Source organism: Necator americanus, chromosome IV (genome assembly GCF_031761385.1).
Source record: "Necator americanus strain Aroian chromosome IV, whole genome shotgun sequence".
NCBI classification, from domain to species: Eukaryota; Metazoa; Nematoda; class Chromadorea; order Rhabditida; family Ancylostomatidae; genus Necator; species Necator americanus.
Genome location: NC_087374.1, coordinates 3,542,155 through 3,782,663, shown reverse-complemented (window position 1 = coordinate 3,782,663; position 240,509 = coordinate 3,542,155). Strand labels below are relative to the sequence as shown.

General features: G+C 39.0%; 19 protein-coding genes across 34 annotated transcripts; 12 read left to right on the top strand and 7 right to left on the bottom strand.

Moving 5' to 3' along the window:
* Nucleotides 1–1,344: 1,344 nt before the first annotated feature.
* RB195_000321 (uncharacterized protein) lies at nucleotides 1,345–4,322 on the top strand (the record flags this gene model as incomplete). The annotated part of the gene is made up of 4 exons (XM_013443907.2): nucleotides 1,345–1,368; nucleotides 1,449–1,532; nucleotides 1,853–1,998; nucleotides 4,220–4,322. 4 exons carry the CDS (start codon nucleotides 1,345–1,347, stop codon nucleotides 4,320–4,322), a joined length of 357 nt encoding a protein of 118 aa, XP_013299361.2.
* A 4,989-nt stretch (nucleotides 4,323–9,311) lies between these two features.
* Nucleotides 9,312–20,787, top strand: RB195_000320 (uncharacterized protein; the record flags this gene model as incomplete). Its single annotated transcript, XM_064196586.1, has 11 exons — nucleotides 9,312–9,416; nucleotides 10,402–10,558; nucleotides 10,762–10,848; nucleotides 10,917–11,049; nucleotides 12,153–12,331; nucleotides 13,690–13,856; nucleotides 19,345–19,526; nucleotides 19,774–19,920; nucleotides 19,985–20,101; nucleotides 20,476–20,554; nucleotides 20,737–20,787. The coding sequence occupies 11 exons, from the start codon at nucleotides 9,312–9,314 to the stop codon at nucleotides 20,785–20,787; spliced, it is 1,404 nt and encodes a 467-aa protein (XP_064052467.1).
* Nucleotides 20,788–28,187: 7,400 nt separating this feature from the next.
* On the top strand, nucleotides 28,188–34,838 carry RB195_000319 (uncharacterized protein; the record flags this gene model as incomplete). Its single annotated transcript, XM_064196585.1, has 9 exons — nucleotides 28,188–28,206; nucleotides 28,434–28,534; nucleotides 28,598–28,695; nucleotides 28,762–28,891; nucleotides 30,886–31,023; nucleotides 31,184–31,303; nucleotides 32,388–32,472; nucleotides 33,013–33,097; nucleotides 34,508–34,838. 9 exons carry the CDS (start codon nucleotides 28,188–28,190, stop codon nucleotides 34,836–34,838), a joined length of 1,107 nt encoding a protein of 368 aa, XP_064052466.1.
* Nucleotides 34,839–39,838: 5,000 nt separating this feature from the next.
* Nucleotides 39,839–48,097, top strand: RB195_000318 (uncharacterized protein; the record flags this gene model as incomplete). Of its 3 annotated transcripts, XM_064196583.1 has the most annotated exons (7): nucleotides 39,839–39,910; nucleotides 40,610–40,719; nucleotides 42,856–42,940; nucleotides 46,466–46,591; nucleotides 46,656–46,796; nucleotides 46,876–47,010; nucleotides 47,069–47,218. In XM_064196583.1, 7 exons carry the CDS (start codon nucleotides 39,839–39,841, stop codon nucleotides 47,216–47,218), a joined length of 819 nt encoding a protein of 272 aa, XP_064052465.1. The 3 variants fall into 3 exon arrangements, with proteins under 3 accessions (XP_064052465.1, XP_064052463.1, XP_064052464.1); XM_064196584.1 differs by lacking the exons at nucleotides 39,839–39,910; nucleotides 40,610–40,719 and adding an exon at nucleotides 47,813–48,097 and having other exon boundaries at nucleotides 42,884–42,940; nucleotides 47,069–47,170; XM_064196582.1 differs by lacking the exons at nucleotides 39,839–39,910; nucleotides 40,610–40,719; nucleotides 42,856–42,940; ... (2 more) ...; nucleotides 46,876–47,010; nucleotides 47,069–47,218 and adding exons at nucleotides 47,716–47,751; nucleotides 47,813–48,097.
* Nucleotides 48,098–49,308: 1,211 nt separating this feature from the next.
* RB195_000316 (uncharacterized protein) lies at nucleotides 49,309–58,688 on the bottom strand (the record flags this gene model as incomplete). Of its 2 annotated transcripts, XM_064196579.1 has the most annotated exons (9): nucleotides 49,309–49,416; nucleotides 49,627–49,692; nucleotides 49,751–49,844; nucleotides 49,899–50,050; nucleotides 50,682–50,746; nucleotides 51,986–52,120; nucleotides 52,888–53,002; nucleotides 55,963–56,041; nucleotides 58,615–58,688. In XM_064196579.1, the coding sequence occupies 9 exons, from the start codon at nucleotides 58,686–58,688 to the stop codon at nucleotides 49,309–49,311; spliced, it is 888 nt and encodes a 295-aa protein (XP_064052460.1). The 2 variants fall into 2 exon arrangements, with proteins under 2 accessions (XP_064052460.1, XP_064052462.1); XM_064196580.1 differs by lacking the exons at nucleotides 52,888–53,002; nucleotides 55,963–56,041; nucleotides 58,615–58,688 and adding an exon at nucleotides 52,268–52,271.
* RB195_000317 (uncharacterized protein) lies at nucleotides 52,671–54,165 on the top strand (the record flags this gene model as incomplete). Its single annotated transcript, XM_064196581.1, has 2 exons — nucleotides 52,671–52,778; nucleotides 53,374–54,165. The coding sequence occupies 2 exons, from the start codon at nucleotides 52,671–52,673 to the stop codon at nucleotides 54,163–54,165; spliced, it is 900 nt and encodes a 299-aa protein (XP_064052461.1).
* Nucleotides 58,689–62,490: 3,802 nt separating the features above from the next.
* On the top strand, nucleotides 62,491–66,129 carry RB195_000315 (uncharacterized protein; the record flags this gene model as incomplete). Its single annotated transcript, XM_064196578.1, has 4 exons — nucleotides 62,491–62,636; nucleotides 63,872–64,022; nucleotides 65,680–65,880; nucleotides 65,941–66,129. 4 exons carry the CDS (start codon nucleotides 62,491–62,493, stop codon nucleotides 66,127–66,129), a joined length of 687 nt encoding a protein of 228 aa, XP_064052459.1.
* A 6,719-nt stretch (nucleotides 66,130–72,848) lies between these two features.
* Nucleotides 72,849–77,088, bottom strand: RB195_000314 (uncharacterized protein; the record flags this gene model as incomplete). The annotated part of the gene is made up of 3 exons (XM_064196577.1): nucleotides 72,849–72,993; nucleotides 73,420–73,769; nucleotides 77,017–77,088. 3 exons carry the CDS (start codon nucleotides 77,086–77,088, stop codon nucleotides 72,849–72,851), a joined length of 567 nt encoding a protein of 188 aa, XP_064052458.1.
* Nucleotides 77,089–82,027: 4,939 nt separating this feature from the next.
* On the bottom strand, nucleotides 82,028–109,990 carry RB195_000313 (uncharacterized protein; the record flags this gene model as incomplete). Of its 5 annotated transcripts, XM_064196576.1 has the most annotated exons (17): nucleotides 82,028–82,198; nucleotides 82,780–82,859; nucleotides 82,918–83,062; nucleotides 83,136–83,282; nucleotides 83,354–83,501; nucleotides 83,757–83,832; nucleotides 83,891–84,091; nucleotides 85,549–85,627; nucleotides 89,522–89,599; nucleotides 90,542–90,628; nucleotides 96,462–96,617; nucleotides 100,730–101,011; nucleotides 106,987–107,105; nucleotides 107,177–107,237; nucleotides 109,455–109,577; nucleotides 109,762–109,770; nucleotides 109,898–109,990. In XM_064196576.1, 17 exons carry the CDS (start codon nucleotides 109,988–109,990, stop codon nucleotides 82,028–82,030), a joined length of 2,055 nt encoding a protein of 684 aa, XP_064052453.1. The 5 variants fall into 5 exon arrangements, with proteins under 5 accessions (XP_064052453.1, XP_064052454.1, XP_064052455.1 ...); XM_064196574.1 differs by lacking the exon at nucleotides 100,730–101,011; XM_064196575.1 differs by lacking the exons at nucleotides 89,522–89,599; nucleotides 100,730–101,011.
* A 163-nt stretch (nucleotides 109,991–110,153) lies between these two features.
* RB195_000312 (uncharacterized protein) lies at nucleotides 110,154–143,825 on the bottom strand (the record flags this gene model as incomplete). 3 transcript variants are annotated; one of them, XM_064196571.1, is made up of 18 exons in its annotated part: nucleotides 110,154–110,206; nucleotides 110,263–110,416; nucleotides 118,104–118,224; nucleotides 119,720–119,901; nucleotides 119,961–120,032; nucleotides 120,292–120,429; nucleotides 120,509–120,639; nucleotides 120,703–120,817; nucleotides 121,091–121,171; nucleotides 121,241–121,366; nucleotides 121,422–121,511; nucleotides 121,612–121,698; nucleotides 121,763–121,826; nucleotides 124,230–124,331; nucleotides 124,386–124,533; nucleotides 137,970–138,135; nucleotides 141,004–141,225; nucleotides 143,754–143,825. In XM_064196571.1, the coding sequence occupies 18 exons, from the start codon at nucleotides 143,823–143,825 to the stop codon at nucleotides 110,154–110,156; spliced, it is 2,124 nt and encodes a 707-aa protein (XP_064052450.1). The 3 variants fall into 3 exon arrangements, with proteins under 3 accessions (XP_064052450.1, XP_064052452.1, XP_064052451.1); XM_064196569.1 differs by lacking the exons at nucleotides 110,154–110,206; nucleotides 110,263–110,416 and having other exon boundaries at nucleotides 118,020–118,224; XM_064196570.1 differs by lacking the exons at nucleotides 118,104–118,224; nucleotides 119,720–119,901; nucleotides 119,961–120,032; ... (11 more) ...; nucleotides 141,004–141,225; nucleotides 143,754–143,825 and adding exons at nucleotides 117,003–117,097; nucleotides 117,243–117,333.
* A 16,417-nt stretch (nucleotides 143,826–160,242) lies between these two features.
* On the bottom strand, nucleotides 160,243–164,534 carry RB195_000311 (uncharacterized protein; the record flags this gene model as incomplete). 2 transcript variants are annotated; one of them, XM_064196568.1, is made up of 7 exons in its annotated part: nucleotides 160,243–160,371; nucleotides 160,434–160,507; nucleotides 162,501–162,605; nucleotides 163,952–164,016; nucleotides 164,087–164,153; nucleotides 164,248–164,272; nucleotides 164,451–164,534. In XM_064196568.1, 7 exons carry the CDS (start codon nucleotides 164,532–164,534, stop codon nucleotides 160,243–160,245), a joined length of 549 nt encoding a protein of 182 aa, XP_064052448.1. The 2 variants fall into 2 exon arrangements, with proteins under 2 accessions (XP_064052448.1, XP_064052449.1); XM_064196567.1 differs by lacking the exons at nucleotides 164,248–164,272; nucleotides 164,451–164,534 and having other exon boundaries at nucleotides 164,087–164,148.
* A 676-nt stretch (nucleotides 164,535–165,210) lies between these two features.
* On the top strand, nucleotides 165,211–165,540 carry RB195_000310 (uncharacterized protein; the record flags this gene model as incomplete). The annotated part of the gene is made up of 1 exon (XM_064196566.1): nucleotides 165,211–165,540. The coding sequence occupies one exon, from the start codon at nucleotides 165,211–165,213 to the stop codon at nucleotides 165,538–165,540; it is 330 nt and encodes a 109-aa protein (XP_064052447.1).
* Nucleotides 165,541–166,418: 878 nt separating this feature from the next.
* Nucleotides 166,419–173,265, top strand: RB195_000309 (uncharacterized protein; the record flags this gene model as incomplete). 2 transcript variants are annotated; one of them, XM_064196564.1, is made up of 12 exons in its annotated part: nucleotides 166,419–166,454; nucleotides 166,516–166,551; nucleotides 166,617–166,658; nucleotides 166,755–166,793; nucleotides 169,153–169,266; nucleotides 169,874–170,151; nucleotides 170,551–170,751; nucleotides 170,815–170,932; nucleotides 171,003–171,101; nucleotides 171,166–171,415; nucleotides 172,662–172,726; nucleotides 173,239–173,265. In XM_064196564.1, the coding sequence occupies 12 exons, from the start codon at nucleotides 166,419–166,421 to the stop codon at nucleotides 173,263–173,265; spliced, it is 1,305 nt and encodes a 434-aa protein (XP_064052446.1). The 2 variants fall into 2 exon arrangements, with proteins under 2 accessions (XP_064052446.1, XP_064052445.1); XM_064196565.1 differs by lacking the exon at nucleotides 169,153–169,266.
* Nucleotides 173,266–173,662: 397 nt separating this feature from the next.
* On the bottom strand, nucleotides 173,663–178,696 carry RB195_000308 (uncharacterized protein; the record flags this gene model as incomplete). The annotated part of the gene is made up of 16 exons (XM_064196563.1): nucleotides 173,663–173,721; nucleotides 173,858–173,978; nucleotides 174,100–174,206; nucleotides 174,620–174,774; nucleotides 174,822–174,975; nucleotides 175,339–175,411; nucleotides 176,008–176,139; nucleotides 176,617–176,676; nucleotides 176,739–176,820; nucleotides 177,306–177,403; nucleotides 177,686–177,753; nucleotides 177,805–177,940; nucleotides 178,053–178,190; nucleotides 178,258–178,331; nucleotides 178,436–178,529; nucleotides 178,592–178,696. The coding sequence occupies 16 exons, from the start codon at nucleotides 178,694–178,696 to the stop codon at nucleotides 173,663–173,665; spliced, it is 1,656 nt and encodes a 551-aa protein (XP_064052444.1).
* Nucleotides 178,697–186,151: 7,455 nt separating this feature from the next.
* Nucleotides 186,152–198,125, top strand: RB195_000307 (uncharacterized protein; the record flags this gene model as incomplete). 3 transcript variants are annotated; one of them, XM_064196562.1, is made up of 19 exons in its annotated part: nucleotides 186,152–186,298; nucleotides 190,140–190,259; nucleotides 190,462–190,575; nucleotides 190,885–191,011; nucleotides 191,075–191,183; nucleotides 191,818–191,950; nucleotides 192,142–192,201; nucleotides 193,050–193,171; nucleotides 193,676–193,781; nucleotides 193,850–193,945; nucleotides 193,995–194,156; nucleotides 194,275–194,379; nucleotides 194,549–194,677; nucleotides 194,762–194,819; nucleotides 195,262–195,409; nucleotides 195,828–195,936; nucleotides 196,718–196,823; nucleotides 197,771–197,871; nucleotides 197,931–198,125. In XM_064196562.1, 19 exons carry the CDS (start codon nucleotides 186,152–186,154, stop codon nucleotides 198,123–198,125), a joined length of 2,247 nt encoding a protein of 748 aa, XP_064052441.1. The 3 variants fall into 3 exon arrangements, with proteins under 3 accessions (XP_064052441.1, XP_064052443.1, XP_064052442.1); XM_064196561.1 differs by lacking the exons at nucleotides 195,828–195,936; nucleotides 196,718–196,823; nucleotides 197,771–197,871; nucleotides 197,931–198,125 and having other exon boundaries at nucleotides 195,262–195,428; XM_064196560.1 differs by lacking the exons at nucleotides 186,152–186,298; nucleotides 190,140–190,259; nucleotides 190,462–190,575; ... (10 more) ...; nucleotides 194,762–194,819; nucleotides 195,262–195,409 and having other exon boundaries at nucleotides 195,829–195,936.
* Nucleotides 198,126–199,878: 1,753 nt separating this feature from the next.
* RB195_000306 (uncharacterized protein) lies at nucleotides 199,879–209,399 on the top strand (the record flags this gene model as incomplete). Of its 2 annotated transcripts, none has more annotated exons than XM_064196559.1 (14): nucleotides 199,879–199,974; nucleotides 200,708–200,800; nucleotides 201,722–201,811; nucleotides 202,027–202,107; nucleotides 202,902–202,969; nucleotides 203,750–203,831; nucleotides 204,305–204,483; nucleotides 204,552–204,631; nucleotides 205,883–205,986; nucleotides 206,061–206,241; nucleotides 206,305–206,387; nucleotides 207,970–208,046; nucleotides 209,026–209,178; nucleotides 209,231–209,399. In XM_064196559.1, the coding sequence occupies 14 exons, from the start codon at nucleotides 199,879–199,881 to the stop codon at nucleotides 209,397–209,399; spliced, it is 1,536 nt and encodes a 511-aa protein (XP_064052439.1). The 2 variants fall into 2 exon arrangements, with proteins under 2 accessions (XP_064052439.1, XP_064052440.1); XM_064196558.1 differs by having other exon boundaries at nucleotides 204,242–204,483.
* Nucleotides 209,400–209,566: 167 nt separating this feature from the next.
* Nucleotides 209,567–209,973, top strand: RB195_000305 (uncharacterized protein; the record flags this gene model as incomplete). Its single annotated transcript, XM_064196557.1, has 2 exons — nucleotides 209,567–209,694; nucleotides 209,901–209,973. The coding sequence occupies 2 exons, from the start codon at nucleotides 209,567–209,569 to the stop codon at nucleotides 209,971–209,973; spliced, it is 201 nt and encodes a 66-aa protein (XP_064052438.1).
* A 1,366-nt stretch (nucleotides 209,974–211,339) lies between these two features.
* On the bottom strand, nucleotides 211,340–222,418 carry RB195_000304 (uncharacterized protein; the record flags this gene model as incomplete). 2 transcript variants are annotated; one of them, XM_064196555.1, is made up of 21 exons in its annotated part: nucleotides 211,340–211,428; nucleotides 212,961–213,087; nucleotides 213,151–213,315; nucleotides 213,381–213,450; nucleotides 213,513–213,634; nucleotides 213,698–213,787; nucleotides 215,353–215,523; nucleotides 216,461–216,595; nucleotides 216,664–216,802; nucleotides 216,871–217,004; nucleotides 217,062–217,271; nucleotides 218,492–218,597; nucleotides 218,670–218,735; nucleotides 218,805–218,863; nucleotides 218,928–218,985; nucleotides 219,947–220,053; nucleotides 220,113–220,155; nucleotides 221,716–221,817; nucleotides 221,890–221,975; nucleotides 222,163–222,234; nucleotides 222,311–222,418. In XM_064196555.1, 21 exons carry the CDS (start codon nucleotides 222,416–222,418, stop codon nucleotides 211,340–211,342), a joined length of 2,259 nt encoding a protein of 752 aa, XP_064052436.1. The 2 variants fall into 2 exon arrangements, with proteins under 2 accessions (XP_064052436.1, XP_064052437.1); XM_064196556.1 differs by lacking the exon at nucleotides 222,163–222,234.
* An 11,201-nt stretch (nucleotides 222,419–233,619) lies between these two features.
* On the top strand, nucleotides 233,620–233,829 carry RB195_000303 (uncharacterized protein; the record flags this gene model as incomplete). The annotated part of the gene is made up of 1 exon (XM_064196554.1): nucleotides 233,620–233,829. The coding sequence occupies one exon, from the start codon at nucleotides 233,620–233,622 to the stop codon at nucleotides 233,827–233,829; it is 210 nt and encodes a 69-aa protein (XP_064052435.1).
* Between the last annotated feature and the right edge of the window lie 6,680 nt (nucleotides 233,830–240,509).

Here is a 240,509-nt window from a genome sequence, read left to right as displayed (position 1 = left end):
GTGGTTATATAACAATGTGACGATGAAATATTTGTTTGATCGGAAGAAAAACTCCACCAGGAACGATCCATAACGTCGATGATCGACCGCCTGTGCCTAACCGTCGGTGAGGGACGCAGAGGAATTGTGACAAAATGTCGGACAGGCTCTCCCCGCCGATCATCCATTGCCGTTTCGACGAAACCTGCACATCTAAGAGTTGGCCGTGTAGACCAGTTTCTTTCTTTATTGTTGGATTCGAATGTCGCTGATGGCTTGGGGCTCTAGAGCAGTCCCAAGATAACGGGTCCCATTTCTCGTATGTTCCGCTTCACGAAATATCGGGCCCGTATCCAAAATATCTGCCCTTGATAAATACAAATATACGATAAATATGATGGGACAAAATTATCGGTATCTTTTTCCTTTCCAGTCGTACCGTGCAATATATTGTTTGGTTGCTTTGCTAATGCAACAGCACTTCGCTGCAGGACCTAGCCGTTTGCTGCAGGAAGATTTCTAGTTCACATTGGAGTGGGAGCCATACTTTCGTTGCGTGATGCGTTTGTCCGCGAACGGATTTTTGTCCAGCACCAAAATATCCGGCCGGGAGACATTTTTCCACTGAAGCGCTTTTATTTCTAGCTGGGAGAATTCTATTGGATACGGGTTCAGGATGTCCTGTAAACTGGCACTTACTATTACATATTGCTAATCTTCCTTTTTGATAATTTATCACATTAATATCACATCATTTTATATTTTAATTTATCTATTTGATATTCAACGGGTACGAACTCAATTTCGGCAGTTCTACAGAGCTCATTGCCGCTTGTCACAGTTACAGTTGCCTGAATTCCAAGAGAACGGGCTGTGCTCGGTGTCGGTGGCGAAAGTAGTTAACTATTTTGATGATGAATGTTGGGTAAAACAAAAAACAAAAGAGAAGAAAAGAAAATGTCAAAAAGGTGGAAAGGAACATACGAGGGGACCTACATACTACGATCAGTTCTAAACTGACCCTGCGTGTCCGTTATCGTGAAGGATGTATTATGCTTGTACGTACTGCTCACGATGTCTGTTCAGACACGCATTTCCCGTACGATTAACCTATTCTATTTATTTACGCACGTATTTACCGTACCACTAACCTTTTCTTCGAATCATGAGGTTTAGTTGTTGTATGTACAATATTTCTTGAATTTATTGAAACTGAAATGAGGATTACGCTGCCGTGCATTGATTAGTTGGACGATTTTTTAATACCCACCGGCTTTTCCAGAAGTGTAGTGTGGAATCTCCTATTTCTGTGAGTTGCACTTCTTTCGTTTGGTGTGGTTTCGTGCCGTTGGGACCTTTAACAACATGGCAGACGAAGAACTCAAAAAGGTAATATTGGTGTGCACAGTTCGTTAGTTGGTAACACAATGTATTGATCGTAGGTCTAGTATAATAAGATTCATCTTCAGGCTTTTCAAGACCTTCAATTCAAGACGAACGAAACGAAGTCTTTGATAGCTCAAGGAGAAGTAACCAAGAAAGTAAATACACAGGTTTGTTACGTTTTTGTTTTGCCTCAGTTCCGACTGGTATGGTATTGATAATTTTTCTTGTGTGGGCGTAGTATGAAGTGATTCCTGCCTGAACCTGCCTGTTTGAACCGCATCCGCGAAATGCGACTACTCCTGACATACAGCGAATCGTCTTTCTCCCATGTGTGGCCGCAAACCTCTTTTTGCTGGATAAAAGCACAACTACTCATTTCACATTTGTTAAGCTGGACAATCATTTGTTAGAAATGCAACAGCAGACGAACAAACTTATTAATTGATTTTTTGGAGGAGGCACGGAGATATGTCTATATTTTGTTCAGAAGCAGCGGATGTCCGAATTGTCAGCAGCCAGCATCGCTGAAGTCCCCAACGATCTGTCTGTTTATCGCAGTGTTGGTCGTATGTTTCTTCTCACAACAAAAGAGGCTGAAATCGAGCGTCATAATAAAGAAGCCCTAGAGTTCAAGTAAGTGTATAGTAATTTCATACTTGTGCTGCATTTCAAATTCGGCTTGTTATTTTCTGCGATCTCTCCCTTTTTACGAGAGTATCGCAAGTCCGGCGACTAGATGGTGGAAATTAAGGATCGAGTATTGAGCCTTTGCAATCAATTATTATTTCCGACCTATCGGCTTCAACGTGGTTTAGACAAGAACTTGGCTGCACCTTTTGCTTTGTTTTATGCTTCTCCACTACTAATCTGATTAACGCTTCAACTGCACTGTTTTGAAGATATTTTATTTTACATTCCTAGTTCTTACTGTAGTAGATCCTGCACATTGCAAATGAAAAAAAAAAAACATTGCGGTAGTCCTAGAATTCTCCTTAGAGCTTTTACTTTCCGAAAGCTAGACCTTCTTTTGTCGGTTTATTTGGCTCGTTTGTGTGGCTCTTTTTTACAACTGTACTGTATAGTTGCTGGTCTTGTTGCCATACACACGCGTTTTAGTGTGGAAAGATCTTGGATATGATCTTTGTTCCTTGCTGTAAGTCTTAGTAGGCAATATATTTGTAAATGCGTCAACATATACAAGGTGTCCGTATCATCATGCTGCTTTTTTGATGGTCACAAGAAGGCAACGAAGCAATATAGAAATGTGAAATCTTACAAAATAAAAGGAAAACTCTTCAAGTTTCTTAAACATGCAGTGCATTTCGATGTGGCCTCTATTTGTTGCCCTACACCTGTAGTCGTCAGATCCGGGATCGGTGTGGCCCTGTTTTGATAGAATCCCTGTCTATCCACCGTTGGGAGAATGTTGTAGTCCAGAAACTCACGGACAATATTGGCGTAGTGTGGTGGCGCTTCGTTGTACACTCGACAATATTCACGTTGCCCTTTGCTCAAGGATTCGAACTTAACCACGGAACATACTGGAATTTCCTCTGTACCATCCACATCTGGAGTGGCATTGGGAGGGGGGAGGGGGGCATGGCCGAGGCCTGATCCGCTGCTGCGCAGTTCGTGGTGTTGTTTCATCGCCTTGGTACGCACACGCTTACGCATCATACCACGGAGACTTGGAGAGTATTCCTTTTATTTGATGGATATTTCACCGATTTTTTTTTCTATCTTGTTTTGTTGCTTTCCTGTGACCGGTTGAAAGTGCATCATGACTTTATACCGTGCACATTAACGTTAAGGACAGCGTATTATGAAGTTGACGATATTGGGGTCTCTGTGGATAAATATAGAGTTCAGGATGTAGATTACGAGAGTTGGCGTGCGACTTCTTTCAGTTCCCCTTAATCGTCTGAAAAACGACCTCCTTAGTTGTAGAATGGGACCTCCTTAGTTCCTACGAGGTATGTTAGAACCCTCTAACCTTGTACCGGTTCCGGTCCCCTCAGCAGGCTATTCATTGGATATTCTGCTGAAGAGACATTATTGATTTTGGACCTCGCGCTCGTGGACACGACGTTGTACAAGGGTGGCCCGTTCTAACGTATATCGTAGGAACTAACGCGGTTCCCATTCCGTTTTTAAGAACCACTGGACGGGATTGAGTGGTGCCACGCTCATGTTCGTAATCTTGCCGAACTCTAGTTTGCTCACCAAACTCCAACATCGTCAGTTTCGTGATACGCTGCCCTTAACGTAGCCTATACCTGTAGGATGTCTTTAACGGCAGCATACCACTGAGTTGAAGATGTTGGGTCTCTCCACAAAAAGATAGGGTTAGCAGTGTAGTTCAAGAGTATGAACGCGATCAAGCTTAATTCCCATACGCGGACATGAAGACAGCGTAAGTAGCGTATTGATTGCCCACTAGCAGATCTGGCACGCTACTAGGTAGTTCATAGGAAAACTCAATCGCAAATGTTGGTCCCCACACCGTTTTCCAAGATTAGTAGAAGTAGTTTAGCGTGATCACGTTTGCACTCGTGATCTACACCCTTAACCTTATCTTTTTTTTTAAAGAAAAATCGGTGCGATTGTAGAATTGTTCAATCTTTGACAGAGACAAGTTCAAAAATGGGAAATCTCGCTACAGTTCTGTAAGCATCAATAAATTGATTCACTGGTTGTCAGTGAATTAAAAGTCTAACAAATTGCCCTAAGGGAAGCCGAAATTATTACAAATTTACAGGTAACAAATTCGTTGCCGTTCCTTATGCCTGCTATCTGCGGGTGTAGTTGAACATTCTCATTTAAAATTAACTAAGATTTTTTTTTCGTTTTGCAGAGAGAAAGTGGAAGCATTTACCAAGCAGAAAGAGTACCTGCAGAGAGGTTTGGAAGAAGCTGAGCGGAATCTTCGGGAAATGGTTCAGGCGCGGAGAGCGTGAATGACATAGACCTTCCTTTTGTAATGCTACTGAGTAAAATTGACTTTTTTACATTTATTGTGTGCTTGCTGTTGTTCTTCGTTGATTTCCGCATCAGACTTGCATCGTATCGTTACAGTTTCTTCTCCTTTCAGACAGTCTGGTTTCGTTCGTTATTTCTGAAATTTGTCTGTTCCATGTTATTTTGACTTCCAATAATCTGATTTTTGCTTTCTTTAATCGGGTTCCTATGTTATCTGAACTGAAGGAATGAAGACCGAGATTCAGGGAATTATGGTGAATATGAATATGTTTATGATTATGAAGTGTCTCTTTTATTGTCTCGACTGATTAAACGTGGAGAAAATTAGCATGAGTAGTTGAGGACGTGTTCAAAGGATGGTAGACGTGAATTCCTAAGCTGTGGCTTGTGCAAATACAGATAACTTTTGATTTCTTTTGCAGTTTTCTTTCGCTCGTTGTTTCGCTCTCGATAGCGCTGAGAACATTGCAATATGTAGCTTAACTATAAAAGGTTTTGCCTCATTCTTTGCGTGAATGTGGTCTAACAGGAGTACGGTTACTTCACATATGGCGCGTATGTGTTTTTATTTCTTCTTTCTTTCATTTTGTATGGTTCTTATCTGGTTAACGTAAGACGTGTTAGTGTCCATTTAGCCTAACTGATCTATCTTAAACTCCCTTTGTTTTATTTTGCAATCATTCTCGTTCTATTAGTTTCACCCCTAGAACTTTTTGTAATGCACTTTTTTTTTGCAGTAGCTTTAACTAAACGAAGCCCCAAGCCCGCTAAACAACCCTGAAAGCCCAAACATGGGAGAGGCGGCCACGATCCAGCACACCCCAAATTCACCAGAACGGATGCCATGCGACCGCCCGCACAGCCGTTTAAGTAGATTTGGATGGGGTCATGAAACTCGGTGCAGTTCCGTGAACGGCTGCGCTCGAAGCGGCGCGATGGAGCGTAGTGGCTAGGATCGAGGGGTGACCCTTACTAGCACCACACATCGGTGTAGTTCGCACACTGATCCCGACCGCCATCTGCACTGCGTGGCTTACGTAACTGCAACGAGCTTCATGTCGTTTCGACCCGATTACACCTCTCATGAAGCTCGACGGGTCAAGCGGTTACTTCCGTAACTTCAGCTGTTCGTCAAAAAATGACAAAGTATAAGGAAAGCGGATACTGTCAAAGTCACTAAAGACCCAATACTTCATAGGCAGCGCACCAAAATCAGCATTGTTGGGATCTTTTCACGATCACGCTCAATTCTCTTTAGTTTTTCGGAACAGTGGTGTGGGAACCTGCCTTTGCGATTTTTTATTTTTCATGTTTCAATTTTCATACGAAACCTTCAGTACCGTAGCATATGTGCGAGAGCACTCGTTCATAGTCAGGACAAAACGACATTAAGCACGGTGAAAGCGGCTGCGCTCGAAGCGTTGCGGTGGAGCGTAGCGGTTAAGATCGAGGGAGGACCTTTGGTAGCATCATTCTTCGTTGCAGTTCGGGATGGTCCCATCTCGATTGCAACTGCTTTCTTCACTGCGCCGTTTCGAGCGCAACCGCTTACGCAACTGCACCGTGATTGACCTGACTATGCGTTGCGTCTACCAGCGAGCGGGAGAGGCAGCGTCAATATAGTCAATTTCGGGATATACTTTAAGTTATTTTCAGGAAATGATGATCGAGGAGTGAATTCGAGTGTTTCGGTTGCATAGGAAAGAATTTTCGAAAAAATCGGCTATGTTTGTTATTTTTATGCCTTTGATTTGTATTTAGTTATTATTGGTTGGAACGTTGAAAACATATAGAAAGAGAAGCTGCTAAGCAGACTTTTTTTTTTTTTGCAAGATCGCTTTTGATTCAAATGACTAAAATTGCTGTGCTGGTTAGTTTGGGCTTATCTTGTTGTTTGAAGATGTGATTGATAAGCTTTTGAATCGTTTGGTTCAATTGGCAATGGTTAAGCAAACAATAACAGATCGATCCGCTTTACTTTTTGGGCGTGGCGTTGGTTATACTTCCGTCGTGAACTTTTTCCTTTCAAATTCCTTTTTTAAAATTTAGCTTTGATCATATTCATAGCTATTGCTGCTATTTTTCCGGCTATTGAGGTAAATTCGTTGGAAAAATTGCTCGGAGCTGTAAGTATTAACGTTCCATTGCAACGTTTCAACGGAGAATTAAGCGATCGAGAGTTTTGTAATCTGTTTGCTCACAAAATTACGCAATCCTTCCGTCTTTCCTCCGTCCGCAGCGTATGCGGAGAATTTTTGTTGTTGCGTTTCTTACGGTAGTATGGGTTGCGCAGGGAACGTCGCGGTTTCAAAATATCACAACGAAGACACGGAACACCTACGAACAATTACCACCTTTAGTAATCACAAGCAGGAGTACTGCACTTCTCAGTTTATCCAACGAGACAACTTTCTACACCGGTAGGATTTACGAAATGAAACTGAGCAACGTGGATTACTTGTGAAATCATGCAATAAGGAAGCTCTTTACATACATTCAAATAATGATATCCACTTTAGGAGGCTTCATTTTGTCAATACTATTCGTGAAATGAGTTGTCTCGTTGGGTAAACTGGTACCTTCAGTTCTCCGAATGTCCCGTCATAGAACTTGCAGGTGGTGCGGCACTCTTGTACACGCTCGGGTGCTTTCATCAGCTTATTGATTTGTTTTAATTTTTTTTTGTTTTTTTTTGTTTTTTTTTGTTTTTTTTTTTAATAAAATTTTGAGGAGGCCTCATTGATTTTTAATCGCTCGCTTGTGAATGCGGCGCGTGCGCAGTGGTGGTACGTTTTTAGGGTACTTCGTAGGAACAAGAGATTGATCAGAGATTTTTTCGAGATTGATCAGTAGGAACTGAGGCAGGTACAGTAGGAACTGAGGTAGGCACTCCTAATCTACACCCCGAACTATACTCTATACTTTCCAACAAGTTTCCACACTACGCTAATTTCGTGATTTGCTGCCTTTAAATGAACATATATCAGTGCAAATACCTAGTTTTTCAGTTCAGTACGAAAAATGTTTACGGATGACTCAGCCGCTACCATCCGAAAATTGAGGATGTTATCGTATTCGTATTGGGCTAATTCATATCCTGGACCTTTTGTGTAAACTTTGAAAGGATTTTTTTCTGTTTAGAAACTTCACAGAGAGCTTCTGAGCATGAATTCAGCGGAACGGGTTTTTTTCCCGCTGGTGGTTCCGTACTACCTCAATAACCATCCTTATTGATTTGTCACGATAACACATAACGCAAAAACTGTGGCGAAAATTGTGGCGGACAGCCGGCGCCATGCTGCGATTTAACAGATTTTAGTACGGAGGTTAGGGGTGTGAGGTTGTTGTTCTGTTGCTATTAGTACTGATTAAAGTTCTGTAAATATTATTGTGTAGTAGAATTTGGAGATTGGATGTGAGTATTTCCTTTTGGATTCTGTGAAACTGCACTGTTAAGTCTTGAAAATGCAGAGCACTTTCTACTAGACTCATCCGGAATCTCGACCATTCCATAAATTCTGATAGTACTGTGACCGGGTATTTTCAAAAAAAAAAAGAGAAAAAAACTTCCTTTTGGTATCCATGCCTATAGAGTCAATTTTTCGGTGTAGATCATTGAAGTATGACAAAAAAAGGACTACTCCTTCTTGACTTAATGATCAGCATAATATTTTCACTATTATTTATTATTTTTTTACTAGTAACGGGATGAATTGCATAGAGTGGGACTAGCTTATTCCGTACAAACCACCTGTATTTAAGCCGAAGCAAAAACTTGGAGGGGATTTGACTGATCCGGCAACGGATCGGATCGATGCAAGAACTTTGCTCTCGATGCTTTGAGCGGGAAAATGTCGACCGCGTCGATAATTTCCCGCACTTTACTCATATTTTTCATTTCCTCATGGGATGTCAGTTCTTTGTTTTGACGGAGTGATGTCGTTGACTCGCTCCATGTTGCCTCGTGCAGTTTTGCTCGTGGATATTCCGTGGAGAGTTAGGTTTCTCCGTAGGTTTTCCTAATATCCCTAGTAATATTTTCTATTGTCAGTATTCTAGCCGGTAGGTATTAATTTTTTTTTTTGGATATATGCGCCAATACGTTCCTGTAAAAATGTCCAATTACCATAGAGCTGTTCGCAAAAGAATCCATGATTACAAATTATCCTGGAAGCTCACCTCACTTCCATGGACATGGTCGAGCGCCTTTGGCTTCATGTTCAGAAAATTCGTTGAACGGGGGAATAACCGTAACCTGATAGAATCTTATTTTATTTGGCTTTGGATATTTTCCATTACTCTTCTTTGATGTTAGATTCTTCAGGATTACAAAGATGACAACGAAACCGCAAAGCACCCGTATAAATCCGTGGGATAGAGGTCTCAGGGACCTGTAAGGTATCAGTTAACCCAACGACGAGGCTCTTTACACCTATAACATCTATGTTATTGAACCTTGCAAAGTGAATTAGTAGTGAAATAACCCGAAAAATCAACTCATTCTCGTACTCCTAAGAGAGTTAAAATGTATTTTCATCACTCCTTTTCTTTCCGGAACTCATGCCATCCATAGATGAACAATTTGAATAAATAAGCCGAGCGAATTTGATTCCACTTACCTCCTGATTTCCACGATCACTCCACTATATTCAAAGATTTTGGATCGTCACAAGTACGAGCGCAGCGAGTCGCCTTTTTTAAAAGTAAGCTAGTAGCTCTGTATCTTTCCGGTCCTATAATCCGATGATCCTGGATTTGTACGTAATTTTTCCCATTTTCCGTGATAATTGTTATAATTTTATTCTAAGTCCTGAGTCGTATCTCTAAAGTAGTACAGAACATCGAAAATTCCCTCAACCTTGTATTTTTAAGCTCAGCTCGGATATTCTTACGTCACGTAACGTGTTCTCTTAGTTTCCATTTTGAAAAGTTCTCTTGCAGTTTATACTTCCACAACGAGCCGCTCAATGTCCGCATATCAATCGTTGCTGGATCGTGTGGGCTCACAAAAGCATCTGCTCAGATTCTGGGATGAGCTGAACGAGGAACAAAGAAACGCTTTGACTGAACAGGTACTTAGTAAATTTTAGTCGTAGAATTTCAATTTTCTAAAAATTGGTTCTCAACGGTAAAATATTTCCTGCAATGATTCCTACATTTTGGATAGTGCACAAGAATTTCTTGCAGATTAACGTTGGTTTTTTCTCTGTGTCGGAAAAAAAAAACTCCTTTATAGTCCTGTTTCTGAGAAAAAAGTGCAAATAGAAATAAAAAGCATTGGAAAAATGTTATGAAAAATTTGGCAGGAATTTTCTCGCTTTATAAGATATTAGTTTTGGAATTCTTGATTTTATTGATTTTTTTTTGATTATTAAGATGAATTGTTAAAAGGACGAACATGAGCGTGTTCGACACAATTTGCTCCTTTTTTTTGCATTTATTCAACACGTTAAGGTCATTAAGGCTACGACTCGGGGCTGAGCCTTTGAAGAAGGACAAATAATTGGAAAAACTGCCCACAGATTTCCTTCGGGCTCCAGATTTCGTTTTTTTTTTGCTATGAAATAAGTATTTGATTACTTATGGGTACCTTTAATATAATATTTGATTTGAATTTCTCTCTCGTATAATTTTTTTTCATTTCAGTTATTAATACACAACGTTTATCAGTATTTTATTTAGCATTTACCTTGCGCCAGGATGAAGTGGAAACTGCTAAAAAAAACAGTTAAAGCTACTGTGAAACTCCTAAAAATGGAGTTTCTGTTGCAGAAATTAAGCGAATATCTTTTTCGGATAAATAGTTGGATAAATATTAAGGGTATTTAGATTTGAACACTTTCAGCCTTAATCCAAACACTAATCCACCAATAGACATTTTTGCTCTATTTTTTTCTGAAAATAATTAATCCAAGGTAATTTGGTTCCTCTCTTGTTCTCTCTCAAAAATTGAGATTGAAGTTTTTTGCAGTGCGAATCAGTGCTGAAAACTTGTACAAGAATGATTTAAGCCAGGAAATTGTATACAACCTGTAAACATTCGTACACACGTTGCAGATTGAATCGATTGATTTTGCGGCCGTAAAAAAAGCGTTCAAACTTTCCTCGGATGCTTACACGGCGTCACCGGAAAACCTGACACCAGTTCCTGATGACCATCATCTTGTATTTGAACGCTTGCCTTACAATGAGAAGCAAAGATATTGGAGGAAAGGTTTGTTTATTTTTTCTTTTTCCAATCTTTTTTGTCTGAATATTTCAAAAAAGTTTTTTTATGTCTGAATTATGATTACTTAAAAATTTTATTAATTGAAATATGTTTTTTTTGTCTGAATTTTTTGCTTCCAAAGAAATGAAAATGGAAAAAAAAAATGAAAGAAATGAAAAACCAAGGAAATCAATGACTTCCTTCTGTAGGTCTGGAAGCTATATCACGCGGTGAAGTAGCGGCTATAGTCCTTGCCGGCGGGCAGGCCAGCCGTCTTGGCTCATCATCACCGAAAGGTATTATTTTTCAAAGTTTTCTTTGTTTATTGCAGATGTTTTCACGTTTTTTTTTTGTTTATTTGAAGGGACTATTCCTCTTGGTCTCGATGTCGCTCCATGTGATTCTTTACTCGGTATTCAAGCATGTAAGATTGCTCTTCTCGAGAAAATGGCCAACAAAGAATTCCCGCAACATAAAGGGAAAGGAAAAATCCAGTGGTAGGTGTTTGTTTCTATTTCAATGCTCTGTAACAACGAAATTGTGATTCTTGGATGGTTTTTTTTCTGGAAATATAACAAAAAGTTCTAGAGGAAACTCTATAATTAGCAAAGCTTCTCAGAATGTGGGAGAAACTTTTGGATGAAGCCTGTAATCGTTGCACAAATGATGTAGAAATGAAGAAGAAACTTTTGAAAATGAAAAATTTAAAACAAAAAAAAATAAAATTTAAAATATTTGTAGAAATCATTATTTTTCTCCAGATTTTTAGAATTCGAATTATTTTCCTTGTATACCTCTTTGAGATGTTCTGAGCCCGTATCCAACACATTTGTCCTTGGAAGACTAAATGCGATGGAAGCGAAACCATGGATAGTTTCTTTCCCTTTCCCTAACCGTGTTATCCAATATTATTTGGTTCGGTTTCCTGACGCAAACTCGCTGTAACGGCATTTCGCTGCGGGACCTAGACGTTTGTTGTAGGGACATTTTTCCCCTTCTTGTGCCTGTAAGAATTTTAACATTTCCCGTACCAAAGGGAGTGATGCGTTAGTCCGCAGGCAAATTTTTTTCTTGCTGGATAGCAGAGTCCAAGGGTCATTTTCCTGCTAAGGACGTTTATGTAACTTGAGGAATTTTATCGGATATGGGCTCTGGATCCAATTCGAGGTAATTTTAGCTAAACACTTGCTTATCTTTTACTCATGTGGTACTAATTTATATCGTTGCTCTTTTACTTTATGTACTGATGGTCCTCTGGGCTTTTAGGGAAATGTTAGTGCAGTGATAAAGTCGGTTAAGGCCTTAGGATAAGCAAAAAGGGGACTTCATGAGTGAAGGGCCAAATGATTAAGCAGAGACATCGGACGCTCTCATTCACGACGATCCATAGTATACTACTGGAACGGGAGGAAAAGTTTCTATTTCTTAGACAGACTCGTTATATTCACCCTCACCCTTCCTTTATTGATGGTCCTGGTGGTTTTTTTCGTTCTCCTGGAAATTATGGACGAAACGAGTACTGATTAGGATTGGGAGACTCAGTGACTCAGTGCTTTATGCAAATCTCTGCCTTCTGGTCAAGTATTGTAGATATTTCCAGGCTCGTAATGGTTTCAAAGACGACCGAAGCTGCCACACGCGCCCATTTGGAAAAAGTTGTTGCCGCCAGCGGACTGTCTCCGGAGCAGATCACCATTTTTTGCCAATCTGAGATCCCAGCGTTCGATAACGAGGGGAATCTTTTGCTCTCAAGCAGGCATTCGATTGTCACAGCTCCAAGTAAGTTTGCGAAGGGCGGCCGCCTTTATTTCTCGAAATTGTCGAGAGAATTTTGTAATTTTTAATTCTAAAATGGTTCTTAAAGTTGTGCGGTCAAAAATCTGTACGACTGGAGCCTATGTATTATTTTGGTCCATAAGTTTTGGCTTTTTTTGCGTGTGCGCCCAATTTTTGAACATTTCTCATCGAGTAAAGGTGATGCTATTTTATGGTACTGTAGGATTTGGAGCATTCCATTACCTCTGCCAATTCCCCTGTCGTTTGGCGTGGATCTTAGTTAATAAACTGATTCAGTCTCTCCTCGAATCGAAGTGAACAAGGTGTCCGCTGCGATTTATGTTTTTGTTAGGTCGAAATCACCGTATTTGAATCGCTTAAAGAAGTTTTGAGACGCCCTATGCAGCATTGTTTCTTCTTAATGGATTTCGAAAATTTCCAGAGTCAATTCTTGAATTTGACACCTTGATTAAACGCAAAAAAAGCGAAAGGTGACGAAAATGCGTTTTTTTTTGTCGATTTGACACTTCATTTTTGATCAAGTGAAAAGAACAGAAAACTATAAACACTATTTTTAGATCCGAATAAAATTAATGTTAAAAACAAGAAATTTAAAGAAAGTTAAATCAAAGAATAGTTTTTTTTTCCTCTAGGAAAAAAAACTAAACAGACTATTTTGTAGAGCACATAATTCGCCATAGATCAACAAAGAATGCAGTGGCAGAAAAATTTATTTTTCATGGAAAATTTTTATTTCAAAAAAAAAGAAACGCTTGAATTTATGCGTCAAACCAATGTTTGTGTTTGATTATTTTGAGTTGGATAGTTTTTTTTACTAACGGTGTCAGTGCCCGCTGTATTATGTACGCTCTTGATTCTCGTACATCATCGAGGAGTGCAGTAACCTTGTGGACCCGTGGTGCGTCGGGTGCTACTTCTCGCACTTATCGAGTGATACTCCTATTATTAAAGATGTTTGTTCTGGCAACGATCACCTTTATTCCGACAATTGACCTCGGGTGACTGGCTCGATCCCCGTCGAGTATTGGTTACTGTAAAGAGTAGTAATGGTAGTCGGAAAGCATACAATCTTGACATAGATCCTACTTTTGTCCCCCCACATGACCAATGAGCAATCATCAACGATTGCTGACGCTGGATTGGTCCTTCGGTCCGTCCGTGAATGTCCAGAGATAAATGATTGAATGAATGAATGAATGAATGAATGAACGAATGAATGAAAGAAATGTTGAGTTTCGTGGAAAAATTCTGAATTTCCCAATTAAAGTTCTTTGTCCAGATGGATTATGGAGGTGAATGAATGAGATGTTGTTGAATTCCTGGAAAAATTCCTTTTTCAGATGGTAATGGAGGTTTATACGCTGCCTTGGCACCATTTTTGCCTGCGATGAAAACACGAGGAGTGAAATATTTTCACGTCTACTGTATCGATAATATTTTATGTAAAGTTGCTGATCCACATATGTTAGGATTTTTCATAGAACATGGAGCAGATGTTGTCACTAAGGTAACGTCTTAATTTTTTTTTAGTTTTTTTCCTTCTTTTGACTATCCGAAGCGTAACAACATAGTGAATAGCGGCGCCAGAGCTTTCGTGGACCACCTGCGGTCACTTAAAAGGATATCACCTGCGTCGGTCACCGCGAACAAATAACAAATGGGGTCCATTAAAAAAGCTATGCGCTGATCTGACATCATAATCCGAACATGAATACTGCGAAGATTCCATGGATTTTGTTGTTTTGTTGTTTTATTTATTTTATTTTTTGAATTATTCTGGAGACCTCCTTCCTGTGTAGGTCTACTACTACTACGAGTCAATCACTTCGAAATTACTGTATCTGTTTCTATGGGACCATGGATTTCCTTTGGGAGGCCTGTTTTCTTGTTCAGTAACAGCTTTCTGATCTTTCTCTTCGAAATTACTGTATCTAGGGGATGAAGTCATAACGTTTCTCACTTTTTTTTTTCGTGAAAAATATTTGTTCCGATTATAATCCCAGTGCAAAATTCCAATTTTACCGTGGGTTTTTTTTTTATTCCCAATTTACTGTGAGTTTTTTTTCGGAATCTTAATCTGTGGAACTGGACTTGCCCTGCAAAAATCGGATGTGAAAATATTTGCAGACGAATTCCTAGTTTTAATGATCCATTTATTGATCTACCGCACCAAACGATCGCAGTCAAAGGGAAGAGAAACTGAAAAGTATGTGATGGATTGAGAGAACATAGTTATACAGTCGGTGATCTGGATTGGGATTATTCATGGATTTGAAGGGTTCGCAGTATTTTTTTGTATTGTCCTGTTAGATTTCTCTTTTTCATACTGGTACTAATTAGACAGCAAATATCACAGTCATTCAAAAGTCAGAAATAAAAAATAAAAAAAATAAAATGAAAGGTGAAAAATAATAAAAAAAGCAAACAGTGAAAAAAAATAGAGGAAGTCATAAAAATAGTAACATCAATAACATATTTGATATTTTACAAGCGCCCGAATAGCAAAATCGAAAAAAAAGTTGATTTAGCAAATTTCTTGCTCAATTTTACGTTCAAACACGTGTCTATCACGCTTAAAAAAGTGAGTAGGCGCTTAAAATTTTAAAAAATTTTCAAAATTGTATTTACATTACTATTATATTGTTATACGCATTTATATTTGTCACCATGCATGAAATGGTAAATCTAACTTTACTAAGAATTTGTGGAATCAGGAAGAGCAGAAATTCCTGGAAATGGAAGAGCTTTCTTGACATAAATGAAAAAGAACTTCTTTTTTATTCATGCCAAGGAAGCTCTTCCATTTTTAGGAATTTGCTGCTGAAAGATACACCTCTCCTTGATATGATTATATGTAAGAAAAAAGTTTTAATTTAGGGTTTAAAGGACAGTAAAAATATTTCTGGAGACATTTTCGGAAACAAAGCGAACTCATACATTAGGGGTATTCATAAGTAATAGTAAACTTATCTATTCGTTTCAAACACGGGCATAAGACGTGCGGTTAAAAAATCAAGAAAAAAATCAAGATATCAGTGGTATCCATAAGTAATCAAGTATTATTAGTGCCAAATATTTGCTTCACTCTGAGTTCAGAGCGTGAATGCATAAAGACGTGTTCTATATGGGAATATTACAACTCGGCTGGCGTTGACTTTTGTGACAAATCACATTAAATTCAAACTTTTTTTTATTACAAAGTTGTAAAACGGCGGACTATCAGCCAGTAGAAGAACATTTACGTCATTTCATGCGATTTCATCTTGGATCGAGTGTTAATGCAACGGTTTGCAACGAGGAAAATTTCCACCGATCTCTATGGAGACGACTGGAAGTCAATTAGTGCGAAAGCTGGCTTGGAAAATTTCCAGATTTTCTGATTTGTCTGATAGCGATCGAAAAGGATACCCTGCAGAGTTTGCTGAGCTTTAAAATCACTGGTGGAAACTGAGAATCCCAAATTGAGTATCCAGGAAATAGCAAAGATTCTTCAGGCTACTTGGGCAACAGTCCAGGACATCTTCAAGAAATTAGGAAGGTGTACAGGAATGGTAAATGGGTTCAGGTAAATGGGTTAACTATCGGCAGAGGCCGAACGCAGCAAAGATTAATCCAGGAAAAAATAAGGCAGCTAAACTGGGAGCTTCCACCACATCCCCCATATTCTTCAAATTTATAATAATTTGCATATAATTATAGTTTTAATTAATAATAATAATTTATAGATTTTAGATAATTTATTATTTTATAATAAAATTTCATTTCATGGTTTTTTAAAATATAATTTATAATTTTTCATTTACTCCGATCGGTGGAACATTCCGTAAAGAATAGAAATTTCAAAAATATTGATGAAGTGCGACCTCACCTAGAATCATACTTTTTTTTCGAAGGAAATGAAATTTTATGAACAAGAGGGCTGGAACTCTACGAGAAACATGCCAAAAGGTCCTGGATAACGATGAAGGTCACATAATCCACTAAAGATAAAATTAAATGTGAGTAAATTCGGTTTTTTTTTTTGGTTCCCACGGAAATTATTGATTGCTTATGGGTACCTCATAATAAAAACATGTGCATATATGACGTTGAAATAAGTCTTCTGGTTTCTATTCATTGATTTCAATGGATTTCATTTAATTGATTCCTACTATTTGTTGTTATTATTATTTTTTATTTGTGTTTTGATTGATTGGCTGATTTTTTTTTTGAAGTTATTCTTTTTTGTGAATCTATGGAATAGCAGGACGAATAGGCGGAAACATGTTGATACTCCGCTGAATGTCAGGGTTCATGTTTACAGTTTGTGGCGATGTGTGAGGTTTGACACTGAAAACGTTCGAGTCGATGATTTTATTTTCATGAAATTGATGCTAGAAAAGATTATAGGATTATTTCGAGGAATTTCTGTGTCTTGTTGATGTTTACTGCTACAAGAGTGGATTTTTAAGAGGTTGTGGTATTCAAAATGAAAAATCAAGTGTTTTTTTTTTCGTGATAAAGCTCCAATTATAAATTGGGATTCTAAGGAAGTTGGGGATGGGAGACTGGAGACTTTCTTTTTCTTCAAAAAAGTTCTAACATTATCGTTAAAATTGTTTTTGAAAAGAGTAATTATTATCATTCTTAGCTGAATTCCCGTTGAAAGAAAAATATTTTAAGGTTCTTATATTAATGGAAGGAAAATTTAGAAGGTGGTTAATTTAAGAAAAAAAAGTTTCAGTCGGTCGGATTGATTTCTGCCGCCATTTCTGAAAGAAAATTTCCGCTTGTTTTCATGCCTGTTTGTGCTTTTTTTAAAAAGTCTAATTATTACGATTCCTACCTGAATTCGCGTCGAAAAAAAATATTCTAGGGTTCTTATGTTCATGGAGGAAAAATTTAGAAAATAGTAAAATTAAGAGAAAAAAAAACGTTTCAGTCGGTCTGATTGATTTTTGCCGCCATTTCTGCTTGTTTTCATGCTTGTTTACGCGAACCTTTTGATGCGGAGCGGCGGCGGCATCGACAGTGATTGCAACGTACGATCGAGCGCATACGCAACAATGGCGGTGATACGTTTTTTTTAAAGGAGACTATTAGAGGGATTAGCGTGAAATTGATCGCGGTGTACATACGTTTGTTGCGATAAGGACCCGCCACGTACGTTCCCGCCGCGGCCGCAACCTGCGTGCGTCTTATCCGGTCGGTGCGCTCGGTTGCGCAAGACCACACATCGTTCACAATATGTATGTGTAGTGAGTGTAACATCTGTCCGCTGCTCCCATCCGTCGGCTCGGATTTCGAGTTCTTGAACTTACGAGTGACCTCATGAGTGGCGGATGGGGAGACCTCATCATCGAACAACAATTACTCATGTTTCTTGATTTGAGTACGTCAACAAAATAAACAACACTTCAATTATTTTGCTTTAATTTCTCTAACGAACAAAAAAAAAACTATGACTTATTACTTAGCTAGTTTAAGTAAAAAAGGTTTTTCTTGTTATGTTAACAAAGTTTTAGTGAAACTTTATCATTAGCCTGGCGTTCTTAAAAGTCTTTAAAGAAAGTTCCCTTGAAAAAAATCGTTTATTTTTTGTGACCTCATGATTGGCGGGGGGAGACCTCATCATCGAACAACAATTACTCATGTTTCTTGATCTGAGTGTCTTAACAAAGTAAATACCACTTCAATCATTCTGCTTTAATTTTTCTAATGAACAAAAAAAACTATGACTTACTACTTTATTTGTTTGTTTTTACTTGAGAAAAAACAGAAAAAAACTCGATTTTTTTTTTCTTGTTATGCCAACTAAGTTTTAGTTTAGAACTTTATTACGGGTCTGACGTTCTTAAACGTCTTTAAAGAAAATTTTCCTGAAAAATTCGTTTATTTAGCTTTAAAAAAACTAGAAGAAAGTAAAAAAAAAGTGAGTAGAAAAAGTGAATAAGGTGAAAACTTTATTATTGGCCTGACGTTCTTGAACGTCTTTAAAGAAAATTCCCTTGAGAAATTCGTTTTTTTTTTTTGTAGAAGAAAACCTAAGGAAAGCTTTAAAAAAAGTGAAAAAGTGAATAGAATTGAAAAAAGTGAATAAGGTGCGTGTGAGTTTATTGGATGACGTCACAATTCCAAATTTGGAATGGTTTGGTTTAAACATATTCCTATTCTGCGCTTCCAAATTAGAATCTTCAGGATTATTGCTAGTTCAGAACTAAAATTAAATCTTCAGGACTACTCTAGATTTAGAACTTTTCAGCAATAACGCACGAGGTAATAGGTTTTCTAGAGGTAATAATTTAAGAAAAAACATTTGTAACTTCTGAGTAGCTGCCCAAAAATTTGAAAACTTCAGAAATGAACCGTGTTTTTATCGGTTTTTCGGTCGTTTTGTTTTTTTTTCCACGAAATTTCTTGTGATCTGAGCACCTTCACCATCCATATATTCGGATGGAGTCCTTGAAAATCCCTGAAAAGTCTCTAACCTCGTAACTTGTTCGATTGGAACTCGTCATTCAACCAGACCAGTCCCTCGCCCGCCACTACCAGCACATCTGGTGGCACCACTTTGCAATTCCCCCTTCTCTCTGTGGTAGAGTAGAGCTAGCTTCTCAAGTGCTCTTCCGATTTAGCCTCAGGGTGTATGCGATGGAATGGCAGAAGTAATTGTCAACAGCCATCAATTTATTGCTTTTCGCCCTCATTGAGGCCCGAATATGAATATATAGAGATTAGCTTCTGTTTGGAAATGAATCCGATGAACAGCTACGATTCATCCATAACACCATAAACGGCTGATATCCAGTCATCTATTGCCTGTGGGGACTTTGAAATCGCAGAAATGAGGAGTTCGAAAGCGTAAAAAATTATGTGAGAATTATGTATGTAAGAATTTCCACAGAATTTTTCTAAGATTTTTTTGACTGCTTCAGTCCGCTGTTGTCTGATTCTCAATTTTTTTTTTCAACTCATCCTGAGTTCGGATATTGTGATCAACATCTATTTTTGTTCAGACGATACTGAAGCAACCAGGAGAGCTGGTTGGTTCCGTATGTTTGGATAAAGGTGTGCCACGAGTCACGGAATACAGTGAACTTGGCGCTGAACTCGCGGAGCGGAAGGCAGACGATGGTCGATTGTTGTTCTGTGCAGGATCTATAGCAAATCATTTGTATTCCCTGGAATTTCTGGAAAGGTCAGACCTCCGTAAACGCCTTTAACCCAACGAAACTTAATGGAATTTTTTCTTGGGAGTTTTTTGGAGTTTGAACGAATTTCTGCTCGATGTAAGAATGTTTCAGAAATAAGAATTAATTAATTACTTTAGAAAAAATCAAGGTATTTTTATTATATTTGAAAATATATTTAAATATTTTATTTGTATATTTGAAAACGAAGAAGTATAGCAATGCTGAGCAAAAGTTGAAATCGATCTCCTTCAGTTTCTGCAACAATTCCTTCTATCTACCGTATCACCGTGCCTCGAAAAAGATCCCTCATGTAGCCTCGGATGGGTCATTCGTTAAGCCAACGGTCCCGAATGGAATCAAACTGGAGCAATTCGTCTTTGATGTTTTCGAGCGGAGCAAGTAAGTTGTGTTTTGAGGGAAACGTTTAATTCTTGTCCTGGAATGACTTTCCCTACGATCGTAGGAATTTCTACATTTGGGAGGTGGAACGTGAGGATGAGTTCAGTCCGTTGAAAAATGCGGATTCGGCTGGTAAGGATTGTTTGAGCACTTGTAAACGGGACCTGGCAGTTCTCAACAAGTAAGCACTCTTTTTTTAAAAGAATTTTTTTTAAATTAAAATTCTTTCTACACCTTCATTCCTTTTTTAATATTGTTTAAATTACATCAAACGATAAGTAATAAACTCTAAATTAAATAAATTTAATGATTAAATAAATAAGTAATGAATTTGAATAAAATGTATAAATGAATACGGGACCTAAATAAATAAATAAACAAAACCTAATAAATGAATATATAAGAAATATATAAGTAAATAAATATATAGGTAATAAAAAATAATTAAAATGTTAATGCCCCCAAAAATATTAATAATTAAATCAATATAAATAATTATCAATACTATTATTATGAATATTATTAACAATTAAATCCATGACGGAGCCATTTTAGGAAATGGCTGATGAAAGCTGGCGCCATCGTCGATAAGGAACCCGTGTACCTGAGTTCTTCATTGAGTTACGGTGGTGAGGTGAGCGGTTCCTATCAAATCGGTCCCTCAATGGTGTCGTCGTACCGTATAGTTGCCGCTACGCCTTCCTAATGAAGTGTTTCCTCGATTGACACGGATCCAAAGTTTTTCGCCCCCCTCCAATTTCCTCGGCATCGCTATTAAGGTCGTGCAAATACAAATACATAGGTCATTTGTTGTAGGGTCTCGAACGTTTCAAGGATCAAGTAGTGTCCGGACCGTTGATACAGTAGGCCAGCCGTCGTCACCGTCAGATTATTCTCGTCGTTCAAATAATAATAATTAAATAAATAGAACTGTGATATGTGAATATCCAATTCCTGGTGATTTTAATTTTTTTTTTAACCGTTGTGTTTTTACGTGTAGAGGAACGGTTATGTGGTTGTCTCTCTGTCAAATAAATAAACATATGGAAATTCTGGAAGCGAAGCGGATGAAACTTCTGTTGTTCATCCTGAAGAAGAAAGCAGCACAGCTGCACCATTCGTTCATTGTACTGGCCGTGTATGGACGATGACAGAATTTGATGGACGTATGTCACTTTAGTGGAATCGAATGGAATGTTGGTGAATTTGACGCGCAACACACTCTGCTGATCTGAAACTGATCGAAATTTTACGAATAAATCGTGCCGGTGAATCCTAGAAGAAAAATAGAAGAGTAGTGAGGTGATTCCTTTGCAGATTAAATCGCAATTAAATAATTTTTAATATTACTATATTCAACCAATCAACCCAATATGTTATAAACTCGAAAATACGTCATTACTCTCTTTCACGGAAAAATCCTTACTATTTATTACTTTTTTTTCTACTTATTACTATCCTTCACGGAAAAAGAAAATTAGTTAATAAGATTTTTTCGCCTTTAAAGCACTACATAAATTCCGGTACGGAATATATAGATGTGTATTTTTTTGAATTTGTGAAATATTAGAGGTATCCATAAGTAATCGATTATTAGTAATGTGGAATAATTGCTTTAGGTTCTACATAGTTAAGAGCGTAAATTCATGAAGAGTAGTTTCATATGGGACTATTACAACTGCTGGTCTTAACTTTTGCGACAATTATTGTATGATATGAATAAATTGAAATAAATTGAAATTAAAATAATTGAAGTTGAATTTAATTCTGGAAAGATAGAACAGTGAAGTGATTTCCTTGCAGATTAAATCTTAATTAAATAGTATATAATAAATAAATAAATTTCAAAAAAATGGAATTTGAATAAATTAAATTAGAATTGGATATGAATGAATGAATGATCAGATATTAAATAATAAAAGATCCACTTCATCTACGGTATTTATGGCTGGATTTTTGTGATCAGTACAGACCTGGAAATGCTAATGGTTTCAAAAATACCACTTTTTTGGAAGGATATTCACATCTTCGCACCAACGATGACATCTTAAACATCCGAAATCTGGATATGAAAGATCTGAAATCTAGAAAAAGAAAGTTTTTAGAACGTTAAAATGACTTTACAAGAGACCTATGGAAGAAGTTAGAATTTTTTTTAAAGTGGAAGGATTTTTAGAAACGATGTCAATGATTATATAATTCACTAAGTACTCGTGAAATACTCAATTTTATTTTATTTTTTTGCTTTGATCTCTTTGAAAAATTCCGTGAACATATGGAGAATTAAAAAAAAACGAAAACACTGACTTAACAGAGACTTTATACTTTTTTTATGTGGAGAATTTATACTTTGGACTGTTTTCGATCCATCAAGGAAGGAAAGAAGGAAAGAAAAAATCCATCCACATCTTTTTTTAGGAACAATTACATCTGAAACAAAATTTTTTTGACGGGGGGGGGGGGGGGGAGCGGCGGTTAAAATAAATTAAGTGGACCCGGATCGTGATTTTCCCCAGGAACAACGATGCTTTCCGCAACAAAAGCGGAAGAGGAGCGGTATTGTAGCGGGGAGCGCGGACGAACATTCGCGCGCAACTTGTTTATTTCGTTCTTTTTGTCACACACACAAACACACCACACACTTTGTGAAATGCTCTCTGCTATTGTGCTGCTACCAGGATCGCCTGGAACTCTCTCTCTGTGCCTCTCACTCCGCCGCCGCTCACTCACTCACTCGCACGCAGGTAGCCAGACCTCCGGGGAGAGTGATTGCGTCTGTGTGTGTGTGTGTTGAAGTTGAATACAATTGAAGCTTCGTTGTGAATAAGCGCTGATGCCGTGGTGGTGGTTGGATGTGGGAAAAGCGGTTTCATTTCGTGCGCCCCATCCCGACGACCTCACTCCACCTCATCAACCACCACCACCACCACAACCATCGTCTGATCGCTACGCATCGTTCAAGCGAGCGAGCGCACTTCTTCTTCTGGAACTTTCTGATTCCTTTGCGATGAACCGATTATAATATAGATTTCTAGCGATGGGACCCTAATGAATTTCGCTCGAAAAACATCAATAAATATCAGAAGGCAGCATTCTAATTTTTTTATATTAGGGGCCTGTTCGCCCTACACGACAACGAATCGCTACGCTTCGTTCAAGCGAGCGCACTTTTTTTGGAACTTTCTGATTCCTTTGTGAAAAGCCGATTATAACGATTACTACTATAGCGATAACTAGCGATGGGACCTCAATGAATTCCAATCAAAAATCATCAATAAATATCTGAAGGCAGCATTCTAACTTTTTTTCATATTAAGGGCGCCCTTAGATAATAAATTATTTTAATGGCAACGGAAAAAAAGAATTTAATTACGTTTAATTTTATCCTCAGTCGATTACGTAATCTCAGTCGTAAAAAAAAGGAACACATTTGATTTTTGAAGTTTTTAAATTCTTCGCAGCTTCTCAAGAGTTACAGAAAGTTTTCTAAATTATTATTATTTTAATTCGAAAGATTCTGTTAGGGGTACCCATAAGTAATCAATAATTTCCGTGGGAACCAAAAAAAAAAGAATTTGCTTCCGTTTAATTTTATCCTTAATCGATTATGTAGTCTCAATCATTATTCAGGATCTTTTGCCATCTACCTGGTGGAGTTTCAATTCTCTACTCCTCTAAAATTTCTTCTCCTTTGAAAAAAAAAATTCGATTCTAGGTAAGCTCGCACCTCATGGGTATTTTTTGAAATTTTTATTCTTTAGGGAATGTTTGATAAAAAGAAATAAATAAAAAATAAATATAAATATAATGGAATAAATGAAAATCAGATGGTGATATGTCTGGAGAATATGGCGGATGCGGTAAAACCTCTCAGTTCAACTGGCTTATTTTTTCCTGGGTTCCGTACTCATCTCCGACAATAGTTGCAGGACCCATATATCCTCCATATAAACCTTCAAAAATTCTTGAAGATATCCTTGATTGTTGAGAAAGTAGCCTGAAGAATCTTTGCTGTTTACTGAATTTGGGATCAGTTCCCAACAGTAATTTTAAAGCATTCAAACTCAACAGCGCGTCCACTTCGATCGCTATCAGAAAAACCAGAAAATCTGGAAATTTTCCAAGCCAGCTTTTACATTTATTGATCTCCAGCACATCCCTACACATATCGGTGCAAATTTAGTTCGTTGCAACCCACGCAATAACACCCGAACGAAAATAAAACCGCGTGGAATGACGTAAATGCTCTTCTTTCGGCTGATAGTCCGCCATTTTCACAACGTTGTAATAAAAAACTTTTGAATTTAATGTCATTTGTCACGAAAGTCAAGGCCACCAGTTGTAATATTTCCATATAGAACGCTCTTTATGCATTCACGCTCTGAACTCAGACTGAAGCAAATATTTCGCACTAATAATCCTCGATTACTTATGGATACCACTGATATTTTGAATTTTTTCTAATTATTTTCTTTTGAACAGCATATCTTGTACGTATCAACGAAATAAATAGATAAATTTACTGTTACTTATGGATACCCCTAATATATGAGTGGTCTTTATTTCCGAAAATGTCTCCAGAAATGGTTTTACTGTCCTTTAAACCCTAAAGCAAAACATTTTTACATTTTTCCTGCATATATTCACATATCAAGGACAGATGTATATTTCAGCAACAAATTCCTGAAAATGGAAGAGTACCTGGAAATAGACGAGTCTTGTACCTATCTTTGAAATAAATAGATGTGTTATGGTGTGTGTTATTTTTTTCCTCACTCCTCCATGCCTCTTCAATCCACAATGCAGTTAGGTCCCATCGGCAAAGAGTATTCGATCACCACCTCAGCCCACTTGTCCCCAAACTCCTTTTGATGTGACGCGACACGGTCGTTGTTTTGACGACATTACCGTGTCCGGATGATCCACCACTACCCGGCTCTTTTGTGGATATTCTGCCAGTCGTTCGGTCGGTCGGTCACTCGCTCGCTCACTTGCTCGCTTCCCCGCTTTTGTGTTCAGATATTTTCACTTGATCGCTGCAGCAGCGGCAGCGGCAGCAGCTGTGGCGGCATTTTTTTTCTCAAATCGTTGGTGTGCTCGTTCACTCTCTCTCCCTAGGTCTCTCTCGTTCGCTCTCGCTAATCCATGTAACGAGTGATGATCCTCAGTAACACTGTATTGATGGCAAAAAGCCGCACCTCCATGCCTACCCGTCGAATAACGCGCTCATCCGGTTCGTCCTAGGTTCGTCCTCCTCCTCTGCGGTCAACCGACAAACGTTTGCGACAGCCGATTTGGGTGTGAGTTCATGGCACGTGGTACACGTGGGACACGAACTCATCCCATAACGCTACACGAACTTGAGTTCGATCGAGTTCGATCGAGTTCAATTCTGAGGTAGTCGGACCGACGGATGTGCTCGATGATGAATTAGTGGTCAGATACGGTCACAGAGATGACACCGCCTAGTCGGACTCATTCTTTTCGGTTTCTTCCAAATTCCCATATCCTGAATGAGTCACGAAACTCGAAAACATCTTGGATAACGATAGTGAGGGAACGGAACGAGTGGAAAAGTTTCTGGGGCCCTTACGCCCGTTCAGTGAAAAAAGGGGATCTAAATAAGTGTCCAAGTGAGTAAATTAAGTGAATAAGTAGGCTTACCTTGTACTACCGTAATTATTGCGATCCTAAGATCATCGGAGACCACCTGTCACGGATGTGAAGAGATGTTTAAACCTAATTAACAACCTTAGCGTTAAAATTTACGGGAACACCTAGATTCAGGAAAGAGAGGGAGAGAGCCGGTCGCGTGCCCTCAGTTCTTCGTTCTCGCACATCGATTACTTTCATGTCCCTCGCTCAGCTAGTCGCTCTTCTATTAAATTCATTCATTCACAGTTCCTCAGAGGATCGTCGGAGTTCCTCCTTTTCATTCTTTTTCAGCTTAAAATAAGAAAAAATCCTATTCATTCGGTTCTAGGCTTCATTCAGGCATAGTATTTCCTCCTTCTGGAAAATATATCTCGAAAAAAAATTGGATTTCATCCCTTCCTCTCCTCTTTTCCTTCTCAGAAGACTTAGAAAATAGAATTTAGAATCGAATTTAGCTTTTTTTTAAACATGAAACCCCTCATTTCCCCAGCCGTGGTACCGTAGATCCCAAGGATCTACGAATTCGCATCGAGCTCATTTTCGCGGATCTGTCCAGCATGGCGGTTTCCACGGTTCAATAACATCCATTCATCGCTCAAAGGTTCAACAACACCAAAAAAAAAGTGCAATTTTCGTTCATAAATCATAACCGTAGGAAAGAAATTATTTTTGAGTCAAGCGAGCCGAGATTGACTGTGATTTGAGTGATTTGATCGTCTGAGCCGATCTGATTATCGAAGCGTCGACTCGGTTGTCCAACGGTTTCAAAGAAGTGATGGAAATGAATCGTCGGAGCGCGAACCTCCGCTCCCTCGTTTGGTCGCGTATTGTTAGAAATGAAGAGAAAAACGCTCCAGTCCGGACGATAGAGGCGGATGACAAGTGAGGAGCGGTTGAGGAACGGTTATAGCTGAACTGTCCTCGTATATATATGGAGGAGGTACAGCCGTTGTGGTCCCCGTCGCTGATTTAAAGTCGATTTAAGGCAATTGACATACATTACTGTAGAATAAACTCATTTTTAAAAAGACACACTAAGGATGAGGTCTCTTTAAGGATGAGGAGGTATAGCCGATGTAGTCCCTGTGGCTGCCAGAAATTCGATTCCGGTGATACTTACCTGGTTATAAATCCCGTAGAGCTGACTATAGGCTGACTGCTGCGCAAGGATCAAATACACCCTCATCGGCCTTATTCGGGGGGAATTCCGCTATGTAACCACTACCCGAACCAAATGACTGATTGTCCGCCGAGTTTCTGGGTGTAGCTCGGTGGAGTTCAATCAGTGAGGCGCGAATAATTCGTAAATCGTTCGACGATTATCCGCGGTGTCGTGGTGGCGGTGGCGGTGGTGGTGTTGGCGTGAGCAGGCCACGATATGTTCACCGACACCGCGCTGGCTGCTGACTGCTTTCCTGTCAGCGACACTTAGTCGGCATAATAAGCGACTAAAACTATCGTCATATAACTATGCCTGGAGCCCGGTGTGGTGTCGATGACAACCGGAACTCCGCTACGTTGAACAGCTTAACCGCCAGATTTAAGTGGAATAAGAGAATTTCTAATGGAATCGAATTCTCCAAAGGAATCCAACAGAAAATCCAAAAGGAAGAATCGTAGGAACAATAAAAACCATTGCAATTCATTAAGTGATAAAAGTTGTACTAGTAGAATAATTTTATCTTTTGCGCCAGCTATTCATTTTACGGATATTCAATCAATACAATAGAGAAAGGCCAATTTTTCTAGTTGAAATGGTATTTTTAATAATATTTTTTATTTGTTCACAGTGGATTCCTCACAGCAATGCTCCAGAGTACGTAGGAGAGTTATAATGACAAATTTCTTTGTTTTTCTTTTTTTTTTTGATTTCTGAGCATTGAAACCAACTATGATAGTATTTTTAATTTGTCCACAGGGGATTCTTTGTAACCATGCTGGAGAGCATCCTGGAAATCGTGGAAATCATCCTGGAAAGAAAAATCATCTTATGATTGGGGAATTTCTTTGTTTTTGTTCATTTCTGAGCTATTTTTATTCGGAAACAACCCTGGAAAATGTCTGAAGCTAATTCTTTCCAACATCAATCACCTTTATTGAGTACCTACGAGTCCATGAGTGCCGCTTTGAGGTTGTAGTCGATTTTAATCCGTCCTATAGACAATGGACTCCCTCTGGACCGATGGGATCATCTAATCCTGTGATGACGATTCGTTGAAATCCCATAAATCATATGCAGAAAGATTTTCTGCCTCCTCTCTTTGTTTTCTTTTTTTTCCCCCGTAGAATGAGACTGCAAGGAGATAACAGAAATGTTAGTTGCATCATCGCTGTACACCGCACCGTTTTGTGGTTCGATTTTAGGTTTTCCTGGATTTTTGACTTTTTGACTTTTATGCGATGATATCCTTGAGGGGAAGTCTGGAGGAATTTGATGATTCCGAGGAGGAATCGCATACTTAACAATACTATTCCGGCAGGTGAAGTCATCGCTGACCCACACACTAAAGTCGGAGGCGTGTCACACCGTATGAACGGACCAATAAGAGCGTGCGACTTGTCGTGAATGATCGTCCCGCCCATCAGAAAGGCAGTCATCCATACTGCCCGTCATGACTTCTCAACCAAGCAGTAAGTGTCCAGATTACGGTATTTTCGAGCTGTCGACGATTTTCTCTATTACATCTACATTCCCCACTTTGCAACAGTTTATTATTACAATTTATTACATATAAAAATGTAGTCAAGGAAATTCTGTACAGGACCACAACCCCACACTATTATTTCTATTTTAAACCATAAAAATTGCGGGTTACCCGCGAAGAAAAGCTATTAAATTGTACTTTTTTCTGGTTTAGGTCGAATTTTACCGGATGTACCGTGTCGTGTATGTCAGGATCATAGTTCCGGGAAACATTATGGAATTTTCTCTTGTGATGGATGTGCTGGATTTTTTAAAGTGAGTCAGAAACTTATAGGACTACTTCTCCAAGAGAATCCCTAATCGTTTTGATCGATTTAGCGATCGATCAGACGACATAGACAATATGTTTGTAAAAATAAAGGAGGTTGTGAGGAGGGACGCTGCATCGTGGATAAAACACATCGAAATCAGTGCCGGTAGGTGTCCTGTGTGCGTAGCTATGATTTTTTATTGAGTAGTTTTCCTGGAAATTTTTATTGTAGAGCATGTCGTCTACGAAAATGTTTGGAAATTGGAATGAATAAGGAAGCAGTGCAACATGAACGTGGCCCGAGGAATTCGAGTTTACGACGGCAGAATATGTTGCTCGAACATCCACGGCTGACACTTTCTGTTAGTTTTTTTTTTCACTCTCTAGAAATTTTCACCCTCTACTATTCTCTGGAAATTCTTTCTTCCGAGTTTCTCTGCCCGTTCCGAGCTGATTCAGCTTCCCACATTGACTCATTCTTCGCTCATTGGTGTTTTCTTGTTTTCTCTCTGTGTATTCTTTCGATTCTTTCTTTTAACTCTTTTTTTCCACCCAACTTTCTTCTCTGCCGATCAGACATAGTCTCAAAATTCAACTAAGAAGAATTTTTGAAAACTTTCTCAACGTAGCTGCGTAAAAATATTAAAATCCATTTATTAAGGTCAATTAAGTCATCATACAGCAAAAATCCAAATTATCCATGCAATTTGCGACAATATCCATTGGTTTAATGCGTTTCCTTAATGATTTTAATAGAAATACTGGCAGCATCCGTATCTTTGTTATGGATTAGTACGGTAATTGTTGCGTTGTTCTTTATGAGTCATAGAAAAGTATGGCAACTGGGTGTTAACGCTATCCTCCCACTCCACAAATCATTAACGAACGCTTGGGAACGTTGAACATTTAAAAATCCTCGTGAGGAGATTGAGGATTGAGGTTCTAGTAACAGAAGCGTAAACATATGCGAATTTCCCCCCGTGATCCAAACTAATTTAAGGAAAAGTCTAATTTGTGGAAAAACGGATGGATGTCTGGTGCTGATTGCTCTCGTTACCATTTCAATACCAGTAAAAGCTGGGAAATTACGTAACTGAAGGATTTTCTTTGTATTTTTAAAGATTAGAAGATAGATTTAATTGATTTTGAAAAAAACAGAAGACTAGGAGAAGAAGTTTGAAAAATCTATTGAAATTGATCCTTGATAAAAAAAAATCCACTAAAAGATAATAAAATAATAATAATAATAATAATAATAGTAATAATAAGAATAAGTAAATGAAGGTAAAAAAATTTGATAATTATGCGACGAGAAGATGATCGTATACGACCTTAGGATTTTCTTAAAACATGAAACTTCTCGAGTTGCCAGGATTTGGTTTCGCTAGAGACACCTTAAGGACTTAAGTCGATCGATTGAGGTATTTTATGGAGAGTTTCGTCGTGGCTCTGGAGCTCTCTCCCTCCTCCTCCTCCTCCTCTCTTCCTCGGCTGCTTCTTCGCCTTCGATAGAAATGTACTTGAACATGCTCGATGTGGCTTCTTCACTTTGTTCCATTCATTCGTATATCCACTAAGAGATTGCGGCAAGTGGTTCCGAGAATGTCTTCAGAGAGTAGTTTCGAGTCCAGGACTAATAGGAGACGGAGAAATGTAGGACACGGAGGGAGAAGCACCAACTTCTTACACACATTGATTCTGTGACCTTCTTTCGTTCTTTCCCGAGGTTTAGGCTCATTTTTAACGTCTGGATTTGTAATTTTCTGATGTGCACAAAATTTTTAATGTTTGAATTTGTTATGGGCAAAAGTCAGAAAATCTAGAACAGTTGAAACTCTTTTCATCACATGTTCTTTTTTCACAAATATTTTCGAAATGTTGAGAATTTACAGGATTTACAAGACATGGATCAAATTTTAGTAGTATCGTCTTGCACTACATCTCAAAATTTCTGATTAAAAACGTGCATATTCCAGAAATTTCTTGAGGAAAACTTTTGAGGGATAGATGTGAATAAAATTCCCGAAAAAAGAATCGGAAAAAGGAGAAAAAAGGAAGAAAAAAGAAGAAAAGAAAAAAACTATCCTTTAATAGTTTTTCCAGAGGGAGACCCGAAAAAAGGAGAAAAAGGAATGAAAACCAGGAAAGAAAAGGAAAACATCCTCTAGTAGTTTTTCCAGACGGTCTTATGGTATCATCTCCTTCCAATCTTCTGCCTGTTCTCACTCTTCTTTTTCCTTTCTCTCTTTTCCTCTCTTCTTTTCTTTTTTCTTTTCTTCCCTACCACTTCATCCCCGCCCGACGCCAATGAACGAACGAATGAACGAATGAACGAACGAAACAGCGATATTTTCAGCCTGACCTTGGCTCAGACTCTGACGCCTCTCCACCATGCGTGGAAAAGTTACCTGAAGTCGCTGCGCGAGTGTTTTTTCAGTTGATCACTTGGACACGGTACCAGTTACCGTTTGCCTGCTTACCACTTGAGAGACAAGTGAGTTTTCTTTAGGGCAATGATGCCATACGTTTGTCAAGGTTACTTAGTACCAACTAACATACGAGGTTACGCAATGCTAAAACGAATCGGAGGGACGAGTTCGTTCGAAGTTCTCGCCTCCTCCGGCACAGAATTCCTCCGTATAAATTCCTTTTAGATCGCGACTTTTCAACAATGTTGGCCTGCTCTATTTGTGCTCACGTGTGGAGAACGGCCGTTCATCACATCCCAACAAGTACTCGCAGAATCCACGGATTTTTTAAAGGAGAAAGCAGAGGTAAGCGGGGATTCCGTTCGAACTAACATGAAACATCAAAATGTCACGTTCAAATGGGACCCTTTAGTAGTATGTAGTTTCCGGCTGATGAATCCAGCAACGCTGAAATTGGGTCTAGAACGGTTTGCAGAAGAATTTCAATTTTACTCTTTCCTAACTGCCAAACATGTCAGTGGAATCGCTCATGGAACTTCTAGTCAGGACCCTTATTTCCATAGTGACTCAATTCCTAGCCCATATGTCCATAGATTTGTCGTTGGGTCCTCAAACTAAGTACAGTAACCTTGAATCTTCCCTCCAAACATCCAGCTGCAAGAGATTTTTTCTCTAAAAAGAAGGACAACTCCTTGTTCTGTTCAGTTGAACCACAAATATTCTACAAGAATAAAAAAATACATTTTGCATCGGACAACAACAAGGATTTTTCCTGAAGTTATGGTGTTTTCAAACAGTTTTTCCAATCAATAACGTCTTCAAATTGGTGTGTCTCTTGCTTTCCTACCTCTACCAGTTCTAACGAAAAAAATGCAAAAAAATGTAATAAAATCGAAAAAAATTGAAAACTGGCGTGCCGGGCGGATGCATTCAAATCCGTCAACGGCGATGTAGGATTTTGGACAGGAAACTAGTAGGAAACCGTACTCTAAGATCAAATTCGATGCTATTTTTTTAATCAGAAAAATATTAAGGATACCCATCAAAATATCATGTTCAAGTGGGACCCTTTAGTAGTTTCGCGGCCAGCAACGCTAAAATTGCATCGGATGACTTTTGAGATTTGATTTTACGGACTAAAACTGTCTGAACACAACCGGGATGGGGCCGAGAAAACGCTCAGGAAATTTCCACAAAAAGTAGACCTATCCAGAACAGAGACCTTATCTCCATGTCCAGGGACTCATTTTTGATTATTCGGGTGGCGGGTGGTTGAATAGTCCTGAGTTAATTGGGGTTAATTAGCCATGGGTCAGCTGTCAACAACATCCAAGAGATTTTTCTTCCATTTAAAGGAATAAAAATTTGCAAAAACAATTATTGCAGAGAAACTCAGCGAATCAACATTTTTGTTTATTTTTGTTTACAGGTGGCCGAATGTTTCGAGAAAATGGAGTCATTGAGGTTGGATGCTAGGGAACACGCAATGTTACGTACTTATGCACTAATGAAAGGTATGATTCGGTTCTAATTCGGTTCCTTACACTTCAATGTCGATTTAAAGCAATTGACATACATTACCGTAGAATAAAATCATTTTCAAAAAGACACTAGGCACAATAAGGATGAGATCCGTATTTTCTTCGTCGGTGGTCATAACCAGCTTTTCATCAACGAGCTGTACATACAGCTGCACGTTATTTACTTTATAATTGTGGAAATGGAACGGATGTGACCACTGAGAAAGTCGTGAGAGAGAAACCAGACGTGGGCGGGCGGGCGGCACGCCGAGCGCTCGCCACAAACAATCCTGGGTTACTGTAGCCGAGCGAGCGGGCGGCCGAGCGGCACAGAGCAAAAACGGGGCGGCGGCGGCGGCGGTTGCGATGGCTGGGCGGCCGTCGGCGTCGGCGGCTTCGTTTCGAAGGCGGTTTTCCGATGTGGTGGTGATGGTGGTGGTGATGGCGTAGACGCAGACGCATCGCATCGCACGACGACGACTGTCTTTGCCAAAATAACACAACACAAAGTTGAAGAATAAAATTCCTTTTCAGACACACCAACCGCCTATCAGCTCGGATTTCAACTGGCGGCCTATCATCAAGTTGTCCATCGATCAGATCCGCTACGATTTTTGAAGTTAGTTCAATTTCAGAAAAAAATCGAATTCAATCTTAGAAAACTTTTTTGAAAGAGCTAGAAATTAATTAAGATAAATTAAAATTAAGTTACGTTTAGGTAGAAATAAATAAAATAAAAATCAATTGAATTTAAAAAATTGTCTTTTTCCTTTGCCAGTTAAATTATAATTAAGTTAGATTTAGATATAATTAAAGAAAATAAAAATCAAATAAATTTTAAGAAAAATTATCACTTTCCCTTGCTACGCAGAATGTTGCGATCTTTAGATTTAAATTCATTCTCGATGTGTAGAAATTAGATTTTCATCCAAAATTATATTTTCTACCATAAAAAAACTAGAAAGTTAAATAAATAGATAATATAAGACTTTATTTATAGAAAAAGAAATAAATAAACAATACATGATTGCATTTTCTTAAAGAAACGATCCGGAATGTTACTTAGCTGTGTTTAGGGCTCTAACTCAGTATTTAGAGAATAATTAGGTTTACGGTAACTATTTTAAGCGAAATTACGATAATACGCAGGTAACACCTGTGTGGTCGTTGCTGTTAATGTTGAACAACGACGTCAGCGAGTGGTGTGTCCTCGTTTTCGAGGATTTTTTTCCTCACCACACCATTTTGAGAGCGATGAATTATTGCTATGCACGTGTTCAACGCTACAGATGATACGAATTCGAGAAGTGTAAGACAAAAGGAAACCGACGCGAAATGACTCATTTTTCATTTTTTTTCTAGAAATTTCGGTAATAAAATAGTCACCTTTTTTAAGGGATAAAATTATTGGGATTTTTTCTTTTTTTTTTGCTACTGTAACTCAAGTCAGTGCTCAGTGACACATTATTCCTCAGGATCTCATCCTCAGGATCCTCAGGATCTCAGGGAATAACGTCACTGAGCACTGAGTTGAGTTACTGTAGCAGAAAAAAGCTGCTTTGAGTATTTTATTTTTCTGTTTTTTTTTGTTTTTCTCGGAAAGTTCTATTCCTTCACTAGTGACGTTCATTTAGATATTAATAATAATTATAATAGTAGTATTAATTGACAATAATAACTACAACAATAATGCAACAGTAATAATAACTTTATTAATATTAATAACAACAATAATAATAAAGATTTGAAAAATAATAATGGTAATAATAAAATAATAATAACACTAATAATAATAATAGTATTAGTAGTAATAATAATAATAATAATAATAATAATAATAATAATAATGATAATAATAATAATAATAATAATAATAATAATAATAATAATAATAATAATAATAATAATAATAATAGTAATAATAATAATAATAAAGAACTGCAATCCAAAATGAATAGTTCAAAGAACTTACTGTAAACTCAACGCATAAATCCACGTCCTTCATTACCGTACACAATTTTTTTTGCAGGTGCCTGGATGTGCTGTCGATTTCCGCCGACTCACTGGTCGCAGTTCTCTTTCGTCCATCCATCGGTGACGCGTCGATGAGCCGACTCATCGCCGACATACTAAATCCACGTCGAGCCGCTGCGGATGCGGCGCCCGCGGTGCCGCTTCGGGACGCGCCACCGCCAGCGACGACGACGACGACGACGAGGACCACCGATTTTTGTGTGGAGGGGTTGCTGGGCCGGGCGAGCACTTCTCCGTCCACATCCACACCGGATATGTCGCTGGGTCGACGGCACGAGACCGGTATTGTTAGTCCTGAAAGCCTTAGTGGAACCGAAGAAGCGTAGGTTCGACATATTTCGACACGGTAGTGATCTCTGTATATTATGTATATGATGATGATGATGATGATGATGCAGATGCATAGAAGGGGTGCTTGCTGTTGTTGTGGAGTTTTTTTCTTTTTTATTTTTTTCCATGGACCCCGTTTTCTTGCCAGTCTTTTCTGTATTTTTTTTTCGTGCACACACATAAATTAGACAGCGCATCTCATGAGGAGCTTTATTTAAAATTTTGTTGTTGTGCATTTTTTTTTCTTATTCTTCTTTTTTTTTCCGAGATTATTTGATGATACATACATATTTATTCGTGGAATAAATCCGTTTCTGGTCGCCTTACAGTAATTTCTTGCCAACGCAATACGTATTTAATAACTTTTAATTACAGTAACAATTAAATTCCGCGCACGTCAAATTGCTTATCCAACTGTGTTTGTTCTCCACACACACTTTTCCTGTGGGGAGACAATAAGGTGATAATAATGTGTTAATTGTGACTGCCACTAAGAAATAATGAAGCGCAGGTGGATGTGGAGATCTCACCAACGTCCCATACAACTCTATATTAGTATTTTTAATAGCACTTGACTTATTTTCTTCTTCAATTAGAAAAAATATAGTTTAAAATACTTAATAATACAGTTTTTAATACTTAGAAGTTCTCTTTTTTATTTTTCAGACTTACTTTCTTATTTAATTAGAAAAAATATAGCTTATAATACTCAATAATATAGTTTACAATATTTAGAATTTCTTTTTTTATTTTTCTGACTTACTTTCTTCTTTATTTGGAAAAGATATAGTTTATAATACTTAATAATGTAGTTTATATTACTAAGAAGTTCTCTTTTTTTATTTTCCAGACTTACTTTCTTCTTTAATTAGAGAAAATATAATTTATAATACTTAACAATATAGTTTATAATACTCAGTAGTTCTCCTTTTTAATTTTTCAATATAATATAATAAATAATATGGGACCAATATTATAATACTTGACTTACTCGATTACTTAACTAAATTGAAATATTATAATATATAATACTTGAAAGTCTATTTTTTTATTTTTGAATACAATATATTAAATAATATAACACAAATATTATAGCAGTTGATTTACTTGACAATTTCGCCTAACTAAAATAATAAAATATGTGATACTTGAAAGTTTATTTTTTTTTATTTTTAAGATAATAAATAACATATTATAACACATAATATAATAAATAATATAGCCTATATTATAGCTGTTGACTTATTTAACTATTTAACTAAAATAAAATGTTGTGATGTATGGTACTATAAAAAATAAATCGAAATAATATAATATAATAGGTAATATAGCGTTATTTGTTAATATTTATTATATTATATTAGGAAAGACTCTAATTATTCTACTAGTTAGTTCTAGTTCAGTTTTAAACTTTTACTTCTTTAGTAGTTTTAGTTCTTACAGTTTGTTTCTTTAATTTCACTAGTAATATTTTTATATTGATTTTACTATTATATTTATCATAATTTATCATATTCTATTAGAAGAGACTTTTCTTTTTTCATGCATCCAGTTTATTTCTTAAGTTCTATTTATATAATTAATTCGATTAGAAATGTTGTTTTATTTATATATTTGATTCCATTTATATTTTATAACCTTTTCTATTTAACCTTATGCTCTCAGAACTCTCAAAGAACACTTTTGCGAGTATCGCTTACAGGATACACATGCGCGGACGCCAACAAAGGATTACTGGCGGATCAACACCTTTGGCGAAGTTGCCGAAAAGTTTAGTACCATGGATTAGTGCAAGTGTTGTGTAACTGTAGCGCCACAAAGCCGACCGCCGATTGAAAACAACTTTGTGACATTCCGGCTGCGCACTTGTACTCGGATCGACGCCACCTAACTTTGTTTTTTTCCTTTTTCTACTGCATCAACCTAATAGGGAAGAAAAAGAAAACGGGAAAAATAAAAATATTCCTTTAAAAAATTTAATCTCACGAACAGGGAAAAAACCTAACATTAACTAACTTAAGAAGACAACAAAAAAAAACAGAAAAATAGAAATATTCTTTCAAAAATTTCATCTCTCAAACAAGAGAAAGAACTTAATTAACTAACTTAATTTAAAATTGTAAAACAACAATGATAAACACTAACTAACTTAACTTAACTTAGCTTAACGTTGTAAGAAGCTATTTGAAAGAGCTATTTTTCTTTCTCTATAAGTTTATGCTTTTGGAAAACGAATTTAACACTATATAAGAAGTTATTTAAAAGTTAAAGTTTAGTTTTTAAAAAAGCTAATTTAAAAGAGCATCCTTTCCTTTACAGAAAAGTGTTTTTTTTTTTGGTTTTCATGTTGATTTTTTTTTGTTAAATTTTAGATCAATATCATAATTAATTGTGCTTCCTTTCGCATCGCGCATCCGACACCATATGCGATGTGTTTCTAATCACCGATTCAGCTGTCTTCATAATACGACGCTAATGGATTACCGTATCCGAGCTTATCCTTATTCAAAATTCCATGATGCTAAAGTGTGTGTGGTTCCCACACGTCAACGCATGTTTTCTCTAGATGGTACGGTGAGAGTTTAACGTATGTATCTATGATTGGATCTATGATTGGTTGGATGCCTGGCGTTCGTAAAAAGAAGGAGTGTTGGACAAAAAGTACGCGACAAATCTCTTCCTTTCTGCTTTCTGAATTTGTCGAATCGCTAATTTGGATCGATAGGAGTGGATTAAAAAATTCATTTTCAAAAAATTCAACTTGCATTTTTTCTACAGAACGCAAATAGAAAGAATGTTGGACAAAAAGTACACGTCGGAGCACTTTTTTTCTGCTTTCTGAAGTTACCGGGTCATTACTTCGGATCGATAGGAGTGGATTAAAGGACATTTGACGGGATAAACATAAAATAAGTTTTTTTTATTTTATATATTATATATTTATTATTATTTTATATTATTTATTATATATTTAACTTATTTTTAAAAATTCAATCTGCATTTTTTTCCGCAGGACGCAAAAAGAAAGAAGGTTGGACAAAAAGTACGCGACAGAGCATTTCCTTCCTGCTTCTGAAGTTGGCGAGTCGAGGACAACTATAATGTTGATCTAAAAATCAACAAAAATAAATAATTAAGTAAATCAGCATAAGAAGTCGATAACATCATCTTGTAGAGGAAGAAATGCTGTTTCAAAGTCTTCACCTCGGATCGATGAGAGTGGATTAAGAAACTTCATTTTTGAAATTTCAAGATTTTTTTTTGGAAATTTTGTATTTTTTCTACTAAAGCACCTACGAGTTTTCTAGGCGGAACCTCTATAACTCTAACAGACTGTAGATGTTTTCAATTTCATTCTCAGAGACTTCCGTGTTTGGTACCTTTAACGATTATTGAAACGTTGACCTGGGCTAATGTGACATTTGACGGGATAAACATAAAATAAATAACAACCAACAAGTAAAAATCAACAATAATAAATAGATAATCCAATCAACCTCTCTACTTAGATCTCTGAAGGCTGCAGGAAAAAAAGCTGGAACATCAGGCCAATGAAGGTCCCGTCTAAAAACTTCGTACACGCACTAATAAATAACATAGACGGAAGTATGCCGAGGTTTTAAAGGACGGGAATATTTGAACTCAAATTTTATGTGGTTTTTCCGCTTGTAACAAAGCGTTGGATAGGCAGATACAAATAATTGACTGATTCGGATCAAGTTAACAACTTTAATCCTGAATTATAACTCGTTTCACATCGCGTCTGGGACCGCGACGAGGTTCTTTTCTTTTTGCCGCCGACTCATTTTGCTGGAGGCAGCTTTGGAACCTCATCAATCGTTCTTTCTGCTGACACTAGAGCCCACATTCAAAAGAGAGAAACTTAAGGAATGACCCGATAGCGCACATAAAGTCCAGCGCATCCTCGCGAATAATATCCATTGACATGTGACTCCACTTGTGAGTCTACGAACTCACAAAAACTGCTGAAACTGAACTCGTACCCGTGGCCAGTATCGAATATTCCAGTGATAAACTCTTACAGAAGTAGATTAACAACAAGTAACAGTATAGATTAGTTTACAGAGCATCCAGAGGCTGTATCCAATAAATTTTCTCCAGTGGGATAAAAGCGGTCCGGAGAAAAAAAAAATCTGCCTTAGTTGGATACATTGCTATCGACAAATAAAAATTTGTCCGAAGACTTGGACATCAATTTAGCGTCACGTGGCGGAAATACGTTTCCACACGTTCCAGCCCTGGAAATGTGAAACTTAAGAGACTGCTAGGTCCCGCAGCGAAGTGCTCTTGCAACGAATTTGCGTCAGCAAAGTAACAAAACAATATTGAATAGCTCAATTTGAAAAGAGGTTAAATTTTTTTTTTAAAAAGTGAAAAGAAGAATTCATAAGATGAAGAATGTTTTCGTTTCCATTTCGTATTTATCATCTTAAAGGGAATTGTTTTGGACACGAGCTCGGAGCTGATGAGCTAAACGATCACGGCTCGTATAACATATATCGGACGATAAACATCTATTGTCGAATTCAAATTCGAAATTATCCTTCATATCTATCTACAAATCCACAACAGGTGTTTGAAAATATTTGAAAGTGGCCTCGTCATCATTAAGACCAGTGAGCATAGGAGTGAGCCAGCATTTCCTCTTCAGAATTGACTCCGACCTCTTAATTATGTACGTTCCTATTTTCGTTAAACATTTAATAGCCCTACGTAGTAATAGTAGTAATAATAGTTATTAGTAAAAATATTAAGTAAAATAATAGGTAATAATAAATAAGATAATAAAATAACAATAGTTAGTAGTGAAAAAAAAACTACTGGGGTATTCTGCGTGTAGGAAAGTTGTTAGAGATTTATTCCCTACTATAGAATAATGTATTGTATAGATATAGATATACATATGTGTAGTAATTTTAGAAAAAATTCGCGAAAACAAAAGAAATTCATTCTAAAATAGTTCATATTTCGAGAAATGAGAATTAGAGCAGACAGCATGTCACAATCACTCGGTACATCACAGCTATCGGGATCAGTCCACGTTTTTGTGAGCACTGCACAGGGACACCCGTCTCAAGACCCTGTACATATGTTTTGTTTTTTTTTTCCATAAGGATTGGGACGCTTATGGGACAACATAGAGTTCGGAGTGTCGATTGCGAGTATGAAAGTGGCGCCGCTTAATTCTTCTAGCACACATCATTTCCTAAATACCTTATGTCTATCTCCAACTTGACCGTTGCATTCGATTTTGTATTTTTTTTAATTTAGTTTTTAATTAAATTTAGTTTTTGGCTAACTCTATAAAGAAGTGTCTCTATTTTTGTTTACTATAGTAGTCTCCTTTTATCTATAAAAAAAAACTCTTCAATTTTGAAATGCTTCTAATTCTGCTGCTATGTTTTGAGGAAATCTTTTTCTCTGAAATTCTCTAAGGATCAGAGAACATATAAAAAAAGTGTGTAAAGAAGCCGTACTGTTTTTTTCTGTCCATTTTCTGTCCCTTTTGTTTCATTTCAGGATTTGAGAATGAAATTTAATCATTCACGATTGAGGTCACTCCAATGAGGCGGTCAAAGTCCTGCATGGGAACTGCTGGGAACAACTATTTCTCAGAAGTCCATTTTGTTCGATACTCGGCGAAGTTCCTAAACGCTTGCGAGGAACAGAAATTTATTCTACAGTATTTTTACAGTATGCAGAAGACTTTATTTCGTACAGAGTCAAATTCAACAGAAATATTCAGGTGAAGCGATGGACTCCGTCACCGAATCGTCAAATATCCGTCGCGCCGAGTGCACGTGCTGTCGCATTCTGCTCACTGGGCTGTCCTGTAGACGAGGAGGTGTTTGCCCGGTTCGGTTCGGTTGACAGCCGGAGACTGTGTGGACCTCGGGAGAGTCCGATAAAGCTAACAGCTGTGTATCAAATCGCCTCCGGAATCGTGAACAGCTTTATTTTTTGTTTACTTTTTCAAAAGGGACTATTTTATATCTTTTTTTTGTTGGGTAAGTAAGTAAGTTTTTTGTTTTAAGTAAAGGATATCTTCTTTACTTAGTAACTCCAACGTTTTCTTGTCTTAAACGAACCTCAACATAGTTTCGCCTATTTTCTCTAAAAGAATTATTCTAATAATCTAATCCTATAATCCAATCTAATAACCTATTAAAAAATCTTATTTTTTTCTTCCTTCTTTTTATTTTAGAAGTTCTCTGATAGACTTTTTTCTTTCAATTCCTCAATTTTTCCTTTTTTTCTTTTTCTTTTTTTAGTAGATCTCTAATAGCCTGTCGGAAGATTATCTCTTATAATTAAAGAAGTACTCTCCTTTCCTACTCTGCTGAGCTTCTCGCCAGGTTTTCTCGTTTCTCTGAACGTTTATCGCTTCATGGACACTAAATGGAATGGTTTAGTGATGTTAAACGTATTCTTCATGCTTCATAAATCTGTTACTTCGGACTCAGCGTCGTCGAAGGGAAGTCGTCCCGACAGTTCTTCAGCGCTCTGCGGAAAGTTATGTACAACTGGAATCACCGATATCCAGAGTTCCAAAGTTACATTTCCCGTCCGCGTCACTAACCAGAATCACGATGAAGTGGAGCGCGAAGAACTTTCCATTACCTCCTTCTCCTCAGACACACGGGAATCAGGAGTGAATTGACACTTGTCCAGCATCGAACTTCTTTTTTCTTTCTTCTTTTCTTTTTCTTTTTTCTTTCTTCTTTTCTTTTTCTTTTTTTCTTTTTCTTTTTTCTTTTTTCTTTTCTTCTTTTTAAGCAATTTTTCCTTTCGCAACATTTTAACAATTTGTTTTTTTTCTCAAATTTCTGCCACGTGACTGTTGAATAAATTGCGATGTAATTTTCAGTGAATTTTCAATTAGAGGTCGATTTTCAATGAACCTTGGTATAATAAGTAAAATAATAAGTTAACAATAAGTAATATAATAAATAATACTATTGATTAATAGCAAGTAATACAATAAGTTTTATTGATTACTTATACTAAGGTGTACACAAGGTTTTTAATTGATTTTATTGGCTAAGGTTTTGGTAAATTCCCGTGTTCAGAATATTGATTACCTAGCAAAATTTTGTTCCTGAACTTCCATATCTTGGTCTTCTACTCTTCATGGATACCATGCGGAAAAGAGTGGTGGAGTATTCTTTGTCACAGCTCGCATGGATGGATTTTCACAGTTTAGATGGATTTTGATCTGGTAGATCATTTAGATCCCAGCTCATAAAGATCATTTTCGGAGAAAAAGTGGAAAAGGTTCCCTGATTTCCCATTAAAAAAATCTCCCTAACTCCTTCTCCTCAACCTCAACTTCTCCCTAACTCCTAACTCCTTAAAAAAGACTTTCCTTAAAAAAAATAAAAGATTTATTTTACGGTTTGACTCTGTGATGCAGCGTTACAAAGTTACTACTTAAGAAAGTTGAAATTATTTCATTAATTATTTCACATTTTATTTTTTTAGTCCATAGACGCTACAAAGTGCATTCATTTTCTTTTTTTTAAATGTACACCTTTGTATCTTTCAAATTTTTCCCTTTAGAAATTTTTTTCTTCTTCTCAGACGCATCACTTTTGAGGGAATCATTCACAGGTCTCAGCTCTGCGATATCTGGAAGGTGACCGTGGTCTTCCAGTGATTGCGGTGACCTCATAGGTTGTGGTTGGATTCTTCTCTCGCGGCGGGAAGTTTTGGTTTTACGTGCAGCGTATTAGGTCACACGGGGTCAGCATGATCAGCTGTGATGATATGTGTTGGATGTCGATAACCCACTAAAATCCCCGTTCACTTTTCCTATCGGGATCGATCGCACTCTTCCACACACACACACTCTCTCTCTCTATCTTCCACTACAGACATTCCTTCAGATTCATTTCTCCATCCGGGTTTAATGATCTCTTCACTTCTACTTCTTAACATACTCCGTCCGTCGTCAAATTTCATTAAATTTCCCCGTGTAAAAAAAATTTTTAGACTCGTGGTTCAAAACCTGAGATCCGATATGAAGGAGTACAAACTAGTTGTATGCGGCTGTGGTGGAGTTGGAAAAAGTGCACTGGTAAGATTTTTTTGACGTTAAAAAATGGGGCGAAAAAAACCACCGCCTTTGTTGACCCGAAAGCTGAACTGAAATTTTTTCGTGGACACAGTTTTTGGCGCCGCCTGCACGTTTGCACTTTACAGTGCCATGGATGTTCGCCCTAAATCCTAGTTTTCTCCTAGTTTTCCGAATCTGAACCCAGATAGAAATGTAGATCATGGTAAAGTACCCTTCAGTGCCCTTCAAATGAACGATATTGATTTCGTTTACGTTAGTCAAATCCAACTTGTAATTCAATTTTGGCAAGTGTAGAGCAGTTGGTAAGAGGTCCGACTGTGACTGCTCGATCGATCGATGGTTCAAAACCGTCCCAGTGCCAACCAGACTTTCATCCATCCGGATTAATATTATAAAATATAAGTATATATAATTATATTAAAGCAATTATTAGTAATTATAAAACTGTAAATCCCCTCTCCCTGGACCAATCAAGCCCTTCTTCCTTCCGGGGGTCGATAAATTGGCACCAGGTTTATCCAGGAGGATAAGCACACTGATTTGTCACATCGTCTGGCCCCTGCAAGTCATAGTATAGGCTAGACACGAGTTTGTAAACCTCAAGCTCTCAAACGGTTCTGAACCGATGTCGAACGCAGTGGCGGGTCCTAAGCGGATTGATTAACGCCAGGCACTTTACTTCATTTTTTTAAGGATTTAATTTAATAATTCCACAATTCTATTCCTTTAATTCTATCTCCAAACTTTCTGTCTTTCGTTGTTCTGTTTCATTTTGAATATCACATACATTCTCCAAACTTTCTGTCTTTCGTTGTTCTGTTTCATTTTGAATATCATATACATCATTTGACTAAATCTACCCTTGATCTACTTCGATTTCTGATCTAATTCTATCGATCCTTGATCTATTTTTATTCGCACATCCGACTTCGATGACCCAATTCATGGATATGCAAGTGATTTTTGCTAATAGTTAGTTTTGTGTCAATGTAATTATTACGATCATTACGTGTTCTGGAAGCAATTACGGTCAACGCAAAACGTGCTGTAACGGGGACGTGACGCGTTACGCCGGCGGCGAAGGCGAGCGCTGGCCCCAGAGCACGACAGGCTCCTTGGAGCTGGTTTCTTTTGTTCTTTGATAGTTCTTATTCTTTTTTCTTGTAGAATTTTACATGAATAGGAGTACATTGCCTTCCAGAGTTCTTTTCCATTAGTTTTATATGTTTCTTTGCTCTTTCGGGCAGTTATTTCGGTGTTTTACTTCGTAGAGGCCGGATTTCTGGTCACTTTCTTCTCGCTCGAAATGGAAAAAAGAAATGGAGGAGGACAAATCCAACATTTACGCGATAAAACATCTACGATTTTGGGTGTTTAGGATTTTTTTTTCGTGTAATCCCAGTTATTTTAAAATCCCAAAATCTGGCTGAAAGAACGCTAATCATGCACACATATCATGCAGTTATATGAAAAAAATGGGGCAGAAATATAATTTCTACAATCCAAAGTTTTTGAAGCATCTAAAGAGTGGAAAGAACTACTAAATAAATGAAAAAGGATACTCCTAGGATATGGATAGGTGAAGGATGCTAAACGTGCTTAAAAATGGGGGAAAACTCAACAATCATCACAAGGTAAGATTTTTGGAAAGCCCTCAATCATAGCAAACTACAAAAGTAATTTGAAAGAACTCTGATAAGAAGTTGGTAACCATGGAATATTAAGATGTAACATTGCATAAGAAAAAAAAAAGAAATGGAAAATGATGAAAATGTGAAAAAGGGGTCCGAACGGCTTTCTGGAGAGAATTCAAGGGTCAAGCGTCGACACAGAGGACATCGTGTGTCATACTAATATGTACAATACGTTTTACGGCGACCGTATTTCTGGATTGGTTTTAGTTCTTTCATGTTTCCCCCGATTTTCCTGTGATTCATCATCATGTTCTCACTCGTTGAATTTCTGTGGAAAAAAAATGAGGGCAATGGATTTTTCTTTTGTAAAGATCTCCATGATGCCGAGATTTCAACTGGATCATTATCTTAATTCGGTACGATGATGACGTTCACGTCATTTGATCTCTGTGATGAGGAAAAATTGAGAGGATGATGATGTGATTGAGGAAAAAAAAAGGCGAGAAACGCTCTGATGATATAGCGGTGCAACGTGTGCCCCCACGTTCACTTCAATTCAGAATTGTTTGAGGTTTACGAACGCGTGTCTAGCCTATACAATGACTTTCGGAACCTGCTGATGATCAACTCAGTGCTTTTATCCTCCCAGACATGCCTGGTACTAATTTATCGACTCTAGAGGGATGAAAGGCTTGACTGGCACTGGGGCGATCTCGAACCATTGATCGATCGTGCAGTCACATTGAGCATGCAGCAGAACATTTTACCGACTGCGCTACACCCGCCCCATACCTCTACGCGGAAAGAAAAAAAAAACACATAGCAAGGTGCTACATACACGTCATACACATCCCCGCACCTTTAAAGCGGTATAGAAGGAATATAGATGTAAAATTAAGTTTGAATATCCTTGAAACGTTGTACAGATACATCTATCAAACCCACAAAATCATCCAGCAATGCTTATCTTGATTACCTTGACTCTTGTTGTTCTTCGAACTGGTCAAGGGGGTGCCAGTAATTCTTCCATTTGTCCCGATCGCGTGCCTTAGTCGCCCAGTGAGGTTCTCCTTTCGCGTGAAACACGAGGAGCATGGAAATTTTCTTTGAAAGGCTAGGAAAAGAAGTCTAACTATCCGATCGGCAGTCGTCCTGTAGTGCGCTTAATATCGCGTGGGACCCAGTCGCTCACGACTCTGGTCCAGTGGTTGTCGTTAAAGGCATCACCCCACGAATCTGGGGTGGTGCGGATTTCGGCCGAGTAATGTCTACACGGGGTCTTCGGGTGTGAGAAGAGGGTGATTCCGTTCATCTCTCCCTGTATCAGTGTGAACGGACGACCCCGGAACGCTGTTTCTTACGACGGATTCTGGTGCAATGCGCAACCATTACGCCGCACCCCGGCTGCGACTCGTTCGAAAGGGTTTATGACTCTGATACAAGGAGAGATGAACGGAATCACCCCTTCCCCACAATCTACGACCCCGCATAGATATTACCCGGCTGAAACCCGTATCACCTCAGATTCGTGGGGTGATGCATTTAAACCACATCGCTTGTCCGGCCCACCTTACTTTACTCTACTTGGCCTTGGTCTGAATACGGCTGCATCTCTAGTCTTCGATCGTTGACGTAGGAAGGAATGCTTATATTTTTAGAAAGAGTGAGGAAAACGGTCGTTGACAACGAAAACAGGTTTAGCTCTGTGGCAGAAATTTACAGAAAGGCCCACTTAATTTTACACTGCGATCGAAGAGATTGCTAGAAAAATTTTTAATCCCCCGTTGGGGGGGGGTTATAATTTTTTGAGTTAGGTGGCTCGTCTAGCAAAAGTATTAGCAGCTCGTGCTTAGCAAAGCTAAATATATCTTGTAGAGTTGGCATTTTTCAGACTGTGCAATTCGTTCAAGGATTGTTCGTGAGTTCGTATGACGCGACAATCGAGGACAGTTATCGCAAGCATTTTACCGTCGATGGAGAAGAATGCCGGCTAGAAATCCTGGACACGGCCGGTACGGTCCGTGATCTGATCTTATTTCCGCCGATTTTCTAGACAGCATCGGTATTGTTTGAAGTTTTAGGAACAATTTAGTGGTATGCGAGATTTGTATGTTCGAAATGGGCATGGATTTATTTTGGTGTATTCAATCAATGATCGAAGTTCTCTGAACGAACTCAAAGAGATTCGTGACACAATTGTGCGTCTCAAGCAACATGCAAATGTATGAGAGTGCAATTTTTCGCTTATTCCAATTCAATAGTTGATAGTCGAATAATCAATAATCGAATAATCGATCTAAGATCCCTATGGTTGTCGTTGGAAACAAGACCGATCTGCCGAGGATGATACCTACCAGCGCTGGACGAGATCTTAGCAAACTTTTTGGTTGCTCCTTTTATGAAGCTAGCGCTAAGCTGAACGAAAATGTTTCAGAGGTAAGTTCAGTCCGTTCCTTGACGTCGAACTAACGGCAGCGAAAGCAAAAGTTTTCAGATTTTTACGGATTGTGTACGACAAATAAGCAAAGTTGGATCGTACTCACATACGAAGAAAACTCTCCGACTATGTAAGAAGACTTCACCAAGAGACGTTTCGGTGAAATCAAAAACGAGTCGAAAAAGAAGTTGTTGTCGGGTCATGTAGTTATTTTTGTATAACAGCTTATTTGGTTTTTATCAATAAGAATATTTTTTTAAAAATCAACTATTTTAACCTCACTACTCACAAGAAAATACCAATAAGATGTACCAAGGAAGGAGAACATTAAAAACCACTACTGTTTATATTGGCATACATAAGGACTGCCCTATTTTTCTGGAGTTCTAAGCATAGCTGGTTCATTCGCTATTACGGGGGAGCTACTTACATATCAGTGCGTTAAAGGCAGCGTATCATAAAATTGACGCGACACGGAAACCTCTGGAACAACGTGGAGTTCGAGTTGTAGATTACGGAAAGCGGTGCCTCGCTCAATAAAGGTACTCAGAGAAATAACATAAAGGTACTTACAGAATTGTAAAGTAACTTCACGACGAAATTTCGTCATTCTACAATAATGTCACAATAACGACGTGAAGAGAGGGGTTCGACAGGGTGACACAACTTCACCTTAAACATTCACGGCGACTCTCGACAACGCAATGCGAAAGTTGGAATGGGACGACATGGGAGTGAAGGTTGATGGTAGCGGCTACAACATCTGCACTTCGCTGATGACATCGTTGTGATAACATCTAGCATCAACCAAGCGGAATGAATGCTTACCGGATTCGACAAGACATGTGGATGCATCAGACTCCAGCTGAAGACGATAAAGACGATAATCATGCAAAACAGGTGGGTCTTGGATGTCCCAGTCACGGTCAACGGAATGACCATATCCGAATGTACCAGATACATTTATCCAGGTCGGAAAAAGTACATGAAGAACGACCTAATCTCCGGGCTGGGCAGGAAGTAACGAGCGCTTGGGAAGCTTATGAGAGCATCGAGGATGTAGTGAAGAAAACATGGAACACCTGACTCCGTGCTCACCTCTTCAACACTACAGTAACTCCTTCTTTGGCCTATGCTTCAGAAATCTGGGCACTTCATAAGAAGGAAGAAAATGCGGTGACCGTCCTTGAACGCAATTGAAAGAGTGATGCTAGGAATATCCCGCTTCACACAAGTGGGATTCGAAGTTCCCTCTTACTTCAGGGTCGAAGTTTAGAGACGCCGCCGCATTTGCCAAGGAAAGCAAAATAAGGTGGGCCAGACAAGTGATCCGCTCAAGCGACTACCGTTGGACCAGAGCCCAGACCAGAGATCAGACGTGAGCACTGGGTTCAACGCTATATAAAATGCACTACAGGAAGACCGCCGATGATTAGACTTCTTTACGAAGTCATTCAAAGAAAATTTTAATGTTCTTCGCGGTCTACACGAAGGAAGAACCAATGGGTGGCTCTGGCACGCGATCGAACTAATGGAAAAATTACTATCATCTGCTCGACCAGGTCGAAGAAGAACGGAAGTCAAGATATTAAGTGTAAGTGTAATGTAGCTGCTTGGTCAATACTTGAGTGTCCAGGTTGCCGTGCATTTATTTTTTTTGTTTTTCCGTGAGCTGAACCACCCCTAAAGCCTTTTAACTTCATGAGTGACCAAAACCAAAATATTTTAAAGATAAACAACGGCAACGAGCGAGCAATTGTTGTAGTGCGGGCACAGCTGCCGGTTCAGCAACATCGTCATTTTATTTCGTAGAATAAGATAACAGATAATTGTATGAACCTTTATAAGTCCAACAAGTTAAACATATTCTTTCTTGCGAGAAATTCTCTCTGAATCCTATGCTATACGAAAACGAAAAAAAAAAACTATCACAGAAGTCCACCTGGTAATCTCTAGATTTCTGACTGCTAATCCAAACTATTGCTAAATTCTGCTCTCCTAAAAGGTGTAGCGTACTATCGATAAGGTCGTCGTGAATTTACAGAACTAACAAAAGCACTTCAAGTTATTTTAGCAGAAACAACATGCAGCAATGAGAAGGGATCACAGTGTCCCGTTAGCACAGATTCAACCTATTCCCAACCTGATATCTTTCGGTTAATAACACTGCATTTTTTCTAAACAACCCGTGAAGATTTGTGCAAGATTCAACAGCACCATTGACTAAAATATTGAAAGTGGCAAAAGAACAAGAAAAAGAAGAGAATAATGATGAGATGGTGATACTTTGTACCATGTTACACGTCTACTACATCTCCTGATTCCGGGATCTCGTCCATCTTCGACAGAGTCATCCGTCGTTGACCGCCTAAGGAAGCGGTTTCGAGTGACTTCGTCCTGTCCACCTGCAGAGGATATGTTTTGACGACAAGTAGCTCACATCTATAGGAACTACAAACGAAACGACATGAAGCTCGGCGCAGTTTCGTAAGCTATTGCGCTCAAAGCGGTGCGCGGGATGTAGCAGTTACGCTCCACCGCACCACTTCGAGCGCAGCCGCTTACGCAACTGCGGTAAGCTTCATATCGTTTTTATCGTTACCGACTGTACACACCTTTACGATGGGAATTGTAAACGAATGCCTCCTACTTTCGGGTCCAGCGGAATCCTCGTCGACGTTCTGCAATGAGGTCATTGGAATTGCTATTAGTTGCTGTTAACTTAGTTTAATTCCTCACATCGTACTCGCATGTAGAATTTTTGTGAGGACGTCGGCTCCGTTTCCCATTCGGTGCTGACTCAAAGAACATCGCATCCACAAACACAAATAACCTGAACTGTATCCTGGAAGAATAACATTGCGTAACGTACGACGTAAACGCTTACCACCAGCTTTGCACCCATACAGCAACGATACCAGTGATTGAAAGCACGATCGCTGATGGAAGTAGAAACCCTGTTCGCTGTCGAACTTCAGGTGAGAACGTTCGCTGCAGAATATTGTATGTGAAGTACATGAGCACTTCCAGTACAGTCCACTGTAACGCAAATAATTTTAAATTTTACATTTAACTCATTTTTCATTCAGCCCTTTTCACGGTTGTGATCTAAAGGAAGGCACTACACCGTCAAATAGCTATCAAATTGAATGTTGTGATGTTGTGTTCACTAACGGTAAACAGAATGCATTAAATACTAATGGTACTAATACATTATGTACTATACTATATACTATACTAAACTACTACAATACTTATCAGAAAAATAAAATGAAATAGAGACAATTCCTTAGACAGATTAGTGGAGAATCGCAAAGTCCAAAGAGAGCGTAAGCGGCAGCGCTCGAAGCGGCGCAGTAGTGCTAGCGGTTGAGATCGACGCGGGACCATCGCGAACCATGGTGATGAATGGTGCTTGCAAAGGCTACCCTCGATCCTAACCGCTACGCTCTACCGTACCTTTTTGAGCGCACCCGCTTACGTAACTGCAGCCAACTTCATATCATTCTGAACCGATTATGTATATCTGTTTAGGATTATTATAATGTTGTGAGACTGTTTCAACATTTCAGAATATCTGTTTAGCCGTTCAATTACGAGTAGAAAAAGGGCAAAGTGTAGAAAAAGTGGATTTGTAACAATAAATCTTTAAGAAGATGGTAAGGCATACCTGCCAAAGGACGTGGATTACATAAAGGTAGGGTTTTCGGTAGTGCCAAACGGTTAATGTGAAAACTGAAAAAGATGCCATAACTAAAAGAGAAGAAAAAAAGAAAAGAAAAAGACAACAGAAGCAGAAAGAGATTACTCCCCGCTCGTATGCTACCAACTGAATCATATACGGACGTCGTCGATAGGCACTGGCCAGTGTTCAATGATCTTTAGGATGATAATCGATAAGTGATGGCGCTGATGCTAATGAAGAGAAGATTTTGATAGGAATACGACCACAAAATAGTTATAACCAAGCTCAGACACACGAAAGAAGAGGAAATTATTCCAAGTAAATGAAATAAAGAAATGGAGGAAGAAAGGAAGAAAGAAAGAAAAAGAAAGAAAACTTCGAAGAGGTCATCGCCGTCATGATCTTATCGAATACTACCCCATCGAGCAGTGACGACGGGCCTGTACCTCTATGTCCTACGCATCCAAACTAACGACATAACACTTGATGCCGCCCCTATTTCTCGAAGTAAATAATCAAATCAGTCGGGGCCCTAAGGCCTAAGCCTTAGTCTTAGAAGATCCATGATATATAAACTCAAGTTACTAAGAGAAAAAAATAAGTTAGAGCTTCTGGAAATCACGGCGCCACTGAGTGTCCCCCCTCTCCCAACTACATTTTTCCCGACGACCTTTTTTTTTTTGCAGTTTTTTGCCATTTTAATTCAAACGACTGAAATTGTTGTGCTAGTTATTTTCTCTTATCTTGTTGTTTAAAAATGTGGTTGATAAGCTTTTGAATCGTTTGTTCAAATCGACACTGGTTAAACAAACAATAACAGATCGATCCGCTTTACTTTTTGGGCGTGGCGTTGGTTATACTTCCGTCGTGAACTTTTTCCTTTCAAATTCCTTTTTTAAAATTTATCTTTGATCATATTCAAAGCTATTGCTGCTACTTTTCCGGCTGCTGAGGTAAATTCGTGGGAAAAATTGCTCGGAGCTGTAAGTATTAACGTTCCATTGCAACGTTTCAGCGGAAAATCAAGCGATCGAGAGTTTTGTAATCTGTTTGCTCAGAAAATTACGCAATCCTTCCGTCTTTCTGCCGTCCGTAGCGTGTTCGGAGAATTTTCGTTGTTGCGTTTCTTACGGAAAGTGGAACTTTCTTACGTTGTTCTTACGGAACTCAATGGCGCCCTTATTTCTCGAAGTAAATAATGAAATCAGTCGGGGCCCTAAGGCCTAAGCATGAGTGCCCCTCCCCAACGGCACTTCACCCAAAGACCGATGATCCGCAAAAGAACTCACTGATAACTGGAAGCGATATTGCTAGAAATACAGCGAACGCCACGGCGATCGTCCTTCCTTCTCCCTCAATTTCTTTTGTATAGAACAGTCGACCATTGGTTAAGTACAAATCAACGGCGATAAGACTGGACAATCCTGGAATAATTTTAAAGTAGGGTCAAAAAGAAACATAGTAGAGTCAAAACGACATGAAGCATCAAGCAGTTGCGTAAGCGGTTACGCTCGAAACGGTGCGGTGGAGCGCAGCGGTTAGGATCGATCGAGGACTCTTGCTAGCATCACCCATCGCTGCAGCTCGCGATGGTCCCGCCTCGATCGCAACCGCAACGCTCCACCGCGCCGCTTCGAGCGGGACGGCTGACGTAACTACACCTAGTTTTTTTTTTGTCGTTTTGACCCAGCTATGAGAATATTCGAAGTGACTTCTACAAGTTCATCTTTTCTATTGTAATTTCCTCATACTCTTAATTTCAAACATTTTCGGAAGATTTCCTACTTAACCTTTGCAACATATTCCTTCAAGTTGCTCGTAATATGGTCAAATTAGGAGACATTATAGTCGGGTCGAAACGACATGAAGCACAGACATTTGCGCAAGCGGCTGCGCTCGAAGCGGAGCGGTGGAGCGTAGCGGTTGGGATCGTGTAGGGATCCTCGCTGCCGCCGACCACCTCTGCAGTTCGCCATGGTCCCACCCTACCCAACCGCTGTCTCCACCGCACCGCTTCCGAGCGCGGCCGCTTACGCAACGGTCCCTGCTTCATGTGGTTTTGACCCAACTATAGTGTACTCGGTCAGTTACAACCTGAACGGGGTTAAGGATTCCCATCCAGCGCAATCAATAGTTGTTAAAAATTGAGGGGAATTTGAATGAACAAAGCAACGGATTTTTTTTTCCTGACCTATCACGACGAGTTCAGCGACACAGATAAGCGGCACAGCGTCGCGCAACGTTACGCAGCCGACACAGCAGCGGTGTCGCGAACATGGCGCGACCATAAACACATTCATTGCTGCCTGAAATAATCTTGAATTTTCGAAACATTTAAAAGTTTCCATATGAAAGCATGTAAGGAAATTGACGATTTTGGGATCTCCAAGCGCTAATTCTCGGCTCTAATTCAGAAAAAAAGAGGTGTGAAACAGAATTCAAATTCTTCTTATGATCTGATGGAATTTTACATTCGTTATTGAAGGGATTCTCTGACGACTACTACACCACCATCGTTAGGTTGTCGCATAGGATATTTGACGTTAACCCCTCTTGCGCTTATCTTTGCGCTCCCGCTGGCTGAACAAGAAAACATAAATCCGATATAAGATTCCTTAGTCTCTATCATAAACTTAATACTATGCATTTCTGAAGAATTTGAAGTAGTAATATTCAGTCACTCGTAAATTCCATTATATATATATATTTTATATTATCTATATTATTATTATTATTATTATTATTATTATTATTATTATTATTATTATTATTATTATTATTATTATTATTATTATTATTCTTATTATTATTATTATTATTATTATTATTATTATTATTATTATTATTATTATTATTATTATTATTATTATTATTATTATTATTATTATTATTATTATTATTATTATTATTATTATTATTATTATTATTATTATTATTATTATTATTATTATTATTATTATTATTATTATTATTATTATTATTATTATTATTATTATTATTATTATTATTATTATTATTATTATTATTATTATTATTATTATTATTATTATTATTATTATTATTATTATTATTATTATTATTATTATTATTATTATTATTATTATTATTATTATTATTATTATTATTATTATTATTATTATTATTATTATTATTATTATTATTATTATTATTATTATTATTATTATTATTATTATTATTATTATTATTATTATTATTATTATTATTATTATTATTATTATTATTATTATTATTATTATTATTATTATTATTATTATTATTATTATTATTATTATTATTATTATTATTATTATTATTATTATTATTATTATTATTATTATTATTATTATTATTATTATTATTATTATTATTATTATTATTATTATTATTATTATTATTATTATTATTATTATTATTATTTATTTACATTATATATTATTTATACATCATACTATATTTTTTGCTCTCGTAAATAGCTTGAAAACTATTTATGTTTTCTTGTTATGCCAACGAGGTTTAGGTGAAACTTTTTTATTGGCCTGACGTCTCGACAACTCGTCTTTTTCACGTTGTTTTCAAACCTTTCAAACCTTTCAAACCTCGTTGGCATAACAAGAAAACATAAATACACTATCAAATGCCGAGGTTTCAAGAAGAGAGGACTTGGAGCTTGAAAACTGTCTCCACTAACTGTAATAAGATGACAAAAAAGTGAAAAAGAGCAGTGGGAGAACTTTTAGCGCTTTTAGAAGCATTTCAAATTCAGCAAATGTACTCAAAAAAAGACAACGAAAAAGGGATCCTACTCTTGAAACTTTTAAAAAAGAGAGAAAGAATCTAAAAGAGACAGAAAAGGAATAACTCAGGACGTCAAAATCGTCATCATCGGTGGATGAAAAAACTCAACAAAAACTCAAAATTCGTCGAATTCGGAATGCATTCTATGGCAAGATAATAAATGACGCAACTGGACCCTCGGAACAGATTTGGAATCCATTAGACAAATTGTATTGTCCGTGGATGTAATTATGTTTGACCCAAAATAAATAATGATTGATTTTGATCAATTTTTATTGCCGAGAGAAATAAAAATCAGCTACGATGCTTTTCTTTTTAGGAACTGTCCTCGTATCCCTTTAAGGTTTAAACTTCTTGTCGCCCATTTACTGGCTAACGCTAAATAAACGTGCGTCCTCGGGGTTAAACACGTCGTTTTTCTTTTGTGAATAAATTTTTAAACTTTAAAAGAACAATAGGGAACAGCGGGGCAAAAATAGGCACTAATGTATGGACTGGGAAAGTAAAAAAAATATAAATAAATCGAGCATAAACATAAATAAAAGTAGAGATTTCCTTCAGATGGCTCCAATTCTGAAGCAACCACGCTAAAGCGTGATATCTCACCGAAATAATATTTTTTAGTAATAAAATAATAATAATTTGAAATAAACGATATTCAATAATTTAAAATAATAAATTTCAAGCAAAATTGAACTGATCGATTCATTGAGAAATACATTGCACTATTAAAAATAATCGAAAAAAGTGTACCTTGCTAAGATTTTGGAATGAGAGACGAAGCGAGTCCCAAGCGCTGCTCGCAATGGATAATCGTGACGGGGATCGTGGCAGAGGTAGAAGCTGTAATTAGCGTTGCTCTCCATCCTTGACTACAGGGAAATTATAGGGACAAAAAAAAAGAGGATTAGAAAAATGATAAATTATGCGCTTTTTTTTTTGGTGAACAAGCACTTTTCCATGTAAAAATTCTGTTTTAAGAAAAAATATGACTGAAGACGGAAGAATGAAATTTTATTCCAAACGAAATGTCATAAATTGGTAAATTACTAAAGTAGTGTACTTTGTGAATTGATACTTGATAAATTTCCATCTTTAAGCGATGTCAAAGATTTCCTCGCCCTAAAAATTCTCAAGAATGTCGATTTCCTTCATGTGATCGGATGGAAGATAAGATGGAAGTTTATGAAGCAGATATTAGTGGCTTGTCAAATGTTTAGGCCAGTTTTTCCTCTATTTCTTGAGATTAGGATGAATAGAAGATTTCTAACCTTGAAATATTGTTTTCTTAGTCTTTTACGGACATTTCCAGCACTCTGGTAGAGTTTCGATGTCCTTTTTTTTTAAATTCTCCCCTCAAATTTCTATATTTACAAATTTCCACTTGATACTTGGTAAATTCTTATTATTTATTATTTTTTTATTTTCGGAATCCTACAGTTTGTTTCAAAAAATATCCTGGGAAACTCACATAGCTATCCGTATGAGCCGCAGCGCATACGTCACCGTTGCCAGCACCGGGTGCAAATCGCAAAGAAACGGACGACGACCTGAAACAGCTCTAAGAATTGCAGTTCTTATCGAAAAAATTGATCAGTGCATCAGGGATTCATCGTCAACGTAGCGAATTCAAATAAGGAAAAGGGCAACGATTTTTGACTTGAAAGAAAATTGAATTTTAATAGGATTTGAAGGAAAATTACACTGTTCCCTAAGGCTAAGCACTTTATCCGAGATTAAGGAGATCCGTTCAAGACTTTTAGGGGATCTGTAATTGTAAATATGGTTAGTAATGGTTTAAAAACATCTAATTGGACCAGTATTATCATAATATTTATATTATTCCATATTATTTACTATTTATGTTTTATTTGTATTATTTTTAATATTTATAATAAGTAGTAAATAAGGCAACTTATCCACTGTCAATTTTTTTTGGATTCATCAATACTAAGTTTTACTACATTAAGTAGATACATAAAAAATGCGTTTTTCTTTAAATTTTAAAATACGTGCACATTATTTATTATTCGAAAAAATAGTTTAGCGTTATTTAAAATTAAAGTTAAGTCATTTGAAAGAGCGTTTTCTCTCTCTAAAAGGTGGTGTGTTTGATTTTTTCAAAATGCTGATTTAATATTTGCTAATTTTCAGAACAGTATTATAAAATTCCTAGTTGGTGATAAGGGCAAGGCCTTTGCAGGGTCGCCTAACGTTTTCCTTACGAGTTCCTTACAAATAGTTCTTATTATCCTTATGATCCACGAATCTGTCAGATTAAAGGCATCACTCCACGAATCTGAGGTGGCACGGATTTCAGCTGGAGTATTCGTATACGGGATCGTAGATTATGGAGAGGTGGGTGATTCCATCCATTTCCTCCCAATTCCCGTAAAAAACGGCTCGGAAGATACGGATTCGTGCGTTCCGGCGCGCTATTTTCTATAGCGAGTTCGATTGGAGCGCGCCAACCGTGTGCACGCGCCGCATGTTCGGGGCCGTTTTTTTACGGGAGTTAGGAAGAAATGGACGGAATCACCCCTCCCCGTAATCTACGATCCCATATACGAATACTCCCCCGGAAATCCGTAACACTTCAGATTCGTGTGGTGATGCTTTTAAAACGACAGACATTTTGGTAATGCTACCCATTGCGTCAGTCCCATCCCACATCCATCAAGGATCAGACGACCATCACAAAAAAAAATCCTAAGGGCACGTTATTTGCGAGGATTTGCTGAGCGACATGTTGCAGACAGGCACAGATATATGAAGCAATAAAGAAGGTTGACGTCATCACTGCTACTCCTCTTCTGAAAATTCTGAAATTTACCTGCTTATTAGTTTTTACCGGAAAACAGCTCACTTATCGGCTCTAAACAGCTGCTATCAGATCAGCCGTGACTCCTTTCCAAGAAAAAAGAATAAATGATTATTTTGGCAGCATCCACTGTTCTGTAAGCTACCAGCATTTTCGCGTCACTTAGTTATTTCTCTGTTTTACGTCAACTTTCCCCCACTGGAATTTTCGCAGAATTACCGCCGGACTGGATTTAAAAAAAATGAGATAGAGATATCTGTAAAGATAGAAGATAAAAAGGTACAGAATTAAGGTAAAAAAAATAAAAGATAAACATAAATCATGTAAAAATTACAATATTATGGATATAAATATATAGTGACTATAAAAATAAGGAAAAATGAAATGAAATTAGAAAAAATATTAATTAAAATGCTAAACAAAGGATATAAGTAACACTAGTAATGAATATACTAAAACCAATAATACTAATAATACTAATAAAAAACAAACCACAAAACAAAACAAACTTTGTTTAATATCATTATTACTATTAATAAAATAAATACTACTAAATACTAATATTTATAATAAACATAAATAATGTACATGGATCGCAGAACGTGGAGAAAACGGACCGAAGACGGTGCTAAAAGCATTCCTACAAATAGAGAGACGGAGATTAACACGAGCTTAGCATTCTTGGATAAATCTTGCTCGGATATCAGCACCTATGACTTGATTTGATTGCATAATAACGTAGTGTTTCGATTCCTACCTATCCTTAAAAATCCTTAAGAGAATAAGGAATACCCTTAAGAGAGCGTAATACCTGGTTTTCTCTAACCTTTCCATTAAAAAAAAACAACAAAACGGGATTTTTTTTATGGGGTTTATGCTGTGACGACAAAAAAAGAACAAGCAGTTTCAATGATACCTTTTTATTTTCTTGTTCTTTTTTTTCTGGATTTTTGTAGAGTAGTCCATAGATGAGTAAAGAACGAAGATCGTCTCAGTTACAAAGAAGTTCTGGTAACAATTTGTGATTAGGAGCAGGGGATCGGAACGGACTGATATCCACAAGAATTTAAAGACAGCACATCACAGAACTTCACCTAGTTAGAAAAATAGTTTAGAGAATAAAAAATATAGAAAATATAAAATGGCTAAAAAAAAGACAAAAAAAAAGCACAAATTAAATAAACGACAGCATCAGGTAAAAAGAACAGACCATAGGGTGTTAGGATTTCGTGTGAGGATAACCCTTAGGATTTCTTATGATGGTCGTCTGATTCTTGATGAATGTGAGATGGGTAGCATTACCAAAATGTCTGTCGTCTTAAAGGCATCACCTCACGAATTTGAGGTAGTACGGATTTCAGGTAGAGTATTCGCATAGGGGATCGTAGATTATGAAGAGAAGGGTGATTCCGTCCATTTCTTCCTAATTGCCGTAAAAAACGGCCCAGAAGTTGCGGCGCGTGAACACGGCTGGCGCGCCCCAATCGAACTCGTTGTAGAAATAGCGCGCCGGAACGCCCGAAGCCGTATCTTCCGAGCCGTTTTTTTACGGGAATTAGGAAGAAATGGACGGAAACACCCTTCTCTCCATAATCTACCATCCCGTATATGAATACCATTTGATTCCGTCCATTTCTTCTTAATTGCCGCAGAGATTCGGCAAAGATTTTACACGAAAATAAAGCTGATCTTGGAAAAATTCCCCGTCCTTTATTAATTTCTGACCAATAATTTGAAAATTTTCAAGTCTAGCTTGGCTATGACGAGAGAAAAACTGGCTAAAGCTAAATAAGTGTAAACTTTTCATGGATTGTGATATCGAAAAAATTAAAATTGAAAATTAGCGAATTTTGTGCGGATAAAACTGCGTCAAGCAGTATTACTAACCATCACTTAAATCAAATCTTGCGCCTAATCCCAGAGGACCCAAGAGGACAATGTGATCGTTTTTCCAGGAATAAACTATCAAATAAGCGGTAAATGGATGATTCCAGGCAAACGATGTCAAAAATACACTAAAAAAATACAGTACTAAGCAGTTTCTTTTGTAAATTGCTGCTTGATAGAATTGTGTAGGATTAAGATGACGGGATTGACGTGGTTTCTCAAGGAGAATAAACGAGAAACATTGACGGCCAGATAATGAGCACACGATTGAGGAGAAATGATTAGAAAAACAATGAATCCACAGATTTTAATGGGAAAAAGTATTCAGAGTGTGATATTCGAAGTACAAGCAAGCAGTATTCTACGAAAACACAAAATTCGTAAAAATTTTCGGTGTTGGTTTTTTTTCCATTCCCAGATAAGGTTCTTTTGGACGTAGCTTAAAGAAAATTAATTAGACTTTCATAAAATCAGTGAATTAACTACTGGAAAGAATCACAGGTACGAGTTCACCCAACAACGCAACTCTTTACGCCCGTAGTACTGACTAGACGAAACGGAGTAAAGTGGTTCTCAGGCAGAATACAAAAACTCCCTCTACAATTTGGAATTGATAAAATTTCAATTAATTAATAAAATATTATACTAAATTATATAAACAAATTAACTAGACACTAATAAAATCAGTGAATCAATTACAACAAGAACCAACGTTCTCAATTTACCCAACAACGCAACCCTTTACGCCCGTAGTACTGACTAGACGAAACGGACGTAAAGTGGTTTTCAGGGAGAATTTCCTGGCAGAGCGAATCCTTACATATAAAGGGATCCATTTCATGCGTTTGAATTGCTACATACCACTCGTCCATGCGTAATCAGTTGCATCGTCGGGTAAATTGAGCGCTCTGATTCCTGAACTACTGTGGAAGCTTTTTTTTGCTTAATAGCTTCGAACTATATTTAATTATACCTTCAAACTACAACTATTTCAAGCTAAATTACATATGGAACTTCACTTAACAATGGAAAGATGCAGAAGAACGGAAATTTACCTGTCCATTGACCAGCGAAAATTTTCCTGGATATTGATAGGCGGTGACCTAGTGCACTGAAGGCATAGCCCACTCAGAGAAAGAAATGGTGCGGAAGTTTTTACAGAATCACCGAGAAAAGCAGCAAGTAGACAGAAAGGACTTACTTACATATGCATAAGAAAAAGGCTCTGCCTCATAAGGGAAAGCCCTCTATCCTTCGGCGAATTTTACCAGATTCTATGAGATGACAAACATTTTAAGCGACTGCTGTCTTTACGGAAATGAAAGAAAGGATTCGAAGTTCACTCCCACGTCATCGATCGGAGATCATGCTCCCGCATATGCCAAGAAAAGTAAAATTATGTGGGCGCCGGACGCATGGTGTGCTCTAACGACAATCGTTGGACCAGAACCGTAGGCGACACTGGATACCACACGACATCAAACGCACCGCAGGAGGACCACCGACGACCCGATGGTCAGACCTCTTTACGAAGTCCTTTGAGGAAAAATACGATGCTCTTCAAGTCCCTGGATAGAAGAGATGCCTCTGAGCAACTCATTTCGAGCTGTCCGGACAAATGGAGGTGATTCTGACGTCCACCAGCTCGAGCAAATCGACGAACAACGGGACCACAGGTGATACAAATGACACAGCCTCAGGCAAATATAAGCAGCAGTAGTGAAAGCTCAATATTCATTCGGGATTTTATATATTACAAATAAATATATTTTTCAGTTTTTTTAAAACTAATTTTTATTCTTATTTTTTATTATTTTTTATTTTTATTTTAAATATGTTTTTAATTTCTTTTATTGGGCGTCTGATCGGATAAATCATTCACAATTCTGAAAAAGACTTATTTGCTGACCGAAACCTCAACCAAGAATAGAGGATTATATTCTTTATATATAATATATTTTTTTATAAATATATATTATATTATGGTAAGCTTATGTCCGTCTTAAATCCAGAAGAAAAATACAAAATTAGAATAATTAATTGCTGTGAAAAATTTAGGCGAAATTCTAGTGTGCTTTGTTCAATCTTATTTTTGTTCTATAGCACACGTGTAAGTGTTTCAAATAAATAAATAAATAAATAAAAATCATAGCAGCACTTGCCATAGAATTGAAACGAGACAATTACGACCGAAAGAACCTTTTTATGAGCTTTTTTTCAATTTAGGAACAGTGTTTTACTTGCTTGGAATGCTCTTTGCTCTTATTTTAATAGCGCTGAGCTCAGGACCATCGAACACCTCACTGCTCGCCCTCATTATTGGCAATTAATTGTACAAGGCGAAATTTAATAGGACTAGTCAGAGTAGCTTAGGACTCGTCCTTTGTTAATTTTGAGGGACTTGGAGTTACTTTGACCAAGACCAGAAATATTTATAAATATTTTATTTTACATTATAATGATTTTTCTTCTGCAATAAATAGTATATTTTAAGTTGCAACATAAGTAAATTAATTAATTAATTAAGAAAAAGTAAAAAAATTCCAACAATAAAAATGGAAAACAGGAGAATATGGCTGCAGAATGAGAAAGAGAATGAAAAGGAAATGAATTATGTCGCAGTCAGGTTTGAAAAAAGTTCCGGAAATTTTTTTTGCTGGTGCTTACTGCCATAACTAAGGTAATCGAGTAGGGTTAGTCACATTCACAGCTTTTAATATTTATCCTTTTTGAAAGAACTTGAGGTGAACTTGACCAGGAACATTATTATCATTTCCTACAAAACTTTGTAGAGTTTCTGGTGGATTCAAAGGAAAAAAGTCTGCCAAAAGTGTAACAACAGAAACAACAACAAAAACAAACAAATTAATTGTCAAAAATGTAGATTATAAGGATCTTTATTATCTAATTTACTTCATACATCTCCATACGATATATGGAATAAATGTACGAAGTAAATTAATCATTTGAAAAAAAAAACGAGAGTAAGTCCAAACAATAAAAAATTACCAGGAAATACCAATAGAGGTAGAGAATTAAAAAAGGATACAATACAATAATAATTAAATCATTAATTTTTTTCTGTGACTAGCTTGTTGAAAAACTTCTAGAAATTCTTTTTTTTTGCGCTGTTTGCGGCCTTAACGTAATAGTTCCAATGCTTTGAAAGAAGGCGGATTTTTCCTCATTGCGAATTTTTTCGGATTGATGCCTCAGCAAAAGCCGGCGAGATCGAAGATATGAAAGTTCTATGCCTGATATCCAAGACGGGGAAAGTTCCAGGCGGTGTATATGGATGGAACGGAGCGGACGTATGGATTAATTCTGAAAACATACCTCGAGGAGGAGAAAAATGCGGATAATCTCGTCAAGCAGCAACAACAACTACCCGATTATATCACGCAAGGAAGTAATCCTAACTCCTATCGGATTGTAATGTAAGCTCGTGGAGTTTTTTCTTTAAAATTCATCGATTTCAATTAAATAAAAAAATTTATTGGATATTACAAGAAATATAGCTGCATATTAATGAATTGTTTGTCCTCCCGTCGAGCTTATTAATGAAGTTTTTCCTAGAAAAAAGAAGCATCCACATCAAAATTTTCTTTTCTTTTCTATTTGGAAAATTATTTCCAAACAGTAGATTCGTCTCCGATCCATTTCCGTTCATGATACAATTGTTTTGAGCTGCCTCAGCAGTCTTCTGCCTTCATAAAAACGATTATAAAAATAGTAATAAATTTTAAAAAGCGAAAAAACGATTTCTGATAAAAAGAGTATCTTCGCCGTCCGAAAATCCCATTCTAAGCTGGGTAATCTTATTCAATATAGAAAAATGTAATGTAATATTGTAGAGCAGAAAAAGTTCCTTAAAATTTTGCGTAGGTTCCCTTAAAATATTAGGCAAATTGTCTACGAATCAAAAATAAAAATAAAATAAAAACAAAAAATTTTACGAAGTAATGTTAAAAAATAAATCCCATTTTACGTATTCTATTTTATTTCCAAGAACAACTTCTGTGGATTAAATGTGATCATGCCTTTATTGAACAAAGTAGGAACCTTACAGAAACTTTTTCCTACTAATTACAATATTGGTCTAGAAATGAATAAAAATTTTATCAGCATAGAAAACTAAAAACATACTCTTGTAGAAAAAAAATCCTCTCTCAAATAACACGTTAAATAACGCTGTATTCTTTATTTTCGAGGATTTTTGTGCACGAGTTTAGAATTTCAGAATAGCTGCCATTTTTTTTTAGTATCAGCTTAGTATAAACTCATACTCTTGTCAACGAGGTGACGGAGTAAGATGATGTTGAATAAAAGCACCGGGCGGGGCTCGGTTATTTCCGTACGGGACGCCGCTGTTCGCATGTTGCAAAGTGTTTTCTCCCACATTTCTCATTTTATTGCAGTGAAAAAATTTCCATGACCCCTCATTGATGCACTTGGAAGCAAAGAAAATGATTTCGGATTGTTTTCATTCCGAAAAAAAAAGAAAGAGCGAGGCTGAGTGGGAGAATCCATTAGCAGCCTTAGCGCTGCGAATGTGTTCGAATCATAAATCATTCTGCAAATGCAAGGATAATGAGGAATGCCGGGATTTTTTTTTTGGTTTGTTGAGATTCGAGAGTTGAAAGGCGAAGGAATTCGATCGTTTTGCTTTAAGAGAGCTTGAGAATCGCTCCACAAGGACGACGAAGGACAGATTTTGCCGCCGGCGAAGAATCGAAGAAGACCACGACGGAAAAGTGGCGACGAGCGCCGCCGAACCGGCCGTGATGCTCTATTCCGACATGACAGCCAGACATATTGACACGGTGACAAATGAATGAGATCCGGATGCTCCCGTCATCCATGGCTCCATGTAAAAAGAAAAAGAAAAGTTATATGGACTGCATACGGATAAAAATAAGCTTTATGATTTATGATTTATTATTGGAGCTAGGAAAACGAGGAGTAGGACGAGGATCGGGAGGTAATCGAGTCCCAAGAAAATCCCTTCAGTAATTTTTTAATCTGTTCTCTGTATTACCTCTTTTAGCCTTCTTTTAGAAAGAAAAATTCCTAAAAAGAAAGAAATTATCTTTAAGAAAATTAGTGATTACTTTGTAAATTCCTTTCAAAAGAAATATATATATATCCCTTTTTTGATGTATTTTTCTACGATTTGTTTTGATTTCATTTTATTTTCTTTTTTTTTTCAAATGTATTTTTTTTTTGCAAATTTCTGTTGCAAAAATTGCACCTCATTATGAATAAAATTGTTTTAAACTTTGAAATTAATACTAAATTAGTCTAAATCAATATTTACATAGATCATTTTTATTTTAATTGTTTACAAACACATTATTTCACCTTATTACAAATCGCTAATCATTTTAGAGGGTGCAATTAAAATTCTCTTTAATATTTTGGAATATTTACGCCGCTTATTATTCTGTTATTGAAGACTTTTTAGAAGGTTCAAGTTTTATAAGTTCGGTTTGGAATCTAAACACCTTGTCGCTCCTATCTGTTTAAAATTTTCACTTATTTCACTCATTTCTTTTCACTCATTTCTTTCTACTCATTATTCAATCCGATGACGTGAAACGAAACGAAAAAAAAACATCTGCATTCGTTCTTTATACCGCAGCATTAAGCTAATATAACATAGGACCCAAGCAAAAAAATGACAGATAGGAATCGATTCCAGCAATATTTCAGCGAATTGTGAGAAACAATTTTCCTAGCAATTATTTCTTGACAACCATATTTGTTCCGATTGATTACGATTAATTTTATAGCAAATGTTTGTCTTGTGAACAAATGTTTTGCTTTCGGCATAAATGGCTTTGTATGTGTCATTTTTCTGGATTAAACATCGGAGTCGGTGGAACGGTGGCTGCTTTTTGTGTGCGAATTTTCCATTGGGTTCATGAGTGCCGAGTGTTGAGCAATGAACGGAGAACGCTCCTCAGGGCGGTTGTTGTTCAAGGTTAGCCGGCTACTTTTTTTTACAAGCACACCCTCTACAATTCCATAGTTTTTCAAGAGCAGCGCATGAAACTGGTGGAAAACCTAGAATTTGTAGTGTAGATTATAAGTGTGGAGGCGACTCCGCTCAAATTCCCCCAGTCGTCCTGAAAAAACGGCGTGGGAACGGCATTTGTTCCTACGAGACGCATTAGAACGCGCACCCTTGTACGAGCTCCGGTCCTCTCAAGAATCTATTTATTAGTTTTACGTGAATAGGCTCCTAAGAAGACCTTATTGATCTTCGACCGCTCGCACATGGATGCGGCGCGTGAACAAGAGCGGAGTGTTTTTGCATACCTCGTAGGAACAAACGCCGTTTCCCATGCCGTTTTTTAGGATGATTGGGAGAAATTGGACGGTTTCGCGCTCATATTGGTAATCCTCACCGTCGAAATCTATGTTTTCCATCAGCTTTCCACCCTAGATCCTTTCGTAATATGCTGTCTTCAATCTCAGATTGATAATCATCCGTCAATGCAATGTGCCATGTTCACCATGAGTGTCTATCACAGTGTTCCATCTTTCTATGTATGTCACAACTGCTTGGATCCAGAAGCTGTGGGGCTGAGACTCAAAGAGCAACGTAACAGCGGATTTGAGGCCAGTGAAAGAAGTGAACAGCTTTTACTCCGAGGTGTGCTTGAAAGCCAGAAACAAGTGAGTGATCTGTAGTCCTATGGGGCGAGGTCGGAATAAGGTGGATGAGGGACAACCCAGGGCCTCAAGTTGGCCGCCGGTGATCGAAGCGACTTGCGCGCGGCCGCATGTCGTGCATCTTATTCCAGTTACCGCATCAAATGGTTGTACATCCAGCTGGTGTTCGAACTGCAGCACTTCTTTGTTGATTCATGTCATCAGGAAGACGAACGAACTTTCCTGGTATTCTATCGGCGCGAAGCGCTTTGATAAGACGGTGAGGAGAGTCGAAAGCGGCTTCAAAGTCCAGAAAAGCTAATTCCATTCTAATAAGTAATAGAGAAAATAAAACATGTAGAATAAAGTACCATGTGAGATAATAAATAGATAAAATAGAAAAAAAGACGAGGAGGCTGAATATAGCCACATTTAGACGTTCCCCCGATAAGAACACTTAAGTAAGCCAGGCACAAAAGTGCTGTAGTCCGCACTTGTGCTGTCATAAACAAGCTCTACGTCGCTTTTTTTCGAGTTCTCGCTAACTACTTTTCAGATAGAGGAAGTATGTGTTCCTGTTCCTAGCAGAAAAACAGGGGAGAGTGTAAATTGATGCGATAGATAGAGATATGAAAGCACATGAATTCAGTGAATGCAGCGATTTGAAGCGACAATCGATACTTTTGACCTGGTTTTGCTAGACACATTCGAACTATAATTGAGAAAGGGGAGTTTGATTCTAAAATCAAGATCCTAGACGCATCAACAACAAATTCTTTTTGAATGCAGACCAGATTCGGGCGGGGAACGGGAACTGCTGTGCAACGTCCACCATTTCCTCGGTTTCATCTTCCAGGAACCGTTGAACCTATAGCGCGTCACCTGGATTAGGAATAGTCTAGTGGCTGAGTTCGAGGAAGGACCATCGCGAACAGCAGCGATGAATGGTACCGGCAAGGGTCCCACCTCGATCCTAACTGCTACTCTTCGCCGCACCGAGCGCAACCGCTTACGTAACTGCACCAAGCTTCAGGTCACTTTGTTATCAGTCTGTAAGTTCGCGACGGAAGCGAGTGGTGTCTTCCTGTCTGCCTTCCAGCTCTCTCCAATCGATGAGACTACAGGCGATAGAACGTTGGCGTCTACGAGCTCTCCAGAGCTCATTTTTCATCTTTCTTTTTTTTTTTTGGTTTTTCCTTTTTTTTTCTCCGTGTGGACGCAGTACGTATACGCTCCTACCATCATCAAGGTACGTAATGCATGAGGTCGACACAATATTTGCAACTGGGTACATTTTTAGACAAAAACTATTTTCACCTATAAACAAATCACTGTTTATCTGTCTTCGGAAAAGGCTATGACTTTGTTAGTAGAAGAATAATTGCAAAGATCAGGCTCTTTATCGTTGACAACTTCTTTCAGCGTGGACTCAGTGTGGACTTTCCTCGAGGAACACTCCTAAGCCTTTTTTGTTGTGTACAATTCAGTGCAAGACTTTTTCCTGATTTCTACCATTACTAATCAAAACATCCGCTGGGCCGACATCAAAATTGGATAGGAAAGGAAGAAATTTTGCCGTTTTCCAAAAAAAAAAACATTAGAACTATCCCGTATACTATCAGTATATGAAAAATTACCTTTACATTCATGGGGATTTATAACCGATCATTACAGTTTTCAGTATTTTCTATATTCCTGTGACATCACTAATTTTCCAAAACTCTCGTCCTTTTTTGTTCGATATTTAGAATGTTGAGGTTATAAAATTTGAACTGATCTGTAGAACAAAGCAGAAAAAATCATCTTTGCTCGCAACAAGAAAAAATATTTCACATCTTCGGCCCAGAAAATCAGCTGATCAGCGTTTCATCGGGCGTGATCACGCTCAATTTCCCCTAATCACCTTAAAGACGGCGTGGGAACGGCATTTGTTCTTATGAGGTACGTTAGAACGCGTTGGGACCATGCACACGCGCCGCATCTGCAAGCGAGCGAGCGATCGAGAATCTATAAGAATCATTTCAGCAGCCTATTCAAGTAAAATCAATGAATAGACTACTGGGAAAAGAGGAGCGCGTTCTAACGTGCCTCGTAGGAAGTAAAGCGGTTCCCACGCCGTTTTTCAGGACGATCAGGGGGAAATGAGCGCGGCTACGGTCATAATCGTAATCTACACTCCGCACTCCAAATTTGCCCACAGAGACACCAACTTCGTCAGTTTCGTGATACGCTGCCTTCAATTAAACATACACGTAGGAACGCCATGAATTCTCGTTATCCCTAGTATTTTGAGGTGAGTATTTAGCATTCTCTAGGTGTCGTTGGTCCTAAGTTGAATTGATACCATATATCCCGTATAGTAACATTTCAGAGAGACGACGTACTCAGGGGTGAATATAAGAAACAGAGAGAGCGTTTCCCTTTTCCTGGATCCACTCCGCCTCAAAACATTCCTCCCGTTCTAATAAACTTTCCGTTTCTTTTTGACGTCAGTCTATGTTGTATACGTAGAGGAAATAGATTTCAGCAATTTTCCGTGGATTTTCAGGAGAATAGCGATTGAAAAACAGTTTGATTGGATTCACAGCAAATTCAATTCACAGCTCCCGAATTACTGATGCACTATTAGAACCACAAGAAATCGATTTCATGAAGAGAAAAAACGGAAATCGACGAAAAGAGCAGAAACGGAAATGAACGGAAACAAGTACATTACAGAAATGTTCATTTCCCAGGAAGGGCCTTTCTATGAAAAAAAAAAACTAGGAAACTATGTGCAACATTTTTTACACTTTTTGGCGGTTTTCAAGACCTAGGAAACAGCTGGACCCTTTTTTTCGGAAAACTCGTCAAAGATACCGGAAGGGAGCGGTATAGATCATCATATACAGTCCACAGCTGAACATTTTAACAACTTTTAACTATTTTATTTTATTTTATTTTAAATTTTATTTTAACAACTTCAGCCGTCTCAGCGTCACGTGCGTTATTGATTAGGGAAGGGTAGAGAGAAGAGAGCGAGAGTATATGTCTACAGGATAGGTGATGCGCGCTGCGTCGCGGGGCAAACGCGTCGCGTCAACCCGGCTGAACCTGTTCGAGAATGACATAGGTTTTGGTGATTCTGGTCGAAAACGTTAGAATTTTCCAAAAATTTTCCAGGATAGGAAAAAAGAATGCTTTCAGCAGAATTTCAACAAGAAAACACATTTGAACATGGACCATGTAGGCTAATTTGCATAATTGGACTGACGCCTGCGTTTGCCTACGGTAGCTTGCGTCAGAATGCTTCGCGTGTACCGACTGAAAGCAAACAACCCGAAATTCAACCAAGCAGGGGATCCCTGATGCGGCAGAAATTTCCCGAATTTTCCGATGCACTTCTTTAATCAAAACAACAAAAGACAAAACAAAACACGACATCACCCACCTGCTCCTGGAGCCTCGTCCAGAAAAGGAACTTCGTGCGGATTCAGCGCAGAGTGAGTTTCGACCGCTGAAAAAATCTCATTTCCTCTCTGTTCTCAAATATCATGACGTCAAAATGCTTCTCCTTTAAATTTAGGACAAAAAAATGTAGTAACTTCTTTTTTTTTCTCTTATTTATTATTATTTGTTATTATTATTTATTTTCATTGTTTATTTAAATTTATTTTTCAGCACGAAGTTGATCCAGGTGAGAGATAAATCCAGAGGATATTGTTTCCTACAAGGTATTTTTTGAAAAATTATTGAAATCAAAATGGAAATTGCCAAGTATTGCCGGAAACAGCATCCATATCCGCGTTTCATTCTACCTCTTCAATTAAATCATGGATATCGTTTTCAAAAAGGAATTAATTCGAGGAAATCTATGTCTACACATCGATTCGGCAACATAAAAAAAGCGGGATTTAAGCACATATTTCTGGAAAATGACATCTGCAGTCAGATTGTTGATGGGTTCCTCGAAACGCTATGGTACTAATTTCCATCGTCGTGTCGAACTCAAAGAACAACGCACACAAATCTACTGCTCCCGCCAATATGTGCTTGTAAAATTTAAAATTTTAATTTAATTCAGTTACTTTTTACTGATTTTACTAATAATACGAATTTCCTTAATTACAAGTTAATACAATGTGAAATGGAAATGGAATAAATGGTGCAGATTGAATTTCTGCGAATAGAACGTGCTCGAAATCAGATCAAATAAGAAAAAATAATAAATAAAAATACAATGATGATAAGAAAGAGTAAATAATAATAGAAGTAATAAAAAATGAATATAAATATATATAATATAAATAATATATAGTAATATGCCGAATGTGCAGTAAAATATAAATATCATAAATATAAATAACGTGTAGTAATAATATTCGGATAGTGTAAAATAATAAAACGAATAACTCAATATAAAAAATAATAATGAACAGAGAAATACTAAATGTTATTACTACAAGGAAGTATGATTAATTGAATTTTCTATTCGTTTCCTGGCATTTCTGGAAAACTCATTACCAGAAATTCAAGGATGAATGGGACGGAAAAAAGTTATTTCCGTTTGAAAAGATGTTAATAGGAAAGAGCTCTTCTGGAAAATTTAATAATCAGCAAAAAATGGAAGAGGAAGCGAGTGAGTAAAAATGGCAACGTGGGAAATATGCTTTTCTACTGAGTTGAGAAAAAAGTTGTGAACGTTTTTTTTTTCAAGTGAAAAATATGCAAATATGCGCAGAAATATTAAATTATTTCCAAACTTTTACATAGGAATGGAAAGAGAATTTTTCACTTTACAAGACAGGGTCTTTTAGAAAAAAAAATTTTTTTTGAAAGAAAAATATCTCCATTAACCTCTGTTTGTTTTATGAATCATTAAATTGGGCAGCGTTACGAGCATAAATGGAGCATTTTTGACACCATTCGGTTTTTTTCCCTGGATTTAATGGACACGATAAGCCCGCTGAAGCTGAGATTGGTGCCACTGGAGTCGGAAAAGATACTGTATGCTCGGAAAAGTGCTTTACTTTCTTTGTCGCGCAGCGCGAAATTAGGAATTTTGAATTTTTTGAAGTACGGGATTTTCTCAAAAACTTGTCACTTTACTGGTCGATGCAATTGTCAGCGATCGAAAAAATTCTTTTCCCTTCTTAATTTTTTTGAAAACAAAAAAATAAAGCAAAAATATAACATATAACAGTACTAATATCAATAAGAATGATGATAACAAATATAACAGCAACATATAGCAAAATAATCCAAAAACAAAAAAAATAAACAATAATCCAAGCAAAAATTCAAACAAAATAATAAATAATAATGAAATAATGAATAATAATCGATGACAAAATAATAAAAATAAATAATACTAATAAGAATAATAAAAAATAATTAAAAAATAGATAACAATGCTGTATACTCTTCATTATTGTTCTTCTTATCCCTTTTTTCATTGTTCTCTAGTTTTTTATGCCTCTTATTTATGTTTCCCATGTTTTTTTTTCTCTATTTTTCATTATTTCTCAAGCTTTTATCGTTCTTTTTTGGATTTTTCATGTCTCTTTCGATCCACTTCATGGCGAAGAAGGATTTCAAAAACAGCTTCAGCGGCTCTATTTATCATCTCGATCACGTGCCAGAAAAAAAGAACAAATGGTGTTGAAAATGCCCTGTTTTGTCCATTTTACATTCCAATTCAATGATCTGAACGAAAGAGATGCAAAAAAAAATTTAAAAATGAGAATAGGTGTTCCTTTTGGAGCGAGTAAATCTCCTCATCGATTTGTAACAATTTAGAAATACTTTTAAGAAAATTTATTATTATTCAAATTCAATTCATTTTAAGGGAATCTAGGTGAATTCATCGCTTCGAAAAAAGAAAATGTTCCTGGCTAAACAATGTAAAATAAATTTAATCAAGTACCTTCACATCTAGCATACAAAGTACGCCGGGAATAGTTCCTTGTTCAAAAACGGCCACCTAGGTTTAGGGAAGGGTCACCTTCTCATTTTTCAAGTTTCAAAATTAGGGATCATTAACAGAGTTAAATGACAAATTCATTAATAGAGTTAAATGATGGAAAAGTCCTGAACTAAACTCAAAACTAGATGTTGATCTGTAATAAAGGATAAAGGATGAAGCTCCTGGCGTTAATCAATCTGCTCGGGACCCGCGACACCACGTTCACTTCAATTGAGAATCGTTTGAGGTTCACCAAGGTGGAACTGGCCCATACAATGACTTGCGGTGGCTAGCCGATGTGTCAAGTCAGTGTTTTTATCCTCCCAGACAAGTCTGGTATCAATTTATCGACCCCGAAGTCTTGGTGAGCAGCGGGGCGGATTCGAACCTCCGATCGATCATGCAAGAAATGGAACCTCTAACCGCTACACTACAGCCGCCCCAATCTCAAGCTGAATAAAAAGTATTTCAACCACTGTGAACTTGAGAACTCCTACTCCTCCTGAAGAATTATGGATCGTGTTGATACCGCTCCAGAGATTCGCTTGACTTGCTTTTTTTTTCGCAATATACCCAAATTTTTTTCAGCTACTCGAGGATTCTGTTTAATTTATGATATAATACTATTTTAAAATTTTCTGTCATAGAACAAAAAACGGAAATGGTGGTAGGAATAGGATTGCGATGAAATCTTCGTAATCTGTATATATTATATAGGTTGATAACAAAAATTTTTTTCGATTTTGTCGGAATTTTCTTCTTCTTCATTTTTTTACTTAACATGGAAATCAATCAATAATATAATCGTCATTGTTATTCTTTACTTACAGTGGTCCACCTAATGTGCACCAAATCTATTTAAACAGAAATTCTAGACTTTTCCAGAAAAAAGACCCACCCTAGCAAGACTTTCTTATCTACCTAAAATTATAAGTCTACAAATTTCAGGGATCTACTAGAAAAAAAGGGGAAAAAGAGAAAAAAGAAAAAAAAAGAATACAGAAGAGTTTGACGGATTTCATTGGCACTGTGTCAGACTATATTACAGCTAATTTACAGGTGTTGGGCAGTAATTATCGAATCCATATCCAGCATATTCCGGATCTAGAACACCGCTACTTATTTGTGCCCCAAAATCGGTTTCCGACGAATTTAATTCGTCGCTAGCCGTCGACGTCGTCCATGAGAAAAAGCTAAATTAAACTCTAAAAATACTATTCAAAGCAAATGAGCTGCCGATTTCAATCATACTTCCAGAATTTATTAGTTTCTCCATTCCCAAGATCCAGACACGATTTCTAAAAGATTAATTCGCCGGAAACTGAGTTTAGGACCCAGGTTATAAGCAGTATTGTACTTTTCCTGGATGTTATCAACATCCTGTGGACAAATTTCCAGACTCTGTCAGAAATAACAAATAAGCGCTTTGTCGAAGAAGACAAGAAATAAGAAGAGAAGATAAGAATATAAGAGAATACAGTAAGATAAGAGAATAAGAAAGTAAGAAAGAAGGAGAGAGGAAGATAAGAATAAGAAAATACAGTAACTCATTCTGATCGCATTGAAAGGATTCCAGGGAAATTTTCCTCTGCGATAACGCTATAAAAACAATCTCTTACCTACAAATACTAGCATCATCGACGTAGACGCCGTTTTTCGTGGAATATTTTCCATCCGGGAGCAACATTTTCGGATCAGGGACAGCTGAAAATCGAGTTCTGATAGGAGGCAGATGAGGGGGAAGAATGGATGGAACGCCTTCTCCGTACGTGTGGATGTAGTGCTCGTCGGGAGCAGTTGGGAAGGGCGTGGCCTGTACGTGCTTCACATCAACAGCGCTTAGCCGACGCACAAACGACTCCGACTCCCTTCCTGCCACGGACCACCGTGGATGGGACGACAGTTGATTCCTTGCATTTCGTTGCAGGACCCGACGCCAACCGTGCAGAATTATCACAAGCCGCTTCTTCTGAATCAAATAAAAATAAATAAAGAATCAATCAATTTTTCCATATTAAATTAAGGGATCAAAGGATCTGCGATCTACTTCAACGTAGACGATTAAATGAGGAAAACAAGTCAGATAAATGACTTCCGAATGATTTTTCCCAGCGGAGGTCGAGGGAGGAACAACAGATTTCGCTACAGAGCTTACAGAATACCTTAGAGAGTATCGGTAGTAGTTATTAGCATGAATAGGAAAAATAGAACCAGTAATAATGAAAAAAAAACCACACCGGAATTTTTCAATTACCCTTTTCCATTTTCCACATTAAAAAAAATGTATTTTCTTAGATCTACCTCTTTAAAAAAAGGATAAAGCAAGGATAAAGTCTTCGAAAAGTCCCCTAAAGTCTTCGTATCAATCCGCTCAGGATCCGCAAACGCATTTTCCTTCAATTCCGAAATCATAACGAGGATAATAGACAAAAATACGCCCTATACATTGACTTATGGGGACCAACCGATGCATCAGCTAATTGTTTTTATTCTCCTGGACAAGTCTGCTACTAATTTATCCACGCTGAAAGATGAAAAGCTTTGTTGGCGTTGAAGCGGTTCCGAACCATCGACTGTGTGCACACAACGGATCTCTTACCGACTGCACTACTCCACCCTATAGTACTATTTATTCGTGTTATTTTCAAGTGCTTAAATAATAGTAAACATGCCAGAAGAATAAAGTATAAAAATAAACAAGCAACAAGAACAACAATAATAAAATACATACAACATAACATATCTATAACAAGTAATACTTATTTGTTATTAATAATATGGTTCATTTATTGATAATATGGTTTATTTTTTTGATAATACGGTTTATTTATTTTTTGTTTATTTATTATTAGTAATATGCAATAATATTTTATACACTACGCAACGCAATATAATAAGAGATTTTGTTTAGTTTTTCATTTTCATAACTTAAGTCATGGTAATTCCTTTATTTTCGAAACTTTTCAAGCTGGCAGTGTGTTTACTGGGAAAAGTCGTAGATCACTATCGTTTATCGTTATAAATGTGACAAAGTAGTGATCCCTAGGGGAATTGTGGTAATGTCCGTTCATTTTTCCACGAATCTCCCAGCTCGATGACGTTGGACTGCGTAGGCTGCGTAGGCAACCTCGGCAACCTAAGAAGGTTAAAGAAACAACTGTTGTGCGTTGGATTATTAGATTCCATAGTTTCCATGGTTTTAACTCATAAATCCGCCCGAATTTCGCATCAAATTTTTGTTAATTTTTGTTTTGTTTGTTAGTAGTAAAAATATTGAATTTTTACGATTTAGTAATTTATTAAGCAACGCACACGCACAGTGTCAAATTGCATTCGTGTGAATTGGAGAAAAAAAAACAACGTTCAATTAAATGTCAACAGCATAGACATTTGTCAGGAACGCTCACTCTATTTTTCGATTTAAAAAACCTACAATTCCTGAAGTCTCAAAAGGGACCCCGTCGTTCCATTTGAGACCTCTAAAAATCGTTTTGCTAGAGAATTAAATGAAGAATTCTTAGAGTAATGTAAGAGAGATATAAAATTAACGAAAGTTAACTAGAAAAACAAATTAACAACGTTATCCAGAAAAATCCTGGTGTTTTTTTTTATCTCTTATGCAGATAAGGATTTTTTTCAAAAACAAACCAGGAATACATCGCGCTCACTCCTTTCTCCTCATACACGCTTTGAAAAAAATTGCAAGAAAAAAGTGGAGAAATAGAATAGAACGAATAGAGAAAATGCAATGTCGTGAGAAAATTTGGCTAGTTCCTTTACTAGCGCACTTTACGAGAAAAAACTGACTCCAGAGTGAATCTATCGAAGTTCATGGATGCATGGAAAATTGGCGTGAACCATCTCTTAGTTAGAAAATTGAGAAAAAAAAAGAAAAATGAAAGATTAAAATATAACAAAAGTCATTCAAAATCTTCTTTAAGACAATTTTAATTCAATATTAACTATAGGAGGCAGATTTATACACATATTAGGTTAAAGAATAAATTTTTAGCGTTTTTTTTTTTTCTTCTCCTTCAAAGTTTTCTCAAAGTGAAAAATGTACCTACAATAAAAAGTATTTCTTAAATATCGCATTTCATTCAAAAGAGTGTTTCCTAGAGTACAACAAATTTTATTCACTCGTTTTAATATTTATTGATTTTCGCTTTTTTAGACCATTAACGTGGTGTGGGGAACATTTTCGACACCATTGGTTCGTTTTTTTTCCCCTGCGTTCGCTCCAGACAATAAATCCATGAACGCTGAGACTGGTGCCTATGCATAGGAAAGCAGCAATGCTCAGGAACAGTATTCACCATTTGTCCTCAAACGTTTCAAAATTCAGAAATTTGATCTTGCAAGGAGATCAAAAACCGGTCGATTAATCAATTCTCGCAGGGTGATAAAAACGTCATTTATTGCCAGTTTTGCCCACGTCCTCACCAATGTTGTTCTTCTCATCCTTCGTCCTCATAAAAATTTCCTGCAATCATTTAATAATTTTTCTCCGCTTCTCATTGCTTTCTTCCATGTTTTTATTTCACATTGTTTTCCTGTTCTCCAAGTCATTTTTGTTCCTTTTAAGGAATTTTCATCCCTCATTCATTCCCGTTCTTCGCAACAGATATCTTACAAGCACTTTAAGCGCTAATTTTACTTTAATTTTTCAGTAATTAAAAAAAATTGTGTCGAAAACCTTTTGTCAATGTCTAATTGACCATTTTAATATTCTGGAAAAAACAAGAATGAACTAAATTTCAAAAAAAAAATCAAACCACATCCACTGTGAAAAGTGAAGGATTGTATAGCGAATGGTAAACAGCACATTGGGAATATTTTTTATTTCTACAAACATTTCTTTTTCTTTTTTTCTTCCTCTTTTCTTCTTCTTTTCTCTTTTCTTTTCTGTTTCTTTTGAGTTTGAAAAAAAAGCTCTAGCCTCATTCCTCAACCAAATAAATTGAACTTTAATACTACTCTGTTGTTCGTGAACAAGACGTGGATCAGTTAGAAGAACTTAATTATTTGAAACTCAAGAACTGACCACTTTTTCTCCTCTTTTACAAAGTTACATAGGGAAGTCTTTCAATTTTTCGATTTTCCAGTTTCTCTTAGGCTCAACGGAGAAATGTTTTACTTTTTACTTTATTTTTCCGGTATATTTACTTCTAATTAAACACTTGAAAATAGCACGAATAATTGTACGGTGCACGTACGGCAAGATGTTCCACTCCGTGCACAATCGATCGGAGTTTCGAATCCGCCCCAGCGCTCACCAGGCCTTTCATCCCTCCAGGGTCGATAAATTGGCACCAGACCTGTCTGGGAGGATAAAAGCACTGACTTGACGCATCGGTTAGCCCCCGCAAGTCGTTGTATAGGCCAGATACACGTTCGTAAACCTTAAGCGATTCTGAATTGAACTGAACGTGATGGCGCGGGTCCCAAGCGGATTGGCTAACGCCAGAAACTTTATGGAGAGATTTTTTATCACTGAGAATAAGCTGGACGGGTTTCGCTTCAATTTCACATATTTTTGATCGTTATCCGATTTCGATTCTCGTATCCCAACAGATTTTCTCTTTAAATAAAATTAAAGTTAAGGATCTGACGTCAATCAATCCGCTCGGGACCAGACCAGCGCCACCGCGTTCACTTCAATTCAGAATCGCTAGAGGTTTACGAACGTGTAACTGGCCTATAAAATGAGTTGCGGGGGCTATCCGATGTGTCAAGTCAGTGTTTTCATTCTCCTAGACAAGTCTGGTACCAATTTATCGACCACGGAAGGATGAAAGGTCTGGTTGGCTCTAGCGCGGATTCGAACCTCCGATCGATCATGCTGCAGCCGCAGCAAAACCTCTAACGGCTATACTACACCCGCCCTTTAATTTTTTTCCGGAGAAAATTGATATATTCTCCTGAAGAAATTTAAAAAAAGACATCAGCATCTGTTGTTCCCTTTAAATAAAAATAATTAAATAGTAAATAAATAGGAAGCTTGGGGATCCTGTTTAGTCTGTCAACTAAATCAGAATAAAAAATAACTTTTCTTAATATTTCAAGAGTTTCAGTGTAAATTACAGCAGTTTCGAGAGTATTCTAGATGAAAGACTTACCATGACCGAATCTATAAACTAAAAAATTAAATTTCTGTACGATTTCGTGAACGTTCATGTAGTAGTGTAGTGCCTATTTACTGTTCTCGTCGTTGTTTTTACTCTCAACTTATACAAAGAAGTGATGTAGCGGTTTGAAGACGAAATTTTGCCTGAAATTCAATTGACCAGTCGTGGTGAAAACATGTCGTGCATACTCAAGTGTCAGTTGTTTTGCTCCGACTTGTACCGTGATTTGATCGTCACCCGGAAAACGCCACCCGTCCATGTGAATTCTTCATTGGATTTCAGCGAAAAAAAAAACTAAAATTTAAAAAACAAATTCTGAAGAATTTCTGAAGAATTTATTTCTTAAGATGAAACGAATGAGACAATCACTAAGTACTCGTTGATGTCACTCAAAGGATTATTTTCAACAAAAAAAATTAAATTTGGGAATTGGTGAGCAGAAAAAAACCTTTTTTCCACAATATTCTGGAATGAAATTCTGAAATCCTGAAATAATCTAGCAGAGTTTTGAATTTTGCTACTAAACGACACTTAAACACTACGACATTGCGCTGCAGCTTCATTGTCCCACTAAGGGCAGGAATTCCGGAGAAATTCTCCATGGCCCAAAAATTCTCATATTCTCAATGTTTGGAAATTTTCTGGAAAAAATTTTGGAAAAAAACTATCCTGGCTTAATTTGAACTTTTTTGCAGCTTAAACTGCACCAACAAATCAAGTTTTTTCTTTCTTTTTTGCTGATTTTGACATTATTCGCATCTAATGAAAATGTTTGGCAAATAACGTTGTGTTTCTCTAGGATTTTGCCGGCACATTCGCTGTTAAATGACAGACTGGGGAAAAAATGTAGCCATTTCATGATCGGCCATGTTTCTAAATGTCGTTAAAAGCCGCTCAATTAACGCAATGGAATGTAACAAGATATATTTCATTAAGTTCGCATGAAACACTGTTGAAGGCGGCACAATACGAATCTGACACATAGTGAGGGAATCCGTGGGAAAAGCTAGAGATGAGGTTGTAGATTGCGCGATCAGAGGTGGTTCCGCTGATTTCTCCCAAATCGTCGTGAAAACCCGCGTGGGAAGCACTTTATTTCCTACGAGATACGTTAAAACGCGCTTTTATGTGTACGTTCCGATCCCCTTAACAGCCTATTCATTGGTTTCACTTGAATAGGCTAGTGAGAAGACATCGACTGATCCACGACCTCTCGCACTTGGATGCGGCGCGTGCACTATGGTGGCGCGCTGCAACTGATTTCGTAGGAAAGAACAGCGTCTTCCACACCCTTTTTTAATACACCGTTAAATCAATGGTATGCTGCCGTTAGGCCGTAATCAGAAATCGAAATCTGAATCGTTGAAGAGATCGTTCTAGAAGGCGCCTGGGAAGCGGTGAATGGGTCCCAACTTGCGTGTCACTATTTCAAGTACAGTATCGCACCTGAAGCTGGAAATCGACAATTGTGTTGTGATCAATAATTTTCATCCTATACAAGCAATGAATATTATTTCACTCTGATTTTCTTCATTATTCTTCCATTTTTTTTGTCGATACATCCATTTTACCGTGTATCATTAATCTTGACGAACCCTGTCGTTTTGCATGAAGCACTGTTAGACTGTAATCGGACACCGTACAAAATATCAACGGTATTCTTTGTAGTAAACAAATCAAATACGTACAAGCAGAGTTGTTTTTGGACAAACAATATTTACTAATTTTAATTTTCATGAAATTTTTTACGGAAATTCTTTCACTTATTCTTTGAAGTACTTTAGAAGGCTTTTGCTCCACTCTGTAATGATGTAGGATGAAGGAGATTTCCCCTTATTCACCATAGATATGTAAAGTCAGGCTTCAATATCTATAATCGGGTAATCCCGATGCATTTTCAAGATTTTAAAGGCATCACCCCACGAATCTGAGGTGGTACGGATTTCAGATGGAGTATTCGTACACAAAATCGTAGATTATGGTGAGGTGGGTGATTCCGTCCATTTCTTCCTAATTGCCGAAAAAAAACGGTCCGGAAGATGCGGCGCCGCACAAGGCTGGCGCGCTCCAATCGAACTCCTTTTGGAAAACAGCGCCCCGGAACGCTCGAAACCTCATCTTCCTGCCCGTTTTTTTTACGGCGATTCGGAATAATTCGGACGGAGTCACACTTCTCCCCATAATTTACAAACCCGTATAGGCATTATCCACCTGACCACCTCAGATTCGTGGAGTGATGCCTTTAGTAATGGAAAAGAAGCGTGTGTGTGTGTGTGTATGTGTGTAGTGCGTGTGTCAAACGAAGGAGTACATGGGATGCCCCACACGGATTTTTCGAGGAAATAATAATTACTGCGGTCACCTCGTACTAATAATCGTTAGTTCGATAGTCAAAAATCAATTTGTCCTCATTTTTCATTTCCACTGTCCGCTTTCCTTAAAATTTTACAGCATTACAGAAATCTGCAACATTACTTGGTTGTGACGGTTATGACGATTGGTATAATCCGATCAAAACGACGTTAACTTCGTGCCGTTGCGTGAACGCTTGCGTTCGATGCGGCGCGTTGAAGCTAGCGGTAGGGTAGAGGTGAGTCCATCGCCAACTGCAACGATAAGTGGTGCTGACAAGGGTCCCCTCCCGATCCTAGCCGCTACGCTTCACCGCACCGCACCGCTTCGAACGCAGCCGCCTACGCAACTACACCGAGCTTTATGTCGTTTTGATCCGACTATACCATTAAGATACTTGTTGCCTGCTAGGAAGTCGATTCCCCTAAAATGCTTGTGATTGTTGTTTTGAGAGTAAAAGATTACATATCTTCTTGAAAAAAAAAAAAAACGAAACCCCTTATTTTTCAATATTTGAAGTGTTCTTTCGCAAACTGCCATGGGTTTTTCCAACAAAATAAATGTTTTCTAGTAAAATTCTGTTTCAGATCATAGTATATGAGAAAAATACTGAGAATTGCATGGCTTGAACTGTGGAAATGTAAAAAAGAGACCGAGGGCACACATCGGATGTTCAACAACAACATTCTGATTTATGCAGCTTCCGTAAATATTTACAATAACCACAGGAAACTAGCACACGTAAAAAGTGCAGTGTGTGAAGCAATTTTTATGAATGGATTTAAATTTCAGCGTGACTTAAGAAGAACGTGACAGTGAGAACGGTGCAGCGCGAAATAACGACGGAGTCGAGGAGAGCTGAAATCGAGTGTTATTTTGGGAGACGACGCTCTACGAGACGAACGAGATGAGGGATGGACATTCATGTATATATGTGTGGTTGCTGAGAGAAGCTATCTATCTATGTACACTTGTACATCAGGGATGATAATCTCGAAATTTTAGTGCAACGACGAGGAGGTCGCATATGCCACAAAAGGGACTGTACATGGGAGTTGTGCAATGTGGAGGCAATATGGGAAATGATTAATAAACAGATGACGTAAATTAGTAGACGGAGGACGAATGCTATGGGAAATCCCTGGGTGAATGGCGAAGGAGAGAGGAGCACAGACGAATCGGGTAGGCGATGGTAATAATCACGCCATACTTTCCAAAAAAAAAAAGAAAAGAAAAGAAAATCTGGCAACAAACGGTGCCTATACAACTCAGTAGTGTTCCTAGTCACACAGCTGTACAACGTTAGTATGCACAAAATAACAGCAAACATTCAAAAATTCCGTCAGGGGGAAAAAAAAACAAAAATTACTAGAAGAAAAAAAAATGATGACGACGACGATGATGATGATGACAAGTATAGACACAGTATGCACACGAGCAACAGTTCTTGCCGTACAACCCGAGAGGGAAAATCGAATAGAATCAACGCTTCTATCCGCAACCGAGCGATAATCAATGCAAAGAACACAGACACAAATAACGGAGGAAACGCATGAAGAAATCAAGAAATCACGGCACAAATCGATCGATATATAAAATCCGCAAATCAAGTGTGCTTATTAACATAGAAATATCTCAATATGAACACACTACCAGCGAACGAAAGCTGTACAGAATGATAAATCATGGTTGAACACTACCAAACCCTTTGTATGAGAGCCGGTGATGCCTTAAGTATTGATTGTATTCAAGAGAAGTCCATGTGTTGTTGATGTAGCCCGTTATGGCCTTCAGGGCTGAAGCCGGACTGGTCCCATTGGATGTCGGGGCTCATTTGGCTGCCTCCAGTAAGATGTGGTGACGGATGAGCACCCGCCTGAGAAATTAGCGGATCCCCTGTAAGAAGCGGATTTCCACCCTAAATGAGAGAAATTGATGGAACACTGTTCACAAGGTTTATCCCATAAAGAAAGCCCTTAAAACTGTTGTATTTCAAAGGGAATTTTGGATTAAGTCAGTGTTCCAGGAACTGAGCCTTACTCTCTTTGAATTCAAAAATTTTCAAACGCATAGAGCAAGCAGTAAGAATAATGCGAATGGTCCAATATATTTTTAGTGGGGTCGAACGGAATAGAACTCGGTCCGGTTGCGTGAGCAGCTGCGCTCGAAGCGGTACGGTCAAGCGTAGCGGTTGTGATCGAAAAGGACGCTCGCTAGCACCATTCATCGCTGCTGCTCGTGATGGTCCCACTTCGATTTCAACCGTATCTCAACCGCGCCGCTTCGAGCGCAGCCGATTACGCAACTGCACCGAGCTTCATGCCATTTTGACTCAACTGTACTCCTTTCTAGTTTCCCTGAACGTTAAGAAAGCTAGCCAGAAAAGGAGATTATGCAATAAACGACCTCTAAGACCCAATAAAAATGTCAACGCATTGAAATCAGTGCGTCCAGCGTAGCTGCATTCACATTCTTTTGAACGAGTACTTATAAACAAACCTGTAATGTAGCTATATCATCCATCATGAGGTCAGGAAACGGCTGTTGCATACTGTGATCTCGCCAGTTTTGGGGTGTTCCTGAAATTTTCAGGAAAGAAACTGAGAAGATTGCATCAGAAAGCCTGGAAAACAGTACCGTATTCCGGAGGGCTACTCGATCCAACTGAAAAGTAGCTCTCCGAGTGACTTGTTGCCGCTTGCATTGGTTGCCGACCTAGTGGACTAGCGATTTGCATTGCAGCTGTCGTATCAGATAATTGTGACATGAATCCGGAGGACGACTGAAACACGCAAAAATGTTGAGATCACCCCAACGCTTGAGTAGTTATCATCAGCCAGGAGTGAACCACTAACCAGTGATCCACATGGTGTATGATTCGGCGATGCTGTGTCATCCATTTCTTGCTTTATCGGTCGATCAAGACTAGTAAATCGAGGTAGTGGAGGCAAATGAGCAGGTGGAGGTTGTACACCTTGCCGTGCCATGCACTCTTCCAACTCCTAACAAACAAACAAATAAACATCACTTGCAAAGTCTAAGGAGAACTGTAAAAGTGCGGTAGGAAACGAACCCGAATTCGTTCCGCATATTGTTTCGCTGCATTTTCGAGTTTCTGCTGGTGTGCTTGTTGCTTGAGCATCAATTCACGGTCACGTTGTAGTTGCCGGATGTAATCGCATGAAGCTTTCAGAATTGTGCCTTTGTTGAGTTTCATATCTCTGAAAAATCTGTAAAAATTGAATATGACATATTTTAGTGAGGGGAAACAGAGCAAACAGGACCGAGTGAGCTCAGTAACAGTCAGGAATTAGTAGGAATGATGTGAAAAAAAAGCCCAAAATAAAGTAAATACGTAAATACGAAAAACCCTTTCGTTTCTCTCCTTGTTCAAAAACAAAGTTGCAGAATTTTTCACTACTAAAAATTCCTCGTGGATGAAAAGGCTAAAAAGGGCATATCAGGGCCACACTCACTCAGCTGACGATTTCGGCAACATTAATCCCAGTTCTTTGATACGGTCATTGATATTGTAACGGCGTCGTCTCTCAACTAAATGTGATATTTTCATGCCAGGTCGTCCTCGTAAGAAATCATGGTAAGAACGTACTCATATTGTGAATATCCTTCTTCCTTCGATCACGGTAATATTCATCTCCGGTACTGGCCGTACCTCCTTCCTGAGAGGATTGCATGAGCATAGCATCCATATCGATAGAGCTCGTCGGAGCGGAACTTGAAACTATTTGTCGGAAGTTTGACCCAAGGGTTGCACCCCCGATTGTTATGGGACTACCGGAATGGCCAGAGCCTGAAAATCCATAGAAGAATCATCAAGAAGGCCCACTGCACTTCGGACCAGAATAGTACACAAAAAAGGGAAAGAAGTACATAACGGGCTGATAGTTCTTTTCTACAGAATAAAAAAATCATATCAAAGAAATATATTAAAACTAAATTTTTTATTGGATTTTAATTATTTTAAATCGCTAAAATTATATAAATTTTCTTCAAAATCACCACATTTTTGCTATGGAAAAGGTAAAAATTGAAATCGAACTTGGCGGAACAGAAAAAAATCGCATTGCCTTATCTTCATGTATGAGAAAGAGACAGAAATACAACAGAACTGTCCTACATATGTTCTGTTGTCTGACCCCAATAGGTAATTACAAGATCCTCGCCGCTTCCTGTACTGGTAGCAACGGCAACAAGTTAAAAAGTATGACAAGAATTCCTACTTTCTAGTACCAGTGCACTTCAACAGTATAATAGTCCTAAAAAAGGCACTATAAAATTATTATTTGTTATTATTTCGACTTTGACCCTCTTTAAAGGCATCACCCCACGAATTTGGAGTGGTACGGATTTCCGGTGGAGTATTCGTAGACGGGGTCGTAGATTATGGGGAGGAGGGTGATTTCGTTCATTTCTTCCTAATTGCCGTAGGAAACGGGCCGCAAGATACTGCTTCGAGCGTTCCAGCGCACTATTTCCTACAAGGAGTTCGATTGGAGCGCGCCAGCCCTGTGCGGCGCCGCATCTTCCGGGCCGTTTTTACGGCAATTAGGAAGAAATGAACGGAATCACCCTCCTCCCCATAATCTACGACCCCGTCTACGAATACTCCACCGGAAATCCGTACCACCTCAGATTCGAGGTATACTGCCTCTAAACCATATTTTCGACCGAATGACACCAGTGTATGCGACCTACATCTTATGAAGGACAAACTAGGACCTTCACCTTCATGACGCAGCACAGGCTGGTCATATCCATTCCGGTCATCAATTTATTATGTGGAGCTTTGGCGCTAAGATGAGCGAGGTCACACCACCACTCACTGTCAGTCAGTCACATGTTGTTTTGCTTTTCCGAACAAACGCTCAGCCCAGGACCCACGGTTAGCGATCAGTAAACATACATACGTTCACTGCCAAAATACGCAACAACAGAGAGTTCATCGCTTCGGAAAATTCCCTCCACGTTCGTCTCACAAAGTGTCCCCGCCGCTTAACCGTCAACCTTCCCTCTCTAGTCTAGGAGACATAGTGCGGTAATGACCGGTGATAAGAAGGAGTGGATCCGCAAAACAACAGACGGCCAGTGACGTCACCCAGAGAAGATAATATTGATGATATTTTTCGTTCATTCTCATTGCGAAATCCACAGGAAGTCTCTAACAAACTTGAGAGTTGTCTCTTTCACGGACCAATTATTGATTAGTGTTGACTAATTTTAAATTATTGATCGAAACCTTCAACCTACCAGATGACTGTGTGCCAGGAATTGGACGAGCGTTCGAGAGTTGTGTGAGATTGTCTGCACATGAATAGCTGCCAGAGAGCTGAAAAAAGTGGTAAATTAAAAAAAAAATCAAAATAAGGCGAAAAACATTAAGGAAAATAAGCTTGGAACAAGGTTTTAAGCTTGGACACAGTAGATCGAATAGGACTAGGTCACCAAACTCAGCATCAAAAGAAGAAAAATCTGCCATGAAATGTAAAAATCAGACCACAAAAGTAGTCCTTGAGTGGAATTCTCAACAATAAATGGTAGCTTGAGGATGGAAAACACGTAACAGAAACAAAAAAAAGGAAAGCAAAAGCGCCTCGAAGCGAGGAACGAATGTGATTTATGGCAGTAAAGTATAAGTACAACTCAAAAAAAAAGACCCTTTGCAGAGTTAGCACTGCTTTGCTGTATAGCGCTAATGGAGAATTAAATCCGATGGAATTAGAAGTCCGAGGAATTATCAGTTCGAGAGATGACAAAAGGATCCAATCACGGATACATTCATGTATCCAGGTGAATTATGCCCCGACCCTCATCCGACCGCTATTGAGCTGCTCTAGTCAAACTCGGCACATATATTCTTGAGCTAACACCTAAGCTAGATCGCTTACAGATCCCATTATTGTTGTTATTGTTGTTGTTTATCTCTTATCTCTAGCTGTACCCCCTTCTCTGGCATTTCCCTTGTGTTGAAATTTAGCTTATCAATATTAAATCAAGTCCAATTTAGCATATTAGCGCTAGGTCTCAAATAGAAATGAGAATAATCTATTCAGAACTTATTTCGATGATTAATTCTTTTAGTTGTAACACTTTGTGAACGGCTAAAAAGGAGGTATCTGACAAGCACACATACAGAAAGGATTAGTATAAAAACTACAAACGGTCCCCACATTGTAAACGAGCGCAACAAAGCCAGTAGAGCTGGGCAAAATCGAATCGACAGAACGACGCGACGTACGTCAATGACAGAAAACATGAAACTAGAGAACAAAGGCGAAACGTAAGCATCTCCACAGTTGACGAAGTGTTTAGTGCAAAGATCATTTAAATGAGCAAAGCTCAAGGTTAGATATGGTATTCTGAACGACGAAGATCGACACGATCAATCCAAAGAAACACAAAAACAAACAAACAAAAACAAGAAGCAATGACCGCAAATTAATTAGTTATGGTTACTGTAAACATAGGCATCTTTGACAAATCAAGGATGAGAATAACTGATAAAGGAGGGAAAAAAATCGTAAATTAAATTAGGAAAGTGGTTGAAACTCCTCCAAAAAGAATCCTTCCACAGGCACTTTCTACACACATCCCTCTTACGCCAACCCCTTTCAATAGGACAGAGTTTTGGCTCGAAAATTAGCGCTTGAATAAAGTGCTTGTCAAAATAGGCACCGTATTGTTTTTTTAATGAATGTTCTTCTAATGTCTCCTGTACTATTCATAAATAATCAATATAACATCTTACTATGCCGATGTTAATTGAAAGTCGAACATTTCGAAATATCTACTATTTTATATGCGAAAACATGAGCCATCCACTAGTTTCGAATGCTCCAAAGGAAACCGCGTAACTGTTTCTTTCCGAGGCAGCTGTCATGACAATAACGTGGTCCTTTGTTTGGCAAAAGAATAACAGAAAATGACATAAAACCTCCATTCACAAGTTGTGGATCCATAAGTAAGCGCTACTGCTTCGATTGTTTCGATTTCCTCGAGAACAGTTCCTACGAGGGTTAAGCACAACAAAATGAGGTGTATGGTATGGACGTCCACTCCATGACGCTTTGATGACTGAGGAGAAATTTCGTTCCTCATAACATGCTTTGACAGCAATTCATCGACGGTAAGGAACTATTTGTGACTCCAGTGGTACTGTAGAACAGTAACTTCCAAAAACTGTAGAAAATCAGTTGAGTTCAGCGCTGCTTTCCTTTTCTTTTCTCCAATGAGGCCATTTCACAACCTTCAAAAGACGAAAGACAACGAGTGACGAAAGAACAGTGGTGAAGCAAGGGCAGTTACGACGCCTTCATGGAGACTGTAACATCGCTGACGTAAAGGAGGACTTTCTCGAAAAAAAAGGACTGAATTTAGTGCTACAGCTGATCGCAGCACATCGGCGACTGGCTATTAGCGTAGCTCTTTCCAGAACATACGGTACGGTAGATTTGTAAACTAAGATTATCAGATAAATAAACACGTATATATGATCTCAATGAAATTATATAACTATATATAAATTATATAACTATAACTATGTAGCCAAATCCGCCTTCTAATTCAAATTCGCTTTCTTTTGATTCTTTTTCCATAGGTGTTGACAAACACTACAATTCTAACCGTTTCTGTGTACAAATGCTGGTGCAACGAAAAAATCTTCAAATTCTTTTACATTCCTTCAACATCGAAAAGAAAATCCTCATCTCGTCAAGCGTGAGAGGTGGATGAGGTGATGATTTCATGGCTGGATCCGAAGAAGAAAAAACAACAACTAGTACACGGATAGAACTACCTGAGTATGCGATCTCTGTCACACAGCTGATGGCCAGGTAGAATCCAGCTGCGAAAACAACCAATGCGCCATGCATAATTCACGATTCGCGACTATGACCCCCCTCTCCTCGCCGATCATGAGTCATTACAAAAGCGAATTGGACGAGAATCATCGCGATGCGGTGTGTTTCATTGTTCTGCGCCACTATGTAAACACACACACACATCAGCCAGTTCAATCACCTATTTCTTTTGTGGTGAAGCTAAGTTTCGCTGGTTTAGAAGTAAAAAGAAGAGTGTCCGCTCTTTTCTTACAATTCAACTTGAGAAAAGGTCCTCCTAATATTACTAGTTAAAGGCATCATCCCACGAATCTGGGGTGGTACGGATTTCAGGTGGAGTATTCGTATACGGGATCGTAGATTAGGGAGAGGGGGTGATTCCGTCCATTTCTTCCTAATTGCCGTAAAAAACAGTCCAGAAGATACGGGTTCGGGTGTTCTGGCGCACTATCTTCTACAACGAGTTCGACTGGAGCGCGCCAGCCTTGTGCACACGCCGCATCTTCCGGGCCGTTTTTTACGGCAATTAGGAAGAAATGGACGGAATCACCTCCCTCTCCATAATCTACTATGCCGTATACGCATACTTCGCCTGAAATTCTTATCACCTCAGATTCGTGTAGTGATGCCTTTAAGACGGAAATAGCACATCTAACGTCTAAACTTCGCTCATAACTAGCTCTAACTTATAATGCTCGGTTTCCTGCTAACAGACTCGCTGCCATTGCATCGACTGCCAGAACATTCCTTGGCGAACCCTCGGTCGGTGAAGATGAAAAACGTGGAGCAGTGGTTGCACAAACATTATTTGCACTCCGTAGTACAGCAGTGAACATATGAGTTTAACGAGCTGAACTTCGCTATGTGCAATCCTCCAGTATCAATCAAACTGCAAAAAGTTGTTGATAGCCGAACCACGTATGTTATGGGGACAGACTAGGGCCTAGGACATTAGAAAGTTCCCCCTCCCCTATGAATCACAGATAAACTAAACAAATAGTCATAGAACAAATAATCAGGAACGGGTCAGTTCAAGAACACATCACGGACAAGGAATTTCTTCTGTTGCCATGAAATTTCGACCGAAGTAAATTATTACAGCAACATGGTTAGCGGAACATAAGAAAGCAAAGAAATTAGCGCACATTAATTCGGACGCGAGAAATACATGAAAAACAGATAAGCTAACAATAAGCTTGTCGTAAGTTAATAGAATTTTCGATTAACTATGCAAAAATACAGCTAGCTATTTTGGGAGTAGGGAAAGTGTAAACCGTCATGAACAGAGTGCAGCAGATACTTCATCACGTCATCATCAAAAAAAAAAACAACACAAAGAAAAATGAGAAAGAGCGCAGAGGGAGAAACCAAGGGAAATCACTCACTGGTTGAGTCTTTCCGCTGGTCCTTCTCTGCTCGTCTTCAAGTGATAGAATCTCGTCTATGATCAAGTCGTCGTATAACTGAAAGCAACTTGTTTTCAGTTGCCATCGCTGGCGTTCCTTCATGCAATCATGGATCACAAACGATAACAGAACAACTTAGGCAGGACAAACCACCTTATCACAGCACGAAATCGAAAGAATATCAACACGATTCGGAAACTATGGTAGTCCCTACGGATTCTTCCTAGGAAGTGGGGAGTATAACTGTTCTGCCAGCTGTTCTTACTACAGAAACTTAAGGTTCTAAGAAACTAGGATCGGAAATTGAAGGATCTTAAAACTACGTATGAGTCACAGCTGTTTACAGCTGGCTGTCTCATCGCAATGAAAGCTAAAGATCCCGCTCCTGATAGCCTAGCACTCTTTGATGGCAAAAAAAAAATTTCGGGAATGATCGATGCATAACATCAAATGGCGAGGGCAGCGAGGAAGCACTGGAGTGCATTAAGAGTGCATTACGAAAGGTCAAATCCCTAGTGCACGAAACCTCCTTTGAATCGGCACTAGTCAACGTTTAATTACGGCGCTGAGGAAGATCCTATCGAGCAGGTTTTCAACGTAGTGTCTGGATATATCGTGAATTAATGTGCGACAAACAAGACAGTTGAGCGAACTTCCAAGTAGACAAGAGCAAGAAGAGAGGAGCAGCAAACGTGGACACAATGAACCCGCATGCCTACGCCCGTATTCACGACACTCGTCTTTGCAAAGTCCAACAACGCACAACGCATACGCACTGCCTATAAACTGGCCGACGGACCCATTTTCATGGCCGTGTTTTTCGCTAAGAGGATGGGAACACGGCTACAACATAAACAACAGTGCAAACACGACAAATATTAATGAACATGCGTGATAGAAACGACAAAAGCAACAATTAGGCGGTATAGAGAAAGGTCATGCGGGGTACGCACGGTGTTAATGAAACGATGACGGTGCCTTCGACCGAAAGACTCGTACCTCGCTTTGGTTGAATGAACCGCTTCTTGGACTGTCACCAAAGCGATGCAAATCTGGTCCTTCCATCGAAGGAGATTGACGTTGGTTCTGAAAAGAAAATTTCGGAAACCGGTTACAAATCAGTGCGGAAGATGGGATAGAACCAGGATACTAACGCCTCTACGATTACCCTAAAACAACAGTTATATTACAGTCGAACAAGGTCCTACCATAAAATTACGACTCTTCACCTAATACCTACTTGAAACTCTCTAAATTGAAAGGACCAAGCGGGGGTTGGCGGTTCAAAAACTATTTTGGGAAAACTAATCAACATCTGATACAAGATGTCGACAAAGCATACCACAAAAAAAGTGAAGCCAGTAAAAGACACATGCTACTACACCTGAGCAGCCACGATGACCGTTTTGAGGAGACATTTTCGCGAAATCAGAGTTTTCGAAGTTGGAGAAGTGGAAGTGGTTTTTGATGATCTTCTCAGGTGGATAATTTTTCGATCATCTGTAGCAGAGCAATGAGCGTCTGGAGCCGAAATAAAGCGACGACGTGGAGGCAGAGTGCGACGGTTCACCGCTATTCCTATAGTCGAATCCAAAGCCATCACATAGGACCACAGAGAAGAGAAGCAGAAACCAGTTTGTTGGAAACCACGTCGGCTTCCAACAAAGTATGATCTGACGAAAGGGTATTACTCGACACAGCGTCGTGTACGGCCAAGGACACCAAACGAGGATCGCGACTTTTCAGGAAAGAAGGCGTGGCCTTGTTCTCTCCCTCTCCACCCTCCTCTTTCTACTCTGGAACACCCTAATCGTAAACAAATCTGAAACGGGATCCTTTTGGAGAGATTCTGGAAGATCCAAATGGGGAAGAATGGGAAGAAAAAAGAATAACAATGATGAGTGAACTGTTTATAATCATGGGCCTGGAGGGGTTGAAAGTGCGCATATTACCAGGAGAGTACTTTTTGCTTTCAATACGAGTCATAATCATAGTCATAGTCATCCATAATCCAAACATATCCAAACCAAATTATCAAATAATTCCATAAAAACCACATTTTTCGTCCACAGGAAGGAATTCCCAACACTGAACGAATCCTTATTATGAGCCGATAAAGCGAGCGGTGATAGACCGCGACAACATCAGCAATCGTGAACGCAATGTATGTAGACGGGCCCCTCACCCAATACATCTAATACATCAAGGTTCAATCTACCAAAAATGAAAACATATCTGTGTAAATATTGAAAATTGAAGATAATTCATCGATTGAGCTGTATACCATACTTTAAAGAGTATGGGAAATTTTACAAAAGAAATATGGATGGAAAATGTTCAACTACAATAGAGATCATATTAAGAAATGCTAATTTTCAACATATTAATATCAATTAATTTCATTTTTATTACTTCATATTTATTTTATTTACTATTATTTTATTTGTTTCATATTTTATTTATTATTTTATACCATTATTTGTTATTTTATATTATTTTATTTATTTTATATTTTTAATATATTAATATATATCTCAAACTATCTTTTGCACTTTAATATGAAAACAGACACCCGTTCCGTTCCAGTTTTTCTGCCGTTTGTAGAGTAAGGTTAGGCGAGAACTTTTTTTCTGTGCGGAAAAAAAATTGGCGGAACATTTATCGACCCATAAACTGGGGACTGAATAAATTTACGCTACAATTCTCACTCGTTTTACGACGAACCGAGAAATCCAAATCAACAAAACAATCAACGTCGTCAATGACCTTCGAATGACATCATCCGGCCACAATGATTCTAGTTATTGATGGAAAAACATAAAATGTTGAAAAACTACGTGCTATCCCCCTAAGAATTTCTCCAAAATTCATAGAACAAAGGAAGAGCGACAGAGCGTCCTGTTTTTTTTTTCTCGGCGCCGAGAAACTTCGCCGCCGTTTATCTGCGATTAGGCTTATCAGCAGTCTCTATCATTGATAGCGCCGAATTTCGCCCATAGCTGAGACAGCTTCAACGGAAACGGTACCAGAATAAAATCAAACACAATTTTAATCAGATCGTACTTATTGTTTTTGTAAATGTGAGAATATCAGAATATCAAACATCAGAAACGAAGTTCAGAGGAATCAAGACAACAATAATAACCATATTTCACGCTTCTATTATTACTTTTTTTGCCTTCTCTCTCTATTATTATTATTATTATTATTATTATTATTATTATTATTATTATTATTATTATTATTATTATTATTCTGTCGATTATTTATTGTTAGTGTTATTTTTATTATTGTTACTATTATTCTATCCATTCTTTCTTCTATCTATTCTTCTCTTAAATGTATTTCATGCGTTCATTTCAATTTTTTTTTATATCTACAGATCAACTAACATTATCCCTTTATCTAATTACATATTTTCTTGGCGAATTTGAAGAAATTAGGAGAAAAACGGTAATCGAATTCCCCGCGTATAACCTCTCCTCAAACAAATAGCAGATAATTTCGGAATCGCGGACTAGTCAGATTCCTCCCAAACATATTCAACCATGGAGGTCTGAACCATATCATCGACTGAGCGTAGCTTCTTTTCAGGAGCGCCTCGTCGCGTTTCGTCCGATTACATTTATCAGCAGCTGATAAGTGTAATCGCACAATCTGATAAAGTCGAATCATGGTGGCATACGGTAATCTAATAATGTGCAGAAACTCGATTAACACCCAGCTTCGGTGCATTTCGCAAATTTCACCAATTCATTCAATTCAAATCCCATTTAAACTTTCACTCAGTCATCGTATGAGTCTATGTTTTACCATCCAGTATGAAACAGTGGAAAAAAAAGACACATTATACTCCCGGAATTAAACAAATTGAAGAGTGTCGAGCTCTTTTCACCACTTCATGTTTGTCATCGATCTCTGAAAACATTACGCAACAGAAAAAGGGAATTCATTTCACTGAGTGAAATAATTCTGCACTATTCTGTTGTCACAATGGGGACATATTGGTGAAATGGGACTGGGAAGAGGCAGCACATCCACTCAGCACAGGTGATCCACGAAAGGACAAGTAGGACAACGTTTTAAGTGCATGGTCCCTTTGCGACTAGCACAAAATCGAGGAATTTTTCTATAGAAAAGTACAGCAATCACCAAATATATAGGGCAGTGAATAAAATTAGGCTTCGGGAAATAAAAAACAATATTTCGGAGAGGTTCTACTAAAAATTAAATTAAATTTTCTTTAAAAAAAATTGTCCGGTGTAGCTCAGACAAATCGCAAAGAAGGCACCATTTCAGCATGATGGGAACGTCTTCATCTTCTACCTCGATCGATGTTGCTAAGGATGAGATTAAATAAAGCTTAAAGCAGCAAAATGTCACTGAGAAAAAAAAAACACTAACAACTAAAATGCTGTTCAGAAAATGATGTGACAAAAGCCGCTGATCCCCACTGGTATTAACCGTCTCGTATTTAATCCTTAATGTCCACCACACTGTCACAGAAAAGTGATTGAAAAGTGATTTTCTCTAATACAAAAAAAAGAATGCTGAGAGTCACTCTATTTGTTTCTATTTTTGAACAAACTGTGTTGCTGGAACGGGTTTTTCGTATTCTCTCACATTTCTAATACGAAAACATGTTCCCATGTGGATTTTTTTTTCGAAAAGAACAATTAGATAAATTCACGTTTCCACTACCACGTTTTCTTCTATCACCATCGAAAGAGCGCTTCTATGTCGTTAAAAGCGCAAATTAGCTATTCATAGCGTTCTCCATCAATGCCCTACGGGTACCGTTTGTCACAAGAGCTGAAAAAAAGAGCTGAAAGAAAAAAGAGTTTTTTTTTTCATGTTGAGCTGACGATATTTCAAGGAATTTTGACGGAATCCACTGAAATTACTGTCGCTTCAGTTACAATTACGTGCCACTTTCAAATATACACTATTTGCGATACTTGCAATATTTTAATGCGAACAAAAATAACTTTTTTTTCTAAAGTGATACACCCGAACAAAAATAAATTTAAAATAGTCGTTATTCAACATTTTCTAGCACTTTTACGTGCACTCTGAATCGATCAAAAGTTCTTTTTTTTTCTTTTCTTTGCACATACATCATACACTATTTCATTTCCCCTCAAGATATACGATACCGTATTCGTTTTTCAAAATTAATTGCGAGCCACTTTAACAGTCAACAAATAGATTTCGAATTACATAAGCAGAAACGAATGAAAAATTTTAAGAAAAAAACTTGATATATTATCTCATCAAGCTTGATTATGTATATATTTCTAATACATATTTGTTATCTTTAATCGAAGACAGCAAAATTCGCTCACCATCGATTTCCCAAAAAAAGAAAAAACAATTGTGTGGATGGTAAAAATACTTTTTCATATATTTTCTTTGTATTTTCCATAATATAGCTTGCAAAAGACAGCACTACGCGCACTTCTGACAAATCTTTCCCGTACAAAAATTATTTTCGTTTGATAAGCTTCGTTTGACGCGTATCCGCCACAAAAAGGACTGCGCTAAGGCCCACCGACAATGAGTTTTCCGATTTTTGTTTCGACGTTGTTTTGTTGTTTTTGTTTTTGAGTGTGAGCGACAAGTGTATTTTCTTTTTCTTTTTTGGTGCACCATTCGTGTGTGTGAATAAATAAATAAATAAATAAATAAATTTATGTGGTAGCGCTTAATTTGTACTTAAAGTGCATGAACTTAGCAACCTGTGAGTACCAAGTGTTCTTCGATTACCAGGTTTCTGAAGGAGAAATGTCCCCTTAAGAAACCATGAAGAAAGAGAGTAGCCTTCGAGTAGAAAACAAGAAACTATCGGAGTTTGTCCTCTTCCACGTGGCCAACAAGACAACAATGACGTCGCGATCAGTCAAATCGGCAGAAATTGAAAACACACCCCGTGTCACGTCGTTAGTTGATGGTGTCTAGCGAAGTGAGTGTTGAAACAGCTGAATTGCGTAACATTGCAATTCAAACATCTCTCAAATGTAGTAAAAATTTATCGATTATTTATGAAATCTTCACAATTTCACACATAATCGATAACAAAACGAACATTAACGAAACATTCTCAAACCTCGAAAACAAGGTATTGGTAGCATATCAAGTGTTTTTATCATAGAAAACGACCATAGAAAGATTTCCACGCACTTTTTTTTCGCGGTGCAATCAACGCAACCGTGAAATAAGCAAATAAAAACGAAAAATAAAAGCGAAACCTTGAGAGTTCGTAGAATACGATGGACCACAACTTCTTTGTTTGATCTCCAAGCCCAACCTTTCTCTCTAACCCATTAGTATTAATAATTATTGATTTTATTCGCTCGAATGATGTCTCCTTGCCTCCTTGTGGAGCAACTCGGAGTTTTAAAGTTGGACGCGTACAAAACGTTAGAAAAAAAACCTCCTAGCACATTTTCTCCGGAGATACACAAGATCTAACGAGCGCGAAACGAGGCGAGTGGAGCGCAATAAATCAATCCGTAGGGCGCGATTCACTGTCGAGTTGGCAGCCAGCCAGGTAAACAAGTTTCACCCCACCGACCGACCGACCGCCCGACCGACGTCTCGTCACCTGACGACTGTGACTTGCGGCGAGATTGTGCGTATGTGTAAGACTCATCAGCCAGCGCCGAAAAATGCTGGATGACCTCGAAATAGAGCATCACACCGAATGCAGCTGGCGACTTTGCCAACATTACGACACACAATTATCTATTTGTGGAACTGAACTGCTAACAACGAAGACAGGAAAAATGTTGTGCTCTCGTGTGGATCCAGCACAAAGAATAAGGGAAATCAAAACACAGGTTGAAAGGGAAGAAAACAGGGGCACGTTTCATGGAGAAGCAAATGTGGTGGGGGAAATTACGAAAAAATTTGCTATTACCTGAAAAGGATGTTGCATTTTCCTCGATGACGGTATATTGCCAGCAGCCGATGTTGGCGGCGCTCCAATTCCATGTGCTGCTGGATTTCCAAATGGTACGCCGGTAGAGTTCCGTTGTGGTTGACCCATTAACGTCCCGGATTCTCGACGCTCCATCTAAAATAGGAGACAGTAGAAGAGGTGTCGAACAACGTTGTAATCTCTCTGATTTATCGTTCCAGTTCATAACAATTCATCATATGCGTCATCGATTTCAGTACTGATACCTAGTATAGACAGTTTTATGGTTCAACAGCTTTAATGAGTTTCGGAAGAAAACACTTCCGTACGAGGAAGAAATTAGTGCCAGCACTTCTTAACCCGGTAAGACGGGATTAACGAAAATTTTTCCATTGCAGAAAAGCAATAGAAAATAGCGATTAATGGAAGTTTATTTTATGTATTTTTATAAAAATGGTAATTCAAACAACATTTCAACGTCCAGAATTTTAGTATAACCTCAGAACTAAACAAAACCTACACATACAACATGCAAAAGGCAAAAAAAAAAATTGATTGCTGCCCAAATTCTGTTGGTTTCCTACTTTCAAATAATTTTAGGAGGAATTCTCAAGGTCTAAAAAAGCAACTATCCCTTTCCAGACCACTGACATTTCCGCAGAAAACACCACGAACAACAGAAACGATTCTGTTCTTCCCAGCTCGAATATTTTCGACGAGAAAGAAGGCGCGAAAGAACATAGGCTTTTTATTGAGCACAATGCAACTATAGTGAATGAATTTTGCGCGAAATGAAGCATTTTTATGCATGAAAGTAAAGGAAAGAAAGATAAAAATAGAATAAGAAGCGAGAGTGCTATTGGGGTAAGTTTGGATGCCTCTCTGACGTTCTGAGTTATAAGTTAACATTACAACCTTCGTGAAATGCAACATAAGCTTCAGATCAAAAACACTTTGTCAGATGCGATGCCACTTCACTCTTTCTTTTTACTTCGTCTGGTCGGGAAGTCCAAAAGCTCAGCTTCAAATACGTGCACAAGTGAGATAACTGGCTAGTTTTGACTTCGAGTGCACAATAGAAGGCGATGATGCCGTGAGAACAAGGAGGGATTTGGCCGAATTTTTGCTAATATTTATGAGGTGCTAGTTCTCACCATGGGAAATCGCCATCTCATTCCTCCTAAACAGTTAACCGCTCCAAATTTTTGGTTTTTTTTATGAATTAGAAAATATTTAGTTGATATCAGCAGGACTAGCTCCGCGCAAAAAATGTCTACATATTGTTTTTCTTTTCAATGAAACAACTAATCCCTTTAAAGTGGTCAGAGACTCTTTTGCAAGGGTTAAATAACAAACCTTTCCTATAAATGATCCAGAGAGATTCGTATGAGAAGAGCTATTATGACAATGTTTTTATTTTTAGACAATATTATTATTATTATTATTATGCATGCATTATAGAATTTCCCGAATTTCTGGATGGAAATCTAAGCACTCCAAAACGTAAAACTATTTGGCGTTAACGTTTGAACTATGGTACAGATGATGATGATGCTTTGAAGGATTGTGAAAATAATTTACGGAATAACAGTTCCCTGAATTTCAATCAGTTTTCGAGGGAAATTTAGTCGAAATAAACAAATAAGTAAAAAGTAGCATGCGCCAGTTTTTTTTTTATGACATTCTTTCATGACGCCATTCGGGCAATACCGATTAAATGTACACAAGCACAAAAGCAACAGAATCGATCGAAACTTCTTCGCAAGGGCAGCAGCCAATATCGCGCCACAACAAATTCGTTTTTACGAGGCAAATCGTGTGCGTTTGTGTGCGTGTGTGTGTGTGACGAAGAAAGTACTTTTAGCTACCTAAGTTGTTTGAAATGTGTAAAGCAAACTCGCCCGTGAAGATAACGCAATTTTTGGGGGAAAAAAAAAGAAAAGGAAAGAAAACTGAACTAGAGTAGACAGAAGGAAGAATGTCTTAGAAATTCCCTGCTTATCAGCAAAAATTCCACGTTCACTGGTTAAGAAATGGTGGTTTAAAAACAAAAAAGGCTATATTTTAGAGATAAATACGACATAAAGATGAAACCTGAATGAATCTGGTGGATCTCGTAAGGTGAGCTAAACAAGCAAACAGCTGGCAGAAGACATTCTCGTAAAGTTTTGTGTCTAGAAAAATGTCAAGAATAGAAACTTTTTTTTCTAGTAACGAAAACAGATCTCTATTGAATTCAGCTGCAAGGATAATGGTTAGAATCCAACACATATGATCGCAGAAGCAGAGGTGACATTGCAGAGCAGATAAAAGTGGTGGAAGTTTATCACGATAACACCGACAAATATTCAACTAAACGGAGCACACAGCGCCGAGTGCCGACGGGATTGATCAGCACTTATCGATCAGTGCTGTTTCTCTTTTGCTGCTGCAACGAAACGCCCAACCCAAAACCGATCCGAACGACCTTCGCAACGACTCACAGCATACGATGGAAAAGAATTGAAATGAAAGTGTAAATAACGTAATGTACTACTCACTCGTTGCGTTCCACGAAGGCTGAGCACGTTCGCCTCGTATGGCTCATCATCGTAAAATTGTGAGATGTTCATAGGTGGCGACTGCCGATGATGCACTTTACTCCCGATATTGTCGCGTATGATGATGGCGAGAATACAAAACACACGATGACAACCCCCAATAGCGAAGAGCGAAAACAAACAGCTGATAGAATGTAGGAGAAGGGGTAGGCAGTGGGCGGTCTGTCGCGACCAATCACTAGAGTTCACCGACTTCTCGAGAGACGGGCCATGGCTACGGATAGAAAAACGTAAGCAAGAACGTGCCAGACAGAGTTGGTCCCTGTGTGAAATGATGTCTCGACCGTAGACCTCCGGCCTATATCATTTTGCGTCGACCTTCCATTCGCCGTCATCTTATCAGGTATAGAAAGGAGACTGGCGTCAAGGACACGGAGATGTATTGAACTAAGCGATCTTCTCTCATTGACTCGAGAAGCAAAACGTAATAAAAAATACATTCAAATAGAGTTTTCTAGATAAGAGATAAGGACTACTGAACCATCTTGCTCAAATACAGTTTCCTACGCTTAAAATAACGGCTCCGTTTTAATGGTTCACGACAAACTATAGTGAGGAAATCTCATTAACGTTAGTGGGCAAAAATAATAAAGAAAAGTACGACAGGGAAGTGTACAGCTGTCTAGCGCTTAATTATCAGCACTTTAGAACAACATATGCGACTATTGTTTGGTACGAGGCAACACCTTAAGTACTTCAAAACTTGCAGTGCAGAAAATCAAAGAAAAAAGAACAAAATCATTGCCTCCTTGAAGAAGCAGTGGGCGACCTAAGCATTACAATAAGGTTATTGCTTTAGCGGATGTCTCTATTACACAATAAAGTACAACAACTTTAAAATAAAGGTCAGATTTTGCACTTTTTGACGAGAATTCTAGAGCAATCACATTACAGAAAATATGAGTGCAATAGAAAAGTTGATAAACTCTTCACTTTCTAACTCTTGAGAAAATTCCATGAGTATCCGGAAAACAAAACAGGGAGAACGATAACGACAGCAAAATGGTCGTCTAATCCATGTACAAAAGAAAATGGGTGGGATGGTTCAATCCAAGGGCAGTGATGACTTCACAGTCCTCAAATTACGATGTCCTGAAACCCATCGAGTATCGGGAGAGTTGGAGAGAGCGAGGCAGAAAGAAAAAGTGATCTAATGATCTCGTGATCTAATGATCTTGCGATCAATGAGGACCGTACGAAGATAAGAGATGGGAACGAATACTACTTGTTTGGACTGTATTCTTATTGTTTTTTTTTATTGGTACCTCCTAAGAAGAGCGTTGATGAAACTTCTAAGGTCCTAAAGTTCTAAGGTTCTTTCTTCTAAAGTGTACGGGACCCTAATATAGAATATTGTTTAAACTCTAAGCGACGTAGAGTCAGTTCGTAGAACCGAATTCGTTAATCCGAGGAGAAGAACGGACCTATAAATGTTTGCCATAAGGCGCAAGGAGGGAAAAAAAAAACTGGAGCGCTCGGCGAAACTACGTGATTTCGGCGAAGCCAACGGCTCCCGCATCAGGCAGCTGTTGCGTGATAGTACATGTTATTGATCAAATTGTATCACTATAATAAATGACCAGAAACTATCGAAATTAGCAGTATGATCTATTAGAGATAGAAAAATGTAGTGAAAGAAACAGAAAAAAAAAACAGAGTATAAGTTACCTCAGGATCGAATAAATATTTGCAAAGAGGACTTGTGTTCCACATGTTTGTAGACTGTGCGGATGCGGCGCCTAACATATCAGCGAGTGATGTGAGTGGTAGGATGTGGTGGATAGTGGGGAGAATATTACTGGAAATCGCCTCTGAACTTGACACCGCTGCGGTGGTGAACTGGGGAAGCGGAGTCCGTGGGGCGGGCCGAGGCGGAGCGATCTCCCCACGTGTTGGCCGTCGGCCAACTCGATGACGACATCGGCCGCCGTTCACTCTGTCCTCTTTGTCCTATCCGGCCGTCGTGCACTCCCTCCGTCGTCAATCGGCACGCAAATCCTCTCGCGGAATCGCATTTCCCCACTCTCGTTGGCCTTATCAACGCGCTGATAAAATAAATGCCAATGCTCACCAGCCCTCAGGTCCCCCCACTCCCCCTGCCAAACAAGACAAACACAGCTACCATCCTTCTTTTAAGATTGAAGACATCATCACAAATAACATGTGAGTTTGTGAGTTCAAACAACAAACGGTAAAGCATAAAGATCACTTAGAAACAGAAAGGAAAAGGAGAACGAAAGATGAAAGCGAAACTACTTTCAAAATCTATTTCTTTATGTACTTACACGTAACTCGTCACTAACAAATGTTCATCCTTAATCTTCAGGTGATTTTCATGGTAAACACTCCTACACTTTCACTGTAAGTAAACGAAAAAGTTGTAAGTTTAATAGTATAACGATTTGATTAGGTTTTCTTATTAAGAAGAAGAAACTAACAATCCCACACACTATACGAAAAACAATATAAAATCTCATCGATCAAATAAAATTACTCAGTGAGTATTAGCTGAGAAGAATTTGTTCAAAGGAATTTCTTCTTCATTCAAATGGAAGTTTCTTGTTTTTTCTGGATGTTTTAGAGAAATGTATGCAAAAAAAGCGGGAATAAATCATGCATTTCCAGCTAACGTCCAATATCGTTGATATATCTGCTAATTTCTCAAGAAATCCAACAAAAAATCGAAGAAATCTGTTCATCAAGCATAAACTTCATCTGAAAAGCTCTCCCACGTTGATGCGCGTCATCAAACAAATCCGATCGTTGCTACGTAATGAAACAAACATAGAAATTTGTAACGGGGTCTATTACAGAAGTTAAAAATACCAAACATAACAGAGGTCACCCTCGTTATAAAAAAAAACAGAAGAAAAAGAACCAATTCTTCTTTGTCGTAACAAATTCTTTGCACTTTATCGACTATATCCATAACATAACGTCACACCGAGACAAAAAAAAACCACTATGAAGGATAAAGGATAAAACGGCTGCCGTTAATCAATCCGCTTGGGATGCGCCACCACGTTCACTCAATTCAGAATCGTTTGAGGTTTACGAACGTATAACTAGCGTATACAATGACTTGCGGTGGCTAGCCGATGTGTCAAGTCAGTGTTTTTATCCTCCCAGCTGAGTCTGGTACCAATTTATCGCTCCCGGAGGGATGAAAGGCTTGGTGAGCACTAGGGCGGTTTCGAACCTCTGATCGATCGTGCAGACAGCGGGACCTGTTACCGACTGCGCTACACCCGCTCAAAAAAGAGTGCTATAATCGGGTCAAAAAGACATGATGCTCGGTGCAGATGCGTAAGCGGCTGCGCTCGAAGCGGGGAGAGGGCGTAGCGGATAGGACCACACATCGCTTCGAGCAGTTTTCGATGGTTCCAATCCCAGCCGCTAGCTCCATCGCGCCGCTACGAACGCAGCCGCATAAAGGAACTGCATCGATCTTCATGTCGTTTTCGCCTTACCAGATCTACGAGAAGCAGCACCTGGCATCTACATATATCACCAAACAGAAGCTTTCTAGTACTTGGTGACTTTTTTTTTCACCATTTTCTTCCAGAAAACTTTAAAAATCAGTGCATCAACTTAATGTGCAATGAGATGAGATTCACGAGCAACCAGTCTCACCAGACTCATCCTACTGTAAAATAAACAATTATTATGTTTTTTTTTCGCCAATTTCAGAATAATAGGAATTACTGCGGTTTTTTCCCAGCGTTCGTTGGTCTTATTTAATCACTTGGAAAGTCCTCGTCGTTACCATGACAACTTCTAAGGCTTTTATCCATAGCAAAACCGGACTACAAAAGCCTCTTCATAACCAACATATAACAACTGCCCTACATCAGTTAAACAAACGCGCTGCCTCTTTTTATTTAATTTTGTCCGGCAGTGAAGACTAGTTTTACTTTAAAAAAAGTCAACTAAAGCAGAAAACAAGATCATTCTACTACGTCGGTTCCGCAGTCATAGTAGAATAATCGCTATGGACCCGTCTCTGTTGAAAGATACGGACAGTCCTAGAGCTGTTTTCTTCGCCCTCAAACTCCCCGGGTAGAGGAGAAAGCTGGTGCAAAAGCGAGTTTGTTCACGCCCTCGGATGCACTTCGATTCAGAGATGAACGCGATTTTCCTGCTGTACTTTGGATTGACACATACTTTCCCTGCGTGTGCCGGAAAGAGGTTAAATGCATGGATGGATGTGTTTACGTCTGGACAAGTTGCATTCTGCACGAAGTCCCGGCAAAAATCCTGCAATTGTGAGAGATGGGCACCCCACATTTGAACTTTGAACAAATTACGCATAAGCAGAGTTAGCCCTTCCGAGATTATGGTCCAATATAATCTGTATAGGTTTCTTCGATCCAATTCGTTTTCTCCGAATTCGAGCATAGCAATAGAGAACAGTTCCCTGAATTCGAAGGACCTCCCACTACAGTAGTGTCACGATAGAGGAGGTCCCAGTAGCCTTCCAGACTCCAGATTCCAGAAGAAAAAGAAGGCTACGGTGACTGTCTCTATAGAAAATGCTAGTATTCCACGATTTTTTTATTGAAGACCTGCTGATGTAAGCCAAGATGATTAGGAAGGGTGTCACCAGAATGATCAAAAGAGTTAACGTCAACCATTAAACTCCTACTATGCTCTACTATACTACAGAAGAATTATTTCTTGGATCTGGAATCCTCGTCAACAAAAGCGTGGCCATCAATTCTTCCGAACAACTGACGACAAAAATCCGACAATGTAAAGGATTCGATTATCGGACACTGACAATTTTAGTCGTCTATATTCAATATTTTCTTCATTAAAGTCGCTGTTGTCTCTTATTTTTGCTGGAGTAACCCTTCCTTCGAGGTGAATTTTTCTTCTGACGAAACGGAGAGGAAGTGCAAAATCCACGAATCGAAGTGTTCGGATCATCAAATGAGTGTTTTGTATACTCCAACTTGAGGGGCAAAGTCAACTTAGCTGTGTTAAATTTATTATTATTATTATTATTATTATTATTATTATTATTATTATTATTATTATTATTATTATTATATCATAAGGTGCCACTCATGTTGCTAAAACCTTCCGTGAATGATAATAAAGAAGCACTAATTACAATCGCCGTAAAATGTTATTCTATCGGGATGACGTGTCGCGCCCTCAGGGAGGTCTTGCGTTGAGGCTTCACCAAAAAGTACGAGAAGCTCCTTTCTTTCTGTTTTTAATTCTATTGTTTCTTAAAAAATAGTCCATGGGATTACATAGTCTTAGCAAAGTACTTTCTGATCAGTTTTGTTGGTTGTTTTCATTTTAGGAAGCCTCAAAGGCTCAAAGTTTGTAGAGATTAAATTTCTGCTCCACTTTTTTTTCGTGTAACTGTGCTTGATTAGCGTTTTAATCGCAGGAGCCGTCAAAATCTGAAACTCCTTCAAAAAGAGCTTCAAATATCCACAATTGAAAGTAATAAGATAGAAAATTGACAACAATTGAAAGTAGTAAAGTAGTACAAGAATCCAATCCCTAGAAACTGAAGTGATTCAGTTATTGCCTTAGCATCAGAAGAAACTAATAAACTAGCGAAGGAGAATTTTCAAAAAAAAAACACGGTAGTGAAGAACGCTAATAGTGTGCAATTGCACACAGAAAAAGAAAGTGAACAGAAATTGAATCCATACACGTTAAGGCTGTTAATGTCGGAGAAGTTCTAGAAGCAGAAAAAAAAAACGGCCAAACCATGTAATTGGATTCATGGATTATCTTACGAGAAAATAATGGGAAAAAACAAGAAGAAAAGAGGTTATATAAGCTTTTTGTGCTTTGTGGGGAGAGGTAATTGAGCGCATTCACGTAGTGATGCCTCACCCGATAACACGTTCTAAGTCTACTCTAACTATTTTCGTGAGTACCTACACGCTCATTTATTTTGTTGCAGACTACAATTTGAGTTTCTCAGGCAAAAAAAAAAACATTTTTGCTCTTGGTTGAATGTTCTTACACAAGTGAGATATATCTTGCTGCTAGGTTAGAGTAACGAGCTCGGTACTTTGAATAATTCTTGCACTTAGCTTCTGCATGTTTCTCTTTCTACCTTCTTTTCGTATGGAAAAATTATAAGGTGAAGTTCCATTTCTAAAAATTCCCATAATGACTTCAATACACTGTGAATAGCAACAAAAAGAATCGAGAGCTACTTTAAAACGTTGTTTCTGGATGTGACAGAGGAAATTTTGCGAACAAATCAGCCATGCTGATGAAGGACGCGTACATAGAAGGACAAGGACCTTAAAAATAAAAGTTTTGCAGCAATTTTCAAAAAAAAAAAACGCTCCCATAAGTAGGACAATAGTGCGCAACTTAGTACAGAGAGGTCGTGGTTCGTATAGTAGGGTTAAAACGACATGAAGCACGGTGCAGTTGCGTAAGCGGCTGCGCTCGAAGTGGTGCGGTGGAGCGTAGCCGTTAGGATCGAGGAAAGACGCTTGCTAGCAACATTCTTTGTTGCAGTTCGCCATTGTCTTGCCTCGATCTCAACCGCTTTCTCCACTGCACTACTTCGCAGAACGCAGCCGCAAGTACACCGTACTTCATGTCGTTTCGATCCTACTATAGGTCTCCAGAAGTCTCAAAAAGGAATCTGTAAGACTTAAAGTTCGATAAGACAAGTGAAAAAGGACGAGTTATGCGAGGCTACTTAGGCAATAAACCTTTTAAAACATGCATTTTTGTGGTCAACAACCGTCTAGTAGTATATAAATGACAATCAATGCACATTAGTTACGATTAAATCGACCACGACCGTATGATATGAATGAATGTGACTTGTACGGTGTTGTGAATCAGAATTCGCGCTGCATAGTGCTCGCTCGAAGTGGTGCGGTGGAGCGTAGCCGTTAGGATCGAGGAAAGACGCTTTGCATGTGAAGAAGCTGTAAATCGCCCGCCACAGAAATTCCAGTATAAAACAGGAGGGTTTTAAACAAAAGTGATGAAAAAATAGAAAGAGAGGCGAGGAAATAATGTAAGAAAACAAGATAAAGTGGAATTTGCCGTGGTGAGAAAGTTTCTCTATAAACAAGGAGAACTTCTTCGAATACTCTGATAAAGTTCAAAATGTCAACAGGAGCAAGACCAAAAAGGATCAAAGTTAGAAGTGGTCTCACTTCAAACAAAAAGTTAGACATAACTACTACTTCAAACATAGGCATTACCTTGAATTATGCAAATGCGAAAAAGTGGGACACTGAAACTAAAACAACGTAACACTTTAGGAATTTTTTTTTTATTCGAACCGTGAATGACAGTCGTAAAGCTTATCGCTCTGTAGAGACCATAGGTACGATAATCGGAGCCGGTGCTCCGACAAGCTTTCTTTTGACGGTTAGCGAAAGGTCTCCCTTTATTTTCGGGCGGTTGTCGAAGGGATCCTCATTAATGGAGGTGCATGAGGTGGACCCCCTTCACCTGAAGAGGGTCCGGCTCCTCCCTATCGCACCTACGGTATAGACGTAGTGATAGAATCTGGAGAGCGACTAGTTAATCGCTCGCATTGAGAATGTTCGGCGTGATTCTGAGCGACTACAAACAGAACCATAGGAGTCACCCTTTTTAGGTGAAGAGGGTTTAGCTCATGGGGCTCACATGGTTTTGGTTAACTCAAGTAAAGGAGGTCCTGTCGCCAACCGTCCAAAAGTGAAGGGGGTCAGAGCGCCGACTCCGACTATCGCATCTATGAACAGAACTGTGCTGTTTACACTATAGGTTCCGACTAAGGCTCTGGCTAATGGAACAAAAGGGTATAAGATGAGTAAGAGAGTGACCTTCACTATGTAGCGCATAAAAACTGAACGAAAAGAAGAAGAATGTCGTTTTATCAATGGAGAAACATTCATATCCTCGATCAAAAATACGTTATCACACGAGTATACCTTAGCTTGTGGTTGTGTTTGTGGTGGTAGGTGCACTAGTTTGTTTCCTGCGATCGTAATTTCTCGATCAAAAACAAGAGGCGTAGATGCTGCATGCTTCCCATGAATAACTGCAGACTCTGAAAACCTAATATTAGAGAAAAATGGGATGTAATTTGTTCGAATCCAAGAAAAATTGAGGACTGCTCACCCGATGTCGTTCTATTCCTAGCAACTTTCGAATTCATAGCACGGCTCGTAGATGCTGAGAACTGAATAAGAACTGCATGAGGAAGGATTGATAAGATAATAAATTGTTGGTGGACTACTGTAAGATATCATTGACTTGCGTCACATGACAGAGTATAATAGGGTCAGAACGACCGGAACCCCCTAAGGCTCAAAAAGGCTGCTGCATTCGAAACGGCGGAGTTGTGGAGATGACTACAATTGAAGTGGGACCTTCGCTAGTTCCACTAGAACTGGATATATGACTAGAGTTAGCTACAATCCACCTCGATTCCAACCATTTGCTCCACCTTCGACCACAGTAAATAGACGTTCGTCCTACGCGAATCCGCATCAATATCCCATGCTTAGGTGTTCAGAAAAGAGGGTGGGGGAGCAAGAAAGCAGTTCAATAGATTTCGATTCCTCCGGCTTGAAGCAACCCAACCAGTCTACTGTGTTCCCGCTTCCAGCCTTGTTCCTGGGTGGATAGAACGCCACAGAATCTCGCTCCTATAAACACTTGCGCAGAAGTTGTTTAGAAGCAGTGTTGGAGAAAAATTCCAAAGTTTGGCTCTCTTCACTTTAAAGATTTCAAAACGTAGTTGCCAGGAAGTGATAACACAGAACATCTCCGACAAATTCAGAAGGAAAACTGAATGAATGTATATAAAATAATCAGGTGAAACGTCTCTTTACACCCGTTCGAGTGAAGATGTGGGGACGGATAAGTTATGAAAATAAAAGGATACATGATTGTAAAATAAAGAAGAAGTAGAAAAATGGATGACTGGTGAAATTACCCCTGAAACAACTTCTTAACCCTCATACAAGTAGCGAAATCCATGTCACTGCTCTTCATTTCATCACTCTTTCAGGTGCAAAGAGTTGTTATCCAATCCTGGATTTGCAGACCCATTTGTGATATTTGTAAACCACATGGAGAACAGTGTCTACTACTGAAGTTCAGGGATTGGAAATTTACTATTCTGGGTTCAAAATATGGAAATTTCCAATCCTCGAACGTTAGTTAACGATCTAACTATAAAAATCTCTTCTTATATGTTTTTAGTATATTGTTCGTCTCGATGGAACAGCATCACAGCTGGATACCGACATGGCTCCGTCAAATCTATTCAGAGAAAGCGAAATTGAGTATACAATTCAAAATTTGAACAAATATCCACCTAGAATTCTGATGGGTGTTGAGGATTTTAGGATGGAAGGAAAAAATAGTTCAGCAGGATTCTTATAAACTTATAGGATAGGGAAACTTCTGTACAGTTGCTTCTCACGAGCTGCAGCAATCGAGCTTACTGAGAATACATCTTCTCACACTTTATTTACAACGGTTAATTAATCCATTGAACAGTAAGAAGAAATACAGGATAGTACAAGTATGGTTCGCATAGGATTTTGAGTTTGCAGTGTAAAAATACAGCCAAACTACGTAACGTTTGAGCAATTTTGTATTTCTATAGACTATCTGACTTAGAAAAAAAAATGACTGCTCAGATCAACTTCGCAGATCAAGGATCAGCCTGCCAGGTATCAATTTCTAATCGAATGGAGATCAACTAACAATTGCTGTTAATCACATGTTCCAAACGCTATTGTCATTTTCGCGAGATATTTCTGTGTAATTTTTTTTCTGAGAAATTCGACTGTACAAAAGCACCTAACTTTGGTTTCTACAACTCCTCCTCGAAAAATAAATCGTTGCCTCCTCACAACTGCAAAACTGCATGTTTCGTGCTACTAGCATCCTACTGAATGAATAGAACAGGTACGATCAGAAATTTGAGGAGTATTTTCTCTATAAAAAGTCAGAAAAAGATATTTAGTAGAATCATAGACGAAAATTGGTGGGACTGTCATCGTAATTGATATGAACAATGGCAGAAAATGAGAATCCTTCTAGAACTAAGAATTGATCACTGGCTAACACAGTAGAAATACGAGCATAATACAAAAATACGCAAAATCTAAATTCTTCAATGTCAATTGCAAAATTTAGATTCATCCGAAAAAAAAAAGTTTGTACCTAGAATCATTCCACAGATGTACAAACTTTTTGAGACCTAACACAACTTCAGAAAAAGTTTTAACAACAAAATGCTGCTTGTGATCGTGTCCATGATGCAACATAACCGCAATACGAGACAACAACATTATATTTGTGGAGAAAATATCCAAAATGGGATAGACGATCCGAATTAATTTTCGAACAAAGCATATAAACACTTCAGATAGAAACTTACAGTTTGTGGGACTTGAATCATTGGCTTCTTTTCAAGCATCGCATCCAAACGAAGATTTGGCCGTTGCTGCATTGTAGGCGTTTGTAACCTTCGCATTTGTGGTTGCTGTGATGGTTCCATAACCTAACAAAATTTAACCTGCTTTTCCAAAAAGACCTAATGCAGGGAAATCCAGTAACAACACAAAATCATTTACAATTCAATATAACCGAGTTAGCAACGGGAAATTGGGTAATTTTGATCACCAAAAGATCACCAAAACTGTTGTGAAAAAAAAATAAAAATGGGAAAAAGTATGCTAGAATACCTCAGCGATCTTTAGTCAGAACTTGAATAATTACTCTGTGATTACGAGAATTCCAGCCAATGATATCACCAATTCTCAGCAAATGAATCCTGAATGTTCCGCGTCGCACACAGCCATGGAGTGCCGGTATCCATACCCGCAACTCATGATACTTTTTGGGGCGGTGCGGTTGCGCTGCGGCGCGCCTAATTGGGCCATGCGATCCTCTCACTAGAGCGCGAAATAACATGTGTCATGTTGGTTCCGACCACGTTCTCGACTATTTGAACAATGTTTGTAGTAATTATTTTTATAACTTCACAGATGATCAAATACTATCAGTGGTTGCAAACGTACTTTCTAACAAACATAATGACCAGTATCAATATAACAAACGACTAATAATGCAATTGTTAATTGTGTCCATAACGCTCGAGATACTTTCTTCCATTGGTGGTAACTAATGCTAAAGTCAAAATTATTTTATAGATTTAGAGGGAGACAGTTGTACGCTCAACAGACCTAGAGCGAATCCATCTCCGGTCGGGTCGTCTGTCTCAATTAGTTTAACAGCTGCAATTTCGTTTTCATCCTTCAGTAGACACTTCAAAGAAGTAAGGTCATCTTCACTTCTTCTACCATCCACAAGACCATGAGGTATCACACTTGATCTCTTCTGCGTACACGGCCCTTTTTACAGCGCTTTTTACTTCTTCCACTTGATCTTCTGAGCACTTGTGGACATTGCGCAAGTGCTTATAGAGGTTTTGTATTAGAAATGGGCCCTTGCCGCAGATAGAGCATGGAGCGGAAGTGGAGGTTTGCATGGCGAAGCAGACTGAAAACTGCTTTACTTTGAAGTCATTAGAGGAAAGGTAAAGAAAACATAGTGAGATGTACGGACGTAGATGTATGGCGTATGATAAGGAGCCAATGAAGGGACTATGAAGAATTTCTTTGAGCGAACAAAAATAGTCTCCTTATGAAAGAAGAGCGGAAGCAAAAAAAAAGAGCAAAAAAAAAAAACTAGAACATTCTACGAGATCAACTCTCTGAGTCCCTTACATACATTTGAAAAGACCTTCCAAAACATTCTATGAGATGCCCTCTCGGTGGAAGTCCATTATATATGATTAAGGAAGTCTTCTAGAACATTCCAACTACTTATGTGGTTTGTATATTGTGTTCTTAACATAAGTGTGCTCCCGTATATATGTAACATAAGTATCAACTTAAGTATCCAACTTTCTATCCTTTAAAGTCACTTAAGTGGTCGAGGACGTCGCTGTTTCAGCCAACATGACTATTTCGCGCTCTAGTGAGAGGATCGCATGGCCCAACTAGGCGCGCCGCAGCGCAACCGCACCGCCCCAAAAAGTATCATGAGTTGCGGGTATGGATACCGGCACTCACAGCCATGCTGGACGAGCGATCGATAGTATGACAACACCGGATGAGTCGCGCTCTGCTGCTAATAGATGCTCTGTTCTTCTTCGGAATAGAAAAGTGCTGTGGATCAACAACAGAGCTTTGGACGTCGGAGCACTTTCGATGTGGGACCCGACTCGTGTTCTTTGATTCGTCATCACCTTATTTAGTCTGTACGGGATAGCAAAAATGAAATAGAATGAAGTCAAATCAAAATATGAGTGAGTGATTCAACATTAGTTCAACCGCAGACAAGTAAGTGTTTTTTTTCTCTCGTATGTGAGAACAACACTTGTCCTAGATGAGCACGTAGTTGTTTGACGAATATGGACGTTTTTACGTTTTTATGACGTGTGGAGTAGGCAATTTTATGACGCTAGACCACGTGCGATAACTATGATGGATCAGTGTGAGAAAATTTCCAAGAAATGTATGGACGGTGTGAAATACTCAACCAATAAGGCGATGATTAATTCTGGTAGAGGAGTTCTTGAATTCAGTAGTTCGCAAATGACCAATAGCTTCTAAAGACTACATTCTCGAAAGTACTTGATTAATGTAATAGATGATATAATCCTTATTTTACCAATATCATCTTGGGGAAAATTGTGGAAAATATAGTTGGGAAGGTAGGGGAGGAAGGTGTACTCAGTGGGGCCTCTATTTCTGGATGCTCTTTCTTACTTTTTTCTCTTAGTATCTTTAACTCACATGTCAGAGATCCTCTAAGACTTATGCTTAGGTCTTAGGACCAGAGTGATTTAGTTATTTACTTTCAGAAATAAGGACGCCATTGAGTGCCCCCACCCCCTCTCCCCAAACCACATTTTACCTTACCATCTTATATTGGACATTGTAATCGGGTCTAAACGACATAAAGATTGTTGCAGTTGCGTAGGCGGCTGAACGACGCAATGGAGCTAACGGTGTTGGATCGAGGTGGGACCATCTGATGTTAGCAGGGGTTCCTCCTCGATCCTAACCGCTACGCTCCACCGCGCCGCTTCGAGTGCAGCCGCTTACGCAACTGCACCGAGTACAGATCGTTTTGACTCGACTATACGAAGAAATTCGCAAAAACCCCGAACAAATCGTCTGAGGAGATTTTCGAGCAGAAAACCAACGGTAGCACAGGTGATACAATTGATCATCCCCAGCGGGGGACTTTACTAGCACTACAATCTTTGAATGATACTAATTGCTATGAATTAAAGGCAGGGTCCGAAAAAATTTTCGCCTAGAAGTTGGGGAAGGTAGGGAGCTGGAAAATAGTGAAAGCGCGAACTCCTTCCTATAAATCTAAGAATGTGAAAGATCGAGAGCCATCCCTCCACAGGATCCCTGCGAAACCATCTCCGACCTGCGCGTCCTCACGTGAGTGAAGCAAACATTCGCGACTACGCTGCATCATTTTTAAGGCAGTGTAACTGCAATTTTGACGTGGTGCAGAAATTACAACGAAAACTTAGAGTTCGGGTTGTAGATTACGGAAACCAGCCTGGTTCCGCTCATCTATCCGTCGTAAAAAAACGGTGTGGGAACCGCTTTAATTCCTACGAGGTACGTTAGAACGAGCGTCTATGTACACGCTTCGGTCCCTTAAGAAGCCTATTCGTTTGTTTTACTTGAATAAGCTGGCGAGAAGACCCTATCGATCTACGACTGTTCGCTCGTAGACGCAGCGCGTTCACAAGGATGACGCGTTACAGCTGATTTCGTAGGAAAAACGGCATAGCCCTCTTCCATGCCGTTTTTTACGGGGATCACAGGAAGTTGCTGGCCGAGAGGCCCTCACCAAAATTCTCCCAAAATCCAAAAATTAGTGGCTCGAGATCCAAAACTACAATTTTCCTCGCAGTTCTTTAATTGACTTTTGAAAGAATGAAGGGAAGTTCGAGTTGACGTTGCTTAACTTCGCACTTGAGTCTAACCCGTAGTTCCGTTTAGTACCCGAAGTGTCGTGAATTTCGAGTCTTCAGGAACACGGCCAGGATATTAGCTGTCATCGGTGAACTCCCAAAAAGAGCTGAAAGAACATTGAATGAAGGACATGCGAGCAAGCAGGGTTTCGAAAAGGATTCAGCACGATGGACCACATAGTCACTGTTTCCAAAGTCATAGAAGTGTCGCGAGAGCATGAGATGTCGCTTTGTCTCACTTTTATCGACCTAAGAACTACCTGTTCTTAAAACAGAAAAAGTCACGGGAGCCTCGGACAGCCACACGTCATCCATTCGGTACCTACATAGCAAGATCTAAAGCAACTTCGCAACCAAAACTTATCCTCCTTTTCTACGATAATATCGCGGTCGACATGTATGAATGATGAAGATAATACTGTCTCACCTAAACTATTTAGTTATTTATTCAGAGGGGGATTTGAAATTGTACGTTACATCGGCGATAGATAATCAGTTGCTGCATTTGCTAGTCAAACTAAAACAAGGTGGATCAAACGCGAGGCGCATTCCAACTACAACTGTTGAGCAACTATTTATTTAGTTATTTGTTTATTGAAAACACTTGCAGGTGTGCCATAAAAAAAAGATGGAACAGAGCTCACTAGAACTAGAGGAGTGGTGGGTTGGAAATTCATTCTCCTGTTACAGAAGGTGAGAAATCCTCACGCGAGACCCTTTTCCCGGACCCAGAACGCTACGGTAGATAAACTATATTCAATACGATCGCTAAACTGATAGTCGGAGTTTTTCGGGAAAAATGGAAGTATTAGTGGTGGCTCTTTGAGCAGATACGAGAAAACGGTAGTGCAGGTAGTGCAGTTGGTTTGTTTGAACGTGCAACCAAGTTTTTATTTGAAACATGAGAACGTTCAATAGTCTAGGGTATAAGAAACGTTGAAATGGTCGGACATTTGACGAAGTTAAACTATCTGAAAATACAAGCTGTCGAACTTTTGAAACAACCATTAACGTAAAGATGAAGGATGAAGGGTGTGCCGTTAATCAATCCGCTGCGCCAACATCAACTGAGAATCGTTTGAGGTTTACGAACGTGTAACTGGCCTATACAATAACTTGCGGGGACTAGCCGATACGTCAAGTCATCGTTTTTATTCTCTCAGACATGTCTGGTACCTATTTATCAACCCCGGAGAGATGAAAGGCTTGGTGAGCACTAGGACGGATTCGAACCTCCGATCGATCGTGTAGTCAGCGGAACCTCTTGCCGACTGCGCTACACCTACCCTAAATGAAGCTTGAATGGGGAAAAAGACGCTAGAAGTGACACAGGAGGACTAGAGTAGATATTAAAGTAGTTAGTATAGCATTACTAGCAACATATACGTGAAGCTTTCGAACAAGTTTCAGTTATACTATAAAAACGACAAAAAGTGGCCTTCTCTTAAGGCATTATTTGAAGTATAAAAAATGAGACAGCCCTCTTCTGCATTTGCTGCTCTTGTCAAGTCGTTCTTATCTAATTCTTGTTCTCTCCCACTCCAAGTCTTCAAGATCACCTTCAGTTTAAGATTGGCTATCTTCCGTTTTTTCTGCTCTTCAGGTGTTAAAAGCTTAAGCACTTAACAACTTATCTTAAAAGCGCTTAAGCTAATATAGTCGATAATTCTCTTGAACGTAGCAGCATTTTCCTCCCATTTTCATTTTTCTAGCACATTTAATTGCTGCATTCGAGTTGGGTATTTGCATTCACACAAACTCCAGCAAAGAACCACTCTTGACTGAGCATCTTTGACATCTTTGACATAAAGGGCACCTTTATCATAGTTTATAGCGATTACTTCATACACAGAGTTTGAGAGGGGCGGCTGTAGCGTAGTCGGTTAGAAGTTCCGCTGTCTACACGATGGGTGGTTCGAATCCATCCTGGCGCTCACCAAGCCTTTCACCCCTTCGGCGTCGATAAATTGGCACCAGACTTGTCTGTAGTATTGACACATCGGTTAGCCCCCGCAAGTCACGGTATAGTCCAGTTGGACGTTCGTAAACCTCAATTCGATTCTGAATTGAAGTGAACATGGTGGCGCATCACAAGCGGATTGACACTTTATCCTTTATCCACACGGTTTGGTACTCCCTCATCGCACAGATCTATGAAAGCGTACCTTGAAGACATTGAACCAAATTCCTCCTTATAGTCGTTCCTCACAGCTCCTAGCTCAGCCTCCTATTTTCTGCTCATCAACATCACCGCAGTGCATTGTGATACTGATGACTTGATGATCACTGATGCCTGTTTCCTGCAATTCAACGAGTTCGCAGATATTGAAGTGTGCTGGATAGGACGGCTTGTTGGAGTTCACTCGACAGCGACCCGCAGCTCAAAGAGACGAAACGCATGTTTGCCTCTAAAGACTCTAGGTTATTTTCAAACATTTGTCCTGTCAAGGTCCTGAATGACAGTACACCACATAACAGTGCAGATTATGTAGTTAGTATATTCACAATGCGTATATTTAAAGGCATCACCCCATGAATCTGGGGTGGTACGGATTTCAGGTGGAGTATTCGTATACGGGATAGTAGATTGCCGTAAAAAACGGCCCGTAAGATGCGGCGCGTGCACAAGGCTGGTGCGCTCCAATCGGACTTCTTGTAGGAAATAGCGCGCCGGAACGCCCGAAGCCGTATCTTACGGGCCGTTTTTTACGGCAATTAGGAAGAAATGGACGGAATCACCCTTCTCTCCATAATCTACGATCCCGTATACGAATACTCCACCTGAAATCCGTACCACCTAAAAATCGTGGGGTGATGCCTTTAAATACATGATCTAGTTTCGTGGAAGCAGGGCCATGACCAATGGTATGCAGGAAGCAATCAGATTTGCATAAACTGCACCAACTGGTTAGTACTCACTAATAAACGTTGTGTCCAGAGAAATTCGCTCAAGTTTCTTGTCAGTGTCAGGAAGAACGATGATACCGTAGCAAACACACACAAACAGGCGAAGGCTATTTGCATGTCAACAGATTGACCGGAAAAAAAAATCTAGCGAATTACCTTCACCACTAGAAAAGTGCTGTTTCACTGAGGTCCTGTGCCTTCATGAACTTCTGACTGAAAAATCCACCTTACCGTAATCTCCATGCAACTCCAGCCAAGCGCACCTTGGTTCACGGTGTGTGTGTTTCTTTGGAAATTGTTCTATCGTTTCAAAGGAAATGAAGGATGAAGGGTGACAATAGAGAGGAAAACTACTTTCGCAGCAACCTAAAGGCCATTTGTGTATCTTAGATAATAAGCCATATTCCTAACTGATGGTGTTACTGTAGTCCGTGGATCGAATGAGTGAATTGCATACAAACCCTCTTAGTTGTGATAATGTAAAATATCGTGGATATTAGGATTTTTGTTTTTTGGTTCATAACAAACCCAAGAACTTTTTCTTTTGATTTTTTGAATTGAGGGCAGTATCCCGTAATATTGAGAGTGTTCGAATCTGTTCAGGAACAGATAGGATTTAGGGATGTATTACACGATCATGTGCGTGATCACGCTTCAATAATCTAGAAGAACAACCTGGGAAACAGTCGTCGTACTGGATCACCTGACGAGATACCTAATAACGTGCTACGTCTGCCAGGCAACGGAAGATACAGTGTCTACCCCATCTCCGGGTTTTCCCGCCGATTCCCTCGCCACGTCAAATTCGTGGTATCCTGCCTTTGAAGCAGAAGTAGAGGTAGTTGGGGTAAATGTAGAATCGAGTACAGTACTCAATACTAATTGTTTCCTACGGCAACGTGTGTAGCCAAACATTCAAAATTCATCGAATTAAAATTAGGCGATTGTCAATGCTGTTCAAAATTGCTCTACGCGTTTTCACGAAGGTGCAACACTGTTTGTACACACTTGTAGTTTGTCGATAGTCAAATTTAGACAACAGCCAAGATTGTTAACAAACTTTATTACGGCTAACGTTTCGGCGTTGTCGCTTTCGTCAGAGCCTGGAAAGTAAGAACATTTGCAATATACAATACTTGCACTTGTGGTTTCTCTAAAACGTGTCCAAGCTCCCTGATCTTTACCTTTAATGAACTAAGTCCTAGTTGAAAAAGTCTTACCGGCATGTGACAAAAATGAACGGTGTACTTCTATGTTTCTCTGTTGTGCCAGCGAGGTTTGGGTGGAACTTTATCAGCGCCTTGACAACCTCGTCTTTATCTCCATAGGTCAGTCTCATCGACTACCGGGGCTGGTGAACCACCGCATTCTTACAGATTTCTCGACATTCATATGTACTTCTACCACAAAGAACATTTTTAATACTTTCACTGTACCCTGTCATTTTTACTAATGTCTTATTTCTTGACCAAAATTCTCCTTTCACCACTCACCATGACAATTCTCTTATTTATTTACAAAAGTTCAAAACTGACAACATCAATGAGCAGACTGAATGCACAATGAACGAGTGAAATAGGGGCTATGTCGATCATCTGATCCAGTCACGAAAGAAGGGCATCTTGAGGTTGAAACACCTTGGAAGGCGTGTGTTGGGATGGGTGGGATTCGACTTTTGTTTTTCAATACACCGAATGGAAACACAGGTCTATAAGGATTCACTAGCATATGCTCTATGATGCACCTACGAGATCATCCCAAAACAATTTTGCAAGCTCTATAGTGTATTCATTAAAGTTGTGAGGGAAATTATGCAGTACTCCTGCTAGAAAAAAAAGAACAATTAATAAGGACTCGTAGACAGATCTTCCTTCAAAATTATAGCAACATATGGTAATAGGAAATAGGAAATAACCGTACATCAGACATCTTGCAAGCATACACAACTACACGTTGCCGTTGGGGGTGGAATAATCAAAGCTTCCAGAAAAAAAGCAGCTCATGTCATATAAAGAGAGGGTGAGTTCAGCTGAACTCCCCAAAACGTGGTTGCCTCTGCTGTACTTTGAGTGTCTTGTAGGAAAACATCATAGGAGTGGAGTAGATCACCCCGTCATCTCTGACCAAAGTGATCGGCACTTCTGCCTCGTCGCCTCCAAAATCCCAACCGGACGCTTCATTTTTGATAACTGTGTGCGATGGAACTTGGCATGTGAGCGATTCATCAGATCTAAAAAATAAAACGAACTCAGATTACCATAATGCCTTGGGTGGAGTACATTTTAAAGGCACACGAATCTGGATTGGTACGGATTTCAGGTGGAGTATTCGTATACGGGATAGTAGATTATGGAGAGGGGGGTGATTCCGTCCGTTTCTTCCTAATTGCCGTAAAAACGTCCCGGAAGATGAGGCGCATGCACAAGGCTGGCGCGCTACAATCGAACTCGTTGCAGAAAATAGCGCGCCGGAACGCTCGAAGCCGTATCTTCCGGGTCGTTTTTTACGGCAATTAGGAAGAAATCGACGGAATCACCCTTCTCTCCATAATTTACGATCCCGTATACGAATACTCCACCTGAAATCCGTACCACCTCAGATTCGTGGGGTGATTCCTTTAAGCGTAAGTCAATGTAATAAAGAGGAATTTAAAGGTTTTATTCACAAGCACTCAACATAGGGAAAAAAGTTTTCGTTTCGCTTGCTGCCCCCGCAATTCCAGAAGATCATAGAGTCAACTACCTATACAAGTAAAGAACTGTCTTAATCGGCTCCATCTTATGACATTTATAAAGGTTAAAATGCATCTACGTGCTTCGATACTTCTAATCTTTGCTCAAGCAAAAATATTTCGTATGTTTCCTTGCGCATTGTTTAGAAAAATGTCAACTCCTTAATAGGGAATTTTGAAAAATGTACGTCAGTTAGCATCAGTATCCAGAAACAAATCAGCAAACAATGAATGTTTACTTTATTTGGAATTCTGCACAGCCAGAATACGGAAATGTATTCTTTTGCCTGAGGCTAAAAAAATACAGCTCCGCATTTCTGCTACTCGAGGTCTCTCCTCATTACACAAACTTTATCCAAATTTCATAAGGTGTTTCTTGAGATACGATATGTTGCACGGATAAACCGCTAGATTATCGTTTCCATATATTTCCTTTTCTATAGTTTTCTATAGTTTCCTATAGTTTCCTGACCACGTAACCCAAATATGGGTCACGTTCTTCTTTCCGTTTTCTCCCGTATATATTTATGTACCTAATGGCCCTAATTACCATCGAACGATAAAAAAATTACTGCGACGTAGCTAAACAAAACGCCAAGAAACCAATGAAAGCGCTAACATTCACTGCTAGCACCGTAACCGTATGGTGGAGTCAAAACGACATGAAACTCAATGCAGTTGCGCAAGCGGCTGCGCTCGAAGCGGCGCGGTGGAGGTAGCGGCTGGAATCGAGATGGGACCATCGTGAAGTGTAGCGATAAGTGGTGTCAGCAACGATTCATCCTCCTCCTACCCCCCCTCCCCTCCCCTTAATCCTAACCATTACGCTCTTCCTCACCTCTTCGCGCCCAGCCGCTTACGCAGCTGCATCGAGCTTTATGTCGTATTGGCCCTACTACATGATACTCCATCCATTTCTCTAGGAAAACTTTCTTTAGAGAGTAAATTGCCGCACAATCCATGAGCTTCAAGGAAGCGGGACAGGCTACCTTACCTGTATATGGTCTCAACTGGCGTTGTTCCAAACCATATTTTGAGATTTGGCTTCATATTGTATCCTGTCAACTCAACACGTGCCATCGAATCGCTGCCTGTGATATCCAGCCCGCTCACTACGGGAACAGGAGTAATCGGTTGCGAAACGGGACCCATTGCTTCGTAGAATCGATATTCCGCCTACATAAGTCCACTTTAAGGGAAATTGGACGACTTGACCGGTTTCACCAATTTCATACCTTGTCTGTGGAGATAATTGTCCATGCAGCGCCGTCACTGATCTGATGATGTGTTGCATCGATAGGTGTAGCCTTAATAATAAAGTAGATATCCGAACAATTCACTCATTAACAATCCAGGGTGAAGGCGTGGGGTGAACCAGCAAATAAATGAGACATGTGAGAAAGTGGCCAGCCGACTAGGTCGCGGATAATGTATCGAGTGCGTAAACACGAGCACGAGCTCCGGGATACTGTAGCGGAGAAGGCGAAAATCAATGCGTTACGTAGCTGGTGCTGCTCGAGTCGTTCGTGGATAATCGGAACTTTGCCGGTGATTAAAGGACTATACCTGATGTTGAATGATTTTGTCATGGCTTAGACATAGGTATACAGTTTCGTTGTCGATCATTTGAAAAGCGCATTTATGTAATTGTGATACTGGTTCTTCATTTGTAGTTGCATCCAGGATAACATGTTGTTTGTCAACCTAGAGAAAAATTTAGATTTTGAGAAAAAAACTTCCTAAAAAATCTAGAAATCAACACAGAATTCCATCTGAAACGAACCTTTCGTATCTTCAGTCGAGGCAGCGCTATACCCGTGACGCTATCAACCAGTTTAACAACTGATCCATAGTAGACAAAACCGTCTTTCACGGTGAAATTCTCCGATTCTGGAGCGGTTGGTTCATCGTCGACTGAAAATCACAAGTGCAAACGGTCTAACACAGTGCACACCATCTACATACTGCACCACTCACATAAATGTATGGTGAACGCTCCCCATTTGGTGGAGCTTGCATGGAAAGCACCATTATCCACATGTAAGTAACGTGTGCTCACAGTCTGAGACCGAAGTCGGTTAAATAGTGCTACCTAAAAGAGGTCTGTTTTCCTTTAGGGGCTTGAATAGGGTTCCAGCACCTTTCTGTGCAGAAAGAGATCTCAGATGAACAGAAAAAGAAACGCTATAGGAAAATCCAAAGCAAGAAAGGAAAGATAGAAGCTTAAGTGGAGAATTAACGTTGTAGAAATAAGCATTTGACATTTTTTTGCTACAGTAATTAACACCGAATTGTTTCTATCTTCGCCACATACAACCTACTGTAGCAAGCGACATTACATAGATGGAATTAACTATGGATTCACCTTTGTACCGGATGCGATGCATAAGTATTTACAATCAGTATTTTTCATGCTTTGCTTCTTCTTTGACGGTTTGCTGATTACCTACAATAAGATTTCTTTTTGAAAAAAAAAAATGAAAAAAAAAACTAAAAAAGAAAAACGGGTTCATACTTTTATTCGTTGTGATAGGAAAAGTCCTATTTCTACACCACAGCCGTAGAAGAACTGGATGGACAACTCAAAATATTTTCTTTTATCCGAGTCGCTGATGTAGAGAGTTTTTGCGGCACAGTAATCCTAGAACAGGGAAAAATTGAGATCAGAATAATCGCCAGAGCAGAGCCGAACTTACTTTTCCGTTGGAGAAATCAAGTTGTTGTCTTTCTTGGTCAGATGGGGCGCCTATACCGATAAAAGCACATAGTTCACTGGCCTGTTGTTCCTAAAAGATGCAGTGAAAAATCTAAAAACACGTATTATAATATTCTTCGTTTTCTAAATGAAATCCATAATAAATTTCCTGGAAAGAATCTAAAACGCACAGAAATTCTTTCATGTTCAGGCCCTAACTCTGGAGCAACACCCATTCGTTTTTGATGTTCTTTGAAGGATTTGTACAAGGCTTCTACCTAAAAATAGAGTTCGTAGCAATAAAATACTTCCTGAAACGAAATAATACCGTGAGGAACATACTCGACTTCGTTTCTCCTTCCATCCTTCACCCAACAAGTATATACAAGGAGGCGGGCAGAAAAACCTGCAAAGTACGTCAGTTACCTGGATGATGACGAGGTCAACGGAAAATTACTCGAGAAAGTGTTGACTTGTAGCAAAAACAGTAAACAGTAAACAGTCACAAGTAAGCAATTTGAAATAAGAAATTTCCCATGCAGCACTAATGAAATTTCAATTTAATTTCAAAAAAAAAACATTTTATCTCCATTTTTCAGCAGACTTCGACTTCGACTTCAATTTCGAAGGGTATTTTAATAAATAATATTTATATCTATTGTACATATACAGAAATCCAGGTGAGAATCTAATAAAGAAAATCGAAAATTATACGGTAAGAAATGGCGCATTTATAAGAATTCAGATGATAGAACAAAATGAGAAAATCCCCTCTATAACAAAAAAAAAACTAGTGAAATTTCATTTTCTAGCGACTCATAAGTTTATTCAAATTTTTCAAACGAAATATCCCTTAGAAATACATTTTTGACAAGCATTACAAGTTTTCTGCTTGCTACACATCCACCCAATAACAATTTTCAAAGAAGCAATTAACTGTGGGCGGATTAAAATTAAAAAAAAGCGTGACGATTTGAAGTACAATACCTACTGTGAAAATGACTAAAAATGCTCCGATCAAATTTTCTTCTGTGATAGAACGATGACTGGACTTCAAATTTACTTTTATTTTGTTTATTTACTATCTACTACCGTTTCCTTTTTATTTATTATTATTGTTTGTTTATTTATTTGATAAAATTATTTTCTTTTCCTATGAAGTTGTTCATAATCCAAACCGCAACACTGGGAGAGAGCAATACATCAACTTTTTACCCTTCTTAAACGAAAAAAGGCAAAAGTAAATACAGTAAGCCGGGATAATAAGTTGTGTAAATGAAAATGAGCTCCCCCCGTCACAATCTTAGCTTAATTAAATCGTGGGAGAATACCGTAACCGAAAGAAAAAAAAAAACAAAAATTAAATCAGGGAAAAATTGTAGCATGGCACTCATGTACTAATTATTAATTTCGAATAAGGTTGGTTAACGTATGAGGTCAATGGACATGGTAGGAATTAGATCCTCCGACGACTACCGTAACTTTTCGGTGCCTGCCTAGGAATAGGGGCAATGTATTATTAGCCAATTACCATCAATATGTTCCTTTATTGTGAGAATCGGCGCCACATTATCTATTCTATTCATAATCAAATTCCTTCACGACGGGGAATTCCTCAACGAGAAGAAGATTCGTTTCGTGACGGTCGATAATCAAGTACGCAATCGACCACTTACCGTATCACCGCCACATGTCTAATATTTGTTGAATTCGGGCAAACAACTCGCCACCGTATTCTTATAAATCTAGTAAGCGCGTTAATGGTCGTGAAACGCTTGTCCATATTTAAGAGATCTACGTCAATTAAGTAAAGTCTTGCTGCAATCTGCAGCAGCCTCAGCGCTCCGTATGCTAATTGAGATAAGCTGTAGTGTCAGCGCGATTAGGGTTACGTCTCGAGGAGCCAGCTGACAACATGCGCGAAACAGTAACGTGTCTTTGGCAAAGCAAACATCAGCCAAATGCCAGGTGCTGCTGCACATCGTCACCTTTGATGTCAGGTACCAGCTACTAGTGAGCACATTATGAAGGGAAGGTCTTCGTGCGCTACAGCGCGTAAAGTCCAGAAATTTCAGTGAAGGACAAAAAAAAAGCGGTTCAGAAGGTGCTCATTCACCGAGTTTGAAAACGTAGTCGAAGAGTTTCCCTACGTTGTAGAAAAGAACACATTTTCAGTTTACAAAATCATACATTTTCAACTTCCTGCGAATCACCTTCACGTCAATGTCAAATACACAGGAAATACTCGGATACTAAATATGTGGAGTGGACATTTATTAACAAAACTGTCTCATTGAAGAAGAACCTAGTAGGAGTCTAAAATTATCAAGCATCGAAAAAGAGGAACTGACAATGAATGGATTTGGAGTCATAGTACAAACCGAAGTTGATTTTTCAACAAAACAGTTCAAGAAATTTAGGATCAGCACTTCCTTGAAGTATCCAATTAGGGAAAGGCAACAAAATCCTACTAAGAATTGAGATTCAGCACAAGAACTGTAGTGAAGCGTAATGGTGAAACCCCAGAGAGTGAAAGCCCGGTTCCAAAACCCACGCAAACCAAAGTGAGGAAACTTAACAATGAGTTACTGAAAATACTGACGTAACCGAATGAGCACAAAAAAAAAACAGACAGTACATTTGTGTGCTTCTACAGTTCTTGTAAAACTGTCATTATAAGAGATTGGATAGGTTTCTACATTATACTCTAGGATATTGACCTCATTCGTTGACCTGACGTTAGCTGCATCTTATAGTTTAACTTCTCCACTCCTCAAGCATATCTACTGAATAAGACTAATAGACCAACCTCTTCTCATTACCGTATGACTTTTGCGCCACTTTTGCATGAAATATGGATATGACGCAGTCATACTGATCACGATTGCATAGATACTGTGCCATACGTTCGCTGAAATTGAGGCATATCATAATATTTAATGATCCCAAAAAGATCAAACGATACCTTGTCAACGGTTGTGGACTTTCACCTATGGCTAATTGTAATGGTGTAGAATGTACTACCGGTTGAATTAATGACGAATAATGTCCGGATGATCCATTGAATTCGCTGCCAAGGAACGATGATGATGCGGAGACGTTGTAGAATTGGTCTAAAACGTAGCAGCGTCAGCGGCTTTTTCTTTTTCCACATTACAAACACTAATATGCAATCAAAATATATGCATTGAGATGCTTGGCTTGCATACCACGTTGCCGCTTTGAACACCAGGTTCCCATACTTCGCTGCTTTGTACCCTATACACAACAATGGACTCGAGCCGACGCAAAAAAGATGTGCTACCACAAAGTAGTCTATAGAATTCAAATATGTCCGTAACTGCTTCGTGAAACTTTCATATTCGCGCAGTTCCCCGCACATCAACGATCAAAAGGTCTCAGCTGCATTTCTACACAAACACGATGATGATGTTAAAGAAAGAATATGATTCAAACACAAACATATAGGTGGTTCCCTTCGCCTGAAATATTGCCATTGAAAGACCTTAACACCGTGTTAACAATAAAATTACATAGGGACAAATATCCAGAAAATTCTTTGGAACTAGAAAAATGTAATCCATAAAGGCTTTAGTAAGAGTATAGCCGCGGCAAGTGTGTGGATGAGAGAAAAATAAAAGTTTCCTGTGCTAGGATTCTACTTGTTTGAGCCTAACATCAATCATGAGTACCATTGAGAATCAAAATAGAGGGTTTATCCGGACGGGACGTTAATAGCTATCACAATTTATGTCAGGAAGTCTTCTGAAACAACTAGGATGAGATCAGCAGCAGAACAGTAGTTGGTGCCCTCAATGGCTCTGCGTACCAAGTTCAAGCGCACAGGAGCAACTGAACAATGAGCAACGAGAGAAGACGTACCCATGCCACAATGTGCCAAGCTTTGCTGCCCATAAAGCAGATGTCTTGGATGAATCTGAGAAGGTTGTGGAACCGTCGGCGTCTGGAAATTACACGGAAACTGTCCAATGTTCCACATCTCAGTCGGCTGCGGTGGATAGTAGTAAGGATTGGCGGACGAGACTTCCTGCACAGGAAGGTGGTAGGCGAGGGATCTTGTAACCGAAGAGACATCGTCGCAGTACTGATGAGGATCGACTCCACCGGAAGGTGCAGGAGGAGGGGCACTCGCTGCGGCTGAAGATGCCGTCTGGTAATCCATGGCGGGAATCCCTCGTTCGGCGACACAAGAGTAGTGTGGGATGGGAACCGCTCGCACGTTGATGCACACAGGCCCGAGAGGATCTAGCTGTGGGAGTCTCCCACTGGCTCCACTGCCACCAGCCATAGAAGCCGCAGAGGGCGGAGCACCGACCCTTCGACCAATTGCGGCCGCCTTCTGCTGTGGCGCCGCTGATCAATGCCTTCGAGCACGGTACTTCTGGATTCAGAATCCCAGCCACTTAACCGACGCCGCCGAGCCATCTTTCCCTCGAATAGTCAAGCGATCTTCAGTATAAGGAAAACACGGTTATGTATACTGCACTGGAACAACGATAATAACGATAATCTGGGGAAGATTGTGCACCTAGAGGTTGTAAAATTAAACTCTCTTCTTGGTTTCTAAAACTAAATAGCACAGCGATACTGCAGTAGCACATCCAATGCTCACTTATCAAGATGTGCCCCATTGTTTGAAGAGGGGTCGTCTTGCGACCAGCTGATGTCGTGGATGACCCTATTCATACCATTGCTGGCGCCGTATTACGCTGTAATGCAGAAGGTCCTAGATGTTCGGAAAAGATCTGGTTACATAAAAATAAGTTGGGGGTTCGTTACAGTAAATAAGTCAACAGGAAGTGGCTACTTTCATAGACGTCCTCACTTTCCAAGACTTTATGGAATTTCTTCCTCGAGTAGTTTTAAGTATCTCTAGAACGTTCAAACTAAAAAAAAGCAATAGTTTTGAGAGTTAAAACGTCAGATAATATCTGTTGTCAATTCTTTATTTCTGATGCAGTATTCAGTAGCCCAGCCCGAAGCTGCTTATACATCTGTATCGTTGCTGCTAACATCAAAATAAATGCATCATAAATAATACTTTTGTAATTTCTATCTTTAAACTATTCAAACACTGTTTCTCGCTTCTTTCTTTTTATTTTATATTATAAATATAATTACTCTTTCATTCCATTTCACTTTCCATTTTATTTTACTTTTTAAATGATTTGGTCCAGAAATCAGACTAATCAGAGCTCCAAGCACTATGCTGAAGAGCAACACCGAAAAAATGAGACAATCCGACAAAGATTAGTCCTGAATTCAGGAGTCAAAAATAAAAAGTGACCAGAATACAATAGCAAATAGCAATTATTCAGCGGCTAGATAACGTCATCTGAGTTGTGAACATTGATCCAGAAAACCACTAGAATCTAGACCACTAGAAAAGAGGTTTTTTTCTGCCATGAAACGTTCCCATTAGGAAGGGGATGGTCCGTATGCTTAATAATTAATTAATGTTACTATGTTGAGCAATAGCGAATATTAGAACATCTTTTGATGAGAATATTCCTAGTTTTGAATAAAATCAACTAATTGCATGTTGATTCAAATATTTTTTCATATTAATTTTCTTTTGAAAGCTAGAGTTTGCTTGCAACCGAAACAACTGCGGGAAATGTAGAGAAAGAGTGATTTGATCGCGTTGAATCTTCAGGCTACGTAAAAGTTCAACAGCCATCTGCAATGTTGGATATAGCATGAAAGTGGTTTCTAGACACTTCTCCATTCCTATAAATCTTCCAAATTTTTACTACCAGAAAAAAAAACGTTTTCATTGGGAAAACGTGGGAAAATTTACGGTAAATACAAAAAAGACAAAAGAAATGTTTGTATTTTTTAACATGGTGACCATAATCCGCTACGCAGCCAAATATTATATATCAAATGTAGCCATATTAATCTCATCCACTGCAATCTTCATCAGACTTTTGGAACAAAAATTCTTTTTTCATTTTCCTATTTATTATTATTCATTTATTTTCCACAGTGTTCGAATTAGTAGTATAGACGTACATATCAAGACTAACCCCACAAAATAATAAAAAAAGACGAAAAGAGGAGAAGAACTGTTGATAGGGGTAAAAGGATAGGTCCTTGAAGTACCAGATTATCCTTAGATTATCACTCAATTTCTCCTATATGTTGTCCACTGCTAGTGATGCGTGTGGATTATGAATAATAATGTTTAGTTGCGCAACCGACTAGGAAAATAAACTACTAAATTCAGAACGATACCCAATTCCCAATATACTAGCGCCACTGTAGTCTAGAAAAAATCACTAAGCACCGTATTTTTCCTTAGGTGGGATTTGTGTGAACTGCTAACACCACACATTCCTTCACCGAAGCGTCAATTCTCGTCGTCAAGTGAGGGAGCAAACAATCGAAGAGTCATGGGAGTGTGGCAGTAGTGAGCTCATCATAGCCACCGCCGCCGCCGCCGAATAACCCAAGCAAACTTCGCTAACACTTTCAATAGGCTCAGGAAAGTACGCATAACATGAGGGCAGCAAAAAATAAAAAGTGGAAATTCTCTTCCAGAGGGAGAGGGTTCAAACTCACCAGGTTGGAAAGTGCTCATTATGAGAGAGGAAATTCGGGCTGAATAAATGAACTGCTGCCTGATAGGTGCGAGTGCTGATAAGATGCTGCTTTGTTAGCAGCTGGGACTCATCACTTTGCGTGCATTTGCTACATTTTTTCGACACCACCTATGCATGCAAAACACCTAATCCAGCAGGATTTCAATCCCAACATAAACAAACAAATCATCTAAAGGGAACTATTACATTTAAAATCCCAATATTTTCTTTTTAATACTGCAAATCAAACGTTATGAATGACGCACACATCTTGCATTTCGATTGATTACCGTGAGAAAAATGCCTCGCGCTAAACGCATTCTCCTCTGTTGGCCATCACTCATACGGAAAACTTACAAGGGATCGGATATTAGAGAAATGCAATGGGAAAGGTTTCCGTTCATAAATTGTGAATGAACATGTACCGTTAGCTGAGAATAATCGATAAAAACTGATCGAGTTGTTCGGGAAACCTGCCCTCGAACTCAATCGAATAAAAATAGGGAATTTTTATTTTCGAATTAGAACTCGAACAGGAGAAAGTGACCCATGGGTTGTTCTATCTTTCAAAAACCTTTAAAAATTTCCCCACATATGGTTGAAATATCCAACAACAAGAAGTTTTAGGATTTTCACGCATATGTAATCCACATCTGCGAGCAAAAAATTACAAAACGATGAATATGGGAAAAATATGTGGGACAGTATCTTTTGATTCGAAAAGTAGCGAAGACAGCTGAGTCCAACAGTGGAGTACATATTTTAGTTCATAACCGTGTACAGTTATGTGTCAATGTAGAAGAATATTCCTTAGAATATTGGAAATGTACTAAATATAATTATAAAGAAGTGATAGATTATATTATAACTCTATATTACTATATAAAAATATATTATGTCCACATTATTATATAATACATATAATATTATCCTGTCTTGAACTAAAAGCAAGAACTAAAACGCTTTTTAAAAAAAATCTCAAGAAAAACTGTTTCTAGGCAATTTTTCTTCGATAAGCGCTATCCTCATCAACGATTTAAGAATATTTGGCGGTCCCTTAATGCACTTCCCCATGACCTTGACAACAATTACGGTTTCTTGGATAACGTGCATAGTCACCAAATATCACGTCGTATGCGAATCGTGGAAAAAAATCTGCATATTCTGATGGATACGTGTGCACCGACGATTATTTATTACTAAATATTTGTTATTTCTGATTACTATCACAATAGAAACGTTTTATTATATCTCTAACATTATTGTCAACAGTTTTCACTATTGAATTAAATGATCACCGTACAAACGGTGAAGTTCTCTTCCTCTCAAGTCTTAGACTCTACAATTTCATAAAAATTTGTAAAAATCGTTTGAATCAAGGGCCTGAGCATACCTACAATCCTAAGAGGATTTTACATCAGCTTTTAAGTTCCTATTAGGCAGTTCTTCAGAAGGATAAGGGGATATATTATTAGCAAGCGCATATTAATAAATCACCTACCGATATTCAACCGATATTTCAAAAAAAAATTTATATTATTGATTGAAGCTCAGACAAGAAATAGTAAACAAATATCTTGTATCTTTGAAAAACGTGTACAGAGTAAACTGCAACTATGTACGATAAAGCGAACTGTGGGGCTTTTCGAACAGTAAGTGAGGGAAAAGGATACCTACCAAGGCATTGAACTACTCTTTCGTCTAATAAAGCCCAACCTGCTAGGGAAACCTTAGCTGAAATTTTATCCTTAAAGATTTCAGCGGAAAAATTGACGATTGGCTAAAGGAGTGAAAATTATGAGAAATCTCCAAACCTTTTCTGAACCATGGAACTCAACTGTCAGACCTTAGGGAACTGTTAAGTACTACAAATTAAAGGCATCACCCCACGAATCTGGAGTGGTACGGATTTCCGGTGGAGTATTCGTATACGGGATCGCAGATTACTGAGAGAAGAGTGATTCCGTCCATTTCTTCCTAATTGCAGTAGAAAACGGCCCAGAAGATAATGGCTTCGAGCGCTCCGGCGCATTGTTTTCCACAAGGAGTTCGATTGGAGCGCTCCAGCCTTGCGCATGCGCCGCAATTAGGAAGAAATGAACGGAATCACTCTCCTCCCCATAATCTACGACCCCGTATAGGCACAACACACCTAAAACCCGCACCATCTCAGATCCGTGGGGTGATGCCTTTAAAGGCATACCACGAAACTGACGTTGTTAGGACAATATTAGAGTTCGGATTGTATATTATGAGTATGAGCGGAGCCACGTTCAAGTTCTCTCCCTGAACAGAAAGGATGTGGAAGCTGGCTTAGTTCCTACACCTACACCACCTTTGTACATGCTCCGGTTCTGTCAGCAGCCTTCTCATTGGTTTCACTTGCTAAGGAGATGTCATTGACTTTCGACCGCTCGCTCATGGACGCGGTGCGTTCTAGCGTACCTCGTAGGGACTAAGACCGGTTCCCACTCTGTTTTTCAGGACGATCAAGGGAAATTAGGCGTGGGACTAGAACTCTATATTTTCCCATAGAGACCCCAACATCGTCAAATTCATGATATGGTGTCTTTAACGACAGAAAAATATGACTGCTGTTTAGAGTATAGGGTATTCTTTTATAAACAGTCCAAAATCAAATTCATTTTTTCCGCTTGCTTCACATAGGACACCGAAAAGTTACCTATTTTTAGTCCGCTTTTCTAGGCTCACGAGTGGACAGAAAATGTAGTGTTCGGCGTTGATTAATCTCTTTAGAATCCTTTCAACTTAAACTGAGAATCGTAGAAGTTTTTGTAAGTGTCTATGCGGACCAAACAATAACCTGCAGAGGTCAATCGACGTTTCAAGTCGGTGTTTTTATTCTCCCAAGGAAATCTGGTGCCAATTTATCGACCATGGGAAGGTAGAAGGCTTGCTTTGCGCGGTGTTGAGCTATCGATCCCTCAAACGTAGCAGTGACCTTTTACCAATGCGCTACATCTGTTCAGGCAAGAGAAATAGGATAGAGAAGTGCGGCAAATCAGTAGTGGTAAACTTTTCCAGAATATCAATGTAGTGAAGAGTACATATCGACTTTAAAATTCTTCGATCTTTACGATGGTACCACGCATAACCTTTAAAAATGCGCAGCTTTTTCTAGGAGAGAGAGGAGCACGGTATCGTTGGCATGCAGGACAACTGATTGTGCTCCCCCTCCTACATCTCTCTAAAGAACGAGAATTTTCCTAACATGCCATAAATATATTTTCAGATAGAACGTGAGCTGATTCTTTTGGTATACAGTACTTATTTGTTGGTTTCAAATAGACAGAAAGAGATGCAAAAACACGTAATTTTCGATGTTTTCGGCGTCCTCTTTCAAGTCGATTTATTTCACCCTACACGACGAAACAGGATGAAAGCTTTGAAAAAGCTATACAGCAAATCTCCTCCTCTACCTCCGTATGCTATCCGTTTCTTGTTAACTTCTCTTGCAACGGAGTTATAAGGTCGTAAATGATGTAAGACTGACTGTTTCATGTTCAACTTTAGACTCCGAATTCTCAGCCAAAAAAAAAAAACTTCACTGAATTTGCTATGAACTGCATAATGTATTGCATCTTGGTGTATTCTTACGTCCCCTCAAGGCACGTATTTCAAACTACGCAAATTTCTGTAAAGTATGATCCGAGTTGTTGGATTTTGTTCGAAGATACACACATTTGGCGCAAATTTCATTTCTCCTCGCTCTTCGCTGCGCGAATACGGTATAACGACCAGATAGAGATATCTATATCCCCATCTTTAAATAGAACATTAGGAAAATCCTTAAATTTTTACCTCAGTAGTTGATCCAATTCTCCTCAAAGCTAGGTGGGAAAAAACCAAAAAAAAAAGAGAAAAATTCACCATTTTTATGAACTAGACTGAAAAAACTAGTTGAGCTGGAAACGTGCAGATTACTCAAAAAAATATATGTGATCTGTCTCTACAACCACGGGAAATTGTTTTGCATAAGATTTCCTTTGAGCCTCGATAATCAGTAATTCGTGCTCCTTATTTTGCACTAATTTTAACCCCATTTCCAGTTGTAAATCTTAGCTTTTTATGAGAGAGTTTTATCAGTCGTTTTTTTTATCGTGACTGGTCCGTGATTTATCCGGCACCCGTACTGTTCATTAAACAAATCAATAAGAGGAATGGATTAGAAACAGGAATAAGAACGTGGGACTATGTTGATCTTTGAAGTTGAAAGCCATAAATCCCAATGAAGTTGAGATCAAAACTGCTAGATTTCGTAAGAGTGCTTGCTGACATCCTCACAATACGGTACGATGGTTTTGACAATCTTCACTTTTCCAACATCAAGAACTTCCCGTTGAAAACTACAGTATATAATATTTCGAACAATTCGAGGCATTCCTTAACCTATCATAATGACTAAAACCATCCGCTAGGATAATTCTAAAGCCTAACCAAAAGAGCCACTGAAGAGTAGAGGTAAAGAGTGACATAGCGAAACTGATCACATTCCTGCTAGTCGAAATTTTTGCTTGGTGTGTCGATGTCTTTGCTGTCTTGCTTTGGTTTTACATACTACACGAAATCTGAGTACTATCTTCTTCGAAAAATATTTTTCCTTTTGTGAAAGAAAGCAGGCGGTTTGAAAGTCATCCATAGATGTTTGTGTTCGGACACATTTTATAATAACTGATATGTCAGCGCGTAGTTGCGTGTTCCACACGCGAGTATAAACTCACGTCAGATAAAAGAAGACTTCAAAAGAGGAATGCTGATGGAATGGGCGAAGATTGATGCTACAGAGCTAGGAATAACACTTATTACTGTCTACTCTACGATGCCAAGATTCAAAGAAGGTCGAACTTGGAACTTACTCAACACTTACTACGTTTGTAGAGCTTGTAGAGCTTTCGTCAACCACAAAACGAAGACTACCACCTTTCGGCTTGCGACTGGAACAATCATAACAACTGGAGAGAGGGAGGAGAGGGTCATACACGGAACTCTACTCCGGTCTTTTGTTACTACAGTACGTAGTAAAAAGCGGATATATTTTCGCAAAAGATCTATCCTTCTAAATTCAGATATGCAATCATGTTGTGAAGAATCAAGTGGCATCTGCTTCCAATAGAATTAAATCCAAGCACCCCGAATAACCATTAGGATCTTCATCGACAAATTCTAAGGGGTGTTTGTTACCCATATGTCAGAATACAACGTTCCTAAGCGCTGGAAAAACGGTAAGTAAGGAAGAAAGGGAAAATCACATGAGCACGGAAACTATCGCTCAATTTGCTTTCCGTCCGCTTTCTAACAGCTCTTTACAAAAATGATCCCGGACTAGGCTGAAAGACATGAAATAAAGGAGAACCATGTGAGGAGCCAAGGCCAGATTCAGCACGATAACTATATCCACACTGTTTCAAACCTCATCGGAGTATCGCGAGATCGCGCTGTGTCTCACTTTCATCAACTTGAAGAAGGCGTTCGATTCGGCTTAGATGGAAGCGGTCATGAATACATTAGATAACTAGGGGGTTTTCACCCAATGTGTAGGGTATCCTTTGTGGAATAAACAACAACTTCATGACCAAGATTTCGGAATTCCACAATAGCATAATAATCGAGCAAAAGAGAAGGGTTTGATGTGTGACACGTCATTACGTAGAAAAATCAACGTCATCTTTGAGAAATATAAAAATTGAAATGGAATAACATGAAAGCAAAAGTTGAATTTGCTTACATAATCTTAGTTTCGTAAATTGTTTTTATATCAGCGTCAAGAGGGATTTTTGTCGATTTCGATGAAATCGATAGCACGTCTGGTTTACAACTCAAGCTAAAGAGGATGATCCTCATAAAGAAAATATGAAAATAAGAAAATATCACTTGTGATACGTTCACGTTCAAGATAACGAATATATTCGAATGTTCGCAGTATATGTATCTATTTCTAGAAATGAACATGATAAACATACCCATAGCTACGATAGGGGGAGCCGGACAATCCTTAGGCGAAGGGGTCCAGCTCTTTGGGTACAGTTCAAATGATGAGAATCTCTTGGGCAACCGTCCAAAAATGAAGGGGGCCCTTCTGTGTATGTCTATGAGACACACCATACACATACATGCACCTACATACACACGCATTCCCACACAGATACACCCATATCCATATATGTCACTCATGGTGTTCCATAGAGGTGGTTGATTCAGCATGCTCTATACCCTTTATTAATCCTGAAAAAGGGTTGTGAAACACCCTTAGCTGGACCCGTGTGTCCGACGATGCAAATTATAACGAGTAATAGGAAGACGGCAATCCGTAATGCGTCTACGACTGCGCGGATGAGACAGCTCCTACTTCTAATTTGAGTTATATCAGTTGGAATGCGGACTTCGGATAACGACGAAATTTCCCGCGTTCTATTGTGTAACAAGTAGCATCGTACGTGGCATGGTCGCAACCAAGCTTGTTTCACCCGCCTCTTCCAATTTACCTAGCAGAGTTGAACGTGATCACGTTCATAGTCGTTACCCAAACCTCTACCCCGATCTATTCGGGAAGAGATCTCTACAGCGTCAATTTTGTGATATGCTGGCATTAAAGGCATCTGCCCACGAATCTGAGGTGGTACGGATTTCAGGTGGAGTATTCGTATACGGGATCGTAGATTACGGAGAGGTGGGTAATTCCGTTCATTTACTCCAAATTTCCGTAAAAAACGGCCCGAAAGATACGGCTCCAGACGTTCTGGCGCACTATTTTCTACAGGGAGTTCGACTGTAGCGCGCCAGCCTTGTGCGGCGCCGCAACTTCCGGGCCGTTTTTACGGCAATTAGGAAGAAATTGACGGAATCACGCTCCTCTTCATAGTCTCCCATCCCGTATACGAATACTCCACCTGAAATCTGCACCCTTTAAGCGACGCCATTTGACGTCGCCACTGTCACAGCATGGTAGAAGACTTAAATGTATCTATGCTATCGGATGTCAAGCTGAAGCAAACTAACATTCCATAAAAGAGCATATCCCAAAGCGAGATTTTAGAAAATTAAAAGGCAGGTTGCCGGTTGCATATGACCCGTGAGGTCAACTCTCTACACCGATGCTCCTAAGTCTATCCCCTCGTTCAAATGTTATCTGTGAAATTTTATCACACACTCTAATCCGAAATTTTCCTTGTATGGTGCTATCATGTAGACGTCAGCAGCAATATTTGCAGACTGTGAACTTGACGGGATTAATAACCCAAATTTGGAATCCTTTTAATCTTTAGAGGTACGTGGGAATTTACGTCAGACGGACGGATAATTTTGCGCTTTATATAGTAGCAGATATACATGAACAACAGGTCGGACAAATGCTCTGGAAACCATCCAGTAGCTCTATTTTGCTTATTGCGTGAATTACATAATAAGAAATTCACATTCTATCCCAAAAACATTTTTTTGGAAAATTTTGTGAGTTATTTTCTACAGCTTCGAGACCAGCCTGTTCACGCCTCAGACAAAAAGAGTGCTGGATAAATCAGTTGGAATATTCCTAGTTTTTTTTTCCATATTTCGATGGCTAATACTGAATTACAGACAGATCAGGTTTTTTATCATGGGGCAGTGACTTGGTCCCACACTAGCTGAAGCATTCAAATTCAAAAAACCCAAAAACCCCTACTAGAATTCGCATGCCTACAACGATGACTGGGAACGTGGATAATGCCTTCTGTTCTATTTGCTGGTCATCATCTGGTTGTGGTGGTAAATTGTACAATTCCCTAGTATTTCATATGAATTACACTCCGGCGGCCGTCCAACGAAAACAACTTGCTGATCCTAATCCGGCAATAGAATTTCTGTATAAAACTCAAATTTTCTGTATAACATTCAAATTTGTTGCAACAAGGAAGCTAGTTATGCGCACTCTTGGCAATTTCTTCCTAAAAATACTACAGCCTGAGAGTATTGATCTAGAAGAAATCTCTTTCAACAGAATAATCTTAGCCAAGACTTTCTTAAAGGCAGCATAGCACGAATCTGGGGTGGTACGGATTTCAGGTAGAGTAAACGTATACGAAGTGGTAGATTATGGAGACCGGGATGGTTCCGTTCATCGATCCCTGAATCACTGCAAGCAGCCGGCCCCTGAATGCTGTTTTGTACGATGGTTTCTACCGCAGCGCGCCACCCTTGCACCCGTAGCTCCCTTACTGCCTATCACGGGAAGTCCGAATTGGTTTTTGACGAATCCCAGAGCGAGGGCGGTGCAAGGGATGGAGCGTTGCAATAGATGGCGTCGTAGAAAACAGCATTCTGGAGGGGGTTGTTTGCAGTGATGCAAGGAGAGACGAGCGGAACCACTGCGGTCTCCATAACCTACGACCCCGTATGATACTCCGCCTGAAATCCGTACCACCTCAGATTCGTGGTATACTGTCTTCAACCGTAAATACTATTAATTAATCGCATAAGTGTTGCGAATCGGGTTTTCCTTCACAATTAATACCGCAAAATGTAGCATTGGTAAAGGTTTTACATTTGGTAGAAGACGTTTTCTACAAATTTTCCATGGTTTCCATATGTGATTAACTCAAAATTACTGCTTAACTATGTATACCGTTACATTGATGAGATTCAGCTTAGAGCATCTGGGCTAGAATAACTAATCACAAAGTTAACGAAGAGATACGTACTTGCCACATTCCACAGCATATCAGCGCAATAACTTCGCATTTTCACTGATGCATCTCACGTTTCACTATCGTACAACCATAAAAAGAGCCGTCCGAGAGCATGCATGATCACCACATTTCCAATACGTAAAGAAATTCACATCATCTCAAATGTGAGAAGCGTATCATCAGAACGCTTAACAGCTTACTGCGAAACGTTCCCATAGTCATGTGTTAGCACAAATAATGATAGGAAAAGCGAAATATTCTACTATAATGATACGTCTTAACCTATACTTGCTGTTTGTGCTTGTTGTTGCTGTCCGAGGGTGCTTAGAAAAACGTTAGCCACAAGTCTTGCAAAAAAAAGAGAACAGAAACTGTTGCCATATGAGATGAAGAAGTGAATAAAAGAAAAACTATGAAAAATCCTGTTCAAATGGGAAAGAGAGACAAATCCAAGCAGTGTCAATATTTAATATGAAACTACTACAGAGCGTTCATGTGTTGTAACGGAGAAGTCCTCCAATATAGAAAAAACAAGGTAGTATGGTTACGTCCCAAAAGACCAAAACCAGAAATTGCGAAAAATCCTTCCTTATAATTAGCGAGTCAGAAAGTGATCAGATGGAAACAAAAAAAGAACTTCAGGAAGTACATATTTGGGAGTACTAATTTAATTTTCGCGCGTTAAACGATGCCTAGAATTTCTTTCAAGAATTTAACGCCCCTATTGCTTAGTGGAAATCTTAAAAACAAGAGAAAACTTCCAAAAATAAGAACACTCAAGTTTGAGAACTTTTTTTTATGAAACAGTAGACAACAAATTAGAATTGACTAACACTAAAACAGTGTAGTGAATTCGATGATTCCAGACAAAGAAATACCAACAACCACCATAGAGTGAAAAACCATGACACTGTTACAAAGGAGAATGTGATAAAACTTTTTTTTTTGGGCCAAAAGGAAGCTAGATCTGGGATATGATGAGATGAGGAACTGAAAAAAAAACTAATTGGATTAGCACTTCTCCCATCATCCAGGAAAAGACTCCATTTTGAATCAATATTAGTGAATACAACCATAAAATCTGAATTTCCTTCGAAAGTGGGTGCTTAGAAAAACGTCAGTCATAATCTTGCATAAGAAAAACTGTTACGATATGGTAAAAAGACGTTCCCAACAATATTTGAACCTGCGCGGGAATTCAAACTTTAAAAGGATAGGGACCAAGAGTCACAAAAAATCTCGAATCAAAAACTGAAATCTTACCAGAAGATTGTCCTTGACTGGTCTTTGAAGAATTATCGTTGCGAGGTGACTCTCTCCTAGACTGGATGGGTTCTATGGATTTCGAGTCCTCTGGAGGCGAAAAACATATTCGCTTTGAGGCAGGTGAGGATGTAGTGGCGGTAGAAGGCACGTTTGAAGAAGAGATCTGAAATCCACAATAAAGAACCACAGTATGCGTTAAAAATTCCCACATGTATATTTTGTTCCTTTCATATTAAAAGTCATTTCTCACACTAAAAATGGACAACATATTATGCCGAATTCAACAAATTTTGGCGAAAGAATCCTTTCGCAAAAATAAAGCCCCAGTCAGCGCATGATATGAAACCAATTAATATCGACAACAGTGTTATCTTTTCTTCATCCGACAAAAAATAACAAAGACGAGATGAACACTACTGCGTCACTCACTAATCACTACAAAAGCAAGTTGCTGAACATTTAAATGTATTTGTACATACCAGCGGTGACCAGGAAAAAAAGTTAAAAGTGTAATTTAATTCCATCCTTGATTTGGGTTGTCTTTTACCGTGATCCTGAACCTTTCAGATCACAAAAATTTGATGTAGTGACAGACCTGAAGAGATCAAAACACTGAAGAACTTGCAAAACAAGACTACAATTTAAAAAAAAAAAACTCCACTAATAATCGCTTATTTACAACTTCAAAATAGAACGAAAAGTCCTCAGAGATCCCCGTCCCTTCGTTTTTCATCACATAACAAATCTACTACAACTGAGTGAATGCGTACAATCTGACAATTGAAAGAGAAAAGTACTTTAAAATCGATTTAAGTTCAAGCGATTAACTCCAACATTCGGCAAATTCTCGACTCATCAACAGCAACAGTGCAATTGCACCCTAGTTTCAATCACATCTAGGAACAAGGAAAAGAAAGAAAAAGAAAAAAGAAAGAAAAAGAAAAAAGAAGGAAAAAGAAAAAAGAAAGAAAAAAGACAAAGAAAAAGAAGAATGAATAAAAAAGGAGTAAAAAAAGGAAAACAAAGAAATTAAGAAGTAATATATTGGAAAAGTATTATATTAATAATAATACTAATAATAATAATAATAATATTAAAGTATACTATAATGCACAAGTCGCCCAGCGACAAACAATCAATTGGGATACTTTCTATCAACTCAAAAACCACAATATATCAGTAACTAATTGTTCGTTTTCGCAAATGGAAAGACACACGAAAAATTCCGCTCTCTACAAAAGAAACGAATCGCACTACTTACTGCTATTCTACGCAAAACGTTATCCCATTCATGTTTGCCTATCTTTTGTCATTCACTTAGGCCAAATGGACGATAACAAAAATGATAAATGAAGTCATCAGCAGAACCTGTGTACCTCACACAAAGAATCGAACATATCTATTATGAAAACTTAGACTATAGGTGCGATGGAGAAGAGCTTGACCCTCCTCAGGTGAGAGGGGTCTAGCTAATAAGGCGCAGCTCAAGTGATGAGGAGCCCTTAGCCAACCGTTCAAAAGTGAAGGGGGTCGGAGCACCAGCTCCGACTATCTATGACTTAGACAGAATAATTATTCGTTAGTTTCTACTTCTATAATGGTACCCACTTTCGTTCTTGATTTATCGCGCTGATCTACCCACAAGAAGTCTGCAAATTTGCTTTTCCCACGTTTTCTTTTTATTTTTCTGTAACGCTAGGACATTCCTACACGCAAAAAGGTGAATATTCTCATACAAATTTTAGGCGACAGGTGTAATCTTGTCCAGATTCTGTACTGAGTACAAAGAAGATGACCACACGCATCGAAAACTCAAGAACTCGTGTTAACTAAAACTTTAGCATCTTCTACCTTTAAAAATTTACGCCCGAAATGCTTCCTTTCCTATCTTTGAGCGGAATTTGAACAATTCTCAACTTCGAGAAAAAAAGGAGAAGATATGGCACATGGAAACGTTGAAAGTTGCATTGATATACTATTATGTTTAATTTGAACCAGCAAGAAGCTAGTTTTTCCAGGATTTGTAGGCATTATCTATTTGTTAAGACATGTCCTGAACCATTCTTTAATTGTAGCTTGCTGAAATATAAGTGAAAAGCAATTACATAGCAAATACATAGCATGGAACACTGGAACACTGCGAAATCTCCTAATAGTCCCCCCCCCTCCCACTTAATTTTTCCACCATTCTTTCTTATTGTGTTTCTACCTAATACTCTCTTCACTCCAGAATTCTTCCCGGAAAAAGGACTACAGCGTTTTTAAAGGAATTCATTAATAATTATTCCGTTGCGAATTACTGATCGAGCAGGAATTTAAAATACATTTAAGTAACCACGTGCGATATTCAGTTTAAGATTTTACAGCCACATGAGATTTAAAATGTTGGAACTGTGTTCCGTTCAACAGTTCACAACTGCAATCAGTTGGCAAATTGGCCAAGGAAAAACAAATAAAACCAAAAATCGCAGTTAACGCAAGACTAAGAAATAAACACAGATCTGCCGTTCGACACAAGACAGCAAGGAATAAATCATGAGCCGTAAAACTCCTACAACAGCAAGAAATTCAACATTCACGAACTGATGCGTATTCACTACTCAGAAAAATTAAATAGCGAAAAAAAAAAAACTTGCCGACGTACTATTATCGAATTAAATTGCTTTGTGAGACTGCCAAATATCACAGAAAACTCAGATAAAAAGTTCCGTTTTTGTATAAAAAGATCTCCTTATTTTTATCCAAAAACGAAGTAAGAAATTTAAAAAAAACCAAACAAAAATTCAATCCAGTTACATCTCTACGTCGTGAGCTTCCCAAACCCAATTTCAAACAAGAAATTAGCTTGTATATGCATCCTTCGGTGTCAAAATGCATTTGCAAGAATTTGCATCATTTGTTCATTTGCAAGAACATATGTACTTATGTATAACGGAACTATCCAGCAATCAATGCACGAAGACAAGGAGGGAGAAGAGGAAAAAGTGAAAGATCCAAACAAAAACCAATTGAAAAGGAAGAACAAACTGACTGTTACCGACGGAAGATTACTCGTAGTGTACAGGGAAGAAGTGTGAGCTTGCGAAGAAGACCCGTTGCTGGCTGAGACTGTCGTAGAACGCGGGACGAGTCGAACATCAGATGGTTCTTGCTTCACTGTTGTATTGTTAGCGACATGCGGTGAAGCAACAGTTGCTTGCAGGTAATTGGACGACGACTGTGGCTGATGATGTAGGTTTTGCAACATTGAAATCTGTAATGTTACGTCCATGAATGTGGATTTTAAAAAAATGTAAAATCGAGCAATTTAGAACATGCTTACAACCACAGGGAAAACGGAAGATAGGTAAAATTCCAAAGCGGAGTGCAGTTATTTACTTCTGACGTTTGAGAAAGTTGGTGAGTTAGTGGTAAGGCGTGGACTGGGAGAAGGAACTCCCCTTTTGGATTCCGCAAACGAGAAAATGCCTCTACCCAGGATATTTCACGCGTGCTTTAAGCAACATTTACTAAGTACATTTTAAATCTGAAAAGATTTATAAGCAGCAAAGAAGAAGAACAAAATCATGACAAAGCAGTTTTAACTGCACCAAGGCCACGAATTCATGGAACGCTAACCGAGTTAATAACAGCCAGTTAGTGCGAGGAGAGACGTTCTCATACACGAACCGCATCAAGCGTGACTATGGTTTAGACAACCTGACACGTTTGACGTACGCACATAAACTATCCATGAAAAACGTCTCGAAAACAGTAACAGTCAATTTATCTACTCTGTATGGACCATCTCCTCCCGCAAAGTTGTTAAACCCATACTACAGTTTTAACTTGCAGCCACAAAAGCGAACGTCGCCATCCCAAGGCGCAAATAAACAAAAATACCCAGTCATGACCTACCGCATGTGAGGAAAGAGGAAGTATTCCTATGAGGAAGTAGCCCATTTTCGTAAAAGATGATAGGAAAAGAAATACAATAAGCTGTACCTGTTGCAGGAAGTTAGTGTTCACTCCTTAGGAAAATGAAAAGAACGAAAGAATGAAATACTTGTATTCATCAAATAGAAACCACAAAAGAAGCTGGGTATGGTCAACGCTCAAGTCTACGTACCTGAGGGCATTTTGAAGCGTACTGGCTGAGACAACAGCTCTTCAACTGTGATGGTATGAATGACACTTGCAACGTTAAACTCATCCAGGATATGTGGATTTATATTCCCCCACTTTAAATCAACGTACAGATAAAGAAGGTGTGTCCGTTCCAGTAATACATAAGATCTAACATTTATTTGTACTAAAAAAATAGACAATTAATAATGATAAGAGAAAATTTATGCACCATACCAATGGAGCGCTGTACGCTTCAATTTATTGCATATTGTGGAGACCTGTTTAGAGGTAGTGTTTCGAGAAATTGTGATTTTGGGTGCTTCCTATCAGTAAGTAATGTTTTGGTCGTAGTTCTCAGAAACGGCAGAAAATGAAAGGGGATAAAGTAAGAGATTATTCAAAAGATCTACTCTTTACATCCCTACGGGGGGTGAAATCCACTTCGTAAGGGTTCGCTTCGTCATTCTTATTCTGTAGAGTTGCCTTGTTGGGAAAATTAAAGGCTATGGTGTTTTCGAACAATTTAATTCCTGGATTTGTAGATGGTGTTTTGCGTTTTAATTTTGGTACTTGTAAAAGAAATCCAGGTCTCCATCTACAACTGCGAAGAACTCAACATCAAGAATTTCCTCATTATGATGACTCTAATATCTTAAAACAGGCCATTTTATTATTCTAATGATAATCCATTACAGTATTAATTGCAGTTATTAAGGATCTGGTAAGGAACGTTTGTGAAAAGAAAAAGAAAGAACGAGAAACTTTGCTTCAAGTAGAGTAATCTGCCTATTAAACGTCAGTACCTGACTTCAATAGCCCCTAAATCTATTCTGAAATGCGAAATTGAGGTAAATCACTTCTCATTATGCTTTTAAGCTAGTATTAACTACTAGCGTAAACTACGAACAGTTCTAATTTCAATAATAACATGCTGTTTAGCGACAAGCACAATTCACCCAAAGAGGCCAGCCACAAATTCGTTGACATAAAACAAAACGTAGTTGTAAAATGGGCAGACTCAACATAGCAGTCGTGCTGAAGTATCGAAGTACCAGGAATGAAAGGTCATCGCTACTGAGCTCAACTAAAATCCCAAAACTCGTGGGAACTCTGACATCCTTCAAAACGATGCTGCAGAATCTGTTTTCTTCGCAAAACAATAAAAATGATAAACTTCTCTTTGCAAATCTAGTTTTTAGACCTCTTAAATCGTCAAATCAATATCTGCCTGATAATAACTGAACAGATAGCTGATATGTGAGAAATTTCGGGTAAAATGTAATTGTGTGGGTCATTCAGTGGCGTCCTTTACTTCTTGAAGTAAATAACTGAATCAATCGGGGCCTAAGGGCTAAGCGTTAGTCTTAGAGGGTCTATGACATGTAAGCTAAAGCTACTAAGAGAAAAAAGTAAGTTAGAGCGTTTCCGCCCTCACATTTCCCCGAAATTTCTTGGATTTCTCTGTAAAAACTGAGAATTTCGAGAAAAAAAATCTCCCAATAAGTATGGATAGGCGCTGCATCTTTGTCTAATGGTGATTATTTATAAGACCAAAACAAAACAAGGATCAAGAGCAACAGATTTGTTTGCTCCCGTTCGAATGTCAAATATTGATATGGTTGGAAACTTAGCTGATAGCGAAAGAGAAAAAAAAAAAGATGAAAGAAGCCGTACCTGCTGCAGGAGGTTAGTGTTCGCCTGTGCTTGAGTTGCAGCTATGGCGGCAGAAAGAGGGCTTTGCCACATCCCAGCCGAGCCCAGAAATATGACTTCTGGTTGAGTACGGATACAGTTTGACGATGGTGGCGACTAAACCTAATAGAAATAACGTACACTAAACAAAAACCACAAGACAAATATTGACGGAAATCACGGATGTCCAAGATTTCAATCATGTCCAAAACGAATTCCCATCATCCGGCTACAGCCTTCTTTCACAAATACTCTTCTTTCAACAGAAATGAAATCTGAGCTTATCGTATAAGTGAAAAACAAATATGGATAAAATTTTAAAATGACGGACGGCTGCACGGTTAAACGTGCGGTAAAACACGTGCATCGCTGCACTATTGTTCTCTGAACAATCGTAGTGTGATTTCCTATCGCCGGTGTTGAAACGCAGTCGTTTTCAAGTTTTAAGTTTCGTTCTGATTTTAAAGAAGTTGGAAATGGAATTAATAGAAAGGTATTAAAAAGAAAGAGAGGTAGCGATTATTTCCTATTGCTTTATGAATGATTGTGGCAGCAGAACGTACCAGAACCAAATGGATACATTAGTTTCCTAATTTCCTAATTTAAAGCTTTGTGATATACATAAATAACGAAGTTGTTCGATTTGTTTGAACGATTTATTTGAATGCGATCATATTTGAACGTTCATTGTTTTCCGTAGATTCCTCTTATAAGAACCCCATGTGAATTTTCGAAGGATAAGGTGGCTTGAAGTGGCCGAAATGTATCCGGGTAGCACACCAAATTCCAGAATTTTCCAGTGTGCGGCAGCCTTTCGACTGCGATTTCAACCACTGCAACCATTTCCTCTTGAAGCGTGATAGAGAATCGCAAGCAGTTGTTGTTCTTGTTTATTTTCTCTCATTTTGGAGTTTCCTGATGCATTAGAATAAATAAATAGATTAGTATACGTGTTTTCCTGTTGCAGAATTTGAAAGAAAGTAACCAAGGGCGAAGAAGATGCCACAACCTGGCAAAGGGGAGTACCAGTGGCTTGTATAGTACCACAGAGTTATGGTAAGAACCATATTGCCAGATCACCATTTGAACTAAAGAGCACACCTCAGATCCCTAATCGATATAGGATAAGGATAAAGTGTCTGGCGTTAATCAATCTGCTTGGGATGCGCCATCACGTTCACTTCAATTCAGAATCGTTTGAGGTTTACGAACGTGACAACGAACAATGACTTGCGTTGGCCAGCCGATGTTTCAAGTCAGTGTTTTCATCCTCCCAGACAAGTCTGGTACCAATTTATCGACCCCGAAGGGATAAAAGGTTTGGTGAGCACTAGGGCGGACTCGAACCTTCAATCGATTCGATAGTGTAGACAGCGGAAACTATTACCGACTGCGCTATACCCGCCCTCTTAACTGATTCCTTCCAAATTGACAGTGACGGTTGCTCCATTGTCACAAGCCACGCCGCTTTGACTGCACGTCTGTGTCGTCCTTGAGGCGTCGCTGGGAATTTCGGTACTATAGTCGGGTCAAAACGACATGAAACTCGGTGCAGTTACGTACTCGGCTGTGCTCGATCATTGCCGCTCCCCACACCGCCCCACTACACTTCTTGATGACAGACAAACACTACACTAGAAAAGACAGTTTAACACAATAGTCGCTCCTTGAAGGCAGCGTATCACAAGGTTGACAATGTTTGGATCTCTCAATGAACAAAAAGATGTAGGAGTGTAGTTCACGAGTACTACTGGTGATCACTTCTCAATTCGCTCAGTAGTAATCCCAGAAAAAGCTGCGTCAAACAAGCTTGTACGATTCTATCTCGCCAACGATACAACTTAATACAGATGATAGAGGGAGGGTAATCGGCAACGTGTCCACGATTTTGCAGTTGGTGAACTCCTGCCGTCACATTCGTGGATTACACTCCTGCTCCTGTCTAATCGTTGAGAGATCTTAACGGCAGCCATTTCCATGCTATGACGCCTTTAAAGGAAGCATACCACGAATCTGATGTGGTGTGGGACTCAGCGGAAAAAGCTAGAGATGAGGTTGTCGATTGTGGGAATCAGGGGTGGTTCCCTCATCTCTATCTCATCGTCGTAAGAAACGACGTGGGAAACGCTTTGGTTATTACGAAGTACGGTAGAATGCTCCTCTATGCACAAGTTCCGGTCCCCTTAGCATTCATTGATTAATCATTGGTTTAATTTGAATAATCTGGAAGAAGACATCATTGGTCTTCGACCGCTCGCAAGTGGATGCGACGCGTGCGCGAGGGTGGCGCGTTACAACTGGAATCGTCTTAAAAATGTCATCTTTCACGCCATTTCTTACGACGATCGGGAAGAGATGGGCGAACCACTCTTGGTCCTGCAATTTACAACCCAACTCCAAATTTTTCTGCGGTTTCCTTCACCGCGTCAGATTCGCGGTACGCCGCCGTAAAGTCAAGACGCAATACAGCACTTTTTGCATTTTCAACCGTAAAATATCCGGTTCTATGCTTTCACGTGGTCCTGAACAGAAAGACATCACGGTTTTATCGGTTAGGATGAGGAAGAGGAGAACACGCAAAGGTGAGTAAGGATCGAAGGATGAGAACAAGGGCGCATGAAAGTCTCATTTCTGCAGTCTTTCCCTGCAAATGCCGCAATTTTACCTCAAACACCATCATTTCTTTATCACGGGGGGACAGGAAAGACGTAGAGAAGGGAAATGTAAGATATAATAATGTAAATGAATTAATAACATGCTTTACTGAACTCTAAAGACGAATCCTTATCTCAAAACAGGATCAGAAGTGTTTTTATTCGGATAAATCACAAAAATATCAGTTTTATGGTGACACAAATGATTGTCAATTAGAAGAAGTAGCACTGAACGAGGTCAAACAGTTGGATGTTCTGGATGTTCTTCCAAGAAAGGCGCAAAGGCAATAATTACTTCAGGAATACTAGCAAGCCTTTGGATTTAAAGCTCATACAAACGCAATGAAAATTTAGAAAAATCTCAGGAAAACCACCAATAGAAAATTCTTAGCAGACGCTTATCACTTGTCATGTCATGAGGAATTGCAGCGATTAGGAGGGGGGAAAAGCAGAGAACAATACAGAGAGTGAGGGCGTTGCCTGCATGCACAGTTCTTTTTTTTTTCGGCGACGGAAAGAATTTAGTGCGTCATTCAATTACTGAGCATAAGCAACATCTTCAGAACGTATTTCTTCCGCATTCACGTCGATATTATTAAATTTACACTAAAAGCTCGACATTAACCTTCCTGAACACACGATATTTCACGGATAATACGATAATATCTTCTATAATATGTAAAGAGTATAGTATGTATACTATATAATAACATATGTAAAATGTACAATACCCATAGTGTATAATACGTATGATGTTTAATATATGATGCATAATATGTATAATATACAATAATAAATATTAAAAAAAAATGAAAAAATGAAATGAATCTTGGTGCAGTTACATAAATAGTTGCGTTGGAAGCGGAGCGGTGGAGCGTAGCGGTTAGAATCTAGGGGGGGGGGGGGGGGGCTTGCTGACACCATTCTTCGCTGCAGTTCCCCATGGTCCCACCTCGATTCCAACCGCTGTCTCCACCGCACCGCTTCGAGCGCAGGGCTTACGCAACTGCACCGTGCTTCATGTCATTTTAACCCTCCTATATCTAATATGTATAAAATGTATAACATATAATAATATACATAAAGGGCTGGATATGGCGCAATCGGTTAGAGGTCCGTTGTAGCCACACAGTCGAGAGTTCGAAACCGCCCTGGTGCAAACCAAGCCCTACATCCCTCCGGGGTCGATAAATTGGTACCAGACTTGTCTGGGAGGATAAAAACCCTGACTCGATCATCGGCTGGCCCCCGCAGGTCATTGTATAGGCGAACACGCGTTCCAAAACCTCATCGATTACAAATTCCAGTGAAACGCGTCGGTGCGTCCCAAGTGGATTGATACGCCAGTGACTTTATCCTTTTATCCTTTTAATAAGATATAATAATATATGTAATATGTATAATATGTATTATGTATACTATATAATAAGAATAAAGTGTCTGGCGTTAATCAATCCGCTCGGGATGCGCCCCACGTTCACTTCAGTCCAGAATCGTTTGAGGTTCACGAACGTGTAACTGGCCTCCACAATGACTTGCGGGGGCTAGCCGATGTGTCAAGTCAGTGTTTTTATCCTCCCAGACAAGTCTGGCACCAATTTGTCGATCCCGGAGGGATGAAAGGCTTGCTGAGCACTAGGGCGGATCCAAACCTCCGACTGATCGTGCAGACAGCGGAACTTCTAACCGACTGCGCTACATCTACCCTATAATATACAATAATATATGTAATATGTATAATGTATAATAATATATGTGGTATGTTTAATATGTATAATGTATAATATTTATAATATATAATAATATACGTTTAATATGCATAACGTATGGTGCATATTATGTATTGTAATACAATCATATAATAATAAAATAATAATAATATTATAATAATGTGACGATAGTGATAGAATGTGTTCCAACGCTCCTATACCTTTTTTCAAAACTCACACCTCATTTCTCATAAGTTTCCTATGATGTGACCCTCAGTTGGCGGTCAAACATTTCTTTCGTTCGCGATTTTACGAGTTTAAAAAGTTGACCTGGTACATTGCATCCTTGTGTGTTAATGGCGTAGCTCTCACCATCAGAACACACTGAGCATGAGAGGATTGAGAAACTCCTATGATGGTGTGCATAATTTCACATTAACTTTACTCAGAGAGTTCGGTCACGAAGTGAGAAAAATTAGGTGGATGAGATTGGAGGGGGTTTCCTGTGAGGCGCAGAAGAAAAGTAGTAGACGGGCTTTGGACAAAGTCTGCTCGAGATGCAGTGTTTGCTTTTCATTTTTTCTTTTCTCCTTCTAAGTATAGTAAAAGTGCACCTTCAGGACAACCGCTGTTCTCCAAGAACAGACAGAGGAACTTTGTTTGAGCTCAGCCTTTTCTTGGAGAAACTTAAGAGCACAAAACAGTTTTAAATGAAGGATAACAAGGAAGTCACTAATTATCAGTCATTAATTATTTGTTTCATGTATTCCGACATTCTGTAACTGAGCAAACAGGAAAATACAAACAGTTGCTCTTTAGGACAACTTATTTACAACAAAGGATAAGCACATGAGTATTGTGTGGGGTACATTAAAAGTCACTGAAAATATTGTCTTTCTCGTTATTTTAAAGACACCATGCCATAAAATTGAACATGTTGGGATCTCTACACGAAAAGACAGGGTAGTAGAGATGGAGAAAACAAATATGAGCGCAATCACACTCAACTTCTCGTAATTGCCCTGAAAAACGGCGTGGGAAACGGACTCGGGGATCGAATTCTCCTACGAAGCACCTAGTAACGTGCCGCATTTGCGGGCGCAGTCTATCAGCAAGCGGAGACAATCAGCGGGCTGCTGGTGCTGTCTCGCTCGCTGCGAATAGGCCTGCGTTCGTGTACGAGAGATGTCATTAGTTGTTTCGTGGGAAAATTCGACCACAGATGCCATTTCTCACGCCGTTTTTTCGAGACATCAAGAAGGAATTGAGTGTGATAGCGCTCATACTAGTCTGATATACATCCCGAACTCCTTATTTTCAACGGTTTCGTTTCGCTGGCACAATGTGGAAGTGAAATGTTTGATACTGTAGGTTGTAGCAAGAGTGTAATCAGAGAATGAGTACGCATTGAGCGGCTTTTTCCCTCTTTCTTGGTATACTTGCACTAATTCGGCTTAGTTGACAAGATGTTGGTGAATCATTGGCGAGAAAAAAATCTGGACATGTTCACGTGATAGCGGAATAGTTTTGCATCCGAGACAATGACGACTGTTGAGATAATGTGGACGGGTTGCAGGAAATAAACCGCCGTTAGAGGATGAAATAGTAGTTGATGAGTTTCAGGAACACATTTGTGTGGAATTGAAGCATATATTATTCCCTCATCTCTTTTTTTTTCTTCAAAATATGAAGGAATGAACTGCATGAACAACTGTATTGTACGCAATTACAAGATTACAAGATATGAACACTCTTGAAATATGGCCGAGGACCCATTGGGCATGTTTATGGATTGGAAATCTGCGGTTGAGAAACAGTAAACTGATTAGTAACATAGGTTAGGAAATGAAAAACGAATATAACAAATTTTTACAGAGTATTTAAGAAGTTGACAGAAGTTTTCGAAGATTTATGGATCTGAAGGGGAGGAAATAGCATAAAACACCAAAAATATGGTGATTAACACGTTTTCGCCGGCTTGCATTGACTTTTTTTTTTGGGTATTACTAAAATGTTCTCTGATATAATATCTCTTTGTTCACGTTCATGGATATAGCTCAAATTCTTGGATATAGTTTGATCACATGGTTAGGGAGGTGTTTTCAGCATTCTGTTATGAGCTGCCACTACTATATTCAACATTCATATTTCGAAATTACCACCGTACCAAAAAAAATACCAAAAAATACTGGAAATTTTTGCGATATATGAAAGAAATGTCGTAAAATGTTTCTTTCTTTCCAGGTACAGAGATTTCAAAAGATATTTTGTACGCATAACTGTACAACGTATCAAAAAGAAAGAGTTAGCTGAAGCAGCAGCAGCAGCGGCAGTCGCTGAAAAATATTCGTCGTGGGAAGCCGTTGACAACGCTGTGGGATGCGAGTGACGAAGTGCAACGAACGATGGATGGTTGTGCAGGAGTCGACCACGAAAGATGGGAGGGGCTGTGTGAACGAAGAGGCAGAGCATGTGTATCGGCGAGAAAAGTTGGAATTCGCACGCTCGGCATCTCCCATTTGCTTTTTGTTTGCGTGGGAACGCGGCTCGTTCATTGTCGTCAGAAACGAGCGTGGGAACCGGTCAGACGGCTGCGGCGGCGGCGGCGGCGACGGCTGCTGCTGCGAGAGCGCGTAGCTGCAGCCGCAGCAGCATCAGCATCATAGGGGAGGCCCAGCACGGAACGAAACGAAAAGGTCATCCGTATACCTACCATCGTAGCGTCTGCGGCGATAAAAGCGTTTTGTTCTATTAGGAATTGCAGAAATCTAGGATCTACCAAAGTACGGAAGTGTTAGGTTCCTTGGTTCGTCAAGAGTTCCGTAACTCCAACTTCATAGATCAGAACACGGTTATTACAGGTCAGAGTTAAAAATGCCAGATATTCTCTTAGAACTCTAGGGTTCTGTAACCCCATATACGAAATAGACTCCTTAAAAGAATAAAGCAATCAACACTTTGTTTCAAAACAATGCAGCCACCTTATAAGGACAGAATCTTTATTAAATAGCAACGATCCACCGTTTCAATTTTAAGTTCCATCCTTTTTCTTACTGACAGCCTCGTAGTAGGTAAGGTCTCTTTAAGGTCAGGAAGTTATTAGAGTTCTTCCAGGCTTGACCAAAACCAGAAAACAGTTCTTTGAACGGAATATTCCTGAGTTATATAAGTGCAACAATGCATTCCATGCAACGTCCTTCGACACTGCTACTGACTTCTGCTGCCCCAAAATCTGTCTCTGACACGGATTAATCGGTCGCATACCGTAGAAATCCACAGGGATGGGCAAAATTTTGAAAAAAATAAACATCGAAAATACCATTCCAAAGCAGTTGGGCCCCTGTTTCAAATATATTTTTACAATTTAATTTTGACGAAGCTTCAAAACAGGAGAATTTCCTCAGGATTTCCTTAGTTACTTTCTTACTTCCGCAATCTCCCATATCCCTTGGATATATCCCCGTGGAAGGGATGGATGTTCAGATGATTAGCGGTGATTTCTCAAAACTGGACAAAATGTTTAATGTAGGAACCCGGATGTTATTTAGAACATTTTAGATCTCATAGCTTTTTCCAAGAAGATATATTGTGAAGGTCGGATCCGATTCTTTCAATTTCTTTCACAAAAACTTGCTGAAATCCTGAAAACTTCTAGAAAAATCTAAAGACAAGACTAAAAATTCCTTTGATTCTTTCGCGAAAAACCCATTTCTTTATGAGGGAAAAATCTTCTTCGGACCGATTTCAAACAAAAAAAAACGAACAAAAAATATAGCCACCAGAAAATCTACTAGTAAAAAAATGGAAGACGACGTACGATTGAATCGATTGCATTATCTGTATTCGCACTGATCTTTGATGTGGTTACCAGCAATATTTTAATTTTTCGCGGTCACGTGCGTAAGTTGCGCGATAGATTCTCCTCTCAAGGGATATCTACAAAGGATCTCCTTTACTGAAGGACATCAGAAAGAGAAATGGAGAAATCCCAGTACCAGGTAAGTGTTTTTTCATCTTTTCATCACCTGGTTATTGCGCAACGACAGTGACAGGCAGAACATATCATATGTACAGTTTCTTTTGTTTTTATCGCTTTTTGGTTTTTTTTGGTTTTTTCTAGTTAGTTTTTCTTAGTTTTTGTTTTTTTCAATTTTCAATTTTTGTTCCCTTGACACTTCTCTTCCATGAAAAGTTCCATTAAGTTCGCGTCATATTTTACTCCGAATGACAATAATGAAATGCTGGATTGAGGAATGAGTTAAGAATTTTTTTCCAATTTCAAAAATTACGTAAAACTAAAGGAAAAAAGAAGTATTAGAACAATCTTTGTTCGAAATTGAATTTTCTACTCCGTAGTAATGCATGTTTTGATTTCTTCATCACTTTTACTTTTTTTTGTTAAAATTCACATTAAAATGCAATGTCAGGAAGACAAACCAGGGCTTTTTTAACATCGTCTGTTTTTTCTTTGCCTCTTTGTTTGTGAGATTTGTGCTGTATACGGAATGCGAGTCGAGTGAACTTCAAAAAACACCAGAAAAAAAAGACCGAAGCCATGGAAAATACTCAAAGAAAAAAGACAAAACACACGAGAAAACGCCTTAAAAAATCAAATGAACCGAATCGAATAACTTGTTCAGTGATGGGAGGAAATATTTTAGAGCGAACAAGAGGGAGAACAAGAGCAGAAAGTGCGCTATTGATTAAACTGATGTAGTATTGTGACTAAAAGAAGACCGAAAAAGAGGAATTCTACTTCCAAAACTTTTGAAGTGCTATGACCGAGGAGATGAGGTAATTTTAGCCTCCTTCTTCGCACACATCACAATTCACAGGTTAAACGATTTTAAATGCATCACCCACGAATCTGAGGTGGAGATGCGGCGCCGCACAAGGATGGCGCACTCCAGTCGAACTCCCTGTAGAAAATAGTGAGCCAGAACGCCTGAAGCCGTATTTTCCGGGCCGTTTTTTACGGCAATCAGGAATAAATGGACGGAACCACCCCCCTCTTCATAGTCTCCCATCCCGTATACAAGTACTCCACCTGAAATACCGTACCACCTCAGATTCGTGGAGTGATGCCTTTAACACCTCGATTGAAGACAAAAAATAAAATACACCCATTTGTGCTCCGAATTTGTTCTACTATAACTTGAAAATCAAGAAAGAAATTATTATATTTAGAAAAAAAAGAATAAAGAAAACGGAACAGTGGACCTTACGCAGCGGAAAATCTCTTCTTAATAACAAAAAGCCCTGCCAATCCTTTTTAGTCATGCATTTATTTTTGAATGAAAAAAAAACCAACAACCGAATATTCTGAGCTTAGGTAAAAAAAAGTAATGTTAGAGCTAGAGAGGGGGATGATTGATGTTGTTGATTTTTTTCATTAAATCCTCAATGATCCCTCCTTTCATCTGAAATATTGTGAGATTGGATGTTTCTCTGATCATACATGGAGATCCAGACTATTCTTCAGTCGGACTGTTGATAGGCGGGAAGCGGAGTGATGCTTAATCAGCCCGATTCTATCATCGACCCAGTGACCGCAAAAAACGGCTTGGTATTAAAGGCATCACCCTACGAATCTGAGGTGGTACGGATTTCCGGTGGAGTATTCGTATACGGGGTCGTAGATTATGGGGAGGAGGATGATTCCGTTCATTTCTTCCTAATTGCTGTAGAAAACTGCCCGGAAGATACGGTTTCGAGCGTTCCGGCGCACTATTTTCTACAAGGAGTTCGATTGGAGCGCGCCAGCCCTGTGCGGTGCCGCATCTTCCGGACCGTTTTTTACGGCAATTAGGAAGGAATCGGCGGAACCACACGCCTCTCCATAATCTGCTATCCCGTACACGAATACTCCACCTGAATTCCGTACCACCTCAGATTCGTGAGGTGATGTCTTGGAATATGTTTAGCGGGGTTATGGTTATTAGGTGGCATAACTACTTGTATCGTCCAAGAGTGCGACAGACAACGCTCTGCTCACTCATTAAGTCGTCCACTTTCATTGGGACCTTTCTCGATATCTATAATGAATATTCCACTGAACCATCCTCCGGTCTGTTCAATTAGGGTATAGAAAACGCTAAGTCTCTAGCACCCACCCAAGCAAAACTTCAGCAAAAGTGAACTGACAAAACTAGTTTCAGCTTTCATGTGCCCAGAAGAAGATCCAGGACGCTGAGAAGTCATCGTTTTTTCGGAGAAACATCAAAGATAGTGAAGGATCCCGCGAATTTTGTGCGGAAATCACCTAACACATGTGATTGATCGCAGGAATGTCATTTGCGCGTTTAATAGCGCGAAACATATCGGTGGTACAGACACAACCGCGAAATCAAGGATTTTTATGGAACACATCTAACTCTATGACAACAGCGCCCTTTTTTTTAGTCACGTGTAACAATGAGGCTCAGGGGGAGCCGCACCCTTTTCAACGGTCATTTCCCAAGATTTCCTAATTTTTAAAGATTCTCTGTGCTTAATTTTTGGGATTGATCGCCTTGACTCCCGTTGATCTTCGAACTGGTCGAGCGGGCGCCAGTAATTCTTCCATTTGTCCCGATCGCGTGCCAGAGTAGCCCAGTGGTTCCTCCTTTCGCGTGGGACACGAAGAGCATCATATTTTTCTTTCAAGGACTTCGTGAAGAAATCTGACCATCGGGTCGGCGGTCTTCCTGTAGTGCGCTTAATATCGCGGGGAACCCAGTCGCTCACGACTCTGGTCCAACGGTTGTCATTAAAGCGCATCACGTGTCCGGCCCACCTTATTTTACTTTCCTTGGCAAACGCGGCGGCGTCTCTAATCTTCGATCGCTGACGTAGGAGAGAACTTCGAATCCCGTCCCTCACTTGCGTGAAACGGGATACTTCTAGCATCACTCTCTCAATTGCGCGTTCAATGACGCTCACCGCGTTTTCTTCCTGCTTGCGAAATACCCAGGTTTCCGAAGCATAGGTCAAAGCAGGAAGTACGGCGGTGTTGAAGAGGTGAGCACGGAGCCGGGTGTTCTTGGGATTATCCTTGAATATAGTGCAAATTTAGCTCGTAAAAGTCGATTGGCTTGTCTCAGACGTTAGATACGCAAAAGACGTCGCGTAGTGTATGGGTTAAGGGTCACTTTCTGGATCACTCAACCTCTACCAATATCGAGTGAACTCCAACGAGCCGCACAGTCCATATTACTGCGACATCTGTATTCACCGTTTGCTTAATGCTGAGTTGCTGAATTTCATTAGCTGTGAAGAACCGCTACAACGATCTGTTGGAGAAATTTGGCTCAACATCATCTAAACGCACGCTTTGTACGGCTGGGCTATTCATAAGTTTATTTCCGTAAACCGTGAATGTACTCACGCAGTTTCAGAAATCGCTAAAGGCGATAACAGGTACGCTCTTGAAGGTAAATTCAACATTTTGTTTCCAAGATGTTTACGGATATTCAGCAGACATCTGATCATTGTCAGAATAGAAGCCATAATACCAGTGTGAGGATGGGATTCGAACAACAATCCTATATATCCGGAAATGATATTATTGTATTGAACAGAAGTCGGAGTACGACAATTGTTTGGAATGCATTTACGTGCGGACGAACTAATCATCACTTTCACATTTAAAGGCAGCATCCCACGAAAATGACGATGTTGCGCTCAATTCCTAATCGTTCTGAAAAACGGCGTGAGAAAGTGCTACAAAATTTTATAACGTGCTAAGCTCGTACATCAGCCACGTCTGCGAGCCATTTCCCAAGCCGTTTTTCAGGGGGATTTGTGGGAAGGGTGAAATTGAGCGTGAACTCGCTCGTACTCGTAATCCACACCCCGAACTCTATATTGCCCATGTGAGATCTCCACATCATCAATTTCGTGGTATGCTGAATTTGAGGAAGGAAGAAGGAGAGGAATTATCGACCACCATCAGCTTAGATAACGAGTGTCTACCCCTTCAATATCTAGAACTGCATGCATTTTTATCTCTTGACCAGTCTATCCAACATTTTAAAACTAGCATGGATGTTGCAGCATGGAGCATTGGCATGGGTGTGAAACATCCTCCGCTAGTATTTGCCTTCCTCGAAGTACCCATTTGAAGATTAGAATGATTCGAAGATAAAGTGTTTCTGCTGCTCTTTTTGTTATTACCACTTGTCATAGCTACTGGGCGGGTGTAGTGCAGTCGGTGAGAGGTCCGCTGTGCCCGTACAGTCGATGGTTCGAAGCCGCTCTAGTCCAAACTTTTCATCCCTTCAGGTCACCGACAAGTACCAAACTGGTCTGAGAGGATGAGAACACTGACTTCATCATCGACTGCCCCCGTAAGTAATTGCATAGCCAGGACAACACGTGCTCCAAAACCTCAACGATTACGAATTGCAATAAAACGCGTTGGCGCATCCCAAGTGGAATGATACGTCACAGGTTTTATAGTCACTAGCATTTAGCGTTCCCCTTCTTCATAGTTTATGTTACGTATACACTTACACAGGATTTACCACATGTCATTTTTTATTGTGGTGAATATATTTATGTCGTCGACATTGACACATTTTCGCACAATCAATGCTACGTCTAAGGCACGATGTATGCGGTTTCGCGTAGAGTTCGAATTCGTTGAATGATGAGTCAACAGGCTCGTTTTGAATCACCGTTCCACTTTTTTGCTTTTCCATTATATTGGCTCTGAGTCAAGCAAACCTCGAAGTGTAGTTGCAGAAACTAATGCATCTATGAAACAAATGTTTCAGAGATAAGGAACACTAAACAATTAGAGAGTGAGATTGTTTCTTAAAGGCATCACCACACGAATCTGAGGTGGTACGGATTTCAGGAGTATTCGTATACGAGATCGTAGATTATGGAGAGAAGGGTGATTCCATCCATTCCTTCCTAATTGCCGTAAAAAACGGCCCGGAAGATGCACCGCATGCACAAAGCTGGCACGCTCCAATCGAACTCGTTGTAGAAAAAAGCGGGCCGGAAACCTCGAAGTCGTATCTTCCGGGCCGTTTTTCACGGCAGTTAGGAAGAAAAACACGGAATCACCCTTCTCTCCATAATCTACGACTCATAGGCATAACCCACCTCTAACTTGCACCATCCCAGATTCGTGAGGTGATGCCTTTAAGTAAGCGGCAGCGCTCGAAGCTGCGCAGTGAAGGCAGCGACTGGTATCAATGTGGGACCATCGCGGACTGTAAGGAAGAGTGGTGCTAGCAAGGGTCCCCTTCGATCCTAACCGATACGATCTATCACACCACTTCGAGCGCAGCTGCTTAGGCAACTTCATCGAGCTTCATGTTATTTTGACCCGACTACAGTAAGGGATTAAAGTGTGTGTGGATAAAGTGTCTGGCGTTAATCAATCCGCTTGCGATGCGCCACCACGTTCTCTTGAAATCAGAATTGTTTGATTTTCACGAACGCGTAACTGGCCTATACAGTGACCTGCAGTGGCTGGCCGGTGTGTTAAACTAGTGTTTTTATCTTCCCAGACAAGTCTGACACCAATTTATAGACGCCGGAAGGATGAAGGGCTTCGTTGGCACTAGAGCGGAATCGAACCTCTGATCAATCGTGCAGACAGCGGAACGTCTAACAGACTCCACCACATCCGCCACAGCAAGGAATTATGTAATGAAAAATAGGACAAAGGTGAGGATCCCGAAGTTAATGTTTGGAAACAACTGCAACTTCCAAGAGTATATCATAAAAATTAAAGACAGTACAAATGCCTTGTGGTAAAGTTAGAAATGGCAAAAAATATCGCCAATAGATGAGGTAATATCCAAGCTATCCGGGATTGTTTTCGAAATAAGTAGACGAACCGAAAAGCTCAGCTAGCTGTTAAAAGACGAAGAAGCCCTCATGACGCGTTCCTTTTGTCGAGAATCAGAAAAGATGAGGACTGATTGGACAAAATTGCAAAACGTATCACTTTCCAGGAAGTCCGTCTTATCTTTGATTTACAATGACCAATGACGTCTTCTGTTCATTCGTTATCAATATAAATGAGGAATACCATACTTGGAATGTAATAAAATCTTGTGGTTATCACGTCATTCATGTACTTTGTGTTCGGTATATTTAAAAAAGACATTTTTGCTACAGTACACTTCTAATGCACGCATTGTATGCTGCAGGGTCGTATAGGGTAAACGGGAAATTTTGAATGTACTAGTGGCAGCACTAGGGAGTTGGTAGACAGATGGGAGTGACATCTTTCAGTATATAACTACTTTCCGTTTATTAATCATGAACCAGTGCTTCGGTTCACAACGTTCGTTTACTGTGAAGTCATTTTACACATATGGTGGTAGTGCTTAAAGGCATCGCCCCATGAATCTGGAGTGGTACGGATTTCCGGTGGAGTATTCGTATACGAGATAGTATATTATGGAGAGGGGGTGATTCCGTCCATTTCTTCCTAATTGCCGCAGAAAAAGGCCCAGAAGATACGGCTTCAAGCGTTCCGGCCCACTATTTTCCACAAGGAGCTCGATTGGAGCGCGCCAGCCTTGTGTACGCGCCCATCTTCCGGGCCGTTTTTTACGGCAATTAGGAAGAAATGGACGGAATCAGCCCCTCTCCATAATCTACTATTCCGTATACGAATACTCCACCTGAGAACCGTACCACGTCAGATTCGTGGGGTGATGCCTTTAACGGCGCTCAACTTTGCTACATATCGAGTTTTCACTTACAGACATCCGCAAGTACCGTAAAACATTCGGCGGACAGTTGCTCGGTTTAGGTTCAATGCTGCTGCGTGCCATTGTTGTGGCCTCCTTGTAATTGAGGCCCGAACTGTTCCAATCTTTTCTGGTGTTCGATATTTCACTCTTATGAGGGCATCTTGCTACCTGTTGTGATTGGAAGCCACTAATTTTCATAGCCCACCTATATTTTCTTATTTTCCAAGAGTCTTAATTCCCACCCTGTTGAATTTATGTGCTTTTTGAAATTACTAAATCGTTCGATGTTCAACGTTGAGTACCGCATGGTAAATTGATGATAGTGCGACTGCTTCTCAACGGGAATTCCGGTGTCATTACAATTTAGGACGACATTTCCGCGTTCCAACTTCCCGCGCCATCAATACATGGGTTATGAATTTCAAGGAGACGGGATCAGCTCCAAAAGAAAAGAAACCGCTAGGGTGCCAAAGTACTCAGCAATGAACATCAAAATATCGGATCAACATCGAAATATCGAATCCCCAGAAAACACTGAAGTACTTCGCTCCCCAGTTGCAAGTAGCAAGCATCGGCAAGGAAACACGCAGCTGTGTTGAATCTGAACCGAATAACTGTCTGCCGAATTGAGTGATGAACAGTGATTTAAAGTTTCACCCTTTCACCCTTACCTCTTTTCACCTAAGCTTCACCCTTACGTCCGATTTCCCTTTGAGCAGCAATCATACTATCACCATTTTTGTAAAATGGATAAAAAAAAAGGATGAAGTTTCTGGCGTTGATCAATCCGCTTGGAATGCGCCCCCACGTTCACTTCAATTCAGATTCGTTTAAGGTTTACGAACGTGTATCTGGCCTATACAATGACTTGCGGTGGCTAGCCGATGTGTCAAGTCAGTGCTTTTATTCTCCCAGACAAGTCTGGCACCAATTTATCGACCGCGGAGGGATGAAAGGCTTGGTGAGCACTAGGGCGGATTCGAACCTCCGATCGATCGTGCAGGAAGCGGAACCTCTAACCGCTTCACTACACCCGCCCTTTTGTAAAATGATTTCACAGTAAATGAACGTTGTGAACCGATTTATTGGGTTATCTATTTATCTAAAATTACTAAATGGCAAGTAGTTGTTTATTGAACGATGTCACGCCCACCAGAATACCAACACCACAGGGGCATCACTACGGCATTCAAATTTTCCCCGTTTACCTGTCCCACATTGTAGATACACTTTGCCATTATTACGCAGGATATGAGAGCAAACCCTCTGGTTTGTCGTTTTTTTTTTTAAGATTCAGTCACGGAGTCCTGATGGAAAATTGCTATTTTCAGTGAGCTCTGAGGTAAACAGTTGATTTCCTTTTTCTCCAGTTTTTAAGAAGAGTTACACTGCTCAGATACTGTATTTATTCGGAAGTCTCTTTTTCTTCATCATCTCGGTTTTTTTCAAGCGCTGCTGGGGTGAAGGCGTTCGGTAGCAACTCCGATACGGTCGTCTCTGTAACTTCACCGCCACGTGAGGATCCCATAAGAACCTTCAAGGAACTAAATAAACATAACAGTTGATAAATAACGAAGATTCCACTGGAACCCTTACCCTGCATTCACCGAATTCGATTAGAAATTGGCGACACATCCCACAGGGACTAGCTGGTTCTTCAAGTCGTGTAACTGGAATTGTAAACAACTGAATGCTAGAATGAGTATTTAAGAATTAGCGAATTTTGATGCGCTTAAACATTAAAGACAGTGTACCACGAACTGGCGCAGTTCGGAAACCTGTGAAAAATATAGAGTCCGGAGTGTAGATTACGACTATGGCAGTGGCCTCGCTCAACTCTCCATGATCGTCCGGAAAACCGGCGTGGGAACCGCTTTTGTTCCTACGAGGTACGTGAGAACGCACCTCGTAGGAACGAAAGCGGTTCCCACGCTCCGGTTTTCTCAGCAGTACATTCATTAGTTTTATTTGAATAGGTTGGTGAGGGAACATTATTGATCTCCGACCGTTCGCTCGTGGACGCGGCGCGTGGCGAGCCATTTGACAGCTAAGAACGACTTTTATACCCTAAGTGCAGTTCGATTAAAGCAATTCAGGAGTGATCTCTCCACAACTCCCCTTCGCCAAATGGGTACCCTTCGGTGTGGTGTTAATTCCCTTTTTCTTTGACCTACGCAGTAGCAGTACTCGTATCCAGGCGAAAAAGTGCACAGGTATCAGATAAGAATTAAGAAGAGACTATAAAACTGGTGCGCTTTCTGTGCTGAGAAAACAGTGTTCAAAAAAAAAAGGGAAAAAGTCATCCAGGAAATTGATGTCACTAGGACTCCGTAATCTAAAAGTGTTGGATAAATGTCTCCCCTTTTTTTTCCTAATGGTTTTATCGCAGAATAATGTGAACATCACTCCAGTACTGATAAAGACAGGCGCCTTATATCAGATGACGTGATTTGCTAGGTAGTTAGACATTTGAGGGGTTGTACATATTTTCCATTTCTAAAAATAGGATCTAGGAAGCGTAATAGAAGGAAAGAGACAATGATGGAGAAATCCGGAGAGGTACGTTAGGATCGAGCAACACATACCTGTACAGAATTACATTGCCTTCATCATCTGGATGCAGCCGCCAAAGCTATCACCGAACTTTTAATCCTTCACTTTCATTCTCTTAATTTTTTGGGTCCCACGATGATATACGCATAGTTCTAATCCCACATGTCTGACGTTCTGGATCAGGGCCATTGATCTCATCAACGACGCTATTCTACGAGGTGGCGGACCGATTCTACTGGTCGTAATCTTCTTTTTCTATTACTTTTTGACCCTCAGTCATCGTCATGGCTGCTCTCTGACATCTACTGGAGAGGTCCACTAGGTTGGTAGTGGGATTCTTTAAAAAAATCTTAGTTCTAGTATGATAGAGAAGACATTACAGCGAATGTTACTGAGACAAAATGGTAGGTGATTCAGAATCATTCGTATTTTGTCATATAAAGTCTCTGTAACGGACTCGGCATCCTCTGCTGCTAGGATGCGCTGTGATAGATTTAAAGTCATCACCCCACGAATCTGAGGTTAAACTAAGGTAAACGATACGGTTTCGATGATTCGGCGCGCCGTTTTCTACAACGAGTTCGACTGGAGCGCGTCAGCCTTGTGCGGCGCCGCATCTTCCGGGCTGTTTTTTACGGCAATTAGGAAGAAATGAACGGAATCACTCCCTCTCCATAATCTACTATCCCGTATACGAATACTCAACCTGAAATCCGTACCACCTCAGATTGGTGGGGTGATGCCTTTTAGGACGTCTTGGCTTCGGATGTAGATGCAGTGATGTTACTCTAGAGACCTCTAGGTCCCTTTTTTAAAAGGGAGAAGTTAACTCCGAGAAACGCCAGAGTGGCTCCCGCTGTCCAAAGCGCACGGCGGTCCTGCCCAGGAATACCAACACAAATCGCTTTCGAGGTACATGGTCGCATTATGCTCGAGAAACCCTCTGTAAACCTCATACTCAAGTCTCGAACTCCTTCGCAACGAAGCTGGGGTATCTAAGGGAGTCTCTCTCCAAGTTGCCGCAAACTTCAATATATGTGACCTGAGAATCTGAGAACTTTTGTGAAGTAAACGCATCTGACAGGAAGCTGAAAAAACTGGAATTCTTACCGACAGCGATCGCTTTGAACTTTCGGTATCCTCGAGAAAGTGCGGTGGTAATCGCATTACGTTCGGCGCAGATCGTTCCTCCGTAGGAGGCGTTCTCACAGTTTGCTGTAACACTCAATGTAGGAGTATAAACACGTATGAGTTTAAGAGCTTATTAATGTTGCGTGCATTATTTCCACACAATAAATATATTAAGCGGTAGGTTTTGTAGAAGTCCTTTATGATATGATTTTCCTTAACTCAAAGTTGTTCTAAAATTCCTACAAAACACTGTCGAATTCCGTTACTTCATGGATACTAGTGCTCAAAATTTCCACTCCAGAAAAGTTTGCCTGTGTGCGTAAAGGTAGAGTTCGCGTAGTTGAATTTTTGATGATAAAAGTCTCATCGTCTAGTATTCGCCACAATATTCGAGAAGTTCCAACATTTTCCTTCATTTTTTTAAATGATACTGATTTTAATATTTGATAGAAATCTAACTCACATTCTTTGTGTGGGAGGTTACCTTTAAAGACAGCGCATCACGAAACTGACGATGTTGGGGTCTCTCACGGAGGAAATAGGATTAGGGGTGTAGATAACAAGCATTAACGTAGCCCCATCCAATTCCCCTAATCGTCCTGAAAAATGGCATGGGAAACGCCCTCAATTCTCACAAGATACACTAGAACGCGCCATCCTTGCACACGCTCCGATCCTCTTAGCAACCTATTCATTAGTTTTTTTTGAATAGCCTGCCGAGGAGACCCCATCGATTGCCGACCGCTCGCTAGTGGACGCGACGCGCGCACAAAGGCGGCGCTTCCCCACATGCCTCGTAGGGATAAACGCCTCCCACGCCGTTTTTCAATACGATCAAGGAGAATTGACCTCATTCGCAATCTTCAGCTCGAACTTAATGTTCTCTATCAAATTTCCACAATATGCAATTTCGTGATATGCTGGTTTAATGCGCTGATCACGTAATAATAATATCGTAATAGCGCACGTGTATAACGATATCATCAGTTCGCAAAATGATGGTGATGAGAATTATAGTAGGGTCAAAACGACACCAAGCGCATACGCAATTGCGTACTCGAGGCGCGTCAGTGGTGCGTAGTGGCTAGGAGCGTGGTGAAACCCTTGCTGGCACCACCCATCGCTGCTGTTTGCGACGGTCTCACCTCGGTTACAACTGCTGCCTCCATCGCGCTGTGTCGAGCGTGTACGCAAATGCACCGCAACTACGCTCGTGATTCATGTCATTTTCACCCGACTATACTCAGTATTTGCGACTAGATGCATCGTCTTGATGGTATTTTGGGTGATATTATTTTGCATTCTTCAATAATTCTTGCGAGCTCATCGAAGGAAGTCCATTTAAAGATAAATATGTACTCATCTAGCACCTACTAAAACTGGTATTTCTGGTATTCATAATGCACATATGTAACAATTATATCACACACCTCCAACTATTACAGTATTATCAGCTGTTAAAATTGCAGCTCCAACCGGAAATTTGCTATATGGGCTGAAAAACAGGATCGTTCAGGGTGAGTTCCTGGCTTTGGGAAATCTGAAGCAAAACAAATTACTCGTACCAATAGGCGTGTTTCATCACACCTTTAGCCATTTCTATTAATTTGTCGTCACTGACTGTCATGTTTTCTAGAATACACGAACTTACCGAACGTGGAAAGATCGATTGGATAAATAGAATGAATTAATAAATGAAATAAATAAAAAAGATGGGAACGATAACCTTTTGAAGATGTTCTTTTGTTTAACTGTGAGTAGATTGAAGTGGTGAAAGAGTCTTATTAGTACCCAATCGCTAGCCGACAACAGTCAGAAATGGGAAGTAATCTGGCTTATCCTGTAGTCCTGAAAATGGATAAGAGATATCTTAATGTCAGTCAAGCATATAATCACAGAGAGCAAGAATGTTGTTTGAAGGCAGCATACCACGAATCTGGGGTGGTACGGATTTCTGTTGGAGTATCCGTATACAGGGTCGTAGATTATGGAGACCGGGGTGGTTCCACTCATCTCTTCCTGAGTCACTGCAAGTAGCCACCCGCTGAATGCTGTTTTGTTTTCTGACGATGCCTTCTAATGCAGCGCGCCACTCTTGCACGCGTAGCGTCTCCTACTACATATCAGGGCAGCCCTAGTTGATTTTCGACGAATCGCAGAGCGGAGGCGGCGCAATGAGTGGAGCGCTGCAATAGGTGACGTCGTACAAAACAGCATTCTGGAGGCGGTTGTTTGCTGTGATGCAGGGAGAGATGAGCGGAACTACCTCCGTCTCCATAATCTATGACCACGTATGCGGATACTCCACCTGAAATCCGCACCACCTCAGATTCGTGGTAAGCTGCCTTTAAGCTTATTTGTGCGCAAAATGCATTCGCATCCATCAAAGAAGCTACGGTCCAACTGACGGACCAGGATCGTCGTGCCCGTCTGTTTAACCCGTTCTTCCAGCGTTCTGTTACGCAACAGAGACTTGGGCAGACATCGCTGCCACGTCTAGGAAGGTACTTACTACCCACAGAGGCCTTAAAAGATGTCCTCCGAAGTTTAACTGGCAGCACACAACACCAAACCGGTCTTTGCAGCTTATACCGTAAGCAAGGCATAGATGGGTCGATCACATTATGAGAAATATCGACGATAGATCAGCATCGACGATAGACAAAATCACCAAATAATATTGGATAGCATGATTGGAGGAGAAAAGTCATGGATGGTCTCATTTCCATCGTATCGCATTCTCCCAGAGGAGAAGAATATTGGATACGGGCTCAGCACCCAAGGCAGTTCCGCTCAAGACCGCGACGGGACAAATCCTAATTTCACGAAACATATAGTTGAGTCAAAACGACATGAAGCACGGTGCATCGACATACGCGCTCGAAACGGCACGGTGGAGGCAGCAGTTGGAATCGAGGTGGGACCATCGCAAACTGCAGCGATGGGTGATGCTAGGAATGATTCCAGTACGCTCCTAACCGCTACGCTTCACCGCACCGCCTCGAGAGAAGCCGCGTAATTGCACCGTGCTTCATGTCGTTCTGACCCTACTATATGACATTGGGGTTGTGTTCAACAGCTTGTAGGGGCACCAAGGTCCCGCCGCAAATTCCGAGCATACTGAAAACGAGGAATTCCTTAAAACACCGCGAAACATCCAAAAGTTAGATTTTGAAGAAATTGTTGGCGATCCAAGACCAGTTCTATTTCTAGGACTGGAAGAAAACGAAATAACGAGCCTGAAATATCAGAATGAGTTAAATCAAACCTTGTTGCAGGGATGACATAGCAAATCTTTTTTTTTTCACAGAGATCATCTCAGTGAAATCATTGGAAATCCAGGATCTGATCTCTTAGCGTTGAGTTGCTGAAAGAACTGCCCCTGGATTCCCATTGTGGACGGCGTAGATCATGACATGACCCATTAGAAACATTGATTGACCTCTTGGGTTGAAATTCAGCCTATCGTCAGATTGTTGATTAAGAAAGAAACTTCCATACGGTGGTATAGTGCTGGGTTTGGTTTGGTAGCCCTTCTCAGCGTGGTTACACGTTCATGGATCACATCCTAGAAGTCAGCTCAGCTCACAGTTTAACCCTACTTGACTGAGAAACGTAACCTATCATCGCCCGTCTGGTTCGAACGGTAGAGAACCGCGCGCGCGACATTTCGTCGATAAAACGCGTGAGGCTACCCGGCAACGAACTTTCCACCCTCTCTCGCAACGCACGCTATTTCGTCGCACCACACCCTCTGCCGATGCTCACAGTGTACAGCCAACTCACATCGATGCATTACGCTCATATTTTCTCTGCGTTCTCCCCTCCGCAGGTGTTAACGTGTGCCTTTAACCTACACTTTGAAGCGAACCTTCCCGTCCTCCACAATTCTTCGTCATGAGTTTACCGGATCACGCTGATTCCGATGTGAAGGTATGTCCACAGGGGTTATTTATTCTTTTTTAAAAATATCGTAACGTAGCCAGATTTTTAGCCTTTCGACATCGACAGTGTACCGCCTGATCTAGAGGTTTGTTCGGCATGGGACCTTTGCATCACTTTTTGCCAATCTCTTCTTCACACTTGCATTTTCAGCTGGCTTCAAGCAATCCTGAGCCAGCAGCACAATCTGAGAAGGTGTGTATTTGTCAAAAATAAGTGTTTTTTTTTTCAGATTTTCTTAAAGAACCAATAATTCTGACTGAACTACACATACAGACCCACATATTTCAGGTTGTATGCACTCACCCACCGTCTTTATCTCCATGTGGAGTGAGTTTTTTTAAACTATATATTAGGTTGATGCATAAGTGTTGGTGTTTTTTTCTTTATTTTAAGTTCGTGAACAAAAAGGAGAGGGATTTGCGTCATTTATCACATCTCTCTTTTTTTTTGAAAGATGATTTTTTCGTCTACGTCTTTCTGTTTTTCGTTTTTATGCTGATTTTATTTTTGTTAATTTTTGGATCGTTAGATATAATAGTCTTTATAAGGGAGGAGAGAAAGGACTGACGAAATGTTCTCAACCGAGAATTGTTGATTCATGTAATTGTACATTTGAAGAACTATAACTCTTTTGCCAAGAATCATGACCTCGTGACTAGCGAGAGTCCTCGTACTTCGTCATATGTCGTGAACTTGTTGCAAATTTTTAAAAATATATAGCGACAAAAGTCAGATAACAGTTTCTCTTATACCTATGAACTATCTTGTCACAAGGAAGGTGATTCTGGCTCCATAAGACGAAGTTCATGGATTTTCAAAAAAAAGTGACCATTTCTCTTTTATTATATATATACGTGAAAATCAAATATGAACAAATGTGGACATCTTATTTGTTAAGTTACTATTATTTATTCACAACTTACTTACTTTGTTTACTGTACTTTATGGAAATATTTTCAACAATGCACTTTTCAACGCATACAATGGATTTTCTCATCCAGAATTAGTCAACGAGACTTCGAGACTTATGTAATGTGCATTTTCTTGATTGCTAAAGATGGATGAAGCTCAATTTCTATTCCGTATTCTCCATTTTGTCTCTTATTCATTATTTTCTTCTTCTTGCATTCTTTCTTCTATTCTTCCTCTGCCTTTAGCATAATTAATCACTATTATCATCTTTTAATCATATTTTTGTCATGAAATTGTTTGTACTAGTAAGGGAACTTGTTTGCTTCTATTCCAATGATCGAGTTGAATCAGTTGATATCGAGTTAGTTCGAATCGAAAGAAAAAAAAATATTCCACTCGTTTTCGTAGTAGTTACCTCAGACACAGCTCTTAACTTGTGTTTTAAAATCCATTCCCAGCATATTAATGCGCAGAACTTGAAAAAAATCTAAGATTACAGAGATCTCAATTTTTTCTCTAAGTAAAACTGCTTATTTTATTTTCCTTCAAAAGAATATTTATGTAGTCATTTGAAAAATCGTTTTCAGTTTTCAACCAACACATACATGTTCCAGTACTTCGTTGATTCTTCCGATATTAATGAAACCGCTTTTGAACATGTGAACCAGATCTCTCTTTTATTTATTGTGTTTGTTTCCGGGAACTTTTCACTTGTGTCATTTTAATGAGTAAGAATTGTGCAGAAATATCGTCACCTTTCTTCGTTTTCCTTCTATTTTCTTGGTTCAATTTCGTTTCTCAGTCATTTTTCTTCCAAGGCCCGTACAATTGTCGTTAAATATGAATATTATTGAAAAAAAATCAGACTTTACCAGAGCTGCGCGGCTGACATAAGGGTAATTGCCTCCTCCTCTCCCCCGATAATCGCGGATTTGCGCATTGCCATTACCGTGCAGTCTCCATTTGATTTATCGGTTATGAAGAGTGAATCAAGACAAGAAAGACAAATTCGACACATTAGATAGGAGTGACATCCAGATTCATCCTTTCAGTTGTTTTTTTTTTCATTACCCGTCCTTTCCATACATTTTTGCGCCAGTCAAATGATCAGCAGAAAAGCACAAAAAACCAGGAACCTTGCAACTCTGATTCACACCGCTCCCGGATACCATTGCCTATGACTATTTCTCGTAAGCGCAGTTGTAGTGCAACCGGTAAGAAGTTTCGCTGTGACTGATTGATCGTTCGAGACCGCCGTAGTCCCAACTAAGCCCTTGATTCTTCCGAGGTACATTAATTGGTACCAGGCTTGTCTGAGAGGATAAAAACACTTACTTGACACATTGGCTAGCTCCCGAAAGTAATTGTATAGGCTAGACAGGGGTTTGTGAACTCTAAACGTGATTGTGGATTGGAATCGAACACTCAGGTGCATCCCCATAGGGATTGATCAACGTCGTGGACTTTATTCTTTTTACTTTGTGACTTTTCATCTCAACAAGTTTGTGGGAAATACGAGCTAAAATTTGGGGAACGTTGAGTGCTTTCCAGAGAAGTGAACATCTAGAGCCGAAATTTACTGGTCCCTTCTCGTTTCTTCTTATTTCGAGCTATTTGTATTTGTATTGTGTAATCTCATAAATCGCATACTTGCTTTATTTCGTCTTAATGAAAACAATATATTTCCGATTTAAAATATACTTTTCTTCATTCCTTGCTATCCTGTTTCATCTTTCTGATAGAGTTCAGAAAAAAGTTTTCTTCCAAAATTCAGTTGGCCGTGATGGAAAGTTCACCTTCCATGCCAACGAAAAAAATGTATTTTCTATGGGATGAAGCAATAATTACGGATAGTGCTCAGACCACTTTCCACACGTCGACAGTGGATGTTTGTTGAGATTTATTGATCGGATCAAATGCATATTATAAAGTTGAGATTAGCACACAAGGAGTAGGCTGTTCGGTTAAAGACATCACCCCACGATTCTGGGATGGTATGGATTTTCGTTGGAATATACCTACATTGGGTCGTAGATTATGTATACATGGTGGTTTCGCTCAGTCTCACCCTGCATTACTGTGAAGATTCCGCTCCGGAACGCTTACAACGTCCTCTATTGCAACGCGCCTCCCTTGTGCCCCGCCCCCGCCTGCGATTTGTCGAGTGAAATGAATTCCCTATTGGAGCGTCCGAATGGATTTTCGGCAAATCCCAGGCGAGGGCGAGGCGCAAGGGTGGGGCGTTGCAATAGAAGACGAAGAGTAAGAAACAGCGTTCTGGAGCCGTCTGTTTATAGTGATACAGGGAGAGATAAGCGGAACCATCCCCGTATTCATAATCTATAGATAGACCCGATATAGATATACTCCAACGAAAATCCCTACCGTGCGCCGATTGGTAAGGTGATGCCTTTAAATCTTGCTCATTGTTCAAAGAAAAATGTTTCTCTCATATATACGGCGTTAATTTCAATCATGTTTTTTTTTTATTTTAGTTGATGTCATTCTCTACGAAGATACCGAAGAAAGTCTCTGAATACATTGTCGACTTCTACTTGGAGAACTCTCTTGTGTTGCTACGAAACGCTTCGTCTAGAAACATCACTGTGAACAACGAAAGAGATCAACTCTATGAACAGCTTGCACGAAATATCGAGACCGATTTTGGCTTAGTATTCGACAGGAAGAAGATCAAAACTCATTTTGAGCATTTCAAACACAAGACATTGGCCAAAGGAGCGAAAATGTTAGCGGGAATTAATCGACAGACGAAGTAAGGTTTAGTATCAGTTGGAATACTTTGTATAGTTGGGTCAAAACGAGGTGAAGCTCGGTCCAGTTCTGTAAGCGGCTGCGTTCGAAGCGGCACGGTGAAGCTAGCGGTTGAGATCGTGGTGGGACCATCATCGCGAATTACAGTGAAGTGTGGTGCTACCGAGGTCCCGCCTCGATCCTAACCGCCACGCTCCACCGCACCGCTTCGAGCGCAGCCGCTTACGCATTGTGCTGAGCTTCATATCATTCTGACCCGACTACATTTGCTGAAGTCTTCTGGAACAAGTCATAAGTGAGTTGAAGGCGTTAACCCTTTCCACTACGGTTTGTTGCGAAGAGGAGGCAATTCCTAAATGATCCTTACCTATGACTCCGTAGTTTTTCTGTATCTTTCCAGATCAGGTCGAGACGGCATTCCTGAAGAATTACGTGCCGTTAACCCCCGAGCATGCGCCTTTGATATGTCAGAATTCAAATTGTGGTCGTACTTAAACGATTCCCCAGTGACAATAGGAGAGCATCTGGCTGGATGTTCTGTGATGTTGCAACCGTGCACCTCAATTTCTATGCAACGAGTTGAGCAAAATGAACCAGCGAAGTAAACAAATTGTTTTTTGTTTCGTTTTGGTGATTAATGAGCCTAGATATCGTCTCTTTTTAGTGTCGATACCCGTGTTGACTACCAGGAATCAGGAAATCTCGAGGAAAAAGCGGGTAGCCCAACTTCAAGTGGTTCGACGGATTCAGATTCTGTTCCTGATACTTCTCGTCCAACCACGGTGAGAGCAACCACTTCCACTCTTTTATTGCTGTTCATTTTTATTAATTTTTCTTCTTTTTTTTTTGCAGAGCGGATTCGATAATGTTGACAAAAGCATGTGCTCTCCACGAATGCGAAGAAAAAGAAAATATGATGATCTCTTAGATGAACAAATACTCATGTACAGAGTAAGCAGTAAGAGCGTAGTGGAAAAGCCATTTTTCTGGTATGGTTTTTTTCGCATATATTCAGGAACAACGAAGATTTTTCTCCGAGATGGCTAACGCTCAAGTGCAAATGTCTGCTATGGTTGGTACGTTACACGATGTTGTGAAAACGGTGATGCAGAAGCTAGTGGGAAGCGATGTGGTACGGATCCCTCAACGATGTGAAGATGTACCTCTACCTCCGTCACTCCCTTCCCTTTGTCACGAAAAGACTGAAAAACCCTCTGAAGTTCCGAAGATTACACGAATGACTGAGGTCAAACGTGAAGATTCTGGTAAGTGTGGAAATAGAAAATAGTTTTAAAATAAATAAAGTAATATAATAACAAATAAATAAGTAAAGAGCAAAACTGACCAATAATATAGTAATAAATAAAGGACAAAACTGTTGCTCAAGAAATTGCAACTGCCTGTGACATTGCTTTTATTTGAATTTATTATTTTGTTTTATTTTTATTATTTTCCTCGTTATTTATCATTATAGTATTTTTGTTGCTTTTTTTTGCTTATTATCATTATTAATTACTTTATTTCATTATTTTCTGATCTGTTTTATTTTTTTATTCCTTTTTATTTTTTATTATTTTGTTGTTTTTATATTTTATCTGGATTTTGGACGTAGACCTATGGATTACCTACAGTTTCCTCCTCTCATGTCCTCTTCAGTAATATTCCATATTTTGGGGTTAAAGGAGGTCAGATCGTTCAGGAGTTCTTTCTGGGTTCGGATCGATTAAATGTGTCAGAACAGAACCCAAAATACTTTTTTTATTTTCTATTTTTTGCAAAGTGGACTGAATCCAAACTCTACTAACGTGAAACTACTAACGTAACTCTATCTTTTCAGTACGATACGGTTTCACCAAATATGCTTAATTAAAATTAATTGAAATTAAAAAAAAAAGATCTTTGATTGCTTACTTTAAAAATGCAAATAATTATATGGTTTTTTCTATTAGCATTAGGCGTGAAGATCTCCCGATGTAGTACTCACTTTTGCTGGCCAATTACAAAGACCTACGGAAAATTTTCTGAAAAAAAACACCAAAACCAATCAACTGTTTTCATGAATTAATTGTACGTTTTTCAAGGTGAAATGTTGCAATCAAGAAAGATCCCGAGATATCTGCCGTACCTAAATTTACAGCACTTCTCGCTCATAATCAAAATGTAGGTGTAGTCGGATCAAAACGACGTGAGGCTCAGCAAAGCTGCGTGTGTAAGCTGCCAGTTGAGATCGAGATGGGACCCTTGTTAGCACTACTCATTGCTGCAGTTCTCCATGGTCTCACGTCGGTCCAAGCCGCTAGGTTTACAGCGCCGTTTCGAGCGCAGCGGCTTACGCAACTGCACCGAGCTTCATTTCGTTTCGACCCGACTGTAGCTAAGTATAGTCGCAAGTGCCTTTACGGTATGCTTACTGTAAATGTTGCTGTCACCGTGAATACTCAAACTTTTCTCTTCAGAAAAACTTACCTATTATGCAGTTATTATTATTATTTATTATTATTATTTTTTTAGGGTGTTCAAACGATGCGAGGGGTACTACCGCTAAGGTTTATCGTGCTAAAGGAGTAGAACATAAGGTTTGTTCCACATTGCAATAGTGTCGTTAATTTCTGGAAAAAAAACGCAAGAGACAGAAAAGAAAATGGAAGCAAAAAAGGAAAATATAGTACATTATGTGGTTGGATGTATGTGCTGTTTAACTTACCGTTTTAGAAAGAATTAAAGCTAATAATTATGATAATAACAACACCTGATAAGTGCAATTTCATATGATTAAATCAATCAATAACTCCAATAAAAATCTACAATAGATTTTTTCCACATTCCACATTCTTTTTTTTAATGAAACTATCAACCATATTGAATTTTTGAAGATTTAAACGTAATCAATTTAATTTCAAATTAAGTTTAAGGATAAGTAGCGATTTCATATGATCAAGTCAATCAGTAACTCTAACAAAAATTCACAATAAAGTTTTTTTTTGTTTTTTCACACGTTCTTTTTTCGTGTCTTTTTTTCACATGAAATTATCAACTGTACGATATTTTTAAAAATTTAAACCCATTTAGTTTAACTTCAAATGTTTAGGGTTACCGAATCGCCAGTAGAAAATAGCGGACACAAGGGCCTGGCACAAACCATGGATTTGATTTTGTTACTCGAAAATGGACTGACATTCTCATGTTTTCAGGCTTTAATTGTTGATACATTGTTTTTTCGTTCTTGATAATCACTTAATAATTGATAAATTTTTTGAAGTTACACAAAAGTTTTTGGTCCAAAATTGAAAAATTAACTTAAAGTTATGAATTTATATCATCTTATTTTAAAACAAGTCTTGAAAGTACTTCAGATATGATTTAAAATTAGTTCAAATGAATCCTAAACATTTTTTACAGACTGGGATTTATTATACTTTGCTAGAACAGGAGAAACTATACGGTGTCAAGTGCTAGATCGTGCGAGTTGTTATTTTGAATGAGTCCAGAGCCTAGCATATGAGTTCTCGAGATCATCCCTGTAAGGCTACATGAGCTCCGAGCCTTCCCGGTGCTCCAGTAACTCCACCTCCTATAAAATATATCTGATTTAAAAAAAAGAGAAATACTGTGAACAATCCGCTATCTTGAATGAAATACTAAATGATACCTTGTGGTTTTTTTTTCTTTGAATTTCATGAGAATCGTACGAGTTTCCCCGTTCATACCTGGATGTGCTCCACTTCCACACAAGAACAGGCCTCGTATAGGTGTTCTATAGTTGCTGTGATGAGATACGGGGCGGGTGAAATACAATTGATCTAGTGACATTGAACCGTGAAAAATGTTCTGAAAATAGAAAAAAATGCTCCTATATTTAAAATAAATAATAAAATTAAAAACTAAAAATTTAAATAAATAGAAATAAAGCATTGTTCCATCGAAAAATGAACACCAAAATGCTACTAACTCCTCCAGTGAGTCCAAAAATTCGTTCGATATCCGGTGGTGGTAGAACTTCGTATCCGATGATAGAAGAGGAGAAGTTCGGTGCGTACGCATCTATTTCGTTAAATACTGAAAAAAAACTTGGAATACTAGAGTCGGCTACGATTTTCAATTGGATATTTTTGTTTCAGATTTTTCAGTAAAATGATTTTTCTTGTGTGGAACAGTGCCTGGAGTTATCGAGAGGATTGGGGCCGAAAATGAAAAACGAAAAACTGGACGAAATCTTACCCTTTTATCCAGAATATAAAAATTATGGAGAATTAATCCAACCTATTTATTATTTATTTTCTTTATTTTTTCTTGCTAAATTTCTAAATGTATGCAGTTTAAAACCACCTGTGAACGCTGGCTTTTGTTCGGGTTTTCTTAATTTTAAAAGAATTTTGCTTTTTTTTTGCTTTTTCCGCCTGCACTATGGTTAGGATAAGGGATAACGTGTCAGGCATTGACCAATCAGCTTGGGCAAAAGTGCATCATACCGTGTTTTGCGTACTGTTCCTTAGTATTTTTGTCCCAACATCCATTCCGTAGTTCATAAGGGGTGTACTGAGTGAATAACGACATCACATGCGAATGATCGTCTGGTACAAGTGACCGATCAACTGTTGATGGAATAGTCATTTCAATGACTGGTCTGGAAAAAAATCGTTTATGATGAGCATAGAAGATGTAAGGTCTGACCTTTGGCTCCAGTTTCCGTTACGGAAATCCTGTACTCCTTCATCGACGAGTTCCATGCTTTCACAGTTAAGATGGATCGTTGTTTGATGATGCGGCATCGGGCCATTACCGATATTTGGTTTGCAGATGAAGGATGGGAGTTCACGTACAGCTACTGAAACCAGTAACGTTAACGGACAATGTTTGCTTATATTCCAAGCCATATAGGCCAAAAAGACATGAAGATAGTTGCATTGGCGCAAGCGGCTGCGCTCGAACCGGTGCGGAGGAGGGAGCTGAGCTGCTCTCGAACCGGTGCGGAGGAGGGAGCTGAGCTGCGCTCGAAGTGGTGCTGTAGGGCGTAGCGGTTAGGACTGAGATGAATCTTTGCTGGCACCTCTCATGGCTGCAGTTTGTGATGGTCCCACTTCGATTCCAACCCCTACCTTCACCGCGCCGCTTCGAGCGCAGCCGCTTACGCAACTGCGCCGAACTTCCATTTGTTTCGACCCGATTATAGCGGGAGTTCTGGACTTACTGTTTATTTTAGTGACAGGCGAAGTGTAGTCGATCGATTTCACTGCATTCAAAAACGTTCTAGGAAGATGGGACTAAAAAGAAGATGATTTGCGTAAATAGATAGGTCGGAAGGAATATTATGGCTTCTCCTGAGAAACCAAAAAAGAACAACGATTTAGAAAATTGGTTACACTCTAAAAAAAACTACTTGAGGTAAAACTTCGTGAAAGTGATCCACTTTCAGCCTTTTCTTTTTCCTTCCTGAGTAATAAAAACTGCAGTGCGCATGAACGCGCGATTTGGTACAGTTCTGAAAGAGTGCGGCACTTTCCAGGAATTCACTAGCAGGACTAAGTCGATGGAAACCATATGAAGAGTGGAGCAAGCGGAAAAATGCTTAGTTCTGTTTTTATGTACTTATTGGCCTTAAATGGTGGTTAGCTAAAGGCGGCATGTCAAGAAATTAGCGATCTTGGTGTCCCTATGGGACAAGTGTGCAAAGAGTCTAGAGTTTGGGTCCCGGATTACGAGCATAAGCTCAGCCAAGCTAATTTCCTCCCAATCGTCCTGGAAAATGGTGTGGAAACGGTCCTAGTTCCTATGAGACACCTTAGGACGTGCCGCCGCTTCTACAAGCGAGCGGTCGCCGTCCAAAAGAGTTTTGCGAGATGAGAATCATTCACATTACCTGATCGATCAATTCTTCGAATGTGATCCTAGGCGTGGCGTTTGATAAGACTATTCCAGCGTGAATTTCTTTACCATTTGATAGGCGAACTCCTTGTACAGCGGAATTGTCCACGAGGATTGCGTCAACTTCCTTAAAATGGCGAGATATAGAGTAATTTGTTCGTGTCATAGGGGATTTAGGTCTTTGACGTAATGTTTCGTTTTTATTAATTAATTGGAAAACTAATTCTACATTGATTGATTAGAACTTTAGTTCTCAACAGGTTTGCTACTTCTCGAATCGCAATGCATGAAGTCAATCGGCAATGGATTCTTCACCACTCACTACTGACATGTCGTATAGTCGTGTTAAAACGACGTGAAGCTCGGTGTAGCGGGCCTAGTGAGGGTCCCATTTCTATCATAACCGCATAGCTTCAGTTCGTGATGGTCCCATCCCGATCCCAGATCCTCGAACATAATCGCTACGTTGCATATCATGTCGTTTTGACCCGACTCTACAGTCACACCTTCGCTAGCTTCAATCGGGCTACAGAGCTCAGTGGTCGTAAGTCAAATCATTCTAACCAGACTTCAAGAGAGCCGGAAAAAATCTTTCTGTTCACACCTGTTCAGTAAAGATCTCTGCTCCATGGTTTTGCGCAGATTTCGCGATTGCTGACGATACCTACAAGGAATCAAATAAGAACATTTTCCTGCGCATAAAGGACAAATCTTATCATCGTATACCGCTCCCATGCCTCCGATCACATATGCCCATGTTCCGCTGCGATTATCCATTCCTCCGAGAACATGATGAAGAAGAACGTAGCTAAAATTGCGTTTTGTATACATTCATGCAGCAAAGAGTAGACTCACGAAAATCAGTAGCCTTCGAATACAATTTATTATACGCATGACTTTTTTCACACTTCTCTCCCTTCCGCTGCTTGAAGGCATCATCCCACGGATCTGCACCACTGTGGACAGACGGCTCCGGAATGCGGTTCCTTACGACGTCCTCTATTGCAACTCGCCACCCTTGCGCCCCGCTCCCGCCTGCGATTCGTCGAATGAAGTGAATTGCCGCTTGGGGGGTTCGAATGGATTTTCGACGAATCGCAGGCAGCGCTGCAATAGAGGACGTCGTAAGGAACCGCATTCCGAAGCCGTCTGCTTACAGTGATGCAGGCAGAAATGAATGTAATCTACGACCAGATATAGGTGTACTCCAACGGAGATCCACACCACGCCAGATTCGTGGGGTGATGCCCTTAAGGGAAAAATTAGGAAAAACTAAATCAGGTGGCCACATACCCGGTTCCGGCGTCGTAGGGACTGGCTGCGAATCCAATGACACCATCGGTTCCAAGTGTAGCTTTCAGGATATCGTTCTCGAACCATTTATTCATAATCTAGAAGCTCCAATCTTTTCTAAATGACGTCACGGTCGGATCAAAACGAAACAAAGCTTGGTGCATTTGCGTAAGCGGCAGCGCTCGAAGCGGTGCGGTGGAGCGTAGCGGTTAGGGTCGAGGAGGGACCTTTGACAGCACCACCCACCGTAGTATGATCGCGATGGTCCCATCTCGATCCTAACCGCAATATTGCGTAACTTTCGCAACTGCACCGAGTTTTTTGTCGTTTTAACCGCACTATGTCAAAAATTACATTCTTGTCAGATGCTGAACACATACCTTAGCAATCGGTGCCGTCATCAGTTCATAGAAATCCACTACATCCGTGGCATTCATGGATTGCTGCACTACACGACATCAGTTTGTTTCCTACACTGTCGATCCTATATTTTGCTCACCTCTTCTGATCACTTTCCATGATTTCAGGAACAGCTCCCATTTGGACGAATGTTGAATATCGATTGGCACTTCGTCCATCATCGGCTCCAAAGGACGTACTATTCGTTCGATAAACGCTTCATATTTGGGGAACGCCTAGATTATTTTCTTCTTATTTTCCTTAAAATTATTCTTATTTCATTATTTTTGGAATGTTCTCGAAATTATGATCTGAATTTTAAAAAATTCTGCATTTCTGACCCCTCACCTCAGCATCTCGTTCGGAAAATTTCCCTATTTCGTTGCAATTCTCTTGCATATCAAGTCCAAGAAGTAGACTATCTTTCGAATTACGAACAGGGGTGAAGGAGCTGGGATTCCGAATGTGATATCGTAATCCATGGTCCTTTAAAGAGATCAGAATTACTCTACGCAGCCCTCCAGTCATTTCAGTACCAGAAAAAATACCTTACTTTCAGATTAAGATCTTTGATGACAATTGGCCGAATTAGGCTAAGAAGATATGAAGCACGAGAGAATTTGAAACCTTAAAAAAATCTCTTAATCCTGAAGATTGTCGGATCGCCACAATTATTTCCTCTCGAAAAAAAAAGTAGATTTTCATGTGGATGAATAGTGTTCTCTACGAACCTGGCACTATTTCCTCTGTAACTGCAGCTCCTCCCAACACTTCTCTTCTCTCAAGAACACAAACACGTTTTCCAGCACGTGCCAGGTACGCTGCCTGAAAACCCCGAATGTTTATGGTCAACCACAAGAGTTTCCGAGTGAGCCAGAAATCCTTACAGCAGTGAGTCCATTGTGGCCGCCTCCTACGACTATCGCATCGTAAACATCTCGTGGAGTTTTCGAAGCAAATCCTCTACGGAACGTATAGATTCCTCTTCGCATTTTTTTAGCTGGAAAATTGCTATTCCTAGGAGATCTAATCCGAATTTTGGCTTACGATTAACTTCTCGTGCAATAATTCTTATGAAGTTAGAATAAAGGATAAAGTGCCTAGCGCCAATCAATCCTTTTGGGACACCCCAACGCGTTCACTTCTATTCAGAATCGTTTGAGGTTCACGAACGTGTAGCTGGCCTATACAATAACTTGCAGGGGTAATGTTTTTACCAGCGTTTTTATCGTTCCCGTACAACCTACGAGTCTATTTTTGTTTCATAAATTAGGCAGAGACTGCCTCTAAACATGTAGGTGGATAGAGAGCAAAAAAAAATTGAAAAATGAAAAGAAAAGAGTGAGGAGAGAAAATAGAGCTAGGAGCATCTTTAAAAAGGAGAATAAAAATATAAAAAATCAAAGTTATTCTTCTTTATCTAATGCTTTCGATAGGATGCATATGCAGAAGAATAGGAAAAGAAAACGAAACGCTAACCGCCGCTAACCAAGTCCCACAGTAAAGGGGAAACAAACACAAATCAAAAGATAGAAGTTAAAAGTTAAATAAAGTTGAAATTTAAAATTTCACTATAGATTTTTAATCAAACCCTTGCGAACAGCATAAGGGGGGGAATTTTGGCATGAAAACACGTTGCGTGAAGCATAAGTATCTTATCTTCAAAACCTATTAAAGCAGCAAAAACGAACGATAAGATACGCAATTGTGTAGGCTGTTCTCAGCATTTACTCGTACTATTAGAAACTAATATTATCCCTGATCCATCACATAGGAAAAAACAATATTTCTTATAGGAGGAGAAGGAGAAGGAAAGCAAAGAGGAGAAGGAAAGCAGAAAAAGGAAGAGGAGAATCGAAAAGAAACGGATCCCACTGAGATGGAAGGCTGTGGCTTGTCCATTGTCGATTCCTTCGAATCACAAATCCCTTCCATTTCTTCATTTCATTCTGTCTATTTATTTTCATTACTTTTTTTCTTTATTTTGTTCTTTCCTAAGTTCTGTTTTTAAGACTCCATTAGTGGAATTATCTTCCTTTTCCGGAAATTTCATTTCTATCGAGTAATACTAGCAAGTGTTGCAGCTATGGTCATACGGGCTTATTGTTATTTCTCGTGATATGTTTACTTCCTGAAAATTTATATAAATTTTACGAGTATAATTGATAAATCTGGGAAAACTTTCTTATGGTACGTCCGAAAATTGCACACAACGCTTTAAAAGTGGATATACTTAGGAAAAAAGGAAATGGGAGTCCCAATTCTTCCACCATTACTTCACTTTCATATTTTTTCTACTTTCCTTTAGGAGCATTATGATCTGTAGCTATAAAGCATTTCATTTCTTCTTATAAAAATAGTGGGGCGGGTGTGGCGCAGTCGGTTAGAGGTCCGTTGTAGCCACACGGTCGAGGGTTCGAATCCGCCCCAGTGCTCACCAAGCCTTTCATCCCTCCGGGGTCGATAAATTGGTACCAGACTTGTCTGGGAGGATAAAAACACTGACTTGATCATCGGCTGGCCCCCGCAAGTCATTGTATAGGCCAACACGCGTTCCAAAACCTCAACGATCACGAATTCCAGTAAAACGCGTTGGCGCATCCCAAGTGGATTGATACGCCAGTGACTTTATCCTTTTATCCTTTTATCCTTTTATAATAATAGTATTAAAAATCTTATAATATAATCTAATATAATCTTATAATAATTACTACTACAAGAAAAATTTACAGCAGTGCGTGACAACCGCGGCACAAGTGGACCATCTATTCACAAACGTGGGGAGATAACTCCTCGTTACAGCTTGACTGCTCGATTCTTCCTAATTTTCCTAAAAACATCGCGGGATGCGGCGAGATTGCATAAGTTGGAAGTTGCACCACTCTTGTGTACGCGCCGCATCCACGAGCCAGTGGTTTCCGATCAATGAAGTCTCCTCAGGTGCCTGTTCCAATAAAACCAATAAGTAGGAAGCCGAAGGAACCGTAGCGTATAGAAGGGTGGCACGTTCCGAAGTAAATCGTAAATCGTAATCGTAATCGTAATATCGTAAATCGTTCCGAAGTAATTCGCCGTTTCTAATGGAACTAAAAAACGCGCGACGTAAACGTTGCGCCATCCACTATTATGAGTTAGAAGGATAAAGATGTATTGGAAATAACATATTTGTCATATACTGGACATATTGACTGGAGATGGTGACGAGAATGGACCCTTAAAGGATTAAAAGAATCCTATCGCGAAACTGAAGTAGTTGGCGAACCTGTGGAAAAATATAGAGTTCGTGTGCAGATTACGAGCATGAGCGTGGTTTTCTTGGATTCCCCCTAATCGTCCTGATAAACGGCGTGGGAATGGCGTTTGCTCCCACGAGGTACGTGAGAACGCCTCATCTTTGTGCGCGCACTGCGTCCACGAGCGAGTGGTCGAAGATCAATGTGGACTCCTCACTACCATATTCAAGTAAAAGCAATCAGCTGCTGTGGGGACCGGATTTGTCCCTACCGACCACTCATCTTTGCGTCTTTAGCACTTTCAGCGTGACATTAGGAGAGCTAGGCATAGTCAGGATCGTTGTATTTTAGCATGGGTGCTATTGTGAGGAAGCGGTGCGCACTTATCTAACATTAAACATGCAGGACGCAGGAGAAATCGACTAATTACTGGAAGAATATCGAAAATTTGTATGGCTCTTTGCGTTCCACTATAAAACATCGCATCCTAGATCTAATCTCACGATCCCCTTGGCAACAGCGCCGCTGACCGGTAGCCGCGCTTCTTTGGTAGCTTGGTACAATGCGGATCAACGGTGACCCGCACACTTCTTAACGGGATTGATTTCCCAACTTTTTAAAAAAAAATTTCGCACTTAATGGGTTTATTATCTTCTAGTAAACTTTCAAACAATGTGAACCAGTAAAAACGTCCTTGTTTTTTGGAAATAACCAAGAAATGTTCAAGCATTATATTGCAAATCACACTTTTTGTGCATTTTTTGGACATATTCAATACAAAAATGGCTCTCACATTTGCTGCGCATTGTATTGACGCACGTTGTGTTGCTGGAGGCGTAAGCACGTCCGTGGTCTCGTGACAGTCGTTTATAACAACCAATACATCCTTTTTGAACTAGTAATTTCCAATTGAACAGATTTTTTTCAACTGTGGTTCGCTATTTGTACATAGACTCGTTTATTTTCCCAGAAGCGATCCTCTAACACTCGTTGTGAACTCTTTTAGTCTTATTTTCCCTCTTACTTGATTGTATAACTTCGAGTCACTTAGCATTGCTGATTACGTCATCAGATGGAGGAAAATTCTGAGATACTACTTTGAAGTTTTCTGAAAAATGGAGTATAAACAGACATTTGGTCACTCTAATCAACAAGTCCTATGATTTTGTTGTAATCTTCGATGATTTGCAGTTTGGGGTTAGAGTCGCAAACCCCCATCATGCATGAAAACCATGCAGAAAAATAAATGCAGAAAGATGCAGAAAAAATGTAAAATTTCTTTATGTAACGGAAGAAAGTGGTAACCGTGAGACAACGCGGCTCAACGTTGAGCCATAAAACGCGCTTGTCCCACGCGTCAGATACGCAGAAAGCGCGCTGTCATCAACTGGCTGGACAAGATTCTGGGTTTTTATTTCCGTTGCGACTGTGTGCATGCGAAGGAATCGTATCGAATCCGTGGAGAAATATTGGATCGCTCATGGTTGTATTACTCACCGGTGAAATTTGACGAAACTGGTCTTTCAATGATTTGTTCCAATGCACACAGGAAAACAGTGGTGTTTCACTCGTACGTTTAATTGTTGTCTCACTGGTTTAATTTCACACTCTGTTTCAATATTTCGCTAACCGATTATTGAATCAATCTTCTCTTTTTGCACATTCCAACATTCATATCCCTTCCGCATTCACTAGGTAGATCAAAAATTCACAATCTTAATGCTGCGTCGGGCCCTTTATCATCGATCACGATCGGTCACAAAAGGGGTATGGTATAAAATTGGCTTAGCGGTTATGGTTATTTGGTGGTATTACTTCTTGTATCGTCCAAGAGTGCGGTAGACAACGCTTTGCCCACTCATTAAATCGTTCAAATTCATTGGGACCTTTCTCTATCTCTGCGGTAAAATAAATATTCCACTTACTATGTAATTTTTTGCATATATATATGTTAATTTTTATGTAAAAATAGATAATAAATATAAATAAAATAAATCCATCCACCGTCTCGGTCTGTTCAATTAGGGTATGGAAAACCCTAAGTCTCTAGCAGCCACTCTACACCACTGTTGTATTATCCTGAATGAGTTGATGAAAATAAACTGTTGCGAAATCCAAAAGGGTTCTATGAAGCAACTTTTAATTTTTTTATCTCGTGTATTCGCGAAATCTGTATCCAACGTCAGGTCACCCATGTAGCATCTGCTTTCAAACCAGACTCTAAATAGAAACATATTGCGACATTATAGCCTGCGACCACACCATGGACCAAGAAAGATGTTCTTATTTTTGAAGATAATTAACAAATTCAAGCATTATATTGCAAATCGCACTTTTTTTCGTGTATTTTTTGGACACATTCAATACAAAAATGGTTTTCACATCTGCTGCACATTGTATTGACGCCCGCCTCCTTGTGTTGCTGCGGGCGTAAGCACGTCCGTGATCTCGTGACAGTCGTATGTAACACCCAGTACATCTTTTGGTCTTCGACTACATGACTATAAAAGAATACCTCTTTTACATCATGCATCTATAGTCAGTAATATACACAAAGCGTACACGTAGTTCTTCTCTATTTCTATCTCTCTAGGTACTTATTATTATTACTATTTATTTTATTTATTTATTATTTTATTCATTATACTATTGAGTAAGTTCCAAGTTCGACCATCTTTGAATCTTGGCATCGTAGAGTTTGATTGTGTACTACTTTTTAAGCAGAACCAAGATTATTATTGATCTTTATTCTGGCTAACGTTTCGGCGTCATCGCCTTCTTCAGGAGCTGGAAAAATCTATCATCAATCAATCTATCAATCATTACACTATTGTCTGGTTATTTTATTTACTGCAGCTATCTTTTGGGTCGTGAGTGCGCGCTAGGCAGTAGGTAAGTGGTCCCGTTGTGATTGCACGATCGATCGTTGCTTCGAAACCGCCCCAGTGCCAGCCCAGCCTTTCATCCCTCTGGGGTCGATAAATTGCTACCAGACTTTTATGGGAGGATAAAAACACTGGCTTAACACATCGACTGGCTAATGCAAATCTTTAGAAGGCTGCCCGCAGATTCATGAACCTCAAACGACTATGAATTGAGGTAAAGAAAGCGTAGGTGCATTCACTTAGGAACTGATCAACGTCGCACACTTTATCCTTTACTTTATCCTTGTTGAGGTCATCTCTTACTATTTTATGTCTAGTGCTGTATTACTGTATCGTTTTTCTTGTAATCCTTCCTTTTCGGTTTAGACAAGGCAACAGCGGTGAGTGCGCAGTTCAAAGTAAAATGCACGAGATGCGATCCTCCTCAGCAGAGTCTCAGCCTACCGTCCTCTGCAATCTCCAGGGGAGAAATTGTCGTCTCTCATCTCACTTCAGTCCAGTCTAGCCTAGTCCAGAGAATATTCATCCTTTCGAAATACAGTAAACACTGAAAGCGGCGTAAATATGTCTCAAAGAAGTCGATAATTGGGGCGGACACTAGCTCCCAAGGGTGGAAATGACCGAAATCTGCTGACGTCGGGTCAAAATCACGTGAGAATCACGCTGCGTTTCAGTATCGAACGGCTGCAAAATTCATTTGAGACCGCAACGACAAGTGAGGACGCTGTAGACGCTCGAAAACAGAGATTGAGTGATTTTGATCCCGCTCTGTGTTGAATAGCTTATTTATTAGCACCCACAAGTGAAGGAGCCGGACTTTCGTAAATATACCTTTTGGTTTTTTAAGCAGTCGGGTCAAGAAAGCCTGATGTTTGTGCCGTTGGGCTCGAGATGGGACCCTCACTAGCTCCAATCAGAATGCAGCGATGTAGAGTGAGTTCCCCACAGTGCCACTTCGAGCGCAACCGCTTACGCCACAGCACCACGATTCAGCTCGTTTTCATCCCTATTATGTGCAGAAACCAGGCTCATAAATGCCGATAACGGATGTAATCCCAGCTCAGCGGTGTCAGTCTGTGACCAGTGTCCAGGAAAAAAAAACATTGGGCAAAACAAGCTGAAATTACAATCATAATCATACAGCCATAATAGTACGTGACTCGAAACATGCAGTAGAGCCAAAACGTCCCTGCTTTAAACCGCAGTTTCGTAAGCGCTCGATGTTTCGCAGCGGTGGGACCCTTGCTCATCACAGGAACTCAATTGGAGCTAGCGATTGTTTCATTGCGAACACAACCGCTGACTCAATTTCACGACATGTCGTCATGTCGTTTTGACCGGACTGTATTTAAAGAGATCTGATGGATTAATGGAAACCAGTTAAGGGATATACAGTCTCGATTATCTATTAGATTCCTCGTAGGAATTCGTTGTCAAAATCGGGGGTTAAGGTAGGTGGAGGGGGGAGCTAAGTCGCGCCCTCTTTGGCTTGAACTTTGGCGCGCAAAGAAACGTCCATAGAGGGCAAGGATAGTTCCTAAGTGACGAATCGCTCGAATCTCCCATTCGAAAACCGGAAAAGCATTTGAAAAGGTGATAGGTGATTATTAAACGTTTTAGGAATGGAAAAGAAAAAGGAAAAAAACCGCCGAAACAAATGTATGACGGTGTTGTCACGCCTCTTCCCCCCTCTCCCCATCCAGTATAAATGGATCTGTCGGTAACTACGCAACAATGCCCCATGTACTCGAATTTCACAATTCGTTCGCCGCATGAGGTTTACGACCGACCGGCCGGAGAGCTGCTGACTCAGCGCCGACGGCGACGCCTCTTTTCCCATCATTGTGTTGACGACGCCCTCGTTTAAGGTTCTCGGCGCTCCCACCCAATTTTTTTTCTCAACAAAATCTAGAAATTCCACAAAAATTCATTTCCCTGGCAGCAACAAGTTCTTTTTAATCATTTCCATCCAATATCAAGGATATTGCTTCATTGTAATCGATTATAAAGTTTCACAAGAGTTTCACATGAGCATCGTGTACGTATCACCATGGAAATCGCAGCCCATTGTTCCCAAGTTCTTTTTTATTGAGGCTTCAATGCTTTCGAACTGCCTTTGTACTTAAAAGAATAGGAAGATCTGCGCACCTCTCAACTTCTCATTCTCTTTTATCCTCCAGAATTCGCCGTGGATTCCGTGATGTTTTGATTGGAACTATACCTTACTATATTTAGTATATATATATATATATATATATATACATATATATATATATATATATATATATATATATATATATATATATATATATATATATATATATATAGGATGACTGAGGACAACTATCCACCTGTGCTAAAGAAGGAATGTCGCGAACAGACATTGGAACGTGTTGTGGTCTTCAACGACAGAGCAGAACTGAAGCGTTCCGTGCAATGTGAGTTGAAGCCTGGATTGAACGAGGTGCACATCGAGGCAAGTCACTTTTTTCAATCATTTTAATTTCTTTTTGTTCATTTGGCTTCAATTTCAGGTTTTATCTTTTTTCTTACGCTTTACTTTCTGATTTTTGTAAAAGACTTGCTAAGAGATCAATTTCTTTCGTACTTTTTTTTTATTCGCTACTGCAAATAATGAGTCACAATCGATGCAAACGCACATATCGTTATTTTCTGTTGGCAACAGTTCAAGGTCAAGCATCTTTTTGCTGTGTTTTGGCCACAGCTCCTCCCTTCTCGTCACCCCTCCCCCCCCCCCCCCCCCCCCCCCCAAATAAGCGTATTTGAGAGTTCCCCAAATGTTGATTAAGTCTGACACTACTTCGAACTTATACAGAAAATAGTTTAATAATTAGTATCAAACTTGAAAGGCACTAAAAATCGAGTAGAAATACTAGATTCAATTTGTTACCCATATTCGGGCACAGGAATCGTAACGATAAGTAGAAGGTGCTAATGAACACTTTTACAGTTTATTTGTATCAATTCCGCATTTAGAGCATGTATATTCTGGAGGACCCATTTCCACAAATAGCTCTATCATTATATTATTATTTATTAATAAACTTAGTTGTCAGTAAATAATCGCTACTTACAAGCACTTCCCAGAACTTGAATTGTGGCATTGCTGCTCAGATTTCCACATGCTATTCAAATGGTCGAAATTTCGAGGAGCCTATGACTCATTCTGTGTAAACAGACGGCTGAAGAGAAATGACTTTGACTTTTGACTTTATCGACGTGCTGGTAATATTGCTTGACGCTGTTGCCCACATTTTCGCCGAGGCGTCCTTGAACACAGTTCTGTCCAAACGTCAACGTTCTCAATCAACAGCAAGAGCTCGCTCTGAGTCTATCCATTCGGCACAGTTTCATATTCTGCGAGACTTGATGTCTCGCAGAATATGAAACTGTGCCGAATGAACGAACTGAACTCCCTGTTGACTTCGAGTGACCTGTGTTCTTCACGTCGACATTATTCGGCAGTTCAGCGTAACGAAACGAAGAGTTTTCATCAAAGATTCCAAGTTCTCTCTAGGTATTTGAGCTATTTGGGTTGAGTTTTGTCAGTGTTTTGGACTGCAGCATCTTTTGCAATATCTGAGTAACTTCGGCCATGTAACTGTGGAAGTTATAGTGCTCGTACGTGCCCAGAGTGTATACATCTTACAGTATTTGAAACAACCAGGGTCACCACTAGAAATAAGATTGCGAATTCAGAAAGATCGTCTTCGTTATGAGTGTGGATTAAAGCATATGTGCTTAAAGGCATCACCCCACGAATCTGAGGTGGTGCAGATTTCAGGTGGAGTATTCGTATAGGGGATGGGAGACTACGGAGAGGGAGGTGATTCCGTCCATTTCTTGCTAATTGCCGTAAAAAACGGCCCGGAAGATGCGGCGCCGCACAAGACTGGCGCGCTCCAATCAAACCTCTTGTACAAAGTGGTGCGCCAAAACGAATGAAGCCGTATCTTCCGGGCCGTTTTTTACGGCAATTAGGAAGAAATGGACGGAATCACCCCCCTCTCCGTAGTCTCCCATCCTGTATACGAATACTCCACCTGAAATCTGCTCCACCTCAGATTCGTGGGGTGATGCCTTTAACCACATGTGAAAACGCTTTAGCCCGAAGTTCGATCAATATCGTCGGACTTCATTTGCTGACCTTTGCTTGTACTTGTTAGTAACTCGTGCTCATCCGCCACGAACCGATATTGTGCGATTATTTTTTTAGATTATTTTGTCGATTTTGAAAATCGTTCATTTCTAACAGTTGCAAAATCTAAGCGTATTAGGGGTCGGAAGTGCCACGTAGACGTTCGCAGTTTTTCCGTTTTTTAACTGAACAGATTGCCGGGGCCGTATAACATTTTCGTGTTCGAAGTGGGATTTTTTAAAGGTTGTGTACAACGAAATTGACTGTGTTGAAACCTTCCCAGGAAAAAATAGGATAAGGAATGTAGATCACGATTATAAGCGCGATCGAGCTCGGTCTCTCCCAGCTATCCTGAGAAATGGCTTGAGAAACGGTCTTGGCAGTCGGATCTTCTTGCGGTTTTTATCCAAAGAGGTCATAAACCAAGCCACTCATCTACTACTCGAAAAACGTTGAAAAACCAGATCGGTCGATTGAGTTGTGGACATTTCCAGTACTTTTCTGAAAGCTTTTGTGGACATCGTGTGTCCTAGTGAAAAATTGAAAGTACGCAGCCAATCTTCAACCACAATTGCTCACAGTCGAAGTTAATGACGTACGTGATGATGCGACGCGTCCTTGGTAGAGACCCGCACTGAACTCTCTACGATATGCAGAAATCTTACCGGACCCGTTCCCTTCCCTTTTTTCTTACAGTTTTTCACCATCTCTAACTGTAGTAGTGCCCAAACGGGCTAACTTTGCCCTAAAAGTCTTTTCTCCATTAGTTTTATCGTTTGTTTTGCTCCAAAGATGCCTTTGAACTTTGCGAGCACCCGTATTTGGTGAGAATCTAATTTTTGTCCCATTTGCCATGTAAATGTGCACTATTTCTATCTTTCGTTGTCGTAATACCACGGAGAACCCTTTTTGTCAGTTCAGTAGTTCTTCCTGATCCCAGTGCGTCTCTTCAAAGACGTCAGTTTTGAGAAACTGCATTTCTGTCCCACTTTTTGTGTAACCGTGCACAGTTGGCCTTCTTTTAGGAGTGATTTTGACATTTTACCACGGTTACGATTACAACAAACGCTAGTCGTGCCCAAGTACATAAAAATGGGACAAAGTTACATCTCTACAAAATAAGATATCAGGGATGTCCTTGGGGCAAAACAAGCGACAAAACTATTTGAGATAAAAACTTTGTTGAGACAGTTTAAAGCTGTTCGGGCTATATTAAAAAAAGGGAAAAAAGTAGTGGAAAACTATTCAAAAGAAACAAACAGAAAAAGGTCCGGGAGCTTTCTGCTCAGTGCCCGGCGCCATTGAGAACGCGTCGCATCGTCATTGAATAATCTATTTTATGCCAACTGTATATCTGCCTTACATGTTCTGTGTTCGAATTTTGAAATTTCTTTTGGGTGGTGGTCTGAACTAAGAGATCTTTTATCACGCCACAATATTTTGTTCGACCATGTCTGTTGCCTCCTATGGTGACGTTAAAGTTATGCGATCGTTCAGTTTCACCAAAGCACTTTATAGCGCATTACGTCTCTAATCGGTAATTTTGAAACGAAACGTGTTTTTTATCCACTCGTTCATATGAAAGTGGGTAATTTATTGCTTGATTCTTTATCCGTTGTCAGAGATTGGATTCATTAGTACGGTATAAGGTTTCTGTTGGTGCGCACTCGATTTGGTTACGATTTCTATGCAACCAATCGTACACATTCGGCTTGTGCAAATACTTTGTTTATGAATCGTATCTGTTATCGTCCTACGCTTTTTCCTTTGTTGGCTTTCGCCACACTCATGCCCTATCACAGGGGGACATTTACACGAGTGTTTTTTAGCTCAACGTAGAAAAGCATTGTGAGCTAGCACATGCAACCTGCTGTGTAAAGACACCTAAAATGATCATTTTATTGCTACGTCATTGTTTAGACAAAGCACTTACGTGTATTCACTCAGTTTATAAAGACAGTTTTGGATTTTCTTTGAATATGTGAATCAGATTTGGTTGTTGCGCAGGTGTTAGGTGACTAAGCAATGAGGTATGATTAGTATGGAGCATAATGTTTCTCAAGATTTTGCTATGATGGATTGTTCTACTTGCAAAGATACATCCAGTCTAACATTTAAGTAGTAATAGGAAAAAAATATGCAACTAGATTTTTTATAGAACGTCACTCGTCACATAATTTACGACTCAGTTCGTGTGGATGGCCGCGGCGATGGTGTCATCCATGATGTTCAACTTCGAGAAAAGCCTACGGTTCATGAAGAGACAGATTCTCCGCAGGTGCTTATTTTGCTATTCACTCATTTGATGTGTAATTAATTGCTTACTGTTTGTCTGGACGATCGCGACATTACTGCAGAAATTTGCATACTTTCCTACCTAGCGCGCTTTTTCTTCACACTCTGTGCTGTTCCAATGCAGAAGTCCGGGCATACACAAGTAACGACTCTTACACTCAGTGCAAGTGTAAAATTTCCTTCAGGTTGCCGAAGTACGTGCTAGGGTTGAAGAGAAAACCCAGGAGGTGAACTCACTTAAAGATCGAGAAAATGTGCTGCAAAAAAGAATCGAAGCTCTGGACAATGTTGTCGGCCAGGTAATGTTTTTACCTCTAGAAATCGATTAGAAATTTAACTGTGGTGTCTCAAACGAATCTACGCAATGATATGTTGCAAAACTTAGATACTATTATGTCTGTTTTCCACAGAGTCAGAAACCCAGAAACTGATTTTCTCCCTTTGGGAACTGTGACAAAATTCTGATTTGAAGAGGAATATCCTAATATCTGGGAAATCACGAAGAGTTCTTTCTCACTCTCGCAAAGCTTTAGCCCCTGCTTAGCTTCCGAACGCTTCTACTATTCTTCTGGATTTACATCTATGCTGTAGAATTTTTAACCTTCTAGGTTGGGGAAAACGTTGTGAAACATCCGAAAGAGACAAAGGAGCCGTTTACTTTGAATGACGAAACGTTGGAGAATCTCACCAAGTTCTACTCTTTTTATGATGAAAGCTCAATGGCCGTTCGTTCCGGTAAGCTCCATATTTCCCTTTTCATTGTGCAATTGCTGGTTTTTAAGCAATAAATTCTTGTAGAGCAACGTAAGGTGAGGAAGAGCCTTGAGAAAGCAGAGAGGGAGCTTTCTGCTCTGCAAGCGGAGCTGAGAAGAGCAGAGTCAGACAACAGTTTGCATCAATACAGCAAGTTAGTTACACTAATTTTTTTTTTCGGATTCACCTTTGCACTTCACCCGTCCGTACTAAGTACGATCAAGTGACGATAATATTTTGAGTTTATTTGGATTACTTCTCTCACGAAGCACTAGTCCTAGCCATTAAGCATTATTGTTGTCTTGTCGAATGTTAATTCTAGCGCCTACAGAAACGGTTCTGAAGAAAACGGGTAACGTACATGTTGGCCCTGAATAATTGTGGAAATTTGTTTCTGCGTGCAACATCCAGTAGAGTTTTATCGCGAGAAAGAGTGGAAACTGCGATTGAAAGGCAGTTATGCGTATGTTGACGAGAAAGTGTTATCATAATAAGTGAGAAAGTGCTAGAATCGGGAGCACTAGTCCAAAAGAGAAAGGTAGAAGGGCTTTTTTCAATGCTTTCAAATCATATATCCCGGTCTTGCTAACGTAGATAGAAGAATCGGCTATTTTATCCCCCGCTATTTCTACCTACGTTCTTCTGTTGTTTGTGTTTGTTTTGAAATTCCAGAGTAATCATTCTGTCAAGATTCAAGTGCAGCTAACCTTTCAGTGTGAACCTCTCCGAAAAGGAGGTGTTCTATTAGTTAGGATTTATCTACATGAAGTCATAGTCCGTTGCTTCAGGTCAATCGTTATTTCTCTTGAAAGCGAGAAAGGTGGACTTGTAAATCTGGAAGTCAGTTACCAAGTACATGGGGCTAGTTGGCAACCATCTTACGACATGCGTGTTGAAACAAGTGGAAAACAGTCTTTAAAGGTAAACTGCATTTTTATGATTTTTCTAACTCAACACTCTGTCGATATCTGCCGATTTCTAACTCTATAATATTTCGGAGTATTCGTTTATACGAGACTTATGCTTATTGACCATTGGTGTCGTCTTTGAAGTGTATCAGGAGCAGAAAATTTGCGAAATATTGCTGTTGCTTTTAAAGATCCTACTTTTAGATTACTTACTACGGCAACATCTCACAATCCACGTTAGAAGATTGGTCAAATGCTTCATTGGTTAGTTTTATTTTTTCTTCTTTTGAAATTTCGTCATGGGGTGTTGTCCTGCTCTCTTATGAGGTAGTATTAGGCAAATGCAGAGGCTAGTGTAGATCAGTCAGTAGTAGGTTTGGCTTCGACTGCACATTTAATGCTTCGATACTGCCATAGAACACCAACCGACCGTGCCTTTCATCGCTTCGGGATCTCTATCACACTTACCTGGGAAGATAAAAAGACGTACATAGACCGGCACCCAAATGTTATTGTACAGGCTGTGCATGCTTGAATTAGCTTCAAAAGAATCGGAGTTGAAATCGGACGCGTAGGTGCACCAGACGATATTGAAGTGCCCTTTATCCTTGCCTATGCAGAGCCAAGATCCTCGAAATATCCTACGCATGATGGAGAATCCTGATTGATAAAGTTTGTGTAACTACTTTTGGTTCGATCGTAAAGCCAGATTACATATTGCAAGTCCCATTAGTTTTTTTTTCTGCTATGGCATCATATTGGAAGTACTTTCAAGATTTGTTTTTAAGATAAGATGATATAAACTCATGACTCATAAGTTAGTTTTTCAATTTTGGACCAAAAACTTTTGGATAGGCAGTTCTTTGTTGAAGAATTCTGGAATTCAGCTAACTATGGGATGACTGAGCATCTTGATAATGATGTTAAGATGGATGCTAATCTTTTGAAGAGATTATTTGTAACATACACAGATCTTCTTGCTGTGATTCTGTACGGCGTTTTTTTCCTTGGAAAATGTCATTTGTTTGAAAGTTGTCCTGTGATTTTTGAAGGTGCTTACGTTTTAAGTCGGAAATATCATCTGTTTTGATGCTTTCTTTTGTTGACTTCAGGTGCTATCCACTGCTCAACCGTGTTTGGGAGGACACTTGCCGGAGCTCGGTGTCCTTGAAGCAGTTTTTTATCGTCCTCCTCCTCCTGTAGAGCCTAGGCGAATGATGGCGAAGAATGGATTGTAAGCATCATTTTTCTAAGTTGGTAGTGAACAATGATTAAAGGCATCACCCCACGAATCTGAGGTGGTGCAGATTTCAGGTGGAGTATTCGTATACGGGATGGGAGACTATGGAGAGGGAGGTGATTCCGTCCATTTCTTCCTAATTGCCGTAAAAAACGGCCCGGAAGATGCGGCACTGCACAAGGCTGGCGCGCTCCAGTCGAGCTCCCTGTAGAAAATAGTGCGCCAAAACGCCTGAAGCCGTATCTTCGGGGCCGTTTTTTACGGCAATTAAGGAAGAAATGGACGGAATCACCCCTTCTCCATAGTCTCCCATCCCGTATACGAATACTCCACCTGAAATCTGCACCACCTCAGATTCGTGGGGTGATGCCTTTAATTGTGCGTCATCACTGCTTGGTAACTTTTCTTGCATATCTTTACTTGTGCGTTATCACTGATTTGACTACTTTTGACTTCGATCTTGCCTTTGGTTTGACTACTTTTCTGACTTCGTTTTAGAGGAGGAGTTTCTGCACGCACAGCTTCGCTATTCGGGAGTACCGCAGCTGAAAGTGTATTTCTGTGTGATACAGAACAAGAAATGGCTGCTCCAATGGCGTATGGGGTGATTCTCCTCTTTCTGCTCTGTTTTCATGTTTCTTGCTTGTTGCCTTTATGTGAGAATGTCTTTAGATGGCTGCGGTAGCTCCAGTTGAACAGCACGCTTTAAGCACCGAGTTCACGATCGCGAAGCCAGCTGCTATCCCCTCGGACGGAGCAGAACATAAGGTATTGATATTTCGTTAGTTGTGTTTATTCTAACTTGTTATTGTTTCAGGTCACCATCGGTATTGTGGATGTTACTCCCCAGCTGGTCCATGAATGTGTCCCATCAAAGAACACCAGCGCGTTCCTAACTGCTTCTGCGGTCAACAGTTCTCAGCTTCCTTTCCTACCTGGGGATGCTTCGGTGTATCTGAACAACAGTTTTGTTGCCAAGGTGCGGAAATTTGTTACACAACTTATGTCTGCCTTTACAATATTAATATTACCGATGACCGTTCTTCTATTTCTTTGATTTTACAATCAGAAACGTTTAAGTATGCAGTATTTTCTAGACATGTATGAAGAACGTCTCGCCTGGTGAAAGATTTTCCTGCTCACTAGGAGTTGACGCAGCTCTACGCGTGGAATACAAACCAGTAAAGAAATACCATGAACAGGTGTGTTTCCATTTGTTTCCGTACGCTTAAGCCGCGTCTTCGAACATTTCAACCATTTTCCAAATATTGAGTGAAATACATTGAAATTTCACTGAAAAAAGTTCGTGGGTTCCAAGTGCTTCTTTTTCCATGGATTGGCATAGGATTCGAACCGAAGGAACAGTTTTAGGTTGGAATCATCAACAAAGTTTCATCGACTGTTCACGAGCAGGTCATTGTAGTGAAGAATTCACGTACTGACCCAGTACTTCTGACTATCAAGGAGTACGTACCACGCAGCACTGACGATAAAATCAAGGTCCGTTGTTACTTAGAAGTGCTTAGTTGCTTTTAGGGGATGTTTTATCATCTTTTTTTCTTTCATTTACTCTTTGTTTTATAGGTGAGGCTCATAGCACCTGTTGTTTCAGCATCAGATGAAGCGAACGTCAACAGCTCAGGTATGGATATTTTCTACATCATTAAATGTTCATACCAGTATTGAGACTGAACAAAGTATTTAGAGCTTCTAGTAGATTATGATGTTTTCATTTACAAATGGTTGTTAGCTCACTCCTTTTGGAGACTTTATTTACTTTATGTAGGACGTTTGCTTCGACAGTTATATCTAACTTTTGCGCTAGATAACAGTCGAAGTGGCTGCAGCATCAACACTTTTCTTCTCCTGTTTCGAAAGGTTCTGTTATTTTTCATGGTTAGCTTTAACTTCCTAGCGATTTTAGCTCCTCAAAAACAGAATTCAAAGAACCAGAACGAACAAAGCGAGTCAGTTGTCATATTGACTCCATTTGACGCTTTCGACGACATTTGTTTTGCTGACGCTTGAAGCAAATTATTTTAATAACACGTACTTGTAATTTATGATGATCTCGGTGACTACAGGTGACCTCACGGCAGCCGCAGAACTTCCCAAAGAGGGACCGAAAATGAAAGGTAGCAACTTGGAGTGGACAGTATCGATACCAGGTGGAAAGGCGAGCGAACTCCACGTGAAATGGGCAGTGGAACATCCGAAAGACGAGACAGTCCAGTTTGTGGAACGTCACTAAGAATGACGTAAATAAGAAATGTCTCACACAGAATCTGTTCGTACAATGTTATGCTGTAAATTTTGCTATTTCTACTTGTTATTTTGCTACATTTGTACTGTTATCTCTGAAACATGTCTCGTTACCGGCGTGATTCTTTTTTTTCCGGAGCTCCAGTCAGTATACTAGCTGTGATTTGTTGAATAAAAGTGCCAAAATGTGTGTGTTTCATTTATATATTTTTTGCAGCCGAGGCGTTCGTATCCTGCCTGTGTTTTGACACAGTGTCATACTAGCTTGAAAACATTAGTAATTATTTTTTCACATGTGACTTTAAATAATTGTTAGTGAAGGGTTCCTGATTTTTGGCAACGAGTATTCTACAGTAATTATTTATAAAATATAATTTCCTGCTTACAGGATGCTTGGGCATGTTTCCTTACCTGTGCGGCCATCAGGGTCTTACGCATTAATCAGAAGTGTCTCCACCTCCGCACCATTGAGTAAAAACCAAGCTGGAAAATATAGGGTGAGCTCGCTTATGAGCTTCTTGTTCAAAATCAGTACGGCTTTAGTTGCGATTTTGCTGGTTTTTACAGCCTTCATGAAGTCTGTTCGAGTAGAATGTTTGAGTAGAAGCAGACTTAACTTTTTCGCTCGGAATATGAGCCAGGTCTTTTCTTGTCTTTCCAGTCGCATTTCAAGTGAACAAACCTACTTTTTGTTATTTTTTTGGGCTTAGGATAGACTTCTGTCGCCGGACTGCATACTTTTGCTCACAGCATTTTTATCGCACTGATTTCCCCACATTCAAAAGATTTCCATACTTCTGGGTCGCAATATTTGTTCGTTTTTATTTTGTTTTTGCCTAACTTTTGTGCTTATGTTGAACTAGGTTCTTTTAGTACCAGTAATAAGTGGTTTAAAGATAAGTTTTTGCATTAGTAGGTAATTCGTAAAAATAGCAAATAAGTGGTTGCCATCGCTCGTCTCGTTAAAGCAAATGTACCAATAAGCGATAAGCTTTTGCCGCAAACTTCTAGTGTCAAGTGGGCGACACAGCACCTGGAAAGGTCTGAACTGTGACAAGAATAATCCAGTGCAAAACTGCTTGAAATTCTCTTAAAGTTTGGCAGTTACTTCTTTCTTTCTGTGAAAGATACTGCTCTATGATAATTTCCTGTGTTGACTGCAATGGAAGCGAAACGAAAGTGCGAATAGTCTTAAATGACACTGCATTGTTAGCAAAAAACGCGTATAGTCCCTCGCTATGTAATTTTGATATGCACTCTACGTTGTTATTGTTACAGTCGACGGTGAACCGGACGCGGTTGTTAACATACGAGATGGCTCAGAAACCGCATCATATCGGAGTAAGGAAGTCATGGTTAAGCTGGCATTCTCAAAATTTAGAAGGTATGCAACGTTCATGAATAGATCTAAGATTTAAGTTTTTTTTTCCAACTCCTTCCTAACCCAAGTAACCCCTAACGTTACTCTTCGCTTTTCAAAACGACTTACAGTTGAGTATTTCAAGTTTTACAGACGAAATGTGTTAATGACGCATATTCACTTACATATTTCAAATGTACATAGCTTTTTAACTTTGCAAGTTCACCATTCAAACCGTAGATTTCGAATCTTGCCTCAGCACCCTAATCAATTCATATATGAAATATAATTTTCTAATATATAGGTGAAATATAATCTGTCCTTTTAAAATGCTATCTCCTCACAGCGTTGAGTAAACCTTCACATTAACCACACAATTTACTGCACCTTTTAACTAGAGCAGCTCTAACAGAAGAGTTGCACCGCCTCTTTTTGGTTCTTAAGCAGTTGTTGGAATTCCAGGTGAGGTGCGGCGCTTACAAGGGGTATTTTCAGGAGTATTGTTATAGGTAGGACTCGTAGATGTTGCGAGTTTTTGGAACAGTTGTTTCCTTGAGCTTTTCCGGCTAAACAAAAATGGTTTGGCTTCTTCTGAACGTACTCCTTTGGTCCGTAGATGGAACTCCACGACTTCTGTTGTGTCGCTATTCATAATATTTTTGATTTGAAATGATTTCCTCGTTTTCTTAACATTGTGAAAGTGAACATTTTTTAACATTTTAAAATATTGTTTCAAAGACTTTCTTGTATCCTGTTAAACAAGCCGACACGAATATACACGACAGTTCTTATTTATTTGGCACTTGAAGAACCTTTGGTGGGCTTTATACGCTGAACTTAGCAAGCAGTTCGTAATTGCTCTTTTTTGAACTATTAATTATTAATTAATTATTATTATTAATTGGAGGACGTGTACATCGGAAAAATATCGATCTGCAAAACTAAATAGTCATGTAACCGTTGATTTCCAGGTTTTAAGCAGTCACAACCTTTGATGGTAGTTCAGGATGAGGTTATTCGTCGATTCATTCGCGGCTTTTTCCCACAAAATGTGGTCATTAGTGGTGAAGAGGTCGGTTTCCAGTCTTTGATGCATCATTGTTGGTTCAAGAAGCATCCATTCCTTTTTAGATTGTGATCAAACGTAGAGGAAATATTGTCACTGTTGCTGGCTTCCTCCAATACTCTAGACGCTTAGATATCCGTCGAATATACTGGATGTTTGGTTTCGCGGAAGAATTCCTATCGATTCTTCTTAAACAACCTGTTAAATTAGAGCTTGCATTCGTTGAAAGCGAAGCCGACATAGCTTATAATTATATTTGAAACTTTGCTTATTGTTAGTTCTTTCTTTTGTTATTCATTGTGTTTAGTTATTGCTGAGCTAGGATGCGTATAGGATAAAGCTGTAAAGAATTTTGTATACCTGTTCACTGTGAGTGCATTTTAGTTGCACCAAAAGAGATATGGATTAACAGAAATTTAGAAGGGAGGTTAGGTTGAGCATACCTCGGCGAAAACGATGTCGATTGATTGCATGGTACTGTCCTTGCTAAGTACTGCCTCGTAATATAAGATAGCTCACCTAAACAAGAACCGCGGGCCCATTTATGGCAGCTGTGACTTGAGTTGGTGGAAAAAAGATGTGTTGTTGTGAATCAGTGCGTTATCGCGACGTTGTGTGGTATTAGATAACAGTTCATCGATTCTTCCAGCGCCTAAAGGGTCATTCACCTTTGCGACCTTTGTTCACAATTTTGAGGTAAGTGTTATTGTGTGGTGTTCTGTTCTCACAGAACCTGATTTGACAACGAGAGGAACCTACTAGTTCGCAAGTAACAGAAGTTTTGAGAATTTGTGGAATAAGATGGATCTAGGACCGTAATACGGATATCATCGCTTTCGTAGGATTTTGCTTCTCCTTTATCTGTCCCTCTTTCCATATTGGAATCGAAGTTTTTAAATTACTTTGCAAGTGATGCAGTCCCCTAATCTTAATCTTAAAGTTCAGGCAGAAAGGTATATTCCACGCGCAGAATAAGAACAAGCAGAGTTATAGTCGGGTCGAAACGACGTGAAGCACGGTGCAGTTGCGTAAGCGACTGGGCTCGAAGCAGCGCGGTGGACCGAGGCGGTTGGAATCGAGGTGGGACCATCGACTTTTGGACCCTTGTTGGCACCATTCTTTGCTGCAGTTCGCAATCACATTTCGATTCGAACCACTTTCTCCAGCGCATCGCTTCGAGCACAGCCACTTACGCAAATGCACCGTGCTTCATGCGTTTTGATACTAGTATACTTAGTATTCTATCTAGTTAAATAGTTAGGTATCTAGATAGTTATTCTATCTGCTGGTATAGTAGTAGTATAGAGACAGAATAACTACTTCAAACTGTTAAAGTTAGTTTGCCTGCTTCCTGCGCGCAATTGCTGCAATTCTTTACCATAGTATTCATATTCATAGCGTACGTAACGTTTGCCTAAGAAATATATTTCTAGAATTAGTGAAAAACAATGGAATGCGGGCATTGTGGCAAAACTCTAGGAAAATAGCGGATAAAAAGATCCAACAGAATGGAGTCGAAGGAGTTCGTGTAGAGTAGGGTTAAAGACAGATGTGAGACGAGATGGTAGTAGAGTTATTGGGTCGTTAACACTGACATGAATTCATTAATCCAGATTCATTCATGAAGTGTCAACTGTCAAGAATTCACTTCCCATAGGCCACCAGAACTGGAAAAGTGATGCAGCGGGTTGAAGACCACTCTGATGCCTTGGTTGAATGTTGCTTTGGTGTTATTGTAGAGATAGAATCACTCTTAGATTCGAAATTCACCCAGAGAGTACCTCGTGAAAGATATTATGGATTTCTTCTGAGGAAGAACGTGAAGATCATCCTTATTTCGCCTTATGCTTGAAAAAAAGAGACAAATTGGTCTATTGTTGTTGACATCTGGGGCTTACTTAGATGTATGATCATATGCAGTTTATTTAGTTCTATAACGAGTTATGATCTTTGCTGTGAGAATTGTTTAGCTATTAATTTGGCTTGTTTACTGAGTGTTGTTTAGGAACGTAGATGTCCGGACTTTCGCCAGCATCTCTTTCTGAGGATGACGTCTCGGCAAGGAGAACACAAGTGCAGTACTTGGAGGATGCGCAGAGGACGTGCAAGGTGAGCGAATGTACTTAATATGATAGGTCATCTTTTCTCTTTTTAGTCAAATTGACCTCTTATTCTCCTCTTACTCTTTTTCGCAACTCAATTTCACTTGCGTTTTTCAACAGTCGTAAGTAATAGATCTGAAATTTACTTTTTTTTTTAACGGATGAGGGTTGTTTGAGACGAAGACTACCATAGTACTCAGCATTTGTTTCTACATCAAAATCAGTTTAGGAGAGAAATTACTTTCCTTTCTTTTTATTCTTTTAAAAAATACTTTTATAATGTTCTTTTCATAGTGTTATAATGTTAGAGAATTTTCATACAGCTAGCGAGGAGAATCTTTTGAGGCATAAAGTTAGGGGAGTGTTTTTGATCAAAATTTGAAATAACTTTGCTGTGAGGGTTTGTGGAGATATAAATTGTGCTCCGGAGCGTCTCTGTGTTTATGGCTTTGTAACCGTGAGGATATGGCACCTGCTATAAGTCAGAACGACATGAAGCACGAATATTTGCGCAAGCGGCTGCGCTCGAAGCGGAGCGGTGGAGCGTAGTGGTTGGGGTCGTGTAAGGATCCTCGCTGCCGCCAACCACCTCTGCAGTTCGCCATGGTCCCAACTCGATTCCAATCGCTGTCTCCACTGCACCGCTTCTGAGCGCGGCCGCTTACGCAACGGTCCGTGCTTCATGTCGCTTTCACCCAACTGTATGTTATGCTATCGTTAGGTCCCAATCTTGCTTCCAGGTTTGCGGTGACCGTGCCAACGGATACAACTTCGGTGTATTGACATGTGAATCGTGCAAGGCATTTTTTCGTCGAAATGCTGTGAAGGAGGAGGTAAGTGTAGATGAGAATCCATAGATCTCTCCCTAAGAGTAGCTTCTGTTAGGAGGATGTGAAGGAGTGTCCTGAAGATTAACTCTTTTTCTTAGTGGATACTGGTCTCTCCTTGCTGAGAGCTTGGAGAATAGGTGGGATTGTTGTCAAGAATCCTAATAGAACAGAAAAATCCTGTAAGACGCCCAGATATATGTTATGCATATAAGTTAGACTACCGAAAACGAAACGGGGTACTCCTGTCACCGACACACAGACGCAGTCTTGAGCTAAGGTCTAATTTGAGGTTTGAATGGGCTAGAAATGAATGCAATTGTGAGTGATTTGAAGATAACCGGAAAAATTTTTTCTTTCTTTTTCTTCTTTCTTTTTCTTTTCTATTGCCGCAGATATACTCAGGTCGAAGCGACATGAAGCTCGGTACTGTTGCGTAAACGTCTGCGCTCGAAGCAGCGCGGTAGAGATTGGGATCGTGGTGGGACCATCTCGGATTGCAGCAATGAACGGCTGTAGCAGGAGTCCTAAATCGATCCTAACTGCTCCTCTACGCTACTTCGAGCGTAACCGCTTACGCTGCTTACGAGCTTCACGTCGTTTCGACCCGACTATAAATGTTTGTGAGACTACAGGGTGGGACAGCCAAAACGATCTTTTCTAAGAATGTTGTCTGATGGGTCAAGTAGGTAAAGACTTTTATGTTCTAAACACTTAAAGATTTAGCAGCTATAAATGTTGGAGCGTTGAACGATGAGTCATAGCCCATTTAATAATCAATAATATTAATGTATATCAATAATAATAAGCAAACAAACAATATCAATAACAATAAACAAACAACAAAAGGAGCCACGAATCACTTTACTATTACTATATCGGATTGCTTTTGCGAATCTGATCCTTCTAAACGTAGAACACGCCCAGGAGATAAAATGTCCGTTCTCGGGGAACTGTGGTATCACGTCTGCATCCCGGCGATTTTGTCAAGCGTGCAGGTTACGAAAATGCTTTGCGGTAAGTCAAACTTATTTGAAATATTATTATTTTACTATTTATTAGATTGTCTTTTATCATTTTAAAAGATCCAGAAGAACGTCTTATGTTGCCATGAAGTAATTGTATATCGGGAGGAACTAACTCCTGTTTCACAAATCCATATTCGCTTTTCCACTCGAATAATACCCATACTGTTATATTTCACTTTATTCGCATATACATTTTGTTCCAAGGTTGGAATGAGCAGATCATGGCTAACTGATCAAAAACCAAGAGCGAATAGTAGGAAGAGGCAGACACGCAGCAGTGAAGCGGTGAGTGAGCTTTGTGAGAGTATAGTAGAGTCAAAACGACATGAAGCATGGTGCAATTGCGTACGCGGCTTCTCTCGAGGCGGTGCGGTGGATCGTAGCAGTTAGCGACGTACTGGAACCCTTGGTGGTACCACCCATCGCTGCAGCTTGCGATGGTCCCACCTCGGTTCCAACTGCTGCCTCTACCGCGCCGTTCCGTACGCAAATGCACACTGCTTCATGCCGTTTTGGCCCGATTATACTTCAAAGTGATACTTCCGAAGATAAGTCAGTTTAACAGCTGAAGAAGCCGAGTATGACGGTTCTACCATAGGGCTATGGCGTGGCATTGAAATATAGTCGGGTTAAAACAACATGAATGTTCGATGCGGTTGCGTAAGTGGCTGCGCTCGAAGCGGCACGGCCAAGTTAGGTGGGATTGAGATCGTGGTGGGACCATAATCGCGAACTATAGCGATGTGTGGTGCTAGCAAGGATCCCCCTCGATCCTAGCCGCTTCGCTCCACCACAGCGTTTCGAGCGCAGCCGCTTACGGAACTGCACCGAGCTTCGTGTCGTTAGGACCCGACCATACCCCAATATAAATCTCTCAACCTTTTTTTTTACCTTTTTTAAAATCCTTTTTACCTTTTTGTAAATGTACAATGCTGTGAACACTGGAGAAGCGACGGTGACCGGTGGTACGGCATCGTAGATTGCATGTATCTTCTTCTAAAATGAAGATTTCCAAACAATTCTGTGCATATCTTTCAACAATCCCATATATCTCGGAATCCTATTCTTTTCTCTTCCAGTCAAATTCGGATGAAGAAGTCAGTGTGCCGAAAGCATATTTGAAGGAATTGATACGGAAGTCAAAAAGGTTAGTTCAATGGTGGTTCACCTAGGGACATTCCTCCTTCAATGAGTTATTCGATGCCTAACATTTTACCAGATAAGTATTAGTATTCAGCCACAAATTCAGTTCTAAGTCGCTACGTTTCTATCCTTCCATTCTAAATGGATTTATTTTAGTGTTTATAGAAAAAGGGTGGTATCAATTTGTTATATCGAGTACTATTTCAATGAAAGATGAATTTATGGGTCAAAATCTGGGACATTTTCCAACGATGTACGAGAATGTTTTAGATAATAACGCAGAATTATTTGGATTTTTATCTACTATTTCTAGCCAGAGTGGATCTTCATTGATTTAAAGGTAGCGTATCACAAAATAGACCTATACCTGATGCAAAATATAGAGTTCTGGGTATAAATTACGAATATGAGTTTGGCCTCGATCGATTTTCTCTAATCTTCCTTAAAAAAGGCATGGGAAGCTGCTTTCCTACAAGACTTCCTACAAGGTGAGGTGGAGCGCGTCGCATCCGCGGGCGAGCGGTCGAGAATCAATGATGTCTCGTCAGCAGCCTATTCAAGTAAAACCTATGAACCGGCGCGTATTCAAAGAGGTGCGTTCTAACGAACCACGTAGGAACTGAAGCGGTCCCTACGCGGTGTTTTTCTGGGAAAGTTTTTAGGAAAATGAAAAAGAAATTGAGCAGTGTCACGCTAATATTCGTAACCGTAACGGTTTTTTTTTTCTGGCAAAATCGATTCCGTACTCTTTGGGAACAGATGAAAACATTTACAACAATTTCAGGTTGCCTAGTTTTTGTGAATGTACGTGCACGTGCGGCTTCTATCCTGCAGGAACACGGTTGACAGCGTTCACATATGAGAAGGTTACAGTTATTTTATTTCGAGAACCTCTTCATAAGTTTAAAAACTTCTAACTCTAAATTGCACACGATCTCCTTATCGGGCAATGTTTTATCAAGTAATGGTGGAAAAATGTATTCGTTCCTGTGTCCAGTACAAAATTAATTGGTAAAAGTGTTTTGCTCAGTAGAACATCCAATCCACACGATATCAGGAGAGGTTCAACACGATGCGAAAGTGATTTGATAAAAAAATGAAAAATTCTGAAAAAAAAAAACCATTCTGACTTAAGTACTACCACCCGATCTTCGTCTACGGTAGTCCTTAAGACCTGGAACAAACTTTTATCCAGTGTTTCTTACTCTGTGACCAAAATCACGTGTTGGTGACTTTATCCCTGCTGTTTTTCCGTGCAAATCATTTTTATTCTCAGGAATGTCCACCAGTTGTATATCCTTCATCATCCTATTCGCCTCCTTCTATGTCTTTCTCTCAGTCCCCATCGATACGAACGGAAAGACCGCCACCGTGTGCGCCCACATCCAGCAATCCGCCGTATCTACGCCAACCTCTAGACATACCGAATTCTATGCCTTCTCCACAGGAACTTCTCAATTTGCAAGGTTACGGTATCGGATCGAACGCAATGCTTTCTGCATTTTCAACGGTGCAACCGTATGTTTGCAGAGCTTATTTGTTCCTTGCTGGTTTTTTTTTCATGGGAACGTAGAGATTGCGTTTAGCTCCTATACTTCTCTACAGCCGCCAGTTCCTTCCCAAGGGGTGGCGATCAATCCGGTCGTCTCATCCTTGCAGGGTGTAGGTGGGTTATAACCATAATAAAAAAAATTTAAAAGCCAATAATTATATTGGACTATTTGTACATTATTATTTTTATTTTATATTATTATTTTATATTACTATTATTATTTTATATTGCTATTATTATTGTTATTATTATTATTATTATTATTATTATTATTATTATTATTATTATTATTATTATTATTATTATTATTATTGTTACTATTATTGTTACTATTATTGTTACTATTATTATTATTATTTGTGATGGATGATTACTTAATTCCGTGCCTCATCCTCAGATAAATTTCAACTGGTGAAATTTTAGGAAAAAAATAATAATTTTTGTTTTTAAAGGAACTAGTCTCCATTGTTATTTGCCATTTAGCAATAGTTTTAGAAATCTCCTCAATTGTATTCCTTTTGTATTCTTCCACTAAACTACAGTAATATCATCAATGCCGGTACGACGTCTAGGACGGCGTTGATCTATCAAAAGTGAGGTCTTCATTCCGAAATCTTCAAACGTTTCAAGTTTTCGGAGATCAGGAACAGGGTCCTCGTAAATGTCAGGAATGTTTTTTTTGTAGTCCGAACATTTAGTCCTTTTCGGGATTCGTAAAGCATTACTTGCCGTAAATGCGCTTACGTTCTACATTTGAACAATTTCCTAAAATTCCCTAAGAATTCCCTAAAACATGATTCAATCAATATATCTTTTCAGCGCATTCAAAAAAAAAACTAAACAAAAATCCCGGAGTTTAACTGTGCAACGGATTTTATCTATGAATTCAGATTTATCTATGAATTATGATTTTTTTTATTGATTTATCTTTTAAAGTCGGGCTTGAACTTATGCAATTCTCTAATACATTCATTTATCCATTGTTTATCATCACGTTTCTCAAAGTTCTATTATATTATATTATTTATTTATTCGTTATTATTTTATCATTATTTTATTGTTTATTTATTTATTTATTTATTTATTATTATAGCAAAACCATTGTCATTTAAAATATTTGTATTTTTAAACCATTGATGGAAAATATAGTTGGAGTTGAGCGAAAAAGCCCAGCAATTTTAAATAAATCATCAACGAGTACTGGGAAAGTCTTTTAGTGCTTTTTATTTTTATTATTATTATTATTATTGAGTTATTATGGGGATATTTTGAGCATGTGCGCTGCGTATTCCTTAGAAAAGGTTTTGGTTCAAAAAATTTACTTTCCTAGAATTTGTGTCCAAAACATGCACCAATTCCACTTAGATCCAATGTCACCCTCAACATCGAAGCCTCCTGCTTCTGGAGAGATTCCTTTCGATCTGAAGAAGTATTCGAAATTATCCTCAAACGATGTGAATCTGCTTCAGGTTGTGGATTTACCACACTTCTTTTTAGGTTTTTTTACGCACTCAGTGTCCTGGAATGTCATCTCTTTTTTCAGGAACTAATTAGAGCGAACGAACCCCTCAAAGCTCCAATTGATCTACATTTCAGTGGCGAGTTAACATTGATGGATGTAGTGAAAATAAGTGAGGCGGCGTTGAAAAGAATTGTGTGCATGGCGAGGGATTTGGCAGCTTTCAAGGATCTAGATATTGAGGATAAAAAGAACCTTATGAAAGGTAGTTGTGTACGCTTAGTGCACATTTACATTTCTTTCGCTTTATGATCATCTCCAACACAAGGCAGCTGCAGCGAATTGCTGATTCTGCGAGGAGTTATGGCGTTCGATCCGAACAAAAACACCTGGAATCATAATTTTACGACGGTATGTGATGGAACGGATTCAGTTCTTATTTGAGTTTGAAATTCTCAGGCGTATAAATCCGCTCAGGACCCATCAAAACGTTTTTGACTGCAATTCGTAATCGTTGGGGTTTCTAGAACGATTGTTAGCCCTAAGTAATGACTTGCGGTGGCTAGTCGATGTGTCAAATCAGTGCTTCTATTCTCACAGACAAGTCTGACATCAATTTATCGACTTCGGAGGGATGAAGAGCTTGGTTGGCCCTGGGGCGAATTCGAACCTCCGATCGATGATCGTGTAGACGGCGGAGCCTCTTACCGACTGTGTTACACCCGCAGCAACACTAAAACTTAAATTATTAATATTCAAGAAGTAACTGTAAGACACGAAGACCACGTTTCATTAAACGATTGTCCAAATAGATGTGATCAGTTTTAAAATTTGAAAAAAAAAACGCAAAAATACGGATCTCCGGCTGCGTGGATATTCGAAGGGCTGGTGCATGATCTGTGCAGATAGAAAATCACAAATAGATAGAAATAGAAATAATAGCAATAAAAATGTATGGAGAAATTTTGAACCATCGTCCGTGCGGCCACAGCGCACCTCTTACCGACTCGGAACAGATAAATTGGTGCTAGGATTGTCCAGGAGAATACGGACACTGACTTCATACGTATGCTGGTTCGTGGATTTCATTGCATGGGTCTGGTATGCCTTCACGAACCTCTATGTATGATTTTGAATTAACGGCATCACCCCACGAATCTGGAGTGGTACGGATTTCAGGTGGATTATTCGTATACGGGGTCGTAGATTATGGGGAGGAGGGTGATTCCGTTCATTTCTTCCTAATTCCCGTAAAAAACGGCTCGGAAGATATGGCTTCGGACGTTCCGGCGCGCTATTTTCTACATGGAGTTCGATTGGAGCGCGTCAGCCGAGTGCGGCGCCGCATCTTCCGGGCCGTTTTTACGACAGTTAGGAAGAAATGGACGAAATCACTCTCCTCCCCCTCCATAATCTACTATCCCGTATACGAACACTCCACCTGAAATCCGTACCACCTTACATTTGTGGGGTGATGCCTTGAAAGCGGATCACGCTGATGCGTCTCAGAAGGGGCTGGTTAAAAGGAATCATGGATCAGGAACTAGTTTGTTGATGTTCTCTTCAAAACATGTTTTTTCCTTTTAAAGTAAAATAGAAGCACGAGAAATACGGTAGTGGCTGTGTCTATAGTCGGATCAGAACGACAAGAATCACGAGTGTAGTTGCGGTGCATTTGCGTACGCGCTCGAAAAGGCGCGGTGGAGGCAGCGGTTGGGACCGAGGTGGGACCGTCGCAAACTGCAGCAGCGATGGATGGTGCCAGCAAGGGTCCCAGCACGAATCTCCTCTCCTAGCTCCTAGCCGCTACGCTTCACCGAAGCGCCTCGAGAGAAGCGGCGTACGCAATTGCGTAGTGCTTCGTTTTGACCCTACAGTATATCGCCGTCTTTTTCTGAACGGCATTATACGGTAAAATTCTGTAATAATAATGTTTGTGTTGTGCTGTTACAGAATCACTTGTTTCATTCAGACTTTCATTCAGATTTTTTAGGGCATTAAGGGAATGGAGGTTAAACTAGATGTGCTCAAGAGTACCAAAGAAACGCAACACTATGAAGAACACAAACGGTATGCTTTCACGTAAGAACACATATATAGTTGGGTCAAAACGACATGAAGCACGGACCGTTAAGTAAGCAGCTGCGCGCTCGAAGCGGTGCGGTGGAGACAGCGGTCGGAATCGAGGTGGGACCGTGGTGAACTGCAGCGATGGGTGGCGGTAGCGATGATCCTCACACGATCCGAACCGCTATGCTCCATCGCGCTGCTTCGAGCGCGCAGCCGCTCGCGCAACTGTCCGTGTTTTATGTCGTTTTGACATGACCATATTTCACTACATGTCCGGATTCATTTTAAATATTTGTCGAATCGCAGTTGAAAGTTCAATTTTTCTACATTCATTGAGATCAGATCTTTAATATACACATTGGAGGATATGGTTACATACTTGTATCCAGACTCCTCATGTCCATGAGCTCTCATGGACATCTCAAATTCCAGCTCTGTGTGCATTCGTTTCCTTTAATATCTGGGCTCGTAGTGGACCTCGCGAAGTGAGTTCAACTCACCCAGCGGAGAGCTGTCCTATTGACTAAATGGGACCTAATTTGAAGGCATCACTCCACGAATCCGAGGTGGTACGGATTTCAGGTGGAATATTCGTACACGGGACTGTAGATTATGGAGAGGTGGGTGATTCCGCCCATTTCTTCCTAATTCCCGTAAAAAACGGCCCGAACGATGCGGCTTTGAGCGTTTCGGCGCGCTATCTTCTACAATAAGTTCGATTGGAGCACGTCAGCGCTGTGCACGCGCCACATCTTCCGGGCCGTTTTTACGGGAATTAGGAAGAAGTGGACGGAATCACCCCCACTCTCTCCACAATTTACTATCCCTTTTAAGAATTTTCCAGCTGAAATCCGTACCACCTCAGATTTTTTGGGTGATGCCTTTGAAGAGACTCTTTGAAGAGAAGGGGAGAAAAACCTTGCCAATTCTACATAATCTTGATCATGTTACTTTGTGGATAACTGAAATTCGACTTCAGTTTTCTCACTGAATTCAACGAACAAATTCGAACGAATGAATGCGTAATGCTGTTGTTGATGGCTCTCGTCATTTTCCGCCCAGATCGGCAAAATCTTCGAGAAAAGGAAAGAGTGAGAGCAATCCAGAACACTTACTACGGTGTTTTAAGGAGGTAAGCGCGATGAGTATCGAAACGCAACCATTCCAAAAAAAAAGGGATTTAGGATACTTGAATGTGAATACGCTGGAAATGAAGCTTTTCTGGTGTACGAGATGCTTGTACGAAAGTTGGAGGAGTTGAAACATTTAAAGGAAGGGCTGGTCCGAATTTACTATGGATTTGATAGCCGTCAATTAGATCCACTAATTAAGGAATTGTTTGATATGATGTAATTATGTGACAATATTCTAATTTCCGAACTTTGCATGAGTGCGTTCTTGCTCAATAATACCGTAATTCACTTAATGTTGTTATTTTCTGGGCACAAACAACAATTTGGGCTTCTCGATTGCAGAAACGTAGAGGGATAAAGTGTTTAAATCAGACTGAGTCTGTTCATATGACTCTGTCTCTTCCTCGCCGTCCAATAAATATTATATATTATGTGTTACGTCAACTTACATTGCATATTTATGGTCCGAAAAAGAAAGAATTTTCTTCTGTTCTCGAGTCGCAATCCCATCCTTGGTATGTTTCGAGTTTTTTTATTTTTAAGCCGCTACAGAAGCAACAAAAAATAACACCTCCCAGACAATTAGGGTAGAATTTGGGTTGAAAGGGACTCCTCTTATGATCTTGAGGTTGCTGTACGTAGACGAAAAAAATAGTAGTCGAAGTTTAAATTATTCCAGAACCAAGTCTGACCCCATCGTTTGTGATATGCACATTTACAGTGAGTTTTCAAGTGCTAAATACCGAGTTTATCCCTCCGGTCAGTCCGATGAGATCGCTTACTTGTGTCAATAGATCTTCAATAGTCGCTTTCGATATCAGCGCGCGTTGAATGCACAGATAGTCATTACAGCTGTTTTCTGTTTCAGGGTCCCATGTGGTTCCTGTAGTTGAGGGAATGAAAAGCTCAAGAGTAGCACCAGTACCATAGTATTATTGGATTGACTAATGGGTCCTGACGTTTCATTTAAGTAGCAAGTTTGCATAAAGAATAAAATGTTTTTGCAATGCGTTTTGTTGATGTACGTTCTGTTCTTTTAAGGCCTTAAAATAGATTGTGTCAAGTCGACAAAAAAGAGATTTGTGAAGTGTACGGCGAAGAAGTTTCGCTTAATAATGACGTATAATTGAAGACTTTGTTGGACGGTTTCTTCGAGTGAAAACCGGATGATTTGTACCGTCGAAGCATTGTTGAACATTGGGAAGTAGTAGTAAACAGCAACGAAGAATAGGAACAACGGAGAATTACTGATTGATTTTTTTGTTAATTTCTTGTTTATTTTTGTGGAAAACTAAACGTGGAAAAATCCACAACTTATGGGGCAAATCAATATATGAGTCAGCCTCGAGCGAATGAGCCACCAATGGCTTAGTGGTTTGTGGTTGTCTTTGTTTGTATGGATTTTTCCTGACGGGATCGTGGCTGCAGTATATCACCTTAGCATCTTAGATCAAAATTAAAAAGAAGACATCCTTTAAAAGTGCTTTTTCTTATGAATCCTTTAATTTTTTTCCCTCTTTCCCTTTCCCTCGCTCAATTTCTTAATTTTTTTATAATTTTCCACAGACACATAGACACACATAGACACATATCCTTAATCTCCTGTCTCTCCAGTCCCTCTGGAAATCTATTTAAAAGAGATGTGTTCCTCTAAATCGTCAGTAAATTGATCGGTCTTGAGGTCAGCAGATCTCAACGCAAAATTGCACCACTTCAGGTGCGATTTTCCCCGGCGATTCAGCTCCCACTTAAGGTCTTAAGGTAAATACGTGTTTGGTTGGCTGGTTTACTTCATATTCAACCGATGAACGGATGAAATCCTTACATCCGGAATAACATCCATTTTCTGCCGCATAGTACACATAAACAAAACAATTTAAGATTTACTTGAACTTATTCAAATAGAAATTTTACTTATTATATATGTAACAGAATTCATTCATCAAAGTCCAAATGTACAAACAACCAACGCAATTGCACTGAAATGATAATCTCTCATAGAAAAGAAAAAGGAAAATAATAGGAAATATAAAATAGGCAAAGAAAAAAAACACGGGAAAATATGGCAGTTGGAGAAGTAGCAAGCGACTCAATGTATCCGCGAACGTCATACTCGTCGTCAGTGAAAAAAAAAGGGGGGGGGGGACAGCCAGGATCGGATCAGTAGTACTTCAGGCACTCGGCGACGTACTCCGGCCTTCGATCACACGTCAAATGAGGGTAGTAGTTCTCGATGAATGCACAATGATCTGAATTTTAGATATATTTAAGAATATCTTGCCTTGCCACCAGTGGAAACCGGATCTTCACGGGAACCATATCGATTGATCGATCAGATTGATTATGCCGAAAATTCCATCTTTTTTTTTTTAAAAAACAATATACGAATCTTGGCTACAGCTCAAGCAAATCAATAAAAATATCCTTTTTTGTTCATCCTTTTCTCCAATATTCAATTTAGTTTTTTTTTTTTGAATTTTTTTTCAGTTCAATACCGTCCTAACTCCCCAGCTTTTAACTCCTTTTTTTTCTTGAGGGTCAGGTTAATTTTAGTATTCTAGGTGATGGAACCACATAGAATCGAACATCTAATCAATCCGCTATTGGTTTTTGGATTCGATCCAGTTCCAGTGGTACTTTAAATAGATTTAGCGGCACTCAATAGTGAAAGAGATCCATTGCGACTTCGACGTTCGCCATTTCGCCGCGTGCGGAATGTTCTCAAAAACTTTTGGGCACATAATGCAAAAGAAAAAACTGCCGCAGCTACTTTCACTTGAAGAATGTGTGGAATCATTTATTAGACACGCAGTGAACTGAACTGGATGAGCTCTGGTGCGATCAGCTCGATGCAAGAAAAATTCTAATTTTTTTGTTTGTTGTTTACTGTTGTTGTTGTCTAATGTCTATCTCCTAAGAGTGGCTATACTTTGTTAACGTCGACTAATTTTTTGACAGCACTAGGTCCGAATAAACAATGACTAAGAACTTACAGTATGATCAAAACGATCTAAAGTCTGGTCTAACTAAAGTAGTAGAGGGAAAGTTTTTATTTTTTTAGATTTAATTTTCATTCTTTTTCATCTAAATTGATTTTTTAGATATTCATCGTGATTATTTTGAATCAATTTTACGGAAATCCGACAACTCGGTGTTATTACTATGATATATTATTATATTTATAATGTATTGTTTTATTTTTACATTATATTTACTTGTATATTGAAAATTTATTTGCCGATATTTTATTGCATTAATTTTTATTATTTATTATGCTTATATACCTCATATATACTTATATTTATATGCATAATTATATTTCTCCCCCGAAGTTGTCTGTGGTTCCCGCAAAACCTTTTCCAGAGAAACTAAACTATTACAGTTCCATGAGAAAATTCGACTTCGCCGGCATGTTCCCTGGATCAGACCAGCACAGAAATTTTAAAAATTTCCTTTCGTCATCCTTCCAGAAATCCCTTCCATCATTTTCTCTCCCGTTCACATTTCTCTTCTGTGTTCTAACGCCGCAACTATAACCCTCCCTCTTTAACCTATAATATCCTAAAATAATAAAATCTTCTGGATTGAAATTGATTGATTCTGGACTGATCAAATTGATGATTGAAGATTGAATTGATTCTGTATTGATCAAATTTCCTCCAATCAAACACTTCTTTTAATTGTGTGAAAAGGCTTTTTCAAGACAAATTTCAGTACAAAAGATTCTATTTAGCGTGATCCTTAGGTGATTCGACTTCGACTTTCCACCACTGTTCCTTACCTCGTGCGAACTCGTCCACGTCATTCACACCAAATTGTCGAGCGAACGTTCGAATATTCAAACAGTGTTGCCGATGCGGTAGTGGTGCATCGAATGCCGTTGTGGTTTCGGATCGTGACGTCGATGACTTGAATGGAAATATCATTCACGCTAAGTTACACAACATGCGTTCGACGACAAGAAAACGGACCTTCATTTTTTTCACTCGTTTCGTCCTTTTCAGTTTCTTGGATCGAACTGGTCTGCTTTCGCCGCTACGTTCATAGTTTTCCATCATCGTTTTTGGATCTGAATCTTCTTTAAACTTACTCAAGCGTAGGATTTTTCGCCTCAATGGCGCGGATGTGACATATTCCTGAACAGATTTCTCTGGAATGTGATGTGAGAATAGACGGTTCCAAAAATAACCTGGTCGCAAACCTGTTCAGGGTCCCGTTGCTGGAAATCCTTGATCTCCTTCTCATCCTTGGGATCATTTTGAGGATGTATTCTGAATCGGGGAGAGTTCAGAATGGGACAAAAAGTGAAAAACAGCTGTTGATGGTCATATACCTTGTTTTTTTAGTTATGAGCTTCCTCCTCTTCTTTGGTGGTTCCGTCACATCCTCCTCCTCCACACCTTTATCCTCGAAACTTTCCAAATCCTTCGGAACGACGATATCTATTGGTTCGTACTGAAGTAGTAGTAGTTCTCGGTGTTTAAAGGACGGATATTTACGGATACGGTGCCCGCTTACCCTTCGTTTCTTCCATGTTTTCGAGGCGTACACTCGTTCATGTTTCCTCAACGAATGCGGCGTAAGTATCGGTACCCGTTCGAGGAATTGCTGAAATAATTCCCTTTATCACCCCCCGTATCCTTGAGTCGCCCTGATAGTCGCGCGCGCGCGCTGACGCTGAGTAACGCGCGGAAGACTGATAGCGAGACGTATCACATTGTACTCGATACGTTTTCAAGGATGACCCTCGATTATCGTCGCAAACATCCTGGAGCGGCTAAAATCTGGTTTCTGCTGCGCGCGGAGAGAACGCGGAGAAAGCGCGGACGTGCCGGAAATTTGTGCACGATCAATCACCGTAATCACGATTATAGCGCATTTTTTTTTTGTTCGCGAGTTTCAACTTAATCCTGGACTGAGCTTGAGAAAGGAGCTAGCTACGTAATTGCGGAATCGAAATCGGAATTTTTCTCAAAAAAGAATTCCACATTCTCCATTGTATTATAAAAAAAAAACTCAGAACAAAGTCAAAAATACCCGCAAGAAATCGAGAAAAGAAAATCGTAATAGTCTCAGGAAAAGAAAATCGAAGAAATCAAGGAAAAAAAGAAAAAGAAATCGTAATCCCGCCCAACTCCCTGTCATGATCCTGCACGGGAAATATACAATTCAGACTAGAATGGTACATTTAGTTGGCTGTGCCCTCATGGTGATAAACTCATAGATTGGAAGTCTGGATAGGTATAGGAAAATACGTAGTGGATCAAAAAAAAGTATTCCCCTTAATTCATGAATTAAGGGGAATTTCTAGCAGAATTCCAAAAATCTGTGGAAAAAACACACAATTCTCGGAACAATTTCCAACTGCAACATGTCTCCGAATCCTTAATTTCTGGAATTAATTCAGCATGCTCCAAGTTACGCGCATATTCTGTCATGATTAGGAGAATCCACACATCTTCTTACTGTAATAGTTACCGTAATACATAATTGTTCCAACTCCTTTACAAAAAAAAAAGAAAAGAAAAGAACCCATCCCTTACATAAATAAGTTCATTCATGCAGTTCATAATTTTCTATTCATGAGACATGCATGAGACATGAAATATGAACTCTGTTTCGGAGATTAACGATTGAGGTGGAAAGTAGAGAGGAAATGGAAGAAAAAGGCGTGAAAGTTGGGATTTTCAAATTCACTTTTTAATTCTAATTTTAATTTTTCTTTTTTTCTTTTATGTACGAGATTAATAGACGAACTTTTCAATTTTAATGTACGAACAAAATTTATCTGTGAGTTGGCAATAAATATCCCACAAAATCCAGGCATAGCTGTGCTTTTTTTTTTACTTTTTTGGATATTTTGATAAATTTTCCCCTTGCTACAACGGTACTCAAGGTAAGGACGAATTTCACTGCACGTTATTCCCCTCATTTCATTATTTGTTAGTTTATCCATGCTATATTTTATTGTTTATATTTTTACATTTATTTTTTTCAGTCATTGTTAGCTTACCTATGCACTTTATTATTTGTTAAATTATTCTTTATACTGTATAAAATTCCTCGCAGTTTTCCTCGTTGTTGTTTAACCTCTTTTAAACTCGTTAAAAAATATTCTCAGTTGAGCGCTTTTCAATTCATGAAACAGATGTGTTTTACCTGATTTTTCTTACCGTTTGTGGCATTCTTCTTATCGGTTTCGGGATGTCCTCGGTGGTTTTTTCGCTTGACGGAAATTCACTGCTGCTGTCCACATCCCTCGAATGGCTGTTCTTTTTCGATAATTTCCTCGTCTTCTTCACTTTACGTAACTTTCGCTTTCGTTGCGTTTGTGGTTCCACTTCCTAGGTACGTACGCGAGGTAATTATATCGGAACAATTAGCGCAAAGTATTGCACTTTTTTTTTCTTTTATGACGCTCTCAAATGTCTCATCGAGTCTCGGGCGAAAAAAAAACCAGAACTGACATTGGTGAGAATTTTTACGGTTCCCGTGAAAAATACACGGACACTAGCCCTAGTTCCAAGTAGAAAAAAACGAAAAACGATGCTTTAGATCGATATTATTGGCGTAGTTTTAAAATAAAGTGTAAAGTTTAAATTTTAAAATGAAGTGTAAAGTTTTAAATTTATTTTTATAATTCCTTAGGGCTTTTTGAAAACACGGTAGGGAAATCTTTAGGGTAAATTACCACCAATAGATTTCAGCCACCCAGACTGAGTCACAGAGTCAATGTTGTGAGGTCAATTTTTCAAGAAAAATAATCGTATTATATTATTTTTTGTACTTTTTTTTATTTTATTACTCTATACTATAATCATTTATCATTTACTGTTGTTAAAAAAATTATTTTCATAATGTTTCAGGGTTTTTTGAGAATACGGTAGGGCTAGGAGTAGCTCTTGGTCTTGGAATTTCAGCTCTTAGCGAGAAAGGAGGGCTTTACTGAAGTATTCGAGGTAATATATGAAGACGATCGATTAAAAAATTAAAAGAAAATGAAAAAATGAAATGAAGATTGAAAAAGTTTAATTTTTCTTCTTTTTGAGGAAAATAAAGGAGAATTAATCCATAAAAGTGGTTTAGTTTGAAAAAAAATAAAGCAATAAATAAAATAATAAATAACGTAGTTGAAAATATCGGATGTTTTACCTTGAAAACCTATAATTTCCGTCTTCCCTTTTTGAAAAAAAGTGATAAGGCGCGAAAAAAAGTAAATAAAAAGAGTAAATAAACTCTGCTCCAACGTCTACAGTACCCAAACTCTACAGTACCACTTACTTGACGACGCTCTTCCATCACTTTTTTCGTCTCCATTCCTCGCTTAAGGCTACGAATCTGCTCCATTTGTGCGGCTGTGGCGGTCTCCAAGTGATTATCGATGGTACGAATACGGAGAGGACTCTCTTGCGTAGCCTTAACCAGAAAATTAATTCCTGAAGCCTTAAGATAGCCGTAAGATGATTCAATCAATAAAGGTGCACCTTCATGAAGAACTTAGGCGGAACGGCTGCCTCTTCGTGGAAAACACGAGCGTTAATCCTCTGTTCCTCACCGCTTGGAAGTTTTGTACTGTAGAGTGATTCTTTTTGTTGTTGCACATATTGTCGATCGGTTGTGAATCTAAGAAGGTTTTAAACTGAACGATTCCAGAAAGAAAGAAAGATTCCAGATCAGATCAAATCCCTTACGGTGTAGGCAATTGTTGACGTGATGATGGAATCGCTATTGGATCATTTTGCGGCGCTGGAATCCTGGCCGAAGATTCTCGTTGCTGTGACTCTATTGGTTTAATTAAAGGCTTAATGAAACGTGATGGATACACCTGTAAAACGATCATTCAGGATCAGTACAGCTGATTTATTCCGGGAAAAAAACTAACGGAATTCCTCGTAACGGTCTCTAAATGCATCATTTGTTGTTGTGTTTGTGCTATCGGTAGAACTTGTACTGGTTGTACTGTCGACGGCGGTGGTGGTGGTGGCGGTGGCGATGGCGGTGGCGGCACCACCGTCTGAGGATTTCGTCGGACCACCTCCACAGGTGGTGGGAATGTTGGCGCCGCAACCGTGAAATCAGCTTGAACCACGTTCTAAAGTAAAAAGTAAAAAATGAGAAGTAAAGTAAAGTAAAATAGTTATATTCACATAATAATTGAAGGTAAAGCTGATTTGATTTTTAATTTTTTATTTTTATTCTAAGTATTTTATTTCATTTTTTTTATTTTAAGTTTTTCCCACTCCAAAACACTCCGCAACCGTGAAAGCGTAAAAATCGACATTAGAATTCGATTCGAATAAATAATTCGATAAAATAAAATAAAACAAATAACATAAAATAAATAATTCGAATGAAATTCGAATAATTATTGTAACTTGTCGATTATCAATGTGGAGCAAAATCCGTCATTCTTTAAATTTTTCCACCCTTTTTTTCCTTTTTTTCGTCTGATTTCCAAAGAAATTTGATTTTCGCTGGCTCAGCAGGAGTTGCACTCACTGTTGATCTGCTCCAATACAACTTTTCATGTTTTCCCTCACATACACAAAAAAAAACGAAGGAAAAAGAAATATTTCTTTGAACCATTCGAGATATTTTATTATTGATTGCTAATTGATCCGGTCTATTTGCTATTGTCGCGTGTTGAATTACTTTTCGTAGCAAATGTTGATTTTTTTCAAGTTTTTTTCGAAAATTCAAATTCAAATCAATTCGAAAGCTTCGAGAATTCAAAATAATTGGTGTTTATGAGAAGGTACGTATTATTTTAAGGCCAGCGCACAGATAAAATAATCGCTTTTGAACTTAGACTTGAAAATAATTTTCTACTGGGCTTTTTTTTCCAGAAATCACCGAGGAATCTTGCCTTAGTGCTATTTCATTTTTGTTTTTTTGATTCTGGATTTTCTGAGGATTTTGGCTAAGAAAAAAAAGTCGAGAAAGGTCACAAAGCAGGATTTGAGTCATGGAGCATGAAGTCAGATGGAGACAGAAAATAAATAAATGTAAATAATGATAAATAATAATGATAACATAAGAGAATAGGATAGAAGCGGTGAATAAAGCAAAAACGATGGGATTTAATGCTCAGAACAGCATAAAAAGAGCACATAGGAACACCAAATGTGGACGAATAGAAGGTATTTTTTGTTTTTTAAAATTTCTTTGCTTATTTTACATTATTTTTCGTCACCAGTCGAACATTTGAACTCTCTTTTAACGAATCCTTCTCTTGACAAACAATTTCAAAAATTAGATTGAGAAAAAAAAAACGAATAAGAAAGAAATGAAGCATTTGGAAATTCGACGTACCCTCGGCTTCTCTTGTATGAATGGAGAATCCATGCGTGCTTGCATTGGTAACGCATCACGGCTCGAGACAACTCGTCCGGGAAGGATCAGCACTTGTTGATAGTACCTGGAGGAGATGAGGTTGAGGGAGGGAAAACACGTTAGCGAGTCTCATTCATTTCCGATCACGAATGCTCACGTTTTTCCGTCCGGTTGAACGATAGGCTGATAGGCGTATTGTGGTTGAACGTTCGAATGCGAGAGGCTAAGAAATGTGATCCGGTTAGGAAAAGTTACCACTAATACACAACTAGAAAAAAAGGGTCCCACTAACTCAGTAGCGCTTTGTACAATCGGCAATGTACGAATATTTGTTGGATTTGTAAGCGAAGTCTGAAATAGAACGTCTGGAATATTTGTCTGGAAGCTACAAGCCCACAAATCCGATGATGCTTACCGTTCCTGGTGCCGGTTGCAATGGGACCATAGGCAGTGGTGTAGATTTTGGTAGAAGACTAAACGGACACACAGTGTTCCAAGCTGATATACATAAATAAATCACTAGTGTATAAAATAAAAATAAATAAATTGTAATGACAAATAATATTAAATAAATAAAAATATAAATAAATATGTAAGTCACTAATATCAAATTCGGAATGGGTATAGTAGGTTAGATAAGTACTGCTACGAAAAGCGAACATCCACTATGAATCCTGGAGTTAGAGGGACCAGTTTGTCCAACGTGTTAACTCTTTACACCCATACGATACACCAATCGACGAGATGAAGCTGCGTAAAGTGCTTTTGCTCATACTTTGATAATTCCACACAACTCTCGAACAGTTAACCTTCCTTCCCAAGTCTGGAAGGGTTCAATTATATTAAATTACCTAAGCTGGAAAAGTACCCGGGATTAATTCCTGGTAGTTGTATTCATTTTTTCTGTCCTTTTACTGTGTATTTACTGTATTTGCCGTATTCGTTGTTTTTTTTGCCGTTGCCGGATCCTTTTTGACACGGCATTTAGCATAGTAAACAAATAAATAAGTAAACAAATCAGAAGCAAAACAATTTGAATGGTTCGACACAATTGCTGAAACCTCAGATCGCTTGGGAAGACTAAAAAAAAATTAAAAAAGAAAACTCGGAAAATTTATGAAATATACAAAATAATATAAATAAAAAGTGGAATATAAATGAAATTTTACAAATTCTTCCAAATAATTAAGGAATTAATAACCTGTAATTAGTAAGTAATTAAGAAGATCAGAATTAATGAGCTAAAATCATCCATCACGAATAAAAAAAAACGCAAATGTTACACTAGGTTCATTACTGTAAGTCCGACGATATTTGTTTTCCAGAAAATTCTCTTACCTTATATGAATGAATTATAAGTTTTTAAACCTCTAATGTTGTTAAAAAATACTGTACACTTTAAAGAATATCTTAGTGAAAATATGAGAGACTTACTCTGAGATCGCTATAAGAGTGGGATCCTTCTTTTTGTAGTACTTCTTTCTTTTTCTAGGTTTTTCCTCTTCTTCTTCCTGATCATCTTCCTCTTCATCCGAATCCACCTGACGTTCAAAGATGATATTGATTGATTATATAGAATTAGAGAAAACGTTAGACTTACTTGCACAAATGTTCCCTCTCCCTCGGAACTTCGATGAACTTTCCTGAAAGAGCATTTTCACTCAATCTGGGGAATTTTTGACCCTTACCTAGTGTTTGATCCTTGATTCCCCTAATATATCAGTATAATAATTAATATTAATAATGATATATTTTAAATAATAATAGCTTTACCTTTAGACTCATTTCGAATTAATTTCTTTACGAGGTTTTTTGAGTCAAATTTAGTGAAATCAAAAGGAATAAATGCAAATTTCTTCAGAAAAAATCAGAATCTTGACAAGATTACACCGTTTTTTTGTTTGAAAAATGTAATTTGCTGTCGCGCGGCTTCAAGAATACTGCCATGAAATGAATCCAGGAGAGAAAATTCCTTACCGGACGCTTTTGTCTGCTTTTGAAAAATAATTCCCAGCCAGTAAGTAATTTTTCTTCTGAGTAAAAGTAATTATGAACGGTTCTTTTTTTCAATGAATTTGGAATTTGATTTGTTTTTGAATGGAATGATCTTAACGTTCCTAAAATCAGCCGGAAACAAATAATTGCGCCGAAAAAAAATCCTTTTATTTTCAGTTGATAGCCAGAAATCCATAAAATGCTTCTTTTACGAATAAATTCTGTTTTTTCTGAGCACGGTAGCAGCGTATCTCTAGGGAAGAGTGCTAGGTTTCGTGGATCATCAAGCGCTAGGAAATCAGCCGGAACTGATGCATGGAGACGTGGACTAAGGAAGAACCACTATTTACCTGGTACCGTATCACAGAAAAAAGAAAAAAAGGAAAAAGGAAAGAGAAAAGGACTAAAATAGTCAACGAGTACAAGGGAGTAAAGAGAAGAGTAAAGAGTAAAGAGAGTTCATTCAGGCAGGACAGTTTGTCCGCTTTCGAGCCATCTCGCTGAAAAATTGCATTCTGTGCGCCATCCATATATATCTAATCCAGAAAAACTCCTTAAAGTAGGCAGAAAAGCGGGCGAACGTTTTCTGCTGAATTTCACCTCTTTCGCCATTCCCCCGATTATTTTTCCATGCAAGACCTATTAATGGCCGCGCCGGGTGCACCAAAAATTTTGTATCGTAGAATGTTGGCAATTGCTACATGGAAATCCTCAAATCCGCATTCAACGTTCCCAATTCGGTTCATTTATTTTTATTTTTTGTATATTTATATATTCGTGTTATATATTTTCCATATTTCTTCATTTTTTCGCAAAAATATTTCCTAAACCTTTTGGGACCAATCTTCTTACAATAAAATCAGTCGGTGCATGGTACGGTGCAGGCTTTGCTTTTATAACCTCGGAAAAGTTCACTTCTTTTTTTCTTTCACTCCCTTATTTCATTTTTTTTTCTCAGCGAAATTTCCTACAGTTCGGAGAGTCCTTTTTGGACAAAAAAATCATCCAAAAATTATCCATGGAATTGCAGGGAGACACTGAGCGAAATACAGTACGCTTTAGAGCCTCTAACTCTGTAAACGTAGGAAAAATCGTAGCGAAAGGCTATTTCCCACGATCCATCGTTATTTAGGACGACCTTCCAGTGATTGTGTTCGTCAATAAATAAACTGTTCAATTAATAATTTTTCGCACTCGAATGAGCTCACTTTCTTACTATCCACGGTCCACTGGTGGTCGTTTGTGGATGTTCAATGTAGCCAGCATCAGCGGCTAACTTCGTCATAATATCCGCCGGTAGTTGGAACAGTCTAAACGGTGTTGCGTGAAAGGTTGGAGTTCAAAATGCCGAAAATAACTACCGTGCGAGCGGTTACCCCTACTTATAGAATTCCTCCGGATTTTTCTCGTTGTTATGCTCCGTATCGTTTTGTGCCATTGGCAACTTGGCTACCGCTTCGATAGTTCCCTGAAAAAAAGGATCGGTGGCGCTCGGATCGTCCGGGAAACGTTTCGCACAGCACTACACGCCATGCAGTAAAACAGCTGGTGTTAGTAGCGATGGTGGTGGTTGGTGACTGACATCTAAGTGTTAGGAAAGTGCATCATTGCACGATTTTGTGTGCTTTTTGCACGCTTCACACGCACTCATTTACCGATTTCAATGATTGGTACAAAACGGAAACATCCGCTTCCGGTGAGATCATGAATGGCAAGTCAGGACGTCCCTAACAGTCAAACATAGCTTAGACAGTGAATCAGAGATCAGCGGCACACAGATGACACCGTAACCGAATCGCTCACCTTCACGATTTGCTTCACGTCGATGAAGTGCTCCTCTTCGGCCGCTTCTATAAATTCCACCACCACCATCACCGCCACCACGAACAACATTAACGCTTTCCACCCCATCCTGAAAAATTTTGAAGATTTGTGAGGCGTAAAATGGTGAGAAATTGACGAATAAATCCGTTTTGTGCGCGAGAAAGAAAATCCACAAACGAGAAAGATTCAAAGACACCGTAGAAGATTCATAGAAGTCCTGAGCTGATCAGGTCAGGTAGGAGTTGAAGTTGTAAGTTCATCAATCATTGATGATCTTGAAGTTCCAAATAAATCAAATTTTTTTTAGATGTCTGAATTTATACGGAATAATCTGTAATAAAAATCTCTACTCTGAATCTAGTTCCTGGATGAGGTAAGAAAAAATTAGAGTTATTGGGAAAGAAGCCATTGGGTGAGATGAAAAACGTTCCACGAAAAGAGAAGAGAATTTTTTTTTTGAAATGGAAAAATGGAAAATGGTGAAATGAAAAACGTTCAACGAGAATGGAAGAGAATTTAAAAAAAAAGTGACTAAACGAGAAAATCGTTCTGATTTGATCCTGAGAGGAATCAATGTGACATTGCGTAAAATAAGGTAAGAAGCTAAAAGGATTTAAACGTTACACAAAAACGGAGCGATGAGGATTCTTAAGGGATTATTTCCTCACGAACACTAATTATGACGCGGATTAGTGAAGGATTTCAGTTTTTTTTCTGAAAAAAAATATAGACGGGTGGTGGCTGAGCTGTGCAAAGAAGAAAAATTCCAGGAATCAGTGATAGCTGCATTAAGTGAAGGATCCAGAGAGTTTTTGCAAGTTTTTGTGACACTCATTGGCACTCATTAAGATCTACTAATAAATCGTGTTTATTTATTTATTTATTTATTTATTTATTTATTTATTTATTTATTCACATAAGCAATGAGGCACGAAAAAATAGAAGAAGAAAAAAGTTTACATTTTACATTTTTATTTTACATTTTAGATAGAACATTTTCAAAAAAAAAAAAGAAAGTTGCAAACTTTTGTGACACTCGTTGACACTCATTAACGTCTAGTAATCAATCTTCTTTATTTATTTATTTATTTATTTACTCATTTATTTATTTATTTATTCATTCACATAAGCAATGAGGTACGAAAAAAATAGAAGAAGAAAAGAAAACATTTCACATTTTACATTTTTATTTTACATTTTAAACAGAACATTTTCAGAAAAAAATCAACAATAATTGTGAGAACTTTGATAAGCGATTTTCTCGCTAGAAAAGGATGACGCACTCTCTCACACATACATCGAGAAGTGCATGGTGAGATAGAGAGAAAAAACAAAAAAAAGGGAAAATGGAAAAATATGGTTCACCTAATTACCTTTTCGAATCTAGGGCAGCACACCGTGGCGACAAAAAAAAAGGAAAAACCCCACTCGCATTCGCACTCGCACACACACACACCACATACAGACACCAACATAATTAACTCTCAGCACCCCGATTCTAAATTTGATCCACACACACAGAAAAGACTCAGACTCGGTCGTCGAAAAACCCTCCGCACAATCACGAGAATCGAATTCCACGAATCGTAGAGGGAGAATTTCTGGAAAAGGATCAGGATCTCAGTAGGGAAAATAATAATAAATAAACACAAATATTATACTATTATATGTTAAATACACACAGTACATCATATTTACATTTTTTTATTATCATACACTATGTTATTTATATTAATGGAGGGAGAATTTCTGGAAAAGGATCAGAATCTCAGTAGGGTAAATAATAATAAATAAACACAAATATTATACTATTATATGTTAAATACACACAGTACATCATATTTACATTTTTTTATTATCATACACTATGTTATTATATATTAATGGAGGGAGAATTTATGGGAAAGGATCAATCTCAATAGGATAAATAATAATAAATAAACATAAATATTACATTTTTATATATACATTGCACACATTACAAGCAGTACATTATTATTTACACTATTATTTACCTGAGAATAAAAAAAATAAATATACATTGTAAAAGTGAGTAATAATACATACATGCTGTACTAAATATTACATTATACGCGCATATTATAGCATTACTATATTTTACATATCACATAATATTTATATATATATATTACATATTATTATTATTATATTTTGTGGTATAGGTAGTAATAATAAAATAATAATAAAATAACAATAATTCAGCAATATACTTAGTAATAGTTTTATTAATATTGTTTTAGTAGTAATTTTCATTTTTTTGGTATATATTAGTTTTATTTTTTTACTATATGTATTATTTATATTGTATTTCATTGTCAAATTAGTCAAGTATTAAAGGATAAACGAATAATAATAATGAAATAAAAACGAATAGTTGATAGACAGCAATTTTTTTTCAAGAAAAACTCTTTTGTCTCTCTCTATCACTCTTGGTGGTTTTTTGAATGTTTAGAATTGAAAAAATATCTCTTTTGATTAGTAGAGGATAGCCATTTTGAGGAATTAAATATCAGAAAGTTTTATTTTCGTATTCGCCACCATCTACACTACAAATCAATCCATTCTTGATGATCTTATGCATTATATGTATTTGTTTACTGGAATTAATAATCTGTTTATCTGAGGGAAAGAGAGGGTATTAATTACATGGAGCATGCGAGGAACAAATAACACGGATAAATCTATATTATAGAAATGAGTGGTGTTACATACATACAGTAATCAATAGAAGTCCCTAAAATTAAATAATCAATAATTAAAAATTTAATTGAGGTAATCGGAAACTTCGGTTGTTATTTGTTTTCTCAAAGAGTACGGATGAATCCGCTGAGAGCTTTTTTTCTATGACTTTTTATTTCGACTAAAATAAGTGCTAGGATTGTACAGTAATCCTAATCGCGTTCCCTTCGGTTCAAAACTTTCCATTCCTTCCCTTAAAGGAACCCCCGTCCCTTGAAGGAATCCCCGTCCCTTGGAGGAATCCCCGTCTCCTGGAGGAATCCCCGTCCCTTGGAGGAATCCTCTTCCCTTGGAGGAATCCCCGTCACCCGGAGTAATCCCTTAGTTTCGCCTCAATGAGTCACAGAATCACTCTTGCAGCAAAAAGAACGCACCCCCATGTGATTGTTCTTTGTAGTTGCCAGTCGAGTGTGAATTAAAAAACTTGAATTTGGGAGCTGACAAGAGTGGAACACTTGAAAATTTCTGGATCTACAAAGTGTTTGTGGATAATTCACACATACTCACACACACCGAGAGAGAAAGAAAAGGATGTCATTGGAGATGTTGCGCTCGTCGTCGCCCTCCCATCATCCGGACGACCGACGGGAACATATCGCTACAATGAACTTGTTCACTTGTCGATTTTTTTTTCGGTTCAAGTTCTGGGATCGTTTTAACTTTGCGGTAGTAGTTTACAGTTTTTCGTTCAGTACTAAAAAGGAGTGGAAACCAAAAAGTCGTAAACAAAAATCATCATCTCACTTTTTTTCTGTATAAAATAAAGCGGATCACTTAGTTTTCCCTTCTACTTTTTTTTTCTTTACAATTTTCTTTACAAAGTGGCCCAGAAGTAGCTTTTCAGGTAAAGATTGATCGAGGAAAATTCTTTACAAAATTTCTTAAAGTAGTTTTTTGGATACAGATTGATCGAGGAGGAAGAAAGGACTCGAATCGACTTCGACAATATCTGGTTCCAGAAAAAGTGAACCGAGAGTAACGGATCATGTGGGAGTAATTTCGACGATTACTATTTATCCTGAGTCTATCCAATAAAATCTAGCTACAGTACCCTCTTTTCGGAGTGCTCTCAACAATTCCCGATTGAGTACTGTATCGTCATGTAGTTGTATTTATTCACCAGACGGCAAATGATACGGTGGCTATAAGTAGATAATGTTCAGGAAAAACTTGTTGAAGAGATTGTTGAAAGCGTTTAAAAGTCCCTAGTGACTAAAAGGGGAAGCCTGATGGCTACAGGAACTGCACCTAAGAGGAACTGATCATTTCCAATCAGAAAGCTCAAGAAAAATAAAAAATAAAAAAAGAAAGCACTTTAATTGGTAAAGCAGAAGTGCATTTGAATCAAAATTGTGCTTATATCAGACATTATTAAGCATCCAAGAACCTCCTAGAGAAATAATTAAGGGTAAAATTTCTTTTTGAAGGAATATTTCCTAGAAACACTTGAGTGTTTTTTGAAATTTTTTCTGTTTATTATTGGGTTGATGCATAAATAGCAGCGTTTTTTTCCTCTGAATTCAACAGAAAAGGGAGTTTAACGTAATTTGAGATGATAATTGAAAGAGTATTTCTTTTTCTACAATTTTTTTTTGTTTTAAATACGTTTTTGGTTCTTTATTTAATTTTTCTTTTGTAAATTTTTAGGTCAATAACAACTGTATAGTCCATTTAACTGTACGTCAATATAGGAGCAGAGAAAATGAACAAGGAATAAAACGAGAGGAAGAAAAACGAAAGGAAATGTTGAAAGGGAAAAAGCAAAGGAATAAAGTAAAAGGAAATAGAGATGATCATAGAAGAAGAGAAAAAGAATTTTGATTACGGTTAACTGGATTGCTGAATGAATTCGGTAACAGCGGGGAGGAAAGTATAGCAGGCAGGGCTAGGGACAGCGCCAGCCCCCAGCTATGCTTGAATCCTTTTCCTGCATCCTTCTAGGATCACATCCATTTGATTCCTGGCGAGCCACTGCTCCGAAGCGAAGAAAAGCACAATCCAAGGATTCGAGGAAGATCCGAGGACCCATTGCTTCTCGAAAAATTTCCACCTCTTCGCGCGTCAATCGCGCTGATTTTCTGATGTTCAGCCATTTCTGGATCGAGCTAATAGCAATCTCATTTCTGACCAATCGCTAAATTTCTATGGATTTTCTTCAAGCAATTTTTTCGTAAGAAATCATAAACGGGCGTAGTTTCGTTACGTTTTTAAGCCCGCATCCGAGAATCTCGATTTCCGGATTGATTACAGCATCACTCGTATTTCCAAGGAACTAAGGTCAAATTAAAGTCTTAGGTAAGAGAGGAAAAATAAGGTGATAACTATGTTTTTTACCTGATAACTTGATTAAAATGAGAGCTATTTATAAGAATGAAATTCAAAGACTTGTCCGTAGAGCAACTTTGACGACTTTACTAAAAACAACTATAAAGTTCCGGAATTTTCCTTACCAGTTAACTTATAAGTGTTCATTTTGAGGTTTCCGAAAAATGGCAACAAAAAAAGTTTTTTTTCGCCGGTTACTGATCTATTCTACTTGAGAATAAATGGTTTTTATTTGGAATGACGAAGAAAAAATAACGAAAAAGTCATTTAAATCAATTTCACTTCGAGAAGAGGTTCGTTCTGTGGTTTTTCGGAGTAAAAAACTAGGGGCAGGGTTTTCCAGAAATAACTAATCGTTGTTTCCTGCAACTTATAATTACCTAGCGGCAAAAAATTAGTGCGAACAGCAATATTTAGTGTCAAAAATGCTCTCTCTTACTTCTTCATTAAGTGTTTAAAGGAAAATAAATGGTAAAAAAATTTCAAATAATAGCTTTAAAAAATCTGCGCTTGGATTTTTAATGGTTCCAAAAGAGAACAACTACTATTATTATTATTATTACTACTACTATACAACTATTTGGTAAGCGAGAAGCTATAATTTCCAAGATTACTGTGACGATGCTGGGAAAACACGAGGATACCCGTCGATGACGGGACGAAGATACATGGAGGTAAAAGTGCGTGGAGTGAATTTGTGGATTTTTCCTAGTTAAACTCGTGTATATTTCCAAAATAATGGGAATCTCAGTTTGAAAAAAAAAAAACTTACATTCTTCTCTAGCTACATAAAAATACGTTTTTTTTTTTACTAGGGTTTGCAAGTAGTTGTATTTCTTAGAGACTTTATTTTTATTTTATTATTTTTTTAGAGTGAGTACCTAGTTCAAACAAAAAAAAAAAACTTGTCATAGATTTAGAACCCCAGTTAGTCGAAACTCTTAGGAATCACAGATATCCCACCTAACACCTGATCCAGAGACAAAAAGATTCGGAAATTCGCTAACGAAATATGAGAGAAGCTGCAATTTCCAAGGTTACGCTGGGAAAAATTGGGAAAATACGAGGATTCACCCGTGTAGGATGCGGAGAAGAGACATGGAGGTAAACGAACGTGAACAGAATTCCTCCCCATCGCTTCGCAAACTACGCATGAGTTGAACTCATGCGTAATCCGTGAAGTGAAGAGGATATTTTAGATGACTTTTACAATGGAGACGCATTGATGACCACGATGGTGATGATGGTGGTAAGAACTGAAACTCGGCCATGCGAAAGAGAAAACGTGATTGCGATGTTGGGGTGTGTGTGTGTTGGTGTTAGCACAAAACGAGAAGTAGACGATGAACGAACGATGTTCACCTCCTCCTCCTCCTCCACCTCCTCCTCCAACTCCTCCTACTCCTCCTCCTACTCCTCCACCACCTCCTCCTTCTTCTCCTTCACGTCATCTTTGTAGTAGTCGATCATTGAACGATGAGAAGTGAAAGAAAAAACGCTTGACGACTACAAAAATACCCTCAAGTTCGGTCACTTAAACGGAACGGTCCCACCGCCCGCCGATCCTCAACGAACAACGAGAGCGTCACCTTACCGTTTCAACTCACTCTCAATCCAGGGAAACAGCGATCTGTGCGAGTCAGCGCAACACGGCAATTTTCTCGGTTGAGCGAGTTATTTGGTCATTGAAGTTGGCTGTTATTTATACGGATTTAACGGATGTACAGGGGAAATTTATGAGTTCCGCGAAAAAAAACGTCTCAGAGAAATTTCTCAGGAATTTCTGAATCATAGAAGCGGTTGTTTTTTTCCCAGGGCATCATTGATCTACTTCTGATCTCTTGCTCACTTACAGAACGATACCGTAGCTGAAGCAGTGAACCACCGTAAGAAAAAAAACAGTATTTTCTTGACGTCATTGGAACGAAGGTGCAGAGTTTTACAATTTCTAAAGTTAAAACTTCGAAAATCAGCCTAATCTTAGACTTTCCAAACAAAAACTTTGAGGATTAGCTTCGAACATGGATTTTTTTCTTAGACTGAAACTTTACGGATCAAAGAAAGAGGTCTCAGAGAGATCCCTCAGGGATTTGCGAATCAGCTAAGCTGGAAGATGAATTTTTCGAACAAAAACTTTGAGGATCAAATTAGATCATTGGTCTGAAGTTCGTGATGTAAAAATACAAAATTTGAAAATACCATGAAAATAGAAAAAGTATTTGCTATAAAAATAAGCGAAGAATGAGAGAATCCTGAAGTCTCCCTTTCAATGAGACGTCCTAATAAGGATGTGACGATCGTAATGACCGCCGCCGTTTTTTTTCTCTCGCAGCGCAGACAACGGATGAGAGGATGCATTGCTATGTTTTTCTACGTTATATGGTCTACTCAACGATAGAAATGGACAGTTCTGAGAAAAATGTAGGGTTGGTTGGAAAATTTTCAAGGAAAGAGATCAGCGTTAGAAGTCGAAAAAAAATTCGAGGAGCTTTTTTTAAGAGGAAAAATTTTCTCTTGGTGAACTTTCATAGAAACATACAAAATACAGTAAGATGGTGCATTGGCAGAGAAGACAAGAATGGATCCTGAGAGAAGGGAGGAGGTATATTTCCAGATTTTCAAGCATAGGAGAGTAGGAGGAGGTACGACACCGACCCGTACGGATACGTCTCTCCGAAAAGTCACCGGCTACGGATGGAATGAGTTCTTCGTTGTGACCAACGATGAAAACAGGAACACCCAGAGTCGACCAACGAGCGACCGTCGAGTGTGTGCGGGTGTCGTCGTTGTCGACGACGATGGAGACGACGAAGCGCGAGATCAGTATCTATCTATCTGGCTCTCTCTCTCAGTTTTTCGCTTTTCCCTCCCCTCTCCACCCCCCTCCCCACTTCTGCAATCGTTCTGCGACAATTTGCGCGGATATCGTCCCCCCGGGTTTTATTTATGGATCTTTTTCGAAGAGAAGGACATCTTTCCCGCTGCTGCCTCATACTCCTAAAATTTTTTCACGTGGTTTTCTAAAGTAGAAGGAAAGTGAATGATTGAACTTAGAGAATTTTCAATTACCGTAACCTTCGCTCTCTAGCTATCGTTCACATGGATCTACGAAGTGCTTTAAGTTAATGGATTTCTCGGAAAAACCTCATATTCCTACCTAGCAAAATTCAGGAAAAAAAAAACAAAAAAAAACAGATTTCTCTTACTTGGGATCTGCCAACTAGAGTACGATATTTATAGGTAGACTGAATATTTAGCACAAACAAGAAAATGCCATAAACTTAGACTTAATAATTAAGGTAATAAAGAAAACGTAGTTAAGATTATTAAGGACGTTCGTGGATGTCTTTCTAGCACATGTTCCTCGGACAAGAAATCGAGAATTTCTTCATGAATAATGGTAGGAGGTATCGTCTAATGTTCATAATTGCATCATTGAAGGCAGATATACATAGAAAAAAATTTTTAAAAAATTAACTAAAATTTTAAAGGCAATTAAATTTGAAAAAAAAAGACATTTTCTCCGGGATTTCCGGTTGCCATGATTGGATTGGACAGAACATATCTTTTAACCTCAAATAACCACCGCTACCGTTTTCATGAACGTTGTTTCTTAGTGACATCCTGGAAAGAAAAAAAAACCCAGGTAATACCTGAGAAATTTGCAATTCTTGGCAGATCTAGAGGATATGGTAAGAATATCAGCAGAGGATAATCGAAACAGAACCGGGCAAATCTTTAAACCGTAGACGACGACGGTTGGGATATCAGTAGCGGCTTATTAACGGAACAGATCCGAAAACAATCCTGACGCTTATGCGGATTGAAAACACTTGCACTCTCGCGTGGACCCGATTTGAATCGAATCGGAGAGCTGGAAGGGATGGGGTTGGATGTTCTTTCTTGGATGAATTGTTCTTGGATGCAATGATGAAAGATATGAACGATAATTAATTTGCCGTAATTTGCAAGAAATCATTTTTCGAGAACGATTTCTGCATGAAGATGTCACTAGCCCTCAATCGTTTTCCACAGGAAATTATCAGAACGTAAAAAAATAAAATCATCCAAAATTGAAAACTTAACGTCAGATCCGGCGAGAAAAAGAACGAATTTAAAGAGACATTTCTAGAAGTTTCCGCGCACAAAACAGTGGTAATTAGGTGTAAAGTAGTCGCTATTCTTTTCCGACACTTCTAACTCGATGGAAATTAGGAACAGCATACAACAAAAGTGACGTTGTTCCATTTTCTCCAGAAAAATCTGTAGTTAAAAAGGATAAAGGATAAAGTCATTAGTGTACCAATCCACTTGGGGCGCGCCAACGCCTTTTACTGCAATTCGTAAAAGAAATAAATTCCTAGTTCCCCCAAATGTCCTAAGAAACGACATGGGAAAAGCCCGATTGTCGATCAAATCTCCCTACGAAACACCTGAGAACAGTACCGCGCACCCGTGCGCACGCACACGTGTCGCGTCCGCTGGAGAGCGGCCCGGGGCAGTGGTATCAGTCCTGATAATGCGCTCGCGCGTAAAGGAATTGATCGTGATTGCTCTTGTTTGGTGAGCTACCTACCTCTAGTCCTATTTTTTGATGGAGAGATCCAATTTTCTGGGAAAAGGTTTTTCATTTTTCTGGTAGACTGCCTTTAAGATGACAAATTGTCTCTTTTTCCTAGAGAAAAGCTCCATTTGTCATACTTCAATACTACTCTGACACCTCCGGCTTTTTTCCTGGATCAAAATCCAGCCTATTCATCATTACTATAATAAATCCTCCACAACTTCTACGGTCCTATCTTAAAGGATAGAGGATAAAATGTATGGCGGTAATCAATCCGCTTAGGACCCACGCCACCACGTTCACTTCAATTCAGAATCGTTTGAGGTTCACAGGAACGTGTAACTGGCCTCTACAATGACCTCCGGGGGTTAGTCGATGAGTTAAGTCAGTGTTTTTATCCACCCAGACAAGTCTGGACCCAATTTATCGACTCCTTTTTATTAGATATTATTATTATTTATTAGATATTATTATTCTACTAATTATTATTATTTTTTACTAGATGTGAAAGGTTTGGTGAGCACTAGGGCGGATTCGAACTATCTATTGATCATCCATTCACGGCGGAACCGTTTACTTACCGACTACGACGGTTCGTCAGCTCCGCTAGTAGATAAGAATCTTCAGTTTGTTTTAATGTTTGGAGTTCTTCTACTGGAACTGGAAGTACTCAGAATGATATTTGGCAAGAAGAAAGAAGGAATTTGATGCATTCCAGGATCAAAAATCTCATACCATTTTTTGAGACTTTTGATGAAGATGATTTCTCGAAACATCAAGCCACCAGGAGAATTTCATCGAAGCCTCATTGGTACAACGAAAAAAACATCTAATTCACCTGCTGAGGTTTCAAAAAGAGAGGACTCGGAAACTAAATAATATTTTAGAACAGATGACTCTGAATTGAATTCTATATGTAGATTTAGAAAGAGCATAAAATGAGCTTTTTAAAAATGTTCAATACTCTAAAATAAGGATAAATAATACTAAACTAATAATAATACTATTAAAGTGTAATAATACTAATAATACAAAATAATTATTCAATAATTTAGTACTTTAGTTCAAGTCAACTTATTTATTTAATTATTAATATTTTAATACTTTAAAACTGAAGTAATAGTTAGTTATAATTATAAGATAATAAACTCAAACAAAAAAAAACTTAAACATCAGGCCACCAGCAATTCTATATGTAGATTTAGAAAGAGCATAAATTGAGCTTTTTGAAAATGTTTGATACTCTAAAATAAGACTAAATAATATTAAACTAATAATAATACTACTAAACTAATAACACTAATACAACTAAATAATTATTTAATAATTTAGTGCTTTAATTTAAGTCAGCTTATTTATTTAATTATTAATAATTAAATACTTTAAAATTAAAATAATACTTGAATGGAATAAATATTAATAAAATAATAATAATAATAATAATAATAATAATAATAATAATAATAATAATAATAGTTAATTCATAAAATAATGAAATAAATAGAATAATAATAAAATAACGATAATTATATTACTATAAAATAGTGTTGAAATTAACGGACCCAAAAACATGGATTTCCCTTGCATCAACCTAATGGACCCAAGGTAGTATTCAGGATTGAAGGGCACAGCTTTACGGATGGAAGTGAAACAGATGCGATCCACTGTGAGATGTGACGGCAGAAGCGAAGAACTCATCCACACCCAGAAGGCGGTGGTAGATGATGCAGCGAAAGAACACGACTTAGCACTGCCGAATGAGTTCGCCAGGAAATGGGGTGGAACCTATTCGAGCGAGCACTCGGTGTGGACCATGGATCCAATACAGATAGCATCGAAGATTGGCTAACGCCGGCGATGTAACATCGCTAGCGACGCATCCGCAACGTTCCTATCCCGTTCCTCAAGGAGGTGTTCCTGAAGAACTTGTTCCTACCTGGCTACGATGTGAAAAACAGGAATCCATCAAAGGAACCCTCACGGAAAGCAGGAATCCATAGAAACTATGGATCGTAATGTACTCATGTCGAGTAAGGTTTCCGAGCATAGGAGCACAGATCACAGACAAATCCTGCGTTAGGAGCGTTTAGGAGTAACGAGGACGAGTAAATTAAGTAGTTCATTTTCTAAGTGATCCTAGACTTAGGGAATTTAGTGTTTAGGTGAGGATAAAGAGGTTTGAGGGTCACAAACAACAATAATAAAAAAAACAGTAATATTTTTTTTGCAGCCCAATACACATGTGGCAGAATAGTCTGAATGTGTATTCTTCGTGTGAAATAGTTGCTCAATCGTCATATTATTTACTTATTTATCTACTTATTTATTCATTTGAATTCAGTTTATTTTTTGTCGATTTGTCCACTGATTATATTATTCTATTATAATGTTAAACTATTTGTCTCATTGCCTATTTATCTTATTTTTCTAAAATTTTATTTCTATTTGTTTATTTATTTGAGAACACCCATAGGTGTGCCATAAAACAAAAATCAGGAAGAAAAACGGAGCGCAGTAGAATTTCGTCTAAGTTCTGTACAGCGCGGCTGGCCCTTCGAAACGCATTTTGTGATGGATTGTCAAAATTTCCCAGCTCCTGCTACAGAAACTGAGAAATCCTCACCTGAGATCCTTTGTCGAGTCGAATCCAGAAGAACGCTACAGTAGGACCAAGGATCCCTTTTGTATCTATAGTCAAGAATATCTTCTGTATTCTATGAATGTTTTCCAGAAATAGTTAAATAATAAAAAAAATAAAGTTTCTGGTGTTAATCAATCCGCTTGGGACCCGCGCCACCACGTTCACTTCAATTCAGAATCGTTTGAGGTTTACGAACGTGTAACTGACCTATACAATGACCTATGGGGGTAGTCGCTAAGTTAAGTCAGTGTTTTTTTGTCCTTCCAGACAAGTCTGATACCAATTTATCGACCCCCGAGGGATGAAGGACCCGAGGTGAGCACTAGGGCGGATTCGAACCTCCGATCGATCGTGCAGGAAGCGGAACCTCTAACCGCTACACTACACCCATTCCAGATATAGCTGTTACTAAACGGAATTTTCTCATTTGCACTCCTCATATTCTTTTTTGTTCTGAATTTTTTAAAAGTCTACTCTCGATTTTTTTTTGACATTTTAACGTCGTTTATTTATTATTACAGCAATTCGGACGCATTTTGCTTTCCTATCTTACTGTAGCTGTAGATATCATAGGGGATAAGATATAGTTTCTCACTTTTTTCTTACTACAAGCAGCTTAACTTTGTTCCGTTCGGGGCCACCTAGCTTCAGCATATCCGCCATTGCTGATTGTTTTCAACTGATTTCGGATATACGTGCAGAGAAAAGCCCAAATCCCAAAACACTTCATTCGGATTTTCTGCGCGCTTTCATCGCTGAACTTCATAGTACAAAGATGGTTTTTCAGGTCTTCCATCTTCGGGACTTGAGCTATTTTTTCTTGCTAATCGGTTAAGGAACCACGTAGTAACGGTATAAAGAAGGATGAAGGATGTTCTTTGTTGATAAACCCATCTCGGATTCGTCAACGCGTTCGACTTCAACTGAAGATCTGTAGAGGAATGTGTATGAAGTAGAGGAATGAAATATGAATGGCCATAGATCCTATACTTCTACTGGCAGGATCAGTCAATGTATAAAACCAACGTTTTTCCCCTTAACAAATTAGGTCAGCCGAAATTTTCTCACATTAATCGATGGAAGGCCAAGGGCGGTTCCGATCTATCGACCGTACAGACGCTATGGAATCATCTAACACTGCATTAAATTCATCCATTCATCCATCCACTTAATCCTACACCACTATGGTATTACGAGGATAAAATAATAATGACTATTATCTTATTATAAAGCGTCTGGTGCGTTAATCAATCCGCTTGGGACCCGCGCCACCACGTTCACTTCAATTCAGAATCATTTGAGGTTTACGAACGCGTAACTAGTCTGCAGAATGACTCGCGGTGGCTAGCCGATGTGTCAAACCAGTGTTTTTATCCTCCCAGACAAGTCTGGCACCAATCGATTTATCGACCCCGGAGGGATGAAAGGCTTGGTTGGGTCTAGGGCGGTTTTGAACCATCTGCCGATCATGGAGTCACGGTGAAGCCTCTTACCAACAACGCTACACCCGACCAATCCTTTAACAATAGTGGTAGAAGTATGGAAATGTAATTAAATAAAGAATCTAAAGAGTCATATGAGAGCTCGTCACATAAGAAATAGAAGGAGAAGAATAAATAAGGATGATGCAAAGAAAAATAAATATAGAGAAAAATATGGAGAAATATATAATAAAAATAATAAAAAAAATAAGTTATGGCAGAAAAGCAATGGACGGTGAATAAGCTTACCTTCGAGAACAGGAAGTCTCGAATTCCGCTTCGCAAGCTCGTGATATTCCTGAACGGAACATTTTTTTTTTCTTCGCAGCAAAACTGACCATCATTCGCAAAGCACTCTTTCGATGCTTAAGTGGAACGATCGAGAGGTTCGTGGTCGTCCTTGCCGCTGGGAACCGGCAATTCGAGGATACAATCTAAATGACTGGGAAAAAAAAACTCCCAAATCTGTTGGAAGAAACAAAAGGCGCACGGAAGATGCTGAATAAGCCACGACGATTAGCATCTACGCAGCGCAGTGGCTAACGAGGTGTCGATGAAAAAAGCAAATGAAAAACACTGGATTGTTTTTACGCAAATAAATGTCGATCCTGAAACTAAGGGCAACAAAGCACTCACGAACATCATTTTTGCCTAAGATTTATTATTTATTTTTTTATTTAAAGAACTTTTTTGCCTAAGATCACTATTTATATTTAAAACATTTTTTTTAGATGTTTTACAAATTTCATTTATATTTACGTTTATTTATATTTATTTATATTTAATATTATATGATTATTTATTTATTCAATGGAAAAAGAAGAACCATCACATAATAGGCATGTGATCGCTAGTCCGCCACTGAATCCCCGCATAATTTTGCAAATTTTTCAAAATCATTCATAATTTTTTCATATTTAATAAATTTCCTATTTTTTGCATAATTTCTTTCAAAATCAATACTAATTTTTGCATAATTTCGATCAATAGTAGAACAATGAGGCCTCCTTTTCCTCCACCTCCTCTACGAGAAGGAGGAATGTATAGGATTTTGTACGACACCGTTCAGTATGTTTCAAAAATGCGATCATAAATGTTGGCGCAACCCTTTTTAGAGTAATCGAGTATCGAGTGCAGTACGATGTAATCACTGCAGGACCCAATATCTCACTTAAAAATCCCAGAATTACTTATTGTCAAATTAAATAATAATGCTAATACTAATAATAATGCAATAATAACATCAATAATAATACTAATATTTAAATAATAATTTAAATATTAGTATTATTATTGATTTAATTCCAGGATTTCTTGTTCTCAAGTTTTCTGTCGATAAATTCCGCAGATTTTCTCCTTATAAAAAGACGAAAAACCCACGACGAGAAATGCTGAGAATTAAGCTTAATTTTGAATGACGTCATCCGATGATCGCGGTTAATGTTGTGGACAGGTTTTCTTTTAGACTTTTTATCCGGGCGCGATAAATGTCGGTCGCGAGCGAGCGAGTTGACCACGAAAAGGTGGCGCGAAGGTGAAAACGAAGCGATTTATCACCAGATAGAAGAGAAACCACGTTTATTGTAGGTCATTGCTGACATCAAAGGGGCATCCAGAAGAATTTTTTTTCCAGAAGAATCAGCGTTTCTTATTTTTTGACACATATCAACACATCCATCTACACGTATATCTAGTTGATGTAAATAAATGTTCACCTTTAAAAAATTCATTTAAAAAGATAAATTTCTCTGAGCAGAATAAATATAAATAAAATAAATATAATATATAAGTAAAATTATTTAATTAATTATTAATAAAAATCAAAGATTGATTATTAACAAGTCAGTATGAATTAGTAGTAAATTTTTGCATAGTTAATAGACTATTCTGAAGTATACTCATTATTTATTTATTTTTTTACTTCACACTCACCTGGAAGAGAATTCCTGGAAGAATATGATGGAAGAATACTACGAAATAAGAAGAATACCTGGGAACGTTCCTACTCGCTTCTGTTTGTTTTCTGTTTCAAAAAAAACAAACAAACAGAAAAGTTGAAAGAGAAAAAAAGTTCAAGTGTTCGAAACAAAAAAACACAAAACACGCCTACAAAACTATGTAGGAGGAAGACATTTCCTGGAAGAATATGATGGAAGAATACCACGAAATAGGAAGAATTTCTGGGAATATTCCAGAAATTCGAGTTTGTGAATCATGCGAGGAATTCACGATAAGAAAATAAGAACGCAAAATAATTGTAAGTAATATTGAGTTTTTTTGTGCTAAAAAATCCACATTTGTAACAATTAAAGTAAAAATAAGTGGAAGAGTAGCGCGCACTCGGTAGCAGGTCCCAGTGTTTCTCCAGGATCGATCTCGATAGTTGGAAACCTCTTCAGTCCAGACCAACACGGCCGTTCATAAACCTCAACGATTCCGAATTGCAGTCAAAAACACACTGATGGTGGGTCTCAAGCGGATTGATACAGGAAACGGAAAACGAAAAAAAAAGAAGAGTTAAATGCGACCACGGATGCAGCCGATTCATGCGGCGGAGATCAAAATTTCTGAGATTTGATCGATTGTTAACGTGTACGCGTGAGAAATCATCACATCGTCTCCATGTTGTATTTCTTTCTAACATTTTCGAATATCTTATTTTTCTTTGTATTATCTTTTTTATTTTATCTTATCTTTATACCTTTTTATCTCTTTGTCTCTATGAATATCTTTCTTCGAGTATTTTATTCGGTTTGTTTTTGTGATTGTTTCAAATATTATGTTATTTGAAGTTGTAATTCCTCTCAAACATATCTCTTTGAAAACATTCTGTGCTTTCTTGGTCATTTCTGGATGCTCCAGGATTTTTCTCATAACTTTTAGCTTAATGTGGGTTGGGAATATGGGCTACGAAAATAAATAATAAATAATAATGTGGTTATAAATATGGAAAAGAGGTCAAAATTCCGATTTTAGAAGGATTCTGGTAGGGGCAATAGGGAACAATTATTTTTCTGTTGTTTGTTGGTGTTCAATTTGTTATTATTTCTTTTATTACTTACCATTTTTATTTTTATTTCATTTATCATTTTTTTTGGTGAACTCGGAAGTTGAAACAAGGTCGCGTTAACGAAAATGCGAGTTTTTAGTAGAATTATTCATAGCTTGGAGCCAAGAGTCAGAAACAACGACTTTTTTTGCAGCTAGAATAGGTTTATCTGGAAAATCTTTGTGCTTTTGGGAAGAAGAGGACCTAAAGAGTTTCAATGTAATGATCGATATAGTAATGTAGTGAGAAATATTTTTCATCCACTCTTCCATTCCATTTTCTTTTTTTCCATCCTTTCCATTTTCCATTCCATCACAAGATCCACAACCTGTTTTTTTCCTATCAGTGATTCGAGAAGCTTGGCTTTTTATAGATCTTATTGGTGAACCTCCATGAACATATTAGAGTAACCTAACCTTAGTGCCAGCGGATAATCCTGGATATTTTGCTGTTCATAAAATAACTAAGGAGAAAATCGCATCATTACTTTTAGAGTTGATCCGGTGACCCGTTTATGATCAGCCTAAAGACCTAAGCTAAACTTTTGCTCATTTTTATTCGTCTCTGAGATGTTACGGTGTTTTTTTTTTACTGAGTTATTTGTTGAGGACCTAGGTGATCATATAAATGTGAAACTCAGGGATTACCATGCAGCACCGACGTTCCACGGTCCGCAAAAGTGCGTCAACTGAATCGTTTGACGCCGTAAATGCGAAAAACTTACTGTACTTCCTTATCTACGCAAACACACGCCCAAGTCATGAATTTTTTTGTTTTCTTTTCTGGGTCTCGGGTCTGGAAGCCAAACAAAAAAACAAAAACAGTAAAAGAAATTAAGTAAAACAATATGGATTCATTCATTTATTTGTTTCTTTTATAGAAGAGCATCGAAAGTCTGCTAAAAAGATGGAAGAGGATTGCGGAAATAGAAGTAGAGTATGATTTAGCCGTAAAAAAGCCTCTTTTTGTCTTAATTCCGGAAAAAAAACAAAAAAGTATGGAATGCTGTCTTATTCATGGCTTGGCCCATTATATTCCCACGACCACGTTACTACAATGTTTTTTTGTTTGATTTACGGGACCTAGAGGAAAATATTCCAAACTCGTGCAACTCCGAGAAATGAAAAAAGTTTTTCTTTTTTAAATTTCACTTTTAATTCGATTTCATTGATTCACTTGTAGAGGGACTGTGGCGTTTTTTCTTTCGCAAAAGAACAATTGTCCGCAAATACGGAACAACATATTGTGACGACGGTACAACAGGTTAAAGAAAAGTAACATGGAATTTCTTCTTATTTCTTCTTATTTTATTTTTTGGAAAAGGGCACCGAAAGCCAGCTGGAAGAGGACCCGACGAT